General features: G+C 44.8%; 9 protein-coding genes and 2 long non-coding RNA genes across 26 annotated transcripts; 6 read left to right on the top strand and 5 right to left on the bottom strand.

The window, feature by feature from the left end:
* Positions 1 to 6010: 6010 nt before the first annotated feature.
* On the bottom strand, positions 6011 to 18967 carry CRABP1 (cellular retinoic acid binding protein 1). Its single transcript, XM_027712310.2, has 4 exons — positions 18833 to 18967; positions 18253 to 18431; positions 15517 to 15630; positions 6011 to 6339 (listed from the first exon to the last, which is right to left on the bottom strand). The coding sequence occupies exons 1-4, from the start codon at positions 18900 to 18902 to the stop codon at positions 6289 to 6291; spliced, it is 414 nt and encodes a 137-aa protein (XP_027568111.1). The 5' UTR covers positions 18903 to 18967; the 3' UTR covers positions 6011 to 6288.
* A 24619-nt stretch (positions 18968 to 43586) lies between these two features.
* On the top strand, positions 43587 to 51009 carry WDR61 (WD repeat domain 61). The gene is made up of 10 exons (XM_027712230.2): positions 43587 to 43651; positions 43744 to 43771; positions 44046 to 44151; positions 45197 to 45369; positions 46435 to 46583; positions 46951 to 47044; positions 47766 to 47859; positions 48505 to 48597; positions 49236 to 49314; positions 50723 to 51009. The coding sequence occupies exons 1-10, from the start codon at positions 43640 to 43642 to the stop codon at positions 50810 to 50812; spliced, it is 918 nt and encodes a 305-aa protein (XP_027568031.1). The 5' UTR covers positions 43587 to 43639; the 3' UTR covers positions 50813 to 51009.
* An 811-nt stretch (positions 51010 to 51820) lies between these two features.
* Positions 51821 to 57457, bottom strand: DNAJA4 (DnaJ heat shock protein family (Hsp40) member A4). Of its 3 annotated transcripts, none has more exons than XM_027712225.2 (8): positions 57371 to 57457; positions 57088 to 57234; positions 55421 to 55601; positions 54418 to 54522; positions 53448 to 53675; positions 53134 to 53364; positions 52509 to 52609; positions 51821 to 52425 (listed from the first exon to the last, which is right to left on the bottom strand). In XM_027712225.2, exons 2-8 carry the CDS (start codon positions 57217 to 57219, stop codon positions 52207 to 52209), a joined length of 1197 nt encoding a protein of 398 aa, XP_027568026.1. In that variant the 5' UTR covers positions 57220 to 57234; positions 57371 to 57457; the 3' UTR covers positions 51821 to 52206. The 3 variants fall into 3 exon arrangements, with proteins under 3 accessions (XP_027568026.1, XP_027568028.1, XP_027568027.1); XM_027712227.2 differs by having other exon boundaries at positions 57389 to 57441; XM_027712226.2 differs by having other exon boundaries at positions 57353 to 57420.
* Positions 57458 to 58251: 794 nt separating this feature from the next.
* ACSBG1 (acyl-CoA synthetase bubblegum family member 1) lies at positions 58252 to 100991 on the top strand. 4 transcript variants are annotated; one of them, XM_039384074.1, is made up of 14 exons: positions 58252 to 58333; positions 59021 to 59167; positions 74319 to 74401; positions 83530 to 83618; positions 84412 to 84532; positions 86282 to 86362; positions 89040 to 89189; positions 91583 to 91759; positions 92269 to 92450; positions 93516 to 93749; positions 94300 to 94517; positions 96652 to 96791; positions 97783 to 98029; positions 98643 to 100991. In XM_039384074.1, the coding sequence occupies exons 3-14, from the start codon at positions 74330 to 74332 to the stop codon at positions 98717 to 98719; spliced, it is 1788 nt and encodes a 595-aa protein (XP_039240008.1). In that variant the 5' UTR covers positions 58252 to 58333; positions 59021 to 59167; positions 74319 to 74329; the 3' UTR covers positions 98720 to 100991. The 4 variants fall into 4 exon arrangements, with proteins under 4 accessions (XP_039240008.1, XP_039240007.1, XP_027568015.1 ...); XM_039384073.1 differs by lacking the exons at positions 58252 to 58333; positions 59021 to 59167 and adding exons at positions 65057 to 65216; positions 82668 to 82885 and having other exon boundaries at positions 74322 to 74401; XM_027712214.2 differs by lacking the exons at positions 58252 to 58333; positions 59021 to 59167 and adding exons at positions 65058 to 65216; positions 82668 to 82885.
* Positions 99810 to 113877, bottom strand: IDH3A (isocitrate dehydrogenase (NAD(+)) 3 catalytic subunit alpha). Of its 2 annotated transcripts, none has more exons than XM_027712228.2 (11): positions 113165 to 113414; positions 111654 to 111716; positions 109933 to 110016; positions 108615 to 108729; positions 107913 to 108100; positions 107126 to 107259; positions 106389 to 106491; positions 106238 to 106302; positions 103991 to 104075; positions 103360 to 103512; positions 99810 to 101439 (listed from the first exon to the last, which is right to left on the bottom strand). In XM_027712228.2, the coding sequence occupies exons 1-11, from the start codon at positions 113207 to 113209 to the stop codon at positions 101356 to 101358; spliced, it is 1119 nt and encodes a 372-aa protein (XP_027568029.1). In that variant the 5' UTR covers positions 113210 to 113414; the 3' UTR covers positions 99810 to 101355. The 2 variants fall into 2 exon arrangements, with proteins under 2 accessions (XP_027568029.1, XP_027568030.1); XM_027712229.2 differs by lacking the exon at positions 113165 to 113414 and adding an exon at positions 113764 to 113877 and having other exon boundaries at positions 101205 to 101439.
* Positions 113878 to 114171: 294 nt separating this feature from the next.
* On the top strand, positions 114172 to 157840 carry CIB2 (calcium and integrin binding family member 2). 4 transcript variants are annotated; one of them, XR_003539042.2, is made up of 7 exons: positions 116903 to 117662; positions 127153 to 127187; positions 141749 to 141860; positions 150962 to 151109; positions 151208 to 151403; positions 156732 to 156982; positions 157225 to 157840. XR_003539042.2 is itself a non-coding variant. In XM_027712236.2 (6 exons), exons 3-6 carry the CDS (start codon positions 141771 to 141773, stop codon positions 156751 to 156753), a joined length of 456 nt encoding a protein of 151 aa, XP_027568037.1. In that variant the 5' UTR covers positions 114172 to 114224; positions 127153 to 127187; positions 141749 to 141770; the 3' UTR covers positions 156754 to 157840. The 4 variants fall into 4 exon arrangements, 3 of the variants coding, with proteins under 3 accessions (XP_027568037.1, XP_027568034.1, XP_027568032.1); XM_027712236.2 differs by lacking the exon at positions 116903 to 117662 and adding an exon at positions 114172 to 114224 and having other exon boundaries at positions 156732 to 157840; XM_027712233.2 differs by having other exon boundaries at positions 151241 to 151403; positions 156732 to 157840.
* A 3124-nt stretch (positions 157841 to 160964) lies between these two features.
* Positions 160965 to 171676, bottom strand: LOC120323760. The gene is made up of 3 exons (XR_005564577.1): positions 171513 to 171676; positions 169928 to 170022; positions 160965 to 162055 (listed from the first exon to the last, which is right to left on the bottom strand). It is a non-coding gene; the product is annotated as an uncharacterized LOC120323760 (long non-coding RNA).
* On the top strand, positions 171245 to 204133 carry TBC1D2B (TBC1 domain family member 2B). 2 transcript variants are annotated; one of them, XM_039384078.1, is made up of 13 exons: positions 171245 to 171677; positions 178776 to 178929; positions 183655 to 183820; positions 188333 to 188490; positions 189547 to 189725; positions 191037 to 191429; positions 192253 to 192363; positions 193269 to 193462; positions 193948 to 194442; positions 195402 to 195519; positions 196186 to 196371; positions 197677 to 197798; positions 200230 to 204133. In XM_039384078.1, exons 1-13 carry the CDS (start codon positions 171357 to 171359, stop codon positions 200423 to 200425), a joined length of 2793 nt encoding a protein of 930 aa, XP_039240012.1. In that variant the 5' UTR covers positions 171245 to 171356; the 3' UTR covers positions 200426 to 204133. The 2 variants fall into 2 exon arrangements, with proteins under 2 accessions (XP_039240012.1, XP_027567924.1); XM_027712123.2 differs by having other exon boundaries at positions 189496 to 189725.
* A 3792-nt stretch (positions 204134 to 207925) lies between these two features.
* On the top strand, positions 207926 to 250158 carry DAPK2 (death associated protein kinase 2). Of its 4 annotated transcripts, XM_039384081.1 has the most exons (12): positions 207926 to 208024; positions 214126 to 214222; positions 226153 to 226374; positions 231926 to 232064; positions 233378 to 233507; positions 234602 to 234650; positions 235318 to 235344; positions 239602 to 239754; positions 241063 to 241108; positions 245908 to 245997; positions 246169 to 246249; positions 246773 to 250158. In XM_039384081.1, exons 2-12 carry the CDS (start codon positions 214161 to 214163, stop codon positions 246845 to 246847), a joined length of 1074 nt encoding a protein of 357 aa, XP_039240015.1. In that variant the 5' UTR covers positions 207926 to 208024; positions 214126 to 214160; the 3' UTR covers positions 246848 to 250158. The 4 variants fall into 4 exon arrangements, with proteins under 4 accessions (XP_039240015.1, XP_039240013.1, XP_027567926.1 ...); XM_039384079.1 differs by lacking the exons at positions 245908 to 245997; positions 246169 to 246249; positions 246773 to 250158 and adding exons at positions 212547 to 212667; positions 242013 to 243905; XM_039384080.1 differs by lacking the exons at positions 245908 to 245997; positions 246169 to 246249; positions 246773 to 250158 and adding exons at positions 212553 to 212667; positions 242013 to 243905 and having other exon boundaries at positions 208007 to 208024.
* Positions 250159 to 264148: 13990 nt separating this feature from the next.
* Positions 264149 to 265124, bottom strand: LOC113983251. Its single transcript, XR_003539041.2, has 2 exons — positions 264873 to 265124; positions 264149 to 264426 (listed from the first exon to the last, which is right to left on the bottom strand). It is a non-coding gene; the product is annotated as an uncharacterized LOC113983251 (long non-coding RNA).
* LOC113983248 (maestro heat-like repeat-containing protein family member 6) lies at positions 264926 to 272835 on the top strand. Of its 3 annotated transcripts, XM_027712200.2 has the most exons (20): positions 264926 to 265585; positions 265825 to 265889; positions 266003 to 266320; positions 266668 to 266815; positions 267055 to 267119; positions 267234 to 267551; positions 267898 to 268048; positions 268287 to 268390; positions 268557 to 268705; positions 268935 to 269082; positions 269328 to 269515; positions 269604 to 269741; positions 270001 to 270115; positions 270243 to 270380; positions 270634 to 270810; positions 270942 to 271097; positions 271241 to 271342; positions 271753 to 271855; positions 272122 to 272190; positions 272484 to 272835. In XM_027712200.2, exons 1-20 carry the CDS (start codon positions 265465 to 265467, stop codon positions 272612 to 272614), a joined length of 2904 nt encoding a protein of 967 aa, XP_027568001.2. In that variant the 5' UTR covers positions 264926 to 265464; the 3' UTR covers positions 272615 to 272835. The 3 variants fall into 3 exon arrangements, with proteins under 3 accessions (XP_027568001.2, XP_039240024.1, XP_039240023.1); XM_039384090.1 differs by lacking the exons at positions 266003 to 266320; positions 266668 to 266815; positions 267055 to 267119; XM_039384089.1 differs by lacking the exons at positions 266668 to 266815; positions 267055 to 267119; positions 267234 to 267551.
* The last annotated feature ends 8770 nt before the right edge of the window (positions 272836 to 281605 follow it).

Raw genomic sequence — 281605 nt, 5'->3', positions numbered from 1 at the left:
TTAGGTGCTTCCTTCAGAGACAGACTTTCTCACTGTAGTCATTGCTGATGTCCTGGCACATCCTAGAGGGGATCATGCAAATTAATATCAATATTTAGATGTTCCAGACTCACCACGCATCATTATGGCACAGTGTCAACTCTACATAAACTTCCACATATGGAACATTTTAATAATCTCCCGACTGCAGCAAGAGAAATGGAAAGCAACAGCTTCAGCAATCAGCAACCCCTTAATAGCATCAGAATCTCAGCATTGACAGGGACTATACATTAGTGCTCAAAAGATCTGAGTAACTTTGGTAGCACTGCTTTCCATCAAGATTTTTTGTAGTCACTGATCTTTCTCCAGAGATGCTAAGATATCTTCTAGGTGTATTTTTTGCGTTTACATCACAGGGCAGAACAGAAACTAAACACAAAAGCAAAGCAGACTTTTTGGGGTTTTTTTTCACAATGTGCAGAATCCCTAAGTCCTTGATTCTCAAAGCTTTTGTGTATCTCAGTGATGCTGTCTGTCTCAGCCCAGCCCGAGGTGCCAAAAATTCTCAATGAATTTAAAAAAGTGACCAATCCCTCGGTCTCTTTGATGGGGTAGAAAATTCCTACCTTTTTTGTGTGTGTGTGTGTGTAAAACACAAAGGTGAGGAAATGGGAGGGACTGGGGCACAAGCACACAGAGGTATTTCCAAGGCCTGGTCTGGAGGCAGACTGGCTGTATGTCAGCCTGCTAAAGGGGTGTGCAGGCTCTCAGGGGTCTCAGGGAAGACGCTTAGGGACTGGATTCTGGTGGAGAGAGGCCCAGAGGACCTTTGCACTGACCCACTCTCGCTATTCCTATCTGCAGTTTCTGTAGGATCACTGCATTTCCAGTTGCACCTTTATCTCCTGGCAGCAGCAGCTTAGACACCAAAGCTTCAGCCCTTTGAAAACTTTCTGTGAACTCATCAGACTTGTGATAAAATCAGTCCCCTGGCTCCACATGAACATCTTGTGAAGATTAACCCTGAGATACACATCTCCAGGGCTTCTCAGAGACCTGCACTTCAGGCAGTCACTCACACTGTCACATCCATTCTGCTTGAGCAACCAAACTGCCTCTCTCAGCAGTGCTTTGTGAGGAGAGAGCAGTATCTAGGAGAAGACTGTGGTATTGTCTGCTGCAGAAACCATTTCAAGCCTCACCACATCCCTCTCTGGTTGCAGTGTGTGACCATCCAGCAAATTCCAACAGCAAATTGTGCTCAAGCTTGTAGAAGGGATCAGCTGCCACGTTCCTCTCTGGTTTGAGACCGTGGCAAAAGCACTGTGTGGCCGCCACACTTCATGTCAGCAGAGCACCAGGTTGGCCCACCTCTGACATGGCAGTGTTCAGACAGCACGTATTTTAACAGGATTCAAAGACTCTCCACTCTGCAGCCATGTGGGATTTGGAGCTTCCTGTCAGAAATCGTTCTCTTTGCACTCAGAGTGCAAGAAGTGATCACTTGAGCTGCAGCAGCAGTAGCTCTCTGGAGCATTCAGCATCAGTGGGACAGCTCTGAGCCACACAAAAGGAGCTGGTGGGACAGATCTGTGTGAACTGAACTGGTCAATGTAACATCACATTTCTAGCTGAGGGGTTTTTTTTTCATATTTTGAGTTTCCCACAGTGGATTATTTTGAATCTAACTTCACTGCCTGACCTGTTTACTGGTTAGGATGTTTATTTTTCCTGAAGAAAAACAATAAATGTTTTATGAAAGCAGCTTAAGAGTGAAGTATGAAAATGAAAATCAAAGGAAAATCCTAAATTGAACTCTTCTTGCCCTAGGGCAGAGAATATGGCCTCTGTATCTGAGTGTTCCACTCATGTGGGGAAGTTTTGCTGTTGTGAAATGCTGCATGTGTGCCAAGTAGCTGCAGATATCTGTATAACCCTTTCTTTGTCTCCTGGAGCAGTGAGTTATCAGTTGGTCCCTGCAGTGCACAATCCCAAACCTGCAGGCACAGGAATTGGGAGTCAGTCACCCAATCACAGCCACCTCAGTTGTGATGCCCTCAGGCTTTGTCCCTGCTCTCCTGCTGCCTCTCCAAAAAGAGGCACAGCTCTCCTGCAGACCAGCTCTGTGCAGATCTCTTGGGCATACAGGACATCTAAACCAGCTGGAGACACCCATGTTTAGGTGTCTGAACACTCACATGTACTGTGCCCATTGGACCATCAGGACTGTTCAGGCCACAGCACAACAAAGCCTTCGGGCTTCAAGGAGGAAGAACTCACCTTCTTAGCTCACTGCATTCTGCTGCCCTTGTGTGGAGAAATGCTCTCACACATAACCAGTGTGTAATAAACTCACAGGGAAGAGTCCCTGATGCAGCCACTCTATGGTCAGAAAGTTCTTGGCAACGAAGCCGAAGGTCTCTTGGCCTGGGAGCTCCCGGGGCACAGGGCTGTGCAGGACAGCACAGAGGGGTCAATCCATGTCACCAGCCAGTGCTTGGAGCCACAGAGAGCTTCCAGCCCAAGGGACAGTGTTAGAAGAGCAGGAGGGGCAGTTCTGCCACCCCCTGGCACACCTCTGAGCCAGCTCTGCCCCTGGCTGAGTGACAGTGCTGCAGACAGTGCATCTGGTTAGAATCTGGAAGACAATACCCATACAATCCCTGGGGCCCTTTTCAGACATCCACACGCTATCAAGTAATGAACAAAGCATTCCTGGAACCCTCAGGTGCTCCACCGTCCTGGCCCCTTTGCCTGTGGAAGTCCCTCCCTCCTGTGTGCCTGGAGCTTTCAGGACCCTGTTCTGCCACGCAACCGTTTAACACTCAGACATCACGAGGCCAAATTTTTGTGGATGTGAGCTACAGTAACTCTACTCTGCTTCCATCACCTCATCTAGGGAGGAGTGAATTCATGATTTTTTACACAAAAAGTGAATAAAACTGTCTCTCTGTTGGTCACCCTGGCATCATTCAACTCCCATATTCCCAGAAGAGCTTAATCTCAGCAAAGAAAAGAAAAGCAGGAGACAACTGTAAAGTTTTTGGCCAGTAAATTCACTCCAAATCCCCGTGTGCCTTGATTTGAAGAGCTTTTAAACCCAAGAAGACTCACAAAGTGCAATTTGGCCTTTGCACTGTTTCAACAATGAGCCATAAAACTAACACCCTGGACCAATTCTAGTCTCTGTTCATATGAATTTAGCCAAGCACCAGTAATTTTAATGTAACTCCACAAAAGTTAATCAAATGGTGAATCTTCCACACTGAAATTATTAAAGAAAGGAACTTCTGTCATGCCAGACTGCAAATGAAGCTTAGGGGAAGCTTCAGGGACGGAAGAAGAAAGCTCCCAGATATTCAGGGTAGCTCATATCTCAAGAGCCTGTTTTTAATCATAACCTCTACAAGCTAGTTACACACAGCTCATGCTTTTCTACTTGGATAGAAGCTGCCAACTGGATGGAAACCGGACTTGGTGTTTTCCAGTTGGTGGGAAAGTTTTCTGAAGGATATTTGCTTGAGCAGCACAACAGCTTAGCATGAGCCTTCCTAGAAATGAAGCACAGAAATCACAGAATCCCAAAATATGCTGAGCTGGAAGGGACCCACAAGGATCATGAAGTCCAACCCTCAGCCCTGCACAGGCCCAGCCCCAAGAGTCCCCCCCTGTGCCCCAGAGGATCAGCCAAACCCTCCTGGAGCTCTGGCAGCCTTGGGGCTGTGCCCACTGCCCTGGGGAGCCTGGGCAGTGCCCAACCACCCTCTGGGCGAAGAACCTTTTTCCAAAATCCAACCTAACCCAGTCCTGACACAGCTCCAGCCATTCCCGGGGTCCTGTCCCCGCTCCCCAAAGAGCAGAGCTCAGTCCCTGCCCCTCCTCTGCCCCTGCCCAGGAAACTGGAACTGCAGTGAGCTCTCCCCTCAGTCTCCTCCTCTCCAGCTGAACACACCAAGTGCCCTCAGTGTCCTCACATGGCTTCAAATCAAGGCCCTTCCCCATGTTTGTTGCCTCCTTTGGACACTCTCTAATGCCTTCAAATCATTCTTATGTTGCAGTGCCCCAAGCTGCCACAATACTGAAGATAATGCACACGCTTTAGACAGTGTGAGTTCATACCAGTGCCCTGCTGAACCCTCACAAACAGTGCACTGGGGCTGTTCTAGGCACAGGTAGAAAAGGTGATGGCCAGGAGTTCCATGTTTTCCTGGAATGGCAAACCAGCCCTGCTGCTTACTGCCTTTGCCTCTATTCCTTGCCTCATCAGCTTGTACCAGCCCCCACACCCACCACCCACCTTCTTGGAGGTGGAGGCAAAGCCCTCTGTGCTGTTGGTGGGCTCCTGGTGCTCTGGGATGTGACGTGTGCCAACACGTCCTGCAACACAGTGCTATTCACTGCTCAGCCTTGATGTGGCAAGACAGTCTTGTCTGCACCCCTGAGAAGCTCTGAGCTAGCTCAAAGCCTGGCACTTTTCACTGGGGTCCCTTTGGCACAGCTGATTGCACAAGTAGGCCCACATACTCCTGAAGTGGAATTTGTCTGGAACAAAACACCCAGATATTTTAATTTGGATCTTAAAAGAAGATAGAAAATAAAGATAGATCGTTGCCATCCCCCTTCATGGTTTCATTCTTACTGGGGGGCCGCTTCAGCTGCATCCAAGCCACAATGAACCAGTTTCAGCCCTCATCTCGGTGTGAGCTAATATGCACTGTGTTAATTGGTACCAATGGAACCAAGGTCCTGGACACAGGATTTGGCTTAACAACAGAGTGTGGAATATGGTATCCTGAGTGCCAATGGCAGGGAAAGCAAGCACGACCTGTCAGAGCAGAGGAGACCGAAAACATCGTGTGTTTGTCTCCTCTCGTGCTTCTGTAGCTCATCCTGCAATATGTAGAACAGCTGGCTGATTCCTGCACAGCCCTATCCAAGGGGATCCCTCTGCACTGCTATGAGAGTGAGGAAGAGACACAGTAATTTGCTTCCCACGGATGTCCCAAGATGATCAAGATTTGGGCCTGTTTTCCCGTTCTGAATATTGAGCACAGTCCAGTGAACAGGGCACATACTCTGCTAACACTGAACCTCTCAAAAACCTTGTGTGATTGTGTGACATGAAGCAGATAAATCGTTCTTGCAAAGCAGAAAGCTAGTCAGATAAGGTTGGATATTGCACTTGAATAAGCAGTGCTCCTAGTCTCAATCTCCAGGTACTTCCAAGGCTAAAGAACAAAAGATTTTCTGGTTTATTAGTGGAATGTCTGTTCAGCTTGAAACTAATACTTGATAGTGCTGCAGCCAGAACTCTGAGCCAGAATAAATACATGAAATTCGGTGTTTCTTGAACTATGGCCCTGGTTTGTGAAATACTTAGTTGCTCAAAGAACGAAATGTTGAATCACCAGGAGTGAGAGTTGTAGCACAGAGGGGGAGTGGAGCCGTGGGAAATTCTCTCTGTCCCAGGTGAGAAGGCAGGACAAAAGCAGCTTTCCTCAGCTTTATTTTTTTTTTATGGCCCAAACAAGTAAAGTCTGTCAGATTCTTCTGGTTCTCTGATCAGGCCTGAGGTGCCTGGCTGTGCTGACAATAAGTATTAGTCATGATCACACTGTTATTTGTCCTGTAGATGCAGCTGGGGTTTGTTCTTGGATAGTGCATGTCTCAACAGGGAAAGTCTGGGCATTCCTCAGAGACACAGCAGGGAAGAGGGTAAAGATCTCGCCTTGTCTTGTCTGGTTCAGCTGAATCACAGGATACAGGAGTTGTTCCTCAACAACCCTCCCAAGGAGAGAGGACAGAAAGAAGGAAAGCAGCAGAGCTCTGGGTTTGGGAGAGTAGCCTGCAGCTCTGCCAAAGGCCTTGACACTCCTTTTCTCCACCCCTTGGTGTTGCCCTGGGAAGTGTTCCCTGTACCTGCCGACAGCAGGGAAACTCCACACTCACTTCAGCAGAGGGGAGGAAGTGTTTCAGTCCTGTCCAAAGCACTGCTGGGTTTTCAATTAAAAACACCCCAAAACACCTGTGAGTTATGCCCAATAAGTTTAATAACTGAGGAAACCATAGCAAGTGACAACTACAAAATACAAAGCAGACACGGAAAACAATGGCATAAAAGTGGGAAGGAACAGTGTCTGCACTGAAAAATGAAAGCAAAATACACTTAACAGAGGCTCTGGGTTCAGATAGAACACACATGGTCACATACAACACCGCATTGGGAACAGCACACACAGATACTCGTTACACTGGGGGGTTTCACAGCTCTCCACTTCATCCCAGATGACAAGTAAATTCATGTTTTTACTCTCTTACATAAATTCTCGTGCACACAACATCATCAGCACCAAAGGTCTGGAAAAGAAATAGAAATCAATCAGAAGAGATGGAACCAGCAAACATTTAACACCATTTTGAAATGTTATTTTTACTATAGTAGCTAGTTCTACAGCAGAAATACATTTTCTTATGTCTTTTGACAGATGGGAGTAAAGAAAGAAGTCATTTTGGAAGAGGAATGCAATCTAAGTGACCCTTTTTCCGAGGCGCGATGAATTTTGTCAGAATGATAAATGATGCATAAATTCCCTTTTTCTATAGTTTCTTGGCACGCATTTATAAATAAACATGAGAAAAGAAAGAGAATTTGGAATGTGCTGTTGTTATATTTAGAAACAGTCGCAGCACTTTGAACTAGAACTGCTGAGGGTGGAATTCAGACAGCGAGCTCCAAAGGTATCCTTTGATATTCCCAGATACAAATCCGAGCAGTTCAAATGGAGTGAGGGGAGGGATGGTGAAGAGCAGGAGAATGTACACCTATGACTTGTAAACACAGTGCTGCTGCAGGCTGCTGACACCCCATCCTAGGACACCAAACCCTCAGTGTCAGTCACAACCTTCTCTCAGGGCGCTGTGACCTTGACCGGGGGTTTGTCAGGGATGAGGAGGATCTGTAGGGCCACACAGATTATCAGGATCTGCAGGCAGGACAGTGATTGTGGCAGCTGTCTGAGAAAGCCACCTGAATCCCAAAGTGTCTGTCTGGAACTGCAGGTCTGGCAGGCTAAAATCCAAGCAATTAAACGTGAAGGAAATAATGGGTGCAAGAGCAAGGAAATAGTGACTGCAAAAAACTTTGTGTTCAGCTGCACCAACAGACAGTTCTGAGCTCAGCACTAACAAGCTGTGAGGTGGATGTTTGGCTGCAGTAACCGCCAAGGGCTCACTGAAAACTATAAATTAAGACCTACCCCAGTGTGTTATGAAAATTCAGCTGGACTATCTGTTTTAATGCTTTCTACACCTGTTTTGGCCAACTCTTCCTTGAAAGGACTTGGCTTTAAAACTGACTCTGGCTTATGTTTTGTTCACATTATTGAGGAGACAACTCTGTTAGTATTTTGGGGATACAGGCTTTAGTTTTATGCACATCAGTATCATATAAATGTTTATATACATTTTTAGCTTATACATGAAAATGTCTGGAAATGAACATTAAAGGATGTGGATAGTTCTCTATTGTCCCCAGCACCAGCTGCAAATACCCTCACTATGGCTTCCTTTAACATTTCCAAATTATACACAAAGGCAAAATTACTTCAGCAGGAGCTTTCCAGAGAAAGGAAGTCAGAGCTAAGACCATCCAAGCCTTGAGGTTGTCTTTGGGGACTGTAAGGTCCCTGTGACAGTGGCTGTTTTTCTGTGGCACAGTCAGGCACTGCTAAGCACATTGAAGTTTGGGTCCCCTGCTGCTCCCTCAGCACAAGTCCTGAACAGTGGTAAAGCAGCCCCTGTGTAGTGTTCCCCCAGAGCTGGCAGGGCCCCAGCCTGACAGTTGGAGCTGCACAGCTCTGCAGCCACATCTTGTGATGTGAGGGGGTGCCACAGCAGCCAGTGCTAATGAGAAAGGCTGCAGCAGCCAAGACTCCTGTGCCTCCCCAGACAATTCAGGTCTGTTCTTTCAGGGGAGTTAAGAGAGAAACTCCTTCCCCTAAACCTGTGCAGCAGCAGTTATTCTCAGAACAGGCCAGCAGCTGGATGGAGAGGGAACACTGCAGGGAGGAGCAGGTTGAAGTAGATGTGCTCCATACTGCAAGGGAGCCACTGGAGGTCCCAGGGTCTGAAATTCCACTGTCCAGTTCTGAGACTGGGAGCAGGGCAGAGCTTGCTCCTGAGACATCAGCTGAGTCTGACTGGCAGCCTCCTTGCAAGACTCACAGGAGGGAGTGTGGAAATAAAGACAAAACTTTGTGGAGGAAGCAAAAAGAAAGAGTAACTGTCTGGGCAAGCTCAGTGTGGGTGAGTACAGGCACAGGCAGAAGGGCTGCTGGGCTCTCAGTCACAGCCTGGCACGCCCGTGACACGGGGCATTGCACCTTCCTTTTGTACTTCCAACATCCAGCTCCAGATGGACTTCTGGACTTCGGAAAATGTCAGGCTGCATTTGGATAAAAATCAAGTGCAGGAAACATGGACATACCCAGGGAGCCCAAATCCATAGTGAATCAGTTGCTACATGCAAGGATTGTCATTCTCTGCAACACACTGGTCTCACTGTTTGGAAAATCACTAAAATTTAACACAATCATGTCTCAAAATGTAGATTGTAAAAAAATAAAAGTCATGCAAAGCCCAATTACAATTACACTGGAGTACCATGGAGCCCCTGGGCACTTCTCAAAACATCAGCTACCATTTCCCTGAAGACCCAGCTTAGGTTATGTGGCCTCTGATCTGCTTTGGGAATAAGCTGCATTTTTTGGCACTTAGATTTTACACCTTATACTCATCCAGATGACTAATAACCTAATTGAATCACATAAATAAAGGGCTTTATTGTCACAGTTATGCACATGGTTTAAATGTGGACGTACATAAAAGGTGTTTCCCTATCTTATTGTAATTTATTATCATTGTTGATGAACTCCACTCAGTGTTACTAAAGAAAGAAAAGAGAAATGTGTTCAGACTTGCTGCATTCCTTTTCTTGTGGTTACTCACAGAAACATCGAATGTACAGCTGGGCCCAAGGTCAGGGGAGGATCCAAATCAAAAGGCTGTTACTCCTGTGTCCTTCACACTTAAATCCTTGTGTTCAGAGGTAGGATAAAGAGTTTAGTGTCTGTGGTTCTAATTCTAGATTCGAAAGAAGTGATAGTCCCTAGCAGAACAAGCCGACTTTAGTGATTTCCAGGACTTAAAGCAGCAGAACTTCCTAACAAAAAGAAGGAGACCAAGCAATCCTGGCTATTTGGTCGTGAAGTTACATCAGAGCAATTAAAAAAAGAGCAATGCCACCAAACTGCAATTCAGATCTGATGAGAAGATGCAGGATTTTCAAACAGCACCTTCTCATCAGCTTGCAAAACGCTCCAAGGCAAGACTTCTATCTAAATCTAAAATAGGATTTTAAATGTGCAGTGACTGCAAATTGCAGAATTGTTTTCTTCACTTGGCTTGTCATAATCTGTAGCTAAGAGTCCAAAAGCACACTGCAAACAAAGCCCTGCGCAGGGGGATAATCCAATAAATTGACCTCTCTCAGTTCACTCAAAATCTGATGACCACTGACATCATGAGAGATTAAAAGAGAATTACAGGGCAGTAATATATTTTGGTAGGAGTAAATCTGCTTTTTGAAGGCCTTCTTTATAAACATTTGCTGAGGAGCCTTTGTGATAAAGGGAACACATGGTATAATTAGGAAGAGTGTCATTGAAACAATCACCTGAGAAAGATCCCTTCTGCCAGTGTATGCAAAAATCCCTTCATCTGCTCATAATTGACCAAAATGCAGAGGCTTACAAAAGTGGGTATCAGCAAACTGATGGGGAAAAGAAGATATTATTTAAATGAATGCTCAGTAAAGGGTTTGTCCACATGCAGGCCTCCATGTTACCCAGAATAAAGCTACAGATCTTCACAACAAAGGCACATTGCATATTTCCTTTCTCCTCCTGACCCCCATAACGTTTTAGGAAAGAGGTTGATCATTGTGGATCTGCAGTCCCAGAATGTGCAGCCCTCACTTTGAAACTTGGATATCAACCCTGTGAGCTCCCCCTCACTCTCCTCAGGATATCAGTGGACAGGACCACGCACAGCCAGGCCATTCCCCAAGGGGCCTCAACGTCAGTGTGTGTGTTTGGGCACTGCTGTATCACACAGATGCCTCAGAGCCGTGCAGCAGATGAATGACAGAGGGAAGAACATGAGACAATGGTACCTCCCAGTAACAGTCTTGAAAGCCAGTAACAGAGAACATCTCAGCTGCCAGTGATATTACGAGAGGCTCCGTTCAGGATCGGGTGCCTCCGAGATGGAAATGGCTGTGGCTTCTTCCTTTGTTGGGGGTGTGACCCAGACCAGGCTGCAGGGGAGAGCAGGGGCTGTAGCTCCCTAAGCCCCCTTGTAAATCTGCTCATGGCAAAGACTAAATTAAAGCATTAGGCCCATGCAACACACACGCCTGCATCATTACAGGCTTCTGAACTTGCATCGGGACTGCTTTAATGAGGTCAGCAGCAGCCCCTCACTCCGAGCTCAGTAGGAGTAGACCCTCCTTTTGATAACTGATTTTATTCAGGCTCACTCTCCAAATGCTGCAGGGAAGTTAAACTCCGGGGTAGTTTAACACGGTTCGGCTGCAAAGCACGTTTCCAAATCTGCACTGACCCTTCTCACCCGCCAGGTTGGATTTTAAAAGCCAGCAATGTCATTTGAAAAATGTTCACTCGCTCATCAAGGCTCCGCAGTTCACCAGTTTTAATCAACCAGGGCCTGGTTTTTCTGGGGAGGGAATGCAGAACAGAAACCATGCTTGAAACCCCCCTAATGTTCTGATCTTTGACCCTTGCCATAATTGATTCTGAGAACCCCTGTGTGATACGTGAACTGTGTAAAATGTGGTCAGAGGCTGTTTTTAAAGCCCCTCTTCACATCCACTTTAAAATGTTTGTGTGTTCCAGATTAAACTTAAATCTATGGAGGCTTGAGCAGCCCTGAAAGCAGCAGTGGAGCTGAAGTTTGAATAGAAATGTGTCTCATTTGAATAGTTAATATTTGTAAGCAGCATCCTTTAACTTGGTAAAGAGCAGACCTTTTGTTCTTCTGACTTACACAAGTGATTGATAGCTCATTAATGTCCCTGACAAAAACACACAGCAACAGCAAAAATGTTATAGAGCATAATGAAGGGAAGAAAAGGCACTTAATCCCGGGTCATAATTTTCAAACAAGGAAAGGAAATATATATTTTTGTGTTATATTCTGATCTTGATTGCTCAAATGCTAATCCAAGTATAGTTTATGAATCTGGACTTGTAAATACAGATGTTCTGACTCTCTGTGTACATTACAGTCCTAAAGCACAATACAATATAGTGTCAAGACAAATAAATGTGGACTTTGATGGGGAAATATCCTTTTCATCCTCCCTTGCTTGCACATTTCATGCATTTTTTATCTATATTGTTCACTTATTCTAAAACTGCAGCACTGAAGTCCCAGCAAGTGCATCAGATGAGATTAGAATAAACTGTTCTGATAAAAGTAGTTGCAATGTTCTGAGACATTCAGGCCACCTTTTTTATAAAGCAGAACTTGATCCTTCTTCCCTTACTCCACTGAAAAGACTCTTTTTCTAACAGGGCTTTAGACCTACACCTGCCATTGTATGAGCCAACTATTATTTATCTCCTGATAAGAGCAACTCCATTCTCCAAGCTGCAAGGAGCTGAGGACAACTAAAGGCAACTGGTACCTGAAGGTAAAGAAAACCTTTGCCAAATAAATAGTGTGTTTCCAGCATGTGTGTACCAGAGGACACAATGTGGCATGGAAGGCCATCATATTGCTCAAGGGAATATCTCTGAAGAACATAAGGAATTCTTCTGCCAGGATGCAAGAAACACTGATAATTTTACAGTAGTATGGTTTCTATTTTAGCTCTGTGGTAGTCATGGCAATTCCACACTGATTTGGTTGTTTTATTACATGTGATAATAAATGCATTTTATTTAACATGTTGTGTCGGAGAGAAAAATACCTCCTTCCACTAGGAAAATGTCATAATCAAATGGATCCCCTAAGCAATGCAGCACATCAGATCAAAATGATGTGGCAAACCTCCAACATTTATGCAGCCAGGATTAACAGGGTAAAACTAATTCCTTACCCCCTGCCTGCTACCCCAAGCCTTTTTTCAATTTGTCTAACACAGTTTAGATTATTTCTTGCAACTTCTTCCAAAAGGGGTAGGAATTTTCTTGATTTCTTCTGCAAACGTATGTAACAGCTAAGAAGGAGTCTCAAGACTTCTGGAAAGATTTCTCTGGACAGAAAAACAGAAGCAAAGACTTATTGAAGCCCATCAGAAAGAGTAAAGGAAAACATTTCTTAGATAAGCAGGGAGGTTTGAGAAATGTGAAGATGGGAATTGTTAAATATTTGAAGTGATATGGGCAGAAAAACTGAATGAGAAGAAGAACTGAAGAAGAATTTCAGGTCCTAAAGATCCCTAATGGAGTTGGGAGAATGGAAGAAGAAAGGAAGGAGAAGACAACAAAAGATTTCTCCCTCTCACTGTGCTCTTAGTTTGGAAGAAGCAAGATGTAAGTGGGGGTTTACAGACTCAGAACCAAGGAAGATTTCCAAGCAAGACAAAATAATCTAAATTGAATCTTTGTTTGCTGGAGTGATGAAAAACCCAAACACCCAAAAACCCAAGCGGCGGAGAGGCAAGAGATCAAAAGGGTCTTCTCATTCAGAGCTCCTATTCCCACTTTGTTCCCTTTCATAGCTGAGGAACACACCTCAGCCAATCCCTTCAGGTAGTTTTAGCTGTTAGAGCCCAAGTCTGGAGGGAATATTCTGGGGTTTTAAAATTAGGGACCGCAGACAAGAAAATATGGCCTACCCTCTTCCATCTCCCTCCAAGCAGTAGAACCCTTTGCTGCCTCCTGGAAGGGTTAATTTTGGCCATCTCAGGTTCTCCAGAGGAGCAGAGACCTCACACTCACCACCTGACTCCCAGAAACACCTCACTGCTGAGCTTTAGGGTGTCAGGAGATTTGGAACGTGTTAACCCACGTATTGCAAAGATCTGTCCATTCAGTCCCATCAAATGTCATGAGGGCTTGAAAATACTTGTCCTGAGGACCAGCTATTGTCAAAGTAGTGAATAAAAAGAAAAAGAGGCCACTATGCCCCAGAAAAAGAGGTAGGAGAATGGAACTGCATATCATAGTGAGTAGTAAAAACCAGAGAGAATGATCTGGGTCACTTGGAAACAAACACTATGTTGTCATAATGGCCACGGTAAAATGATACATTGCAACCGAAGAACACAGTCCCAGCTTGCCAGAGAGGGGAAGGGGATCACTCTGGGGAATCAGAAACCAGGAAAATTGCTTGGGATAGAGAGTTCCCAGAGAAGAGTTAACAAAGTCTTTGCACATGAATCAGAATAATTTTACAGAAGAGTAGTGAGATGAGGTCATCACTACTTCAGGTGCTAGATTGCTACCAAAACAGTCTGTGCCATTGTGGTTTGCACAGTTTAGAAAGGAAAGTGATACACTGGAGGGGTTTAAAGAAGCAGTCAAAGAATGATTCAATGAAAGATTCCTTTACATTGAGGAGCTCAAGGTCTTCCAATGGTTTAGCTTAACAATCAGAAAGTTCTTCCAAGAGGTGGCTTGATCAGGGGTGTTAAAAGAAGCATTTGCAATATAAAATGTTAGGCCTATTATTTAGGTTCTTTTATACACAATATGTAAAGACTGGGAGTTGAATCTACACATACACAGATTGGAATGTCAAGGAAATGAACCAGTAAACCAACTTAGGAAAAGTTGTGAGATGCTATAAATGGAAACATTTTAAGAAGAAGCAAGTTTTTCTAATTTATATCCTAATTGGCAAAAAAGAATTAATTCAGAAAAGTCCAACAGACTGTATTAAACAAGAAAAAAAAGGTTAGATGGCTTTATAATCTTGGAATCACTCTGGTTTCTTATCCAACTTCATTATTGTTCCCCAGCAGGGTAAGTTCCCGTTGCTGCTTGCAGGAGGCAGTTGTGTTCTGACTGCCTTTCCTGCTTTGCTCGGAGCAGTTCACTTCGTTTAACAGCTGCCTCATTAGCCTGTTGCTCAAATAATCAACTACAGAAATGTATTGTTAGAAAGCTGGAAAAATTCTAGTTGAGAATATAGTTTGTGCACTGCATTACGTACAAAGATGCAAAGCAGGGATCAAAGTGCTTTGCCTCCTGAAGTGTTACGATAATATAAAGAATTCCAGTGGTTGAGTCAAAAGAAACGCTCCAGCACTGGAGTATTCATTCAGGAGAAAGCAGTGTGATTTCACTAACAGCAGACACCTCCTCCTAAGGGGTGGGTGAACAGTTCCAAGATGTCTGGAAAAATATTAACAGCTTAAAAGCTTTTAGTTTATACACGGTTAGGTTTGGGTCTTGTTTTTGTTTCAGATGCAATCTCAAAACCAGAACTCCAACTGCTTTAGAGAAACACCGGGGAGGCTGTTTGTTTTCTAAAGTGCAGAGGTTTAGTCAGTGTGATAGTTTGGAATAAAACCACCCTGCTTTGATGTTTCCTTACCCTCACTCCAGCAGCCTTGTCTTCCACGTCCAGGCTGATGAGGCGTAACAGTCTAATCAACTATTTATCTGGAGTGCACCGGTAAGAACATGTGCAAGAAAACGATTCTGAACTCGAGCTGAACTGTGCTGCAGCCTCTTCCCTCGGTGCTGGGCACTGCTAAACTGATGGGGAGTGACTGCTGGGGAAAGGTGCAGTGCAGAGAACTCAACTCTGACAGAAACAGGGATAATCTAAAGGAGGAGGCAGCTGCAGAGGTGCCGCTCTAACGCCCCCGGTACCCTCTGCCAGAGGGGAGTCACACACAAGGGGGGATTTGGGCTGAGAGCAAATGTGCAAACCTGTGTATTTCTGAGAAACTCAGGAAGGCAGTTCTGAACCTGATTCAGAGATAATCAGGGAACTGGGGAAGGAAATTACATGTTTTCCATAAAGAGGAGAGATTAGAGCATGCTAACAACATGTACATCTCTCCCTCTGTACGCCACGTGACTGTGGATAAGAAGCAAAATGTTATGCACATGCCTGAAAAAGAAGATTCTCCAGAAATGAGGTCAAATGCCTTTATCTCACTTTCACCAGAGAAAATCTGCAATAAACCAAGCAAATTCTTTGGTAGTGTGCATTTACAGAGTAGAAGTGGCCCACTTGTGATTATTGTATCAGTAAAAGTATGGCAAAAGTTATAACAATTAAATGCAAGTCAGAACATGCATATACCTCCATTTGTTCTTAAAAAAAATAGAAAGAAAGGAAAAGGAGTGATTTATTAGTTGTATGGGTAGAAGATTATGAAAATGGTAGTATTCCAGATGGACTTAAGTAAGGAAAAATAATAAGTCATACTATGTGGTAACAAAAACCCCTGTTAATATGGTTGCATGTATTGAGTGGGTTCAAAGTTCTTACCAAAATCAGCTCATCATTAGCTAATTCTCGAGTCCAGTATGTTTTGGGGCCATCTCCCTCAATAAGAGTTTGTTTGCAATAGATCTTGTTTTCATTCTCCCAAGTGGCCAAACTCTGCAGGCAAGAAAATCATTAGGAAATACATTAATTATATTCCCCAGTAGCACAAGACAGAGACACAACAATGAGCAGCAGTGAGAATAATTGCTCACTAAAGGAGCAACACACAGATAGATAAAGGAAAGCCGTGACATCAGAGTTAAGGTGTGAAGGGGCATCTTGGAAAGAGGTCTATATTAATAACAAGGTAACTGTAAATGTGTCTTTGCAGGGTGAAGCCACTCAGTTTCTATAAAAGGCTTGTTGCTGAAAAGTGTGATTTAGGAACGTGACAATGTCGTGTCTGTGTTCCCAAGCATCTCTGTACATGTGTGGTTTGATCTGACATGTTATTTATCACTGGAGTCCCCTTAGAGTCAAAGCACAGACAGTCCTATATATCACACTGTGGTCATATATTTGTCACCTACAATCTCTCCTGCTATATGGCACTGTGCCAAGTTAGCTGTATATAAAACAAACTAGAATGAATCACAAACAAATTAAAGAAACTTGGTTAAGAGTTCGGGTGTTTGTGACATTACATTTTAAGGTTGTGGGTCTGGGCATTTTTCAAAGCATTTCAATGATGACTATGAAATCACTGAAAAATAAAAAAAAACACCAAAACCTATAGGATTTTGTTTAACTTTCACAAACAGGCAAGTCTTTTGCTTTTCATTCTAGCACTGAACTATCATTGCACAGTGCAATGGAACAGCTGTGCAGGAGGATGCCCTGTAATGAATGTGCAAGTAATCACTTTATAACTACACGGGGGAGACATTCATTAGTCTGTGGTTATATACATATATGTTTATACACACGTGTGTGGGTGCATATATATGCCTAAATTCAAGTTAACACTTCCCAGACATTCAAAGAGAAAACCCCCTCTACTCTGATTTAAGATTAGCTGCTTACTTTATAAATATTTTTCAAAACAATAGGTTTTATAAGCCAACAAGCCATTCTCAAGCAGCAGTTGTAGAAGCTTTGCCTTGCAGTACAACTACATATGTCTCCCTCTTTGTCTATATGAACAATGGATCAAGTTAGTTGGCAGAACAAAACCCTCCACCCCATAAAGTATATCAAAATCTATCACCAGTCAGCAGTTTTGCCAGATATTGCAAATTACATTCTGGAGTATTATTTTATTCTCTGTCAGCCTTTGCTCCGTGGCCCCATCTTGGTTATATACACACAGCAGTACAACTTATTCCTGAGAGTGGACTATAAATAATTCCACAACACATGGAAAAAATTTACTACTTCACAAAACACATTTCTTTCAGGTTTTTCCAACTTTCATAGCTTACAGCCATAATTATTGTTTTTCCATCTGCAGCAATAAATCCTTCTCTAGAAAGCGGGTCGCTTTTATTGTATCTGCATTATGCATGAAGACACTAAAATACTACTTTTGCCGAACAAGATAAATTAACAAAGCCAGCAACATTTCCTGAACAAACTGTTAAATATACAATAACTCATCCCAGAGATCAAGTGGATGTTTTAAACGGTCACTGACTCCCAGAATCTCCTTCGCTTTTTCATAAATTTGAGTTCACGGCAATTGCACCGAAGACAGTATGTTCTGAATTTTTAATGGTGCAAAGGGTCTCAGAAGCTGCCCCGAGAATTAGGAGAGATCATATTTTGGAAAGTAGATTATTCCACCGTCATTGGATACTTTTAAAACTGGGTCCTCATTTGGGACTACATTCTGATGCTCTTTATTTGTACTTCTTTTATAAGAGTTTTATATGTACTTCTTTTATAAGTGTGAGAGTAAAGTGCCCAAGGAAAGCACAACTAACCCATGCCTTTGATAACTCTTCAAAAGACAAACTGTGACCACAGCCCAGGTCCCCAGTACCTCAGAGCCCAGGTACCTACATCAGCGAGAACCTGGTGTCAGATGCTGCCGACTGAAATCTCCCTCCATGGCCACACAAGTGCTTACAGAGGTCTCTCACACAGAATCAAGCCCAAAACACTCCAGTGAGTGTCCTCCAATTCCCTTCTGCTCAAGGAGATGGTGTAACTATGGCTGGTATAACACCACCTGAAAGTCTGTCTTACACTCTGCTCTGCAAATTGGACATATGCACTTACAGGGGCATGAAAGAGGATTTCAGCCCCAAACTACAAACAGTCTGTGGTCCTGCTTGTGAACTCCTCCGATTCAGTCTAGGACTAAAGTTATGTCAGGTTTGTACACCAAATCCTGACTCTTGAGGTCTCTCTCGCTCCACCATTTCCAATGTTTCTGTCAGGGACAGAGGCTGGGGAGAGCTTTCCCTGCAGCCTGAGTCTCCAGGGGAGAGGGAAGCAAAAAGAGCCGGACAAAACTCTGCCAGCCAAGGAGCTGGCAAACAGGTATCTGAACTCTGCTTTTGGGAGTGCTCTTTTTTTGTCGTGCTCTGTTGCCTTCAGATTTCAGTTTTGTCTTGCAAGAGGGACAAGAGTACTGGTGACCACCAAGAACCCCCAAAGAGTGCTTTCTGGCAAGAAGAGGATGGAGGGCAGCAATGCCACTGCCTGGGGACACCGGCAGCAGATGTGTTTGTCCCATCTAAAAAGAACTTGGTAAAACACACACACACCCCCATACCCCAGCTCTCCTCCTACCCTGCACTTTCGTCCATCCACCGTCTCCTCCTCAAAGCTCTCCCCGATTTTGAAGTTGATCTCGGTGGTGCGGACAGTGGTGGAAGTTTTGATGTAGAACTGGTCGCCGTCCTGGCGGATCTCCACGTGGGGTTTGGAGGCGGCTGCCACCGCCACTTTCCTGAGCATGGCGTTGACACCTGGGCAGAGCGGGGAGGAAAGCAGAGCTTGACGCCTCCAGCCGTGCCCCGGGCTGACCTCGCCCCGCATCAGGCGGATCGAGGAGCGGGGCTCGGGGCCGGGGCTCGGCGCGGACCCCCCGGCAGTGCCGCGGGCCGGGAGCTGCGGCGGCTCCGCACGGACCGCGGGTGTCGGGGGGATGCCCGGGCACAGCGCCGGACCAGCGGCTCCCGGGGCAGCCCCGCAGGTGAGGCGGGGACACGCCGTGGCTCGGCCGCCCCTCCTCGGGCAGGGCTGAGCCACCCCCGCTCCGGCGGAGCCTGCCCTGAGCCGGGTGCCCGCCCGGAGGGAGCGGAGCGCGGCCGCGGTGCCCCCCGCCCTCCCGCGGGACACGGCCCGCTCCCGGCTCCCCGAGCCTCACCCAGCGCCTTCAGCAGCTCGTCGAAATTCTCGCTGCTCCTCATCTTCCAAGTGCCGGCGAAGTTGGGCATGGCGGGGCGGGCGCTGCGGAGGCGGCGGGGACGCGGCGCTGCTGCTCGTTCTCCGGCTCAGGCACCTTGTGAGCGGGGCGGACCGCGGCGGCGGCTGCGGGAGCGGGGCACACCCACCCGACCCCCACCCCTTCCCCCGGGCCGGCACCACGCCGACAGACAGCCGGCCCCCTCCCAGACACGGCCATCCATCCATCCCTCCCTCCCTCCATCCATCCATCCATCCATCCATCCTTGCTGTCCTCTCCATCCATCACTCCCTGCCCGCCTGCCTTGCAGCCCCCCGGGAGCCTCCTGGGGCTGCCCAAGCAGGAGAGCCCGGCTGTCAATTGTCCCACAAATGGGGGACGCCGAGGACTTGATGAAAGGCAGGCAGGGAAGGCAGCGGGCAATCCAACCAGGTGCAGCCTCTCCAGGCTCTCAGCGGGTCGATCCCACCACGGCACGGCCGAAGCACAGCAATCCATGACAGCGAGCTCCCGAGCTCCCACACACCTGCCAGCCTGGCCAGCACGGGGTGCAGCCAGCGGGCCACAGGGGTGCCAGGGAGCACAGCCCTTCCCAGGGTAGGAGATTGTTGTAAGGAACCTGTCACTGCCCCTAAGCCGAGCCTGCCCCTTAGAGAAGGGTGAAGGACAAAGAGATAGACAAGAAATTCCCCAGCCACAGCCACACAGTCCCTCACTGCTCTGTGGTGCTTTTGGCAGCAGGTGGATACAGGTGTGGAGCTGGAAGTTGTTCCTATGGCATCAGAAAGAACAGTGCCCATGGTGGTCACAAGCTTTTATGGAGAAACACATGAAGCTATTTCACACTGACTTAAATTAACACCAGTGTGCTGCAGATTTGAGTGCTGCTCTGTGCCTCTCAGGCTTTCCAGGACCATTTCCACCATCTTTGCTTTGAATCCCTTAGTTTCAGGTCAAAGATGCTACATTAAAGTTCCTTATTGCAGCTGATTTATCCACATAATTAAGGGGAACAGAATTTAACAGGTTAAGGCATATGGAGGTTTTCTGCTGCTGTTGTGCATAAGGAAATACTCAAATCATCCAGAAGTCTGTGATTTCCCAATCAGAACAGAGCCAGATGTGTTTAAATTATAGGAAAACCTTTGCTGAGCCACCTTCACAGTATATTCACAACCCTTCTGCACTTTTTGGACTCTCTCTGTAAAATGAACACATAGGTTACCTGAGGTGTGCATAAAATGTGTTTGCTCCTGGAAAATGAATAGACCTGGGAGTTACTATGTTGGGCAGGATTCTCTGGTTCCTATATGCTGAAATTTGCCCTCATTTTTTATCCCAGTAAGAGTTTTACCCGAGTAAGAAACATAGGGCAGAACCAAACATTTGTCTGTTGATTGTCACTCTTTTTTTACTGAATTTTATTTCTGCCTTTTCAGAAGGATACCCTGGAGACCTGGCATAGTTCTTTAACTGAAATATTTTGATGGAAAATCTGTTGTTTTTTTTTTCCAGGAAATGAAAATTTAAGTTAGGAATATCTGTTTTCAATAACAGGATTTCTTTAAAAAGAAACCAAACAGAACAACAACAGAAACCAAAAACAAAAGCCAGAGCACGAAGCATTTTTCAGTTTTTTAGTAAATGACAATAAATTAGTCCCCCATATGAAATACTTGTTTAACAATTCCCAGTTGGCTCAAAGAAAAACATTTGTGGAAAAAAAAGGCAGACACACAAATAATTTCCCTATTGCAGGGAGGTTTAAGACTTTCAAACATAATGTTGCAGGCCCAAAAAACCCACACCAAGTCTGGGTATTGCTATGAAACACTGAAGAAAAACCCTGCTCAGTATCTCGGTTCCAACTTCCCAAATGTACAGCTGAAAATACGCTCCCATGGTCCAGCCCTGCTTCCAGAACCCTGCAGAATGTGGATTCCTGGAGTATCCCAGTGATATGGCTCAGTCTCTACAGGACAAAGTCCTCAGCTACCTATGAGAATGAGTCTGAGCAGCACAAACCACACAGGAACATCTGTCTCCACCTGAGGAAATGTGTTGGCCCAGAAGATTTTAAGGAGGGACAATTTGGTCTTTAAAGGACCTTTTAAGTTCCTTGACTGTTCTTTCGTTTGCTGCACCACTGATACAAACAAGAACTACTCCAGCAGATGCCACCTGAGAGTGTTTCTAAGATGCAGGCCTTGGTCCTAGGGCTTGGACTGTGGCCACTGACCTATTTCATGAAGTCCAGGAGGGAGCCTTCAGGATAACCTTCATCTAGAATGTGCATCAGGCTGGAAGGAAGAAGTGCCTTTGGTCAGAAAAGGCTCTATTTTGCAATGGCAGCACACTGAGCCACTCATCCTAACTACATGGAATCAAGTTACACCTTTATTTACATTACAATCTTATCTAAAGAGCGTGAGGTACCCGTTCCACCTCTGCAGTACAGCTGCTAAACCAAAAAGCCAGCTAGGCTCGGGGGTGTCTCACTGGCTCTCTCTGGACACGTGTACATGGTCACACCTTATTTATCTAGGGAGGCAGTTTCCTTCCAGCACTGCCAACTGCAGACTTAGCAGCTATTGAGAATTAGACCTGAAAGTTCAACCCCAGAAGGAGTTGTCCCTCTGTGGGACCGAGGGGGCACTGCTGCTGGCACAGGAGGGAGACAGGCACCAGCATTCCAGAGCCAACGTCTTCCCTCTCACCAGCAGTTCTTCATGTTCCTGCAGCAGTTGAACAAATCACCAACAGGCATTCCGCCCTTACTCTTTGAGTGACATTTTATTTCTGTCCTTTCTCTATGCTTCTTCTCTTTTCTTTTAAATCATTTATGTTTTCCCTCTCTTTCTCAAAAATAAGCCCTCGTGTTTCTCTGAATTTACTAATTAATTTAAAAGTCAGCAGGAGTTGAACTCCAAACTCATAAGGAAGCTAACTTCACTCCAACAAAAGTTTAAAAGCAAAACAGCTCTATTATTCCAGTTGCTTAGGACAGCCAAAGCTCAGTGAGAAAAATGGTCTTTTTGTTTTTCCATTTGGTGTTTCATGAAAACATTGTGGATTGTAATCCCATTGCATTGTGGAATACAAATCCCCACTTAGGCTGGGAAGGCAACACAGGGAGATGTAACTTCAATGGTAACAAATTTCACGTGGTTTATGCACTAGTTACACAAATTACTTATGCATATAATAATTATATAAAAGTCAGTAAGAGCTGAGTTTCTGTTTTACAAGCTGTGATCGTATCAGCTCGATGCTATTAGAGTCATTTGCATGCTGAACTGTTTGAAGGAAAGGGAAGGAAAAGATAAGGAAGAAAATATGGAAAGAAGCTTAAAGGAAAGGAAAACAGAGCTGTGATGTAAGACTCATAAGGAATATAGCACTGTTAAAAAATAAAAAGGCAGAACGTGAATTAGAATGGGTTTACTGCATGTCTGGGATCACTCAAATGAAGGACTGAAACAGTATCACTATGGCAGACATGACTCAAATCTCTGCTGTTATAAAGTGAAGATCACAAAGCTGTGCTGACTTATATTAGCTGAGAATGTTGCCCATAGACTTTACTTTAGCCCTCCCATAGATCCTTATCCTGCCACAGCAGCAATAGGAGATGTTTATCAGGTCATGCTGAAACAACCCAGACTAAATGGCAGTTTTACTTTTCTTTCAATCTCCTTCTGTATGTAATTTTCCCATTAATGTTATGGAAAACAGTTTGATTTTCTAAACATGCCCCTCAGCACTTTTTCCCCTCGGCATTTATTTTGTTTACCTGAATCCCCTCAGGCTGAGCCTTCCCTGCAGATGGACCTAATTAATCTTTCCAACAGTGCCTCTAAGACAAAAGAAAGTAATATATGTACAGATGGGACCAGGGCACTCCATCATCCATACAAATAAGTGACCAGTAATGGGACCAGAACTATCCCCTTGAGGTTACTGGCTGACCACTGGGAACTCACACAGGGCTCAGTGCAAACAATGGATTTTATTTGCTAAGGTGGTACCCTAGGTAAGGAAAAAAAAAAAAAAAAGAAAAAAAAAGATTGGTTTAAGGCAGAATAAATAATAAAGAAATAAATTATTTCTGACGTGAATAAATTATACAACTGGAAGGCAAATTGCCATCGTAAATTTACCTGCCAAATTAACTTCCAGTGGGCCTCCAGCAGGACAATGGGTGAAATGTAATACGAATGTATGGGATGGAACAGCATTGCTGCAGTGCTGCCTTGTATCTCCTACTGCCCTCTCACTAAGCTGAAAGAATACCCACTATTCCCAAGCTAAAATGCTGGAGGGATTTCCAGTGCCAAGGTACCCTTTTGGTTTTTGAGACCTAACTAATAGGAAAGGAAATGAACTCTTGTGCTGTTAGAGGCAGACAGGAAAGTGTTTGCCAGTTTTACGTTCATTAAGAAAAAATAAATATTATCATTTTAATTCCTTCCCCACAATATCCCCTTCCAAGAGGAATTAATTGATCTGTGTTGTCTTCCACAATGGGGCTTTAAGCTGGCCACCTGCTCTTCCTATCTTCCGATCTGCTACAAGAACACAATAAAGTTGAGAATTGTTTTCTTAACCAAAGTAAAATTTGCTGCTCTGACTCTGAAAACAAAGGGAGTTTGATTGTCTTTTCGCTTGGGCATTAATTCTGCAGACTGCTGAGCAATTTGATCCCGACCCAGCACGGTGTGGTGGCAGTGGCAGTCACACAGTCACCATGGGCTGTGCCCTAGAGGTGCTCCTGGGTGTGTTTTCCTGGGCCAGGACCAGAATAAAGCCACAAATATCAACAGAGAGGAAAATCAAGATCACTCGGTCTCAGGCTAACGTTCTGCCTGTAAAATAAATCAGCTTAGAACACTGCTTTGGAAAACCACTTACAAACTGCTAAAGAGTTGTGCAGGAGGGTCATACTGAGTAACCAACATCCAGCAGAGATTTTTAGTAGCTGGACCTCTTAATGTACATTTGAGCAGTTGTAACGTAACAAATCTGAGCACCGACTGAGAGTGTTGGGAACATAAGTGACATTACCTTCTGTCCAAACTGTCCAGCCATCACCAGCTGCCTTACACAGTTCCTGTCTCCCAAAAGTCAGATTCTGCATGTGGCTTGGCAGCTGAAAGCGAGTCATCAATCCCCAAACCCTCCAGTTCAGATAAAGAAACACGGCAGAAAGTATCAGTTTGGAAGCAACACTAACAATCTGCCAAGTTTAAAACACAGTATTGTATGAGCAGGGGGAAAAAAAAAATCTATTCACATGATTAAACAGAGCTTTCTGGTTTATTGGGTAAGACAATGTACTTCAGAAAGAAAAAACTAAAACAAGGATTTATTGATTTCAGAATCCATGGCCTGGGGTGAAAGTCATTCTCTGTGCATTACGTGTGTTTTAATGGATTTTTTGTGGAACTGTGAGTCAAGGATGCCTCTCTGAATGAAGAAGATCCTGGAGAATCCCAGTAGACTTTTGGCAAAGTAGCAAATAAGATATTAACCTCCTTTTCTCTTTCCCCAGCTTTCCTCTCCTTTAGCTGAAGGAAGCAAAATAGAATAGTGCATTCAGATTGTTTCAACTAATTTTGGTGATGCTTCCCTTCAGCCCAACACCTTCACTTCAGACAAGACAATGATCAGCTCTTTAAGCAGCCAAGTCACTGGCACTTGTTCACAGGCAACCTAAGGCAAGGACCAGGCTGGGAGAGCAGAGGATGCGAGGCAGGAGCTTCCTGGGCTCCTGATGTTGGAAGATAACTGTCTACATAAACTTCTAGGAAATAAAATCCATCCAGCTTCAAGCCAGAGTCTTCCACAGCTATGTCCAACAGTCAGGAACAAAGTTCCATTTTTAAAGGAAATATCTCATGTAATGTATTTATTGGATGTCTCCAAAGGTGCACATCAGAGGCAAGGGGTAGAGTTGCTGCTAAAGCAGCTCTGAAAAGCCAACCTTTCCTTTGAGCTGTGCCTGGTAATTCCCCCCCATGGTCACTACAGCAAACTAACAATGTGAGAGCAGCAAGAGTGGTGCTCTGTGTGTCACAGCCTTGCTTTGCTCCTTCAGGCTGTGGCATGGCTGGGGTTTGGTTGTTAAACTGGAAACCCTCCCTGTAACCTCTAATGCAGAAGAGTTGTTTCTCTTTCATGGAGGGGTTACCACGACATGAGAAACCAGGGGTTTTCACAGAGGCTCTCGGGAACTCAGCAATTCTCATTTGCTTGAACAAAAGGCATTAATAAAGCCATAGCTGTCAATAGAAAAGGAATCAAACTGTGCCAGCTCTCTGAAGACAAGGCAGGTCTATTAAGATTGACTTGCTCAGGCAGATGGACCGAGCGTGGTCACTGGAGATTCCTAAAGGATCTTCGTCTCCCGGGATAGAGGACCACGGTATTTTTCCCAAATGTCCAGAAGAAGAATGAGTGAATTCAAAGGATTATATTCTCATTTAGGTCTGGACTGAACTCCCACCAGGGCCATGTCCTGAAGCTATAGAGGCCATGCCATTTGCACAATCATGGTGCCCTGACCTTTGTGTATGTGCTAAATTGAAAAGTTTTCCACTACATCTGGCAGACAAAAAGAAGATGAAGAAACTTCATTTTCCCTTTCCTAACAAAACAGAGTATTTAGCATTCCACAAAAATTATAACCAGGAAATAGGGATCTCATCCGTTAATTCAATTTAAAATTCCAAATGTTTTTAAAAGGTTTTTGATCAGCCTGTTTCAAAGCAATAATCAGTCTAAGCATTTGAGTTAGTTCTTACTGATATAAAGAGCTATAATTGAACTAGTTCAGGGAACAGATGACAATTTATACTGTCAGAAGATGAGGTCTAGAAATACGTAAGCCATAGGTGTTCTAACTCCTATCAATCCTTCTCCCAGTTTTGTTTTGTCTTGCTAAACTTTGCTCAGAAAATGACCTTGAGTACAACTGCTCCTTCCATTGTTAACCCTCTGACCTTCTAAACTAACATCCTTTGCTCTTTCTAATTCAGAAGGTTTCTGGGGCTTATTAACTGAACGGGCCAAGTGACCGTTCCCAACAGAAACCAGAGTCCCTGACAACGAGGTCATTGTTTTCCAGGCTTCCTCCCTAGTACTAGATCTGCAGATTTCAGACTGAAAAGGAATAATGCAGACATTCTTTGTCTAAACATTATCTGGAAAGCATCAAGATAACTCGAGCCACTTCCTCGCCAATTAAGATTAGAGGGGTCATCTCTAGGGACCTAAGTGATTATGGCCACAGTTTTCAAACTTGGATGATGAAATTTGTAGCAAACTATATCATGAGGCATCTAAATAAAAGAACCTCAGCCTTCAGAGTTAATACTATTTTGAACTCCCACTGATGTCAGTCAAAAGAAAGGGTACTCAGCACTTCTATGAATCACAATATTTTTACTCCTGAGCCTCACTGTATGCTTGGGTGAATAGCTGAAAGCAATCAAATCTGGGAAGCATGAACAAAATTCTCAAAAGAAGATGTTGCATTTAGGCTTCTACGTTTAGATTTTAGGATCCACAAGCTCTTTGTATAACACATCCTGGAAAAACAGGAATTCTGGCCAAGGCACAGGGTCATACTGCAGGGGCTTCAGTCCCTCAGGAACTGCAGACCACGTTCGTGCAACCCATTAGTACAAATAAGTCACTTTTTTTCACTTTGTCTCCTTTTCCCAAGAGCCCCTCCCGCAAAAGAGGCCATTAAAAAGCTAAGAACGTAGGAAATCAATTCTGCACGTCTCCGAATGCCTCCGAAGCCCTCTTCTCTCCGAGGTGGTGTGTCCTGGTTCTCCCGGCAGCACCACCTAGTGCAGAGCGCGCTCCATGTCAGCGCCGGGAGCTCTCCCAGCTGCAGCCCAGACGCCTCCAGCCCGGAGCAGCTTCCTATGAGCATCTTCCCTCAATAATGTTAACAGGAAAAACATGGGAGAAGGACAGGATGCTGTCTCAAGGAATTTCGAGGTATCAGCTCCCAGGGTAAGGCTGGGTGAAATACCGCAGCTGAATTTCAGGAGGGTATTTTTATGAGAGCTGACAAATAGGAAGTTTATTCTATAGGTACACTATTAAAGGGGAATTGCTAAACTTTAGACTCGGTTGTGCTGGTGGAATCTCTTCACTTTTCAGAAGAGGTGGCAGAAAAAGGGGCCACGGTGAAGCTGCAGGGATATTTAAATTTTTATTTTAATGTAATATTGGTTTATTTTGCAAAGAACAGCGACATCTTTCCATGTCAGAAACCTAAACAGCAATCCCAAACCACAAATTTTTAGGGCAAAAAGCTAAACACTTCCTTTTTACTATTAATTACTGTGGGTCACTGAATAAAGAGCCCTTCCCTCATCTGAACTCAATTTCTGTCACCAGACTGTCAGAGGGCTCTGGCTTTCCAGCCCATACAAGAGATTCTCCCTTTAGAAGGGAAAAAAGGAAAACAAAAAAAGAAAGACTTTTTTTTTAATATATCAATTAGTTTTTGTGACTGGGCAGATGGTTTACAAAAGAAGAAATGCCATTACATGCACATTTTAAAAGCTGTAGTCTACAACCAAAAGGAAAATTCAATAGTTCCATGCAAACAGCCAGACCTAAACCAGGAAAGACCACAGACAACACTCATCTTTTTCAACTCTTTTCTAATATTCCATTTAAAAGGCCCTCCCAAGACTAAAACCCCCATTATGCCATATGCTAGAGATGTAATTCTGTGTAGATTTTTCCATTCATAAATAAAGGTAAACGATATTTTCTTAGTACAAACAGGTCAATGTCCGTATCTGGGAGCCAGGCTGTCAAACCTCTGTGAAAAGGAAGGCTACGTGCCTGAGCAGGATCTCTAAAGAGAAATGGAGCCCATATGTCAGAGGCACAACTTCAGAGTAGCACAGCTGGAAATGAAGACATTGGAGTATATTGATTAATTTGGATTTTGCTTAATGAGCTATGACAGAAAGGCACTGAGTGCATCTTCCTGTCTGGAACAGGAGGGGTTCTGCTCATAACACCACTTTGAATGGAGTCTCTCTATTGTTCTTCAGTTTGGTTTCTGAGATTCTGTGATCCACTGCCAGAGCAGAATTAATGAAAAGACTTACACTAACCAACTTAGAGGGGGGTCAGTAATGGAGGCTACTTCCTTGGACAGAGAGATGCTCCAATGTCAGAAGCAGGGTTGCTGGGAGGGCTGTCTGTGACCTAAACCAGGAGGGAAAGTGAGGAATTTCAAGGCAACTAAACTGCGTTCAGGAGCTTGCTGTGCTCCAGGAATCTGAGCTCACTGCCTGGTAAGGACTTGGTGCACCACAGATTTCAGTAAGTGTGGCACTGCTGTGGCACAGGGGTGGCACAGGAGGCAGGATGCCCTGGCAGTCAGCCCAGGGGACACCAAACACCTCTGCTTCCAGGTGCCACATGTGGGAGCTGTTCCTGCAAAGTGACAAACCCAGTAGGAGCCTTGATCAGTGGAGGGAACGAAGAACTGGGCAGGATGCAGGACCTCGTTTCAGTCCCAATGGAGTCCTGCTCTGCAGACAAGACACACAAGGGCAGATTGTGACACCAGCTCCCATTATCTTTGTCATGCATTATCACTGTTATGCATGGGAAGGGTTTGCTGGCCTTCTCAAGTGACACCAGCAAACCTCTGTGAAAAAAGAACTATATCTTGCTGCTTATGATTTGGAGATAGCCCAGATCTAGATACAATATTTGCCTTTGGGAAGTGGGCTGAGCATTGTGGACTTAATAATGAAACACTTAACTCATTAGAACAGCTACAGACACAAAACACAAGGTTCACCTTCCCTTTGAAGGTAAACAGCAGATAACTCCTTCTGACTCCCTGCTGTTAAATCAGACCTTCAGTCTGATGATTTATTCCTTGCTTCAAAACGACACTGCCTGTAGCTGTGATTAGGCAGAATATACTTTCACAACAACCTCTAATGTGCTTCCCGTGTTTTTTAGACTAATGACTGTGACAGCACAGTTTGCTGCTGGCTAAAGGTTTCAAATTCTGTTTTATGTGACAGTTCTGAAGGCTTGGCTGTACCATGCTCACATGCAGTGAGGGGTGTGACATTGGCTCTGTATAGTGTGGCACACCACCAGTCACTTTGGGCAAGAAGAAACCCCACAAATACAATGTATTATGGGGTCAAGCCATTGCCTCACACATCTGAAATGACTCACACTGGTTCAGCTGGCACACATTTTAGAGGGAGTGCCCAACCTTGGGAAGGGCCAGGCACAAAATAGGGGAGGTGTTGGAGCAGTCATACTGTATGATCCTGATGAGGGAACCAGCCTGTGCAGTCAGCTCCCAAATGCCATTCCTTCCTGTGGATGCTGTGACATTATTACATCTGACAAGAAGAGAAGGTGGGGCACCATGTAAAATATGAAGCAGACTCACAAAGGCCATGAAAAGTGAGATGGGAGCAGGAAGGATAAGTGACACACTGAAAAGACAAACTGACAGCTGACTACCTCTGTGGGACTCTAACTGAAGGTGTGCCAATGGTACAGCTTCCTGAAGCAGGAATTAAAAGCTGTCAGTACCTTGTAGAGTCTGTAAAACTCGATTTTTGTTTGGCTCAGACCTTGGCTCTTCACAGTGAACCCGCTGGTAAACTGGAAAAAAAGGATCTACACCATGGTCTCCCAGTTCTAAATGTGTCTCACAAGTGGACTGTAAATAGTATGTAACGCCAGGCAGGGCTCATGTAGCAATAATTAAGTGCATGACAGTCCTGACTATAATGTGTAGAAGCCTGTTCCCTGCTGCCTGTGGCAGCCCAGCAGCAGCACACCAGCACTCTGCTTTCAGAACACATTAAAACCTTGCATCTCCTGGCCTTGGGCACTGACAGCAGTAGGAAAGAGAAGGTCATTTACTCATGATACCACTGCTTGTTTGGAGTGGTTGTGCTCCATTGACTCTTTGTGATCCCCAGACACCAGGGAATGGTGAAGTGGATGAGAACATTCGGGCAGCGCCGTGTGCATGTGTGGAAGACGAGGGGAGTGTTAGAAACAGTCACTTTACAAAGCCATCAGGCAGCCAAGCCAACGCACTGGAACAGTTTTTAAGTTCTTGGCATCTCCCCCAGGCTAATTGCTTCACTTGTGGGACAAAAAGAAATAATTGATATTTGGAATTTTATCAGAAGAATATGAAGAAAAATCACGTCCCTTAGCCTGCAACTTAAAAGAACAGTACTGTAGGGATCTAATGTTTTATTACTATCTATCTGAATATTATGTTTACATAAAACTGATATAATTTAAAGGTGCCACAAACTAAGAAATGCAATCATATGTGCCTGTGATCTTCCTGCAAATTCCTGTAAGTGTAAAGAATTGGAGACAAAACATTGTTCTGATAGTATTTTCAACTCTTTTAGTCTCTGAAATGTCAGCCCAGTAAATTCTGGTGTTTTCTTCAAACCCTGTCTGGAGCCAGCTCTGCCCTGTAGGGTTAGTTTGAGTTTGGAGGTGGGAGGGAAAGCTCCTGAACGTTAACCAGGACTGTGCATGGTCACTGTGGTCCCCCATGAACATGTAAGAGCAGGGTCACAGCGTTTAGTTGTTCCACATCCTCTTTTATATCTTTATCAATTAAACACTACAGAGAAAAGCATTTAAAAAAAAAATAAGAGAAGTGGTAGCAAAGCCCCAGACCTGCAGGAGGACTCCAGGCAGCACCTCCTTCAGTTTTAACTCCTTGCTTTAAGCTGGTTGGGTTTTCTGTGTCTCATCAGGGTGCCTGCTTACAGCAATAGGATGAAAGCAAACTCCCACTTTCAGTGAGAGGCCACAGTTGGATTTAGTAAGGAACAAAACCTGGAAATTAAATTTTAAAACTTCTTGTTATATCCCCATCCTCACATGAAAGCTCAGTGACAGAACAAGCCCCTGGGTCAGGCAAGAATAGAAAATAAAGAAGATGCTACTGCAGTTCACGTCTCTGGAGGAACCCCTGTGGCACAAACCTCCATGGGAGGAATGTGGCACAAACACAGCCCTTCCCTGCAGATGCTGCTGCTGTAGAAAATCAGTATTTCTCTACCACTTGGATCAGTTCTGTGAAGATTAACTCCTGCCAGAAGGGATGTCACTGCACTGATATCTAAGAAGTTCATCTGACAGAAAACCAAATAATGTCTTTCACATACATACACTTTTGTGTACAGCACCTCCTCACCACTTCTCCCTGACACACAGCCCAGTGCAAGCCAGAATAACGACACTTCACCTGTGGGACTGATTTCTCTCCTTCACTGGAGATATTCAAAAACCATCTGGATGCAATGCTGAGCAATTTTCTCTGGGATGACCCTGCTTGAGCAGGGAGGCTGGACCAGATGACCCACTGTGGTCTCTTCCAACCTCACCTCTCCTGTGATCCAGTGCTTTCCCTGTTACACAAGCATTTAGGAAAAGGCCCTGTTTTATCTGGAATATTATGAAGATTCAGCTGTTTGCTATTGCTTTCCTTAAGTGCATGTCACATTCATACTCAAAGAATATTTTCCAGAAAGCTTAGAAAGGTGCTCTCACATGAATGCACTCGTAACACAATTGACAATGGGGGAATATACTCCAAGGGAGAAGATAAGGAAAAGCAGCTAATTACTTATTTATGCCACTTTCAGTGTTTAAGATGTGTTTTTACATCACAGTCTACATAAACCATTTTCAATATTTCAAAACCAAACTTTAGTGATGTCCAACTACTCCACAGTGGTTAGTGCTAGTTTTCTGATAAAGCATAATACACACAGGAACAGACCCTGGCCCACTGCACAAATAAACAAACCAAACAGAGATGTGCTATTCTTCATCATGGCAATGAATTTCAGCTGCTGTTCTAGGAAAGTCTAAATCTTGGACTTGAAAGGAGCTGTTTTGTTCAGAAAAACTGTTAAATCCAATCATCTCTCCATGACTGCAGGATTCTCTGTGGCCACAAGAGCTATTTCCAGCTGATATCATGATAGTTAATTAAGTCTCCATTAATGCTCATTTTAAAGCAGTTTCATCATTACCAAGAATGACTACTATTAACTGCAAAGAGCACAGCCCTGGGCACAGAAAGATCAAAGAGTAATAAATCAGCTTATTGGCTCAACGAGGCACTTTTAAATCTATCCATAACTGTCTCTGAAAGCTCTCTAAACCAGCTAATGGTGCAGTATTGTACTTGTGATTGTACAGGGGTTGTTTTAATTATGCTAATTATTCACAGTTTTCTTACCCCAGTTATTTCCAGACATGAGCTGATGGATGCTGCAGTGGGGGCATCTCTTTAGTGCATTTGTAACGCTGCTAACGTGGGGATACATCTGTTCTTGGGACTCTGCTCTTTCAAAGGATACTGAGTTTGACATCCATCCAACTGTTTCATCTGGAGATTATTTATTCTATAATGATGATAATAATAATAATAATAACTCAGAGCAGATATTCCTGGCCTTACTCAAATGGGTTGTATGCAATCTCTCAAGGATGCCCAGTGAAACCAAAGAGGCTGCTCAGGACAAATGTTCTGTTGCAGGTGAAAAAGAGAAGGGGACTCCACTTGTAACAGCCCATTGTTACAGGATTATTGCAGAACCTTTTGTACTGAGTGCCAGATGATAAAAGGGCCACAGTTTGTAGCTAGGAATGGTCTTGAGAGTGAAGACAAGTAGCTTGTGCTTGGCAGGATGAAGTTACAAAAGCAAGTGAGTCTGTGCCCGAGTCAGAATTGTTAGAGCAAAATCATTGTGAATAGAGCAATCCAAACCATCAAGGCAGAGAAAAGAATATTATAGCAGCAGAGACTTGAGTCCCAGGGTTAAAGTTTAGCCCTGTGGCTGTCACTGTCATAGAGATATTATGGGGAAAGACTATACAGGCTTTAGAGATGGGCAGATAATAACACAGGAAAGAGGCAATGTGAAGTCTGAGAAACAGATCTGAGAAATACATCCAATGGTTACATTTTCCTCAGTGACTGGGAAAGACAAAGGAAGATAATGAGCTCTTTTTGGCTAGGTTGGACTCCAGCTGGTTGGGAGTACAGTGATTCCAACTGAAACTGGGGGGGGAAATGACAATACTCAGAGATACGTAAGAGAAGAGATTTACTTCAACAAATATGCCTTAATAATTACAGCCTGGTGCTAATTTTACACTCATTTTACCAGCTCACTTCTACCTGCAAGTACAACTGAACAACTACAGCTACACACAAGAAAGCATTTCCTTTGAAATTGTGGGGAGTCAAAAGCATCAAGGGGACAGTCACCTTTGCACAGAGCTGGAGGTCTCCAGCAGAAATCTGCAATCACCCACTAGAGTGGGGTCTTTGGATTCATTCTGAATCCTCGAGTATGTTCTTCCTTCTCCAGTTCAGATCTCTTCCTAAAGTCCTCTTTTCTGCAGTGCTTATTGTCCTGTGGTGCAGACTTCACTTACACTCCCCGTGGATCCTTTATCACACACAGGCCTCACAAAGGGATGCCAGTTCTGCATTCCTGGACCTCTCATATCAGTGCTTTTAATTATAACAATTTGGCAAGAAAATATGCACCTAAACCACAAGTATTATGCCTACAGCAATAATTTTTCTGAGCATGTGCATTTGCAGTGGAATGCACTGCAATGATGGGATGGTCTGATCAGAATTCAGTTTATGGTGTAGGTTTCAGAACATAGGTCATGGATTTTGGTTTCAGTAGAGGTGAAAAGAAACACAGCCACTCCAAAAAACCCCAAAAAGATTGTGGCTGTTCTTGAGAGGAGTTTGGCATGATGTAAAAAAAATTTGTTGTCTTGCTGGGATTGCATTAGGGCAGGACCAACCAGCAAACCCTGGGATTTCTCTTCTTCTTTTTGAGGTTGTGACCTAAAAGAGGAGGAGGGGATGAAGGAAGCTCTGGAGAGGGGTGCTCGTGTTCCCCAGCCACTGTTTTGCAGCAGCACCAGTTCATGGGCACTGGCCTGCAGCTGTATCACGGGTAGCAGGGAGCACACCCTCTGCCCTTCCCTCCAGCCCTCCTCCACCACTCAGTGTGCTGCAGTTCATCCTCCCTGGAGCCCAGAGTGTGCCCACCCTGCCCAGTTTGTGTCCTCTGGCCTCAGCAAAGAGGTCGATGTGACTCACACCAGCTCGACTTCCCCCCAGAGCAGCAGGTAAGGCCAGAGGCAGTGTCCCACTTCCTGGGGCTGTTTCCTCTCTCCTGCACAGTGTGCCAGTCTGAGGACATCCAGGGCAGCCCGAGAGGATGCTCATTTCCACACCAGCCTGGGGGGTATCTCACATTTCCCAGCCCATCTTCCCCCTTGCTTATGGACTGCCTCCCACATCTGTTTTACCCATCAAGACATGGTCCAATTAGGTTTTCAGCAGTTTGCTGAGAAGTCGGTCAATGAAGTGCCTGGAAGGACCCGAGACTGCGTTTTCCAAGAGGTTAAATTCCTTCGAGGGCAGAGCCTTCCTTTGCTGCCTCACACCTCCCTCTTCAAAACATTGGAACAGTTGGGGAACTGTCACATTGGATCTTGTTACCACGCCCTAATGCAAGGAGACTGGAAAGTGACCCAATTCATACAAAAAGAAAAAAAAACACAACACAACAAAATGAAAAAAAACCCACTAAACAAAGCAAAAAATCCAACCCAAACCCCCAAAACCCAACACACAACCCCCCTCAAACCAACAAACAAAAAACCACAAAAAGACCTCACAACAAAACAAAACAAATTCCCCATAAAAACACAACAAAAATCCCCAGACCAGCAGTAGCAAAAAAAATTTGAGCAGACATCAGTACAGAGACAGCAAAGCAAAGGAGACTGTGTTTACTCAGCAAGCTGATATTTTCTTTAAGGAGCTGGACATTGTAAAATCCTCAGAGGCAAGCTCACTCTGTTAACAACTGAGTTTTGTCCACTTGCATTTGGAGGAAATCTAGCCCTCAAATTCAAGATGTTCATTACTGAGGCAATCAAAAACCCTTCTGCTTTTATTCAGTCTTTCTAAGCTGAAAGTGTCCACTGAGACCAGGACTTACAGGCTGCTTCTCTTTAAATCAGCACCTTATCAGCAGTTGCTATAACACATTTCTATCACCACATGTAATAAACCCAGGAACTCCCCAGTCCTGGGAAAGAGGCTGTTCTTGCTGGGATTTGCACAGAAGGAGAGGTGAACACACATGCAACACAACTGACATCCTGCTGAGGATAAACAGCCAGCCAGGTTTATGCTCTTCTCCATCCAGGGTCAGGAGGAGATGACCAGATCCTGGCTATGCAGGACTTAAGGCTCCAAAGTATATCAGATTCCAGCTCACATTACTAAGTGTCCTTTAGCTTTTGTGCATTCCTCTCCCAGCAGAGGCCTTCTCCTGGGCCTTGCTCGGTTCCTCAGAAGTCAAAACCTGGCACAGGAAGCAGTACATGGAAACAGGAGACGGCTGGTCCTTCAGACTTACACTGGAAATCTGTCATTTGTTTTTTTCTTCACATTGTAAATTATTCCAATTCTAAACACGTGCTGGAAAAGCTGCTTTTCAAAATCTAAAACTGCTGCAGAGGATCATGTGCCAATATTTAGACCACCGGCTGTGAAGCTGAATTTCCCATTTTCTCTTCTGATGTTTGATAGAGCACCTTTTATGTTGAAAGGTGACTCTTCTCACAGAGGCCCCCATAGCCCACCCACATTTTATCAAAATGTATGGAGACTCTTCTAGGAGCATCCCCATCTCAGGAGCTGACCAATCTGACCCAGGCGAAACATCAGTTTAAAATGTCTCCTTAAAATGATTCAGTTTTAGGATCTGGGCAACAATCTTCACTGAGGACATGGGAGGGGGCTTTTATTACCTTCATCTCTTGTTATTAAGGCTCAGAACCAGGAAATGACTTAAACATCATGCTTGCAAATACTTGTACTTCAATGCTAAAGCACTTAGTGCCTGCTTGATCCTGTGCTGGATCAGGACCTGAGCACACTTGTATGTGCTCAGTTCAGCAGAGCAAAAGAGCCACACAAACCCCTCCACCTTCTGAGCACTCTCACAAAATCTCCACTTATAATGGCAGCCCAGACAGGGCCACTGCTGCCCCTTCTCTCATTCAATACTGAGCTACTGGGCCAAAACTCGTTCTCTGCTTTCTAAGGCCACGTTTATGTGTTGTCTGTTTGCACCTGACTGGTGAATGCTGTGCTGGCCAACACTCAGGTATTTTAACTACCACCCTGCTCGGTGTTAAAGTCCCTATGGCACAGCTTTTCCTGGTGAACTGCCAGACAGGGACTTGTCCCAGTCCCATCCACTACTGCTGTGACACACTGCACGTCACAGGAACATCAGTGATGGCACTCACACTGGAAATATTCCAGTTAATTCCACAGTGACTGCAGCACCTCAAACAATAAGCTGCTGAATCTCTGTCAGTAACAACACCTGAACTAAGACAGGTAAATGAGAGCTACTGACTGCACTTCATGGGATTTGATGGTGCCTAAAAATCACTGTCTTCCTTCCTGACCTGGGAAGTTTTGGGGTCAGTGGGTAATTGTTTTCATGCAGGATCAGCTCTGGCCCAGGTGTCATTCCAGAGCTGTTGTGCACGACTTCCTCCATTAGGCAGCATCACGAGCTAAGTGGGTCACAGATGCAAACAGGGCTCAGTACAGCTGCAGAAACTAGTTTTTCTCTTTCAGCCGAAGCAGAAGGCACTGGTTCCTGTGCAGTGCAAAAGCCACTTCACTGGTCAAACATCATACAATGAACATATTTGGGGCTCAATACCTCAGTACCTCTAACTCTACCCTCGAGGGCCAAGACACCACAGGGAAACTTGCACTCTCAGTATTTTCAATGTATCAATCTCTAAAAGAAAACCTTTCCTCAGGAGTTTTCCACCGTGAGTTTGGGAACTTGGAAGTTCAATTTGGAAGGGACACTTGCATTTAGATGGTATTTCCAAGCCAAAATTGAAGAATGTCTTGTCAAAAAGCACAGGGTTCCAGATGTCAGCTCATAAATTAACTCAAATGTTAAAAGTGTCAAAGGAAAGGTTTTTTTGTTGGAGAAAACAGGCAGACCTGAAGATTTCCTGGTATCACAGCATGGATGACAATTACTTTACATACAAAACCTATTATTTCCTCATGCCATGCTCCTGCTCGTGTCAGTAACACATCACTAAACATAGGTGGACCAAAGCAGTCAAAGAATCACCTCATTACAAGCCTTGAATTTTTTTCCATTATATGAAACACCCATCACTGGTACAATGTCAAATGTGAATGAAGTACTTCTGATGGGAACTCACAAAAGTGTCCAGCGCTTTATATGAGGTATTTATGGAACTGATTCAGTAGAGAACACGTGTTGGGGACTAGTAAAATCTCTGGGACATGAACACACGCTCTTGCTGTGCAGAAATAGTGTGTTGAATCACCACTGTAAAATGGGTTTTCACAGCCAGCAACCGACACGAGTTAACAAACTTACAGGGTTTGATTCAAGCATCAGAGGGAGCTGAATGTGATGTTTCATGGTGTGCCATGCTCAGCCCTCCTCCCCCTGACTCCCAGGGCAGCCAGAGCACGCAGAGCACCGGCATTGATCCCCCAGCACAGCTCCTCTGTGTAAGGGTAATACCTGCAGTTCACAGGGGGTTGGGGGCCACACGGGCAAACTGCAGAAGAATAAGCCTCTCTCAGAAGGACACAAGCACACGAAAGAGGTTGCCCAGCAAAGTCATCAAAGCAAACAGCATGAATGAGACAGTGTTGATGAAGACAGAAGTGGCATTGAGGGCTGCAATAACAAAGCAGGGCAGTGACATGAAGATAAGTGGCAAAGTAATTGGCTGGTCGAGCCAAGTGTATCCATATATTCTGCCTGCCAGCAACCCATGCAAATGGACACCAGGCAGGGAAGAGCTAAGTGCCTATTTATGTAAATATATTCTAGATGGTGACACAAAAATACACAGGAGCAAACACTTACTAAACACAACTAGAGGTTTCTGAGGGTATCTGAGCTAATTATTAACCTTCTTTGCACCCACTGCCTGTGAACGAAGGGTTTTCTCCCTGAGTTTTCTTACTAATTATTCTCAAAAGCCAGAGTTGTGTCCTCTACATTGGATCCCGTAAAAGTTTTCCATATAAAAAAGACCCTTGACGTTACAAAGGTGTCACATTGCCAAGCCAGTTTCTGGCTCCCTACTCCAGCAAAAAAACTGGCTAAAAGCCAATTTTGGCAGCTAAGTGAATTGTCAATTTATAAAGAGATTCCCTAAGAAGCATAAAGTTAATAACATTTTTCAGTGGAGCAAATCACACATCCAGAGCCTGGATCCACGATGCCTTCACTGCATCATTAGTGAACCATAAGCAGCTTGGTCAGGCAGAGAGTGTCCCACAGCAGGTGGAGGAAACCCCTTCCCTTCTCTCTGTCTCCCAGAGCAGCAACCTCTTCAAGCCTTTGTCTGTACAGATCAGAAAAAATGTTGGTACATGAGGTTAGGTCAGGTCCTCACTACCTGCCACGTGTATCTGAAACCACAGTGGCGAGGGGCACACGTTAATTTTGGTGAAACATGTGAAATTCATCATCCTGGAGAGCAAAGTTTTACCGCTGGATTTGATGTATGGGTTGAAACTTTGTGCTTTGTATAAGCCAGTCCAAACTACATGATGTTTTAAAAGGGCCTTATTTCAATCCTGAAAAATGAGTACCAGATGTTTCTTTTATCGTGGTGGCCTTCAGTGGAGGCAGTCAACATCTCAGGCTCAGGGGAAGGTCTCAGAAACTCCCTCTGACCCACCTCTTGCCCCATAAAAAAAAAAAAAGGAAAGCTGTGAGAGAGAACAAAGTAAAGAATAAAATACGATAATTCTGATGAAATCAAACAACTAAATGAAGGAAGAACTGAAGTCTTCTCCCAGGGATAAAGAGAAGATAGGCTGAAAAATAACGTTCGGGTTCAGTTACCATCAAGCACAGACCAATTATAAGAAAATCATGAACAATGACTTTTGCTTTTTGTTTGTTATTTGATTATTCCTTTCAAACCAAGTGTGCTCTGAAAGGTTCCCTTTGAACTATACATGCCATAAGCAGGAGATTAAAAGGCCTGTAATCACACCTCACCATTCCAGCTTCTCTGCAGGTGACGGTGGGGATGAGGTTGCTTCCACGGAGGGGAGAGTCAAGCTGTTAGGATTTATTTGTTTAATTAACTGTTTTATTTTCTTCTTTTCTTCCTAGAAGCAGCTGTTCATTCACTCCAATCTCTCCATTCTGAAGGAACCTCATCCCTTTTGAAGGAAAGTGCTCTCCAGGCCAAGCTTTCCCCTGACCAGAGCCCCATCAGGACACCTCTGGCCAGGGAAAGATTTATTCCTGCAAGTGCTAAGTTTTATTTTCATTCCTGTTAGGTTGATTCTCTGGCAGTTTTGACTTTCCTTTCCATTTTTGTCTGTCTCAAGTACTTTTCCCTGCTTGCTGAATGACTACATGGAAAGCCTTGCTTTCTTGCTAGTGAAACAATTTAGTATTTAAGTGTAAACTTAAAGCAGTGTCAGTATGAAGGTACCCCCTGAGTTAGGGCACATACCAAGAGGGTTCCATTCCTCGATCTACCACTGACTAAATTCGTCACCTTGCTTCAGATTTCACCCTTCTGTGAAATGGGATAATGATCCTTCCTTAACTCATAGGGCAAGAATGTCATTAATATTTGGACTTGGTTTCAGATTCTCAAAGAAGAGCTTTTCCATTATATCATTTCCCTGTTTTGGCCAGCCCTGGGACTAAAGATGTGACTGTAGTTCCAACTCCTGCAGTGCCAAGGCTGGTGGGTGTGGTGCCATCACCTGAAACATGTGGTGCCTTTACAGTGGATGTTGTTGGAACTAAGACAAGAGGGTTTTTTTAAAGCAAAACTTCAATTTGAACCTCTGTGAATTTCAGGAAGGTTTATATTCAACTCCAACTCCCAATTCAGCTGCTTGGGACCATCAAAGACAAACCTATGAGTGAAAAAGCATATGAAGTGGCAAGAAAAGGGAAGAAAGGGGACAGCAGCCGAAAAAAAAAGATATAACAAAATAAGTGAGCAGAGGAAAACCAACAAAAGCTGAAAGTTCATCAAATCTGCATGCAAGGAACTGGACTAGTTTCAAAAGTGGAACTGAAGACTGTATTAGGATCTGATTTTCTGTGGCTCTTGCTTTTGTCTCAGCTGTCCCAGTGCTAATGCCCTGCAGTGCTGACACAGGCTGCACAAAACATGTGGATGTGCTGTGAGTGCCTTGATGGAGGGCACAGAGATCTGAAATGAAAGAGCAAACAGTGCAAATGCCATTCCAATTCCCTGCCAGGAACACAGCCCCTTAATGATCTCCTAGAGGCACATCAGGTAACAGAAGGATTCCTAGCTGCTGCCACAACTGTTCAGAGTCCCCAGACACAGGATGTGGAGTGATTAATGTGTCATTGTGAATGCCAACCCCTTGCTCCTGGAAAGGGGACGGAGATGCTCTTGCTGCTGCTGCCCCACAACGGGCAGATGAAATACATATATATATATATATATATGTATGTATCTCTGCATGCAGAGTCTGTGCTCTGCAAGAAGTCACCCTTTGTTTCTGCAGTGCCTGCAGGTTTCTGTGACTGATCCTACACTGAACCCTAAGATGGAAAATCAAACCCAAAATTGATGGATTGTTCCTGAAAGGGGTCTGGAATTAAATCCAGCCCTCAGCAGGTACAGTGTTACACAGTTCCCTTTCTAAGCTGCCATGGCCTGACTCTGATAACCACAAAAATACCTATTTGTGTATTACCACTTTGGCACACCCCACACATAACTTAAATACCATTCCCATTTCCCTCAAATGAATTATTTAGTGTGGAGCAGGGAGAGAAGTTGACATGTCTGACATTTGAATGCTGCAGTGTTCCTGTACCTGCAGAGCTGGAGCTCCCAGGTAATTATCCAGCTCTGCTGCTGTGTGGAGGCTCATGTGTCTTCAAGACCTTAATAAATCAAGGCTTACTTGGCACTGGGGTGGTGTGTGAGGCTGGGCAGGTGCTGAGCTGTGAATGCTGATCTGAACTGGGATTGCAATAGCAGGACACAGTGGCTCTCAGCCTGCTGGGTTTGAAGCTCAGTGTTCTGCTTTCAGTGTGTTCTCTGCCACTGAGCTTCGGGCTGGGGAGTGCCTTTTGCCATGTTTATGTGGCACCCAAAGTCTCAGCCTAATTCACCTCTCTGTGTAAGCACAACATGAGGGTGATCATAATGGTTTTTAGTATGTCGTGTTTTCTCCCTGAACATGGTTTAAATGCTGTCATTTAAGCACAGAGGCACTGCTAAAGCATTACTGTGGTTAGGGCTGAAATACCCACACTGACACAGCACGTGCTGGTGCTCCAGAGCAAGGACAGACAGACAGAAACATGCTCTCAGTTACTATTCCAAGGAGACAGTCTATCTGTAAATCAAACATGTGGCACACTTTGCTTCAGATTATCCTCTTGATGCACCAAAGCAGCATCTTATCAGCTTTCACTCTAACAAATACAGATTTGTGTCATAAGTGATGCAGGAAATAACACACAGTCTCACTCTGCACTCACAGGAGAACAATAACAACCTTTTCCCAGGAGGGTCTGAGGTGTTCTGTGTACAAAGTAAATACCAGCGTGGAGAAAGGAGAACTTTGCATGATGTGAAAACTCTGGAGGGATTAGAAACACTTCGTCAGTCAAAGATTATGTTACAGTCCTGCAGTACTCTGTACAGAACTGCAGAACCAAATCCTGATTGTTTGAACATAAGGTGAAAGAACTACATTTTAAGTGCACGTTTTAATAGAAGAATTCTTAGAAGAATCCTGGTAGAGACAGAAATAATTTCTTTTACTTTGGGAAAATGTTTACCATTGCGTCATTACTAACGAGAAAATGAGGCTTTCTGAAACTCAATACATTGTAATACGCCTTAAAGTCTTCTGAAAGCTCAGCCTAATCAGACAACTAAGGATTCTGTAATTATATGTAAAAGTCTGTAATTATGTGTAAGAGTTTTACCCAGATTTTCATTCTTGACTGCAGAGCTGTGCTAAGATACATTCAGAATTCCTGGTTCAGTTGTTACTCTGCTTACTCAGACAAGTTCCATTGATCTCAAAGAGCTTTGTGTACACATAAAAACAGATTAAAAGCTGTGAAAGACCAGCTTTTTGTCTTTAATTTTAAGCCTCGGGGAATCTGATTTATTCTCCTGAACTTTAAGTCAGACATTTTTTCCAGTTCTAACTCAAGGAGAGGCAGCAAATTGAAAAAACTCAGCTTCCAAAAAAGTCATACCTTTTTTTTTTTGTAGTCTGAAGTAGATGATTAGTTGGGAAACTTCCTCTCTGGAGCAGCAGGAGCAGCTGAGGGAGCTGGGGGGGCTCAGCTGGAGAAAAGGAGGCTCGGGGGGGACCTTCTGGCTCTGCAACTCCCTGACAGGAGGGGGGAGCCGGGGGGGGGTCGGGCTCTGCTCCCAGGGAACAAGGGACAGGAGGAGAGGGAACGGCCTCAGGCTGTGCCAGGGGAGGCTCAGGTTGGACATCAGGAGGAATTTCTTGCTGGAAAGGGTGGTCAGGCCTTGGCAGGAGCTGCCCAGGGAGGTTTGGAGTCCCCAGCCCTGGAGGTGCCCAAGGAACGACAGGACGTGGCACTCAGCGCTCTGGTTTAGTTGGCAAGGTGGTGATCAGTCACAGGCTGGACTTGATGGAGGGCTTTTCCAACCTCAGTGGTGCTGTGACTGTGGGAAGTTAAACCCTCTGTGCTGTGATCAGAGCCAGGGGCAGGATGGCGGCGGTGTCACAGAGTGCCCGGAGCGCGGGGTCGGTCGGCGCCTGCCCCGGGCCTGCTGCAGCCTCAGGATACGCGCTCTTGAGCTCCTCACACGGAGGGCAGCCCTCATCCCCCTGTGCCTCCAGCACGACGGTGGTACCGCAGCCCAGAGGCGCTCAGGGCTCCTGGACAGCCCCGGCCCCGCGCCCGGGGGGTCACTGGGAGAGCGGGAGGGGACGGGGGGGCTGCCATGGCACTGCAGCTGCGAACTGGGGGACACAACTGAGGGACCTGGGATCGGGGGGGTCAGCCCCGCTGCCCCTGAGGGATCGGGATGGGGGGGTCTCAGCCCCGCTGTCCCTGAGGGATCGGGATGGGGGGGTCTCAGCCCCGCTGCCCCTGAGGCGCTGAGGGATCGGGGGGCTCAGCCTCGCTGTCCCTGAGGGATCGGGATCGGGGGTCTCAGCCCCGCTGTCCGTGAGGGCTCTGAGGGATCGCAGAGCCCAGCCTCGCTGTCCCTGAGGGATCGGGGGGATGAGCCCGGCTGTCTCTGAGGCACTGAGGAATCGGGGGGCTCAGCCTCGCTGTCCGTGACGGCTCTGACGGATGGAGGGGCTCAGCCCCGCTGTCCCTGAGGGCTCTGTGGGACGCGGGGCCGCTCTAGCCGGGCTGTGGCCGCATGGGGCGGGGGAGCCTCCCGGCCACAAGGCGGCGCTAGAGAGCGGCGCGGCGCTAGGCAGAGGCACTCTCGCCGCGCTCTCGGTGGTAGTGACGTCATCACGGCGCGACGGCGGCAGGCGCTGTGCGCGGCTGCTCCCAGGCCGCTCCCGCCGGGATCGCTCCCACAGAAATGACCACGCAGGTAAATAAACACACCGCCTCAGCTCCTCTGACCTCTGGCTTGGCCGTTTGTAGGCTGCTCATGTGTAATATTAGTTATTTTTTTCTTTCTAGTACGGTATTCTCTTCAAGCAAGAGCAAGGTGAGCGAACGCTGGCGGGTTGGGCACTGTTGGTGTTCTGGGGCGATTAAAGTTGGTAATGGCAGGCGTAGGTGTGAGGAGAGCTGGTCATGGCTATATAATGGATAGATCTGAGTTGCCGTGCTGTTTGTTCAGCCGTGCCTTGGGTCACACAACAACGAAAAGTGGGCTCTGGGAGAGGAGGGCCACTGGCAGCGCTCACCAGCGCCACTTGTTGTCTCCTGTCAGCAGAAACCACTGAGTTTTTCATTTCTGTGCTTGTCTCCCCTCTCAGCCCACGATGATGCCATTTGGTCGGTGGCCTGGGGGAAAAATAAAAATGATGGTTCTGAAACGGTGATCTCTGGTTCTCTGGATGACCTGGTGAAGGTCTGGAAGTGGTGAGTGCTCCGTGTTTTAACCAGTTTTAGGCCTTGGAAGTAGTCAGTGTGGAGATGCAGCAGTTTTGGACTTCCACAGTGCACAGGGATTGAGAAGTCATGCCAGGGAAGGGGTGGCCTAGCACACAGAGCTGTTCCCTTGGGCAGGAGAACTTCACTGGTGGGGGGGGGCTTTCTCTTGGAGGGGGGCATTCTGGTGGGCTCTGATTGCCACAGAATGGGAACCCCTTTGGAAATGCACATCAGACTTTGCATGTTGTCTGCCAGACAACACCTGATTTGTTTCTAAACCAAGGAATGAGAAATGCAGCCTCTGATGAGACAGCTTGGAGATGTGTCCTGTGAAAGGAATAATGGGAAGTGAGTGAAAGAGGAAATGACAGCTTGCTTTTTTAGTAAAAGGTAAATAAACCCTGATAACCCTCATGGAGGTGCTTTTGCAAAGAAGTTGTTCTGTCTCTCGGGCCAAGCAGTGTGAAGTGTGAGCTCCACTTCAGGGACATGGGGAGCTTGGCTATGGTTATAACCATGTCCTGCTGTGCTGACAGAGGAGCTTTGGCTCTGTGGGCACCCACAGCCTGCTGTGGGATGGACATTTTTGGGTGGTTCCCAAACTGAGGGTGAAGTGCCTGCTCTGCAGGAATGTGGTCAGTGATTGATTGGTGAGTTCTTTGAGTACAGGGAGTTTGTGCATCACTCTCTTCCCATTCCATAGAATCACAGAATCATACAATCAGCTGGGTTGGAAGGGACCTCCGAGATCATCAAGTCCAACCCTTGATCCAACCCCACTGCAGTTCCCAGCCCATGGCACTGATGCCACATCCAGTTTTATCTTAAAAACCTCCAGGGACGGAGAATCCACCACTTCCCTGGGCAGCCCATTCCAGTGTCTGATTACCCTCTCTGGAAAGAAATTCTTCCATGGGTGGCCTTGGGTCCCCCTTGAGTTAAACTGGAGGAACGTGGGTGGTGTGTTTGCTTTGGGGATCATCCAGCCCCCCCAGCTGTTCATAACAGGGCTCCCCTTCCCCTTGCCCCCCAGGAACGACGAGAAGCTGGACCTGCAGTGGACGCTGGAGGGGCACCAGCTGGGGGTGGTGTCAGTGGACATCAGCCACACGGGCGCCATCGCCGCCTCCAGCTCCCTGGACGCCCACATCCGCCTCTGGGACCTGGACACGGGCAAGCAGGTCAAATCCATCGACGCCGGGCCCGGTGAGTGCCAGGGCTCAGCTGCTCCTGCTGCCAGGGCTGCCCAGGGCAGGGCTGGCTGTGTGAGGGCACCGCTGGGGCTGTTTTAACCTGCAGAACTGGCCGTGGCTCGGTGAGCTCAGCACGGAGCGGTGCCAGGAATCGTACAGTCGTTTCTGTGCTTTCTCAGGCACGGGGGGAAAGGCTTTTTGCTGTGTGCACCAAAGCAGGAGGGAAAGCAGCTTGCACTTACAGGTGCATTGATAAAAATATCCTCGATCAAAGAAATAACTCAAGTGGCTTATTCAGATTAATTTACAGAGAAACTTCTGCACTGAAGTTGAGCTCTGTGTGTGGTGCTTGTTTATGCAGCACATCCAGCCCTGAGTGAGCAACTCAGAGCATTTATCAATGTTAACAATGGTAATGTCCTCCAGGCTGGAATTCAGGGCCTCAGGTCTTATTCCAAGTATTTCATTGGTCCACTGGCAATCACTAATTGTTCTTGAATTAGTCTATTATGTAATAGACCTAATAGCAACTCAAGAGCAACCTTGCAGTGTTTTAGGTAATTAATATTAAACTTATAGAAAAACACCTGTGAATTACATTGTGCCAGATAAATACATTGCACTGCTATAAAAAATGCTGGGTTTTTACCTTCAGTTGCAGGAATGTTGCTCTGTGTTATGTTTGTGTATCTGCATTTCTCCTGCACCTTCTGTGCTTTGCTGGATAACCAATGTTGCTTTCTTTCACTAGTTTTATAATTTTTTTTGTACTAGGGGAAAAGTAGGAATTTAGACTTAACTGAGGCAGTCTTAAGTTCTCAATTTATTGTTCCAGGAGGGTCTAATAAGATCAGGGTCTTACTATAAAATGTAATCTTTCACTAAACATAAATAAATGGCTCGAGCTGTGCTCCATTAATTACACAGAAGGGGTAACTTGTATGAGTAGAGTTGAGTGTATTAAGAGTAGGTAGAGGGTTAAATATCTAAACAGATGCACACAGAGCTGACAGTGTTGAATAAGAACTAGAAACAGGAGCCAGGGATCCAGCTAACTCATTTTTTCTTTTTGACACAGTTGATGCTTGGTCCCTGGCTTTTTCACCTGACTCCCAGTACCTGGCCACAGGAAGTCATGTGGGGAAAGTAAATATTTTTGGTGTTGAAACTGGAAAGAAAGAATATTCCCTGGACACCAGAGGGAAGTTCATCCTTAGCATTGCCTATGTAAGAAGCACAACTGATAATTTCTCATGTGAAATTGCTGTCACAGTGATCTGTTGTAAATAGGTATCTCTGTAAATAGATATTTTTGTTTCCATCTGTCAGTTTATCTCTACGTAACACTAAATGACAGCCATACTGTGGTAGTTCCAAGCACAAATTGTGTGACATTTCCCCCCCCCTGCATATATGGGAAATACACTTTGATCTTGCTCATACACCTCTTCTGAATAAGTCATCACAAGGATTTCTGGAGCCCAGGGATCTTGAGCAGATCGTTATTTGTGAAAAGCTGCCAAGGGAATGTCAGGAGTTACCCAGCACAAATGCACACAGATGCTGAGTCACACTTCTTGTGTTTGTATTACAGAGCCCAGATGGAAAATACTTGGCCAGTGGAGCAATAGATGGAATCATCAATATTTTTGACATTGCAACTGGAAAACTCCTGCACACGCTCGAAGGTAATGGTTTGGGATTGGCAATCCCCGAGTTCTGGCCTCGTTCCTCAACAGAATTAAAGGATACAGTGCAAGTCAGAATGAGCTACAACAGCCGTGGCATAAATGAGTTGATGTTTTTGTCCATTAGACAGTATTTAGTTACTTAATGTGCTCTACCTTCAACCACTTAAAATGTTAGAGGCAAACTGTAAACTCGGGCTTGCATCATAAAACCCTTTCAAAAGACACAGCCAGTGATGCCTCACTAAATTCTTAAATTGTAGTTCCTTGCATTGCAGAGGGAAACAAGCTAAGCCAAATGTGTGCTGCCAGGCATATGATTTTCCTTGTGGTATCAGTTCTGTAGCAATTTCTTGCTGTTCTAAAAAAGAACTGAACACTTTATGTGGTAGAAGACGTGCATTTTCTAACAGATAAATGGGCTTTTAACGTTCATGTGGTTTCTGCCCAGTTTAGTTCCTCAAAAACCCAACCACTTCAATATGAAATCATCCTAGAAAATATGACATAATTTCTAATAAGGACCCACAGCTGAAAAAAAAATGAGATGCTCTTGTGTTGGAGATGCCTTCAAAGTTGAGAATGACTGTCCCTTTCCATTTTGTGTTGTGGGGAGAGGCCTGCAGAGGCTGCAGAGGTTGAACAGGGGCTGCTGTGGTGGTGTAGCTGTCCTGAGTAAGCAGTGGCTGCACTGTGAGCCCCGTGTCTCTCTGAATTGCAGGTCATGCCATGCCCATTCGTTCCCTGACGTTCTCCCCCGACTCTCAGTTGCTGGTCACGGCCTCAGACGATGGATATATCAAAATCTACGACGTGTAAGTTGGGCTCTGCCAGCTGTGCTCACAGGAGAGCAGCTTTGACAGAGGCTGAGACTGCAAAAAACACATCAGACCCTCTACTCTCTGTAATTCCCTTCAGCTTTTGGTGACTTCTTTATGTGACAAAGAACCTTAAATCATAACACGCTACATCCTCAGCTGGTTTTTAAAATGCATGGGTAGGTGACAGCCATAACTTGGAAACAAATTACTTTCCTCATATCTGCCCTGTAGGGACCAGGCTGGTTGTTTTGTGTATCTGTCCTGTGAGTTTGTGTTCACCCTCCTTACACATCTGCTCTGTCCCCAAGAAATTACATTTGTGACCTATTTCTGTGCAAAACCTTTGAAGACCCTGGGGAGGAAAAGGCTCTGCTTCAGTGATCTTCACTCCCCTAAACCTTCATTGCTTTGACCTCTTCATGGTGAAACTATTTTGTCCTCTGATGTATCTTCTTAGTGACTGATTTGTATGTTGTTTGAAAAGCAGGATGTGTGGTAACACCAGTTCAGCTTGGCTGAACAAGTGTCCAGAGGTCACCTTCTGTTGAACCATTCCTGACTGCTCTAGCTCGAGTATATTCCTGTAGCTTTTTCCCCTGGAATCCACAAACCAAATGTTCAAATCTGTTCTTTCCACAGGCAACATGCAAACTTGGCTGGCACCTTAAGTGGTCATGGATCCTGGGTTTTAAATGTAGCATTTTGTCCTGATGACACCCATTTTGTTTCCAGGTATTGAGGACTTTTAACTTGTTTATGCTCACTGAAAAAAAAAAATACGGTTTTATGTTTATAAAGGGAGATGGATCATAAAAAGTAAATGTGTACAAATTGCAGTGGGATCTATAATGGAATAAAACACAGTAAAAGACTCAGGAGCCAATACCAGTTGTAGTGAATAGTATTTTATAGTATAAGTCATCTCATAAGTGCAGTTCCCTACAAGTGAAAGACACCTGGGAAAGGCAGTTTAATTCTTAATAGCTGAAAAATTGCTGTTGAATTAAAAAGTGCAGCCAAAGGTGGTAGTACATTAATCTACCTGAACTGTAATGTTAATTCTTAAAGCAGCTCAGGCAGCTGGGGGGCCAAGTGGAGGGAACAGAAGTTTCCTTATCCCAAGAACTTGCCTGAAAGAATATTTTGGCCAAAATGGGAGTCTTCATTTTCACACTGCAGATATTGGAACAGTAAATGTAATTTAAAGGTGACTGGGACCTGGCAGAAGACGCTCTCCTTTGCTACTTCATCCCTGTGTTAGAGGGGTGAAAGAGGGTTCCTTGTGTCTACCACGGAGACCTTTTAGTGTTTGCATTAAACTGTAGTTAATTTATTACTTTAAATATTGATCAGCATTATTTTTCTTTCAGTTCATCTGATAAAAGTGTAAAAGTTTGGGATGCTGGGACGAGGACCTGCGTTCACACCTTCTTTGACCACCAGGACCAGGTATGACTGTGACTCCCTGGGTCACTGTTCCCAGGAGGACTTGAGTTGTTAAGAGTTGTGCACATTTGTGCTTCCCCCTGGGGCTGCAGCTTTGGGCTGCAGTCATGCAGGAACTTAAGAAGTGTTTGTGATTATTTGTCCCTTAATATCGACCTAATACTGCAAGTGTGTAGGTTGATCTCTTCCAAGTAATTAACATTTTTCAGGCTCAAATAAGGGCAATTCTGAGTGGCCAAGAGTCTTTCCAGGCTGTGTTTGTTACCTTTGGCTGTAGTCTTACTTGTTTCTGCCACTTGTACACCATGGGCCTGTGTAAGGGGGGAAATGCTTATTTAAAAGGATGGAATTATCTAAGCAGTGCTTGAAAGCAGCCTTGAAACTTGGGACTTCTTCCCCTTCCAAATGTCTGTAACACCATGGGGTTTTTAAAATTTATTGCTCAATTAATAAGTGTTTGTTTATTAATAAATAATAATTGTTAATATTAATTAATATTATTATTAATAAACCTGAGAGGGGAGAAGTTAGGTTTCTACCATTTACTCTTTGTCCAAATGTTAGGTGATAAAATAGAAAAATGCTGTATTTTAATGGATCACTGAGCAAGACTTAACAAAGGGAATTATTCCAGATTTTATTTGAGCTCTTTCTTCCACAGTAGTTTTTTGCTGATGACCTTCTTTTCAGTTACCTACAGCTGTGGGAAGTTTTAATATGAAAGTACCCGGTGGAATTTGATTTCCCCTGTTGTTTTAGCTGGTATCTGTAATCTCAGGAAGTTTGGGGCAGGCAGAGTTGGTGGGAAGGCTGGGTTTTGGTTTTAATGCAAGAGAGTGCACAAAATTGCCCCAAATACCCCCACTGTGCAATCCCACGTGGATGTGCTGGGTCCCTTCATCTCCCTCATGTCCCTTCAGAGTTTGTGTAACTGTCTGGAATCAGAGGACTGACCTGAATTCTGCTAAGTTTTGCACTGCTAAGGAAATGTCTCTCTCAAATAGCCCAAGGATAAACCAGATTATTCTTCAGCCCCTCAGGATGGTCAGTCTGCACGAAGAACACTTCCTCTCTTTCCTGCACTATAAAATACTATTTTCAGAAAGGGCCACAGCGTGGGCAAGAGTGAAAATGCTGGGGTTGATTTAGGCAGCTTTCCAGCCTTTTTCAAGTATCTTTAGATTGTGTGATCCATGGTCATGGGCTGTAGGAGCTTGTCATGCTCCTAGATGGCAGTGTCCCTCTGTGCTCCACCAGCCTCTCCTGCTGGGAAAGCAGAAACCAGAATTGCACCACCAGCTCTGTTAAGGAATTTTGAATAATCCTCCCTCTTCTGCTTGTTGTAATAAATAAAACTGCCACAAAGACATTCTTTGTCCTCTGTTGATAACCTTGTGTATCTTATTTGCAGGTCTGGGGAGTGAAATACAACGGAAGTGGGTCCAAAATTGTATCTGTTGGAGATGACCAAGAAATCCATATTTATGACTGTCCAGTTTAGATGTCTTGACTCAGACCCTCTGGTGAACTCCTGGGGCAGTTTCATTACATAGGACAGCTCCTGTCCTATGTAATTTTTTAGTATGATAAAACCATTTCAGACTGACCTGCAAACCCAGATACATTTATATCCAATTTTGATTTTGTTTAGCATGAGAGAAAAGCCTTACTTTTTTAAAATAAAAGCTATGGCTGCAAGTCCTCGTGTCTAATCCTTGGAAAAATGTATTTTTGGAAGTACACAGTCATGGGTGAAGTAACTGCTCAGTTAATCTCCCCTGCCTTTCTACATAAATAGACTGGAGCTGGAGAGCATTGGCCAAGTCTTATTTTAGCAGAATAAATGGGCTGAGCTGGGCTGGAGGAGTGGGGAATGACAGCCTGGGCTCATCCTGATGCTGTCCCAGGGACTCAGCAATCGTGGGGTACACTGAGCTCACTCACCCTGGTTTAACTGCCCCAAAAGGTGCCAGTTGTTTCCAACCCTCACTTAATACAAACACTGCTAGAAAACAGGTATAAAAAGCTTTAATGTGACCATGGCACTGTGGGACCTGGTCATGTTATAAAACAGCAGCACTGTACCCACAGCCTGGGGTTTTGGCTTATTCATCTTAGTTAAGGCACAAGTACACAATGCCTAGGAGGAAGTCAAAACCTTTCTAGGGAAGGCTGAAATACAAAGCTGGAGCTTCTGAAAGGTCAAAATTTTATTGGAAGTATTTGCCTGTATGTAACACAGCAGAGGACAGCTTGTAACCTTGAGTCACACTTAAGAGAGAAGCAGCTGAAGGAAGGCTACTGTAAACCCAGGGGAAGACAGGGCAGAAGGGGAGGAGGTAGGGAGGGGGCATGCACAGAATGCTCCTGAAATACAGAGTGAGACAGGTACTCGTGGTGCAGCTACCCTGGACAATGAGCTACACTAGGGGAGAGGAGTCAGAGCTTAGAAAAACTTCCTTAAGTAAAGGGGGCTCGAGAGTGGCTCAGAAAGTACAAGAGAAGCAAGAGAAAATGTGAAGTACTATTTATTAGAAGTTATTCTGCTATGTTTTATTCTATGAAATTAATTTTCCAGTATGAAAGTATTTACATAAGACACTCCACTTAGCCTCTATCCATATTGCCCAAGTCTTAGAAATAGCAGAGGTGAAATAAATTGAGAACCTTCACAGCAAGGAAAATGTTTACCAACTCAGCTGGCTCTCAGCTGTGTGACATTGGCTTTATATAGAAAGACTACAAGAACACAATATAAATTAGTTACAAAAAGGTGATACCGACAGCGCAGCAACTCAATTTGCTGAACACAAAAACCACAAGCAGTGGCTCTTACAGCCATGCAGTTTTCATTGTGAAAATTTACATGGTAGATGACATCCCCTCCACCTTGCTTTAAGATGTCTGACATTGCACTCCCGTTCTTGGACCCTCCTCATCCTCCTCGTACGCCTCTCCCGCGCTGTTCCGGTAGGTTTGCTCGTTGGGATCAAAATCCTCAAGGTCCACCTGATCCATGTCGTCTGTGACCATCACATCTTCTCGGGAGGGAAGCAGAGCTTCCAGCAGAGACAGCTTCTCCCGAGGGAGCCAGTAGTGCTCTGGAAACTGGACCTACAATTGTAGACATTTTTAATGAAGTTCCCACCCCTGGTGCAAACACGAGCGTCGTGGCTACAGAGGAGTATTTAACTTACCAAGAACTGGATAATGAGGCTGCCTTTGTCCATTGGAGATTTGTAGACGGGCATCCCTTCGTTGTAGATACACTTCAGGTCACCGTGTTTGATCACCTCACCTGCAGGGAGGCAGGAGTTGGGAGTGAGCTCGTGTGATGTGACAGCCCCTTCCCAGCCACCCAGAGCAGGGCTGTGCACAGGCAGTGTTGTCACAGCCCCTCGGGGACAGTCCAAGCAGTTCACAGAAAGAATGCAGACTGAGAAGCACTAAACATTTGGGCAGTTTTCTCGAAGAGCAATCAGCTTTTCTTGGCACAGCCTTCAGTCTGAATGAACAGATAATTGAAGATTCTCGCCTCTAATATTTTCCTGGCTATTCACCAGCTGAGGCTGAGGTTTGTTAAGCAGCATTTGACAGCTTTAGCTGTAACTCTGCATGTTGTAGAAGGAGTGACAAGAATGACAAAGAACCATCTAAATGAAATTACTGCCCAGTGTAGTTTGAATCTGTCGCATCACCTGGTTAGAAAAAAACAACCCAAACCAAACCAAACAATCTCCCCAAAAAACTCCAGTCCAGACACAATGAGACAGTCAAGCAGTTGATACAGCTTATATACAGAATTAGAACTGTAACACCTACCTGGCCTAGATGTTATGACAAGGACTCTGTTATCCAGAGTTTCAATGGTCTTTTTGAAACCACATAAAGCCTCTGAGAGTTGAATTCTCATTTTTGTGATTAAGTCATGCCCTCGTCTCTGAAAGACACTGTGATCCTTTTGATCCAGCACAATTATAACATCTCCAGGCTCCAAATCAGGTTCCTGGTCACCTTCTCCATGAAACACTATCTTCTGACCATCTTTCATACCTGGGGAAGAGAAACCCCTTTATTCTCAGCAGAACTAAGTGCAGGCTGAGATCAGGGACACGGCACAAACACACAGTCCTTACCTTTATCAACATGGACTTCTATGATCTTTTTCTCTCTCACCACCTTACAGCCATTGCAGTTGTCACACCTGTCCTTGGGATTTATTCTTTCCCCTTGGCCTTTGCATTCTGGACACACAGTTTGGATTTGCTGTACCATGCCAGGTCCGATCTGCTGGACTATGACTTGCATTCCTCTTCCTTTGCACACAGGACATTTTTCTACTGCCCCTCTCTTTCCACCATAACCTTGGACAAAAGAGTTAGACTGATCTCAGTCTCAGGAACAGTTACTCTGCAGCAGTCAGGCTGGAACTCACTGACTGCAAGAGCACCTTTAGGGTAACTTAAGAGCAGTTCAGTAATGAAGTTTAGTTGCCATCACCAAAAACATGCCCTACAAGCTGGAAGCTTCAAGCAAGATGCTTGTACAGCTTATTGTATTAGCTCCACCCCACCTCCCAGGAAATCCTGGTTTCCAAGGAACTACCAGCATACTAAATTCAAGACCCAGACATTCCAGTAATAACTGGAAAAGAATCTGCTTGCCAAATATTGAACTGAGTACTAAGATACAAGACCTTATTAAGATTTACCTCAAAGGAGACCAGTCATTTTGGATACTTAGTAACTGTAAAGTGAGTTGCATAACACAAGCTGGACTCCTACCCACAGCAATTGAAAAAGGTTTTACAGAGCAGACATTTCCATTCAAGTTCTGGATGAAGATCCTTTTAATTTGAGGTCCCTCTAACTACAACTCATCGAGTTTTAGTCTGCCATCAGAACAATCACTTTATATCACTGGGTTTGAGAGGCTTGTTCTAAATAACCTGGCAGACTCTCAGGGAGGAGAGGGGAGAAGAAAAAGGAGAGGGGAAAGTAAGAAAACCTCCACACTTTATTCTCAGCCCCAGACAATCCCCCCACACACAGAAAAATCCCCTGAAGTAAGAGGGGTTTGAAACCATTACTTGCTTTTTTTTTTTACCTTCACACTTTGCACAAATAACATTCTTTTGCAGTGCCAGTTTCCTTGTAATACCATTATATAAGTCTTCAAGAGAGACACCTAACTGGTGCACAACATTTTTGCCTTTAAAAAAACAGAAGGGAAAGGTTAATACTTGTTCAGCTGTTGGGAAGACAAATGTTCATGCACAGTCTCACTGAAGAAATGCAAACTTCATTCCAAACTCTGAACACAGCTCAGCCCCCTTAAAAGCATGTGCAGTTCCATCAGCTTCCACTAAGCTGCACCCATTTATATCCAAACATAAAAGTTGAGCTGTAATTAAGCAAAGCATCATTAAAGCCACCCTATCCCTGCCCCTACTCCTAATTTTATAAGCTTAACTGAAACAGCAAGATGCAAGGACACTACCAGCTTCAGATCTTTGAATTTAGAAGTTGCTGTTATGCCTACCTATGAATTTCCATGCCACTTCATAGCATAATTTCAATGATTTTACAGCAAGTCACTACTTGCTCCTTCAGCAGGCATTGGGCATGGAAAAGACAAAAATCATACTGTGCTTTTGGTAGCACTCTGTGCTCAGTTTCACAGAATTTCTCCCAAATATTTTCATGAGATTTAATGTTACTGAAGTTTTAAGTTGATGGTGTCCTTTGAAGCAGGTTGCCCAAAGCATATGAGCAAGTGAGGCACAGATCTGGAAAAAGGTAACTTAAAATAGGTTTAATTCAACTGCTGACCTACTAATATTTCCCCCTCCCCTACAGACTACCCACACCCCCTTTAATAAAAAAAAAACAAATAGAACTTAGCAGAAAAAGATTGCTATGGCTAAGTTACGTTATCTACTGTATTAGAATCTTAATGCTAGAGTAACTAGAAAAATCATAGTTTACTTATTCTATTGTTGCAACAATATCCACACTATGTGCACTTAGCAGAACAGCAGTACCATAGCACGGTGTTTTATGCTGAAGTGCATGGTTAGAGTTTCTAGAACTTGTTTAGAACTGAGTACCTCTTCTCTCTCTATTCATTCGGCCTCCACCACCAAAGAACATGTCAAAGATGTCCATGGGTGAAGAGAAGCTGCCGCCACTCAGGCCTCCTTCTTTAATAGCCTGCTCCCCACCCTGGTCATAGAGGTCCCTTTTCTTTGGGTCCGACAGAACTTCATATGCCTGGGATATAAGTTTAAACTAAAAAGAAAAAAGAAGCTCTGAACAGCTATGACCAAGAGGAAAAGTAACCCTCTCATATCAACTCCACCTTCAGACCGAGCCCCTACAGCCCCCTCCTGCAGCATTTGTGTGTTTCCAACAGGAAACTCCTATAAGGGCACACTTTTGTCCAGGAAAACCACCCCCTTTCTCCCTCTCCCCCCTCCTCCCATATTTTAATTGGGCTTAATTCAGAGTCACATCCAACTTACAAGCATATGCAGACTATGCTTGGATGGCTGGGGTGGTTGTAACCACCACTCTAAGCTCTAAGGAATCCACTGAGAGGGACACGGTGCTGTCCCCCGAGTCCTGCAGGTCCCCAGCTGCTCATGGCCCTGGTGCCAGTCAGCCCTGAGCTACCCAGGGATCCTCCAGGCCTGCTGAGCTGGTACATCCAGCTACAACTTAACAGGGATTGATGTGACCACACACTGGGGCTGCTTACTCATCACAAACACGAGGACTTAGATACGAATCAAAACACCCACTGTATCAAAACAACCAAGGATTTTTTTAATAGCTATAAAGAATTTCCTATTACTAAGGTTACCAACTGAATTTTTAAACGTAATTTGCTATTACTGAACGACTACTTCCATTTGAAACTTGATTTGCTTATGATCAGGTAAAGTAGTGTAAGCAAAAAAAAAAAAAGGCATGCCAAGAATAAAAGCAGAAAAGGTTACCTTTGACTACTGTTTAACTTGAGTTCTGTAAGTTAGTATACTAGAGACATAAATCTGGAGTTTCTATTCCTATGTTAAGGTATTATCAGACCAGCTTTTAGACAAACAATCCCATCCACAGTTCTCAGACGGTGGTGCCCATTTACCCTCCGGGCCAACACGTGGAGCTGAGAGGGTCTGTGCTGAGATCGTGCTTTTGTTGCACACAGTCCACCCACGTGCAGCCCAGCGATCCCCTGGGGATGGTTATTACCTTGTACATCAGCATTAGTATTTTTCCCTAAGGAAAACCCTTCCTGTTCAGGCACACAAACCCACCCAGCACGGCAGTGCTGGCAGCTGGACCCACCACCGGCCTTTGTAACAGCACGGTGGCCACTGGGACACTAAAAACCCTTCCAGCTTTGCCTCTTTTAACCCGCACCTGATCTACTGCAACCACGGGGACACTGGGAAGAACCACGTCCAAAAAGAGGAATTCCCGCATCCCCTCCGCCCCGCACGGGCCTCGCAGGCCTGTTCGAGACCCGGGAGCGGGGGAGCCTCCATGTAATGGTGCAGGATTTAAATTACAACTGCGGGCCCGCTGGATGGAACGACGCCCGCCCTGCGGGGGCGCAACCCCTCCTGCGGCCTGAGAGGCCCGGCCCGACCCCGGCCCTGCCCCTCGCAGGGGCCGCCGCAGCCGCCGGGAGCCGCCGCTGCCTCAGGGCGGGCGGGCGGCCCAGGGACGCCGGCCTAGCCCCGGCCCCGACCCCGGCCCCGGCCCAGCGTACCCGCTCGCCCTCGCTGGGATTCTTGTCGGGGTGGTATTTCAGCGCCAGCTTGCGGTAGGCGCGCTTGATCTCCTCGGAGGAAGCGTTGGGCTTCACCTGCAGGATGTCGTAGTACTCGGTCTCCTTCACCATGGTGGCTGTGGGTGCCTGCGGGAGGAGGCGCCGCGTTACCCCGCGTTACCCCGCGTTACCCCGAGTTACCCCCGGGTCACCCCCGCGCTCGCCCCGCCCGGCGCCCCGCGGAGGCCGCTCGGGCCGCGCTCACCCTGGTGCCGGTGCTGACCCTGGTGCCGGTGCTGACCCTGGTGCCGGTGCTGATCCCGATCCCGGTGCCGGTGTTGGTGCCGGTGCTGATCCCGGTGCCGCTCCCGCCGCCTCTCCCGCCGCCCGCTCTGCGCTCCCGGCGCGGCCCCGCCCCCTCCGCGCCCTTTATACGGGCTCCGGCCGAATCTTCTGGAATGACGCCGCGCGTGACGTCACGACTGGAACGGTCTGGAACGCTCGCGCGTGACGTCACCGGCGGCGCGCGCCGGGGAGGAGCGTGGGGCGGGGCCCGGGGCCGAGTCTGAGGCCGAGTGTCAGTCTGAGGCGGGGGGCTCGGCGTTTAATTTGAGATTTTAGAATCAAGAGCCCTGAATATCCTTAATCCCACAGTCTGCACAGCTGAGCTGACGGGACGGGCCTGGCTTTCCCACAGCACGGTTAACACACAAACCTGTACGCGGGCAGTGCACTGACGAGCAGTTTGCCCCTCAGTATGAGCTGTGAACTAACAGCCAGGCTAACGTGATAATGCAGGCCTGTTCTTACCTCTTCTTTATACGTAATACATGTAAACACAGTGAAAATTTATATTTCACTATGTATATGTAGTGAAAGTTTCAACATCGTAAATGTGTTAAACAGAGGCTTTAGATAGGCTTTTTCACTAGGGTTAAAGTGTGACTATGGAATTCAAAATATATTTTAAAAACTCCTTATTTTATACGTTTGCAATGTAGAAACAATCACTTCTGCCTAGGCCAGAAATCTTCCATCTGTGTCAGCTTTAGACGGACCTAAAATGGGGCGGGCCCGGCTGGGGCCGAGGGGGCTCCTCCTGAGGGAGGGACGCGCTGGGGCCACTCCCGCAAACCCGCGGCCCTGAGGGGCCATTTCATGGCAGCCGCCTCAGCCGGCGGCGCTTTCCCTCCCTTCCCGGTGGAATCCATTAATTCCCGTCAGGCAGAGCCCGGCGAGCACCCTGGTACGAACTGCCCCGCGCTGGGCGGCGGGTGCTGGCTGGGCGCTAGATCTGGTTAATTAGTAGGTTGTGCTCCTGACGCCTTGTTCCTCAGGATTTGGGGCCTTTTAAATTAACTGGGCTGTGCCCCTGCTGCGTATCTGTTACTCGCCCTTTCCTCAAGCTGGCCTGCGGAGAGCAGGCTCGGAAGCTGGGGTAGTTTTCCTCTTTCTCCAGGCAACCAGAGGTCCCCAGTTAATTATTTACTGCTCAGGGAAAAGGAGAGTGCTGGTGCTGGTGTGGGACCTGAGCAAAAGCATGTTTTTGTAGAAGATGGCAACTTAATGCTGAAAAATACAGAAAAGCTGTATGAACTGAGAACAGATTTTGTTTAAACTTGAGTTGAGTAGAAGTGCTTACGAGCCACTTTTTTATTCCAGGAAACAGCTCTTCATTCCTGGGAACAGTTTTTTAAAGCCAGAGCATCTCCCCTGGTTATGGTAACCCAAAGGTTGCAGTGCCCTGCCCTGCCAATTCCAGCACAGGTTAGGAGTCAGGGGGACTGGGAAGCAGAGCCCTCCTGTGTTGTCTAACAGTGGGAAACGGAGAAAAAGAAAACGGGGGGAAAAAAAGCAATGTGGGGTCTGAATGAAAATTTGTCATCATTTAAAGCTCTGGTGCTGTTATAATGAACTTCCTATCGTGTTTCAGGTAAACCCTATTAGAAGATTGAATTAGTGCAACCTGCTTGTATTAAACATGTGAACGTACTGAAGAAGGGGGAGCTAATTACTGGAGAACAACCCAAAATATCAGTGAAAGGAACAGTTCAAAACCACAAGAAAGAAATCAGTGTTGGTAACTATTATTTTCTCCAAGCATAAATATCAGCAGCTGAACATGTAAATTTGTGTTTTGCAACTGTGAAATTATAGTGACGAGCAAATACAGAAATTATTTTCTAAAATAACTATGGTAGGTTACTCTGTAAACTTGTCAGCTGAGAACAATATATCCCTTTTTTAAGGGAAAAAGAAGGTTTATTCTAATAATGGTCTTTACCTTAAAGATAAATTCACCATAATCCTGTAGTCCTGAACATAATATTTCTATTTAAGAAGAAATGATAGATCTGTTACTAGCTTTGCAGTAGCTGAATAGCAGATGAGAAGCTTTCAAAGCACATATTGAGCTCAATTTATAATATGTTGTAAAAAGACAGTATATAATTTCTGTGAGTAGAAATCCTTGCGTAGGCATGTGTAGATATTGGTAAATAGAATAAGAACTCAGACTGGTGGGTGGTTTCTTACTGTTAACATTTGTTACTAGTAGTAACAGCCAAAAACTTGGCTGGTATGGAGCTTTGCTTAAGGGCATTGAGCCTCCTGCTTCATTTACTTTCCTTTTATTAGAGAGAGAGCTATCAGGTTACACTGACTTTGAAATTCAAGATTTGTTTTCTCCATCTTTGGTTCCAGTTGATGCAACTGAAGTCGTTATTTATTCAAAGAATTAGTGGGAAAAGTAGTAAGGGCTGGTGTTTTGGATTACAAAAATAGGAGAGAGAGCAGTCCATGGGTATCCTTTGCATCATCATGTGCCTTTACAATGCAGACACATTTCTCAGCACTTACAGTGCTGGTTCCTTTACTCAACCAACCTGGTGATCAAGGGTATCTGTACCCAATTCTGTTTCTTTTGCTACACACTTTTGCCTCCTTAACTCTGTGGTTGCTAACCAGCAGTTGCTTACCTACTTTTCAGATGAACAGCTGATTTCTTTCACTGCTCTTTCCCTTTCTTTCCCTCCTGCCACATGTAACATCCGTCGCCGTGTCACTTTTTATTGCCCGGCGTCAAATTTGTGGGTAGGTGTAAGCAGGAAAACAAGCAGAGAATTTCTGTGCTCTGCAAGGAGGCAGGACTGGCCTGGAAAAGGGGAATAATTAGATCTGCTGCTGGGTTCTGTTTGCACAAAACAAGAGTTAAACCACTGCCTCCCCCCTGACCTTGGGAGCATGCGGCATCTTTATATGCTACACAAATTATACATTTATCTTTTAATCTCTGCTATATCAAATACTCCCAGAATCTACTTGTTTGCATCTCTTGTCTTTTATCTGGCCCTATTACCATTTCTCCTTATTGTTGAAAGCAGCATCCTGGAGACACAGGTAAGAGGACAATCTGCTGAATTGCAGCTTCTTGCAGCTCCCTTGATTTTTGTAAGGAAGTGCCAAGAATAACTTTTATTATAAACACCTGGAAAAAAAAATCAGAAATCTGAGGGCTGGAAACTTGTGTCTGTTCAGTCACACTAAATTTGTGTAAAGAGCTTCAGTAGTTCCTCAGGAAGGTGAAAATAGAATCACAGCAGACTTTCCTTAGTGTTGAGCTGGATTCTTTCAAGCATCCAAACCTGAACAGGTATCACAATTTCTACAAAGCTGTTAGGAAAACACTCTTGGAATAATATTTTTAACCTATCATATTTAGTCTTATTAAAAATGTACTTTAAAAAGTCAAGTATAACAGTTCCATGTAATGGCCCTTTAACAGTACTGGACCCAGAATTAATATCTGAAAGGGATGTTTTACACAGAAATTCCTTGGGAAAATCGTTTTGCTGTAGATGGAGAGTAAAAGATCTGTATCTGCAATAAAATTTAGATGATGGCATTTGCTTTGAGCTATTTCAAGGCAGTGTACAGTGAGTGAGTAGCATCTTTAGAGGATTTTTCTGAGGCAGATTTAATTAAAATTTGCGTCAATCTGTAGTAATTAATTTTAATTGCTAGTAATGCAGAAAGAGTAAGAAAGACCTGTTTTCATAATGCAGTTTTTATTGGTTAGAGGCTGGGCATCTCTAAGTGGTTTGGGCCTGTAGAAAATTTGACTGCGAATATGGCAGGATAAAAGAACACCTATAGGTAAATGTGAAAATGCAGCTACTTACTTTGAGTCTAAACCAATCTTTTCCTCAGAAAGAAGGAGCAAAATAGTTTCTGGATGTGCCTGTTGTTTTGACCTGATAGGATGTTCTGCCTCTCTCCAGTTGCTCAGAAACAGCTGCCTCTTTCTCCAGATGTGCATTTTCAGCTACTTTCCCCCCTCCCCAGAAGCCTCTTCCTTAGTTAGTACAAATTGGGAGTTACAGGCAAACCTGAGGTATTTTTTACTGGCACTCAGACTCCAGAAGCTTTGCACCAACTACTGTCTTATTCTCTGTATTTCTGGGGAACAATTCCCTAGAAAGCAGAATACATTGTCCAGAAAAGCAAAATGAAAATCCTGTTGCTGTGGTGTGGTCAATGAGAGAAAACACTTTTACAGGGAGGTTGCTGGTGGGAATTTGGTGAAATATGAATACATTCAGCTGGCTGTGCTTGTGGGGAGCAGAGGGTTTTGTGGGATAAACTGCTTCACCTGATGAAGGGACACAAGGCAGTTCTGTTTTGCCTATGGATGCTGATTTGAGTATGGATAAATTCTCTAGAGTTCTGCAAGTGTGGGGAGACCCAGGTAGGGGGAAAAATTCTCCTTTCTCTAATCTGAATTAGAAATGAATTAGTGTAAAAAAACATATGTGAATTTAAAAAGATGTTGCTTGCCTGGAACTTTTCATTGTGGAATCTGCCCTCAGCATCATATCCTTGGCCCAAAGCAGTGTAAATTGGTTGGTCTTTAAGGTGTGGGTTGAGACTCACTTGTTTAGTAAGATTTAAATGGAGGCTTTGCCACAGTAGTGCTGGAAGACACGTTTGGATTTAGTAGTTTTCATAAACCCTGAAACCTAGTCTCATTTAACAGTAACTGTGGAGCTAATTTTGTTTTTATTTTAGCTACAGTGTTTTAGCGGCCAGATTAAATCCTTAATTTTATGAGAAACTGGGAAAAAGAAAGCTCTGTGAGTGTATTGTGTGAGAAAGCTGTAAATAATCACAGTAAATGCAGTTAAGAGCCTTTGAGGAACGTAGCAGGCAGAGGGCTGCAATTAGTAGCAAGTTGAAAAGCTGCCAGGCTCTAAGAGAACTGATTGAAAATAATGAAAGAAAGATTAGAAGTGGTGCCATTTTATAAAGCAATGTAACAAAGCCTTTGAAATAGGAAAGGTAAAGGTTATATAGATGTTTTGCTGGTGGCTGTCGTGGGGTGAGGGTTTGGTTTTCTAGACTCAGTGCTGGAAGGCTGGAATAACAGTGGGACTGCCAGTTTAATATCATGATATCATGTTTGTTCCAAAAAGCATTGTTTTACACTAAGATATTTGTTACCAGTTACACGACTTAAAAAAAAAGGAGGGGGGGGGGCTATCACACGGTTGCTTAAACTGACTGGGATGAACAGCAAGGAGCATCCAGAATTAGGGAACTCCTGCATTCATTTTAAAGAAATACAGGTTTTATGGTGAAACATCCACATTCCCATTCTTGCCTCCCAGGTAAGTAGCTGGGGGAGTGCAGAGCTCGGGGAGTGTCGTGTTGCCATAGCGGCGTTTGTGAATTAAACCTGAAACATCCTGTCCCAGCCACGCTCCACCCACGCCGGGGCTGCTCGCTGACCGTGGTAACAACGTGGCTTTGTTTGGGCCCCTCTAGTAGTTCTGTGGGGGATCTTGTGACGGTGCAAGTTTGTGGGGACGGGGTCTTCAACTCTGAGGTATCGCTTGCAAATTTGCGAGAGAGACCGATGGTAACTGCAGAGCAGAGGATGTGAACCGTGCAGGAGCTCCGTTTGCCTCTTCTGGTCCTTCACAGCTTCGTGTGCCTGGCAATGCCCAGAAATCTTGACCTGTGGCTGCAAAAAGCAGCCCAGCCCACCACAAAAATTCAGTCTTATGCAGCTCGTGTGCAGGTAGGTCTAGGCAGAAAGGAAAAGGATCAGAGCACCGTGTAAGCTGCGGCATGGAAAAATGATTTGAGGTGAAGGCCTTTCCTGCTGAGTTCTACACAAGTTGCCAGCCTCATTCATTAGGATTTATTTCTTGAAACTTGAAGAGTGCCTAGGAATGTACCAGAACTACAAAGGCAGATTTTGTGTAGAACTGTTTCTTACAGCTTGAGCCTATTGTTCAAGGGACAGGAGTATTTGTAGCTGGAAACCTACAGTTTGTCACAGTCGTGAGTTTTCTGTTACAGTCACATGATACAGAGTCCAAAAGCAACTCTTCTCCACCAGTTCCCCCCAGTAAATCCCCCTTGCTTCCCCACTTGCCAGCCCTGCAACTACCCTTGTTATGGAGGAAGTGATTTATCATTGAGGAATCCTTGATTGTGTCAAAATACCAACAGTAAGTTTAAGGAAGATTATAGGAAAATCAAGATAAAACAAAAAAATCCTCTCTAAACACAGTGTGTGTAGAAGATATGTATATTTGAGGTTTTCTGTTGATTTGCTGAAAGTACAAGCTTTAGCCATGAGACCAGCTTACTACCTGGCCACTCAACACCCAACGTGCAACCCAAGCAAGGTAACGAGCAGTTGTCTAACTGGATTCCTTCATATAGCATGTAAAACATTTTAGATTATCAGAAGAATAAAAAAAATTAGTTTTCTTGCAACAGTTTTATTATATTACTGCAAATTTGGTTGCAAGCCCAAGGAAGATACCTGAGGCAGCTTCCTGCAAAGAATCATCGGAACAAAGTCAGAGCTTGGAGGATTATCCCAAATTGAAGGAATTAAATCAATCCTGACAAAAATGAATTTTTGCTGCATGAGATGACGCATTTTTACCATTGAAATATCCCCTGTTCTGTGTTTGGGTTATTTCAAAGCAAGTTTCTGCTGTGAGAATAGACCCCTTAGATCTCACTGCAAAGTTCTCTTTCTTTTCACTACAAATTGCATTGTCTACAATCACATATCTGGATATGGTGTAAGATACTCTGGAATAAAATCCACATCTTTGTATAAAGTTAACATTTACTAGTCTTAGATACTCCTAATCGCTGTGGCTGTGTTTGAACTGTAAATTAAACATTCCAGATGATGTTCTCTGGCTCTGAAGGCTATGGCACAGCATGGCTCACATCCCTCCTCCTCTCCAGACAGGGTAACCATTAACACCATCTCCAGGTTATCCCCTGGCTCAGGGAAATTCCACTGCACACAGACCAAACCATCCCAGGGAAGGTGCTCACAGTGGGTGGCTTGAGCCATTCTCTGGATCTTGTTCTGTTGACTAGTGTAGCAGTGGCCTAAGTAGCTGCACCAGACTTTCTTACATCCTGGGCAGTAATTTGTTCAGTCATGTGTAGAAAATTCCACATTACAGGACAGGCCTGGCCTGGTGAAGCCGAGGAAGTGCTGGTGTAGTTGTGATGCTGGAGGAGGGGCTTGGCTGTTGCAGTGCTGGGCTTCATAGGTATAATTGACTTGAAGGCATTTCCTAATGTAATTAATCTGCATTTTCTTTAAGAAAATAGCTTCACTGAACGTCCTTTTTCGAAACTAGAGTTAATAAATTTAGAATTGCTTCAACCTCCGTGAACGAAGTTGTCGGAAATCTTGGCAAAAGAAAAGATTTGCATCTTGAAGCATTGTAGGCTCATTAAAATTCTTCTCATGGATGATTAAAGAAAACTGAATTAAAAGGAAAGTTTAACAGTAAGCAGCTCACAGGCACTGCGACATTTCAAGCATGTTAAAATCAGAAAGAAACAGCTTTTGTGGCTGCAGTCTCCTCCTCTTGTGTTACGTGGTGGGTTTTTTAACAAATAACCCGTCACTGTTGGTTTCTTCAGTTGTCCAAGTAGTTTATTTCTGCCTGACCCGCACAGTCCTTTAGCATATTTGTGCCCAGCCTTGGAGGCTTTGTCAGGATGCCTAACAGTGGAGAGACTCTCACCAAACAGCCACAGGATGAAAATGCAGGCAGTGTTTCAGGAAGCCATGAAAATGGGTAAAGTAGCTCGAGCATTTATTTTAATAAACTGACCTACCAATTTTTCACAACTTGAGTTTGTCTTGTACTGCAGCCACAGCTTTGCCTAATGGTGTCTCTAGTGCAGAAGAAGGTGCATCTTTTCAGGCTGGAATGAGAGGAAATTGTAATGAGGGGTCTAAATGGGTTTATTCTCCTATGCTAACTTCTACTGTGACATTAAACCTGACAGCATCTTTCAGTATGGGCTGTGTTGCTTGTATCCTTTTGGCATATATCTGGCTGGAGAGTGTTTATTTTACAGCACAGAGGCTCTTTAGCCCCGGGGTGGGCTCAGCAGGGCTTTGTGTCCAGCAGTTCTGACAGGTATATTCAGCTCCCGGGGCTCAGCTGCTCACAGCAAAAATATGGAAGAGTAGCTGAAAATACTGGTCAGCTTGTAGAGTCTTAAGATTCAGAGTGGTCAGTGGCTTTTCTACCATGAGGTAGTTACAGGCACACTCAAATACCAGAGAACAGCAAAGTCCAGGCAGTCAGGAATAAAGAGCTGACAGCCCGTGCTCCTGTGCCATCCTTGCTGTGTCTCTGACAGTAAGAGTGGCACTAAAGACTCTGGAAGTTCAGTAGTGGTTGCTCTGCATGTCTTACAATGCACATAATCTACTTGGAATGGACTTTAAAGAAATACCCTACCTGCAGCTATGGAAGTAGGTCTCTTCCCTTCTGGATTTGGGGGACTAATCCTTAGATGATAATGGATCCTTGTGATAGACCATCTCCCTCCCCAAAAAGGCAACAGAACTATCCAGGTAACCCATCTCTTAGAGAACTGAATTTTAGAACAGTTTATTTTAATGCTTATATTACCTTTTACATGTAAGATAATCCTACTGGCTGCTGTCTCCTTTCTGTCCTAGGCAGCACAAAAGTAAAACATTCTTGTTCCTGTTGCTCTGTGTCTCCTGTTAGAGAAAGCTGCCCATCTCTAGAGTTTCTGGAAATACTTACTTTAAAAACAGAGCAAGACATCTCACGGGAAATATTTTAGCTTCTGATTGTTAGAAGTTTGTCATGATTGCTAAGTACTAATTATTCATTCCCAGAGACTGAACTGTTGTATGATACTTAGTCTTCTGTTAAGTTAAATGTAACTTCACACTTTTTTAGGCAACAACTTGCGTGTTATGTCTCTTGGAAGATTTGCTTGAGCCTTTCAGGTAAAGGATTGTTGGGATAATTTCTGTCATAATGGTTTCTTCTGTTCTGGGCTTTGTAATCCTGCATAAGAATCATAAGGAGCAATCCAAAGATTTAAGGTTTTCAGAACAGGAATAAGTGAAGAAATCTTTGAAAAGTTTTGAATGTGTTGCTGTTGCCTCTGGAATCCTAATGCAGTTAGTACAGGAATTGTCATTTTCTGTTTAATCCGTCCAAAGATCATAAAACAGTATTTGACTTGTGATCAGTATAGACACATGTACCCTCTGACTCAGGAAAGTTAGGATTTTGCTGAATCAGTAATAATGCCTCTATTTTAGTCCACACATGCCTCTATTTGTGACATGCTTAAGCAAAAAAGAAAAGTTTCTGTGTTTTCTTTGCTGAAGAAAAAAAAGCTAGAGGAGAATTTAAAAATATACAGTGGTTTGCATTCACAGCAAACAGGAAATTTAAACTTCCTGTACTAGAAAGATGTAGAGCATTCAGTTTGTTTTTGAATGTCTAGTGAAAGAATATCACAGGCACTAGAACTCCAAATACTTATGATGTATTCAAAGCCCTTGGCATAAAACCTCTGTGTTATTTTTTTGGAAGAAGTCAGGGCATGTTATCCTGGTGAATAGTGTTGTTTACCTGGTGTGGTTTAAAGTGAGGTAGCAAACTCAGATACCTTTTCCTGTGTGCTGGAAGCAGGATTCCAGGTAGAAAGAACTAGGTAAAGAGAATAAAATCCTAGCAAGCTGGAAAGAGTTAAAATAGACCTTTTATAAGGCTGCAATTGAATCAGTGTGACCTAAAAAAGGAGGAAGAGATGAAATAATGAGTTCTGTGACCTCAGTGTGCTGCACTCCCTGCAAACAGCCAGACAGAGGCAGCTACTGGAAGATTTCTGCTCCAGGTCTGGGTTTTTGCTGTGCAGGGGAGAACAGAGCCAGAAAATCCGTCCCAAGGTCAGGGCAGGGTTGTAGTAGCTCCCAACTGCTGAATAGAGCCTTTTTGGGTGGAATAAAAAAGCCTGGGTTTATTGTTCCTTTCTTCCTATTCAACCACATAGTTCCCAGCTATCCGTAAAACTGGTCTGTCACCAAAATAACTGACCTGATTTTTGGGAATATTTATTCTTAACAAGGGAAAAAAATATTTTAGTTCTCTCTTTTGCAAGTAAGGATGTTCTCCTAGAAGGTGTGTGCCAAGTGTGTTATACGGTAAAACGGGTCTCACCTGCTAACTTTATCTCTACTACTTTGTTCTTTATTAAGCATTTGTTTTGCTTTTAAATGTACCTTGGGGAGAGAAGAAGTTGTCTGAGTAATTTGGGAAAGACTGGCTTCTTGTGCACTGTGCAAAGCAAACTGACTGTGGAATCAGCTGACCCCTTTTGCAAGAGTAGGAACATGTCTGGGCTGATCCGTGGCCCCCTTTTTGAGTCTCATCAGGGGCATGAGAACCAATTAGCAGCTAAATCTAACCTGTTCTTCGAGGGCAAAGGGAAATTTTAAATAGAATTAATAAGGAGTGTATTATAATATTGCCCTCATTTGAATAGAGGAGTAATTAGTAAATAAGGTAACCAGCCATCACAGACAGCAATGTCCTTCTGTCCACGAGGACCTCCTGTGGCTCTCTTCTTTATTCCTTCCTATAGGAGGAATTTAAATGTAATAGAAATTGAGGGTTTAAAGAACTAATGTTGTGTGTCATTACTGTGGGTTTTTTTTTCCCTTATGCTGTAAAAAAATGAGAAAACATCTTCAGAATGTCTTGGGTAACAACTGACAGCTCCTCAGAGTCTGGAGGTGCAGTATTTGCTACTTGGCCATTCCTGTGCTGCTCACAGATTTCTGTTGAGCTGCTCAGCTGTCAAAACTGTGGTGCTGTGTTGATCCAAGTCAGAGTGACTTTATTGCCTTTGTCTAGAACTCTAGGGCAGGTCTGTGATTCTAAATTTATTGTCTTGGGCTCACTCCTACAATGTGTCCCCAGAGCTCTGTTTTAAAATATTGGATTTGGCTCTTGCAGGATGCAGGGGGAATGGGAAAAGGGTTTCTCATGAACAGGATCCAGATGAAGATATTTGGTTTCTGAAGTTTCTAGGCAAAGTGCCAGAATCATTACAGCTTTCAGAGGTACCCATAGGTAATTTAAGCCCTTGCTTTTTGCTGCCAGAAGAGTTGTCAGATGAATACTTAATGATTCCATCTTGAATTCAAATGCCACAATGAGCTGTTGAAAATGTCTAACACCCAATGAAAAGTTCTTAAGAATGTGCAGATGTAGACCCAAAACACTCCCCAAAGCAGCTCTGATGCAGAGTAAGGCTGGTGGAATGTATGGAGCTGGGTTGTCCTAGAGAACATGGAACAAAAGCTGAGGGGGGTGGGAATTTCTCAGTGTTGGAACAGGGATAAATATTTAGGACACTTGTCACCAAGAATGAAGCAGTCAAACATAGACACTGATTGGAAGAAGGATGTTTTATCATCCACTTTACTGTGGATTACTTAAATAATCAACCAACCAAACTGTAGGATTTTAGAGGAGGAACTCACCAAGTCATCCTTAGGAGAAGCAAGCAGTGAAAGATTAAAACAAAATTTATGGAAAAGTTCCCTCTTGGGAAAATGCGTATTTTCCACTTCAGCCTATTTTTTTGTGTATTAAATCAGATTAATAGTTAGGAAAGCCAGTTCAACAAAAGCGTTTGAGAAAGGAAGTCCTCGTGCAAATGGGGCTCTGCACGCAGTGCTACCCGAGATAAACACCTGTGTCTTACAAAATGCTTCTTTGGGCAAGGCAGGCAGAGAAAGGAGTTTAATTATGAGGTGGAGACTGTGTTGTAAGAACTGTGAAGTAGTGCTGCTGCCACATGGCTGAGCCTGGAGGTAGGGGAGCCTGGAAATGATGTGCTCGGAGGGACAGCGAAGCAGAGGAAGGAGCTGCAGAGCTCTGGGTCATCACAGTGAGGGCAAAACACCCCTGAGCCTTCCTGAGAGCCACTGAGGCTGGAAGCAGGGCTGTGAGAGCACTCCCAGGAGCAGCTGGGTGGGATTGCTTTTTGGAAAAAGCATGGAAGCGACAGGGAAATTGGGTGGACTCAGCAGACACTGTTACTGAGCGTTGCCCCGCTGTTGGCTGTGTTCTTTGTTGCAGACAGTCTGCAGGGTGGTTTATTTTGAAGGGACAAAAGCACAGAAATCATGCAATAGTTTTATAATAAAACCTTGGGAAGTTAAGTGGGCCTGAAGTGCAGTGACATGGTTGACCAGAGCCAGAGCCTTGCACCTTGAACATACTGTTCCTCTAAAATTAGGCCTCAGCTTATCTGATAATGTATACTGTGAATGCAGAATCTTCAGCAGTGAACATTTCTCAGACATTAAACCATTAGAAATAACTAATTAATAAAAATACTTTCATTACATGGTGAGCTCACACACGTGGTACAACAGTACCCAGGAGCAGGGTGGGAGTGGAGAAGCTGTGTAATGGGAGAAAGCTCTGCATGGGAATACCAAGGAAGGGAGGAGGAGATGGTATCAATCCTCCTGAATCCAGCAGCAGAGGTCTGGGAGCTGAGAATGGGGCTTCTGGGTGAAGGCTTAGTCTGAGCTACTGACTGGTTTAGTTGCCAAAAAATGTTTGTTTAAATCTTTGTGAGCAGCTGTGAATGTGACTTCCAGACTTAAAAGTACTTTGGCTTGCTATATGTGTGTAAAGGGTTATAAGTAAATATGCTGAAGTCTAAAGGAATACCTTTACCTGGATAATATAGTAACAATTTACATATATAGCTGTTTGATAACTGGCTTATTTTTGCAAGTTTATAGAAAGCTGATTTATTTTTTAAAAGTTTAATAAGCCCTGCAGAGTAAAAACTTAACATTGACAACGTTACAGGAGTTGAACAATAGTGATAAAAAATAGGAATACAAACAGAATATGAGATGTCTTTTATTTGCCCCTATACATAATCTGTTTAATGAATAGCTTCCCCTCAAATCTCATGATAATATGACTGCTGCAAAACAGTGTTCATATTGGTGCAATTCATGATATTAGAAATCACTCTGCAGAATTAAGGCCAAAATATATCATACCCTAGAACCTAAATTTCATAGTTTTTTAGATTGAGAGAGAAGATTCTAACCTAATTACACAGGACAACGAGTGTATCCTGTAAGGCTTATTCAAGTGAGAATTTCTGTACAACATTTTCTCTGTAGAAATCGTTGGTTTATTATCATATTAAAGGCTGAGTTTATAGATTTACTTCAGTTTTATTGGTAGTATTTTTTCAAAATTTTCCTGTGAGGAAAGAATTTAGGTGACAGCAAATATCTGACTGTATTTGACCTGGAGTATGAGTTGCAAGCAGAAATTCTAATTACCAGAGACGGAAACATAGAGCCTGTGGAAGGAAAAGGCTAATTCCAAATTCCCTTAAAACAAAACAAAAGAAAAACCTATGGCAATTAGTATCACAGTCAGTAGTGCCATTAATCACTCAGCATCATTGTGGTAACAGAACAAACAGCTTTTCTGGTGTGTGATTGGCAGAAGAGCATTTTGTAACGATAAAAGTGGAGAGATTTAGCTGTGGCATTTAGTTTCTGCAGTTACAATAAGAAATGATACTGTATGCACTGGCTGCTATCAAAAACACTTAGATAAAACCAGTAATGGCTATGCCAGCAAATCCAGATGGGATGCTTTGCTCCTGGTGACTCATCCCAGCAGGAAGGACTGTCACTTCCATCAGTCATTATTTTACCTCACCCGCACTTTGCTTGCATGGCTTTGCAAAGATAAATCTCACTAGAGCTGTGATTGCAATCATGGAAACACTGAAGGAAGGGAAGCTTTCCCTTTGTTGTTCCAATATATGGAATTTTCAGATTCTTGCTTTCCAGCTTGGCCTGATGTGTGGGAACAGCTTCAGTGGGAAGTAGCATCCAGCTGGCAGAGGGCAGTGGTGGGAGCTGCAGGTGGGTTGTGCTTGGCCCCAAACCCCTGGATAAGCCAGTCACCCTGAGAATTCTGTGCCTCTGTCTCAGGTGAAGGGAACGTGTTGAATGAGGTCATGTTTGCTGGAATGGTACCTTGAAATTAAATCCCAAATTACATCAGGAAATGCTGTCATTCAAAACCCACCCCTGTTAATGGAGCCATGCAGAACTATGCTTTGTTTAGTTCTAGCTGATCAAGGTTTTGTAGCATGATCTCAGTTTGTTCTAATTGACTTGTTCCAGCGACCTCCGCTGTTAAATCCTCTCTGGGTGGGATCTGTGCAGGTTTTTGTGTATTACCTTTGGAACTGTAAACTTCCAAGGCAGAAATCAGACGTGGAAAATCCACTTCTAAACTGGTAGCTGGATTTTGGAAAACACTGACCCTGCACTAAGAACACTGAATAATTTATGCAGAACCTCGGTCTTAATAAAATATTTAGGAGCCCAAGTCGAGATTTCCAAAGCATTCTGGCTTTGCTGAGGCATCTCAGCCCCGAGCTGGGGTTCTGCAGTGCATTCTCTCCTTGCTGCAGTGTGCTCAGCAAGCTTGGGCCAGGCAGTCCCTCTGAATTCTGCCCAGTTCAGTCTTGAACTATTCCAAATAACACAACCATTCCTGGGGGCTTTACTTCAGTTTTAAAGGAATAACTCCTGACAGAAGGTAAAAGGAAAGACATCAAACCCGCATGTGTTCATTCAGAAGGGATGGGATGGTTCTGAATATCCACGGAAATTGTTGGTGGAAGAGGAAATTTCTTAGTTATACTTTCAGGGCAAAAAAAAAAGCCTCACCCTCAAATGGATCCTTAATCCATGGAGGGAGGTAACAGCTACCAGGCATGTGTGCTCCCAGCTGTAACACTCATGAACATGCTGGATGGGTAGAGCTCCTCATACAACTTTTACTTGGTGAAGCATTACCAGAAAGAATCCAGAAATTCACACTTGGTGGTTGGTTATTTTTCTATAAAGGGAACATAATATAAACTGAACCAGAAGCCTATAACAGCTGAGACTAAAGCAAACTAAAGAGATCTTAATCTAGGAAAAGTCACTAATGATGTTTATTAAAGTTTTGAGTAGCCTCAGAGGAGGCTCTTCTGGTACATTACTGCAGAGCTGTTTTCCTCAGAAGGCTTTTTTGCTAGTTTTTTTCCTCAAAAGGATTGTTCACATATCTTTAGACTAAGACTTTGTTTTGTTTGTTTTGTAAAATAATAAAAATTTTAAAAGCTTTTTTATTCAGAAGATACTTAAAGGAAAAGATTCCCCTGGATTTCAAAACATCAAATGTAGTTTTTCTGTAAGATAGGAAAAAATTCAAGAACTATCAAGTGTTTTGAGACGGCAGATAAAACACATGTTTTTAAGTTATTTCAGGTGTCTTGTTTTGGTTTTATTCCCAAATATCTCTTCCTGGTCTGTCATTCTCTCTTTGCAGTCCCAGTTCATTAAGTCACCATGTGTCAGATGCAGGCTTACCTTTCAAAATGCAGTATAATCCCCTTCTATATTTAAATTACTCAGGTTCTCATCAACATTCGCCCTCACCAAACCAGTGCCTATTTTCAGACCCCTTTTTGCTTATCAGACAAGCCCTTTCATGTTTTGTCCCATTATGCCTGTTGACAGGAGAGGAAATGTCCTCACAGGCAAGATTAGTGATGACTCCTCAGTTTCCTTCGGCTGCTTTTGTGACCTGAGACTCGGGAATCTGGGGAGGAGGAGGAAGGGAGGAAATGAACTGGGACTGTCACTTCTGATGGGTGAAGAATTACAAAGTCTGCTAAACTATTGTGAAAGGGCCCCAGCGTGGCTAAGGCATTTTTAAAGCATGATTTCATTGTGAATAACAATAATAAATTCTAGGAGTGTTCCACATAGAACTGTTTTACAAGTGTAGTTGTTAATATGAGATAGGAAATGGTGTCTGGTGTGGTGTTTGGTCCTGCTGTTTGTACCTGACACTGCTGGGTAGAAAATGGCTTTTGAAGTTGTTATTTATTTGAAAGTTGGGAAGGGCATCGTTTCAACTTTATTTTCCTACATTTTGAGTTAATTTATTATGGTGTGTAAGGGAAGGACTTTCTGAGCTTCACTCAGGACTCTACTGTTGAGAGGAATGAAGGAAATCCTAACTTGTTCTTAAAATGAAATGAGCTACATTAAAAGGTCTTTATGCTGCTATTCATGAATAATCCACAGTTCATTGCTGTGTGCAGTCAGTCATTTCTAAATGCTTAGTTATTGTTTGGATATTTTGTTCACGTAATTCCTTGCAGACTTTTTGGGTTGGAGTTTGTATTGTGCTTTTAACTTGGTCTGTTTAAGCCAGGAAAAGTTAATGTCATCCATGTGTTAATGATAATTTGTTGTGTTGGGGAAGTTTTTGAGAAACTTTATTATTATTGTTGTTGTTGTTAGGAACTGAATTGCCTTCTCTTCCTTAAAAAAACCAACCAAAAAGCCCCTGACCTCAGAGCTTCAACAGATACCAACAGTGACAACTTCCAAGGTGTTGTGATATCAGTACAGGGGCAGCATGATCAGGGTTAAAATTGATGTTCTTTGTACTTGCAGGGTTCATGGCCTCTCTGTGGGGGTTCAAAATTAGTGCCTTCATCTGGTGTATTCCATGATGTTGAACCCAAAAGTATGAAATAAGGAATGTTATCCTGAGTTTGAAGGCATTTCCCTGTTTAACTGGGTTTTAGTGGAGCTTGCAACAGTCAAAAGGTTCTTGGTACCTCTGAGCTTCCTGTTTTTACCAGTTTGTATTTTGAAGTGTTTGGAAGCTGTGTTTTTATTTCCACTTCAAACCATTGTGTTGATTGCATTGGATCCCACTAGCACTCCTGGGTAACTTTTTAATAGTTATATTTTCTTTTAGAAGCTTTCCAGATGCCCAGAGTGTCTGCAGAGATTCACTGCCCCATTTGGAGGAGACCCAGGGTGAAGGCACAGAGCCAGCAGGTGAGCCTGTCAAAGGTGATCCTTGGACATTTGAGCTCTTTTTTGAATTCTTTTTGAATGTAATTTGTATTTCTATTCTAGCAGGTTATGGCTGATAATTTTTCAGGGCTGGGATAAGGAGAGAAAAAAACAAGAATAAAATTGAAGTGAGTCTGGGCAGCTGAAAAACTTTCAGGAGCTGTAAATTTGCATGGATTCAATAGTTTCTCCCAGTTTTTGTCTGTATTTGAGGTGGTGGCCAGATAAGAATGAAAACCAGACTGATCCCATTTTAAATCCATTTTAAATGGACTGATCCCATTTTAAATCACACAAATTGTGTTACCTTTGGCATCACAGCCTGTTCCCCTGCTGTCACCTGGGGAGGATTAAAGGAGCTTTGTTAGCAGAACTTTGTGAGGTTCCTTGCAAGGTTTGCTGTCCTGAGAGAGCTCCCTGTTGCCTTGGTGAGGCTGCTACTGGTATCTAAATGTGCTCATTTAACCAAATGTGCTATTTGTTCTTAGAGACAATTGGAGCAATGACTGCATAGATATCAGATCTATGTAGGAATCTCCCATGCAGATTTTATACACATGTATAAAATCATACCTGTATGGATATATCTTTGTTTTTTAAAAGGCGGTTCTTTGAGACACAGTAGATTCATTCCCAAAATTGACCTGCCAGCTCTATGCTTTTTGTTCTTTCAGGATGCAGGAAATAAATTTGGATGGATAAAGGTGATAACTAATGTCTGGTTTCCAATTTTCAGGGTATTTATGGAACTATTTGAGGCACACATTCTATATTTAGATTATTACCGAGGCTGTGATTCTGCAGAGTACTTGTGTGCTCAGGAAGGCTCTGACCTATTTCTCTAAGAATTTATCTGGGACTCTGGTTACTGCTGACAGTACCTACCCTGCCTTCCTCCCAGAGGTTGCTGCTGGCTGCAGTTTAGAGAAATATGCTCAGGAAGGAATGCACATGCCATGCAGCCACTCCTGCAGAGGTGACCACAGCTCTGCCACCCAGGTGAGGAGAACAATGAGGGGAGAAGCCATTCCAGCTGTTCCCTCATAATTTCCTTGCAAACACAAGTGACACCTCATCCATTTTAATTAAGCAGTTCCTTTATTGCTGTTTAGATCTTCTAAGTTGATGAATCAGGAGCTTACAATTTGTTAGACTTTGTCTTTTATTTGACTTTGAGAATCTGTGGCACTGCTTGTTATCCATTTAAATGAGAAGCAGTGTTTGACTTGGACACATCACACTGCTCTGCAGATGCTGAGTGGGAAAGGGAGGACTGAATTTCAAACACTTCTCCCAAATAATCTTTCATGAGAAGGAAGGTCAGTGTCTAATTTCAGTGGGTCTACATTGTATATAAAGAGAAAAGGAGGAGATTCTGATGTTTTCTAGTTGTGCAGAACTGTCTTTCTCACTTTATAATTGATACGTTCTGCAACCTCAGGACTAAATTTGTTCAGTGAGGACTGCAGATTGTTCTGGAATTTTTTCCCCATTCCTTTCCACCAATGTATAGAAGCTCATTGCTGTGGAAGCAGGCCAGATTTGGGGTTTTCTAATGCATCTGTAAATCCAGAGTACCCTTACTGATGGTAGCAAGCATTATATGACTTAAAACCATTAGATTGACTTAGAAGAGAACTCATTCGTGCTGGCTTCATACTGATGGAATCACAAAGTAATTTATGTTGCAAAGGACCACTGGAGGGCAACTAGTCCATCTCTGCTCATAGGAGGGCTTGTGGCTTTGTTCAGCTGAGTTTTGAAAACCTCCAGGGATGGAAATTCCACAGCCTCTCGATCCCTCTTCTTAAGCTGAGTCACCTACATTGGGAAATAACTTTTCTTGATCCAGCAAGAGTTTTCCTTGCTGCAGCTCATGTCCATTGCCTCTTGTTCTTCTGCTGGGTGCCTCTGAGAAGAATCTGTTTTCCTTGCAGCACCCTCTTTGGTCTGTGGCAGGCAGCAGGGAGATTCATTCTTTCTCTTCTCCAGATTGGAGGAACCCAATTCCTGCAGGGGCTTCTCCTACATGGTGTGTTCCAGGCCCCTGGCCCCTGGGAATCCCTGTCCTGGGCTTATGTCAGTTTGTCAGGATCTCTCTCTTGCACTGGGGCTTCCAGAGCTGCTCCCTGCTTCAGGTGCACCCTCAAGGAGTGCTGAGCAGGGGAAACCATCACCTTCCTTGATGTGCTGGCTCTAATCCTGCCAGTGCAACTGGGATGCAGTCAGCCCTCATCTCCATCGGGACATCCAGCCCCCAGGAGCCACAGGGTTTGTCCTGCTGAGCTGCCATCCGGTCCCTGCTGGGGCATTGGGTTGTCCTGCCCAGAGTGCAAGACTTATGTTCACCCCTGTGGAGCTCTGAGGTTGTGTCAGCCCGTCCTTTGGTGTGCTGAGGTCCCTTATGGATGGATTGGCACGTTGGTCGGTTCCTCAAGTTTGGGGTCACCTCTGAAGCTGTGAGTGTTCTCTCTCTTGTCCAGGACAGCAGCGCCATCACTGAACAGTGTTGTTCTTAGGAGTAACCCCTGAAGAATGTCGCTTGTAATGACTTCTGGCTGCACTTGGAATTGTTGACCATGGTTCTTGAAGACTAGTTATCCTGCCAGTTTTTTATCCACCTGTTCCTCCAACTGCACCTGGTTCAAACCTTCCATGCTGAGCTATGTAGGACTTGTTAAAGACCTCGTTAAAGGTAAAAAGTGAACAACATTCCACTGCTCTCACCGTGTCAGAGCCAGTCAACTCATCGTGGAAGGTGGTTGGGTTAGATTTCCCAAGGCCAGATCAGGTCTGTCCATTCTGGCTGGTCTCAGTGACCATTTTATAGCCCAAAATGATTTCTAGGAGAGTTTGTTCTACAGCCTTTCTGTAGACCGAGGTGAGGTTTCTGTAGGACCGAGGTGATTGGCCTTTAGTTATCTGAGTCCTCTTTCTCCTGCTTTTTGAAGACAGATGTGACATTTGCCTTTTTCACTGTCATGGGGACCTTTCCAAATTGCTGTGCCTTTTCAATGGCAGGGAGCAATGGCTTTGACCTGGTTTCTCAGTGTCCACTCTGAAGCATCTCATGCAGTCCCATCAACACTTCTGTATGTGTCCAGTTTGTGCAAGTGGTCCCTATTTGATTTTCTTCTGCTGTAGGTAAAACACCTCACCTGTCCCTAGGCATGGAAACCCAGGGAGCCTGATCCTGCCAGTAAACACTGGGGTGAAAAGGCACTGGGAGCATCAGCCCTTTGCGTGTCCCGTGTCAGCAAGTCACCCATGATGTCCCTGGTTCTCCTTGTGTGCCTGTAGAAGCCCTTCTTGTGGCTCTTCCCATCACTCACCAGTCCCAATTCTGAGTTTTGACTTTCCATGCCTGCATGCCTGGGCAATGTTTCTGTGCTGATGTTTCCTCCTGATTACACCCTCCACACGTTCCATTTTGGTGCATCGTAATCAGTTTTAGAAGCGTCAGGGTTGTTAGGAGGCTTATTTTGTCCTTGCCCTGATGCACCACTCCCTCCACGTCAGCTCAGAGAGGATTCCTTGCAGGATATCTAATTTCTCTGATCCACACTTGCAGGAGTTCACTGCTGTGAAGAGCAGTATATTTTATTGCAGTTAATAAATGTTCCCTTTTCCTCCAGTGGAAAAGGCATAGGTATCCATGAACTGAAATATTTTCATGTGTTTTGGCTAATTGAAAAAGATTTCCTCTATTTATTCAGTCTTTCCTGTTTGACAGTGTTAAGATTACATGTTTGTTGTGGAAAACTGGTAATGTAGCAGAAAACCCTTTTCCTCCCCCAGCTGTGGCAAGGCAAGCAACAGGAAGCTGGTTTCTGTATTTTATTAGAAGAGTCGCTGTGTATATAGTCTGGCTGATACTTTCAGGTTCACTTTCAATTCCAGAGTTCTGTACTTGTGTTCAGTCTGTTTGTTGGCACAAGGGGAAGTCTGACACAGATACCAAGCTCTTGAACTCCATTTACTCAGCTTAAGAAATTAATCTCTTAGGGTCACAGGTATCTTGAAGAAAAGCAAAAAAATAGTGGGTGAGAGGAGGAATGATGCATTTGTGTTGTCAGCAGAATGTGATGGCATCATGGCTGTGGAATCTGGGATGATGACTGTCAGGAATGCCTCCAGCAAAGAGCTGAATTCCTGCTCTCCTCATTAGGGCAGAGGGATGTTTTGCAGCAACTGGCATATAATCAAGACACTGTTTTGTGAGTTAAATCTGATTCACTTTCAAGCAGAAGTTAAATTATTGGTTTAGTTCCTGCTTCTCGGGGCACATCCATGGAATATCACTCGGAGCTCCTCAGGTCATGCAGCAGGGCTGCTCCTCCATCAGCCTGTTTGGTTACCTGCCTGAAAGGTGACCTTGGCTCTCTTGCATTTTGTGTGGCTCTCAGAGCTGTTCTTCCAGAAACATCAGAATTTATTTACATCCTCAGATCCTTTCTGCCAGTCACCAGGATATTAGTGAACAAAGTTTCATTGATTATATTAGCTTTAAACTGTAGGATTAGTGTATTTCTCTTTTAATTTTCTTTTTTTTTTTTTAACTAGTACACAGTTTCCTTTATACATCCCAGAGGCCCAGCAGTTTCAGCCAGACTGGTTATTCATGAAAAAATAAATAAATATGGACTTGCTATTTGTTTGTCTGTTTAAAGTCATTTTTGGTATCTGGGCTGGGAAAGACAGCCTGTATTGTGTCAGAACTCTTATATTATACATGATGGAAGGAATAAACTGGCTGATAAAAATACAACAATTGTAATGTGTTTATGTTGTGCATCATTTCGGACTTGAAAGAAAATATCTGAGTAACAAATGTACTTTTATAAATCAGTATTCACATGTAAATGGTTCATAAGTTTAGGATTGTATCGTGAAAAATGAGTTGAAAACTTTCAGTGTGTCTTTTAAGTGGTTCTTAACTACTTTTTTTCTCCTGTAAAGTTTCTTGTTGAAAATTTACACATTAGTGGGAAAACTGCACACCTAAAATCCCAGGTATTTAGATCAGCTTTCCCTAGAGCGATTCCCAAGACAAACTGCAGTCCAGCCCTCCTGTTGTAAGTGTAACTATATAACTGTGAGACTACTCCAGGCCATCTCTTCCTTCAGCAGTGAAGGCAGTGAAGCATGGAAAAGGTATCTGATCATGGAATTTGGCCTTGGAGGAAAATGATACTCAAGAGGCTCAAAGAGTGACAGTCACAAGGACTTATTGAATAAAATCTCTGCTCTTTTTATTTTAAATTACAACATCACCTTCTTTAAGCAGAGATCTTTTCTCGTCAGCTCTGACCTTCAGTGGATTGATGTGAAGGACATGAGCCAAGGTCACATATCAGTGAATGAAAAAGCATTTTGGGTACAAAGTATAATGCAGGTAGCAGGAGTTAGTGGGAGAAAGAGGAAAGGGGCAAATATTACTCTTTGGTTGCATATAGGGGACTTTCATTGGCATCAAGTACTTCAAGCTGGAATGTGGTTTGTTTTCTCCTCTGTAAACCTACAGCTGGATAATGTACCAAAGCTAATAGTGTATTTAGAGGGGTTTTATTCTGATTTCCTCTTTGGTTTCAGGAGGTTCTGAGTTCATTTCCAGCCTGGATATTGCAGTTTAACTTTCAGATGTTAGCAAGACAGAGCACCTATTTTGCTCTTCCCAGAGTTTATAATTGACACATTCAGCATTTTGCCAGGCATTCCTTCCCAGGCTCTTTCTGAGAAGAATGAGCCCTCTGCTCAAAAACCCTCTGCAAACTGACAGAGGAATATATTGTTCATGTTCTGCTGGTTTTACTGACTCTATGGGACAGACTAATTGGATTTTTAGAATTATTTGGCTTATATCTAGATCTCAGGACTGTTTTGAGATAAATTCTACCTGCAAAAGCAAACACTGAATGGGCATTTAGGTTTATATTCATTTGCAGTATAGCTTGTGTATTATTAAGGTGATGCACAGAGTCTCTGAAACTGATTGTGTTCTTAATCTTTGGTGGGAATCAAAGATGCCTTTTTGACACTGTAAAAACCTGCATAAAGAAAAGCAGAAGGAAACCTAGTTTCCAAGGACATTTTTTTGTTTCTATGTATAGATATTTCAGTGATTTGATGGATGATTTTCACTCTTCTCTGGAAAGTGTTCTGTTTGTTATCTACTGCACCTCTGCAGTGAAAAGACAGTAATCATGCAACTTTTGTAATGTTTGTTTAGGAATGTTGCTAATATTTTCACGTCCCTTGCAGAGCATTTTGTCATAGTACATGAACCAGAATGTTGTATTTTAGCTCTGTATGGTACAATTTTGTTTTCAACAGGGCAGTCACCTCTCTGTGCCCACACACACCTGCAATCCCTGCCCCCTCGGTTGGTTTAGAAGCCAGAACATCTATATATAGAGTTTTTCATCTGGGCTGTGGTGTGTCACTGCAGAAAACAAGCATTTGGATTAACAACAGCTCCACACCAGGATTGGGGTTAAGTGCAGTAACACCTGCTTTGCCTCCTCAGCTCATAAAATATTTATTGGGTGATACTGTTTACACTTGGATAAAGTCTGTCTGTAACCTAAAATCCTTCACAGCTACTTGTTTTCCAAACTGTCTGGATGTACGATGCCCTTTCTCCACTGAGCTAAGCAAAGCTCCACACCTATGTTTTGAAAATCATTATATGCAGTTTGCACATGAGCAAAGGAAGGCACGGGGAGATGAAGCAGCTTTATTTGTATTTATTGCTGCCATTAACACCTTCTGTTTGTCAAGAGAACAAATGCAAATCTGCCAGCCAGGGGCAGGAATGGAACACGATGTTTGTGAGCTTGCAGCAGCTTGCTGTGCCTCTGGTTGTCTGTGCACAGACAAGCTCCCTGGCTCAGGGAGGCTGCAAGCATGTCCTGAAGAGCTCGTGTGGATCCAGCTGTGGTTGATGTGTTCACATGTTGCCAGAAATGCTCAGAGAGGTGGTTTCCCTGTGAAGCAACAGGAGGAATAGCATTGGACAGGGATGTTGGACTTTGAACGCTCCAGAATGGCCTTTTTTTCAGCCCCTGGGGTTCCAGGAAACAGCACAGATGCTGTCTGAGCTTTCTCACAGTTTTTGCTTTCCATAAGAGTAGTAAAAGACAATCATGCTTATTAACTTCTATCAGGAACTTCAAAAAGTCCTATTTTCTCTTACACTCAATTCTGACAAGCCTAAGCACTTTGAAATTTTTTCATCAGCTCACTCTAGAATATATATATATTTATGTTTATGCTAAAATTATTTCTTCATTTATGAACGTGAATCTAAAGAAAAAAATGTTGTTCTTACAATGTTCTTGTACTGTTTTGTTGAGAAGTATGGGAACTGTTTGACAGGGGAGTCGTGGGAGGCTTTGTGCTTTCCTTGTGAGAATTCACCTGAATTTTGCCAACTTGCTAACCCCTAGATTCTCTAAGGAGTGTATTTATACTCAGCCTTTTGCTGGCTTTGCAAGAGCCAAGTAAAGTCTTTGAGAGAGATATTTCTTGTGAAGTCCTTGGAACCAGTGGTGAGAGCCAAGTGACATTTGTTGGTGCTCTTTCTCTGTGTCCTGTCAAGGAAGGGGAGGACAAATACAGGGACAAAAAAGTGGATGGTAGAAAGGCAGGGTGAGGAAGACAAGAGCAGGAAAAGATGAAAAATGACATGGAAACAGGGCAAGACAGGAGTGGGTGGAGTGGATATACAAATTAGAACATGGGGCAGGTGACCAAGGAAAAAACTGTGGGAAGTAGTGGGGAACAGAGACAGGATGAGGGAGAAGAGGTGGAGGGGAAGGAGAGAGGGAAGAGTTATAACAAGCAAAAGGGGCTTGGATACTGAGCAGGGTTAGAGGTTTCAGATCTTTTGGATCTCTGTAGCCTTCTGATTCATTGACTACTCCACTGCACAGGGGGAACTGCAGGGCTGAGCACCGGCGGACGCTGCTCTGGAACTGGGGGGGTGTCTGTAACAGAAGATCAGTGTAATTCTGCCCAGTGGCACTTCTGTTCAAGATGCAGATCAAAGTGTAACAGAGAAAGATTTCTCCTTCTATGTGGTGCATTTGATAGAAAGAAAATTGGAAAGTCCTTCTCTCGGAAGGTGAGAAGTGCCAGAGTTGAGCTTGGTCCCGTGGTCTTTATTCAGCTCTCTTGTCCTCTGGTACACAGTCACATGGTATTTTTCAATGATAAAATACCTTGACAATAGTGCTTTACCTTCCAGAGTCCCTGTGGACTTCCCTTGCTGATGGCAGAGTCAGACTGAGAATAGATAACTCATGTCCACAGACTCCCATAACAGTTCATCAGATGTTCAAGGAGAGCCTGGAAAAATACGGGTCCCTTAATGCTTTGGCCAGCAAAAAGAATGGAAAGTGGGAGAAAATAACTTTTTCAGAGTATTATTGCCTCTCCAGGAAAGCAGCCAAGAGCTTCTTGAAGGTAGGTACAGGAAACAAAGCCATTTCATTTTCTCCCTTTGTCTCCTTTAAAAAAACCCCAAAAAACAAATGAACAGAAAAACCCCAAAACCCACACTATAAGAGGCTTTCCCCATTACTTGAAGATCAGCAGTCGTATTCCTTATTGAAATAATGATGAAAATGGGTTTTGGTCAGAGATAACACTGCTGTCAGGGGAGCCTGGCTGCAAGGGAGGAGCTGCTGTGTCACACTTGCTCACTGGGATGTGGGCACAGAGCTCAGCATGAGGCCCTTGAGATTAAAAACAGAAAAACAGGGGAAAGCAGTACTATCATGAATTTGGTGAGATAAACACAATTTCTAAAGCCTTCTAAGCATAGGGTAATATTGGTACTCATTATGTCTCGTTCATATTGAAGTGTTCTGGGTTTCAGGCCTTTCTGGGCAGCAGAGCTCAACCAGCCAGGAGAAGGCAGTGGAAAAGTTGCATCATGTTACTGCTGATAAATACTGGTTTTGCTGTGGATACCAGCACAGAGCTGTGTGTGGACATGCCTTGTCAATACTGCAATAATACATCAGACGTTTCCAAAGTTTGTATTTGTGTGGATGTTCCTCTCCAGAGTGCCTACATTATATAACCTCATGCTTATTATTTTTAAGCTCGGTCTTGAACGATTCCACAGCGTAGCAATCCTTGGATTTAATTCTCCAGAATGGTTCATCTCAGCTGTTGGAGCTGTTTTTGCTGGGTAAGATTTTTTGGGGGGGGGTGTTGATTTTGAAAGGGCTTTGGGGATTTCTGTTTTGCTAGAGGTGGAAATGCAGCAAATAAGTATTTGCTGTCATATTTTGGAAGTTGTGTTGCTACTGATTAGCATGTTCAGGGACCTGCTGGAGTCTCTTGTCTGAAATAGTCCAGGCACTCCTAAGTTGATCCTGTTTGCTGTGGGCTTAACTGTGACAGAAGCTGTTGTACAGTGTCTTATCTCTGGAAGATGTGGGAAACAGATGAGACTCACAGTTTTATATTAATGATATTTGTCTACAGCAAGATATGTTCAAGGAGATGAAGTAACATATGAATATTGGCCAGCCCGATTCCTTCTGTCCTGATACCTGTTCACACAATTTGGGTTTTACTTCTTAAGCTGTTCTGTGCCAGTGAAATCCAAATTGGTACCTGTGTGCAGCTTGAACAGGAAGAGGACGTGACTGGGAATTTTTTACAACTTCCTGAGCTGACTCTTGAGTAGCCTCAAATGGGTTAAAACACTGAATCCCAGCCTACAGCACCTTCTACTGAATAGAGTTCAGAGATTAGTTTTTGCAATGTGCATAAATCAGAGATTTAGATAAATATCTATATCTGGATACATGAAACAAATGAGAGCTGTGCTGTGTTTGCTTCCACATCTTCATACTCTTTCAGCTTTCATCTGATCCTTGATTATTACTCTTTTTTGATACTAAGTGCATGTATATGTGTGTGTATATATATAAATATATGTTCTTATATATGTATATATAAATTTTTTGATTCAGAGGAATTGTCACAGGAATATACATAACCAGTTCTCCAGAGGCCTGTCACTACATTGCTCATGACAGCAAAACCAATATCATGGTTGTGGAAAATCAGAAACAACTGGACAAGATAATGCAGGTACGAGGTGGCTGAAGGGTTGCTGAAAAGCCATAATTTTTTCATTTCTTGCTGCTGTGTTGGTCCCAAACACCATATACACTCTCTGTATCATGGAACCTTTTATGGAGGTGTTCTTACTCAGAAATCCAGTATCTGGTGCTTGAGCTCGTGGGTGCCTTGCTGCCCTGTCCTCTCCAGTGTCTGTGGCTCCAGCAGAGCTCACTGGATGGTTCACTGCAGATTTCCCTGGAAAAACTCACCTTTTGATCCCATGGTTATACTGTCACCACCTGCTTCTCTTTGGCAAAGCACAGCCCACTGGAATGAAGAGATTACACTCTGTAATTGCAGGTTTGCAAAGGCCTGCAGTTGAAATATGAAGTGTGCCAGTGTTCAGGATTCCCTCTTTCCAAGGTATCATCTTATCCTGCTTGCCATATCTTGTCACAGTAGCCATTAAGGCTGTCGAGTTACTGCACTTTGGTGGCACGATGGTTAAATAGTGTGATGGTTAAATGAGACAGACCTTGGTGAGAAAGGAGCAGGAGCCTCTTTAGGTGACCAGTCACAGTTTTGACACGACCCTTGAGCAGCCGTGACTGGGTTTCAGCAGCGGTGCCAGAGGGAAAGACCAATTTAACAGAAGGATCCCGGTTGCAGGACTTGGGGAGGAACCCAGGAGCACAGGCAGCAACCTGGGAAGGGCTTATCTGTCTCTCAGGTGTTGAGGGAGGCCCCTGGCTGGAGATGACCCATCAAACTTGCACCAAATTGCAGTTTGCTGAAGCAAGGGGGCCCTTCACGATGGAGTTTTCTGCCAAAAACATGTACCTGCCACAGAGTGGGGTTTTTTCAGATGTATTTGGTATAAGTTATGCATTAATTACTTTGTATTTGTATTAATTACTTTGTATTAATTACTTTGTATTTTGTGGCTCTGTTTTATATGTGATTTGCAGGAAGACAGGTTTTTAGAAAAATTCTAAAATTTTTAAAATTTAGAAAAAAACAGAAGATTTTTCAAAACATTTTTTTCCCCGGAAGAACCCAAGGCTGAAATGATAACACAGCATTTCAATTGCTGTCCTTCTAATAATGTGTACACAGTGGCTGCCATCAAGCCACTGCTTTTGTATTGGCACAGGTGCAGTTCCAAATGTGGTCAGTGAGGCAGGGGGCCCAGGGAGTGGAGTGAAATGAATGTTTTCTGCAGGCCATGCAAAGCACACAAAGAGCTCCTGACACCAGCAGCCGTGGCTGTCTGCCTGTGGGCCTGCAGCTTTATGTCCTTATGTATCCTTACACTGTCCATATGGCTCCATTTCCTTTTTTCCTTGAGGAAGTAGAACTTTTTTTAGCACCTGAACACCAGTTTTGGCTGAGGGACTTTGTTGCAAACCACAGCAGTTGGGGTCAGCTTCCAGCTTGATCTACACCACAGCTCCTTGATGTGCCCTGTTGTGCACTGTGAGAAAGGATGCTGAGGAGCCGTTTTGGGTGTAATTTTCGGGTTTTTTTATTCTTTTTGACTGAAACCAGATTTTCTAGAGCAGACTGTGCAGACTGTGTAGTCCCCTCCTCCTTCCCCCGCCTCTAGCTGAGCTAACTGCGGGTGAGTTCAGGGGAGAATTTTTGGGGGTGGAGGGAAAGAGGAGGGGGGTTGTGCCTGTCAAGCCATTACAGTTTTGGCAGTATTTTAGTGGGGGAAAAAAAGCCCATGCAAGATATGAATAATAAATAATAAATTTGTCTTAAAAAATCCAACAGATCTGGGATCGCTTACCACACTTGAAAGCTGTTGTGCTATATAAGGACTCCCTTCCAGAGACACATCCAGATTTATATACGGTATGTGAGTGCTGGAACAGACTTACAATTCAGGGGGGGTTATTTATTTGAGACATTTCTACTATGCTTTGTCAGCGCAGTGTCAGTTAGAATGCATTGCTGCGTTCCAGCAAACACGTTCAAAAGCTTCATCAGCTTTTTTTTTCTGTTTAATTTACCTGTAACTTCATGTTTGATACTTTACATTTAAAATTAGCAATACCTTGCTTAACTCTCTGTCTTGTGTCCCCTTGGTCTTTAACTTGACTGGTCTATTAAAACACCTATTATTCCCACCTATTCAGGTGGGAATGTGTACTCTCAAATGGTTAAAAATAAAAGTTGTCCCCTGGTGAAAACTGAATTGTGGTGAGTTACCCTGAATCCAAGAACAGAGAATGCTTGTTCTTTTACAGATGATAGTTGCATTTTGTCTACACCAAATATTTCTGGTGATAGGCAACAAGTGAAGAGAAATGACTATGGACTGCACAAAGCAGCACATTTTCTTAGTACATGTAGAATATGTATTACATGTATTTAACATGTATTACATGTTAAAAATAAAAGAAAAAAAGACAAAACCAGGATGAGAAATTTCTGAGTGGTAGAAGTTCAGCCTTTAGGAAGTATGAGGGCTTGAAGCAAAGCAGGTTTTTGGAAATGTGTTATTACAATATATTTTGAAAATATGATTGTACCTCAGTAATTCTTAAGTAATAAGAATAAAAAAAAATCCATATTTTAAGTTGACTATGGATGATCAGATTTTAGGCTAAAAAACTTCGACTGTGGAAAAATATATTAATGAAGAGTGAACAGTACAGAACTATTTTAAAATATTTGCAATTTTGATAATCTGATAAGAAAAAAAGTCTTCTGACCTTGCATATAAGTTAATAATAAACAATTACTGTTCCAATACTGTACATACTGGTATGGAGCATATTGGTACAATAAAAAAAATACTACAAAGATGATCTTACTATTTATATTTCTTAGTAAAAAGATTAAGTGCTGGCATTTACTTCTTGAACAGCTTGCTGACCCCCCAAATGCCTGAGAACTGCTGTGTTTTCCAGCAGCCCTGTTCCAGGGCCGTGCTGGGTGTGTTCTCAGCAGAGCAGGGGAGCTCTGAGTGTGTGACAGCTGCCATAGTTTATGTCATCTAGAGGGAAAATTAGAGACCAGATGACCAGAGGCAGAAATGACTGTTCGTTAGGGCTGATGCAGAGCAAACCCCCCAGCCCACAGGGGGTTTGATAAGAGGGGGATGTGGGGCAGGGTGGCAGCTCCCGTGTGATGAGGGGCTGCTGCAGCGAGGGCAGAGCCTCCTTCCAGAAGGCAAAGGCAAAGTCAGCCCTGTGTGTGTGACTGTTTGACACCTCTGGGGCGGGTCCTGCTCGGTAAACAAAGCCTGGGCAACACGTTCACGGGGATCGATGCATTCCGGGGGGAGGATACACTGAGGTCAGGAAAATGGGGAGAAACTACATCCTTGACACCGCTACACTTTGCAGGAGCTTGGGAGATTGGTGCTGCCACATTCCATGGGGAGGGATGGAATGGGACAAACCTCTGCTTGCTGCCGAGCTGTGCAGTTACAGCCTCTCTTTTCAGGCATGTGGTTTGTTGGAAGAAAGTGTAAAACTGCTGAATGATCCTTAGGACAGCCTTGCCACCTAAGAGAAGGCAGTCAAGGGGCAGCAGAGGCTGACTGTTGTAACCTTAGTAGCAATGGCAGAGGTCTGAAAGAAGCAACCAACTCTCCTCAAGCACAGGCTCTCCGTTCTTACCTCTGCTGTCCTTCAGCTCATCCCCATCTCTGCTTTGTGGTCCTAGGTAGAGCTCCAAGAAATCATGGGAAAAGGGGGGTGCTGCACCTTCCATTTAAATAGCACAGTTCTGTAGCACAGCAGCAACCACGTGATTGCAATGGCAAACTGACAGTTTGGTTATTGATTTTCTTTTAAATTTCAATTAACATTGAAATCAGTGGTGCACTTAGCAGCAAAGCAGGGGTGTGCAAAGGAAGGAGCAACCAATATAATACAGAGGATCAGGCTCAGGATTCTTCTGGGCAGATTTGTCTGGCACAAAAGCCCAGTGTCATAAAAGGTTTATCTCACTCTAGAAAGAGCCAAATTTGAATGGAAGTTGTGACCAGCATCATATGCTCTGTTTCCTATAAAATAGCAGATAATTTGGGCTAACATTCACACATCTAAATAATGATGCTTTTGCAAGGAAGCTTTCATCCAGTTGCTTTACAGATATATTTATATAGAGTACAATGAATTATATATGAGAGGGCACAAGTGTGCACTTACCTAAAAATGTTGTATCCAGCTTCCTTTAAATAAGACTCAAAATCATTCTTACAGTGTGAGACAGTAGCAAAATTTTAGCCTCCATGACTGATCCCTATATCCACACTGGAGGAGGAATAGTATTACTGTTCCCTTCTTAGGCATTGAAAAGGCTCATGACAGCACAGTCTGTTTGCAATTCACACATTAAGGTCTAAGCTAGACTTACCATATTTGTTACATAGGCTAGATCAGGGGAAACTTGCCTTGGATACAGGTTCAAACAAGGCACTGAACTGTTCTGCCATTTTTGGGAGGGGAAAGATGCAGCACTGTATCAATTCATAGCAAGCCACTTGATATCCTGTATTTTCTGTTACATGTTCTAGATGGAGGAGTTCCTGGAGCTGGGACATGACATATCTGATGCTACTCTGGATGATATTATTAACTCTCAAAAGCCTAATCAATGCTGTGTGCTGATATACACCTCTGGGACAACTGGGAAGCCCAAAGGAGCCATGCTGAGCCATGACAATGTATGTGCTTCAGGCTCTTTCTTTAGCAGAGAAATAGCAAAGCATGAAGATATTTATTCCTGTGGTTTGAAATGACTGTACATAGCAGAGCCCTGAAACCCTTTTGTTTTTGCAACACGGGTACCGTACTGCAGAGCAATGTTTGAAGTGCAGTCAGCTGTTTCTGGTAAAGTATAAACAAGGTAGAGAGTGAAACTCCATTCAAACCAGCACTTCACAAGGTTGAACGGTTCTTTATGAATGTGAAATTTTTATTCACTGGATTTCTTGTGAGATCTAATGCATATATTCATAAATAAAATTCACAGGTTGACACGAAGTCTCTCAGGGGATGTAAAACAAATCATAGACATCAGCCAGCTGCTATCAAAACAGCCTGATGGGCTGCTTTTGCAGATTTTATTAAAATTGGGGGTGGATGTGTGTTGTTTGTACTTCAGCATTTTGTGTTCTTAGGCTTGTATGCAGGTTTCTACACCTGTCACTGGGGGATAACACAGCTCTGGTGCACAGTGCTGGTACTACAACAGCCCTACCTGCATTCTTGCAAACAGAAAATTTCCAGTTGTAGAGAAAAGCAAGTTGTTTGCAAAATGGAGTTTTCGCAGAGGTCAGCTAGCAGAGATTTGAAGTGTAGTTGTTTTGGGAGTTTATATATTTAATTTTTCATAAGGTGGCTGAGTGGGAGTGGAAGGTGGTAGGAAGCCTTTCTGAATACACAGAGAATCTGTGAAAGGGCTGGTCTAAGTTGTGGCCTCTCCCCTTAAAATGAAGCAGAAATTCTTGCAGACATGCACACTGTGAGCAGCAATTCACCCAAATGTAGGGAATTAGTACAGTAGTATCTGGAAGCAGAACGTTGTGGACTTGATAGACACAAAAGACTGATGTGACGTTGCGAATCTATGCTCTTCTATCTCAAAGGAGCCTGGTGTCATTGCCACGCCAGCTGCCAAACTATTCTTGGCTGCTGATCACAAACAGGCTATTTTTATGTTGACAAACACTGGAAGGCATGCTGTGCCTGTAGCTGTGCTGCTGCCTTCTTTAGTCAAAGCTGTTTGCCACTGTCCCTGTGCAGAACCGGTGCTGAGTCAGTGCTCCATGCACCCACTGACCTGCTGTGAGCTTTGGAGGGCAAGCAATGAATGGACACATCTTAAAGACATCCCATTCTTCCTGCTGTGTGAGTCTCCCACAGCCACTTGTCCAGTGCTGCCTCTAAACTTGGAGTGGCTTGGCCTGGTCTTAACCCCCTCTCCTGAGAATCCCTATTTCCTTAGGCCAGGTGTACACTTGTACCTTCTAATTTATCACAGAGGAGGTGGCAGGGATGTACTCTGATAACAGGTGTCACCTGTGATTTGTGTCTCTGCTCTGCCACCTTGAATAATCTCATTCCTCTATCCTGCACTACCCAGTTTAGATTACAGACTCCTCAGAGAAAGAGCTGTTTCTTTTTGTTGGTTGGGGTTTTCTGGTTTGTTTGGGTTTTTTTTGAGTGGTGGTGTTTGTTTTGGGTTTTATTTGGTTGTTTTTTTGTGCACATACATCTTTTCCCTCGTCTCTCATAGCATCACATGTGTTTGTGGGTCTTCCATATGCTGTGTTCTGATAATGAAATTTGCATATTTAGCATCCTTGAGCTGCATCTTCTGGGATAAAGTGGGAATTGGGAAGAAGTGGGGGGGAAGTATCATCCAGCTTCACTAAGAGGTCAAGGAGCACATCCTCAAAAATATTAATGTGTGTGCTGCCTCTCATAAGAAGGGGGGAGTGTATGTGTGTGTCACTTGTGAACCCCTGTGCTGAATATCCCAGAGCTTCCAGAGGAGCAGAGTACAGCTGCTGTCACCCTCCTTAGTGCTTGGCCAGGAGGATCCATACAGGACAAAGAGCTTTTGCTAATACTGAATTGTCCTTTGAGCTCACTGATCACTGAGTATTTATTGTTCTTTTTCAGGTAAACACGTAGATACAGCACTGGTGCAAAGTGCCAGTTTAAAAGAAAGTCTGCACAGCAGGAGAGTTGCAAAGGAAGGGGCAGATCCCTTTATCCTTGTCCATCCAGCCCATGCTGCCTGCTCAGTGTGTCACTGGGGCATGGAGGGTTGGTAGTGCTCATAGCCCAGGCAGGCAGCAGAAGCTCTCTGTGCTTTTGTTATCTGCACTTCTCTACTGCTGTGAAGGTCACCTGGCTTTGGCCTGAGTGTCCCCAGGGAGCTGACAGTCACTACTGCAATGTCCTCAGCAGTTGCTGTGAGCACAGGTTCTTCACAGTTACATTAGTGTGGCGTGAGGGTCCTTAGTTCGTGTTAAAAGGAAAAAAGAAATAAAACTTCCAATCCAAACCCCTCGCCATACCTAATGTGTCTTATTATTTATTCAAACAGATAACCTGGACATCAGCACACTGCAGCAGAGCAGCAGGTATGCAACCTGCAGAGGTCCAGCAGGAGTCTATAGTCAGTTATCTCCCTCTCAGCCACGTCGCTGCACAGATGTATGACCTGTGGACTGGTATCAAATGGGGAGAGCAGGTCTACTTTGCTGAGCCAGATGCTCTGAAGGTATCCTGTCTTCCATTGTATCTAATTAAGATTGCACTTCTTTCTGTTAGAAAGCATCCTAGGGAGAGAATATGATCTTTGAGAAGTGGTAAAGGATGAAGATTGAGCGTCCGTTATTGTAAGAATTATGAAGTCCATTAGATTTGTGATCCAGTGCTCTAGATTCCAATTGAAATATATAATCCAGGTCCATAAGGTTCTTTTAAGGCCAAAGAGTAGGAGCAAAAGAAAGCAAAAGAAGTCTGAGCAATTTTTGGAGGAAAGGGAGGCAGGAGGAACTAACCCACCTGTGTGTTTTCCTTCTGGTGTAGGAACCTCCCCAGTGTGTCAGACCTGACACGTGTCAGTGCATATGTCTGACTGAAGAAGGTTCAGCAGTCCTTCTTTATATCCTACGTATTTAGTCATGTTCTACAACCCCTAAAGATGCAGGTTTTGCATCACCAAACCTCTTTAGGTCTGCTGTGTGCCTTTTGCAAAGTTTTGAAGCTATTTAATGATTATAACAGGGCAGCTTGATCAACACACTAAAAGAAGTGCAGCCAACAGCTCACATGGGAGTCCCCCGAGTATGGGAGAAAATCATGGAGAAATTAAAGGATGCTTCTGCTCAGTCAGGATTTGTGAAGAAGAAAATGCTGTCATGGGCTATGTCCCTTAGCTTAGAGAGGAACCTGAATGGCTCAAGCAGGTATGTATTACAGAGAGTGAGACTTCCAGCAACTTGAAAGTAGCAATCTGCTTGTAATGAACTATCAAGCCTCAGTGAGACTCTAAATATAAATGGGTAAAATCTGGCCTGGCAACAAAGCAAATATAATGCAAGAGGGAGGGGGTGTTTATCAATTACTATAGCTGATCTTAAACACAGGGGAGTGTCAGAAGTGTCTCTCCCTCCTGCCTGAGCACACACACTCACTGACACAGCCCCTGGCTCTGCTGGGACTGAACAGGTTGGTTTTCAGCTGGGACAGTTCCCTGCTGCAGTCCCTGCTCCCCCTGGCCGTGCAAGTGCTACTCACTGGTGAGAGGAAAGGCCATGGAACTGGAGGGTGTGTATGAGAGGGGGCAAATTTTGGGGACAGCCCAGACAGGCTGGCTCATGACTGTTTGGGATATGAGAGCTAAGAACATCTCATCTCCCTGCAAAAACCCAGGGACAACCCCCATGAGTTCTCTGAGCTCCAAGTACATTATCTCTGTTCTGAAGACCGTTGGTGTTTTTGTCCATAAGATTGCACAGATAAATAATGTTGTATAAATTCAAATACTAACTTAGTTCAGAATTCTTTCCTGTTCCAAAGTTCTTTAAAGCATGACAGTGCAATGAAGTGTGAAATTGCCTACGGAAAATGGTATTCCAAAAGATCATTCCATGAGAGTGCTTTGCTTGTCTGATCATTCAGCTTCTCAGAGAGGTCCTGCAAATTTCAGATTTTAGTGGTGTAGGTTCTCAGAGACACACTGAAGTGATGAAGAATCATGAACACAAGAGCTGTGTTGTGTACAATATGTTTTTACAGATTCTTTATGTATTTGCTGTATTCAGATACCTCAGGAGTTGGGGATGTGAAAGTTGGAGCAATGAAAGACACTGGATGAATGAAAAAGGATGAATATGTCACCTATTCTTACTGATGTAACTTCTGTCAGCACCCAAAACCAAATGATAGATATACCTCTAAACAAAATTTGTGCCTGATTTTGTTCTGAAAACTTCCTAGGTTGCTCTGACTTGTGTGTTTTGTACTCAAAACAGTGACCTAAAGCAGCTCTGGACAAGGCTGGCAGACTACCTCGTGCTTGCAAAAATCCGCAGTGCTCTGGGGTTTTCCTGCTGTCAGAAGCACTTCTGTGGGGCTGCTCCTCTCACCACAGAAACACTGTATTTTTTCCTGGGTCTGAACATCACCCTGTATGAGGCCTATGGGATGAGTGAGACCACAGGCCCACATTGCCTGTCTGGGCCTTATATTTACAGGCAGCACAGGTAATTCTACCTTTTTAATTATTATCTTTTTAATATGGCCTGTTTCATTATATCTATGAAAAGACTGTTTACTAAGGCCAGCTTATGGCTTATTTTATTTTTTCTGAGTGCACTGTCACTCTGTTGTGCCTTTGGGAGTCAGAATAACTTGCAGGTCAGAAGCTGAGCACATTGCCACGCCAGGAGCACTGACAGTGAGCTACAGCATTACATGCAGAACAGTTCCTAAATCTGACTTATATCGTAGCCCTGGCCTGAGGCAGGATAACTTTCAAATGCAAGACCTCAAATACAAAAGTGGTTTTATGCCTGAAGATACAGAGGGGGAAAAAACCAGGAAGCACAGGCAAGGCAGACTGTCAAAAAGTGCTTAGATACTCCAGCATCTCTGCCCTAGGGAATTAATATTCCATAACTGTCAAACAGTTTCAGCACGGTGTTGTTTGCAGTGTTTTGGTAGTTTCAGGGCTTTGGGATGTAAGCCACCTTATCAGTGTTGTGTTTGATATCTCTGTGCTCCCTGGGGGGGGTTTCTGCTCTTCTCTGATAGCTGTGGTAAACCAGCCCCTGGATGCAGAGTGAAACTGGTGGACAAGGACACAGAAGGCAACGGGGAAATCTGCTTCTGGGGAAGGACTGTTTTCATGGGTTATTTAAACATGGAAGACAGAACAAAAGAAGCCTTCGATGAGGAGGGTTGGCTGCATTCTGGAGATTTAGGAAAGCTAGACAAGGATGGCTTTCTGTATGTCACTGGAAGAATTAAAGGTAATGGGCAAAGTCTTGCTCGCTGTTGTGGTAACTGCTCAGCACTGTTCAGTCTAATGGCAGGTGTGGTCACTAAAGAAGTGTTTTCCTCTCCTGCCAGCAGCATTGCCCTCACAGGAAGGTAAAATAAACTTTCCCATGCGTGTGCTGTGTGTTCAGGGGAGGTTTCCCTCCAATCTGTAATAGGTGGAGATGATTCAGTTCATACAGTGAGGCTTTTTATCTCCCAGACCTTTACTCAGAATTAATTACAATTAGTAATATAAACTACTAACATGGGTCTAATGTGCCTTCTTTGATTTGAATGATTCATGAAGCTGTCCAGGCTCCCTTTGAATCTTGCTAAATTGTCCTAATTGCACATTAGAACATTTAGACAGTAAGCAGAGGACACCTGTGTTCTCTGGAAGCTGTTGCTGTAGGTCAGAGGTAGGTTCCTTGCCTCAGGTGATGTATTTGCAGATAGTTGAAGCTCGAGAGCAGAAGGGAAAGTTAAAGCTAAAGCAATGAACTGAGGTGTTACTGCAGTACATTGACAGAAGTGTCAATGAGAGTCACACTGGTCACTTGATTACTTGGGAGCTTTTTTCCCAAAACACATTCAAGGAGTGGGATTGATCACAGGCAAGATGAGACTGAAAAAGATTTAAGAATAGAGTATCATCTCAGAATGTAGACTGAATCACAAGGGAGATAAGGTGGATGAGTGAATCTGTCACAGGTGGCATCATGTCCTGCTAGGAATCAGGACTTAGGTTGCTACTATTAATAGCCTGCACCAAATGCAGATATCTTGGGTTTAACTTGCTTTCTTGTCTGATTCATTTTCCTTTAGTGTAGCAGTTGACAACCAATCCATCTGAACATTTGTGTTTCTCTTACATCTGCCTTGATTGCTGGACTAAAAGCAATTACTCTAAATTACAGGATGAGCAAACCATCTGGGATAAAATAACCATATGCCCAGTTTCATTAAAGTTTTAAATTCAAGTCCAAATAAGGTAATATCTAATAGAAAAGCTTTTTTTTTTTATAGTGACTACAAGGGGAACTTCTTCCTTCGCTTATCCATGTCTTATGAGTTTTAGGGCTCATGAGCTCAAAGATGCAGCTGAGAAATCCACACAGGGGGTATTTTAGAGGTGTGAAAAAAATTGTTGCAGTTATTATAGTTGTCTGGATCAGCTGGGAAAAAGCTGACAACTCAGACAGTGAGAAACTAAGGGCCAGAAATTGGTAGAGGGTCTAAGACAAAGACAGGGCTAGGGCAAAAGGAGGGTGGAATGAGAGGAAAAGTTAGACCTGGAAAAGTTTGTCTGCACTGCTTGTTGAAGCATGTTTTGAAATGCTGCAAAGACTGTTATTTGAGGACAGGGAGAAGTCATCAATGCAATGAAAGCAAAGAGATGGGATTTACTTAGAGAATAGTCAAATTTGTTATAATTTCACTGACTATACATATCATACTTCAGAACAAAGGTATTCAAATAAAAGTACACATTCCTTCATCAACAGAATAAGGTATCACTACCATTGTTTACAAACCTTAAGAATATTAAGATTCCAGTCTGTCATTGCATTCTCCTCATGTCAAAAGTAGGGCAGGAATTGCTCCTTCCTCTGCAAATTTCCTCTCCTGGCTTCTCCCCCACACTCCTCTCTCCTTTTGCTTTTGTGGAGCCTTCCTGCAGTAGTAACTTATTTTTGTCTGACCCCTCTTGGTGGATTTAAGAATTGGTTTTAATCCTGACGTTAACAATGAATTTGCTTTTTGGTGAGATAGCAACGATAAAACAGAAGGTGAATCCTCTGCTAATTTGGAAGAGATGATGTCTCACAGAAAAATTCCAGGTTATGTAACAGTGCCTTGGGAATAACCTGTTACTGGATTATGTGAAACATTATCTGGACCAAATATGTTATACTGAGGGAGATCTGAGAATTTGAGCACGTTTGAAAAATAGTAGCATTTTTGTTTTGAAGATAATTAGTAGGATTTGTTGTCTTTGGAAAACATCTTGGGGGAAAAAAAATCTCTCTTATTCTTCACGTCAGAATAAGGAGAGCAGGTCAGTCCAGACATTAGCCTGGAATTTATTTGAGTTCAACTAATAGCCTTTCTTTTTTTGCCTAGATTTGATTATTACAGCTGGAGGTGAAAATGTGCCTCCAATTCCAATTGAAGATGCTGTTAAAAAAGAGCTCCCAATTGTTAGTAATGCTATGGTGATTGGGGATAAAAAGAAGTTTTTGTCAATGTTCCTGACCCTAAAGGTAAACCAGTTTTAATATTGCTTTTGGTGACATTACACACCTGCACCTAAAAGAAGAATAATTTTGAACTATTTGTAAAAAAGACCTAAAATTACATAGGAGATGATGGCAGGGGGGAAAATGTACAGCAACTACAAACTAAATCCTGCTGGGTCTGAACCTCTGCTTACATGACCTGCTAAACATCTACATATTCACTGCTGTTTCTCCTATGTATATAATAAGAGCTATTTTTTATTTAAATGCAGACTTTTCAATTAAGAAATGCTGCAAGATTGAGAAGTCTCTGTACAATAACAGGTTTTATTCTGACAGACAAGCAAAGCCAACAAATGTTTCTGATACAGGCAAACCCAGAAACTTCCCAACAGAAGCATTTCTCTACAACTTGTTATTTTTATGACACAAGAAGGGTGACTGTAGAACAAAATAATTAATGGCCTTTCTATGGTATACAATCCTCTTCAATTGAGAAATCACTGTTTTCCTAAAATATTTGCACTTGGTGTTCTGTGTTCATACTTGAGTGACTGACACTGAGGTTTTTTCAAGTTGTTTACCTCTGTGACTGATACTCCCTATCTCCAGGCACAATAGAAATGCTAATTTAAGAAGTCTAACTTAAAAGAATGCTTCTATCTCAAGCTGTTTACACCATAGTAATTCCATTTAGTGATGAGCTAAATGTTTCCCTGTATCGATGGAGTCATTTGGAAAATATGGTAGAAATTCCAGGTCTGTAGATGGACTCTGTTGCCTGATTCATTCACACATTTCAAGTCTGTTCATGTACGTTTAAGCCAAAAACATTTGCATTTGGTAGCCAAGAGGAAAGAAAAGCACCACCATCTGTAGGTGTTCCTGCCTTTTAATGCTTACAGAGTGTTTGTGTGTTTGTGCTGAGCCTTCTCAGTCAGGGAGGACTCAGTTAGGGAACCTTTAATGCCTTTAAGAGGGAGCATTTGGTGATTCACTTCATTTGATATTTTAGAGTGAGCTGGACCCAGACACATCTGATCCCACTGACATTCTCACTGAGCAAGCCAGAGACTTCTGCCAGAAGAGTGGCAGTAAAGCCACCAAGGTGTCTGAGATTGTAGCCACCAGAGACCGGGCGATCTACGGGGCCATCCAGGAGGGAATCAACAGAGTCAACAGGAACGCCACCAACAGGGTCCACTGTATTCAAAAATGGATAGTCCTGCCAAGGGATTTCTCCATTTCTGGGGGAGAACTAGGTAAGATTGACTGCTTTATACTGAGGTACAGTTTTGCATGCCAGGTTCTGGGTACAGCCACTAGAGGGAAGGGACAGAACGCTCTGCAGTCTGTGGTAAAGAATATAAAAATGGGAGTTTTAGCTGTGTGCACATTTGCAAGTACAGCTCTTGTAGTTAAATTTCAGATTGCTTTGGGTAATTAAGCAGTCAGTTTTGGTTAATTCCTTGGGCAGTATTAATAACTTCCAGTAATAATACTACAAGTTTCTCATTTAAAAAAAAAGAGAAGCAAGACAGTGAAAGCCTGATAATGGAGCCTGAAGCACATCACCAGGCTCTCTGAATGAACTTGGAATTGTCTAAAAGCTTTCAAAACCATCACTCTTTATTTTTAATGAAAAAAAGTAGTAGTCAGTTATAACCCTCTTATCTGCAGCTCCCTTTGAGGTTCTCATGCTTACATGGAGCCTTACATACAACACTGGCTTCTCACTTTTAGCATTTATCTACACTCAAATTGGGGTATGTGCTTCCAGCAGGCTCTTCAATAAAAAACTCAGGCACCAAAGCTCCAAGTGGGTAAGAATTTCTGTTCCCATTTCTGGTATTGTGACTCTCTCTCTGTTTTAAGGTCCAACAATGAAGCTGAAACGGCTCACGGTGCTCGAGAAATACAGGAATGAAGTAGACTCCTTCTATGAAGAGTAGGAAGTCTTTCATCCAAGCATTAAGAAAGATCTGTGAGCAAAAGAAAGTATTTTCTAATCAAAAGCATTAATGGAGATTTATGCCTTTTTTGGGTCTGTAGTCTATTGAACCAAACCACTAAAGCTGCTGTGTCAGTTTAGTTGTTCCTGATACTCACCTGATCATTTGTCCCCTTTTTACAGAAGCATCTACAGTGTGTCCATTTTCTAATACCATTTTTACTTTATGACCTAAATGATTAAAACATCCCTCTGTGTTGTATAAACTGGGTATAACTAATTAATTCCTCTAGACTGAGAAACCATTCTTTTATATAGTGATTTTCCTATTTTCCTTTTTCCCTGTTGTTCCACAGGCCATTGCCCATAGCTCAGGATACATTTTGGTAGTTGGCAGTACTGCTCAATAAAACTGCCAGACCACTCCAGTGAGAATTATTTAAAAAAAAAATAAATCAAAAGGGCTGAATTTCTTTTCTCCTCCTACACAGGAGTTTCTTGTTGTTCACTAACACATTTCAGAACCTGAAGGCTTCTCCTCCATTTCTGTAGTGGCCTCTGTGAAAACAGCAGCTCATTTCTAAGTCCGTGTTGGAATAAGCATTACTATTTCTCCTAAAACCAGATAATCAAAGCAGTTGGGGGAATAGCTCCCCAGGACTGGAAGACATAAAGCAGTAAATACAGGAGCTGTCCCCTGGGAGTGCTGTTTAGAACAGACACTTCTCTCAGATTGTTTACAGCGCTTTTCTTTAAGCAGTGTTTGTTGGCGTGGATCTGCACGTGCCAACACTCCCATTGTACTAATTCTGGAGCTGCATTTCTTCTTACCCCTATGAAAAATAAATCATGTTCCGTGGAGGACATGCTTGGCACAGTTGTGTCAGGGGGGTGCTGTGAGTGACCCTTGGCAGGCAGCTACAGCCACTGTTCCCGAGAGGAAAACGTGATGTGGAACAGGAGACTGTTTCCATGGAAGTTCCACTGCCAGTCTCATCTTGTAGACTTAAGATTTGCTGCAAGTACCAATAACCAGCTCAACACACAAGACAAGGCAGCAGCCTAGGATTATAAAAACAAAACAAGCAAGAGGACTTTGAAAAGTTTATTCTTCCCCATTTTGTGCGCAGTGGTCATTCAGAGGTTCTTTAACAATATGAATCTGAAGGAAACAAGGAAGCAGCAGCTTGTAAGACACGGAAAGAAACGTTGCCCTATTCACCAAAAGCAGAGTGCCTGAGGAATAAAGCTCCTCCAACATGTTGTTAGACTGTATAAAAAAGCTGGGATGCTCACTTTGTAGAGCCACACGAGAAGTCGTTACTCAGAAACGATTTCACCTTTGAAACAACCAGCCTAAAACAGTCTTAATAGATATTACTCCACTTAGTGACTTTCTATTAATAGAATTAAGCTTTAAGAAGCCTGGTTCTGGCAGTAGGGATAATCCTGTGCTATACTAATGAGTTTTAAAATACACATTTTCTCGTTGGGGGCACTGATGGAAGATACCTTTGGACATACAGGTCAGAATGACTCGTATGACCATCTGCACGTGATGAAGGAGGGAGGGAAAAGAGTTGCTTTTGCACCTATTAAGCTCAGAAAGCAAGGAAAAAAAATAAGTCTTGGATCCCCTTGAATAGGGATGAAATGTATTTCTGGAACATAGGCACCAGAGCCAAACAGCTGATCTGTCTTAATCCCTTTAGGACCAGTCCCTTACATTCACTTTTGGATAAAATTACCAGTCAATACAGTAGAACACACTGAACAGACTATGCAGAAAGCTACAACACAAAGAGCATTCCAGCAGAAGTCATGAAATATCTAGGATAAATCTGCAAAGTTAATACTTTCACAATATATGGCAGAGGTAATTTTATATCATTTACCCTCATTAGAACTCCGTTGGAAAGGGTATTTCAGAGAGGGAAAACTTGTAAGAATTATTGTGGTGTCTAGATTTGAGAAATAACTTTGCTTCAGCATTAATTCTCACCCTTTGCTAGTTAATGGTTGTGGGCTTTTTTAAAGTACACAAATAGATTAAATCTCTAGAATTTTGTACTTCTTTATTCATGCCTTTGGTGGGCAGGGCTGTATTTCATCACCAGAGTATCTAATGTGGTTTTCTCATTGCTTTTAACATGAAATTGCTATTTTAAGTTATTTTATACCCGTTTCTGTTTCAGAAGGTCATCTTGTGCTACTGTTAGGCTGAAAACCTTTTCAACTTCAGCAAGACCAATAAAGCAGGTTTTAACCATTAAGGTGCTTTTACATTTCACTAATTCTGTTACTGGTTTATAGTTGCATAATTTTTCTTTGTGGAAAGTAAAACCCTCTAACTGAAATGGAAAATGGTAGACAGTTACAGTGCCAATAAAGGAATTCACTTACATAAAAATGTTCACCAGATAGAAAAAAAAAATAAATAAGACAAAGCACTTGGAAAAGTCCACTGAAAGCAGGCACAAGCATCGTTTGTAGCCATTTGGACTAAATTTATTAATGGAGAGGCCTTAACTAAAAAGTTTGCTCTCAAGAGATAAGCAAACTATCTGCATGTGGGTATCAAGTTACACATAATGTACTGTGTGTGACACGTCCTCCAGGGGCCGGGGTGAGGCAAGTTTAGTCCTTGTCCCGTACCCTGCGGCAGATCTCGTCTGTGAACTCCGAGCACTTGGCATTGCCCCCCAAGTCCTTTGTCAAGACCTGAAAGAAAGAAAAAACAGTATTACTGACATGTTTCACGGGGATAGTCCTGTCCCTGAACGGTTCTACACGTTCTGATATGTTGTGCATGGACAGGAAATAGGGGTGAGAAGGAACACGGGGCGTGTGAGGAGTTCTGCAGCCCACACAGAATTCAGCAGTAAGGACTGGCACAGGCACAGGAACTGGAGGATCAACATGAAGTCCTTTAACGTTATCCAATTTGAACGTGATTTTATCTTAACTGCAGGAAGAAAGTGTGTTTGGTCAAAGCTCTACAAAGTCCTTTGGCTCCATAATAGTGCAATTAACTGTTAAGTATTTAGGCTTTCAGTAAGAAGTTTGTCCTTTGGAAGTAAAATTCATATATGAAGGCTCAGCACTAATTGAGAGTAATTAATAAGGGTGGGTTTTTTGTTTGCTTTGTTTTGTTTGTTTGAAGGAAACCCACACAGAAAAGGCACACATAACTCTTAATGCTACATGATAACAATTCTTTAAGTTTTCTTAGTTTAGTTAAGAGACGGAAAATGTAGAGTTAAACAGCTTTGTCATCACGTACAACTCCTGTCTGGGAGCTTTAAGAGAGTAAAATAAAAAGTGGGCAACATGGATGGTCTAACCGAGCTAGATTAAAGCAGTCTGGGAGATAATTTAAAATCATTAGTTTCCCCCTTACATGACACACACGTCTCTTAATTTAATGATTGAGGGAAGGGAGGAATAGCAGCATGAGAAGCCATCAAGGTTACTGTTGTAGGACCTTGTAATTTTAACTGCATTAAAATTCAAATAAAAAGATTCTCTCCATTGTGAGCATATAATCATAATGTTTTAAGTAACTGGAGAACAACTAGCCATGTCACAAAACTTGCACTGTGTTATCTTCCATAGAATTACTGACCTGCAGATGGAGGATTCCACTTCCAGAGCAGTAAATGGGAACTTTACAGGAGCACCTCTTTATTCACTTGTAAGTTCAGGTGTTTTTTAACACAGTAAGGTAGCTGCAAACAGACCACTTGCAAAGTGATGACAACTTTTGGTTTCAGCATGCTTGTTATTTTAATTACCAAGCAGCTTCTTGTGGTCCTGCTAAGGTAACTGAACCAGCATGGCTAACTGCTCATCCTCCTTAACTGCCAGCTCCAGGATCTTTCCAACTTTGTTTTGAAAAGATGGACATCAAAGCAGAGCAGTGAACCAATAATGGTAAGAGCACAAACTCAAGTGAAGTTTCAGAGCATAAGTCCTTCCTCAGCCCCAAATACCCTATTCGAGTCTTAAATCTGGAGACACCTACTGCCAAAGGGAAATCCTGTATCATCTCAAGGGAAAAGGTAAATACTGGATAAAAACTGTAGTTCAAAAAGGAGTGAAAGCAGTAAGGAAGAAAAAAGAAAATAACTGAGCTGAAAAAATAGGAACAGAAGTATTACAGTCAGGACTGGAATGCTATAAACTAAGTGGCTGATTAAGGCCTGTGAAAGGCAAATGAGTGTCCTTTGCTTCAGGATCCAGATTTAAATATATATGCATTGTATGTTTTATAAACTTTATAAGTGAAATGCTACTAGTTACTTAAACCTCTAATCCCCTCCCTGAAAAACAGATATCCAGTTCAAGCTTTTAGAGTTCACAAAGCTGTAGAAATGTGAGATGAGCATTACTGAGACACCAGGAATGCTAGAGCCCGTCCCTAATTACTGAGAAGGGCAGGCTTAATACCACCAAAGATAATATAATTACTGCCAGAGAAGGACAGTGGCACTGCTCATGCAACAGGCCAGCACAGCAGGTCAGCCACCCTTCTCGTGGTCATGTTCTGAGTTAATTTTTGCTGGGATATAATATTATTTTACTTCACTAAAATCATATTATATCATATTTAGTGCATTTATTTGCACCCCCTCCTATTACCTTTCCATCTTTAATGGTATCAAAGCAAGCTGACTCTATTTTTGTGGCATGTTTGTGTAGTCCCATGTGACGCAGCATCATCACAGCACTCAGGAGGAGGGCAGTTGGATTTGCCATGTCTTTGCCTGCAATGTCTGGTGCTGTTCCATGAACCTAGAAATAAAAGCAAACCTATCAGTTGGGATGTCAATATGCTGATTAAAATGTCCTAGGCAGTCCAAGTGTGTGCAAGAAACCTGAACCATAAATCCTCACGTATATTAAAATGGGAGTTACTTTGCAGCAATATGGAGATACCAAAGACCAAAACAATTTAGTTCAAAGGCATCAGAATGGCAGAACTAGGTCACCTAATACCTCTAAATTGTGCCCCTCTGGTTCTGTTTCATAGAGGGTATTTATCTTATGAAAAAGAGGGAAAATAGAATGTTGGTCAAGAAAAAGGACGTGCAAAAAACTTACACACTTCACCCAGCCTCTCTGGGTAAAGCCTCACCAGCTCCACAGTAAAAACCAGTTTTATGCAGAACTTTGTTAAATGTCAGTCACACTGTATAGTATGGAGAGGTTTTAGATTCCCAAGTGGAGACAAAGCAGTTATTCCTGCTCCCCCTTGGATAACAAAACTTACCGACTCAAAAATGGCCACTCCGTTGGCGCCGATGTTCCCACTGGGTGTCACTCCCAGGCCCCCGATCAGTCCAGCACACAAGTCACTGAAAAAAACCCAACCATCAAATGAAAAAACACAAGTTTGTCCATACAGAGTTACCCCTCTGCAAGGTATTAAAATACTCGTTTATCAATCTATTGCAAGCGTAACTTACTTTATGTGCTTACACAGTCTGAGAATAACATTAAGAACAGATGCTGTGAGCACCTTGTGCTCAATTGGAATGTTTGGAAATTTTTAGGACTACCAGCAGAAGGCAATGCAATAAAGGAAAATCAAGAGGAAATTCCAAATTCTAGGATAAAGCTGGTAAGACACAGGCACAACAAGAAGTACTAAAAGCACAGAATACGTGTAGAAGTCTAAAAAACTAGCAAAAACTGTAATGTACAGCTCCCTGTAACTATCCAGAAATCTTATTTCTTCTGAAGGGGCCACAGAACTACTTTTCATATGTAAAGTCCCTCTAAAAAAAGGTGGAAGAATTTTCCTCAGGTAGCTGAATTACCAACAGTTTTGTAGTGTATTGTGTAGCTTAAGGGACATTTTCCAAGTGACACCAGACTAACTTTCCCCCTCCCTTTCCTGAACAGCCTGTAAGTCACCAGTCTGACATTAGCAGGTCATCAGCCATCTGCATTTGGGTTCCTCCCAAATTAACATGGGGAAGGACAAACCAACTGTGCCTGTAGCCATCAGACTGTACCCTCAGAGCTGAACATACTGACAAACAATGCTCTTAAAACTCGGGTGTTTTCACAGATATACATATTGCCCACAACTCAGCTCAGCAAGGACTAACAAGCAGAAAAGTTTGTTTGACCTTACAGAACAATATTGGGAGTTTAATCTAAAATAAAGCTTTATAGAGTCTGGGGAAAAAATGGATAGTTGAATTTGTCACTGTAACTATTAAATGCTTCAAGGAAAGAGATCTTCTGTACCTGTTCAGTCCAAGAAACCTGTCTGGCATTATGCTCCTGCTTTAAAGAAGCAGTGGGTGAGGCCTCACCCAGTGATCACAGTGCCCTCTTCAAGGACAGACTCAGATTTATTGCAAATTTTTAGAACTGCAATTTTTTATGGAATTTCTCTGAGAACTTTAAAACGGGTGCTACTGAACTATGTGAAGGGAGTTGCAACAGTACTGATGCTGGGACTCATGTGATTTGATGTCTTTTAGTTAACAGCTAACAGCAGCTATGAGGGCCCTGGGCACTCCTCTACCAATTCTTAAAGCAAGAAGCATTAGCTGGAACCTGATTTTCCCTGGAGTGGGATTCCAAAGGTTGGAATGGTGTAATACTCAGCCTTATCACAGAGAGAGGGCAGTTTTAAAAGAGCTTAAGAAGCATTTCTTCTTATATGTAAGTTACCCTTACATTTATTATCTGTAGATAAACAAGAGATGGGTTCTAAGATGTAAATAGTCATTGAACTTTAAAACAAACCCTGATTCAGGCTGTTTTCTCAATATCTCCTTAAGAGGTGCAAGGAGATGCCATGTTACGTTCCACACTTAAAGTTCAGAGGAGACACTTCATTTTACACACAGTATTTGATGGAATTTACACTCTACCTAAACATTTTACAGAATGGAAACTGTGTGCTGGTGGATTTTGCCTTCAAGAGACCAAGCTCCTCCAGCATTCATGTAGTTCAAATATGAAATTTAATTTGAAGGTAAGGAGAAAACATAATACGTAAAACAAGAGCTGGTAGGACATGAAGAGGCCACACATTTGGTTCTTCAGTGACTCTGCAGAATCATTTAACTGTGTGAGTGGCTCTCTGTACACATCATGGTCCCACAGTCACCCTACAAAATCTATTTTAGTGCTAAAGATGAGAAAGTTTTTCCCTAATCTCTAACCAAGCATTTTTGATTGCAATGTAAGCCATTACATTCTCCACACATTTGGAGAAATTTCTCTTCTGCCCCATCTGAACAATATTCATAGACTCCATAAGCAGCAACTTCTCTTTTAAATAAGAAGCACATTCTCATCCTATAGCCCCACCCAACAATATATTAATAACTGAAGTGTAATAATACCATCCTTTCTTCCCATTTCAAGTCTGGTTTATGAAGTTTTAAACTCTGGATGCATAGATCACCCATCTGGCTTGCACGTAACCTCAGTGACTGTTGGGAAAGTATCAGTATTTTATGTGTTGGGTTAGTTTAAATTACAATCTCCATACCTGAGGATGTCACCGTACAAGTTTGGCATAACAAGCACATCAAATTGTGATGGATCTTGAACCATCTAGAAGGAAGTATATTTTCATTAAGGTTAAGAATTCAAACAACAAAAAAAAACCTCAACAAAAATTAAAATATAGAAATACTCACATTCAGACACACAGTATCCAGATACATTTCATTAAATTTAATATCTTTACAGTTTTCTGCTGCCTCCCTGCATTTTCTCAAGAAAAGCCCATCAGACATTCTCCTGCAATTAGATAAGCAAGAGAATATTGCAGTTATTGTAAGGAAGCAGTACTCAAGGTAGAGAAAACTGCATGCAAGAGAGATTTAAATAAAAATACTAGATTACAGAAACTTAATTTGTGACTATCTCCTAAATATAACTAATCTTTTAAATATATTACAGAGAAGTTATGCCTTTTAAATTTCCTCCTAAAACATTTTTGTGTCAGTAGTTTAACAGCCATACACATACATTGTCAGAATGCCTTCTATTCCTTTACTAAAGGTTCAGTGGGTTTGTAAAGGTGGTGTCACACATCCCACATGTTATGACTCAGTTCAGGCTTGGAAACTGTAAAAGACACTAGCCACTTTCATCCTCAGTCTTTAAACTAATTTGCCTTGTTTAAAAGTTTTTAAAATAAGAGCTTTGCACGAAAGGATTCCTAAAAACTCGCTAATAAATATATCAGTACATCATTATCGGGGTCAGTATCACCCATTTTACTTAGGAGGCATTTACTTCACTCTTTTGCCATTTTACTTATTCCCAGTGGCATCAACAGAAGTTACACATTTGAGTAAGACTTAAAAAGTTGTTTATAATTAAATGCATATTGTTATTCTGTCCTCCTCAAAAAGAAGTGTGGACATACATAATATTTGCCTTGTGCACAGCTGTGACGTGGCTCCTCTGATTGTTTCTGGCGTACTCGAAAGCGAACTCCGCGATCCTCTTGCTGGCTTCCTCTGTGATCAGCTTGATGCTCTGCACAACCCCATCGACGATCTGAGAGACAGATTACATCGGTATAAAAGTGTAAGATCATTCAAGTCACTGGGATGAGGGGGAGCAGAGTTCTGAGGGAGTAGAGTGGTGAGGGAACAGAGGGGTGAGGGAGCAGAGGGGTGAGGGAGCAGAGGGGTGAGGGAGCAGAGGGGTGAGGGAGCAGAGGGGTGAGGGAGCAGAGGGGTGAGGGAGCAGAGCACAGGGAGCAGAGTGGTGAGGGAACAGAGCACTGAGGGAGCAGAGCACTGAGGGAACAGAGCACTGAGGGAACAGAGCACTGAGGGAACAGAGCACTGAGGGAACAGAGCGGTGAAGGAGCAGAGCACTGAGGGAGCAGAGTGGTGAGGGAGCAGAGTGGTGAGGGAACAGAGTGGTGAGGGAACAGAGTGCTGAGGGAGCACAGCGCTGAGGGAGCAGAGCGCTGAGGGAGCAGAGCGCTGAGGGAGCAGAGCGCTGAGGGAGCAGAGCGCTGAGGGAGCACAGCGCTGAGGGAGCAGAGCGCTGAGGGAGCAGAGTCTTGAGGGAGGCAGTCCCAACACTGCATTTCAGAGGGAAAGCGCCAAACAAAAACCACCGTGAACCCCCCTGAGGCGGGCAGAGTCACCAGCCCTGACACAGAAAGCCCCCAGGAAGGCAGCCCTGGCAGCACGTACCACGTGCTCGATGCCGCTGTACTCGCCCTCCGTGTTCTCGCGGATGGTGACGATGTTCACGTCCGTGTAGGGGGTTTTGTAGCCCTCGATGGACACGCAGGGACGCACGTTGGCGTAGAGGTCAAAGGTTCTGCGCAGCAGCAGGTTCATGGAGGGGTGCCCTGCGGCAATGGGGGTCTTCAAAGGCCCTGGATGAAAAAATATACGCATGGGTTTGAGAGCTGAAACTCTGGGTCCAGTGTACTCTTGGAGAGGATCTCCAAATTCCCGTTTATCCCTTCTGCTGAAAGGTCAGGGAACTCTCTGTGTTATCAAGTGCTGCACAGGGACATCGATCAGCTGTTGAAAGGCCAAACCGCAATCTGGACATGGAATAGGAGAATTTACTACAGGTTTTCACTGAAAACACATATAAAGATACTACTCATTATAAATACGGTTATTGCATGCTATTGTGTATCTTAGAAATGCTTTCTGCAGAGAGTCCAAAGGTTGGAATGTAGTAATACCCACCTTCAGCTATGAGAACTATCAAAATTATGGCTTGGAAATGAGGGACTGTTTCAAGATTACAGATAACAGGACAGGCTGTCCCCTATAATTACCCATTTTATTGTGCTACAGATGAAGAACTTTGGCTTTAAGCCAGACTCATAATAAAAACAACAGTATTTAGTATCCGTGTATTAACCCCTAAAATACCTTTTAATCCCATTTTGTTTTTATCCATGGATTCTTTGGCTTCTGGGGGTATCATCCACTTCCCTCCTGGTCCTTGGATAGCTGTAACATTCCTTTCTTCCCACTGAATAGGAGCCTAAAAACATATACTCCATGTTAACTTAAATGGCATGACTTTTGCTTCAAGTTTTAACTTTCCTTTCATAAAAAGGTGCATTAGGAATTTTGTCCAGGTCTTCATAAAACAAATTTTCTCTGGTAAGCAAAAGTAAGCATGAGATGTTTGAACTAAAGCAGTGTTTAAAAAAGGTAATTAAGTGAAAATGAAATAGTATGAGCAGCCCATCATCATAAACTTGAGTCCCACAATGCCTCCCTAGGTGTCATATACACCGAAATGGTTAGAATTGCAAGACAGGTGCTATTTCTTTCAAGTTTTCAGAGCTGGTGAGTTCTTTGTATACAAGAGACAACATCTGAAAACTGAATTAATTGAGAACTCATCATCTCTCCCGCCTGGAACACAGTACACGACACAGATATGTATCTGTTATCTAACTGAAAATCTGCATGTGTTCCACAATTGTTTCTGAATTTGCATTCACCACAGGAATCTTCTGAGTGGAGACAGGCTGCCACCCCTTCACTTCAGCAGGAAGGGCCACAAAGGAAAAGATACAACATCGGTAAAGAGAAATTCACTTTTTGCAAATCCAGGCTGGACAGTTGTAATAGAAAGGGAATATGCCTTGGTGCTGTTACTAATATGGAACAATTTAACAGGCATCTTGCCTGAAGAGCTCTATTTCCTTTCAAGGAAACTTGACCAATTCTGGTGAAGTTCCTCAGGTGGGCAGGACCACACCTCTTGGATATAGAGAGTTTTCATCTCACTTCAGTTGATGTGTTTGGCAGTGCAGCAGTTTGATTCCTAAAAATAAGCCAGTCCTTTCACACACACTTTCACCTGCACTGGAAGTCACAATCAATGAAAGAACCTGCTCTTACCAGTTGCTCAGGATTACTACATCAACCAGGTGATACACTGAGTTCATTGAGTATCACATGATACATCAAGTTCATATTCCCAAAAATTAGGCACAGCATTTGCTCTCAACTCTCTACTTGTCTGCCAGATAACAGTTTCAAGCCCTGCCTTGATATCACATTCCTGTCTTCTATTACTTAAAGCTTTAACCTCTATTCTCAAGAAGTTTTAATAGCTTAAATATTACTTTATCTTTTGGAAGCTAAAGGGAAAACTTTTTAAACCTGCCTAGTTAGTATTTGTTGTTGTAGTTAAACTTACAATTCTTATAGCAAGACAAATGAGACTTACTTTGGCAGCATCAAAGATCTTCATGACAGCAGCAGAAATCTCAGGTCCTATGCCATCTCCTGGGATTAAAGTTACTGTTTGTACCTAGGTAAAGAAATATCAGTAGTACAACAAATGAATGTTTGGTTTCTGCACAGAAAAGATTTTCATGTGTTGTAGGAACCAAATAACTATCAGAAAACAAGAGAAATTTTCAGTTACCAATTATTCACTATGAAGAATAGCAGTCCTGGACAGAAGTGAGAATGAACTCCCTTGCTTTCCAAGGGACTGTGAAAATGTTTTGAGAGGATTGTTTAAAAATTTGCCTACTATCTATTCCTATTTCAAAACAGAGGTGGAATGTGAAAGGCAGGTTCCTGCTCAGTACTCCTTGGAATGAGTGATCTCAGCATAGTTTCTGTGGCAATCTGAAGAGGAGGTGGTGTTACCTAGTGATGTTACACATCTCTGTTACACATGTGCCTCCAGCATTACCAACGTGCTGTGTAACACTGACACATGCTAGAAAAGATTAAGGGACAAGAAAAGCTGCATTCATCTTAAAAAAAAAAAAAAGGGTCATGCCAATGTAAACTTCTCAAGTGACCTCCTAAAAATCTCAGACCCGTTTTTGACAATAGCAGCTTATTTTCCTCCCATGTTCTTGGTCTTGTTTCTTTCTTTGCACGGCTCAGGATCAACGAATAATGGGGGAAGAAAGTACTCTGCTTTGATGAAAAAAAGAATAAATTATGATCACTAGTCTGAGGCACACGCCCCAGCCCTTTTTGCTTTATTTAAAGAGTTCCAACAGTTTTGTATGTGCTTCTCATTACTTAAGAAAAAGGGCAGCTCAGATATTATTTGCAAAACTCCAGACTGAATCTACTCACAAGATATGCTACCACCCCTCTCCACACAAAATACTCAGAATTTCAATACATGTTGATTTTTTTGACTCATTTGAGCCAGAGAAATTCTCAGTGCATGACAAAACCCCAGAGCTTTGTTACAGCACTGCAAGACTCCACCTGAGCTAAGTGTGTTATGAACAGAGCCAGAGGTGCCTCACCTGCTTCTTTTTTGTACTGTATAAGTGACCCTTTGGTTTCTTTTCTAGTTGGTGCACAAGACTTGTAATTAGAAGCCACAGCTCCTCTTTAAAATTAAATCCTGCTTAAAGGTATGTGCAGCAGTGCTGAGCCCTGCTCCTGCCTTCACTGAAAAAAAAGGCCCATGGGCACTTCAAACACAGACACATAAAGAAGGTAAAACAGCTATTGGGAAATACACAATCAACGTCTAAGGTACTTTAAAGAGGACCTTGAAAAGGCAGAATTTTAGATGCAAGGTATTCTAAAAGCAGCAGTAAAGTAAATCTAGTGCTTAGAGGGAAGTCTGCAAAAGAAAGAAAATGAGAAGCTTCTCAACAATCTTTCTGTTTTGCCCAATATTTGCTAATTTCCAGATGAATTTCAGAAGATTGGCTTATGTCTGTATTTTATGAGGACTTTCATGCCACTTGTATCTTTTGCCAGAGCCTCTTGTATTATCACTCGCACTTAATATACAATTTGCAGTGACAGTGATTAACCAATGTAAATCCAGGATGGCATTAAGAGCACGTACGTTCACTCGTTTGGCCCTTCTTTTGGGGGAATATAAAAATAACAACAAAATTTCCAAACCCCTTTATTGAGAAACTTCATGAAAGAAAAAAATGGGACTATTATACTCACAGCATTACCAAAACTTCTGGTCACCTTTTTTTGGTTTTTGAAAGCACCTAGCAACCGAGAAACCTGCAGAAATACAAATCAAAAAGATGCTATTTTACCGCGCAAATGGGATTTTAAAACGCTAACAATATTGCAGCAAATCTGCATTTTTAAAAATCATATTGCTTTAAATTTCCTATCTCAAACTAGTACAAAAGTCCAAGTGAAACAAGAGTATATTGCAGCAAATCTGCATTTTTAAAAATCATATTGCTTTAAATTTCCTATCTCAAACTAGTACAAAAGTCCAAGTGAAACAAGAGTACCCAGTGCTTTGCCAAGTTGCTGTCTAACATTCTTTGCACCAAGTATTCTTAGCACGAGGTGAGCCCAGGACAGCCCTTCGTGCCTTGGGTGAGGGGAAGCCCCTGCACCACTGCTGGAGTCCTCACACACAACAGACTGGAAGCAAGGCTGCAGTAACTCAGCTAAATAGATGATATGCTAAGGATTGGGATTTGTGGAAAGCAACGTGAAAAATGAAACACTTTGTTGGGTGGAAGTATCTTCACGCATTTGAGGTGAGGTTTCCAAAACTACTTTGCATCAGTGTCACTTCTTCCGTTCAAAACGTGGTGAATTTTGTTCTTCTACCTCCTGTAGCTGTATGATTTGCACTGCTGCCTTCTGCAGGCCTGATGGGTTTTAAAAAGCGTAACTGAAATGCACATTAAAGACAAAATTCACCATAGCAACGAGTCCAGAAAGCACAGTCAAAGAATTACACTTTCTAACATCTGAATATTCTGAACTGGCATTAAGCTTCAAAACTGGGGTGGTAACTAAGCTCTTGTCTAGCTGAACATCATGGACAAAATTCCCAATCTGCAGAGAAATCACAGCCTCCCAGTCTTACCCTCCTTTTTAGGACTATTGATGGCTCTGTGGCTTAAGAGCTAGAAGGCTTTTAACTGTAAATCGACACTCCTTCAGCTCTGCCACACTCACATGTGCAGGCTGTCTGCAGCTATCAGCTAGAATGGAATCTGACAACTTGTATTCCTCTCCTGTTCCATTTGTATTTGTTATTTCTCACCTTTACTGACACATACAGCGTACGGCAAAAGGCTCACACTGTGCTGGCACCAACAGAAACAACTACAAACAATACAAGTCTCAGGTAAATTGTAAGGAATGCTGTGGGAGAAGTAACTTAAGCTAGATCTATTTTTGCTTGTAGCTCCACATGAAATGTCCAAGGTCACTGCCACGGGCAAGCAGTGCTTGCCACAGCAGCCACATGGCTGAGGAAGCAGCTGGAGCAATTAAATGAAATCGTGAAGTTCACTCCACAGCCTAAGTGTCCTCGTGGTACAATTCCTACACCTAGAGCCGGGATTCACATTCCAAAATAGCCCTGGAAAGGGAACAGCCTGTCCTTGCAGAAATCACGGGCCTGGTAAGTTATACTGAAGTTCAACATTGATAACACCAAGAAGGAGTCGGGCCGAAGGAGAGCGATCCATCCCGACCTTGCAGTCACGTGCCGTGATCAGCTCCCGACAGTTCCTCCTCATTTGAGCAGACAGGTTACGTGGGGCGGCCTCAATGACTTTGCCCCGGTCAGGCTGTCATTTAAAGGCTCCACAGAAATTCCATTTACTCGAGGCACAAAGCAGCATCCCCGCGCCAAGGGCCGCGTTCAGAGCGGCCCAGAGCCGGCGAGCCCCAGAGCGGAGCTGTGGGGGCGGAGAGCCCCCGGCCCGCTGTCCGCGGGGCCCCGCAGTGCCCGGGGCGGGGGCTCCCCGCGGGACCGGCGTTCCCAGCCCGCGCTGCCCGAGCCCCGCCGCGGGACCGCCCCGGCGCCGTGACCTCTACGGCGCGACCTCCCCGCAGGCCGCTGGGGCCGCCGCGGCGCCCCCGGCCCGCCCGGTAACGGCCCCGCGGCGCCTCCCGCCGCCCCCGGCAGGGGACACGCACACTCGGAACCCGCCGCCCTCCGGCCCCGCGGCCCTTCGCCCCCGGCAGCGCTGCCAGGGCCCGGCGGCACCGCGACCTTGCGGCTCTGCCTGAGGCACCGGCCAAGGTCAGAGGAGCTCCCCGGCCAGGGCCCGTCCCGTCCCCCGCCTACCGTGGGCATCCACGCGGCCGCGGCCATGACGCGCCCGGGCTCCGCGGCTGCCGAGGCCCCTCCGCTGCGCGCCCGCCGCCAGACCGGAACCGGCGCGTGGGGAGCGCCGGCCCGGCCCCGCCCCGCCGGGGGAGCCCCGCCCCGGGGCCGCCGCTGCCGCAGCGCCCGCAGCCCTGAGCCGCTGATCCACTGATCCGCTCCCGCCCGCGGGCCCTCAGCTCCTGCCCTCGGTTCCTTCGCTGCCGCCCGCGGGCCCTCAGCTCCTGCCGCCGCTGCCCCGGGCGGCCCGAGCCCCCTCCCGCGGGGCTCCCCCGCAGCCCGGCCGTGCGGGCGGTGCCGGTGCCGCCGGAGGCCGCGGGAGCCCCCGTGGCGGTGTCTGAGGAGGCACCGCTGTGGCATCGACAAACAGAACCGGTTTTCCATTTCTGAAGCCTTTATAAAATCCCAGCTTCTAGAATCAGGTAGTTTACTGGAAAAATAGCTGTTGTTGCTAAGAAAGAAGAGTGTCAGAGTTTTGTGGCAGCTGATGAAAAACAAAACCCAGGCACTTTAAAGTATTAAGCCCCAAAGTTGTTGAAATCGGGGCACTTCGAGGTTGGTATTTGCCTTCCTTTCTGAGGCACTTGTCTCGTTCTCCGAAGGCGGTTCCAGGAGGGGCTGTGGGGGGCCAGGGCTGCAGTGCCCCCTCCCCAGTCCCGCTGCCCCAGCGCCGAGGCTGCTCCACATCCCCCAGCCGGGTCACAGGTGCTGGTTGTTCCTGGCTGAGGTGGTTCCGTAGCTTGGGGTGTTCCTGAGAGTAAAGCACCAAACGAGAACTAAGGCAGTTCGAGCTCAGACCTCTGGGAAGAACAGCTTTTTAAAAGCTTTTCCTACCTTTCTTTCACTTTGGCAATATCAGAATTTGGGGGTTGTCTCAGTACAATTTTGTACGAGTTTTTGGTGATAGTTGTCAGATTAATTCCAGCCTTTTCATTTACTCAGCTCAGTCCTGGCTGTGTTTAAAAGCAAAGGACTGAGACTGTGTGTTCAGTTCCCTCTTGTCCTGAACTTGTGAGTGGAAGTTCTCAGAACTGATATTTGACAATAGACAAGATTTGTAGCCTCCATTTTCTGGGTGTTACTTGCCTTTTTTTTTTTTTTTTCATCACAGGACACCAGAGGTACTCACACCTCTTCCTCTGTTGATGTTTTATCTTGGTTTTGATAGTGCTTTGATTTGAGAATTGCCACTCTGATGTCTGTAGGGCAAGTGTGCAGAGGTCTCTTGATACTGATTTTCTTCTGGTAACTACTGCTGATTTTCACTTTTAGTCTTTAAAATCCAAATTGGCCTTGCAGATAGCTGTCCTAAATATTTATGTGAAATATTGTTTCTTGGTTTCAAAGCTCGAGTATACTTTGCAAATATTGGCTCTTCTGTTGTGCCGTCTTTCTTTTCCACAGCTGATCAGTACATTCATCTTGTGTTCTTGTATTTCTAACTGTATCTGCATTTCTGTTCTGGGGTTGCACTTTGATTGTAAATTGAGGGGAGAAATTTTTCACACATATTTTTGAGACCTCTTGATCTGTGTCTCGTGGGTGTCACCATAATAAGGTTGCAGTACTAAGCCATTGACGGAGTCTGGTTTGGATCTGTCCTGAGGAGGGCTGAACAACACAGTAATAAACCCATCAGTATTTATTTTGCCTAGAAAAATGTGTAGAGATATCAGTACAGTCTTTCCTAGTGATCACTGTATTGAGACTCCCTATGAGGAAATTCATTCTATTGAATTTAGTCTGTTTAGGAAACCACTATTTTTTTATTATTATTTTGTCCCTGAGGCAAGACATTGTCTTGTGCAAAGCACCTTAAAAAAAGGGTCATTTTTACTTATTATGGATAAATTAGGCTTAATGAAATGCAGTCAGAAACCTCCATCTTCTAACACAGTGAATTTTTTTAAGCTAGACAGGTAAGATCATAAACCCAACAAGTTTTCACACAAGCTTTTCTTTTGTTTGTTTTCTTTAGCATTAAAAACTCTCCTAAAGAGTTCCTGCTCATCAGAACAAATGCAGTTTAATGGGACAGCTGGCACTTGCACCAGTTTGAGGGACATGAGTTTTGCCTCTTTCTCAAGCTGTTTATTCTTTCCTCAGGCAGGGCTCAGGCCCAGGAAGCCTTCTCTTACAGGATAGCACTTCCAGACACATTTATGGGGTCTGAGCATCCTCCCATCCATCATGTGTTGGAAAAGCAACTTTTTTATCCACTGCAGTAGCATCAAACTGTCATTGGTAGAATCCATTTCTTTGACTGTTACAATTCTGATGTTTGTTTATCCCTGATAAGCCTTGTTGCACACATTCTCATCCATGGTAATACACTGTGGTTCTGTAGCTCAGGGCAGTGCTGGTTTGCAGCTACTCAAACCTGCATTCTAAATGCTATAATTTGAATAAGCCCTCTCTTAGAACAGGCTGTGGTTCAGCACTTTGTAGAATGTTTTTACTACACATCCAACACACTCCATAGGATATTTTTACTATGTATACAATATATTTACTTTTGGTATTACTGTTAAATGTTTGTTCTTTGTTGTTATATGCCAAGGTAAAGTGAACTATTACCCAATTATCAGGTTATCAGGTCAGGATCATTAGTAGCTGTAGGGAAAAGCACAAGGCAATTCTTGGGAGTGGTTTTATTAACCTTGCTAACCTTCCTTGACGAGGAAATAATGACCATCGACAGAGCTGTAAATAAAGACTTTAGTTTTACCCTCTCCCGTTCCTTTGTGCATGAATGGAAAGTGAACTTACAACAGGTCTTTCTTCCTTGTTGCCATCCTTTCTCACTCAGCCTTCCTCCTGCTGTTGCTGTAGGAGCTTACCCTTCTGCAGATGTCAGATAATACAATTTTGTCCGAGTTTATTCATTTTGTCTGGCTGCTTCTCAGAGATGCTCTTTATTTTTTTAATTTTCACGGAAATAGTGTTGTGGTGAACTAAAACACCATCCCGGGAGCCCTCTGCTGGCACTCCGTGCTTTTGCTTTAGGCTGCGGTAGTATTTTTTCCTTCCCAGCTGTGCTTGCTTCAGCCTAAGGACTCAGATTAGCGTCTGTTAAACTGCTTTAATCTTGATTTTTTTTTTTATTTATTTATTTTTTACTGTGAGAAGGAGTACTCGCATTGACTGTCCCTGGGAGTTTGGCGGTGCAGACGCGGGCATTTCCTGTGGCAGGCGGGGATGTGGCGGGGATGCTCCGGGCACCGCGAGCCTCCCCGCAGCCCTGAGCGCCTTTGGCAGCTCTCCCGGGCTCTGGGGCAGAGCGGCCGCAGGAGCCGTGCTCTGCCGGGGCCTTTCCCGCTGCCCAGGTTTGCTCCGTGGCTGTCTGTGCAGCACGACTGCGCTGCCGAGCGCCACCGGCTGACGCAGAGCAGCTCCCAAACCTGGAGGTGCCGGGAAGAGCGTCCTGGAATCCCGGAGTGAGCCCCGAGGCACCAGGGAGCTGCTCTCCGCCAGCACCGCCCGCTCGGCTTTGGGGTTATAAAAGCTCCGTGTGCCTCTCAGAAAAGCACCTGGAAAAGGGGAGTGTGGCATCGCTGTCTTTGGACGACACCTGCCCGTGATTTCACACGCTCTTCCTTCCTGGCGCGCTCCAGTCAAGCCTCTGCAAAGATTTCCCGGTGCCGCGTCCTTCCTCACCGGTCGGGGACGGGCACAACCAGTTCAATGCAGGCTCTGGGATTTTTTCGGCGCTCTCTCGGAGTATACGTGCTCTAAATGCCTACAATACAGAGGAATCCAGCTGCTCCTAATGGGATGCATTTGCAGAGAGGAAGAATTCCTCATTTAAGATGGGTAATAAGCAAACGATATTTACTGATGAACAGCTAGATGCCTACCAGGTAAGATATCTCGGTTTGCATTAGGAGATGGGAAGGAGTAATCTTCATGTGTTTCTGATTCGGTTTTTTGTTTGGTTTGAGGAATGGTTTTTCTTTTCTAATATAATTGAAAACTTCCTTTGTAACCTGCATGCACACGTTCTACTATTCCTTCCAGCAACTGTAACGGTATTCAAAGGCTGGGTTGTTAAATATACATAGTATAATTCCCTCTCTGTATACCAGGAAAAGTCACATCCTCAATGCCTGGACTAGGAAGCAGGATAAAGACTGTGATGAGCTTGACAAAGTGTAGCAATAACCTCTCTTTCTCTCCCCGATGCCTTTGGTGACAATAGAGGGGAAAGGGAAAAAAAGGAGGTCTTGTCTAAATTCACTTCTCCTAAGGATGAATCATAGAAATATGCTTAATGTAAGTCCAGAACAGGGATTGTTATGCTTGCATCCACTCCTGGATGGCAGTTTCTTACCTGAACAGAAGTGGAGTTGCATTTTATGTCAGGGATAACTCGGCACTTCTCTATTTACTCACGTTGCATCAACTGATTTTTTTTTTTTTTTAATAGGGTAAAAAATAATTCCCACTTTCCAGTCATGTTTCAGCACACTGCAAATCTTCCTGAAATGGATTGCAGGCAGCTCTCTGCACAATGAGCATCTTGAACAAGTTTCTGACAATCCAGTGAGGTGCTGCACGGAGTAGAAGTGTGCTGAAAAAGGAGGCTGTTGTGCACAGCTGACTCCTTACTAAGAGATGGAGACAGGGCTCTGTTCTTCTTCATAAAGTGACAAACATAGAATTAATAGTGCAGGAAGTCAAGATTCAGTTTATCTTATGATAACCAAGGGGCAGGTCCAGTCATAATAACGATTTACTGTTGGGATCTTTGATTCAAGCCCTTGAAGTGGAAACTATTATTTTAGTTACTAATTTTATCTCAAGTTCCTGCTAACATGGACTTTTCATAGGTGTAAATGTTTATCCACAGAGTCAGGCTAGGGGTGGATGCTCAAATGCTTTGAACCATTATCCCATGTTGAAAATAAGGCATAAATTAAATGCTTTTATAAATACCTCGCCTTTTCCTTGTCATTGCAGGAAACGTGCAAATGGCCCTTCTTTAATTTCCACTTTGTCACACATCTCACCCTCACCAGCAGTCTGTCACTGTAATATATTAGTCTAAGTTAATGGTCTTAGTAGTCCAAATAGATCCAAATAGGCTTTTTCCCCTCCCTGCTGGAGAGGCAAGAGGGAAATCAAAGATCTGTAAAGCGCCAGCGTCTGTCATCCTGCTAACAATGCAAGTGAACACAGAACAGAGCACAACTGCAGCGAAACAAAACAAAATCCAAATGGAATTAATGCTATCTTCTTGACATAAACTGGCAAATGCAAGAGCTGAAATGTCATCCCTAATTCACTGCTCTTCATGCAGAAATTGCCTCTCTCTAATGGGTTTTGCAGCCCCTGCCTTTCCTAATGCCGGGTAATTGATCTCGAAGCCTGGCAGGAGTTGGGCCGGGTGGATTGAGTCACCTTTGGGATTTCTCTGTTACAGGCAGACTTTAGTTCATTAGTGTAGTGCTAGATAATTTTTGACTAGTAATAGCACTTGTTATGTGTGGTGAGTGCCATAAAATAACGAGTTTCAGGACAATCACTGACCCGCAGGATTTGTCAGGAAGGAACCTTTGCCTCGTGCTGTGAAGAATCAGATAAGGACCTAATTTTGGTGGTGATTTGCTCTGATCCATTAGTTTTGCATCACTCTTGTATCTTTTAAACCCAGAGATCCTGGTCTGACTTCTGTAGCCCCCCCCCCCAGAGAGCTCCTGTCCCTCCACTGCATCCTGGGGGAGAGGGCAGTTGGTGTCATACAAATGGAACTTGGACTCAGAGTTTGCCATCTTACCTGCCCTGTTCCCATTTGGGGAATTCCTTCAGAACAGAAAAGGGGAGAATGAGGCAATGGTTCTATAATTCTTTAAATGCAGGTTTTCATGCCTTGAGCCAGCAGCTGAGTTACCAGGGCCTCTGAACACTGGACCAAAGTAAAACACTGTGTACCACGGGCCCCTCTGCAACAGTCTGGTGTGCACAGCTGTACCCCAGTGTACAGGAAGGGATTGCTTTTTAAATGGACCATTGAGTCATCTTTTTTTTTTTTTTCCAAAGGAGAACTAGGCAATTTCTTGTGAATTTGTGTGTCTCTGAGTTAGTACTGTACTCCTTGCAATAATACCCAGGGGTACAGTGTTCATATCTCAGTATGGCAGAAACAAAAGAATCAGCTTAATCCTTTATATAAAATATGGTTTGGGTTTTCTTTTATTTCCCTACAGTTCCTATTGGAAGACTGTTCAAAACCTCACTTAACTCATGGTTAGACTTTATAATTTCTTTATTTAAACGTATTTCTGGACAGTGCCTTGTCTGGTTGTAGCTTCTGCCTTTTTTTAGTACAAATCGCTTTGAGCTCATAGCACCTAAATACTACTTTAGTAGGGAAATTTTTATAATTTTTTTAAAATTCAGTATGTTTTATGTGCTTGTTCTGGAGGAGACACTATGAGATGGAAAAGTGAGAAGTTCACGTGCTTAAAGTTTGGTAAAATCATGTATAAGTGACTTTGGCTTTAGGGAGTAAAGATGAAGCTGCAGAAAAATCACCTGCTTGAAGAGCAAGCATACATAAATCTCAGATCATGAATATGATATTAATGAAATAAAATAGCCTTATTAGATTTATCTAAAACTTTGTGAAATGCCTGATTATACATTTTTTTTACATGTAAACTCTCATATTGTAGAGCCACTTTTTAGCAGAACCTTTACATTTAAATGAAATCTGGTCACTCACAGGATGACCTCAGTGTTTTTAATGGACAAGTCTTTTGAGTGCTCTTCATTAAGACTGGTGATGAGTAACCAGTTGAAACTGTTTGTAAAAGAGACATGTAATAGGACTTTATAATATTGAACCTTTCAGCTTTCTTTTTTTTTTTTTTTAATTCAAAAGAGGTAGAGGCAGATCAAAGAAAGACTGGAAAGCTGTAAATCTCCTAACACCTTGTCATATCACCTGCTATTAAGATCCTATCACTTGTTATTAAAATAGTGTTCTAGTTGGCAGATCTTTAAATTTTCATAAGATTAGTGAAATGTTTTGGAAGTGAGGCTTTTGCTGGCACTGGTTTCCTCATGGAGATTCACCTCATTTAAAAACCTGGCCCTGTAAGAAAATGAATTCTACTGGACATTTCTGATTCTTATGCCCTTAGAGTACTTGGCTGCCCTGGGTTTCTGGTTGTGTTTTTTTGGGGTTTTTGGGGGGGGGTTGGTTGTTAATGTAATGGAGGGGTTTTTGTTTTGGTGGGTTTGTTTGTTTGTTTGTTTTATTTTGGTTTTGGGTTTGGTTTGGTTTGTTGTTTTTTTTTTTAATACACAAAATGCAAAATCTAACCAGGGTCTGGTTAGGGAAAAGGCAAGTATTGATAGTCAAGAAAGATGCATTTCATTGCAATAAAAGAACATTTTAAAAACATTTTAAAAGCTGCCTACAGATTTTGGAGGTCAAGTCTCTTTGAGAAAAGAAAACGAAGGGGGATTTTAGGGCTTTTTGAGTGATGCTGTGTAAAGGTGCTTGAAGCAGCAGAAAATGCAGGTGTGCAATAAAGCAACATCAGGGGCACTTTTTTTTGCCTTGGTGCACTGCATTCCTCACTGAGAAACAGCTGCACTGAGTAGGAAAGGCAGAGAAACTGTGCTTGGGCTGTGGATGAACTGCTCAGTCAACCTCATTCCCTGTTCTGGGGTTACTTCAGTAACTGAGCTGAATTTGATACAAATTTGCTTCTTCCTTGTTTGTTTTTTTTTTGTCCTAACAGAACCTAGATAGTATAGGGCATGTTGCCGGTTTTACTGCAAGGCATTTATACTTTGTTCATTAATGGTATTATTTACTCTGCATTATTTAATCCAGCCTCAAAACAGACTTATGTACCCTGGCAGTCTTCAAGGCAATATTGCAATAAAATATAGTACTGTGAAATAATTACTTGCTCCTTTTACACAAGAATTTGTCTATTACAGAGCTAACTTTTATCCTTTTATCAAAACTGAAGTCAAAGTGGAATTCAGCTATATTTCCTGGGAATTCTGCAAAACCAGATGAAACAAGTTACGTTATGATCTGTCAAGAAATGCCATGTGTAAAGTGAAAGTAGGTCATCGAGCTATCTTTTGATTTAAAAGCCATGCTTGATTTGTTCAGGGTCTTGGAAAATTCATCACAGGTTCTCCAAGATCTTGAGTAAAAAGTATTTTCCATTTGGTACAGTACTGCTGTTCCTGTGCAAATGTAAGCAGCATAATAATGGCACAAGGTTTTTTTGAGGTTATCCTTTAGTCAGATTCTGGTTTCATGTTACCATTTGGTGCTTATATAGATTGAGCAAAATTACATTTGTTGGCAGTTGCTTCTTCCCAGTCCTGGCCAGTGTCTGACTGATTTTACTCCCATGTTGCAGTATGAATATATAAATTGGTTCTTGAAGCTGCAGCTTTTCCCTCCTGAAACTCAGGAGGTGTTTTGGTTGTTTTGGCTGTGGTTGTAAAATAAGTATGATGACAAGTAAGGATGAGCTGTGTGTCAAATCTCCATCCATGTTCCAATGCAAACAGCATTTTTAACTCACCGGTTCTGTTAACTCTTCATACACTCACAGGGGTGAAAATACATAAATATCTTGCTGACTAAGTCTTGCCCAACTCGATACCAGTCTTAGTTGTATGGCACGTAGAACAGAAATACTGCCTTTGTAAAACATTACCAGAGTGAGGTTAATGGTGGGTCTCATCTGGAAGTTCATTTGCTTCTCTCCAGTACCAGATTTTTGGATTGCTTCAGGAGATGATGTTCTAATGGTGTTTTGATCAAATGATTTTACACACATTGTGTGCTTTGGCACAGAACAGAACACCACTGGTGATTTTAAAAACGAAGCCTCTGAAATAATTTGCTTGAAATATTACCTTTTAAAATGCTGCAGCATTCACTACTTAGCATTTCTTAAGAGCTGCTCCCTCAGCTCTATGGATCTCCTCTGTCCTGTTAGCCATTGGTTTCCATTATCTGTAGTTTCCTGGCTTTTGTCTGAGGCTGTTGTTTGTTTTTTTTTTTAATTTGGAGTGATTTTTTGACTGATTTATATTATTTCCTTATTTATAAAACTTTCCAGTGAAGCTGTTGCAGGATCAGAGTAAACCTGCCCTTATGAAACTATACATACAAGAGGCAGAATATATATGCATTGTCCAAGAGGAGAAATAAATTCAGTGGATGCAAGAACTGTTTCACAGCAGCTTTGCACGTTTGAGCACTTCTGTTCTTTCCTTCTGTTGTTCCTTTCTCCAGTTTTTCCTTCTGTAGAGGAGTGTGGTGCATGTACCTGTGGGATCAGTTTGATTTCAGAGCTGTGCTTTGTGCTTTTGAAGGGGTGAAACCCTTCCATTCACTGCACTCTGCTGCCATTCACGAGCTGCCCTCAGGAGCTGGCATTCTCTCCCACAGGACAGCTGATCCTGGAGCCATTCCTCATGTTGTGCTGCGTGTGGACACCTGGCAGAAAGTTCAGTATCAGCACAGTTCTCTCTCTCTCAGTGTTTTTTGTTCAAATCACTGTAGAACTCAATATAAAGCAGAGCTGACCTAGGAATTTGCAGTAAAATTTTACAGACTGGTGGAAAAGGTAGTAGGCCACCTATTTCAGTCTGTTCTGTCCTAAACCTGCCTTCATCTGACATAGGAAATAAAAGAATGAAGCTAACAGCATGTGCATTCTGCTGTTGTATAAAATCATTTGTAAGAGCAGAGACTGTTAACCCTTCCCTACAAGCAATGTTGCAGAAAGTCCCAATACCATGAGCCAATGAGCAGAGCTACCCCTGGAACCTAAATGCACCAGCCATCTGCCTCTGCTCTCTGCAAAGTATTTTGAGAAGCATTTAAGCCACCCAAATGCTGAATCCGAGCATCAGGTCCCATCAGACAAGTGAACGATCTCCTAGAAATCAATGGGGAATGTTCCCTTTGCTTGATTTTATTGTCTTTGCTAGACATAAGATGGTGAGTGGATAATTGCAGATTTGTTTAAGTGGTATTTTACCTCCAAGAAAGCAGCAGTGATCCCATGTCAGCCTTCCAATTCCCTTGATTATTTAGGGCCTGAGGACAGACCGAGTGGGGCCGTTGCTCTTGGAAAAGGAGCAGGTTTGTTCTCAGGGGCTGCAATAGTGACCTGTCGAGGCAAAGCCTCTGTTCTAAACAAGCTAAAACCCCCAAGGGGCCTGCTGTTAGCAGGGCTCTGTCAGGCCACTGGATAGCACTAGAAATAAAAGCAATGATTCTCGCGATCAATTCTTGCCAGAAATGTTGAATTGATAAGAGTTACGAAAACTCTGGTAATGTTTTTTTGTTCAGTATTTAGTTTGTTCTTTTCTAGCAGGACTCCCAGTGGCTTAAGTGTCCAAACAGAACAGACAGGGTGCTTTTTGTGTTCATAATAAACTCAAATACAGTCCACAAAATAGCAAATGTATTCCATGGTAGCTTTGATCTTCCTTCCAGCCAAAGTTTTCCCGTGCATAAATGACAAATGCTTTCCAGGACCCACCTCACCTTTCCTTATGAGAGAGTGAATTGAGCATGTTAACTATTTATTGTCCATCATTGTGTGTTTTCTGTATGAATGAAGTAGCCAGGAGAAAATTGGATGATTCACCTCCGTGTTTCTTTGGCCAAAAGTCTTTAATTAAATTGGAATTAAATTGCTTTAGTTCCAGCAACTATGAAATGTAATTATGTTATTTAGACCTTTGCTCCATCATGGTTTTAATCCAACTTAGGGCTGTGCTTCCAAAAAAAAAAAAAAGGAAAAAAAAAAGTCAGTCTTGTACCCCTTTCTTGTATCAATAGATATTTGTTTCACCTTCCTCTCTTGTACCAGCACTGCCAATTCTAAGGATCTAAAAGGAAACGATCTGAGCTGGAAATGCATCCATCATTGCTGGGGTGATACAAACACGTTAGTTCCTCCCTTCAGGCTTCTCTGACGCAGTTATTCTACTCCCCCCTGAGAAGTCTGCATGGAGGAGAAGGCAGACATGAGGAAGTGGGAGAAGGCAGAGGGATGGCTGGACTCGCCCGGCGGGAATCACTTGGAGCTGTGGCTTTTCCACTTGCCCCTTGATGCCAGCCAGGCCTCTGGGTGGTAAATCATTTCCAAAGGGATCAGAAGTACAGGCCAGTTCATTTGTGGGGCTCTGACCCTGAGCAGCTTTAAGATCCCTGCGAGTGCTCTGGGAAGCCCTGGGAGGTTTTCTTGGCACCCCTCATCCCTGCCAATTCCATGTGATTGGCAGGCATAATAGTGGGAATGTTGCTGTCAGTAACAGTGGTCATGCAGATGGTTGCAACTGCTTTTGCTATAAAGGTTTTCAGTGTGAGTGGGTTTTAGTTTATATTAGTAAAAATTTTGCTTGATTAAAAAATAGTGTTTGTTGTCAATGACAAGAGGCAACTCAGCTTAAAGTAAAATATGTGCCCTGTCAGCAACACTGGTTTATGATCTGACCTCTTAAGTCTTCCAATAGCATTTTTGCATGATTTCTGCAAGGTAAAGGGTAACTTTTCTTTTTAATCTTTGTCTTCATTTGCATATCCCTCCCTTTCAGCTCGCTAGTTAAGTAACAGTGGCTGCTGTTTCCTCCAGCCTCTCTAATTACAGGATGATTGCTGCTGAGGGCATTGCAATTATTTGTGAGATTACACCTGCCTTTTCTTAGTAAATGAATCATCCTTAAGTGACAGTTTGACTGTTGATTGTGCTGGAATTAAGGAGGATTTAACGAGCAGGCTCAGATCTCACTTAGTGCTGTTCCAGACAATGTGCCATCAGTGTCAGCGCTCACAAGGTGCTTCCTCCTGTGCCTGGTAACAGGATTCTGCTACACAATCCGTGAAGGAAGAGCTGCTGCTCCTGCCACTTTAGATGGAGGAGAGCAGGCAAACTCAATAATTGATACCAAGCAGGGCTGATAGCACCCCCGGACACCCGAGACAGGCTGTTTAACTGCCTCAGCTGCTGCACCACTTGCTTTTCCCCTCCTTGGAAGAAGCAGGTGTTTGGCCAGAATGATTCTCAGCTTGGGAAAGAAATGCTTTTCCAGTAGCTGACAGGAGAGCAGGATTAGGAGAGTCAACCTAGTTATATATACTCTTGAGTTCCCAGTCTGATACTCTTCTTTTGTCACTTGCTGATTTTAAAAGATGATATATTCTAAATGTGTTCACATTAAAGGGGGAGAACTCACATGGGCCTGTGAGAGAGGTGGATAATCAGGAAGAATATTTTGGTGGTTGTTCCCTATATATACACCCTCAGGAGCTCCCTCTAAAACAAGTTGCATACTCTCTGAATTTATGAAGGATGGTGTCAACTGATTATCAAATATTTCATTGCCAGCAGTGTTCCTAGTTTTGGATGCAGGGCAGAATTTCCCTTAAATATGTATTAGATAAGATAGTGGAGGTTAGGGGATATTCCTGTTAATGGGATGGGACTGATTATTTATGTCTCTTCACAGCACCTGCAATTGTAACTGGTTTTGTGACTGATTTAGAAATGCATGAAATGCAAACTCTTCCACTGCTTACATGTTCTTTGGTGAAGTGTATGAATTTTCTAGGATAACATAGATGTTCAAAAAGTGAATGAAACCAGTGTAAATTCAGTTCCACCACATTTAGAATGCAAGTGAATGCTTGTAAGCTCTTCTTTCATGGTCAGCGAGCTCTGTGTCACATTTTAGTAAGTTATTTGAAATTCTGGGATAGCACAGGGAGAGCTGATTAGTTTTCCTGCTGTTCAGAGCAGGGGCTGTCCATTTATCCATATTCCTGACAACAGGAGTTTGGAGCCTTTGCCAAAGTGACCACAGTGCAAAGTAATTGTTAGCAAAAGGGCTTAATAACTAATAAATAACTACATAACTTTTATTGTTAAACCAGTTGTCTCCAGGAGAGAAATACTTCGAGTTAGAAGACATTTTTCTTCATCTGTTGTTTATAGTTTTCGAGATCCACTTATTGAACATTTTTGGCCTGTATCTCACTTTTTGGATTTAATTTTGTTTCCGATCTGGTCATTCCACACTGGAGAAGTATTTCAACAAGCTGTTTTTTTTTTTCTCCTGGAGTTCCCCATTAGCAATATTTTTTTTTTTTTACTGATAGGCTTGTCCTTAGGATATTTTAGTTCTTTTACAGCATATTTTGCTTTCTGAGTCAAAAGCAGATCATACACAAATGGCATCTTTAATGTTTTTCTGTCAGATCTGAGTCTCCTCCCAAAAGTTTGAAAAAGAGTTCTTTGCAGTTGTTTTCAATATTTCTGTAGTACAATGACACCTTTTGTTTTTTAACAGGATTGCACGTTCTTCACTCGGAAGGAAATCCTCCGGTGAGTAAATTGTATTAAACTTCTCCTTCGTGATTCTCATGGAAGGGACTAAATCTTTTTATCTGACTTGTGAGGAAACCAAATAAAGCCAGTTATTTTGCATGAATGAATGAGTGTAGGATGGGACTTAAGATGCACTTATAAAGTGTATTTGTTACAAGGAGACTGATGGTGAGTAGCTTAAGGTCCCAGAGTTTTCTGTGACTTTGCATGGAAAGGACTTGCTGCTTTTCTGCTCAATCATACCCTGAGGGCACATCCTTCAGTCAGGGTATGGGCTGAAGTGTGGGAAGAACTGGTGGAGCTTAAACTGCAGAGCACTGAGAATGTTTCAGTGCCAACTTCCCCACAGAGAGTCACAAAGCTTGGGATCACTGTTTGCAGTAAAAGGGCCTTGGGTTTTCTTTTGTAGTAGGGATGGATTGAGCCAAACTGAAGCTATTTCTGCCTACGTATATGCTGACTTCTTGCCATGGATCCTTGATCTTCTGACCAGTCAGGTTAAGGATCTGGGAAAGTATGACATAGATCCTGTCCTGTCACTACCCATGCTGTTTTTCCCGAGGATTTTTGCCCTAGTAGAGGGGGAGAATAAATCTGGGGTATGTATCTAGACCTAGGAACTCATAATGCTTCGGGTTCTCAAATTTGAAAAGCTGCTCAGACATGAGAAACTTTGTTTTCATAAACATTGGGCACAGCTTTGAGATCAGAAGTAGACATGATCTCTGAGAGAAATGTTACTTGCCTCTGCTGTGTTGCTGTAGAGTTCAGGAACACTCATGGTCAGTGGCTCTGTCAAGGCAAAACTAGTGGGGTGCTTTATTTTTTGTTGGAAAAGTAGAGGTGGTATTTCAGCTAATTCCTTGCATAGCCTGTCCTCATTAGTGCTGGAGAGGTGATGCTCTCACTCCTCAGCAGTGCACAGCACCTGAGACCCCTGTGCAGGAGGGACATTGCAGCACCACTGCCTGGGCATGTCCTTTGCTCCAGGTCCCTCTGATGGTTGTTACAGTTTAAAATCCAGTCCTGTGGCTGGAGAACATTTTCATGAAGGCCCAGGGTGTGACTGAGTCAGGATGTGTGGGCAGGGAGCGGGGGGCAGCTCGGCCCAAAGATAAGCTCAGCTTAATGCAGGCTGGCTCCTGCAGAGGTACTGGTGCCCTCAAAGTGAGCCAAGGCTTTACAAGAAGGAATTACCACGGCAGGGATGGAACTTCTTCAGCAAAGCATTCCTCAGCTCTGAACCTCGAGGAATGGCACGTAATCAGCAGCTATAAACAAGTTTCGTGCTGTGTTTGTGGTGTCCTGAAAAAGTCCTGCAGCTTCAATAAAAATGAGTGGTCATTTCATGCTGGCGAGGCTGCAGCAATGTTAGTTCTGCTGGAGAACACTGAATTTGGCAAGAACAGAATTTGCCATCACAAATTGTTCACAGAAACAGCTGTGAGTCCAAAAGAACCGAAGCTGTGTGGTTTAGATGTTGGAAGTGATTGGGTGATATTTCTGTGCCATCATTAGTTCCAGCATTTGGATATGGAATAAAAGATGTCCCCATGCAGCCACCAGATCTCAGATACATACATCATATAGCCAGACAAAAAAAAAAAAAATCCCAAATAGTTTAATTTCCTGTATAAAAGAGACCTTTAGCCACCCTCTAAGTCTTAAAAATCAACAGGTACTTTTCTTCTGTTTAACAGGGCTGCCTTGACACAGAACTTCAGAGGAAGATTTGTTTGGATTGGATAAACTGAAAAAATTGCTTTATTTTTCTCAGATGTTATTTAAACTCAAATTTGTTATAGCTTTATAAACAGTCAATTACTTGTATTTGTACTGTGTTCCTGTGAGGGGAAATGGTTATTAATTAAGATTTTGACACATTACAAAGGTTAAGGTTCTCTTTGTCACTTCGAATAACTAATCTGTTCTGAGAATTGTGGGTGAAGTGATTTGTAAACTGTGATACTGGGTCATCCTGCTCTTAGGAGTAATTTCTTTCTCTTGTGGGATGATATCTAAGGAAATATTGGAATTAAAGAATAATGGACTTCCAGTGCAGAAAGCAAAGTGACTTACTTTGGTACATGTGCACCTAAAATACATCTAGAGAAAAATTTGTGGACAAATAAGAAGCATAAAACATGTGCAGTACAGGCCCCATTTAAAGCATGTGACATAAAATGTGACCATTTTTATAACAAGACTGGAATATTGGCGGGGGAGAATGGAGTCAGAACTGTAAAATGCTGATAAAAGAAAGGAAATAAGGAATCAAACATCTTCACTGAAACTGTAATTAGGAAACTGCTTAGTCTGAGTAAGCAAATTTTTTATTTTTATAATCTGGAAAACATTTTCAAACTGTAACTTCGAACCATCACGTGCAACTGAGAAAATATGGAAAATGGACTTTGGAAAATACACTGCAGATTTCAAGAACAGATATTCTAAAGCAATGAAATTTGAAAATGTCATTGCATGGCAGGCAAACAGGGATTTACAGTATTGCAAAACCTGGCTGTGGAATGAAGAGTCAGCAAGTTTTGTTCTCTTTTTCTGGGCTGCAGTGGGTAAAAAATACTTGTAGAGAATGAGTTTGCAATGTGCAGCTTTGACAAGCAGATAAAAACTGCTTGAAATGAAAAAAACCCTGAAATGAAGAGGTATTCCTGCATGGAATTGTCACAAAACATTCCCATGCATTCTTCAGTTTTCCTTGACACGTGAGACTGAGGTAAAACTTAGGTTGAAGTTTGATACCAGGACACTGGAGACAGTAAAAACAAATGATCTGGATTTGCAAACATTCTTTTAAATCACATTATTTTGGGGGTGGTTTTTAGTGTATGCCATATCCAAAACCTGAGGCTGCACTGCACACAGGGCCTGGGGCAATGGTAAGAACAGGTCCCAGTTTATTCCAATTAGAGCACTCTGTTGTCCTGCAGGACATCTGGGTGGAAACTGAGCTTTATTTCTGCTCTCCTTTAGGCAGATTGCACAGCACCACAAACTCCACAGGGCCAGGCAGAACACTCCAAGTGTCTCTTTAATAACTGTGTGGTTTGGAACTACGTTTGCAGGCAGATGATGTGCAATCTTTTTACCCTTCATGGCAAGCATGACAGAGTGGAGGGGTCACTGTAATTCCTTGGGCTTGGTGATAAAGGAAGCAGCTTTGAACTGGGAGAGAGGTTCTCCTGCTTTTCCAGAACAAGTGGGTGCTTTTCTATATGAGCAGGTTTGATGTGGGACAATGGGTGGGATGGAGGCTGAGGAATTGGAAGCTTCTCCTCACTTTCTTACTCTGTCACTGGTCTGTGTGAGCACCTTTGACAAGTTACCACTGTAATTAGCCTGTGTTACCCACACTGAATATTTTCATGCCTTTTTAAGTATGAGGATAATATTTCCCTTGTCTTGTCAGTTTAGATTGAATACAAATTACTGTCTAAGGAATAGAGTAGAATCAAGAGGTGACTCTACATGTCTGAGGAGTTTTACCAAATAGGTATAAAATGGGTTATGATCCCCTAGTTAATTAGCACTTACTGATTTAGCATATCCCTGTCTCAGTGAAGAGGGAGCTAATTACTGCTGGGAATTTGCTTATGCACTGCAGAACGTTCCCAGGTGTGGCATTAAGAAGAGCAGGACGAGTTCTGTTTAGGCTAAACTGAATTTCTTGTGCAGCTGCCGAGTTCAGTGAGATCATCCAGCAAGGAGTAACCTCACCAAAACAACAACAAAAAAAGCTCTGTCTTGCTCCCCACCCATTTGCATGACTGTTAGTGAGGAAGAGGTACAGTTGTGTAGGTGGGGATGAGGGGATTAACATGGCAGCTTCAATTTAGATTGATTTAAACTGATGTAAACCAGCACGAGGTTGCAATTAGGTGAAATGGGCTAAGTGTTTTTATCTGTCCCTACAGGGAAAGTAGCCCCATCAAAAACCCAAACAACAGTAAATCTATTTTCTGCTGGTTTAATAAGCTGAATCAGCTCTCTGAGGGATCAGATGAGTGCCAAAGCTGGCACAAGAGCCAGAGTGAGCAAATGCAACTCCTGAAAATGAGGAGAGGAGAACTAGGCTTAGCAAATCCCTCCCAGTGAGGTGTTGGATTGACTCACACACTGACTTCAGGGTGCAAGACTGTGGTGTCAGCATCAGCTTAAGTGAACAAAAACACAGGCTATGGTCAGAGGGGTTGAGGACACGATCTTCTGATTGGTAACCTGAGTGCAGATAATTTGCAAATTATTAAAGAATAATAGAACTTACGAATTTTAAGTGAAGAAGGAATTAACACAGAATAGGAAAAAATGGATCTAGGAAAAGAATAAAATTAGACTGTGCCTGGTGAAAGAGAAGACTGGAACCCATAGCTCACCCTTGGTGTTTGACAGGCATTTATCACCAGAAAACCTGTCAGGACACAACTGTGCTGTCTGGAAGGATGCAGAGCACACTGGTAGACAGTCAGTTCATAAGTGCCCAGAATACAACACATGCTCTGAGACAGCCACTGTGGATTTGTTAAAAGCAAATCTTCCTTTGAGTGGCTGCTCTTGTAAGTCAGAGAAAAGAATCGGGTGCAACATATCTTTATTTTGGTAAGGGGTTCTACCTATTGCACTTGTGTGAGTGCACACACCTCTTGGGGAAGGTACTGCTGAACACAGAAAGCTGGTGAGAGTGGTGAGGGCTGCAGCCACTGTGAAGATCAAGATTAGCATTTTCAACTGTGCACAATATATTAGAGAAATGATTAGATTCAAAGTGAGCAAAAGGAAATCCACACACTCAACTGAGAAAAAATTGCAAGTGCGGAATGGAACAAAAAAAAAAAACAAAAACGGGGCAGGGAGTTGGTGACCCAAGCAAAGTGAGCATAATTTTAACAAACACACACACAGACCCCCTCCAGTGCTCTTGCAGAAAAGGGAAATGTATTGCTATGGTGCATTGCCCTCAGCATTGTTTATGGAATGTGAGAATTGCACTCCAGTCAGCAGCGCTGGGGCCTCAGGAGGAACACACTGCCCACTTTTGGGCATCACCAGTCAAAAAAGATTTGTTCTACTGGAAAACGTCCCGTAGAGAGAAACAGGGATAAGAAGTAAATATGACACGTGAAGGAAGGTTGGAAAAACACTTTATTCATAGCAATGAATCTCTTCATGTAACGTGCCTCTCTTGTGATTGTAAATGGGAACGAATGGTTGAGTTGTCTCTTAAAAGGCAGTATTTGTGTTCCTCAGTTCTGTAAATCTGATTTTCCAGCAGACAAGCTTTTACTCCAGTAATAATGGTTATGTGCTGGCCAGCCCATCTGTTTCTGCTTCTCCCTGTAGACAAGTACAATTTGGCAAATCCCCAAGCAGTGAAATGCAGGTGTTCTGGGGTGTCTGTCCCAGCCAGAAAGCACAAAACTTGTAAATTAAAGTTGTGTCACTTGAGACCGACTGAACTGAGCTGGACAACTGCCAGGGGAGCATGGCACTGACTGACTGAGCTGGGCACCATCTGGAAAGTCAGCAAACCTTTGAACCTCTCTGTAGAAGAAAATGGATTAATTAATCTGTTTCATTCTCTTCCCTGCCTGTTTCTTGGCATGTTTTTGATGGGCGAAAGGTGAGGTGCAGAAGAGCCCTTTGAGCCAATCCAGTTATAATGCTGGATTTTAAATCTGAAACCTGCCTGAGGGTTAAGGAGTGAATTCCTTCAATAGCAGGAAAATTTTCCTTTTAAGGGAGCAAATGCAGCAAACTGCTTGAGGTGCAGCTCCCTGTGGAGCAAGTTGCTGTGCAGATGGAGGGAGGGGTTAGGACACAGCTCCTGGTTTTCTTCTTAAAAATTTGGGGTTCAGATGCAGAAAGGGGAAATTCCCATATTGTCAGCTTTAGGGAGAAAAAAACTGCTGGCCAATAAATATAGTTTGAGGGAACTCTGTACTCTTGGAAATGTTCCTGAGTTTTAGGCAAGAAGCTACAAACTGGAAGGACACGTATCCTGAATCTGCTATTGATCTTCTGTCAGAAGATAAGGAAGCACTTTTTTCTTTTTTTTGTTTCCTTCTTCCTGTGAGAGTGACCAAGCCTGGAACAGGCTGCCCAGAGAGGTTGTGGAATCTCCATCCTTGGAGATACTCAGAAGCCATCTGGATGTGGTCCTGGGCATCCTGCTGTAGGTGCTCCTGCTTGGGGTTTGGACCAGAGGATCTCCAGAACTTCCTCACAACCTCAGTCATTCTGTGATTTTTGAATCACCAGCAGAAAAGAGGCCTGTGAGCAGGGTTTTGAGTGGTGCTTCAAGGAAAGAAAAACATTATTGATCTGCTTTTATCTATACTCACTATGCATCATGTAGTTCTGGGAACAGCAGAGTGCGTGTATTGAAAGTCAAAGCCTTCCTGAGTATGACAAGATATTTTAGAATAAGTATATTATTATAAATTGTATGCCCAAAACATTTCTCATAATTTTTTTACTTTTACTGCAGATGATTTGAGAGGATATTTATCTAGTATTCTCTTGAATTAATTTGTGCTGCTTCATTTTGTATTGCAGAGAGGAATAAACACTAGACATTTTAACTAAAATCCAGCAGAAAGCTCATCTATCCACCTTTTCTCATCCTATTATGCTGCCTTTCTATAAATCTGATTTCTGTGTCCAGTTAATGTATTTTATTGATATAATGAAAATAACTTCAACTGGAAAGCATAAAAGGGACAAGGCATATCAGTCACAGACTTCCTTCACCTTTCAACTCTTCCTGCTTGTGTTTCTCACTGCTCTTTGTTCTTTATGTATTCATCAAAGTGTGGCAATTTAGTGAGCTGTGGTTTCAGTTTCTATCTGAAATTCCTGGTTGGTACCTTCAGATGTGGCATCAAGTTTCCTGTCGCTTTGGTTTCAGCATCACATGGTAGACCCCTGTCTCTAATAGCCTGTTCTAACCCCTTGCAGTCCTTGGAGGCAATAATTCCCTGAGGAACTGGTGCAGCACAGAGCTTTATGCCTCAGTTACCATGTGCAACATTTAACTGTTGTTGCAAAACCAGTTTGTGCAAGTATGGCATAAATCTGAGACCCTGACAGTATTTTCCTTATCAGTTGCTGACAGCCTCAGAGGCCCCTCCTTCCTCCGTTTCTCAGCCCTTGATTGAAGAACCTCCTTTCTCTCTGAGCAGCTTTTTTTCCCCATGTGGCAGACCTGTGGGTTTAGGTTTGCCTGGATGTGTTGCCCTGTCCAGTCACACGTGTGTCCATGTGTGTTAGAGCACTGTAGGACCAGAGGATGTGTGCAGCTCCCCACTGTGCACCAGTGCAGGGCCACAGCCTCTGCAGGGGGTTGTAAATCAGTGCATTCCCCCTGCAGTCTGTGCAATCCCAGCTCACATGCTGCTGCTTCTTCTCCTTCCAGCCATCTCAGTCTCCAGGGGCTCAGAAGGGCTGATAACTCAGACCTCAGTGTTTCCAGGGCTTTGGGATTTTGTCAGAGCTCCTGCTGGTCTCTGGAGTGGTGAATTCTTCCCTGTGTATTACAGGAAATCCTGCTCCAGCTGTTCTGTTCAGCTCTGGCATCTGGACAGGAGCCTAGAGCTTTGGTTGTGGTGAATAACCAAAAGTGCAGCTGAACAGCAGCTGAGCAAGTGGGAAAAATCCCTCTTTTAAATTTAGAAAGATGGCATAAACTCAGGGAACAAAGAAACCAGGGAGAATTTATTCGGCGCGCCGGGTCTTTCTCTCACTGAGTTTCCGGGGGAAAAAGACCCTTTGGGCTTACATCTTATACATTTTATAGTTTCACAAAATCCCACCATTTTTCAGATAAGTTTAATATATTCATTTTTGCCTAAAAAGGTTTCTTTTCTCTAAAAAGGGGCTTTCCCTTTATTCTGATTGGCTGCAAGGCGTCCCCTGTCAAAGATGATGGATCTTCCTTTGTCCTTAGCCCAAAGAGAGAAAAGAACTCCTGTGTACAAAATGGCCCTAAAAGATTTTTAAGAACTCTTGCATTTCCCTTATCTGGCCAAAAAAGACCCTGATACTCAAGTCCAGTTTTTGGAACTTGGATATCTTACAACTTTGTGATCATCTATAGAGAAAGCCGTTTTTTTATTTCTCATAGAAGGGCTGACAGTTCAGACCTCAAAGTTTCCAGGGCTTTGGGATTTTGTCAGAGCTCCTGCTGGTCTCTGGAGTGGTGAATTCTTCCCTGTGTATTACAGGAAATCCTGCTCCAGCTGTTCTGTTCAGCTCTGGCATCTGGACAGGAGCCTAGAGCTTTGGTTGTGGTGAATAACCAAAAGTGCAGCTGAACAGCAGCTGAGCACTTCTGTGGTCCTGCTGCTGGCACAGGTCCTCCCGTCCTGGCCAGGCAGTCTCTGCTCAGCTCATGCCACAGCTCCTGTGAGCTCCTGGAGGGATTGTCCACAGCACTCCCTGCCCTCTTTCATTGCTACACTTGGGCCATTTTGCTGTTTCTTTTCTGGGAGCATGCAGAGCAATCTAGAGTTTACTCTTCGAGGTGGTCTTGATTGTAATGGTAAAGTCTTTGAATGCATTCCTGTTATTTAGGAATAAATAGGATGTATGTTGCTGAATAAAAATGTTTTACCCTTAGAGCATAAATCAAGGGATTGTTGCTATGAAGGCAGGACCAGAACTGGGGGAGATGTTTGTTCCTTTCTAAAGGCCACTTGAAAACCTCTATTTATTTCTAATCAAGGAGCCATTACAAGCTTTTATCTTTTGTTTTTAGCTCTCCTTCAGTGCAGAGTTCCTATTACAAAGGCAGCCCAGCGAGCTGCAATGTGTTGTCCCTACATTTAATGGTGGAGATGTGTGGATACCAAGCCAAGGAAGAGCTGCTCTGTGTTGTAACACACCCACTGGTGACCTTGGGTGCAGTCTGACTTCCCCCCAAAGCTGAATGGCAAATTAAAACTGCCATTACATGCAGGGTGTAAGCAGAGAAATCTTTTTTCAGGTCTCCTCAGATGTAGCTGGAGGCTCTGCTGTGAGTTTGGAGGCATCAAGCTGTGTCCAACAAATACCCACAAAGTGTCACCCCTGCTGGCTCCAAGGTGCTACACCCTGGAGAAGTGGGGACATGCTCTGCTCCAGCTTCTTTGCCATGTAAAATACCCCAAGTGGCAGAAGGAAAGGTGGCATCGACCAGAAGCAGGCTGTGGGGGCAATACTGTATTGTGCATTTTTTGTCCTGAACACAGCTTATTTTGTTCTCACTGGTTGATGGGCAGCTGGGTTATTTTCAGTCTGCTGCTGTCTGCAGGGGTAAGTCTTGTTCTGCCCTTACTTAACTGATTAATTTAATAGAAAAATTAGCCCCCCCATTTTCTTGCACTGCTGTTGCAACTGCTTCAGTTACCTCCAGGAACTGAGTGTGAAAACTTCTGTATTTTCAAACACATCAGTTCCCTGAACCTCACTGCAGATCGTTAAGTGTTAGTGCTTATGCAAGGGACCTGAGGGGGGGGGGGGGGCTTCAAATTTTCTCCAAGGGCAGATCAGCAGTCTGGGTTTAGACTGGATTAAAGTGATACAGAATCACAGCCTTAATCCTTGAGTGTGGTACATGAAGCTTAAATATATACCAGTACCTGTGGGGACAGAGCATCATCAGTAAATTAAATTTCCCATTAAATTTATGACTATTTTCCCTCCCACTCTCCTTTGTGGCAGGGAAGACACTGCCAATTTTTCCTCTCCTTCTTCCATGCAGAGTAAATGAGGCATCCTGGTGACAAAGAGAGCACATCCAGGAATGGGAAATGCTTCTGCATGCATCCAGAAGAATCTTCTAGAGCAAATATAACTGCAGGACATGTAATGGTCACTACTGCAAAGGCTGATGGTTGCACTGTTGGGCATAAATGATGGTCAGTGTATGGTGATGGCAGCCTTTCCAGATCTGTGTGTTCAGACAGCACTGCAAAACCTGACATTGCTTCCCTGACAGACCCAAACGTTTCTGAGTGTAGGACAGGCAGCTAAAGCAGCTTTGGGCTATTTTCAGGTGTGCTTCTTGTGAGGAGCACGCTGAGTAACAGCACAGAAAGCCCTTCCTCTCTAGGTCACAACTGCTCTGATGGGCTCAGGTCACCTGGGAGCCTTCTGCTTCTACAGGAACAGGAGAAATATCAGAGCCTTTCTGAGAGGTTTGTTTCTTTTCTGTTTGCAGTTAGTAATTAATGGTGTTGAGGGATGTGTCAGAACAGTCAGGAATCAGAGCAGCATTTGGGAAACGATCACTGGGTCTGACTCACAGGATTTGTCGTGGTGCACAACACCACGAGCTGTACTGATGTACTGCACAAAGGCAGGAGGATTATGGGTGTAAATAACCCTGATGTCTACTGAGCTTTACTCTCTCTTACAGAGCAGCTGATCAGAAATGCACTGTTTCTTTGCCAAAAACTAAGTACTCATGTGGTGTAGCAGAAGTTATTCAAGGAAACGGGAGTGTTGTGGAACTCCTGCAAAAGGGACTGTGTTCCCAGTGATAGTGGCTTTCTTGGGATCCTGTTAAGGGGCTGAGCTGTTTTTTCTGTTATTTTTTCACCCTGTTTTCTGCAATATCCAGCATTTGATACACTGGAAATCCAGTTTGACATAAAAGAGTTCATTGTGTCCCTGAAGAACCTTCCAGCATAAAGACCTTCCAGTGGGAGAAGGTGTTACTGGTTTTTGTTGGTCAGTTGGTCAGGGTTTTTTTGTTTGCTTTTATGTTTTGTTGTAAAGGACGATGGAGCAAGTGCAACACACTGTATGCTGGGTTTGGAACTGAAGCTGGAGAAATCTTCTGGCCCTTTTCACTGTGGTATCAGCTGCTCCTGCCGTGTGATAAGGCTGTTACAAATAAGAGCTGCAGGATCCTTGCAGACGAAAAGCGTGGGGAAGACTATTTTATTGCTGTAATTTAGTTTGCAGGAGTCAGATCACAGCCACTTCCTACAGACTCCTTTGGATGCTTTAGTGTGAAATGCACTCAGGTGGAAAGCTCTTATACCTGCAGATCTTTGACGTGGGGAATTAATGGAAGAGTTAGTTGGGAGGAGAACAGGATGTCAGAGCTGCCCTCAAATCTGCTGCTGATTACTGGCACATTCCTATGTCCAGCAGCTGCCTGCCAGCTCATTCTAGCAGAGTCTAGTCTAGAACTGGAAAACCACATCCTTCTTTAAGCTACTGAAGGGATGGATGAACTGCAGTCTAAATAGGTGGTTGTAATTTCTGTGGACAGGATGGTGAATTCTGTCAGCAAGAAATGACAGGTTTGCTTTGCACTGATGTTACCTGTTACAGAGAGACAAACCTTTGTCCTGGGAAAAGGAATGGCAGTGAGCAGCTGGGCAGAGCTGTGCCTGTCCCCTCTCTTTGATCTCTCTCCATTTAAGTCTCTGTCATGGAAATAAGGTTGTTGCTTCACAGCAAATGGCACCTGGGACCCAGCATCGTGACCCTTCAAGAGCCTTGCAGGGCTGGTTTTTTAGGTTAGAATGAAGTCACCTGCTCTGTAGGTATTGTTTCAAAATTTCTTATTTAATTGGATGAGCATCACAAGAAGCTTTTTCTGTCAAAATAATTCTGAGTTCCAGATCACCGTGAGCCACAGTGGTGACAGTGAAGTGCTTTTCTATGTACCTATAATAAATACTTCTTATTTGTCATCTTAGTATTGAGTCTCTGTTGTAGCACTGTTATTCCCAGTACTAAAGTAACTTTAAATTCATATTGTTATGGCTGTTTCTTTTATTACTGTTAATAGGTGTTTATTTTTGTGATATGCTTGTATTTCAGTAAGACTTGCCACATTTTTAGATTTGTCTTATGTTTATTGCAAGTAGAAAGGGAACCACCTTTTTTTTCTTTTTTTTACAAACATGAGGTTTAAGAGTTATTATTGACAACTGTAGAAATTCCATACCTTGCCTTTCAGGTTGATGTAACAAGCTCAGTAAAGTAGGAAACACAGACCACTTCATTCCAGTCCCTTCCCTCTTTTCCAAAAGAGAACTCCTTGAAGATGACTAGCTTGGTGTTTGGATTCACAGCCCTGTTGGAGGACACAGAGCAAAGACAGACAAGTCTAATACTGGAGGAAGCAGAGAAGCAAATCTTGGCAGTTACAATAAGCAGGGATTGTCAGCTCCTGTGTTTTCAACGTTGCCCACAGTGGTTGAGTCGTGCCAGTGATGAGTGCTTTATTTTCTTGAAGACTAGAACACCATTTCAGTATTCTAGTTTTTTAAAAATAAGACAGTCCTTCGATGGATATTTGATTGGAAATGTTTGCTTTCTTTTAAGTGCTTTTAAGCTGGTTTTTCTGGTGTGTTTAGAGGCGTCCTTGTAGCTGCTGTTTACAAGGCAGAAATCAGCTGCTGGAGAGGGAAATGGCTGTTGCATCTTGAATTACCCAGTATTTATGAAATGTCAGGGTGAGCTGTGGTGAGCTGTGCTCAGATCAGTGCACATCTAATTTCCGGTGGGGCACAAAATATTGCTGTGCAGTGGGAAAGGATCCGTTCCCTGAGATCCAGAGAAAACGTCTGCCTGTGCTTCATTCCGTGTGTTCTTTGTGGCACGTCATAATCATGAGAAGAGAGGTTTATTTTCTTCTAGTTTTTGAAATGAATTACCCTCATGGGTCTGAAATGGCTTTGATGTGGGGCTGACTGAGGGGCTGACTGCAGCTAAAGCTGGAAAGATGGAGGGGTTGGGGAGGCATCACTTTGTGTCTTACTGGTTTGGTTATGTTCTGCTCTTTAAAACACGATCATCTCTACTTGGAATTGTTAGTACACCGAGTGAGCAGGCAGGAATTTTTGCTAAAAGTAAAATAAGTCACAAAATACAGCTTTTTAATATATACAGGAAGTACACGTGGCCTAATGAGAGGCCAGAATACTCTGTGTTAGTACATAAGATGTCACAAAGTGACCACTTTCTGCCCTGAGCAGTTTATGAATTAGGTGTCAGACTGAACTTCCACGTATGAAAAGAATTACATTTTAAAGTACCTGATGTTTTCTGTGAACAGCAACTTCTTGATCATCGTTTCTCTCCTTTTTCCATGTATGGCACTGGATAGAGGCCTGACAGATTCATGCTGAATAGATTGACTGATCTTTGAGCACTGGAATACATGTGTTCCCTCTCCAACCCTTTTGCTCTGTTATTTGACAGAATCTTGGATTCTAGATACTTGTGCACTAGAATTAAATATTACTGGAATCAGTAAAATTAGAAAATCAGCAGAATTAAATCCAACACATGAATTGCTTCTACACAGGTAATGTTTTACTTCCCAGGCAATTTCTGTCTGTAGTTTGTTTGAGAGCACAAAATTTGAGATCCATTGGTGAGTTTGAATAGGATACCCATTGTGCTTGAAGTGTTTCTATTCCTAGTTTGAGTGAGCATCCCAGTGACAATAAATATGCTAAGATAGTTTTAAAATTTACATCCTGCTTAAGTTGAGGTTTTCTTTACATAGGGCTGTTTTCTCTTGCCTTTTGGGCTGTGCTTTTGCACTCATTCACTGGAATATTTGGACACAGCAAATAAAGGGTGGGATTAACACTTGTTAACTTAGTTCAATTAGTAATTTGAAGTAATGCTGTAGAAACATTTGTGTGGTCTTTGCCCAGTTCGTGCATAAGACTGAGAGAGTTTTATAATTTACTGGTAGTCAGCTTCTAAATATTTAGAAACATTGGTATTTCATGACCTTTGACTGTTGCTTTCCCAGCACTCTTATAAAACTAAACTGGATTCTATTAGCACAGCAAACAAGCTCCAGAGAGCAAAACTAGGTTTGTGAATGTTGGACTTTGCATCTCTCTGTAAAAACATTTGTTTATTGCCTTTAAAATATCCTGGTTTATGAATAAGCTGTGCCAAGAGTGACACAAAACTGTGTGAGACAGTGAAGTGGAAATGCTCTGTGTGCTGGTGTCAGCCAGCACTGGAGCTGTACAAGTAAATCTGTGGTGTCAGTGAGGCATAGAGAGGAAAGGGGCTGTTTTAATTCAGAAGTGAGCTCTCCCAAGGAATCTTTTGTCTGTAGCATCGTAGCTGGATATTGTTTGGCTTTGAAATTCTTTGAGCTGTTAAACAACACCTTCTTGCTTAGTGCAGCTCAATCTATACTGAGCTGTGATCCTGGGATACAGTCCCAGTGTCAGTGCCTGGGTTCAGGCCCACAGCTCTGCAGTGCCTGAATGTTCCCTAAATGCAGGTCCTGTGGCCACGAGGGTGTTGGGAGCAGTTCTGCTGTTGGGAGCAGTTCTGCTGTTGGGAGCAGTTCTGCTGTTGGGAGCAGTTCTGCTGTTGGGAGCAGTTCTGCTGGATGCTGCATCAAAGCCCTCCATTTGCAAAAAGATGGGGAATTTAGCGGGCTCAGACTTGTGCACTAGGAGTAACCGTTAGAGCTGCAGGACAGATTTGTGTCTGATGACTTGCATGGATGGAATTGGCTCTTTAAAATTGGTTATTGGCTCTTTGTTTCTGCTTGTTTCCAGGTTGCATGGCCGGTACCATGAAATGGCACCAAACGTTGTGCCCATGGACTACACAAAGGACCCAGATGTCAAACTACCTATGCAGCTCATAATAAACATGCCTGAGCTAAAGGTATCACTTCTGACTGCTTACAAACTGTGTCTGGGCTTATGTAGCTCGTCTGCCAAGTGAGTTTGCTATCCTGAAGCAATGTGGCGTGCTGGGCTCTTCCCCTTCCTGTCACTGTTCAAAAGGGCAAAACCAGCCCCAGAAACCGGAAAATGTTTAGGTGGATGTCTTGCTTGCAGAGCTAGTTGGGAGAGATGTTAATAGGAAATGCATGGGAAATAAAATCAAATTTAGTAATTTTCCCCCTTTGTGTGTATCGGTGCCAGAGAAGCCCGGGGGATTTCTGTGTGAAGAGCTGGTTAGAAATCAGAAGTTCTTATCTCAGTGTGCTGACTGGAGATTTGCAAGAGGCGTGCAGAACATTGCTAAGAAAAAGGAAAGGCTTTCCCCTTTTTTTCATCTGCCTGAGCACAATTGGGAGTTTTCCTTTTTCATGGAGACATTACATGGTAGTTGGTGGAGAGACAGCCCATGAGAGAAGCAGTGGGCATAAAGCAATCAGTGAAAAAAAAATTTGGGGCACTATTTGTTTTTATTCTTGTATCAGTTCAACCATTTAATGTGGTTTTAACAGGACAAGTATGGATTTTCAGCATTTATTTTTTTCAACAGTTCATTGAATTATGTTGTGTTTGGTCTCATGCTCTGTTTTTTAATGTATGCTAATTAGTTGATGTCTTTAAATTACTGTAATGTGGAAACAACTATTTATTCAATCTGGTAATTGCATGAAACATTTCTAAGCTTTTTAAGAACAATGCCCTAAAAACCTTGTAATTGGTGGCCTTCCACTTGATTTTAATGATTTAGAAATTCTTCATTAATGCTGTACTTTTTTTCCCAAATATCTGGTACTTTACAAGCAGAAGCAGTGCTTTGGAAATTCAGCTGGGGAGGAGGTTAAGTCAACACGAAGAGAAAAACATTTGAATTAGATTTCAAGTTGAAGTTCACAGAACTCATTGTTCCTTTAGTGCCACTCTTGCTGCATATTTGTTTCTGGGAAAATACCACTTATTGAACAAGAAGCACATTTCACTCTAAGGCACGTTTGTTAAAAAGTGTTTGACCAGCATTTCATATAAATGGAAACATTAAAGACACAAGCATTTAATTCAATAGAAGACCTAGGAAAAGTTTTCATCCTTCAGTTATTCTTCAGGTGCCTATGGGCAGCTGAAAAGTTTGTGTTTCTGAAGGAACGGAGGAATCATTTAGAATTCTTTTTCACAGCAAGCATGGGCTTCTCCAGCAAATTCCTAATGTGTGTTTATCCCCTTTCTAATGGCATCAGTGTTCCTGGAGGTTTCTGTTCTCATCTCTGGGACCTTGACAGTGCAGTGTGAAACCCTCTGGCACAGGTCTGTGCCTGCTCAGGGTTCAGCTGCCAGATGGCTCAGAGCTGCTTTGTGGCAAATCAAGGCTAAGTTTAGAAAAGCCAGTGAGAAATTATGGTCACACACACTCTTTTGGGCTTCAGTCCTAGAGGACTGAACACTTAAGGAGCAGCTCATTCCATGGAAACTTTAGAGATGGAAGACTCCTGTGTTTACAGGACAGCCTGGTGCTTAGGCTGAGATCTAAACCAGGAATTTTGCCCTGGAACCTGTTTAGATTGAGATCCAGGAGCACATCTTGCTGCCTTAGTGAACTTCGATGGTACTGACAGACTTCCTGAGAGACTTCCCTGTGTGAGATGGATCATAATCCATCCTCTTGCACCACATCCAGGCTGTGAGGTTGTCAGGCCCTGCTTTAGGAGATGTCTCCAGGGTCATGGAACTTGACTTTATGAAAATAGCAGGACTAATTCAGTGTTAAATTTTATACAGGTTCTCTCTCAGGCCTCATAAGGCTGTGGAAGAACCTTAGAACTGTTGCTGTCAAACCACTCTTTATTTCAGGAATTGTAGCAGCTCAGAGAGAAAAGTGCTTTTAAGAGCTAGTGAGCTTGTTTCCAGTAAAATATCAATAAGAGGAGACTGGGCCTTGTTCCATAACTCTTTCAAAGCATTGACACTAAAAGGTATTAAAATGCCACCCAGGGTCTCAGTTACAAACTGGGACCCATCTTGGTCGTGAAGCATTTTGTGATTGACTGTGCAGATGGGGGTGAGAGGAGAGGGTCTTTCCCCAGGAGTTCATTTTTGAAGCACCCTGGGTAGTAACTCCAGCTCCTACAGCAAGAAAAATCATCTTTAACCTTTGCAACTTGCCCAGACTGCCCAACACAAGTCGTTATGGTGTTTGCTTTCTTTGGGAAATTTTCATCAAGGTGAAGACAAAGCCAACATTTAAATCTTAAAATAGAAATAAATGAACTAAATGTCTATTGAATTCTAATAAAATTAGTGCTAATTTCACTGCACCTGGCTTTTTTCATATACACATTACATTTCTGGTTACTGGCAACGTTGAGCTCAATACCACTGCAGGTTCTGACAAATGGATAGAATCAATAATGCACTTTTCTAAATTAGATTCTGCTACTGTAAAGAAAGATCTTTACCTCCTGCATTAATGTTTCGAGCCAGGATTTTTGTGTTTCAAAGAAGAAAAAAATGCCGGTGGTCACTCACTTTAATTGGTCATGAATTATTCACTAGCTCACGATTCTTAAAAGTTGAAAGTCAGGACAAGAAATAAATAAATAAAGAAGCGACAGATACTTTAAGTGGATTAGTTCTACCATTACACTGAAGTTAACAGAGCTGCTTTACTCCATCAGTGTCGCTGCAGCCTCTGCTCTGTCATTCTGACAATCTTTGTTACACAGCCTGCTGTCTCATAAATTCACTTTGGGGCGTCTGGGCACCTGTGAGATTGCAGGAATTGATATTGCCCAGTCGTAGCCATGGTGTGGCTGTTCAGTGGGAGACCAGGGAGAAAGCACAAGGGATATTTTTCCCCAACTCCAGCTGATCTCACTCACGTTGTCCCTGCCATTTGCCCAGGGCTGTAACCTGGGGACAGAGCACTCTGATTTGGGGGGTGGGTGGCCATGCCCATGTCCCCAGTGTACCCAGCTGTGGTAGTGCAGTGCAGGGCAGTCCTTCTGGTCATACAGGGGCTTCCTGAGGGGAACCACTTCTGTTTCTCTCCCTTTACTTTCTCTGGTTTTTGGCTCACACAGTGACTTCATCGATCCTCACAGACCTTGTCGTTGTCTGCAGTGGGGCTGAGGTAGTTCATAAATCTGAACAGAGTGGGCAGCAGGCACAGGGATGAGCCAGGAGAGAGGAAGGACACACAGGGAGCAGGGAATCCATCCCACATTTCAGAACTGCTGTTAGCCCCCTGGTTTTGGTTGAGTTTAAACACGAATGCACGTGGGCTGCTTCAAAATGAAATAAAAATGCTTTATACAATTTGAATGGGATGGGATTTTAGGGACAATTTCAGTGGGTCTTCAGGTTCAAAGCTTTCCATGCGTGGGCAATGACCCCTGAGGGAGCAGGCTGATGTTCTTCCCGAGCCCCCACCCCTGCTCTGGCCAATCTTTGCCTCCAGCTCATCCCAACATCCTTGTCTGCATCCCGTGAGTTGTTTCTAGTCAGGATGGGATGCTTTACTCCTTTCAGACCACTCTTCTTGCTTCCCTGAAGCCCCATTTTAACTGTGGGTCTCCACTGGATGTGCTCCAGGTGTCATAAGTGAGGGCCACGTTCCCTCTGGTGAGCCCAGACCTGCACCTTCCCGATGCTCTCCAGCTTTGTCTGCACTTCCTGGCTCAGGGAATCAGTTTTTGTCACAGTGCCTTATGTTCCCACAAGACACCATTAAGTTCTGTAATATTGAAGCAATTCTGTCTCCAACCACAGTCTTTGGTTATTTGGCTGTTGTAGCTTCAGGAAACAGTCATTGCTGAACTGTCTTATGTTTCTGCTTTCTGACAGAGTGATGTGGTCTTTTTTTAAGACATAAACATATCAGTTTAGCTGTATTTTAGCCTTGGTTTCTGCAGGGATTTCTTAAGCAGGCACTGCAGAGAAGTTTGATGACATTAATATAATCATATACACATAAAACCCACATTATTGATTTTGAGGAAGAAGAAAATGAAGGAAAAAAAACCCCAAGAAACTTGCTTTTATCTGCTCCGGGGATAATTTGCTGTTGCTAATGATGCTTCCTTTCCAAAGTACCAGACTTTCCTGTGGAGCTTTGGTAATGAACAATTTTGCCATTTTTACACTAATGTTTGTCTGATAATGTCTCTACTTTTTTTTTTTTTTTAGGAATAACTCCTGAAATTTGAGAAAGGTTTGCTTTTGATCAGTTCTGAACAAGTCCTCATTAAAGCATCCAAAGGGACTCTGACTTTCAGTAGTCTGCAGAGCAGACTGGTTTGTGCATTTAAATATATCCTCTAAAGTCAGTGGGGACTTTGATTCAAACACAAAAGAGAAAATCATCATTTTCTTTCTGTGAATATAAAAATTAAGAAGCATTTTGTGATGACTTTTCAGCATCTCCAGTTTCATTATCTTGACCTATCTTAGAACTTTACTTGCAACATCTCATTTCCAAAATGCAGTCCATTTGTGGGAATAGGACAGAGGGGTTGGAATGAATTCCTCAAGCTACAAAAGAGAGCAAAGGGCCACCACAGTGCTCTCCTAGAGCCTGGGATGGGAACCAGAGGACAGAGGATTTCGCTGCAGGCTCAGGAATAAACCCTATTAATAGTTTCTTAGAAGACTAATGGCTGTGTGTCATTGTATGGTGTTCTTGGTCTGTGTGTTGGAATAGATGCCACATGAGATTAGGAAATGTAGAGAAACACAGTTATTGAGCAGAAGAAGTGATTGTTACAAAAATGGATTAGAAGGATTATCTCAAGCCACCACAGCAGCATCAATCTGCAAAGCAGCAGAGGGTTTTCTTTTTCAGTTGTAACAGTTCTTTATTGTTTCTGTCTCCACTCTCATTTTTGTTGGGAGGGTACAGAAAAAGCTTTTTAACAAGGCAAGTTTCTAGTCTTAAAAGGATTCTTTTTTTTTTTTTTTTTAACAATTAGTGCTTAAGGGAAAGCAACCTAGGAAGGAACAGTATCGTTTTCCCCTTTGCTCCCTTCCCCCATGGCTTTTCCTTTAAATATGATGGAACCCTAATCTGTGCTCTTTAGAGTGGAGGTAATGAAATTACAGAAAGGATGTGAAAAGTATCTGTGAAGGTAAGCTAATACTTTCCATTGTGTAAGCCACAGATATACTGCCTGAAGACACATAATATGAGAAAGTTAAAGGAAAGAAATCAATATGAGGAAAGATTTTATTTTTCATTTAGGTTTTAGAGATCCATTTGGCCAAGAGTTACTTAAGAAGTATGCTTAGGCCCATTTAATTCTTTCTTAATTCAGCTGTATTTTCAAGATCTCTGACATGCCAAAGAGATAACTCATGCAACTGCAATGTGTTTATTGAGTGAGTGAGACCCTGCCTGGCATTTCTAATGCATTAAGTCCCAGGTTTGATATTCACTGCTGATAGGGAGATTTGCATCTGTGGGCTCCCTGTTTGTTACCCAATGCTGCCTCTAAGATGTCAGCTTAAAACTGTTACCACAGCACTTGGTTGTGATGAGGTTTGTTCCAAAGAGAGCTACGGAATATTTTAGAAACAACAACAACAACAAAAAATTATTAACATGTTTTGACATCCGTTCTGATGTTTGGCCTTCTCAAATATTAAACATTTAACAGATGCACCATTTTTTGGGTGCCTTTAGGAAGAAAGGGGGCCTTTTCATATATTTCAGCCCAAATGAACCTCACTTTGGCTTTTTAATAAACTGGCAGTTTGAGGCAATAGCACCAGTTGTTTGGCACTGTGTGTCTGTGTGTGTATTCCACAGACAGGTCCATGTGTGTTCCACAAACAGGCACAGTTTCCAGGCATCAAGGGAGATCCTTTAAGCTCAGCAGCAGCCCCAGTTGCCCACCTGCTGTCCCTGCCCATCCTGCACGTGACATATCCTTTTACAGGGAGGTTCTCTCAGCCATCTGGCAAGTTCTGGGGTGTTGTTTTTCATTCTGAGACTCTTTAGGGAATGCTAAAAGAATGCTGCTTTTTGAGGCTGCTGGCTTTTTGTTTTCAGGGGTCCCTCTTTTGTGCTCTATTTAATTTCATTTTATTTGGCCTGGTTTTGCCTTCACCTGAACAGGGAGCTCAGCCTGATGCCCTGAGCTCAGAGCACAGTGAGCTCATTAATCTCCTACCCTCAGAAATCCGTAGGCAGGGTGCCTGATGTGGAATTACTTCAGCCACGGAACCCTGCAGGAGAATTTGTATTTAGTATTGACTACTTCAGTGGGCTGTCCCTTGAGCCTGGGACTCTGTGGTCCATATTTCACCCATCCATTAAAACAGCCTTGTTCCTGGCCATTGCCACAGCCAGAAAGACTGGAGAGATTTTGGCATTTAGGAGTGAATTTTAATCGTAGAAGTGTTTGGGTTGAAAAAGACCTTTAAGCTCATCAAGTCCAACTCTTCCCCCAGCACTGCCAAGGCCACCACTAAACCATGTCCCCAAGTGCCACATCCACAGGGCTTTCAAATATCTCCAGGAATGGGGACTCACTGACTTCCCTGGGCAGCCTCTTCCAGGCCTTGACAACCCTTTTGATGAAATTTTTCCTGATGTATAATTGAAACCTCCCCTGGTGCAATTTGAGGCCACGTCCCCCTGTCCTATTGCTGGTTCCCTGGGAGCAGAGCCCAACCCCCCCCAGCTCCCCCCTCCTGTCAGGGAGTTGTGAGAGCCAGAAGGTCCCCCCTGAGCCTCCTTTTCTCCAGGCTGAGCCCCCCCAGCTCCCTCAGCTGCTCCAGCCCCTTCCCAGCTCCGTTCCCTTCCCCGGGCACGTTCCAGCCCCTCGATGTCTCTCTGGTAGTGAGGGGCCCAGAACTGAGCGCAGGATTCAAACCCTGTCTCAGGGAATTATGCTTCCAATGTCTGTTCCTCAGGCCCCACTCATCCCGAGGGGATTGGCACACACATTTACATGGTTTGTCACTGGGTGAATATTTGCCTTTTAGCAAACTCCAACCGATTTCCACCACGAAAGCAGTCCTAGGTGCAAACTGCCAGACCAAAGACATCTCATTTAGCTGGTTTATGTATCCCATCATTAAACAGAGGCCTGCTGGAATCAGGTGTGCTCTGTGAGGACGTGAATGGCCACTAAAGCTGCTGAGAAAAAGTATCTTAAAGTTCCAGCTGGGATGGCCACTGAAATCTCTTCTTAAAATTGCCAGGTGACATGATTTGGCAAATGTATGTAGGGGGTATTTGTATATCCACACCTGAGAACTCCTCTGTCCAGGCACCCCAGAACCAGACACTGCAAAGGCTCATCCCATTGTGTGAGTGTGCACAAGGACCCATCAACCCCCTGCAGAAGGAAGGGAAGCTGCTTTCCAGGGACTGGGTGTTCTTCGAGTCACCTCACGCTTCTCTTACAGAAAATAAGCTTTCCTACATCATACTCGTCTTTTAACAAGAATCCTTAAAACTTTTTCATTATTTGAGGCTATAACAAAATGTATCTCAGATGTAACCTCAGCGTGAGTGACAAATTTTATTCTGCTCCCAAGTTCCCCCTGTGATTTCAGCTGGACATCTTTGTCTCCAGCTCCTGTTGTGAGCTGCTGCACACCATTTAACTGTGGCTGAATTTCAGCTGCATATTAGTAGTAAGTGGCCCAATTCTTGTAAGGTATTTTATATTCCTTTAAGATGATATATAAAATACCAATATCTTCAGCAACTCTGATTTTTGCATGCTGCTTCTATCTTTTTAGTCTCCACGGTTATGCTGAAAATGTGTTTATAGATGCATCTGTTCTGCGTGTGAATTATCAAGAGACAATTCAAGTAAACTGAAAAATAAGATTTTTCCGGTCATTTGCCTCTCAAATATAGCTGTTTTATGTGATTTCATTAATAATAATAATAATTTCATTTAAAATAATGTTTTGTGAGTACCTGTTAAGTAATTAAACTCAGAGAAAAAAGAGAAATTAAATGGACTGAAGTTCTGAGCTTTCACAATACTGCTTCTTTTAAACAAAATGCTGCATGCATATTAAAAATATGAAGCATGATATGCCACCACTGAAGCTGTTTGCATTTATAGAAGATCAACATGTTGATTGGTGTCTTGGCTTCTGTAGATCTGTAGAACAGCTTTGATGAGACACTGCTCACAGCCCAAGTCATGTATGTGTTCTATTTGGATTCAACTGAATTGAATTGGTTTTCCCAGTTTTATAGATACAGCTACAAATTAATTTGGGGGTTTTATACAGCTGAGACAAAAATGTTGCTTTGATACCATAAAAACATCTGGTTTGGACTTGGGAGTATTAAAGCAGCTTTTCTTATGCTTCCTTGTGTGTTCGTGGTTTTAGAATATTGTCTCATTCTTGGGTGCAGGAAAGGATCTCAGGATCATCTCCTGTGGAGATTAAATTTCATTTAAATCTCTGGAGTTTAGTCAGTCCAACCACAGGCTGGACATGGATGGGTGTCAGTGCAAATGAAAGGCTTTTCTACAAGATTCTCCTGGGATGTGACTCTACATCCTTAGTGACTGATGGTTCTGCACCAGCCAGGGGTGGAATGCACACACCGACTTTTGGAAGTGGTTTCATAAATACTATTTGTTCTTCCAGCCTTCAGTCAGGAAGACCCCGTTTGCTTCCTTGGCTTTCTCCCTTGGTCTCTGTTTCCATCCCCTCCTGCCAGCCCCTGTTTTTCTGTGCCAGCTCCTTCAGTCTGACACCCTGGCAGGAGTCTGTTACCTGAAAATCATCTTCAGGCTCTTTGTACCTTTACTGTAACATTTATAAAGCACGTGTTCTGCACTGGAGGAACGAGGGGGGCACCAGTTTAGAGAGAAGAGACCTGGGCAAGAAGTACAATGCAGCATCACGGGCTGCAAAAGCATCCAAATGTAAATTTTTGGATGCATTTTTGGGGGGCAAAAAAAAGTTGTCTTCAAAGAACCGACCGTGGAATTCTGTATTCATTATCAGGGAGTCTTTTGGAGGTTTTTTGGTCTTTCAAATACTAATATGTATATTTTATTTTTTTTTCCACAGGAGAATCCCTTCAAAGAAAGGATTGTGTCATCGTTCTCCGAAGATGGAGAGGGCAGCCTGAGCTTCAATGACTTTGTGGATATGTTCTCTGTGCTCAGTGAGATGGCTCCCAGAGAGCTCAAAGCAATCTATGCCTTTAAGATCTACGGTACTGTGGGGAGGGGGGGGATGCTTGGGGGTGCTTTTTGTGGCGGAAGGAAATGAGTGTGAGAGTTGCTGGTGACCTCTGGTTCTTTTCTGGTTCAGATTTTAACACAGATAACTTCATTTGTAAAGCAGACCTGGAGCAAACCCTCAATAAGCTGACCCGGGAGGAGCTGACAGCAGAGGAGATCACCCTGGTGTGTGAGAAGGTGATAGAAGAGGCTGACATGGATGGGGATGGGAAGCTGGGCTTTGCAGATTTTGAAAACATGATTTCCAAAGCACCAGACTTTCTCAGGTACTGGGTTTTTTTAGGATATCACTGTGTGGTGTAATACAGGAAATGTCAGACATGAGTGTTTTGCTGGAGAACTGAGGATGACCTGACTCAGTTTATTTTTCTAGAGCATATTCCAGTTCTCTGATGATGTGAAGACTAAGAGCTCTATGACTTTTGTGTGGGTTCTTCAGGAAAATATTCTGATCTATTATAAGCTCAAATTCATATCTTTCTTAAGCCTATAGCAAGAATCCTTGTTGTCTGCATAGAATGGTGTGTAAATATTGTCTACGTGTTACAAATATACATGGACACACATTGATCTTTTGTGCTGAGCAGGTGAGAGCATCTTTAATCCTGATGTTTTTTAAGAACATTTAAGTGTCCTGCAGAACACAGAACAGTTTCTTTCTTTCATAAATGAGATTTCTGAGGGAAGACATTAAAGCAAAGTGATCAGTAAAGCACGAGCACGTGATTCCTGTGAATCCTGAGAAACATCAGCTTTCTGAGAGGAGGCACTACAAAGTTAATGGGTTTTATCCATACCAGGCATTCCTTGGCTAATCAGGTATGGCAACAGAAACAAACCCTTTTAGAACAAGACACATTTCATCATTATGGTGAGGTGAGGCTCAGGAGGTGCTCTAGTGTTTTGTTTACAGATATTTCCAGCTAAGAGAAAACATTTTCTTTATTGTGCTGCCCACACAGAAGCTGCTGGGGTCAGGTGGAGTTTCCTTGAATCAGTCAAAAGGCTGTGCTGCACCTAAAGTCTGGCAGAGAACAGCAATGCATTGTGAGGAGCTGGAGGCAGACCTGGAGATTCAGCAGAAGCTGCAGTTGCAGGAGTTTCCTGTGCCATGAGTGACTTTACTGCTGTGTTGTAGAGGCTGGCAAACTGCTGACTGAGAATTCCAAGCTGAGGATGCTGTGCAGTCCAGTCATTTCCTGAGGAAGTGGCAGAGAGGAGTGTTTGCCGGTGCAGCGCTGGGATGACTGTCATCATTATTCTTCTTTCCCAAGTTTGTGATCTTCTGAGAAGATGAGGAAATGAGTGGAAAGAACTGAGTATTCAACAGGGTATTCAACAGGGCAAGATGATGAGTAAGAAGAGGGATGGAGTGAGAATACAGGCCTTGTTATAGATTAGGTGAGAGAAAGTAGAGTACCAACAAAACCAGAGGACCAGGCTACCAAGAGTTGGGAGACTGAGCATCCAGTTGCTCAGTTTAAACACAGGTCCTTGGATCCACATTCATGACATGGTGAACTCCATGTTATCAAGATGTCTCCTGCATGTTCAGGATGGTGATGTGCATATTTAAGGCAGATATTTTTCATCCTTGGCTTCAAGAGAAATCTTAACTTCCCTCTTCTTTCAGGTTCAGGCTGAAGAGCTCCTGATGACATAAAGAAGGGTTTCCTTCCAGCTCCTGGCCAAAACACTGACCAGGCAGTTTCCATATGGATAGCAGCTTCTATATGGATAGCAGTATAAAGAAAACAATTTCTTAGCTGGAAATATATGTAAAGAAAGTATTAGAATCCTCTTGAGATGCTGATGCTTCTCAGGGTACATCAATATGGTTTTTAACCTTTGGAGCTATATTGCAAAATGAAAATATTATAGAAAAAAGTCTCAGAGCTGAGAAAAGAATGTGTAGGTTCTCTGATCTGGTTTCTGTTTCATCCAGAATTAACAGCTGCAGGAGAAGAAGGTGACAAGGTGGCAAGACCACTTTTATCCGAACCAATGGAAGACTCGATACCTCTGCCTTATTGTGGTTTACTGTTCACTTTGCCTGTATAAGTTTGGGGTTTTTTTTTCAGGATATTCTTATTTTTCCTGTGTGCACTGCATCACTGACTGACATATTTGTTAATACTGAACCTCCTGATCTGAGGAACTTGCTCTCATTTTTAAAATACTGTGTAAATGTTGCATTCTAAGCGAGACAGTGATTTTGGGATGGGAATCATTGAAGTTTAATTGCCACAACAGGGACACCCAGGTCTGATGGGGCCTCTCTGGCAGTAGCCAGGGCCTGCCAGTTTGTGACAGAGTGTGTGACATGGGACAAGAGGGCAATTCCTGTAGCTGATCCCTCAGCACAGAAAGCAGTTCCTGTTCTTTGGGTTCACTGGTGCCATAACAGTTGGACACGTTACCTGTTCATTTAATGAGACACTGCTTTCTTATCCCTTTCTGAATTAATCTCCAGCTCTATTCCTGGCCTCTCATTTTCCTTTCTTCTCAGTCTCCAGCTGTAATGTCCTTCTCAGGGGTAGCCATGGGCTGTGTGCAGCCACAGGCAGGGCTGTGCAGCTTCACTGGGTGATCTAATCCTGCAAAGCTCAGGAAGTGGCTTAACACAGATCACCAGCCCTGTTTGCTGTTACCCTGGTCAGCTCCTTAATGTAGCAAAAAGATATGAAACCTAAAATAGTCTCTTCTGAAACCTTAAGCAGGTCCATGGAACAGATACCAACCCATCAATGTCCAGAGACAGTCATCATTTCATTTGGTTTTGCACAACTCCACTTCTTGTGCCCAGTTGAACGCGTTCCAGAATTTAAATTCAAGGAAGCCCAGGAGTCTACTGATTTATGCTTCCAGCTGCTCAGCTGTGAAAATTGAACACCTAGGAAGCAAAGCAGCAGCCACACTGAGAACGAGTGCCAGGGAGCAATTGGAGTGCTGGGAACCTCAGGTTTCAGAGATTTTGCTGTGAAGCGATGGGCAATCGATATTTAGGAATATCTGATCCCACAATACCAGACTGGCACCTGGTGTAGGATCCTCTTGGAAATGCTGAATAACTTAACAAAGCCTCAGATGACTTTTATTTGTGGTAAAGGATTTCTTTTTCTGTTCTTTGCATTTTTGCCCCACCTAAAGCCACTTCTTCACATCCTAAAAGGAGGAAATGCAGGATTCAAGGCAGTTAAGTTCTGTCCCCAGTTCTGCCACTGCTTGAGCAGGTGATTTGTGCTGAGCCACAGATCATTTTTTCTCTCTGCTGCTATATGGGACCAGGGCTTACCTGGCTTCTGATAAACACTGAGGGCTTTTATAATAGGAACTGTAAATTCTCATCATCATTAACATGAGACCTGCAGTTACTGAGGAGGAATATCTTCTTTGCTCTGTGGAAAACCTTTGAAGGCCAGGTTCTCATAACAATGTGCACTCAGTTTTGAAGCACTTTTTTCACACAGCTCAGGGTGTTGGTGTTTTTCAAGCTGTCCTGTTATCCTACACAGCAGGTGTTAATTTTGGCACCACGACCCAGGCTTTGACTTGGTGTGAGCTAAAGTTCATCCCTTGTACATTGACTGATTTTCCTTATCCCTCCTTTCTCAAACCTTTATTTATGACCCTGTGTGGGTTTAATCTCCCCCAGACATACTTTGTGCTGCTGTCAGGCAAATGAAGATGCAGTAAAGTCTGTTTTCTGATTTGTGCTGCTGTCGTTGAGGAGCCCCTTTCAAACTGGAAGCAAACCCTGTTAGTGCTGCCCAGGGGGGAGATCTCTGTGTTTGGCTGCTCCCAGCAGCCTGACTGAGCTGTAAATGATAAGGACACTTGCTAGTTCAGAAAATTTGATCCCAGGAGTTTTATTTCACTCAAAATCGTTACCATTAAGAAGCTGCTTGTAGTTTAATGGAAGTGTGAGCAGCCTGAGCAGTGTTCTGTTCTACAAGGCTGGTTACGTTTTCCACAGGAAATTGTTTTATAAATCAACCTGGAAGTTTCAGCCTATTTGAATGCCTGAGGGTGAAACGTGCTGTAACAACAGGAAATGGAGTTTAAGAGGAATATGGCATTAGGAATACCTGGGAGCTGCCAGACAGAGAAACAACAGATTAAACAAGATGATGGCATTGGAAATGAGGCATTTCTGAAACCTTTTGGGCCTTTACCCAGATAACAGATGTTGTGACTCCAGTCCTACCTGAAGTTCTCTTATAGGGAATGTGCATCTCATAAGACCATCCCAACATGCAGATTAATTAGTTCTTAAGGACTCAAATTGGAGCTCGTGACAAATTGGCAAGAGATGCTCAGCAAAGAAACAGGGGAAGGGAATAATTTTTATCAGTATTTTTCAAAGAGCATTTCAGCTGCTTCTTAGGAAAAAGCTGAATCTTCAAAGGCCAAAATAACCCTCTGATAAAAATAGAATTTTTTCCAATAAATAGATTTCCACTTAGGTGGATTTGGATGGAGTTTTTTTTAAGGAGTCACACCCAAAATGTTTTCACATACAACACTACAGATTTTGTAGTTCCTAGATATTGCCTAAGAGGGAGCTAAATTTTTAAGAGTTTGGATTAATATGGGGCTCTGGACATTTCTTGAGTTGTGAACAAGATGTTTATAATTCCTTTTCTTTTAAAAAAAAACCCTTAGTTCTGGTAAGCTCTTTGCATCACTCTCTGCTTTCTGTCCCCGTCCTTAGGCTGGTGTGCCAGGCTGTGTCCAGCACATCTTTCACTGTCACCCAGATTGAATCAATTCCTAGAGACAATTCCCTGAGGGACCACGGGGAATGTAAAATTTTATCTCCTCCAAATACATACCACAAGCTTCCTTGAGTGAATTTCTGATCCAAATCTAATTGCTGTAATTAAAACAATTTGGTAAAACAAAATCCCAAAACTGTACATCCAGAGCTTTTCAGCCTCTCAAATACTCCAAACCTTTAAGGTTTTCTTTGAGCATGGGCAACAGAATTATAGAATTTACATACAAAAATACATAATAATCCCTTCTGATTTTAATCAGTCGAGAAAGAAACGTCCAGTTTATCCTGCCATGACACTGAGCAGAGATTGCTGCCTGGAGACATTGAGGTTTTAGGCATGTCTTCCTAAAATTGTCTCTCACTGGCCTGCTGAGATGCTCAGGAGCTCTTCTGAGAGCTGATGGCAGTGGAAAGATGTGCTGCTTGCCTGGGTCACAGTGCAAACAGAAAGGGGATAACAACCAGCATCTCTTTGTCCCAAAAAGAGAAACAACTTCTTCCCCTGCCTAATTTGTCTTGTTTGGGAACCCAAAGGCTGTTCCAAAGCAAAAGTACCATTGGGAAACATTTATCTCTGCACTGTATCCAATAAATAGATCAATTTGCACTTGATTTAATGCAGGGCTGAGCTCAGCCCCCTGAGCTGACATTTTCAGAAGATGGAATTTTCTCCCATCATGTTTAAATCTTCTCAGAGTGTGAAAGAAGAGAATCCCTTTCATTACACAGCACCTTCCCTTTTGTACTTGAGGAAAAATATTGTGCATAGTGACAAACATGTTTAAACCTCTTAATCTTTTTCTTTCTTTTGCAGTACTTTCCACATCAGAATCTGAAGATGTTTCTGAGAGCCAGTGTTATCAGAAATGACTTTGCCAGCCCAGCCTTTCTGAATCTCAGGCACTCCAGGGGTTTCTGTCCTCTAATGAGGGCTTCTCAGAACTCAGCAGAAAGTACTGAAGTAATTCTGGTCCACAAGGAGACAGAAGCATCATGTGTTCTACAGGATACTTGGAACAGTCACATTTTTATCTTCACTGCTGGCCAAGCACTCTGGCAAAGATGGTTGGTAGTTGGGTTGTGGTTTTTGGTTTTTTTCCCCCCCTTTTTTTAAACGGTCAGAATCAGAATATTATTAAAGGTATTTCCACATAATTTTTATATTTATGAATATTTAATACTGCTCTTAAAAGTGCAAAAAAAAAAAGAGACAGAGAGAAGGGTTAGCTTTGGTGTGTTTTCCAAGAGGATTTGAAAGAAAGCACGGGCCTTAACTACTGAGATGCCTCTATCACTGTGTTGGACAGCTGGGGGTCTTGCACGGAAATTCTCTGAGGGGAAAGAACTGCAGCCAAGATCAAGCTCCCAGTGTTGAAGACAACCACAGCCCAGGTTTGCCTCTCAGCCTCTGAAATGGCAGCTGCTGGGTTTGGTGCTTACCTTCAACCAGTATTTTATGGATCGTGGTGTCCTTATGAAACTTGAAACCCCTGCCTTTTGTACGAGATCCCTTCCTCCCCGAGGTCAGTGCTCCAACTGTGTCCTTACTCCAGTGGGGCTCCTGCATTTCACTCACTCTGTGGGCTGGTGATGTCGAGTGGACGAACATGATCCCCTGGAACTCATGAAGAAGTTGAAGAAGCACAGAACTCCTCCTAAGGACATGAAAAGACATTTTCTTTCTAAACCAGCTATGCAATCTTTCCCATAAAGTGCATGAATGCAGCTCTATATTTCTCTTCCCCCTCCAGCTGGAAATCAGCTAGATCTTTCTTTTTTTTCCACTTCCAGTATTGTTTGGGTACTGGGGCCTGGAGACAATCATGTGTGTATTAATTACTGTTCTAACAGTCAATAGAAGGGCTCTGTCACCTACATGGCTTCTGTATCAAAGTCATCACCATTAAAACCTTTGAGTCATTCTCTTGTGCTTTGAGGATTTTTGAGGCTGAGCACAAACTAATTTGTTTGCTGGTCGTTATTCCAATGACTGTGAAGTTAAATCTTTCAAAGGATGAAATGTGGTGTTCTTACTGAAAATGTTGCTAGAGAAATTAACCTTTTTTTATCATTTCTGTAGGGATGGTGATGCTTATCTACCTCAGAAACTCCTGTATGGTGAGCTTGCAGGGTATTTGCTGTTCATGTTTACACACTGTGCAGAAAGAAGAAGTATTTATCTAGTAGCAGGGTTGTACATTAAAAGTGTCAGTGGAAATTCAGGATATTCAAGGTATCCAGGACAGACTTGCCTAAGGTAGCACAGTGAAAATGAAACTTGTATGTTAGTAATAACATTTATTTTTAAAATATGTTTCGAGTGATCATATTCAGTCATGTTTTTAGTACTTCAATGCTTCCTCCTACCAATTTCTGTTTAGATAAAGGAATCAAAACCTGAATTCCCTCACCCAAGTTAAAATTAACATAAATAAGTCCTGATATTCAGTTCTGATTGAGTAAGAAGATATTCAAGCCTCAGTGTTTTTCATTTTGAGCAGATTAAATTAGATGTTTTGCTTGAATCAAACTGTTTGCATGACATTGGTATGAAGAAGAATTATGTTAAAATTACTTCCTATTTATTGAAATATCAGCTTAATTTTTTTTTTTAATTTCTTTCAAGATACACACTGAATCTTGAAAGCCTTGTGAGGTGTGTTTTTCTGTCATGATTAGGATGTAATTGTAAACTACCAAGTTGCATGATTCTGGATCAGATTATTCAGACCAAAAGGATCTGGTGCTGATGACATAGGTCAGTTCCTTTTGACATCAATGCTCTTCTTCTATATCTTAAGATTTCTGTTAGTTAAATTCCTTTTTTCCTGAGAGCTGTGTGTCATTCCATGGTTAGCTCATCCTCCCATCTTAAAGGAAGACCTCAGTTGCCTTGGAACGTGCTCAGTGTTTCCCTGTGTCCTCCCTGACCTAAATGTCACAAAGCACTTGAAGAGACACTTGGGTTTGCAGCCAGATGTGTGACCTTGGAGTCATCCAGCTGAGCTGAGAAACAAAGAGGAAAAGAAATCAGGACTATCCCTGCCCACAGTTCAAGCAGAATTCTGGCAGGTGCTGCAGACACACGTGCACAGCTGGCCTAACTCCCTTTGTGTTTTTGACTTTTGTTCATCTCCTGGGCCAAAAACCGGAGCAACATCGTGTGTGCCTGGAGTTTGAGAGAGACACAGACACTAAATCCTTGCAGAGAGAAACAGCACTGCCTGGTGGGGGGTGAGCTGTTGCAGCACCTGGTGGCAAAGGTAAGGGAGAGATTCCTGAAGCAGCTTTGTGTTTGCACTTTCTTAATTGCCTGTAGTTGGAGGTCTTAGGACTGAAACTTTTCTCACAGTAAGTGTTGAGTAACCAGGAGAGCAGCACGAGGAATTAAAATACAACTTCAATCCTGTTAGGAGGGAACAAACCAGCTGGTTTTTTGCAATAGCATTATTGGCAGGATCCAGCAGATTCACTAACAAGGCTTCCTTCAACCAGCCTTGCTTACTCAAAAAGAACTATCAGGGCATTTAGGAATGAAATGAAACAGGGAAAGATTTAAAACACTTTTGGATTTGGTCTATAAGCTAGAGGACATACATTTCGTAGTGCAAAGAAAAGGTCTTAAATATGAACAGACATTTCTATATTTGCCTTCAAAAATGGGCAAAGAGAAAGGAAACCCATTACCTAATAAGTGTGTGTGTGTGTGTGTGTGTGATCTCATTTATATACACTCAGAGCATCTTGGGGACCAAAAGGAGCTTGTGGGAGTGAATAAAACAGTGTTGAAAAGTAAGTAACAACCGAGTTATTTTAGCTGATCATTATTTTAAGGAAATACTGCAGGCCAGGATTTGTAACAGCCTGCAGGTCAAAATCTGATCTGCATTACTTCCATATTAATCTCCAGTAACTCTGCTGACTTCAGTGGAATTAACTCATGTCTGTAATTGGATCTGTGTTGGGGAAAGTAGCTGGGTTTTTGCTGAGGTTCTTTGTGGCCTCTCATGCCCTTTTAATGGAATCTTAAAGTGCTGAATGCTCTTTTCTTAGCCAGTAACCACAAGCTCCTCTTTGTCAACAGGCTCAGCGTTGGAATCTCTTGCAATCTCTTGCAGGGGAAGAGGAACAGCCTCCTTTCCTTTTTTCCCCAGGGCTAATTTTTATCTCCTTGTACATGTTAGAGGCACTTATGATGAAACCTCACAAGGTGGCACCACAACTTCATTTAACTGTTTAAATTTCCCTGCAATACAGGATATGGTATAGAATCTATGGTGCCACAAACAAAAATATGAAAGCTGTGGTTAATTACTGATTTTAAGACTGCACATAATGACACAGGAAGTTTTGTGTGACTCAACAGCATATTAATAGAAAAGTGTTTTATTCAAGTCCCTGAAAATCGAAATGTACATCAGAAAAATTTAAGAGGGATTTTCTTGTTGAAAGTATAAAAGCTCATGTTCTAGACACCTGAAAAGATTAAGATCATATCCTGAAACAGCAGAATATAAAGTAAGATAGAGACAGAGTTTTTCTTGTGGAATGAGAAATATTCCCACTCAAGATCCACAGTAAATCAGTTTGGGCTGAAATAATAGCAGGAATAAAAAGAGTTTATAATGTTATTGCCCAGTACACCTCGGCTGGGACAGACAATGGACTGAAATTTGATGAGGAAGACATTAAGGGTAATAAAATTATAATTGCTCATGTCCTTATTAAGATGTTTGTCCGAAACAGAAGTACAGGACACAGTGAACAGATGTTCTCTTTTTCTGTCTGCATCATTTTTGCAGCTTTGGGTGTGACTATCAAATTCTGTGGTGGGGAAAAGGCAGAGACTGCTCTTGGCAGAATTAAAAGAGCCTCAGCATTGCAGATGAAAGTGCCTTTATTTCCCTGGAGGTTCTGCCATTCCTGTCTGTAAAAGGCATTTCCCAATCTGAACTCCCAATGATGCTCCTTTTGCTTCCACTGTCCCTCCTTTGCAGGAGCAGTGACCAGCCAGGTGTGGCAGCCCCGGGAGCTTTGCTCTTGAGTGGAGGCTCCTCCTTCCCTGCTCAGATCCAAGTGTTTTTACAGGTAAATCCTTGACTCCTGTGTACCCATTTTGCACACACAGGCCTCCTGTGCTGTTGGGGGTGTGCTCTCCAGCCCTGCAGTAACACACCATCCTCTGTCCCCTCCTCTCCACATGCAGATTGAGGCCATATGTGCCTGCAAATGTAGGACAGAGTGTTTTAACCCTGCTAAAGAGGCTTGTGGGCACCGGTCCAGCCTCCCCCCTTTTTTACTGTAACTTTTCTCCAGTGAAATCAGTGGCTGTGGCAGCCTGCCAGGAGCAAGGCAGCTCATTGCTGAGGGCTTAGTCACAGCCTGGGCAATTCAGCACAGACCAAGCTTCCTCTGTGCTCTGCACCCTGGCAGGCTCTGGGAATCGGTGGCTGATGGCTCAGGGGGTGAGAACTGAAGACTGTTCAGGCTCTGTGAGAGATGGAAAACAGATTTACACCAACCAGTATTTTTACTGTCTCGTTCTTCACGAGACTCTGTGTGAAACGGAAGAAAATATCCAAACTTCATATGACAGATAAGTGGAGGGGAATTACAAACTGGTAATTAACCTCTGGTACATCCCTGAAGCCTGTTCTGGTCCCTCATGTACAGCTCTGAGCCAGCAGGTACAAGGTGCCTCTGTTTACTTGATGGTTTTCAGCTCAGTCTGAGAAAGTGTTTCTCTGTCCAGAAGTGAGATCCAGCTTTTTCCCAGGCCTTCCATCCCCAGTGGGTCTGAGCTGCTCCTCACACCACCAGCACTGAGAGTGAACCCATGCTGATCACTGGGAATCTTTTTTAGCAATCTGTACTCAGGGTTACTTCAGTGGCACTCAGAAATAAATGGCTATCCACCAGATTTTTGCCCCCTGTTAAAAGGAAATGATCTCCTACTTAGACATCTGCTCATGGACTCACAGCATATGCTGAGTTGGAAGGGACCACAAGGATCAGCGAGTCCAACTCCTGGCCCTGCACAGGACACTCCAAGAATCCCACCCTGTGCCTGAGAGCCTTGTCTGAAAGCTTCTTGAACTCTACCAGGCTTGGTCCTGTGGCCACTTTGTCCATAATGACCTGGAGAGGAAAAAGAATAGTGATATTTTAACCAAAATGGTATTTCGGGTTTTCAGAAAATGATCATGCTGCCTTTTTTTTTTTTTAACTTCTTTTTTTAAGTTTTTTTCTTTGTGCATTTATAAGATATAAATTTCTGTGTAAGAAACCCTGTAGATTCAGAGAGAATTCCCTCTAGGAGGAGTTTGACATTGAAAGACTGTTATTTCTCTGCCTAAACAAAGGAGTTAATTGGTGTGCATATTCACAGAAATAAATTAAAGCCCAGGAAATTCAGGCAGGCTTTTCATGTGCTTAAAATTTTTCATCTCTTTTATGGCGATTTTAGTGGCTACTGTTCTTCTAATGATACAACCAAATATGATAAGGAAATATAGATAAAATTCCCTACTGTAACTTCACACGTCCTCATACTCACAGTAGCATTAGAATTTACAGTTTTACAAGTTCCTCTTACTACATATCTTTAAATTTTGGCTTTCTGCAGAATTTGCTTGCAGATATTCCTGGTGGAATGACTTAATCCCATGTGACTAATTCTCAGTGTTTTTTCCATTTCCAGTTTTCTCCTCTAACTGGAAAAGCAGAGGGAATACTTGGTGTCCAGAGAAGTTTGTGTGCTTTGAGGTCTTTTCATTCCAAGAAATCCACTTTTTTAAGCAGTGGGTTATTAATGCATTAAGCTCAGCCTGATTTGCTTAGAGGAGGGTTTTTTTTTCTCACTCTGATAATTCCTTAGTACCCAGATATCCTTGGGGGCCTGATCTCCACAACAGGAATACTCCTACTCACTTCAGTAGCAGGATTCAGATCAGGTCCCTAAATAATACTTGGCTTTATTCAAACATGGAATGCATAAACAAGAAATGAAAAACCTGCACATAATAAATTAATCTATTTCTGAAGAAATGCTACTAAGCAAACAGATTGACACAAGTATTTTTACTGTCTCATTCTTCACGAGACTCCATGTAAAATGGAAGAAAATATTCAAACCTCACATGACAGATAAAAGAAGGGGGATTACAAACTGGTAATTACCTCTGGTATGTCTCTTTGATTTTGAAGAGTTTATTAAAACATGAGTAGTTAACCTGAGACTACTGAAAAATGCAAAAAAAAATCTTCCTTAGCCCTTTCAGCTGTGCCTGTTTGGAAGTTCCTGCTTTACTGGTGTAAACAAAGAACACTTGAGGTCTCATAAAGCACACAGGCATCACAGATATCACTTTATTGTTATTTCCTGTAAAGCTGTGCCTGGGCTCAGCTCTTCCCTCTCATTTGCTCGCTTGGAGTGAGGATACTGTGTGCACAGAGAGGCTTCGGGCTCACCAGCAGTGCCACTGCCCTGCCACGGTGAGTCAGCATTTGGGAAAACAAATCCTGGTAAAGCCACAAGGAAGTGTTTTAAACAGTATCTTCATATCTGGACCAAACTCCTCCTGGGAAGAAACTTGAGAGTTGTTTGAAAATATCAGTGTGTCCTTCGGAGGCTCGCTCTTATTTTCAGCAGAGAACTGGTAGAACACTCAGTGCTCCTGCAGTTCACCTTCAGAATAACAGCGCAGGGAAAGTTAAGCCCATTATCTGAGGAGAGCCTAGAAAAAAATCCTGCCTTAATAAAATGAAACTGAGAGGGTGGGGAATCCCTTGATGGAACTCAGGGAGCTTCGTTCTGAGTTTTGAAGCCTACAAAACCTCCTGGCTTTCCCTATTCTATTTACCTTAAGATATAAGCAGGTGGAATTATTTAGTTGATGGCTGATCTAATAATCTACAAATGTGATTCTATGTAGCCTTTAATCCTAAATTATCTTCTTTTTATCTTTCACAAAAAAAGGGGAAAATGGAGGGTAAACCAAAGGAAAGAGTCAAGGTCACTTCCCTGGTCATCTCCTGATTTATTCTGCCCCAAGCAGGACCTTCAGTCACCTCTGTGGCTGCTGAGGCAGCCAATTTCTAAACTCTGCTTTAGCTCAGAAATGTATTATAGGGCCAGGAGGAAAAGACAATTGTGGCAATAATTTTAAATCAAGATTCATAGGTGATTTCTTTTTTGTGAATGGGATTTGCTTTCCATCTAATATCATCCTTTTTTTAATGTTTCTACTGTAGTAGTGTTGCTGGCTGCCTGGGTTTTCTTTTCTTTTTTTCTTTTTTCTTTTTTTTTTAAATTCATTAAATAATTTACATCCCTTTTTAAAATTATTTTGGTTAGCTCACAATAGAAGTTTTGGGGTTTGTGGGTGGCAGCTTTGATTTATGATTGTGATGCATGGCAGGGATTTATGATTTGACTGGTTTGCATCTTTAATCCATGAGCATAATGAGCTGCAAAAAAGAGTTTGTTTAAACCAGAAAAAAAAATGTATTCAAACGTTAGTACCACTGAGAATGGAATTTTGGCCTGATGCTTCTTTGAGTGCACGTGGTCAGTGAAAGCAGATGAACAGAATGGAAATAGCTGGATGAGCTTCTGGAATATTGTCCCTGCTTTGGGACTGGAGGGTGGAAACTCCCCTTCATTGTATTTCTGTCTTCAAACCAGCTGAAATCCAAAAAATGCAGAGCACTATTAGATTTTTTTTTTTTAGGAGAGCTTTTCCAAAGTTCACAAGAAGGTATGAGGTATTTTGGTCAAAATTTTGGATAGATTCTTACAGAGGATGAGCCCAAACTGCTGCGTCACCAACGGGTGAGTGCAGGGAGTTTTATTATAAAAGGCTGTATTTTGTCCATTACTGAAGAAGGAACAATGTAAAGTTTGTATCCAGAGTCTTCCAAAAAGCACAGGAGGGTCTGGACTCTGAGAAAGAGTCTTTTCTTGGTTAACGAAGTTATTCCACTATAAGTACTGGCATTTTGTCTGCTGTAAGATTAGTGTAATTAAGTGCAATTAATGTAATTAAGTTTGTCCCAAAACTGGTCTTTTGGGGGGAGTTATTTCTTCTTTTACTTAAATTTGTTTAGTCAGCTGTAACTGCAAATGTGTGACAATACCTTGAGGATGTCTGAACAGAGGAATAACAACCAGGAAATCCTACCTTGGTGTAACCACAGTTACTGCCTCATGTCCTGCCCCTTTACTCCTTCCTCCAGGAAATTTATCACTTATTTCTTTGGGAATTGTGTCTCCTTTGGGACTGAAGAGCCTGGATCAACACTTAGTGCCCTGGCAGTAATTAAGCCATCTTAGTTGTCCTCATTACTCCTTACTTATTTTCAGTTCTTTCATCAACCTTCTCCCAGGTTCTCCTTCTCTTCTCCTTCTCTTCTGTCAGCCCTCTCTCCTTTCTGCTGCCTTTCCAGAGTGCTGGGCAGGAGTTATTCCTTTTTCAAGCAGAGGAGACAGAAATTTGAAGAGACAGAGCCGAAGTTCTTTGTTTTAATAAACCTGATGTCGCCATATACTCCCCAGACCCTGTCACTTCTCGTGAGAGATGAATTCCAGATGAAAACTCCCCAGGGATCCTTTGGGAAAGCTGCTGCTGTGTGCAGATGTTGCATGCAGGAAATAACTGGGTTATGTCAGTGCACAGCAGTCCTGTGACTGGGAAGCTGTCTGGGAAACCCTCGAGATTAATTCAGTGAAGCCTTCAGAAGATTCCAAACAAAAGTGTCTTTTTCTAGGATATGGATCTCTTTTCCTAGACTTTTACAGAATTTCCATTGATACTGGTGCAACAGGGTCAGAACAAGTGTTTCTCACTGCCAGGTAAGCCAGTGGTTTGATGTAATTGCCAATTTGGCATATATGGTTCTAGCAAAATTGGATACAGGAGAGCAGTTGTCTGGATATGATGGGATAATTTTCCCCTCACATTTTCTTAGATAATACTTGATAATATTTGATATCTGCCTCAGCTGGAAAGGTCTTGGGTTTAGTTTGGCTCTAGATTTGAATGTTATGACTTACTCTTGAATCTGTATTTCCTCAGTTTTCCTTGTGCTTCCTGTCTTTATACAAAGCCAAAGCCAGAAGTTCCAAAACAGAAACCCACAGGAAAAGCAGCTCTGCTAATGTTTGTCTTGAGCAGAAACAAATAGCAAGAGAGATTTCCTGCAAAATAATTTTCTTGTGACAAATGTAGCCTGGATTCTAGACCAAATAGTCTGGTTAAATCTGCCTATTTTTAGGTCAGATTGTATCAGTTACTGATTTTTATTTAAAACAAAGGTAAGTGTTTTTCAGTTAACCATCTGTAGTTTTTTCAATCCCATTCAGCTTTGACAAATACATTTAGCCTTTACTACAATATTTGATTTATTTCTTGCAAAGGGGTGAATGGACCTGTGATAAAGATAAAAATTCAAGAAGTAAAATTATTTGGAGAAAGCTTATTTGCAAAGAGCTGGTGTGAATGATGTAACTTTTAATTAGTATGTTAAGCACTTCACAAAAGTTTTGGGTTTTCACAGCAAAAGGAAACTCCCTGTCCAAAGCATTTAGACTGGAATTCATCCCACTGAAGTTCAAACCCTGAAATTGTTTGCTCTCCCTCAATATCTGCTGCTTCCCCATTGATAACAGATGGAAGCTGGAGCAAATACATTTATCACTTGCAACATGCCTTCCATGTGTGGATCACACTGAACTTGCCACTGCAGATTTAAGCCTCAGTTAAATATCTAAAGATTAGGGAGATAAATGTGAGCTTTCTGGACATTCCAAGTGAAGATAAAAGGGTAAGAAATGAGAAAAGCACATCTGGACCAGGATTCCAGCAGTGGGCACTGGTGGCACTGGGGCTGTGTGTAAACTGGAGCTGTGAGCTAATACAGACTCATCCACTGAGCTCTGGGCTTGGAACTGCTGCAATTCCTGGGAAAGACAACTGGAATGAGGCAGTGAAGGTTTCCCAGTACACCCATGACTGCAGTTATCCCACAGCAGCACTGAACCTTGGCCATGGGCTGTTCTGTCTTTGGAGAGGTTTCTGCTGGGATTTCAGTGGAGGGAGGGAAGTGACCCACACCTGCTGAACACGGAAAGGAGGAAGTTCAGGAGCTACTGTGGAAATGTAGTTTTGTGGTTGCAGGTGAAAAGGTGTCAGCCAGGACACAGTGGAGTCAGAGATGAGTAAGAAAGTCAGGAAAGGGGCCACAGTGTGACTGACAGGTGAGAAAACTGGCTGGGCCTCTGAAATGTGCTGAAAGGAAGAACAACTTAAACACTAATGGACTGTGTAACTGCTGTTTAGCAGTTGTAATCTGGTGTAAATCTGGGTTATCATAGAACCCTTACTGGGTACTTCTGTAAGTCCCCATTATATTCAAATATTCACATATTATTCGATTCTCCACTGGAAATCAAGTATTACATGGAAGTATATCCATATATATAATAATATAAATAAAGAAGTCCATATCCATGGGAGTAAGTTCCACTGTAAGCAGCTGAAACAATTATGTTTTATTAACTGTGTCATTATATGTGTTTATATCTGTTACCCATTAATCTTTGAATCTCCACAACAGTACTGTAAATTCTTCTGTTTTCCCTCTTCAGCATTCCTGTCAGGCACTGTAGCAGTTCCCCAGCCAGCCTGGATCCACAGGAATGCTGACAGGCCAACGATTATGTGCATATGGATTGCTCAGCTCCTTGCCACAGTTAAGTAGTTCCTGCTTTTCTATTCATAAGGGGTCCAGTTGGACTCCCTCTCCTCTACAAGGCTCCCAACTTGCCTGGATATCTTCACAAGTCAGATCACAGATGTCCAAGTAGAAATCAATGCTGCCATTCACTGAATTGTATAATTGTTGCCTTTTCACAGTGAAGAGTTCTTGATAAGATGCAGTGCAACAACAACAAAAAGTAAAATCAGTGCATTTAATGTTGTCATATTCTGAACTGGGCTTAGATGAGACAGTTAAATGAAGTTAAATAAGATCTTTCCTACTGAATCAGAAACTGCAACTAAGCTTCCCTGCTTATTCACTGCATCTTTTTTTCATTTTGAGAGGGGAACAAAAATGGGGAATGTGCTGGAGGAAAGGAGCACCATCTAGTGTTTAAAGAATAATGCTGGAGAAGGAAACATTGCCATCAGTTAAAGCACAGACCGTGGAATTCTCTGGCTGACTTGTTTGCATATAGGAAAACAAAATATTCTGGAAATGTAACAATATGCTGTTCTTCCTGGGCATTGTGGTGCCTGCAGGATGACGTGTCAGACTGCATCAGGAACAGCAATTTGGAAAAATATTCTGCCTGTTTGTCTGTATTGGTGAAAGGAGAAGCTGAGGAAAGTTTTTTGTTCCCCACCTCCAAATAATTTAAATACTAGCAGGCCAAACCCACTCAGCCTTTGCAATAATGTGCAATACAGGAGGTGAGTGCTGTACACAACCCTTGCCAGTGACAGTCAGGGGTAACACACTGCAGGAACCTGCAAAATGTTTATCAAAATGCAGCAAAAGCAGCAGTTAAACCAACATCCCAGCAGGCAGGTCTGGACTGACACTGGGGGGGAGAGGATTTGGGGGGCAGTGTTGTCTGTAGTTCCTTTGTTCTGGGAGGCAAAACCCGACAGATGTTCTGTGCAAGCTCTGAACTCTGGGGTTCATCTCTAACTGAATCCCTGCTTCTGAAAAGTTATCAGACAAGAGACAAAGTCATTTTTGCTTTCTGTTTTGTGAAAGGAAGCAGTGTATGCCCTCAGCCACTCTAATTTTGGAGCGTGATCTCACTTTCCCAAAAGCGCAGTACAGATGTGCTGCTTGTAATTCATTGGTGTTTCCTGTGCTTCTGTAAACATGACAGCATGAGCCTGGCACACACACCAGCTGGGCTCTCTCTGCCTCCATAGTAATGAGAGACTCCCTTTTTTCTTGCATATTTACCTGTTTTTTCCAGAATAAAACGTGATCTTATGATCTGCTTACATTCATTATAAGATAAAGCCATTACAATTATAGAGAGTTAGACCAGTCTCTCATTTTTGAGAGTAAATATATTTCTATTTTCATGTGTAGTGGATGGCCTTGTCAGCCAAAAGTGCTACTACTAAAATATTAGTTAATTTTTGGGAGGGAAGAAGACATCAGAATAAAAGGGAATTTCAAGTATTTTCATGTCTGACAAGCTTTGTAGTCCTTTTGGGAGTATAACCACTGTTTGTGTATGTGTAACACTGACTTGCCTGTTGCACTGTGCTTAGAAGTTATGTGCACCCCAAAAGCTTCAGTGGCCCTTGCCTCTGGGCAGGGGGGAAATCCTGTCTTGTGATATTGTTATTTTTATTTGTGTTCTAGACATTTCTTAGCAACAGAATGTCATCTGTGTCACCTGTGCATCCAGGACAGGAAAACATGAAAGGAAGAAGCAGGTAAAGGAAAAAGTATTGTTTTCATTTATATTCACCACAACAACTTAGACACAAGTTGCTGTTATTTACCAGTCCACATCTGGATTTGTTTGTGAAAATAAAGGGCCTACATGAAATAAGGAACTTATTTCCCAAGAAGGGGAACTTTCTGTTTACATGAATCATTTGTGAAATTAGGGGGTTCTCCTGCTGTGTGTTGTAAGGAAGCTGAACAGAAAATTGAAAAAGAGAAGTAGTGCCCCCAAAGTTTTGAGGATTTTGGATCCTCTGGTTCTGGGATTTTCTGCAGGACGTAATCATTGACAGCCAGCAGGAGTCAGGGGTGCTCTCCAGGCCAGGCTTCACCCAAATGATGAGATCAGGGGTGAGTGCTGGGGCACTTCAACTTGTCTAAATGACTGAGATAAGGAACCAGCTGCTTCTAAAGAGAATCAGTGTTTTCTCTGTACCTTGCCAAGAAAGATGCCACCAGAAGAGCAAGAATACTCTGTATTTGGGGAACAAGATGCTGAGAAGTATATATGGAAAAACCATTACTGACCTGTTATTAAAGCAGGATCAGCCCTTCTTACTGTCTGCATTTACTAAGAAGTCCTCACCTTTTGACAGCAGAATCACAGAATCTGATATTCTAGCCTGAAAAAAGAGGGAAAAAAATTAGTCTTAGTTTGCAATGTTTAATCTTTTAGTGGATCCAACTTCATGTCATGTGAGCTGACTGGGGAGATAACCTCCACACCTCAGTTGCTGTAAGGAATCACTCCTGTTTCTCTGCCAACACTGGTTATCTCCTCCCTCGGCACTTCCCTTACCAGTAGGTGATACCTGGAGGGGAGGACTCCAGGAATTCTGCAGTCCCTTATGGCAACCTCCAGGTAGAACCCATGGACAATCACACTGAATATTCAGGTGTTTTATATCCTTTACATCCTTTAGCAAGGAATGAAAATGTTGTCTGGCTGATGAGATGGTTACTGAGAAATGAATCAAGGCATTTAGAAATGAGGACAGAGTAAGAAGCTCTGGGGAATTTAGGATTTCTGGGTCACTTGAACTTCCAAACTGTCAGAATTCAGTCAGATGAACCTATTTCATAAATAGCATTAACCTAATAAAAACACCATTGCAGACATCAGCTCCAGCCATTGTAACAACTATTTTGACAGCAACCCTTTTGTGCTGTATTTAAGGGTGAGAGTGAAAAGCTGAATGTCATTAAACATGGAACAGTCTCCTCCGAGTTTTGGATGAATGTGCCACATCTGACTGTTTTCTGTATTTGTAGCCAGAGCATGTTTGAAGGAAGTAGGCACACACTGCATTCCAAACATAAGGAAAAATGATGTGAAGTTACCAGTGGCAGTTTGATGCCTTCACAGTGAAGTTTTCTATTGCAGAAGTTCTCTATCACTAACACCAGAAGTTCCCTGGAGGGAACAATTATATAAAAACACAGTCTGGTCCGTGGTCATTCACGAGTCTAAACCCCATAAGCTGCAGCTTTTCACCCACTGATGCCGCCTGCATTTTCCGTACTTTCCCCCCACTCCTTCGGCTGCTGCTGCGTTGTCAGGCAGGGATAGGGCTCGGGATGGGAGACGACACGAGACTGCAGGAGAAGGGCGTTAATCTGACCCTGGGCTAAGGGAAGCATTTGGAGAATCGTTTTTGGGCGGTCTCAGCAGTAAAACAGCGCACGGTCCGTGTGGAGCGCGGGGAGGCAGCGCCTTCCCCCGCCAGCAGAGCGGCTGCCGGGCAGGGCCGGGGCCGGGGCCGGGGCCGGGGCCGGGGCCGGGGCCGGGGCCGGGGCCGGGGCCGGGGCCGGGGCCGGGGCCGGGGCCGGGTCCCCCCGCTCGGGGCCGGGGCGGGTCCGAGCGGTGCCGGGGCGGGGCGGCCCCGGGGCGGGACCGCACTACAAGTCCCGAGAGGCCGCGGGCCGGGCCGGCCCCGCTCCCTGCGCGGCCGCGGCGATGCCGGCGGGCTCCGAGGGCGAGGACGGCCCGGCCGGGGAGCAGCCCGGCCCCGGCGGCCCCAAGCTCTGCGGGTACCTGCAGAAGCTGTCGGGGAAGGGGCCCCTGCGCGGCTTCCGCACCCGCTGGTTCGTGTTCGACCCGCGCCGCTGTTACCTCTACTACTTCAAGGGGCCGCAGGAGCCGCTGCCGCTCGGGCACATCGACATCGCCTCCGCCTCGTTCAGCTACCACCAGCCCGAGGCGGGCGCGGCCGCGCCGGGGGACGAGCCCCCCGCCTTCGAGGTGCACGGGCCCGGCGGGGCCGTCGCCGTGCTCAAGGTAGGCCCGGGACTCATCCTCGACCCGGCCCCGTGCGTCCCGGTCCCCGGTCCTGCCCCATCCCAGTCCCCATCCCCGCCCGGTCCCCCTCCCGGCCCAGCCCGTGCCCTGCCCGCGGGTTTTGCCCGCAGCCGCCCCGCGCTCTGCCCCTCCGTGCCCCGGCGCGTTGGCACAGGCAGGGAGGTGCCGCTTCCAAACAGGGGAGCGGCACTGCCGGGCTGTCCCCGCTGTGTGCTGCGGGTCGGAGTCCCCTCCCCGGGTCGGTGTGTGTGGGTGTCCCCTCCCCGGGTCGGTCGGTGGTGTGGGTGTCCCCTCCCCGGGTCGGTCGGTGTGTGTGGGTGTCCCCTCCCCGGGTCGGTCGGTGGGTGTGGGTGTCCCCTCCCCGGGTCGGTCGGTGGGTGTGGGTGTCCCCTCCCCGGGTCGGTCGGTGGGTGTGGGTGTCCCCTCCCCGGGTCGGTCGGTGGGTGTCCGTGTCCCCTCCCCGGGTCGGTCGGTGGGTGTCCGTGTCCCCCGGGTCCGGTCGGTCCTCCCGGGTCGGTAGGTGGGTCTGTCCCTTCCCGGTGGTAGGTGGGTGTCCCCCTCCCGGGTCGGTCGGGTTTGTCCGTGTCCTCCCCGGGTCGGTCGGTGGGTGTCCGTGTCCCCTCCCCGGGTCGGTCGGTGGGTGTCCGTGTCCCCTCCCGGGTCGGTCGGTGGGTGTCCGTGTTCCCTCCCCGGGTCGGTCGGTGGGTGTCCGTGTCCCCTCCCCGGGTCGGTCGGTGGGTGTCCGTGTCCCCTCCCCGGGTCGGTGTGTGTGTCCGTGTCCCCTCCCCGGGTCGGTCCGTGTGTCCGTGTCCCCTCCCCGGGTCGGTCGGTGGGTGTCCGTGTCCCCTCCCCGGGTCGGTGTCCCCAGCGCCCCTGTGAGGGAGGACACGCCGCTGCCGAGCGCGGTGCGGGACGGGCTGAGGGGCTTCTGGGGGGAAACGAGTGGGTGGAAGGAAAAGATTTCCGAAGAAATCTGGTGGGTTGTGGTTTTGGAGGCAGAGAGGGAGGGGCCGGGTCCCAGTGTTGGGGTGTTTATTCTGCAAAGATGATGCGTGGCACAAGTCTGTGTCTGGGTTGCATTGGGAGGAAGGAAGAGGAGGGAGAATTGTTTCCTGAGAGTAGCAGAGGCTCCTTATCTGTGCAAGGACTCGGACCTTCGCAGGGCGAGAGGCGAATGTGGGGATTGTTTTACATATCTTTCCTCTATTGTCACGCCTAGGGAAAAAAAAAACAACCGAGGAAACCATTTCCACTCAGTAAAGAAGAAATAAATCCTCCTGAGTATCCGTGATTTTTGATTGCTGTTGAGGCAGATGAGCCCCTCAAGGAACGTTCTTGTGCATTGAGTGTGACTTTTCACGTGAATTTTGTACTTTTTGAGCATAATCCATTAAATTATTAAACAGTAGCACTTGCTGTTGAATACTGGAAGATATCTCTTACACACTTCTTTAACAGTGGAGAGTTGAGCAGTGATAGCAGGTGCTGAGATTGTGGGACGTGATTGTATCAAGCTCTTCAGCATTCTGTTTTGAGAAGTAGAAACGTCAAAATACAGAATCATCAACATACTTTACTGAAGAATAAGCAGGTTATTTAACTAGAAAACTAATATGATAATAATTTTAACTTATTTGGTGAAGGAAAAGCAGTGCAATCACATGTAAAAGCTACTTTTGTATAGCCTCAACCAAAGACTTTATTGCTTTCTGTAAATCTACTTTTGTAGCCTGAGTATCTGTGTTATGCAAGTTAAAGCTGCAGACTTGGTGTGAGCTTTGCTTTTTGGTAGCTGGAGAGTGTTTTGCTCGGTTGGTTTTTTTAATTAGCATTTAGTGATTTTTTGTGTGGAAATCTTCAGAAAGATATTTAATGCGTATTTTTTGTTGTGAGGATCCTTTTTCAGTAGGAGGGCCTTTACTGAGGACCGTGGGATTTGTGATTAGGAGTGCAGTGGGATATAGTATCTGCCACCTGTGTAATAAATAACTAGTCTGTCAGGCAGACAGGAGGAGCCTTGGGTGTTTTCTGCAGTCACGAAGACACAAATCAAACCCAACACTGATGCAGAAGTGTCAGGAACAGGGGGTTTCCTTCTACGTGTTTTTCTTGGTATCTTTTGGTCTGTGATGCTACTGCTCTGCCCATGTCTTTTGTATCAGGGGTTTTTTCTGTACTCTAGGAAAGAACCTGCATAGATTGGAGCTCTCCCCGGGTTTCCCTTATGGGGATTGAGAAGAGGTGCCAGTTAAGAAAGTAAAGTTCATTTCTGTAATTAGCAGAAAAAGCTGATTTTGCTTTGTGTGCCTCTTGTGTTACGATGATTGCCCTAAAGTGGCTGAGTGATTGTCTGTAAAAATGCTCTTACAGGTGTTTGTGCACTAAGTCAGGAATTAATGAAGATCTTGAGGGATGTTGCAGGACCTACTGGCCTTCCGTGGCCATGTGATTCACCAAGGCTTTTGCAGCTGGAATTAATTTTCTTCTACCCAACATGGTAGTTCTTTAAGGCCTCTAAAAACATCCTTTGGCTAAATTAGGTAGATGTGGAATTAAGAATTCAAAACGTTAAAAAAAAAAAAATCAACCCCAAACCTCCCCCACTCTGATCCAGCCCCTGTTAAAAACAAATGTGATTTAGTCTGTCAAGAAAACATTACACACAGAGCACGAGGAATAAGGTGAAGTCAAATGGATTCTTCACCCTGTCACTCACATGCCTTGTTTTCCTCAACTTGCTGCGTGTTCAAAATTTCCACATCTTGTGATCTGGCCTTTCCCAGTCAGGATTGTGGACTCAGAAGAGCAGTAGGAAATTCCAGATTAAACTGATGGTGCTGTTGAGGAATGCATTATTTTTCATAATGCCTCAGTTTTTGGTTAATGTAATGATTTCATCATCTGGATTGCTCAGTCTTCTGTCATTTAATGGGAGCTGAGGGTTGTATGATGTACTCAGTCTTTGTTTCTCAGATAACAATTTTGGGAGAAACATATTGCTGTCTTTACAGCAAATAAAGCAAATTCTTCGTGTTTTAGGACTGTAGATAACCAACCTGCCACTTGTGTGATTGTAGCTTTTCTCTATGTTTCCAACAGTTAAAGTACAGTAGAAGAACATAAGTGTGTGTAAAAAGCTTTTCTATTTAAATATATATAACAAGTACCACTCCTTTAGGTGAAGAAGCTCAGAAAAATTGTGTACTTTATGAATTATGGATAGATGACGTTTGAGGATATTTTATGGGAGGCATGCAAATCCTGATCCTGCAGATACTTGGTGTAACAGAACGCTGGTAATACAGTCAAGTGAACATTTGGCTGTGTGCACACAGTGAGGCCTCTCATGAAGGGGGGAAAATATATATGTATATATATATATTTCTAAATATTTTTAAAGCAGTGTCTTGTAGACACACAAAGAAACACTGGCCAGTGATGCTGGACTGTGTCTGGACACTCAAGTGTGGGTGACCTCTCTGTGAACAGTGGTGAGCTGGGAGGGGAACAGAAATTTTTTTGAAAGAAAAAAATCTTTTCTGGGTTATTGGCCGAGTGTCAGCATTCCAGGCACTGCAGCTTTCAGAGCCCAGATCCTTGGAAGTATTGGACACCAGACTTGCTGAAAGGAGGATTACTTTGGAGCTTTTGCTCTAATTTGTCAGTGCTCTGGAAGGATGTGGGTAATGATGGGGGGTTGAGCTTTGCTGTGGGAACTGAGGCAGATGAGAGGGTGGCTCAGCTGTGAGGGTGATTTGTTGCCTGAGCTGATGCTTTTTCCTTCAAACTCTGCTGGTTAGTGGTTGCAATGCTTTAATTAAGAGTTGGGCTGCCCTCCAGACAAAGCCATCTGGCTCCAGGTTTGCTGTTTGAGTGTAGCAGGATTAGTAAATCTTAAGAAATGCAAACTTTCTGGTGATTAAAAAAAAGCTCAGGGGAGACTTTACCTGTGTTCAGAGGAGGACTGTGGCAAGAATTCTCGTAAGATTCCTCAAAATATCAGGTCTTGTTGCATTTCTTTGGACTCTTCAGTAAAGTGTTTAATGTTGGCATACATATTCCACTAGCGTGTCCAGGTAGAGGAAGCCAGAGGGTGGTTGTTTTTTCCAAATAATTCTTCTGCTTGTGTCGTGTGTGCATCAGAAGGTGGCAGTTCTTGCATCATTCTTAGTGGGGGGATATAGGGAGTGGTTTTAATTAATTAAATGATAATAATTTTCCATCATTGAAGTTGAAAACTGCGTAGTACTGTGTGTCTCTTCACTTAAGTGTCTCTTGCTGCTACTGTTGCCTGTAGGTTTGCAGTAGTAATTCCTTTTTTTACACCAGTTTGGGTGGCATTCATGGTGGGTTTTTTTCTCCCAGAAATGCCTCTGTTAAAATGTGGCTGGTGTGGTTCTGCAGTAAGAAAGCACCTTAGCAATAGTTTAGTCCCAATAAGGATGTTTTGGTGAGATTTGATTGATGCTGCAGCTGGTTAAATGTCCTGGCTCTCGTGGTGGGCAGTAGCCAAATACTCAGAGAAGTCATGAGAAATGGGGCAAGCATGGGACTGTTCCTTTCTTGGACAGGTAAAGTGAATTAAAAAAAAAAAGTTTGCAAATTTGTTGTGTTTAGGAGTGGGGGAAGAGGGAGACGTAACATGTTCCGTGTGTGTTGGGGTTTTTTTTAAACTGTCCATTTCAAACAACAGCTTCAAAGATTAATTTTGTTTAAACAAAACTCATTTAAACAGAGATTTTCCAGGATAGTGTTTTAACTGTAAATAACTAAGATGCTTACATAAACTCAGCAAAAACCGTTGGAAGGGAGTGGAAAACTCTGGAAGAGAAGGCAGGCTGTGCGTGGGAAGGCAGGAAGGTGAGGTAACGGCCAGGTCAGGAGCAACTGGGAATTTAAAAGCAGCCAACAAGGAGCAGCTCCATTTAAATTAATTCCCGGCTCTCCAAAGATGACTGGGGAGAGAATAACGGGGCAAGTGGTGAGAAAGGGTCATTAAGTTCAAGGAGTCGTGGGCAGAAGTTAATTGCAGGTATAACTGGATGGGCTCCTCGTTAGCTGTGTTGTGGTAGCAGAGAACTGCTGGAGAGCTACATCCCGTGCCAGTGGGAGCTCCTGGGGTTCTGCTGGTTTCTGCTGGAGCACGGTAAAACACGGCTTTAGGAGGCCTGTGTGCGAGTCCATCTGAGGGAAGTGTAAGCTCTCAGGTTGAGCAGAAGTGAAGGCTGGTTTAGCCACTGGCTAAAAGTGCAAAGGAAATCCTCGAGCACAAGGAATAGCGGGGGGGATGTTGCTCTTTGCAGGACTGCAGCCTGAGGACTGGAAAAGCTGCTGTGGTCATTGCCACGCTGCCAGAGGTGGCTGTGGGATTGATGCTTCCCTGTGTCCAGTTCTGTGACACTTAGTGAGAAACCTTACAGACAGTTCTAAGCTATTCTTTTGCCAGGTCTTTTTTTTTTTTTTTATGGGGGAAATGTTTTTCTCTGGTTTCCCATGAGCAGGCAAGCAAGAATATATGAAACTAATTTCCACTTCAGATTAGAAGTGTCTCACATATCTTTCCTGTCAACTGAGAACAGTGAACCTGCAGTGTCCTTGTGTATGACTGGTCGATTTACTAATGTTTCCACGATTTATTTATCTTATATCTTACCATGTTTATGATGTACTGAGAGGAGCTGGAGCAGCAGCTCCAGGAATAACTGTTTTCTGTTTAACGTCCTTGCACGGTGCTTTGGAGCCATTTGCTGTGGAATGTTGGGGACCTTAAAGCTCATACGGGTACAAAGAGCCAAATGGTAAAACAAAAATGTGTGTCTCTGCTGAACACTGAGATGGCAAATTGCTGAGCCAGAGAGAACCCCTGGGGAAGCAACAGTTCTTGTTTGCTGTGCTATTTGGGCTTTGTCTTGTAATTAGCTACTGCCAGGGTCAAAATATGATGGCAAATGGGTCCTCAATTTGACCAGACCAAAAGTGTTCTATCTATAATGAAGACAGTTCTGTGCCATTGCTGTGCTTCGCTGCATTTCTTTTGTAAGGAAATGTGTGTTGTCTGTGGCTTTTCATTCTTTTGCAGCTGTGCCTTGCACAGGTGCCCTCTGTGATAAATAGAACAGGAAGTTAAATTGTCTTTAAAGAGCAAACTTAGTCATTTGCCCAAGCAAGGAGGGTTTTTCACTGATAATGCCACCAAGCACTTGGGGAAAAGGTAGAAACAAGGCTGGCTAAAAGACAAGCACTATTTTTCCTTACAAACCAAGAGATTTAGAGGAGTGTCTCCTCACAAGTGTTAACCTTTTGCTCCTGAACAGACCGTGTCACTGGGTCAGGTGCTTGTCCCAGACTGGCAGCTGAGGATGTATGTTGGGATAACAATAACCTTTCCATGGGAGCACCTGCAGTGTCAGCTGCCATCACTTGTCTCATGGTGTTGTGTATTTTCATTTGACGTGTTTTGAAAAGACTTAGAGCTGTTATTCAAGGTGTGTTTGAATTCTTGCTCACTTATTACCTGTTCACTTTGATCACTTTGGGCTTGTAGATGAAACATTCCTGTTGGGTTTTTTATTTGAAGTATGATTTTTCTATAGGAGCTGTAGATTTAGTAATTAAAGTAGGAGGTGTTGAGATGCATGATTAGTTAGTTTGTTTCTGCTGGTGAGAAAGCAATTTAAAAGGAAATGGGAATCTTCTTGAGTGTGTATGGGATCTTTTTTCCCTGTGATATGGATTGTAGCTATGTGTTCAAACAGTGCTTTGTGTGTAACTAAAAGATGCTGCTGCGTTTCCTAATGTTTGAGTGTAGAACTGGAGAAGAAGAATGCATGTGACAGCTTCTAATAGAAAATGAATTTGGCTTAAAAATCAGGGAGGGTGTGTGTGTGTGTGTGTGTGCATGAGGTGCCTCTGGTACACCAGTGGTTATTTCTTGTAAATCCTGCTGATTCTGAGTGATGGTCCCTTGCTGCTCTGCTCATTATCCGGGTTGGTTTTCCTGCTGCTCTTGGAATTGCTGTGTTCATGCAGCAGAGAACACGCAGTGATCTCACCACTGCTCTGGCTCTGTGTGTTCAGGCTGCCACTCGTCAGGACATGACCTACTGGCTGCAGGAGCTCCAGCAGAAGAGGTGGGAATATTGCAACAACCTGGACGCAGCCAAGAGGGACAGCCGGACCTCCCCCACCCCCAGTGACTTCTCCAAAGGTCTTGTTGCCAAAGACAATCCCGGTACGTTGGAACCTGGAGTCAAACCAGAAGGATGTCTCTCTTCAGTGTCAGCTCAGCAGTACAAGGCCGTGCTGAGAACAGCCTTGGAAGGGTTTTGTTTTTTTTTTTTTTGCACCTTGTTTCTATATAAACTTTGTTTACGATGCTATAATTATTTAACATAAATGTAATTTTATATGTGATTTCGTATCTCTTAAAAAATCTGTTGATTTCTTGTAAAACATATTTTTAGAAATGAAGTAAAATGGAGTAGTGTTATGACTGGGTTTCATTAAGTACAGCTTAGATTAGGCAAGTTGTCTTTCAGTGGTTGCAATATCTTAGTGTAGTAAATATCCTGAGGTGTAAACTCCAGGTTTTAATGAGAAAAAGTATTTTTGGGTTCTGAATGACCATACTTTGTTCCCTAAAAAGTACGGTATGGTGGATCTGTCTGACTCTGATAAAAATGTCTTGCCTTTTAAAACTGGAAAACTGTTTACCCTGATACTACACAAGTGAAATTCAGTCTCTGTAATATGTTTAGGCAAGGAAAATGTAATTTCAGTGTCAGTTATAAAAATGTATTGGTGTATTATACAAAGCTATTCTGTATTTTTTACTGCATTGCTCAGGCACTTGTGAATTGTTTTATTTCTGAGCCCCTACAGAAATGGATTGCTTGCTGGTTTCTGTTCTCCATAAATAAGCCTGAGTAAAATCCTGTTCTGTGCCAAGTTAGGCATTAGTAAAGCTCTCTTGGGTCAGACATATTTCATCACCAGATTACATATTTGGTTCATCTCAATTTGCTCATGTTAAGTGTTGTTTTCCCCAGCCTTCTGCCCTCCCCCAGGTCAGATCCAGGCTGCAGGATTGTCCTCTAACCCGGTTTGCTGCTTTCCCTGTGCCCGTGGCTGTGTGCTCAGCTCGGCTGTGCTGAGCTGTGTGTCCCTGGGGGCTCAGCCTGGCTTGGAGCCCCTGCAGTGAGTCCCTGCTGGGAGCAGGGCCCAGCTCCTCCCTGGGCAGTGCCCGTGAGCTGGCAGGGAACAGCTGCTTCTCCACGGTGGTTTTTGGCCTGGGTAGTTTCCAGGAGCGGTTTACTGTAGGGACAGGTGAGTGCCAGGATTATCCTGGGAAAATTGTTGGGAATGCCAGGTGGGATGGCTTGAGAGCGCCTTTGTGGCCACACACAGCCTGGTTGGCAGCTTGTCCCGCTGGTTGGTGCTGGTGGTGGGAAGGGGAGCAGCCTTTTGCTCTCCCAGCCCTTTGCCTTTCTGCCTTCAGCCTCTCGCTCTCTGCTTCGCAGGCTCCCTTTTTGTGTCCCGTTGTCTGACCCTGTGCCGAGCTGGGTGAGCTCAGATGTTAGCCAGAAAGGAAGGCTTCTTTGTCATTTCTGCCAGATGAAGGAGTGGAATATGTTTACTGTGCAATCAGGTGACTGCCAGAGCTGATGGAAAGGAGGGAACAAGGCACAGTGGAAAACACAGGGAGGCAGAGCAGAGGAGTAGCAGCCCTGCCCTCTTGGCACCATGGATTGTTGGATCAGATCAACTGGAATATGTAACTTGGCCACAAATCCATTTGTTCTTGTTTGTGCTGCTTCCCTCAGAGCTTGGGTACAACGTGGAATAAACCTGCTGTCACTGCACCGTGTGGAGGTGCTGCTCCCTCACTCCAGTTTGGCAGCAGATCCAATACTTTAGTCACTGATCTGGTATTTTCCTTTCCTCTAAATTGTTGGGGAGTTTCTGGATGAGCAAGCTGAATGTCTTTGTGTGATTTTTTTATTATTATTATTATTACTGAATTTGTTTTTAATTTAAATTATTGTTTTTAAATCTAGTACGAGGAATGTCAAGGTAAGATAGAGGAGCTCAACAGGCCCATCCCTTTCAGGGACAGCCTGCAGTTAAACTGCATTATGTGTCATTTGGAACTGCATCTTGAGTATCTCATTTTTTAGGACAGATCACAGTGATGGCTTTATCGTCAGCTGAAGTGTTTAAGTAAGAATTCCTTCTGGGGGAAATGCAAATAGCCTGAGTGATTGTTTCTTCTTTTTAATCAAGTGCTCCAAAAGTTTCCTGTAGAATTAGGGGATTCTCTAAGGCTCTGGTTTGGTGTTGATGACTAGGATGTGCTTTATACTGGAGCATAGAAATTGGTTTGTTTTGCTGGTGCCTTAGTGCAGATGCTCTCCCTAATGTTTTAAAAGGGGAAGTGGTCTGTCTTCAGTCCAAAACCAGAACTGCTTACTGGAACCTTGCCTGTTTTGTCCTCTCCTTGGCCTGTCCCTTCCCAGTTTAGAAATCTGGACTAACTGGAGCATACATAAAGCCAAGGTGCTGCTTTGTGGATCAACCTTGAAAGGTTTTTAAGAACGTTCAATGTAGTGAAAATTACTTTATTTGTCAGAGTGGGATGTGGGAAAGTTCGTGTTACAGAAATTAGACTGTAGGACTTGTCATGGAACTGCCTTGCTACCATGGAAGTCAAATTATTTCTTCCTTATGGGAAATGGAATTATTATTTTTTCTCTTGAAATTGATTGAATGTTAATGTAGGTTTTATAATTTCAGTTCTTGGTGATGTTATTCCTCACCTCTTAATTCGCACTAATAAAAAACGCAACGTCATGCATTTATAAGACTGTTGCGTTTTGAGAGAAGTTTAAAAACAAGATTTTATTTATTTATTTATTTTTTAACGTGATGATTGCATTAACAAGCACATGAATTAGTTGTGCTCACCTGCTGTGCAGTCCCTCCCTCTGACCAAACCACTGGCAGGGGATCAAGCACAAGGAGCAGCCTCAGGCCCAGCCACACCTGGCAGGTCTGGGAGAGGAAATGCACGTGTTAGGAACTCTGCTCTTGAGCAGTTCCTTTACCTGGGCCATCCCAAAAGGGATTTGGCAGTTTTGGTGAATGGTGCAGGTAGAAGATAAAACAAGCTGTGAGTATGAAGGCAGAATGTCAGTATTCCAGCCTGGCTTTGGGTATCCATGAGTTTCTGTGCTTTGTTTGTGGTTTGAGGGCTTGTTTGTTTGTTTCCTTTTGGGATGGTGTTTGAGTTGGTTTTTTTGGTGTTTTTTGGTTTTGGTTGGTTGGTTGGTTGGTTGGTTTGGGGTTTAGGGTTTTTTTTTAGTTTTGGTTTTGTTTTGTTTTCGTTAAAACCTATCGTCTTTGCCCTTTATTAGACAGTGAATGTGACCAAAAGCTGGTTTTAGCTAACCTATCTTAGCTGAACTGTGCTCAGCTCAAACAGCCACAGTCCCAAAGAACTTGGAATTCTGCTTGGCTGATAAGGCCCTGAAGTTCTGTTCATAACAAATCAAGGCAGTGTAACTTGTACTTCTGTTTGAAACACCACATGATGCACTTCTGTGGCAGATACCACTTTTCAGGGGTTTGAGAGATTTCTGGTGTCAGTTATCTTTTATACTTTGTATTCTTTATTACAGAATGTTCTTTCTACTTCCAAACTTTGATAGGGCTAAATAAAAGTAACCCTCTGCTGAGTAACTGGAGGGGACAGTTTGCTTAAAGCTGGGCTTGCTGCTTGTGCCAAGTAATGGTGAGAGCAGTGATAAAAGAGGGCATCATGATTTCCTAGGGTTTTATTAAAATCAGAGCCCATCCCAATGTGTTACTTTGTAATGCTGAACAAGTCTGAGAGTGTTGTCAGAAAATCCTTAATCCTTCAGTACTTTGTGAATTATATCAAGAATCTGAAAATTACATTTGAGCTTGTTTAACTTGCCTGTTCAGAGACTTTGTGTAAGGCCACAAACCGCTTTGTGCTTCTCTGTAATGGAGTTGCTATTCACAGTATATTCCATATTCCCAATTTTTCATTCCCTCTGCCTGCTGGAGGGAGATAGCAAGTTATCCAGGCTAATGGAATCGCTGAGGTAACACAGACACTGCAGGCTCTGCAGTCCGTGTTTGACAGTGTGTTGTGCTGGAGACCTGCCTGGCTCTGTTGGATCAGCCTGGATCCTCTGGAATTCCGCAGCTGTGGCTCAGGGCTCGTGCCAGCCCTGGGCTGGTTCCTGTGGGGCCGTTTGGGGCAGTGTGAGCAGCTGAGGAGGAGCTGCCTCAGCTTAACCACGGCTGGGAAATCCATGCTGATCCAGGAGGCCCTGGGTGTGCCTGCAGTGCCTGTGCCAGTGCTCTTGGCTCTGGGAATGCCCAGGCTGGATTGGCTCAGAGCTGGCTCAAGGCCATAAAGCTCCTTGACTTGCAGCAGTGTCACTTGTAGGGTGAAGAACTTCTAGGGCGAAGCACAGCCTGAAAGATGTCAGTGTTTTTGTGGCACTGTTGCTGACTCATCAGAGCTAAGCCTGAGCTTGTTTTACCAGGGGGTTTTGCAGGTTAATGTAATGAATTCCCCTTAATTTTTATAGCTTTATAGCTGCTTAAGCTGGATGAATCAATATTGACTCATTGAGATTGTAAATCACTGATGAAATAATGCCTCCTGAGCATCACACGAGTCCTGTTATCAAAAGTAGGTGGCTGTGGTGAGAGCTCACTGAGGAAAACAGTTTGCTGTTTTTAAGGTTCATTTAAACAGAATGCTTTATTAAGTTATGTTGCAATCTAAAATAAAACTCGACCTACCTGCTAGCAGGCTTAGCAATATGTGATTTTACATAGCCACTGTTCTTTTACTTATTGAAGGTTTTGCCTATTTTTCTTTTTCTCTCTCTTTTTTTTTTTTTTTTTTTTTTCAATACAGATTTGAGTATCCTAAGTCAAAATGCTTCAGCAGAGAGAGCTAGAAATATTCTAGCTGTGGAGACTTCTCCTACAGACCTGGTGGGGGAACAAGCAGCTTCCCAGCCTGCACCAGTCCAAGCAAGTGCCATCAACTTCTCACTTAAACAATGGAGCACTGAACTCAAGTAAGTTGGGAACGTGGGAGAAGGAGTTATCAGGAGCGTGGTAGTTGCTGGCTGAGACTGTTCCCTACTGAAAGATGTCTGTGTGTGGTGGGTGGAGCTGCTTAGAAGGACAGGGGTGGTGGGGTGGATCAGTACAGTGGGATCTCTTCAAGTAAACTCTTTATTTTACCTCCTGTTTGAAGGGTGTGAGTGAGAACATCGTCATGTGGCATCACTGATACCTGAAAGGGAGACTGGAGTCTTGGAAAGCACTTCTGGGGATGGCTTTGCCCTCTGAACCCAAGCAGGGAGCTGGGAGTTGTATCCTCAGCTCCTGCTGCTTTTCCCAGGTGCAGCATTGTAGCAGGTGTAGTGTTCAGTGCACTGGAACTGTTTTTATTGATCAAAATCAAAGCAGGATAAATCCTTACTCTTCATCTGCTTCTTAAAATAAATGAAAGCCCATGGCACAGATTTGAAGTCGATGTAATTTGAATTCCTGAGCAAAACTGTGGCAGACCCTTTCTGAACGACATCAAACCCACATATATTATCCCCTTACTCATAATGAGAGAACTCTTCAGTAATAATTGCTTTAAGGAAAGCAGTTCTGCCAGCTTTCAGCCCTCCTGTTACAGTTTCTTTCTAACTGATTTTACACTTTGCTTTTCCCACACATATTTTCCACTCGTACTTAAAGGCTGTTGCTGTGCTGGAGCAGAGCAGGTCACAGAGCAGAGCTGCAGCTCTGGTTAACTCGACCACATCCCTCCCGAGCTGTAAAATGCTGCTCATTTTCAGCAGCAGTGCTGAGTTAAACAGATGCCTTTTAAAGCTTTCTTGTTTAGCACAGAGATCTGAGAGGTTACAAAGTGGTGTTGGTTTTGGCTCTTTTTCTGGCTCCTTTTCTGTTGTTGGTTTTGGCTCTTTTTTTGGCTCTTTTTCTCTACTGTGTAGACTGTAATTGAAGTTAGAGAAAAGCTGGCTTATGGCTGGATTGAGAAAGATGTCAATCCTGTTACTACATGTCGTGTTTTAACTGATAGTGTTGTGTGGTTGCTTGAGTTTGTGTGGCCACTTTGCTTTGGTAGAACTTAAACTTGATCATCGTAGAAGGAAAAGTACATGGAACAGTTTCTGTTTGGCGAATTCCTGTGTACCTGAAACGAGGCTTATTTGCTTTTTAAATTTTTTCTTGATTTTTTGGAGTGTTGTTGGGTTTTTTTTGCGCTGTTGGTTTTTTTTCCTGAGTTGCAGATGCTGTGCTTTGGGGAAGTCCAGCAGTGCCAGGGTGAGCTGCTCGGTGCTGCCTGGTTGGTGTGTCAGTGTTTCTGAGCAGGAAGGCAATGGTGGAGCTGAGGGTGGAGGGAAATACTTCTGGTGGCAGTGGCCCAGCAGACCCTGTAGCACAATATTCAAGAGTTGGCCTTCTCTGTATAGCTCTGATCCTCATGGCTTGAAGTCCTTGCAGGTCTTGGGAATGAACACGTGGTTCTCTTCCAACTTGGAATATTCTGTGAATCTATGTACAAATCTATGATTCTGTGTAAGAAAACTTCCCACTGCAGCTCTTTGAGGCTGAATGCCATCAGCCAGCAGGTCATGAGCACTTAAACTTCTGTATCTAGCAAGATAAATTTGTTTTGAGACTTGAATCTGTAGCAGTTTTCACGAGAAAAATTATTTCTTTTTTAGCTTAGGTTTGGTCAGGGACTGGTGAATTTTCCTTCTACAGGCTGTCCTCAGGTGCTCCAGAGAGAGGGGAGGGCAAGTATAATCCTAATTTTGATTGATTTTGCATAAATAGTGATCATTTTACATGCTTCTCCTGAAGTGAATGATGCCCAATCAGTCATCCAAACTCTTCAGTAATGGCACAGGGGTCCTACAGCCTTTCCTATTGCACAGCCTTGGTTTGTGCTCAAACCAGTCTGAACAGAATTCCTGGGGGAAAAGTACATTTAGTCTTGTATTTTAACATGTGTGGCCTCATTTGTCACGTCCTGATTGACAAGTGGTGTTCTTTCCCTGGGTGAGCAGCACTCTGTGAGTGTGTGTCACAAGGAGGGGCACTTAATGGTATTGGACCTTTCTGCAGAACCAGGACTAGATGGTTGATATTTTCACAGCAGTGAAAGCTAATTATGAACCTTGGAAAATTAAAATTACATAGTAGTGTATAAAAGCTATAACTGTAAAAGCTGGTGGCAAAAAAAGCCCCACTAAAATGTTAGAATTTATTTTAGTAAACATCTCTAAGCAGCAGGACTGTCGTGGGTGATGGTCTTCCTCCCTTCTCCAGCAGTTCTGCACCATTTAGGGCAGCAGTGCAGCCTGGTGGCCTTGGGAATATGTGTGCACTCTCCAGTGTCTTACTGGATTGGGATGGGACTAGTTATAGCTCCAATGGATGGATCCCAGTGTTTCTAGAACTGTGTTGCTGGGAGCATGTCTGTCTTATTTTTGCTAATTTGTATTAAGACATGTAGATGTTTTAGAGCCTTGTCCTTGCTCCTGAGCATGTTTATGGTGTGTCTGACAGAGAAGCTGTTGCTGTAATAGCTGTGTTTGCATCCCAGGCAGCAGTGGGGAAGGAATAATGGGGAAAAAAATGAAGAATATGTCTTGAAGTTAAGCTGTGTGTATATTTGCAGTAACTGAAGTTGAACCATGCTTTTCTGCTTTTCAGAATGTATTTTCAAGTACTAGTTGACATATACAGACATTTGGGCCTGAGTTTTTGTAATCTTCATGCCCTCAGCTACTTATATCTCTTATATATGCAGAATATAGACTTGGAAACATACTGAATTATAGTAACCTCAAGTTATATAACCATAAAATATGACTTAACCCTCAAACATTTAAAAATAGAGAATCATTAGATCATATGATCAATTGTTGGGTAGTTTGATTGTAGTGGTCATAGTGTGCTTAGGAAAATAAATCTTGTTTTCAAATTTAACTATCTGATCTTTTAATCTTATTTTACTGTAATAGAAAGCAATGAAGCAGTGCCACTTCAGTGCCCTGAACAAACCTATGCAAAAGCTTTACAAAACAGAGCATCAGCTATGATTTTTCATGGGCTTAACAGCAGTTTTTTAAGCAGCTTTTCCAGAAGTCACTTGACTACTTGTTCTTTGTGGTTTGTTCAAGCTTTAGAAGGTGGTGTTCAGACAGGCTTTAAATCCTGGAGTTGACCAAGTGCAGAGCAGGGGGCTGTGGAGGTGCCTGGTAAGAGTCAGCCCCTGTTCCCAGAACAGATGGAGAGGTGCAGGTGACACCTGTTGAGTTTGAGTGCCCTGGGAAATGTGTCAATCACTGCCCAATTTGATCTGTTTAATTTCCCTGGAAGGTCTGAAAAACAAAATAAGGCTTCTTGCCCCCGACAGAAACTGTGATTCTTTCTGGGAGAAAATTAAAGTGTAGCTTTAAAGTTGATCTTTGACGAGTTTGTAGATTGCTGGAATGGTTTTATTAATAACCTTTAGGGTTATTTTTAAGTTGTACTTAAATATTTCTTGGTTCATCAGATTATGAAAATCTTGCACTGCATAATAATTAGCTTAGAGTTCATGTTGATCAGGTGTTAAATCTCATGTGAAGCTGAAAGACTTGCTTGGATCATCACATCATCTTGAGAGTGTAATATGGGTTACCTTCTGCTTGAGATTTGAAAAGGAAGAAGAGAGAATGTGGCTCAATGAGTGAGAGCGTCTCTGGGGGCTTGCACAGACTGCAGAGAAAATGCTGAGATAGCAAATACATTTCCAATTTTATACCTGAGATATTAAACTGATTCCTATGGGTCGATGTAGAATCTCCTTGTCTGGCTGAACAAAGGCTTTACAATACTGAGCTGTGCTAATACTCGTGGACATTTCTGATTGCATGGTGGTTGTGGAGGAAGCTGGGTAAGGTAACCTCATCTTGCTGGGAAATGTATGTTCTTCCATGGAATTATCTGGCTGGAAGTCAGAGGACGCCTCCGAAATGTTCTTGCAGATAATTGGCCATGTTCTACCTTAGGAAAGGAAAACTGCTCAGGAGTCTGTCATCAGTGACTCAGCCACAGCAGGTCTCTTGGGTGATCCCAAGTTTTGCATTAACCCAGGATATGGAACTATAACATCCATGTTTTGCCTGCATGCTGTTCACTTTAGTGCCTGGCAGTTCCCCTAAAATTCTAAGCTACAATAACTGATCAATAAAGAGATGCTGCTTGTAAATCCTAACTTTTTGTACTTCACCACTGCCAAAACAGAGGGAGATGCAAAATACCATAGTGGTCTCCTAGAAATTAATATCCCACTAAAGCAAAATAATTCTTCTGTTCTTGAAACCCATTGATGGCAGGTGCTGTTTGGTAGGACATCCTTTGTTTTCTTTGAGCTTTTATTTGGTACTGGTTTGGTCTGTGTTTTAGCTTATTTTTACTTTGCACTGTTTGAACTGTCTTGCAAAGCCCTTTACAGAACAAATGCAAAACGCAGAAATCGTGGTCACCCTTTCCCGCTGTCTTTTCCACAGAAATTCCATGTCCTCTCTAAGAAAAGGAAACAACGAAAACCGCAAGAGCATATTTTACACCACCGAGGAGTGGGAACTGCTGGATCCAACCCCCAAAGACTTGGAGGACTCCATGGCTCTGGAAGAGAAGAGGAAGCACCTGGCAGAAGGAAGTAAAGGTAGAAGTGGGAGGAAGGAAGGGGGAGCATTTGCCTTCTTTAATGTAATGTGCTGTGTTGTGTCTGTCTCTGGGAAGTAGTGGAAGCTTATCTTTTCTTCACAAACCACATCCAGAGCTCTGTAAATCATTTTTTAAAAAACTAATTCCTTATGATGTGTTTGGAATCTTCTGCCATTCAAATACAACAGAATGAGGACAAAGCCTTGTTATCCACTGTTCTGGTTTCCTGAGTGTGTTACTGGCTTTAGTTCTGTCACTTGACTTGCAGAGTTAGGAGATGAAGGGAAATGCTGAGACTTTAATTACTCAGTTGAGTGTCACTCCCTGAAGCAGAACTGCCTTTGTACTCTAAATAAGTATGTAGGTGTTATATTGTCTTGCTTCTGAAATGGGGAAAAAGTAGGGGATGCACATGCAGTGGCAGCTCATCTGTGAATTGTAACTGGGTCTCAAATATGACCAGTGTCTGCAATAACCTCATGAAGATGTTTTTACAGCTCCTTAGGAGCACTTCAACTGGAATCCAAGCGATTTGATCTGTTAGAAAACATCCTTCTCCCTGAGTACTCCTGTGGTGATGTAAACAGGGGTGAATTGTTACCCCAGTGCCTCTTCCAGGAGCAGGGGGCTGTGATACCGGGGTTGGGTTTGCTCTGACCACTTTGGAACTGTTAATTATTTGAAGCAAAGTTTACTTTACCATAGTTAGGGGTACCTTCTATTTTGTGTAATAAATTAGTACTTGGGGAGTGAGACACGAAGAGAATTTTACAATTCATGAGCCAAGTCTTTTGTCTGGGAGGGGAGGAGCCTTTGAGCTCTATACTTTTCCCACCAAAGGAAGCAGCTTGGAAAATGAGGCATGTTTAACTCTATTGTACTGGGTAGTTTAGAAGCTGCTCAGAGTCTGATGTTAATGAGTATATTTTTTTTAAGGAAATCTGAATGCTTTGAAATGCCTTTTTACTAAGTGAACCGAACTAGAAGAAATTGTTTTATGCAGGACTGACTAGTTCAGCTTTTCCATTTGATTTTGGCCGCATTCCACACAAAGCAAGGCGCCCCTTGCTGAAGGACATGATGGGATCGAGCAAGAGCCGCACCGGCAGCGACTCCTCCCCAACAGAGTGGTGCTCTGGCAATGGCAACAAACTGGTCTCCGAGCTGCAGCTCAAGTATCAAAGCCAGCAGGAAGAGCTGGAGAAGCTGAAGAAAGATCTTTTGAGCCAAAAGGTAATTAAGCCCTTCAGGCAAAGTGCCCAAAGCAGATGGATCTGGCAGGTGACGGTGAGTTTAACCTTTCTGGCCATCGAACTGCAAGAGCTGGTTGGTTGGTGTAAAACGATGGTGCTGAACAAACCTTGGTACATAAAGAGTCTTGAGACAAGAAGGACCATTTTTACATCTGTTGAAGATGAGATCCCTGAACAAAACCTTTGCACAGTGTTCATTAACTTGGTTTATGTATCTTCCTTATTCTCTGAAGTTATTTTGTTCAGTGTCTGCCAGAATCCTGGCAGGTAGACGCAGCTTCTTTTTCCATTAGTACTTATAATTTCTGAGGAACTCATCCTTTCAGGTCCTCTTTGTTTGTTTTTTGATTCTCTCAATGCTAGAGAGAGGTTGGGGAATGGGCCTGACTTCTCTCTGCCCTAACTGCATCATCAGGAGTGGTTTTGTAAAGCATAGGCCTAACCATAATCATCTATAAAACATGCATATAGTACTGCACTCATAGTGTTCATGGTTGTATGCCTCATAACTCCAGTTTATTCAACACCTTACTTTATCTAAAAGAATTTCTACTCCTTTTAAGAAGAATAATTTTTTAGGTCTCATGTGGAGCTGCTATTTGTATTTTCTGTTGTGTGGGATGATCGAAGAGAATCCAAAGAAGGAATGTGAGCCCCATGTTTATAATCATTTGAGGAGTTAATCTTTCCCAGGAGTACATTTGAGCTCCTGAGCCAGCTTCTGAGAAATCTCACCGGTCTAAGTGCAACACTGTGTTCACAGTTGCTTCTGTTTTAATAAGAAGACAAATTAAAATGGTGTGGCAAGACGTTCTAAAAAGCCCTCTTCAGACTTCCTTTTTGGCAAAGCAGCATGTATTGTTTCCTGCTCTTATTTTCTCTCTCTGTTAGAGAAGAGCTGTTAGTTCCTTTGCCTTTTCCATTCTGGAATGTTCATCTCCCTACAACAGGGCTGCTTGCAGGCAAGGATTTTTTCAGCTTCCAGGTAACTGCTGGGCCACAGCTGTCCACTAGTTTTCCTTAACCTGTTGGAGCCTTTCTAGGCAGGATCCTTAGCTCAAAGACATTTAACCCCTCCGTGTAGGCCAGTCATTGTAAGGTGTTAATCTGCTAGAAATCATGTCATGTCAGTGTTTCCCTTTTCCCTTAAAACTCAGCCCGAGGTCTCTTAAAAGCTGATTATTCAGATTAAAAACCCATTCCAGAGCTTTCTTTTGCTTGATGTTAACTTTATAAGTTATAAACCTTAGAAACTTAAAACTTCATGACCTTTTTTTTCTTTAATTCTCAGGAACTTGTTCGACTCCTGCAGCAAACAGTCCGGTCCTCCCAGTATGATAAATACTTTGCCAGCCGCCTCTGTGAGGGGGTTCCCAAAGACAAACTAGAGCTGTTGCACCAAAAAGACGACCAGATTTTGGGTCTCAACAATCAGCTTGAAAAGTTAAACCTGGAAAAAGACAGTCTCCAGCAGGAAGTGAAGAACCTGAAATGCAAAGTTGGAGAACTCAATGAGCAGCTGGGTATGTTGATGGAAACTATTCAAGCTAAAGATGAGGTGATCATGAAACTCTCCCGGCAGCTCAGTGAATGTGAGGACAGTTCATCCTCTCCAGGTGGAGCTGTAAATTCTCCCACGGCCAGCAGTGCTAATAAGGACCTGCAGGAACTGGACAGACTGAAAGTAAGAGCAATGTCTCTGTCTCAATGCATAGGGGACTCTGTGCTCCCTGTAGGGGTACTTTGAGGCTGCTGTGCTGCTTGAGGTCACTGCAGCAGCTCCCCAGGACACTTCTCAGCTGAGGCTTTCTCTGCTTGGCACCCCCTCTTTGAATGTCTGTGACAATCTCACTGAACTCCTCTCCTTTGGGCTGCTCTGTGTGCCTGTAGTGCAGGGTCCTGGGCTTCCAGGGAATTAATCCTTGCTGGGGAGGAGCAGTGATGTGAGAAATAATCAAAGGAGCAGGAAGAAGCGAGTGTAAGAGAAAAATATCAGCATGGGGGGAAACAAAGAGAAAGCTTGCTTTTTTAAAGATCTTCAGTATCAAAACCGAGGCAGCAAAGCATGTGGAATGGCAAAGGGAAGCTCTGAGGAGACAAAAAGGGAGGAATTTAAGAACCTGTTTTACTAATGCTCCTGCAGATCTTATTAATGCCTTTTTTTTGAACCTCAATGAATGTGTCACAAGTTCTTAAAGGAGTTACTGAAGTTATCCACTTTGCTCTAAACATGCTTTTTTTTGCCTTTGGATAAATGTTGTATTCCAAATTGATTAACACTCCAAGGAATTTGGAATACAAGCAAGTAACTTAAAATATGCATAAACATTCATCATACCTTTCCTATATGAGACCCTGGTAAGTTTTAAACCTGATAAATGCTATTAGTAGCTGCTGTTTCCATGTTCTGAGGTGTGCTTTCTCTGGCAGGCATTTGCTGTTTGTAAAATATTTTTTATTAAAAATCTATTTTACCTTTTTTTTTTTTTTTTTTTTTTAATCAACAGGACAATCTTCAGGGTTATAAGACCCAGAATAAATTTTTAAATAAGGAGATTTTGGAACTTTCTGCTCTACGAAGAAGCGCAGAAGCAAGAGAGAGAGAATGGCAGGCAAAGGTCAGACTAACACAGCATGTTCTCATTTTGGAAACGTCTAAAAGGTTTTCAAAATTTTAGCTGTAAATCTACCCAGGAAAATGGAACAAGTTAAAAATCCCCCTTAACTCAGTCCTTACAGACCAATCTTTCTGGATGGATTCTTGAAAGAAGTAATTTGCTTTAAATTTAAATTTGCTGGTGAAAGTTTTTTTGTAACTTATGAACACAGGCATATATGTTTCTCTGAAAACATTATTTCCTCAGAATTCAGGGTGTGATGATTTTTTTGAAGTATGACAGGATGTGTAGAGCTTTCTTCTGAGCACGAAGGGCGACTGTGATACGGTGAATGTAATTTTGGGAGTGTGTTCTTGTATAGATGAACTTGAATGTAGAGGTGTTGCAGGTAAATAATGAATATTTCCATTGCCTGGGGTTGGGAAAATAAACTCACACGTAGAGATGGTAGGCTTTGCCTCTGGTTTTTTTGGAAGCAAAGCCCACAGTGGCCAGGTTGAAATGCTGTGTTTCTGGCATGGAGGTGTGTGTTTACAGCTCCTACATGCTGTTGCCTAACTCATGTCTTTAAAATGCCCTTTGAGTTGTTCTTGTTCCAACATGCATAGGCTGAAGCTGTTACTTGAAAAGCACAAAATGGTTGAGTTGTGTTTCATGCAGTGTAGTGATAATTTAAGCTGGCTCACATTTTCCATATGCAAAAGTACATCTGGTGGAACACATCAGATCTGCTTTGCTGCCTCATGTTTGCTGGTGCTACACAAATGGGAAAGTCAAGCTGACTGTTCCTGACTTACAGGTTTCTGAGCAACATAAACCAACAGAACCACATTGAACCAGATTTTAAAAGAAGTGTAGCACAAAGTAAGTGTCTGAAGACTTACATAATATATTGTTTTCTGCAGTACACCAGCTTGGAAGCCAAACTGTGCCAGATTGAAAGTAAATACCTGATCTTGCTTCAAGAAATGAAAACTCCAGTTTGTTCTGAGGAGCAGAGTCCTGCTCGTGAGGTCATCACACAGTTACTGGAAGATGCCTTGAAAGCAGAAACCAGTGAACAACCAGAACAGGCCTTTTTCAAACCACACCTGGTCAGGTAATTTGGTCCTGTTAAAATAAATGTCTGTGTGCCTTGGTCAGTAGAGGGGCTGCAGTCCCAGCAGGGAAAGTCTCTGGTGTTGGGAGTGCAACTGCCAGAGTCTCCTGAATGGTCAGACTGGGAAGTTCCCTTAACACATTGATTGGTTTATTGAGATAGTATATAACTTAGACTCAAATGTTGCCATACAGCTGCTGAAGGTGAGTTACTGAAGAGTTGGGTTCATTTGAACTTGACCCTGTTCTTAAAGTGCTTAATTTGTATGGTAATATATACTGGAATATGGCCCCAAGTCTTTTATATTTGGAATTGTGAAAGTAATTACTAAATAAAAGATATATTTCAGAAAAATGTGTAATAATTGTTAAAAATTGAGAACTATGGAGAGTGGCTTTGGACTAACTCTGATGGGAACGTGGGAGTTTCAGGGCTGCTGAACACATGTAAAACCTTTTTTTTTTTCTTTTCTTTCCCCATTGCAGTGAATATGATATATATGGGTTTCAGACAGTCCCAGAGGATGATGAGGAGGAGAAACTAGTAGCAAAATCACGAGCTTTGGACCTGAGGTCACTTTCCCTCAGTGAAAATCGAGAGATCTCAGCTGGAGTAAAATGGGAAAACTACCTTGCCAGCACCATGAACAGGGAGATGATGCGCTCCGTGGAGCTGAAGAACCTCATCCGCTCTGGAATTCCACACGAGCACCGCTCCAAGATCTGGAAGTGGTGTGTCAATCTCCATGTTAAAAAATTCAAGGACAGCACAGTACCTGGGTACTTCCAAACCTTGCTTCAAAATGCTCTGGAGAAACAAAATCCTGCATCCAAGCAGATCGAGTTGGATCTCTTGAGGACTTTGCCCAACAACAAACATTATTCCTCCCCGACATCCGAAGGGATCCAGAAGCTGCGGAATGTGCTGCTGGCATTTTCCTGGAGAAATCCTGATATAGGATATTGCCAAGGGCTCAACAGGTGAGATATTGCTAATCCTGAGTAATGAGCCTTTCAAATCACAAATGTAGCAACGCGCTGTGGAACAGAGGTTTGCCTTGTGGGCTGTATGCTCATCACTTACAGTGTTTTAAGAAACAAATAACTAGCACGTTTTTTAAAACAATTAAAAAACCCAGATGACCTGGATAGTGAATTCTGTAAAATCAGCTTGGCAAAAAACATGGAATTGAAATTAACTCATGTAAGAAATGGGATACTTGAATGTAGTTTTACATTGACTTTGTGTCACTTGTAGGGGATTGAGTTGCTTTTGTGTGCAAGAATTTGTTAGTTTTTTTCTTAAAACGAGCAGAAATAAATGCTTGAAAGCTTTTTTTATATTGTTAAGGCCACAAATTTCAGCATTTCACTCTGATGTCTTCAATCAGAATAGCAGAATTCTCTGTGTTGAGAGAGCTAAAATCAGCAGCACCAACACTTGAAGAAATTCTTAGAACAAGTTCAGCCTTTAAAATATTTTAGGGCTTTTTATTTTCATTAAAAGATGGTGGTGTTATTTATGTTTATCTTAAGGGAGATAAAGCAAATGTGCTAGAAAGGATTTTTCTAATCTTAAAACAACTTTGTGTGTAATTCAAGAGCCATCTGTTCTTTCTTCTCTTCAATAAGAAAAGACAAAAGTCTGGGAATCAAGTGTTATATTTAGGACTTGGAAGCTTCCTATTATTTTGTCTTAGTTCCTGGGAAAGTGGCTTCTAGAAAATCACTTAGCTCTTGCCTTTATCTGATTTCTTATTTAGCTGAATAAAAACCCTTGGTGTGGCTGAGAAGGCCCCATCTGAAACTTCAGTAACAGTGTTGCTGTTTAGTGCTCTCCTGATTTACCTCAGCTGAACAAAACCACTTTATTGTAATGGTTCTTGATATAGTTTGTGATGCTATAATAATCTTTTTCTTCAAATAAACCCTATTTTCAGGTTGGTGGCAATTGCACTTCTGTACTTGGAACAGGAAGATGCTTTTTGGTGTCTGGTAACAATAGTGGAAGTTTTCATGCCTCGTGATTATTATACGAAGACACTGCTGGGATCCCAGGTATGTGCTCTGCTCCTGGGAACTGCAGCCAGACAAAAGCTTTCCTTTGCAACTGGCTGACAGGCCTTCCTGGGGGTGTCTTGAGTTGACAAGGGTGGGGTCCAGGCACCAGGGCCCTTGTTTGGACAAGGGGTTGATACTGAAATAATTGTTCAGTGCCCTGCTTGCAGCTCCAGCCTTAACCCTGCTTCTCATTACTGGCTTCACAGCATGGAGTGGATTTATCCTTCCTTTCCTCAGGTCTGGGGGGGTGGTTATGGGCCCTGAAGGAGCATTTTGCAGTCCTGGGAGCAGTCTGTGCTGTGGCACTGCTCTGCCTCCAGGTGCTGCCCTGTGCAGGCTGCCTTCTCCATCCACACCTCTCCCAGCTCGTTCAGTGCTCCTGCAGCAGTGCACCCCTGGTGACCTGCCATGGAAACACACCCTCTGTGTGTGAGGAGCCCTGTGGGACAGGGGCTGGCTGGAAGCTGGCAGTGTGTCAGCAAGGGGGGTGTGCACGGGGATGGCTCTGTATTTGGGTGGGTATAGCCTGGAATTGTTATCTGGGCGCTCCTGGGTTTCCTGGTTACCTCTTGAAAAACTTGCACTTACAGGATGGTGACAGCCCTACTTGGAATGACTGTTGGAAAATTAGGAGCAATAATAACCTGTTTGTCATCTGTTCAGGTTGATCAGCGGGTTTTCAAGGACTTGATGAGTGAGAAGCTGCCACGACTTCACGCTCACTTTGAGCAGTACAAAGTGGATTACACCCTGATCACCTTCAACTGGTTCCTGGTGGTGTTTGTGGACAGCGTGGTCAGTGACATCCTTTTCAAAATCTGGGACTCCTTCCTCTATGAGGGACCAAAGGTGAGCTGAAGGAGCTGAGATTGTTCATTTGCCACCTGAGAAAAACCACTCTGCTGTTACTGAGCACAGGGGGGAGGAAGGTGGTTTCACAAGAATCCTGTCACTTAAAATCACTGGTAGGAAAAAAAAAAACAAAGGAGGAAATGTGCATAAATAACCAGTCAAAGCATTTTCCATTTTATCTGTGCTCTGCAAGTTAAGGGGTTGAGTCACATGGAAGAATTTTAAATGCAAGTATTTTCCTTTTGCCACCACCTTTTTTTTCCCCTTTGAAAAATAAAAGTCCAGGCAGTGTTGTTTATTCCTATGTGCAGCTGTCAATGAGTTTCTAGTAATTATATCAAGGTGAGAGCTACTCTTATAAAGAAGGAAGATGAGGTGATGGAGGCAGAAGTTAGAAGTATTGAAAAGATGTAAAAATTACTCGTAAGCAAGAGCTGATTTTTAGCTTTTCTCTGCAGCAAATATTTGTTTTATCTCTGCAGACATTTGAAGCACAAATGACAAACAGTGACTCTGTCATAAATTAAGGGGGGATTTGAAAGAATTTTTATTCTTTTAAAATTGCAGTGAAATAAAATCAGTGTGGGGGAAAAGAAGTCATTGGTTTCAAACACTAAAGTAGATTTTGTAGGCAACTGGAGAGAACAGGTGAGTTATAAAGTAAGACAGAAACTGTGTTTGAGGTGACTTCTCGCTGGCCTTGGTTGGGCATTTGAACACAGAGTGGTTGGCTGTTCATTCACATCAGTTAAACATCTTGGCAATTTGTGAATGCAGCCAGGCACGGACTGGCAAAGTTCAGAACTTACCAAAGCAAAGGGAAATAATGCTGCTTCCAGCTCATGCCAATGGTGATGGACAAATTGGTATCAGAAATTCCTTCAGCATCAGGTCCCCAGTGTGTTGGGAAAATTCAAGGCCTTGGAAAAGAAGCTGTTTAAAAATCAGAACTTAAATTTAGCTGTGAAGTAACTTAATAAATGCATTGAGTAGGCCCAGCAGTCTGGGTGCTACAACTGAATTTGGAACTAAAAGTGTCCAAGAATTTGAATCTCTGAACTGAGCCTTGTGTTCTGGATGGGTCTGCGGGACAGCTGGCCTTGGGTACAGCCACAACAGAAGTGTTTGGCAGCTTTTGGAAACAGGGCTGGGCCAGAGAAGGGGGGGACAGAGGGAGGTGTGATTAGAGAGCTCACGTGCAGCCTTTGTGAGAGTAAACCTTTTCCTTGGAGTTTATCAGGATGATAATGAGAGCTGGTGCATTCTGTACTTACAAATCCCTAATACTGGGTGTTTTCTCAGGTAATATTCCGATTTGCCCTGGCACTTTTTAAATACCAAGAAGAGGAAATCTTAAAGCTGCAGGATTCCATGTCCATCTTCAAGTACCTTCGCTACTTCACACGCAACATACTCGATGCCAGGTGGGGAACTCGCACTCTGTGTCCTTGCAAGACTTGTAGTGGGGCATGGGAGAAGTGAGGGGGGTTGTTTTGGTTTTATCTAGATCCTAAATCAGGTGCAAAGCAACTAGAGATGCAGCTGACTGCCAAGATTTGCCATGACCACTCTAGATCTGGCAGAAGTGATGAATGCTGAGCTGGTAACTGTGAGGTGTGGTGGAGGTTACCTGCTTTGGCTGTAGTGCCATGGTAGCAACACTTGAGAATTCCAGCCACAGGTGAATCTCCCCCTGCATTGCAGACACTACTTCTGCTAGCAAAGTGTTTTATGGTACATAAAACCACGTCCTGGCTCAGGTGTTAAAAATGTGAGCCATGTCCTACAAGGCTTAGATCTGTACATCATTTAATGTATAGGCTACTGCCACTGGCTCCAGCTGATTCTGAGATACACTTGGAAGCAGAGAATAAACACGAATTAGATACTCTTCTGTTCTTCAGTCCTTACAGTTTGTAAATCAAGGTCTGGTGTTTTTAGGTTCCTGGTTTCAAGACTGTAGAGCAGCAGATTAATCTTAAAAAATCATATTGGGGTTGGTTTAATGTCTGAAAATATTCAGGACATATATTGAAGCTCACTGATTTTTCAGTTTAGTGCAAAATCATATATTGAAATCTGAGGTGGTTTTTTTACTGTAATAAATTCCACATAAACTTAGGCTTCTACTTTGAATTCTGCTGGAAGAGCTGTTTAATATTTTTACTTCCTGTGTTTGTTTTGACTGGAGAGAAGTTAATAATCTTACTCTGTGCTTGAAAAGGATTCCTGGGACTGATGCAGAGAGAAAAAAATGAAATCTTTTTAACCTAATTTGAACAAAATTTTGATATTTAATCAGAGGTGAAGATTTCGGTTTCCATTCCTTTTCTGCTTCTGGAAATGATGTCTTGGTTCTCCTGTCTAAACTTTCTGGTGCGGAAATAACTGATTTTAAAGGCTTCTAATATTGCTGTTAACAAAATGAGCTGATGGGGTATCACTGGCAGATGGGGAGTTCAAGCAAGGACAGCATTCAGTGCATCAAAGATATTTACAATACAAATATGCTCTGTAAGCCTTTGCTTACAGAATTAAAAGTGGGAGTTGCAAGCAGTGGTGCAGTGCCACCTAGGGAATAAGGATTTGCTGGGACTGACAAGCCATGATTCCAACTGCCTGGTTTCTCCTTTTTTACGTTTGTACAAGTTTTACAGCATCAAAATTTGGACAGTACAAAAGCATGTAGAACGATGTCTTTCCTGATAAGGACCAAAAGTCATGGTGTAGAGGAAAAGTTCAGAAATATTTTTTTATTAGAATTCATGGGTGTCCTGGTTGGGTTAAAAATCTTTTCGCAGAGAATTTTTAAGTTCAAACTCTCTAGTAAAGAAATGTATCTACAAACATGTGCATGAGTATACTCTGGGCTGTAGAGTGTCATAGTTAGGTTTTTCTACAGGTACAAGTTGTGTTCCATGGCATGCTGTGTACAGGTAGAGAAGCTGTTGGAATATGTTCTGTGTAGAAATAGCAGGAAATCATTCTGGTTCACTCAAAAATACAAAACTAGCCTTAAATAAACTGTCCAAATAAGTTTTCCTAATATTTGGGTTCATCTGATAATTCAAGTAGAATAAATTAAATATTCCAATTCCCCTTTTTTCCTTAGTAAACAGTGAGATGTTTTTAGGTGTAGATTAGCAACAATGATGTAGTTAACTCTGTCTTTGGACTGATTGGACAGGTCAGTTGCTGGGGGTGCTGTGACTGAAGGATGTGGTGCAGCATCTCTCTGGGAGGGTGCTGCACCCTCTGGGGTGCTTTGCTGTGCCCTGAGGAGCTTGGCTTGGCACCAGCTCAGAGATCTCTATGCTCCAGCAGCAAAAGCCCAGAGCTTCCTTGCTGTATCAGTTTGGCTTGGACATGTTCTGTGTTCTCCTGGGCTGCATTTGTGTCATCCCAGGCTTTATTGGTCTCCTCCTTGTCAGGTTGTCTTGGTTAACTGGAGAGCTGACTGGTTTGGGGTTGAAGGGGCTTCAGTGGGTTATGTGGAGGAAGTTATGCAACCTGCAGTGGGGTAACTGGGTGTACCAAGTGTTCAGTGGAGCCAGGGAAGCTCTGATTATCCCAGCTCATGTCTTCTGATCGGTGCTGTCAAGGCTGTGATCTCTGTAGCATTAGAGTTTGCTTTGTGAACTCCTGAGCATTTGATAACACTTCGTTGCTTGAAATAACCTTAAAATGGAGTGCTTTGTAGAAATTTCTGGCAATCCTGATAACATCTGAGACCTGTTGAGTGTGAGAGACCTGAGATATGCCATACAATAAGAACTGATAGGGATGAAGTTCAAAAGCGGTTTTAAAAAGCACCGGCCACGACTGATTGTCTTCTAACGTTGTGTAACCTTCCAGGAAGCTGACTGCTATTGCCTTTGGAGACCTGAATCCCTTTCCCTTACGGCAGATCAGGAACAGGAGGACCTACCACCTGGAGAAGGTGCGCCTGGAGCTGACGGAGCTCGAGGCCATCCGCGAGGATTTCCTGCGGGAGCGGGAGACGTGCGTGGAGAAGAGGGACCTCATTAGCGACGACGAGGAGGACAGCTGAGACTGCCCGCCAGAAACTGTCCTCTGGGAGCGAGACCAAAGGGAGGGAACCTCCAAAACACTTTATTCCCCCTGTCAAACAGAATGTAAACGAGTTGCTTTTGGAAATATGCAGGACAGATTTCCAAACCCCAGCACTTTCAGCAGTAGCGCTTTGTGTGGAGGCCAAACACTTCTGTTTACATTGATGTTCATGGAGTCCTTTGTAGAGCACTTAATACCTGTCTCAGTTCAGGCAATCAGCTGAACTGCCAGTTGTTTTTTTCCCCCAGTGCACCCTCAATGTCTGGCTGTGAAACCAGAGTGAGAAAAGTCCCTGCTCTGTTTACTGCCCTCATTGCCATTCTGTGTGGTTTTGGTGTAATCCTTTTTTTTTGTAGTGCAGGTTCAATGTGAGAGGACATCATATTTTTTGGTCTCGGTTTGGCTCAATTTAGCTATTCCTGAGGTCACTAAGTAGAAAGGTATGGAGTGAAGCACAGGAAGAACTTTTACATTCCTTTGTCTTTTCCTGAAGTGACGTGAAATGGATCTCCAAACAGAACACTTGAATATTTGTTCTCTAAAGGAAAGCTGAAACAAGTACCTATTTACCACTGAATGTTCAGTGTGTACTGAAACAGTGATATCAACCATCATTTATGCTTTTCAGGGCAGCTGTGTTGATAAAGATTCTCATTAATGCCAAGGGGTTTACAGATCAAATTCTGTTTAGAGCATTTTATTTCTATTCATTTTTTTGATTGCAATGTTTCAAAAAAGGTCACAACCAAACTTCAGATATCGTGGAAGAATGGAGCTTGTCACAGGAGTACCATGCTTTAGTAGGTAATTATTTGTGTATCTATTGAAGGTTTGTTTTGTTATGGTTTGTTTCATCTTTTTTTTTTTTTTTCTTTTAATACTTCTTCCTATTTAGGACTTAAGGTGAAGTCTTACTCTTTAAGAAGAAACAGTGTTCTTTTTGCATGAATGCAGACCTGTTGTACAATAATGGTAGCTGTTATCAGTCAGTCAATCAGAGGAGCTGAAAGGTCACGAATTGAAGATCCTTTTCCAACAGAAAAATGCAATACTCTCTTCTGTGCTCAGCTTTACTGTGGGTGTTGGATGCACATCCTGCAAGACAGCTGTAAGGAGACACCTGGGGGTTGAGCTGCAGTGTTTCTGCTGTGACTGGAGGCTGCTCTTTCTCATTTCATGACTAGAAGTTCTGAGGACGAGGAGGGTGTCCTTGCTGGCTACTCTCTGGACTTTGCAGTGTTTTTTCTTAAACTGTTATATCTTCAGGCTGTTGGATTAACTGAAATGTTGTGTCATGGTAAATCCAGGATTCAAATACCAGGCAGCAAATCACACAGCTCTGGGGAAGTGGTTAATTGGCACAAAACCAAAACGAGTAATTGGGAAGAGTCAAGTGCATCCAGCTTTTATTTCTTGTGTTTTGTTTTTCTGAGATGTAGCTAGTGCTTTATTGGGTATAATCATGTAATCATTTATAAACATAAGTGTGTGTGCAGAGAGAAATCCTGCTTTTGGTTCATGGCACTTTTTTTTTTTATTTTATTTTAGAGAATTTAGTTGTAGCCTTCTCCAAGTAAGCATATTATAAGTTAGTTTATCTGGAGGGGAAGTATTTAATCAGAGGTGAAGTTGTAACTTAGAGAACTACTTTTGATATAAAATATGCTTCCTATATGACAAAATTTTTACTTAGCCAGCAAATCATTGCCAATGAGGGACCCATGGTGTGATCATCTTGATTTGTATGTTCTTTATCTTCTAAAATGTCCCCTGCCTTGTCTATTGCAAGTAGTAGTTTGGGGTTTTTTTTAAAGTCCCTAGTTAGTCTTGGTTGTGTCCTGGAGTTTGTCAGGCAGGGTTTTGATATTATTGCATGTACTGTATTCTTTTTCTACTTACAATCAGTATTTGAATACAAAAATGGGACCAGGTTTTCTAATTTTCTAGTTATGCTGTCTTGGTTTTGAAAGAGCTGGTCTCTAAATCAATCTGTCATGTTGGCTTTTTTCTTGTTTATTTGCTTTAATGTTTTCAAGTGTTAAAGTTGTGGGGTTTTTTTTTCCTAAGCTGAAGATCTTTCTTTCAGTGGCCACTATTGAGATACTAAGGTGAAGAACTTAAAGTATGTACCTACCCTGTTTCTACAATCTGCTATTCTTTGGGTTTGAGTCTTCACTATGAACTAGTCTTATGACTTCAGGAGATGTTTCCAGACCGATTCCATTGAAGTCTTTAGGTTGTGAAGATAAAACTAACCATAGGGCAACTGTTCAGGAAGTTCTCAGCTGAGAAAACAGGACCTGTTACAAGACCACTTTTTTGTTCCAGTTGTGCTGGTGGTTAAATTTGTGTGTGCCTGTGTTGTGTGTTTCATTATATAAATTGTTACCCAGTTGTACAGTAAAAATAAATAACTGTTTCTTCTGCCAGGGTGTGACTCCAATCCACGAATGTAGGAACCTTGTGCAAGTCATGTTGTCTCCAGGTTTTTTGTCACCTTGCAAATATGAAATGAGTCGATGCTGTTATGCTCAAGTTCCAAACAAGCTGTTGGCTTCATTTTGTTAAGCCTCTTTACTGATTCAGTGATGAGTTAAAAGGTCAAAAAGTTGCAGAGGCATCTAAGCTCTGGCCACTAGAAGTCTTCAGGGAGCAGAAATGAGAAGCAGGCAGCAGGAAGCGCCCTCAGGGGCAGCTTGCCCTGCTTGCTGTTGCAAATGTCTTAAGGTGACTTGGTTTTTTAGTGGTAACTTTGAAGAGCAGTAACTCCTTAGGGACATGCAGGATACTCAGGCAGTACTGACACTGATGGAACCAAGCCAAAATCCGGAGTGACTCAGGGTCTGCAGAAGCTGCAGTGCAGAGATACCCAGAGTGTGTGCTTGGGTGGGAGCTTGTGAAGTGGTGCCTGAGGGTTGAACACTCCTGCCAGCCAGCTGGGAGGAGATTGAGCTGTTAATGCAAATAAAGACTGCCAAGATGATTTTTTTTAACTTCAAGGTGATGCACATATGTGCCAAGAGTTCCTTATGCATGGTTCCCACAATATGTGATGTAAACCAAACCACTAAGTTGCATCTTGCAGAATATTCTTTCATCTCCTTACACGTGTGAAAAGCTTCCCAGTGAAACTTCTGGTTACCAGTTTAAAATGTTGTATTACCTTCTGTTAAATAGGCTGAAAATTGGGGCACTACACCTCTAGTTACTAGAACTGCACAGTATTTCAGCTCTACCTGCCTGTGGGTACAGGTGGTGTTATCATCCAGTGTTATCACATTGTTTGGTGGTGTTCTTTTTACCAGCTATGTAATCAGTAAAAAGGATTTTTTTGTTGCCCTTTAGGTGTCTTCTGTGAGAGGTTCTCCCCTTCCTCACAGTTTTTGTAACCATGGTAAGATATTTCAGCAGAAAGGGAAAGATATTTTTTTTTTCTTTCTGGAGACATCAGGAATGACTGAATGGTGTCAAATTTGCCAGAGTTGTATGTTCACTCATGTTTAACTGAGAAATGGAAAATGGATTAACTTAATGAAATTGTGTAGCAGTTTGTGACTGTTCCCTTAAGTGCCAAGTCAGAAATCAGCAATATGCGGTACAAGAAATATGAATCACAAAACAGAAGTGATATTATCTTCATAAAGATCAATGTAAAGAAAAAAAATAAATTGTTTATTACTTTATAGCTTGCTTTTGTTCTTTTTTTTTTTTTCTTCCATAACAGGTTAAAATGTCTGCAGGTGCAATCAGAACAAACCAGTAGCAGAGCTTGTATTTTTGTCTGATACTGTGATTTGAGAGAATCCAGTTGGGCTTTGAAGCTTGAAGATGTGAACTATAAACATGTTGCATGCAGGTGATGCTGACTGGGTCAACTTGGGATTGGTGTCCTTGGTGTTTTGGGAGAGGAGGGAAGGGAAGATGAAATAATCATGAGTGTTTGCAGGGAACACACTTTCTAGGAAACAGGGATTTGTATGATCTCTCCTGACACCAGAAGCCTCCCTTGGAGGCTCGGTACTGATGTTCTGCTAAAGGCTTTGTAGTCCAATGCAGAATTTCAGCTGCTTTGAAAATTTAACCAAGTACTGAATTAATTTGGAAATCCTGTCCCAGTGTCTGTCTTTCAGATATAACTTTTGCATTGTGGAGTTGCTTGATTCCCTTAAAGAGGCTATCAAGTACCTCAGCTACTTCTGGTAGAAAACTTTACCAGCTAAAGGTTTGTGAGGGAGGAAAAAACAGGAGTTGACTTAACTTGGGTGTCCAAGCAGATCTTTAATAAGTAGAGGTGAATAATGCACTGTTCTTGTCCTCTGGCTCTGCTACAGAATGGCAAGCTGTTATAGCAGGAGATATGGCACAGCTGGAAATCGGTTCAAAGGGGTTGCAAAACAGGATAGAGATCAGCAGTTGAGGCAGAACGTGCCTATGGCCTAAGGACCTCCTGTCCTGTATACTGCAAATTGAAGTCAGAAGTAAACAGAAAATTCTGGGAAGAGTGCACAGAGAGCAATGTCCTCACTTGGACACTCGGCACATTTAGCTTGAGCAGGTTGTGTTGCCCTTGCAGCTGCTGGGGCCTGCACAGAACAGCTGAGACTCCCATTTGCTCCTTGGGACTAAGCTTGAGACATCTGTTCTCAGTGGAATTGCAGTAAGGATGTGAGTGGGGCTTAGGCTGGTTCCTAAGCAATGCATAACTTAGAGAGAGGATAAACACAGTTGGCCTACTCTGAACTGAGCCCCAACACTGCAGAGCCTCACTGTGTTCTGGGTGCCTCAGAGGAGCAGAGCATGCACTGAACCTGCTGGAATTACAGCATGTCAGGTGTTCATTCTGTGGGATTTTCAGGAGTGCTAAACATAGCTTCCTTATCTGCAGCCCCTTGACCTCAGCTGAAAGCAGAACCCATGTAGTGCTGAAGCTTTAGGAATTCCCACACAAGTACCTTCCCTCAGATAATACAAAGGAAGGGTGTGCTCTGGCTTGGAAACTCCCTCCCTGCAAAAGAAGGTAAAAGGTTCAGTCATAAGGAAGTTAGAGTGGTGTTCTGTGCTGTGGGAGCCACACTTGCCTTCAGCTCAATGATGCCCATCTGTGGTGCCAGCTTTTCAGAGGGTGAGAGTAGAAAGCAAAGCTCAGGACTGTACACGAGATGTGATTTTAAAAACCAAACAGTTACTTAATAAGAAAACTAACTATGCTTGACCCTAAATTAGTCTGGGGTGTTGTAAAAAGAAGTAAAGTAATTAAAACATCTGATACTAGAATATACCTGTTAAATGAAGAGGACTTTGGCCTTAATTAACATTCTCCTGCCCATCCTGCCTGCGTCCCTCAAATGCAGTGGATCTTTGGTGTGTACAAACCAGTCCCATTTTTGCAGTGAGCTGCCCCTAAGACTTCAGGTTTGTGCTAAGGAACAGACTCAGTGATGTCTTCAGGAACTGTGATTGGTGATTAAACTGTAAAATAAGCTATTTACCTGTTTTAAGAAATGCAGGTGTTGTTTTTCTGGTGTTTGATCCTGGGACTCCCCCTTGGGAACATAAGGTACGGCCTTCCTTCCCCTTCACTTCCTAAAGGGGGCTGGTAAATGCATGGCTGCAGCGTTTGCTGGTGCTGCCTACTGGAAACACTACTCAGCTTTGAGTTTTCCTTTCTGTGCTTGTCCTGTATGCACATCAAGGCTTTCGCCTTCGTTGCCAAAGATGTTACAGGGAAGTCTGAGTTAGTGTTGTAACGGTGAACAACTACAGAATAATTCAGGAGCTGCATCTTCCTGAGGCAGAACCTGTGCTTGGGCTTGCAAGCCCTATGGACATGGCACCAGGGATGGGATTCAGTCTACCCTTGCTCTTGGAAACCTTGCGGGGCTGGCCAGCAAACAGGAAATTCAAATTGGGGTTATTCGGGGTCTAGGGAGAGCTTGTCCCAGTTTGAAAAGCAGTTGTGCTGTTTTGTTCCCTTCCTTGCAGCTGGGAGCAAACAAAGGAGGTGGCCTTCCTGCTGTGCCCTTTGCTCTGGGAATTTTTATAGGACGACTGCTATGACTTCCACATGATCATATCACATTGTAGAGCTAAAGGCGAGGAATGCAGTGTCTTTATTTCCCTTTCAGAGAATTCTGAATACTTCCACTGCCCTTTAAAACCTTTACTATTGCTTCCCTTTCCTGTTCTCAACCCTGTGTAGTATCAGCTGCAGCCACTTTCCTTTTGGAATTGGGAGAGCTGGGTGGAACCCGTGGGCTGTGACCACTCCCAGGGCAGGCAAGCAGGGCATAGTTTGTCCTCTTGACTTCAAACAAGTCTGAACCCAAGTTTCTTTTCAACTGTGATAATAAAAAGCACTGTCTTTAAGCACTTGCCTAGAACAAAATTATTTTTTAATTCATCTATCTTTGCATCTTCCTGCAAATGGAAACAGCCTTCCTAATTATGTATGGTAAGTTACCATAGCTTTGTGTTACATTAACCACAGGGAGAACTGGAAGTGAGGGCAACCTGGCACTTGTATTTGATTTTGAAGGTGTGAACAATCCCACATCATTCCTCATTAACAAATGATGGATATTAACTTGCCCAGAATAAATGTAAGGAGGCCAAACAGTATTTATTGCAATTACTGTCTGCCAAATAAAGAGGGAGAAAATCTAGTTTTACAGGTTTTGGGGATGTCTCTATGATAGGAGAGTGAGCCTATGAAGGATGTCATTGCTGGTAGCCAACACTTGGGGTGGGGCAGCTTGGAAAGCAGAGTGGCAGAGGTTTGTTGGGGTTGTGCACGTTAATGCAGCTTGAGGTGCACAGTGAGGACTGGGAACATGTCTTTATAGCACATTCTTCATATTGTTTTATATCACCATTCTTTATATCACAGCACTTTCTTGAACAAGCAGTGGGCAATTTCACTGGGTGAGTTTCAGGCCACACAATAACCAATCTAGGCTCGTATTAGAATACAGAACAAGGCTTATGCCTTGGTACTGTTTTCGTGTATCTACCAAAGCAAAGAAATCAGGTTCTACCTCTGCACTGTTCCCCTTCGGACCGTTCCAGTGTGGTCTATCCACCTCCCACCCGTGGGAATGCGGGGCTCTCACAGCCCCACGGCACTGCTGCGGCCGCGCCAGGAGCCACGGACCGGGACACCCTCCCCGCCGTGTCCCTGAGGATACCCCGGGCCCCAGGAGCCACGGACCGGGACACCCTCCCCGCCGTGTCCCTGAGGATACCCCGGGCCCCAGGAGCCACGGACCGGGACACCCTCCCCGCCGTGTCCCTGAGGATATCCCGGGCCCCAGGAGACACGGACCGGGACACCCTCCCCGCCGTGTCCCTGAGGATACCCCGGGCCCGCCGCCCCCGCGGGGCTGCCCTGGGCGGAGCGCGGGGCCGGGCCCTCCCTCTGCCCTCCTCCTGCCCTCCCTCCTGCCCTCCCTCGCTCTCGGCACGAGGCGGGCGGCGGGCACGGCCTCCCTGCTCTGGGCACGGCCCCCTCAGCCTCCTTCCTCCGGCACGGCTCCCTCAGGCTCCTGCCGGCCCCGACCCTCCCCGCCCGGCGGACGCGGTAAGTGGGCGCTTCCCCCCTCAGCCCCCTCTCCATGTTCTCGCCGTGCGGTCCTTGCACCGAGCCCCCCTCACGCTGCTCCCGGTCCGTGTGCCGCGGCTCGGGGAGAGCCGAGGTGTCCGGCCGGGCGGGCTCGGGGGAGCCCCGGTGGGTCCGTGCCGCGGGCCGGGCTGCCGGCGGTGCGGGCGCTCGCACGGCGTGTGCCGGCTCCTCCCGCAGCCACCCGGGGAAGGGCAGCTCCCGCAGCACCCCCTCGGTGAGCAGCTGTCGTTCGTCCTGGGCAGCTCCCCCAGGGCTGGGCAGCCCAGCCATTCCACACACACCCCGTTACCTGTTGGCACCGCTCGGCCCGGCCGCGTTTCTGCCCGAAGCCGTGGGGGACAGTCGGTCGGGGGTTCGCACCTCAGCTCGCTGGCACCGTTCGGGCAGGGCCGTGCGACCCCATCGTGCTTATCCCCGAGTTCCTTCCTGCCTTTTCCCTCGCACAGCGTCCCTCGGGATGCGGTGCGTTTCTGTACACCTGCTCCTCTGGGGGTCCTGGAGCAGCAGCGCAGGGGGACTGGTTTGGCCTGGCCTGCATCCTTTTAGAGGACAGTCAAAAAGGAAGATGTGGATTAGAGGGTGGAAACGTGCGGCAATTGCTCCTGCTTTGGCTGCTCCCCCGCTGAGGACTGCGATCGGAGCGCTCACCTGCTTGCTGTGTGGGGAAAAGCGCAACTCTGCCCCTTTGGAGAGGTGTTTGCTCTGAAACATCTGTAGGTTTCAGACCTTCCCGTGCCTTTTTATTTGCGAAAAACGTGCGATGGCAGAGGCGCCTTTGGGGCAGTGATGCGCCTTATCTGCGGCGGTAATCCTTGCAGGCGCCTCGGGGACGGGAGCGGGCAGTGCCCCGCGGTGCCAGCGTGCCTGGCATTGCGGGCTTCCCCTGCTCCCGTGTCCCGGAGCTCGCACCGGGATCATCGCTCAGGCACGCGAGGATCTGGGATCGCTTACAGCGCCAGCCCTGGCCGCCGGCTCTGCGCTGGGAGCTGGAATTAGCTGCAGAGCCAGCGCCTTTGGTACGTGTGCCTGAAGCTTGGAAATACAGCCCCGGGTCATTCACCACACATGTAATTACTGCAGGGTAAATTTGGGATCCCTTGAGAGTCACTGGCAGGAGCTGTGGTTCCATAATGGGACTGAACGCTCAGATGGTGGGTGTGTTTTGTGTCCGCTCTAGACACGTAGGCAGTAATAACTGCCTCAGTTCTCTGACAGAAATGTTTAGGCTGCTGTTGTTTTCTGAGAGGAAAATATTTTGGTGAAAGTAAGAGTTTTGATGAAATTAATATAATTTTTAACTGTGCTAGATTTATTTGAAAGCAAAGGGTGAAAACTACTTGGGTAGTTTGGGTTTGGGGTTTTTTTCCTGTTGGCTAAAAGAAAACAGAAGGAAATGTGAAAGAAGGAGTGAAAGTGAAAGAAGGGTGCAAGAGGAAAACACTTTAATTTTTATAAAAATCTGTTTTCTTTTAGCCTAGGGCACCAAAACTAGAAGACAATATAACTTTCATTTGTTTGGTGGGTTTGATTTTTTTTTTTAATTTTTTATTTTTTCCTACCCAAATGATTAATTTAAAACAGTCCAGTTTTGATTCTAAACTCTTTTGGTAGTTTTTTCAGAATTATAAAACAGTTCATAAGGGAAGTTGATACTTTGGTCTGTTGTTTTGTCATATAAAAACATGCCACATGGTTCTGAGGTTGGCAGAGGGTTTAGTCATTCAGCTCATGTCAGGTGTACTTGAGAAAGTAAGATGAGTCAGCTGTTACCTCGGTCACATGAAACTGGTTTCCTTAGAGTAGAAGACACCCTAAAGGAAAAAAAATCTAAAGCTGCTGGCAAGGCAAATGGTCCAACAGTTTTGGTCTCACCTCTGTTTTCTGTATTCTGCTCTCATTCAGTGGTGGGTGGACACTTATCATGGTTTGACGTGTATAGACCAGTCACTGTCACATTATTTGGTAATGACCAGCTAATAACTTCCCTGTGCAGAGAAACCTTTATTAAAGGGGAGAAATAGAACCTACTTTCTTCTGCTCCTCCTTAGGCAGATTCCGTCACCCTCTACAGAAGATTGGCTTTCAGTACATTAATTTGTCTTTTCACACAGCACAAGCTGCTCTAGAAAGGCACTTCTGTGCTGGAAGAAGAATGTCTGTACCCAGATACTGATAGAAAGTACGTGTTTAAATTTGTGTCTTAGATCACAATGGGAAACTGATTTCTTAGGGTAAAAAAGCTCCCATTTCATGGTACAGCAGAGTTTAGGAATGTGAAGAGATTAGGCAGGAGATGTTTCTAGTGCCTGAAACTGCCATCTCAGAGGCCTGTATTCTATTTCTGGCTTTGCTAGAGCTTTGTTACATGTCTGTAGGAAAATCATTTGCCCAGGGTAAGCAATGCTTTGCTGCCTTGGGGTATTTGGTTTGTGTAAACAAGAGTTGGATACAGCAGCAAAAGGTGAGGTATTTCATGCTTATATTAAGCATTTACTATACTATGGAGTGTCATTATGGAAACACAGCAATACAGATGCTGAGTAGAGGCTGGCCTTGGTATGGAAATGCTCAGGAAAAAAAGTGGCTTGTTCTGTTTCCTGAATGTACAACTTTTTTGTCTGAGTGAGTCAAAGATGAATTGACCATCTCTAATTCATTTCTACTTTCACTTATCACCATAAGTAAAATCACCACCTGACTAGAGAAAAAAAAATAATGAAGGCTCTCATTCCTCCTTTGATGTTCTTGTGCTCTGTACTTGCAAATGGAGTCCAACAAAACTTGTAGTCTAAAAAAATCTTTGGAAGTGAAATCACCTTAATTTCCTAAGTTCAGTGTATAATATTTATGGAGCGTTATGTTCCTGCTGGTGAGTGGGATTTTTTATTTCGGGTGAATTTTAAGTGTGTGAAGGTTGTCTGTTGCTGGCCTATCCCCCTTGTGCTGTGTATTTGCTAATGGCAATTGTTTTGGGTCATCAAGTGTGTGATCTATTTTGGGCATCTGCTAACTGTGGCTGTTGGGTGAAAGCCAGGGAGAGATGTCTGTGGAAGGCAGGACTGGATAACGGGAGTGATGGACGTGGCAAACACCAACACACCAGAGGTGCCCCTGGGGGGTCTGAACACTTTGCAGCAGTTTTGCCTTCAGCCTTCAAAAACAAGGCTCTAGGCTGAAAAGGGTGCAAGTTAAAAGATCAGTGAAAGGGATTAGAATTGTTTGGTTATCTTTGAGATAATATTGCACGAGTTCTATGCACCTGCAGAATTTGCTTTGTTCTTTGGAGGGTGCTGGGAGAGGAGTGAACTTGTCAATCAAACATAAAAGTGACTGTGTTCCCAGAGGCATTTTGGGTGGGTTCCCCACTCTCCAAGCAATGTTTCTAACTTGCTCTTCTGAATGGCAATGAACTCTCTCTGAAAACAATTATTTTTTAGGTGTGTTTGCATTAATGTTGTTTATAACCATGTACCTGGGATTCTGATGAGGGGAGTAGTCAACTTGAGGGATTTACCATCTCTGGGCAAGTCTCAGCAGTGTCTCTTCATACCTGGGCATTTTCCTGCACTGGACTTTTGCATGTGCTCAGAACTTAATTTTGCAGTTCAAGGTGAGCAAAAGGTTTGGGGTTTTCAGCAAGGCTTGGTATCATCCTTTGTTTGCTTTTTTGAAGTCTGTGAGGGCTGAACTGGTTTTTCACCAACACCTCAGAAAATTCTGCTCTGGACAATTTTAAGCAGCATCAAACTTAATAAGGAGCCAATAGCTCAGAAGTGTCCTCGTTCTTGTAAATGCTGCTAAAACATTTATTGAGTCTGGTTTCAAGCCCTGAGCAATATTGGTCAATGAGCTTTCTGTGAAATTATGAAAGATTGCTTGAAGAATACAGTAATTTGCATACAAAGTGCAGTTTATTTTCATTGAGAAGAAAAATAGACCTTTTTGTCCCAGGCATGAATGTGGCTTTGGGAAGGAAATAATTGAGCAGAGTAACAGAACAGCTCACCCGGCTTTGCCTTGACAAACTGAAAATACAGACAAAGGCAGAAAATGGCTGAGAAAGTATTGGGGTGGAAAGTGGAAAGAAATAACCCACGTTGTAACACATCATTCTCACCACTGACAAGTGTTGGTTTCTGCAGTGTATTTTAATGGTGTGATGGTTATTCTGGGCTTCAGTGTCACAACCAGGGTGGTTTCTCTCTGATGGAAACAGGTACCACTTCTCTGCCTGTGTGCTGTGTAATTAGTGCTCACCGCCTAATAAGGGGACATCTGATTTTGTTGATACCCCTTTACTTATTGCTACTGCTTTTTTGAAAGAGTGAAAGTAATTCCCAACTCCTATCAATGTAAGCATTGATGTAGTAGCCCTTCTGCTTGAAATAAAGCAGTCGAATAACTTTCCTCCTAGGTTTTGCTAACATCAACCAAAAAATATATGTAGAAGCACTAAGAGACTATTTCTGTTCCTTTGAAGCAATAGAAGGAGCGTATTTGGAAAAGAATTGAATTGATACTCAACATTCCACCCCTGTGTTAGAAGTGAATGGTTTATAGAAAGGGTGGGGGCACACGAAGCTGCCGGTCCTTTTGCTGAGGTGAGTGCATGACAAAAAGTGGGTGTATTTTGGTGAGCTGTTGAATTTTTACAAAGTATTTGCTGCTTATGATATATGCTTTTGTCAGAGAAAAACCTTCAAATTATGTGCATTTCAAGTTGACAGGAATACTGCAATTGCTCTTTGGTGCTTAGTCCTGTTCTATAATAAGTCTGCTGATCTGTCAAAACAGCTGAATCTTCTTGCAACACTGAGTTGAGCTTATTTCTAAAGGATCAAAATAGAGCTTTATTTTGTAGTGAAATATGCTTCACAGTTTGCCCCAGTGAGATGCCAACCACTGCTATTTAAAAACATGCAGGACCTGTGTCCTGCATGTTTTTAAATATAGAACCTGGAAGTCCCCAGTGCATCTGAAGCAAGAAGCATCTGGGATTCATACAGAAAAGCACATTACATGGACAAGTACAGATATGGTGCTGAAGCCTAGAGATGTGTGAGAATAACTGCATGGCTCAGTGTAGTTAGATTTTATTGTGATGCTTGGAGGCCTCAGCTATTTTATGTGTTCTGATCTGAATAGTGGACGTTGTTTGGGCTGTTGGGGATGATGCCAGTGTTCATCTACACAGGGAACACCAAACATGTCCTAACCCCACCGGTTATTCTGTTCAAATCTATTCTATCCCCATAACTTGTGTTGCTGGGGAGGTGTGTCCCAAGCAATAATGTGATTTCTGATCATCTTCCCGTCCCAAAGCAGCCCAGCATAATGCACTCACAGATGCTCAAATGCACCAACGAGAGGCTTGTCTTTCCAGACCTCACCGAGCTTATCAGCTTAAAAGATTGTGGTCAGGAAACAATTGCACAGACCACGCAGAGTAACGAGTGCTGCTTGTGTTCTCCTCATCTGAAACATCCAGTGTGTGGGGAAAGATGTGCTGAAAGCTCTGTAGATGGGATCACAAAGCCTTTTCACAGCAGCAGCTCAGGTGTCTGTTTGCTGTCCTGCCTGTGTGCCCCAGGAGCCCTGCCTGACCTGAGCAAAAGGAAGCTCTGCCTGCTGCTCTCCCTGGCTGGGGATCTGCCTGCTGACACTTTATTGAAGGAGCCTGTAATGCTGATTCTCATGCTGGCTCTCTTTAGTGTAGTGTAGAGGCTTTATTGTCCATAAGTTTGTCAAATTATTAATTAATTGCTTTGCTTTCATCACATTTGTGTTTCAGGGTGTGTTCTGTTCTTCTGGTTCAGTTTGTGCTCAGGTACATCAGTGAGGGCCAGGAATCACCTTCACTTAAGGGTGCTCACCTCTTTCCAGGTTTGAACCCTCACTGTTTGGCTGAGACTGCTAAATTAATTATTTTGATTGCTCAGTGGTGACTTTGGCCATGAATGAGCTGCAGTGGATCCAAAGTGACTATACCAAAGTGTGTGTTACTGACACTTGGCCTCTTGGAAGACCCTAATGAATGTCACTCTTTATTCATATTCCAGCTGCATCACCTTTGAGCATCAATGAAAGACCAGGCATGGCTTTCTTCAAGCAGCAGAAGGTGGAGGACGTTTATGACATTGGGGAAGAGCTGGGAAGGTAAGGATGCCCTGCTGACACCAGATGATTCTAAAAGCTGCCACGGGGGATATTTGCCATGTATCTTCAAACTATGGCTCTGCATGCTAGCCTAAATCAGTCACAGTACACAACACAAACACAACCCCTGACCAAAACTGCACTTTGGATATTTTAGGGTTTTTTAGTTGAAGTGTGCTAACTGTGTCTCCTGTTTCTTTTTTTTGCAACTAGGACAACAAAAGGTATGTTCACGTTGTCTTTCTTAGATAGGTGTCTGTGTCTGTGCTGTAGACTGAGTTCACCTGCCCGTTCCCTGAGCCAGCTGGGGAACAGGAACATCCCGTGCTGTTGTCACAGAGACAGCACTTGATTTTGTCTGGTTCTGGCCAGCCCTGCTCAGCACTGTGACACAACACATCCATATCTGCCTGCAAAACGCTGTGCTTGTGTTCCTGAAAAGATTTACCTGTCGGGATTTCAGCTGGACTGGTTAATGCCTCTGTATAGCTTTTCATCCATAAAGGCTAATCTGCAGGTGTTAATTACAGCTGTAATTACCACCTGTAATCATGCTTCACCATAAGCACCTGCTGAAACACTCTGCTGGGTGTGTGGGCTGGACACACAGGGCTCCCCCAGCCCTAAGTAACATGCAGAGCTCTGGGTGAGGAGAGCTGCTGTCCAGCCCTCCAGTGTTTTCCTTTTTAATATGTAAATAGCTAAATTAGGGCTATAGACACGTGTGCTTCTTTCCCAGTGTCTGGCAGTTGGTTTTGATAAATAACTGTGTATGTGCAATTACCCTTTTTCAAGGGCCAGTAATTTAGTTCCATTAAAACACTTCAGTTGAAGCTGTTTGCCTGCCAAATCTTTTTTTTTCACTCTCAGCTGTTTCACCTTTAGAGTTGGTGAGAAAAACTTCTTTTAAGGGGAATGGGGTTCATTTGATTGTTTGTTTTCCATTCCCTTCCCTCTCAGGAAGGCCTTAACTATTAACTTTTCTGTACTTGCTTACTTTTGAGTACTGACTAGCACTGAGTGTGCACTGACAGTGCAAACCTGACCACAGTGAGCAATGTAGGAATTCAGTGTGTGTGTGTGCAGGGTGTAATTGCTGTGGATTTTTAACCTAGGAGGCCCTGGTATGTGCTGGAACAGTCAAACTGCCAAAGGGAGAGACTGGAGACTGAGTAGCTTAATTTTAATTTGGTTTCCGAATTGGATTTGGGAATCTTTTGAGATGATGAACATCGCTCTCCTCTTCAAGCTGATGGATATTTGGCACTTTGAATGGAGGGGTTGTTGAAGCAACTGGTAGAGGCTGGCCATTGCTGTTGAATCACCCTGAGAGGCCTCAGGCTGTGTGGTCAGAGCAGCCCTCCTCCTCCCCTGGCTGCAGGTACAATGTCACACTGTCTTTGGCAGTGTATTTTCACTTTCACGTGTGAGGAGCTCTGCAGAGCTCTTGTTTCAGCTCTGTGTTAAATGTGAAGTGTCACCTGGTTCATCATACCTGTATATCTCTGAGCAGGAACTACTGATAAGGGCCAGTGATAAATGATATCTTGCTTTGTTAGGAGCAGAATAACATGCTGGACAGATTGCAGTGACTGATGTGTTCCACTGCTGACTGATGCCCTTAGAACCTGGGGATGCCTTTTATTAGTTCACTGTGTTTGCAACAAGCTGTTGGTTGCTGGCAGGTAAAAGGGCTCCTTTATTGTAATTTTGGCAGCAGGAGTGACTTAGAAAACTAAGGTTTCCAAACACCGTCTGTGAAGAGTCTGTCCTGTTCTCGTCCTCCTGAGCCTGTGACTTCTTGAGAGCAAAAGTAGTTGTTAATACAGGACTAAATCCTTGTTCTGGGTCAGCCATAAGATGGAATGGAGGATGTCACTGCCAGAGCAAGCCCCTGCTTGACTGTTTGCACAGCACCAGGGAAGGGATGCTCCCGTGCCACAGCAAATGCTGCTTCCCAGGGCCGAGCTGGGTCTGGGCTGGTGGTGACATGAGACATCCCTGTCCTCGGGCAGCAAAGGCTCCTCAGCCCCCGCTGTGCAAACCCTGCAAACAGCAGTTGTGACTCCTCAGCCAGACCCCCTCACGGTCCCTGCTGGGCTGGCAGCAGCTCAGAGGGTGCTCTGAGGGCAGTTGTGTCCCGAGCCCGGGCAGTGGTGTGAGAGCAGGCCCTCTGCAGGAAGGTTTTCCATAGCTGCAGCTGCGTGTGGAACTCGCTGCTTGGCTCCAACATTCCCTCAGTCTTTCAAATATTAATCTTAGGTTTACAGCTCTGTTGCTCAATTTCTCCAAAGGGTAAAGGCAGGGAACGATGAGTCAGGTACTTGGTGCTGGAGACAAGTTGCTGATGGCCTTGTCCCTTGTAGCAGCCGAACGCGTGCAATACTTGAAACACACACATATAACCAAGTTACTTCCCCGATATCAGCCAGTTTGCAAGTCTGAAGTCTGTGTGGACTGAGGTTCTCTAGCCACAGCTGAAAGGGAACCTAAAAAGAGGAGCCTATGAAATGAATTTAGCACATTGTTTCCACATCGTAAGCAAATAATACAGCTTACTGCTAGGATATTCAAATATTAATTTCTTTCTTTGTCAAAATTGATGGCAAGAAAAGGAGAGAGTTTAGGAAACTTATTTGAAAATGAATATGTGTGAGGATTTATTTAAAAAGCCCTCAGTTTTACTAGGCTGACAGTCTAGAAGAGGTAGAAAGCAACGCTGACTGAAGTGATCAGTGCCTGCAGAGGTATTAGGAGATTGTCTTCTCTCTCCCCCTCTCCCAAGGGTGCTAGACAGTGTGATTTGGGAGTACCTTTTTTAGTCCTCTCCAGCATTTGATGCTGTCACTCTTTGCAGGTGTCAGACTCTCTGGCAGATTGAGTTTTTCTGTGCCTGAGCTGTTGATCAAAAATAGATGCTTCAAAACTTATTTTTCACAGAATGTTTTCAATATGGATCCCTTTGTAAATGTGAGTTTGTGTTGCTAAACGCCTGTTTTATTCAAGTAATGAAAAACTGCATCCTTTAATTTTGATTTTAATAAACTTTGTGAGAAACATTAACAGATTTGCCTGTTTTGAGCAGGATCCTGGTCTAAGCCCTTTGCAGGGACGTTGCGGCAGATCATTCTTAATTTATAAAAGGCTGTACCACAGAGCCATTAATCTCTTTCCTAAATGTGTTGCCAGCCAGGCTGTGAGAGCTGTTGACATTTGTGCCTCCTGGGCAGTGTCACTGTTACAGGTCTGAGGGTGGGAAGTGCCACGGAGGTGTCCCAAAGTGTTCTGTGCCAGTGCCCACTGAGAAGGTGTGTCCCTGCAGGGAGGGGTGAGGGTGGCAGTGTCCTGGGGCAGTGTCCTGCTCCCTGCAGCTCAGCTCTGCAGCGTGGGAGGGCTCACACTGAACAGGGGCACTCCACAAACCCCAGAGGGATGTCTGTGGGTGTGGAAGTCTCCCCTCTTCACTGTGGGAAGGAGCTCTGCCTTCCTCCAGCGTGGGCCAGCCTTTCCAGTTGCCACTCCAGTCTCTGGCCTCTCTTACTGACTGGGAGCTGTGTTTATCCCTCATTCCTGGTTCAGTCAATGCCTTCATGCCAAAGATAATCACTGTGATTTCTCTTGGTTAGTTTGGGCATAATGGAGTCTTCCTTTCTCAGCCCCTGTGGAGTGAGGCTGAGAGAAAGATAAAGCCAAGCTCAATCTTTCATCAATGGCTCATCATCCCTCCTGTAGTCCCCCCTCTCCAGCTACAGATTCCTACCTCCTCCTTGCCTGGAGACAGGGAAACCCTTTCTTCTGGGTGAAGCCTTAAAGGACAGCAAATAAAACATTTCACCAGTGGTAATGGGACCTTGGAGCCTGCCACACAATCACTGTTCTGACAGGGGAACTGCCAAATATTTATTTATGTTGTGAAACAAAAAGCAGAGATAACTGTAGGGGAGGAACTTGGAAATCCAGGATAAAAAGCCATGTCACCCAGCTAGTTGGACTCTCCCTGTAAACACAGGGGTGTGATTGCAGCTGGGAAATTTTCCCTTAACACACCAGGCAGGATCTTCATACCAGGAATCGTTTTCTATCTATAGAAATTGTTCAGTATTGTGCTTTCTCAGACCTTAACTCTGTTCTTAGATTAATTTGTACTTTAAATTAATTCTTTAAATTTTGAAGAATAACCTTGGATTATTTTATCCTACAACACACACAAAGCAAGTCTTTGCATTAGATGCAAAATGTAAATGTAGTTTTTGAGGACTAACCAGCACCTCTCTTAATGTTCCTTGTTACGAATCTTCTAAGTCATGTGTTTCATGGATAATGAATCTTCTACTGAAACAGTTCTGGCATGCAGTACTTGGTCAGGATCACTGATTGTAATTAGCTGTCTGAAACAGTCTCTGGTTTTGGACTTTTTCTTTTTATATTCTTTATATTCTCAGAGTAAGTGCTCTTAGCTTATTCCTTTTTTAAACAGATTTCCCTCTTAATTTTCAATGTTACTTTAACTATTTCCAAAATATTTTGATTTGTCACAGAAAGTGCAGAGAAAATGGGGGGGTTTGTTGCTTAGATTTTTTTTCTAAAACAAAGCTGCTCTGCCTACAGTAACTGAAAAGATCTGGCCTTGGTGATTTAGACCTGGCCTTGGCCTTACTTTCTAACAAAGTCATGCATTCCTTATCACCAGCATCCACCTTGATGATGGAAGTGATCTCAGTGTATTGCCTTAGTCCATGTCTGGCTTTGAAAGTATAATTAGAGGTGAGTGACCTCCTTGGTAGTGCTCAGGAAGCTCAAATTCTGTAATGTCTTTAACTCTGAATATTAAGCAGAATATTAACCCCAGGAAAAAACACTGAAGACTAATTCCAGGAAAAAACACTGAATTTTAACCCGTCTTTGCCTTGACATTTTTGTGAAAATGAAACCATTTTTTCCGGTGTGCACTGAGGGAGAAATCAGATGGAAATTTGAACAGCTGAGAGAATAGACTCTGTATGGTATTCACTCCATGCTTTTGAAATGAAAGCTGTTACCTATGAGTAAAAATGCACATGACATACACATAGTGCAGCTCAGCACTGGGCTGACAGTGCCAAAGCATTGGGCACATTATTAGCATGACCATTATTGGCACATTATTAGCACAACCATTATTAGCACTTGTCTGATGGTCAAGCTTCATTTATCTCAGGTGACATCTGTGAATCATAGTTAAAACTCTGCAGCAGCAGTTTTGAACCCGAGTGAAAACCTGTTGTAAGAGCTGAGCAGTGAAATGGGAGTTTCAGCAACCCTTTGTGGTTTCGGCCTTACAGATAATTTCCTCAAATCTTGATTAAGATGCCAACATAATTTCCCTCTGTTTGCTACACGGGGAAGGAGAAAAATCCTTTAACCCTTTGACCATACAATGTCCCCATTCAATGTACCTGCCCCAGGTATATTCCTTTCAGTCCATATCTGGCTGGGTTTGGGCCTTTAAATGCCCAGGTGCAGTGTGCTGACCTTCTGTGTGTGTGTTACGTAGACCCTGGTGTTGCTCCACTTAGCAAAAGGAACAACTTATCAAATCAGCTGTTCCTGCTGAGCATGAGTCAGCTCTGACCTTCCCCAGCGCTCTGGACTCTGCTCATTGCCACTCCAAGTGCTGATACTCGATCTAAAAGCTGGGTCTGATAAGTGGGGAGAATTTGTCATCGTGTGCATTTTATTGTTGAGGCTCAGATGGCACAAACAGCTTGCCAGGCTGTCAGGGAGTCACCAGAACCGCTGTGCTCAGGCTGTGTCCCTGCAGACTCTGCACCTCCCCGCTCAGGAGCCACATCGATTGTCACTGCAGGACTGGGAGGCTTCCAAAAACCCCGGACAGCTTCGGGAGCTGCCGGTGATGCTTCGGGAGGTGACAGATTTCTTGTGGCTCAGGGCTGAGGCCCCCATGTGGTGTTTTAGGGGCCGCAAGGCCGAGCCCGTTACTGTGCTGAGAGCTTGTAATGACTCCTAGCACGGATCAGAAACATTACATTTATCAAACTTCCTTTGCATTTCAAATGGTTTATTTTCTCCCTGCTTATTCCTATAAAGCAGATCCTTCTGAGTGCACATTCCTCTGCTCTTCTGACTCGTTCCTGGCCCTGGACACGGAGGGTCAGGGTGTGTTGGTGACCTGTGTGTGAGCTGGAGGGAGGTGTGGATGGAAGGTGCCACACAGGGACATTATCACAGACAGTCCAAAGGTGCTCAGCACTTCCCTCTCAGGAATATTGAAACTCACCCTCCACACTCAATCAGTCAGTAAAACATGAGTTGTGAGTGAAAATAAGTGTTTTTAAAAGTGGCAGCTGTTTGGTTTTTTTCCCTCTTTCTACTACTTTTTAGTAGTCAAGCAAAATTCCTGTTAAACGCTCTATTCAGAAAATCTGGGATCATTCCATTATAATCTGGCATCTACCACAGTTTAGGTTCTGCGTAGTTGCTTTAGGAGAGGTAGCTGCTTTTATTGCATTTTTTTGGAGGAAAAAAACCCACACAAGCAAACCAAAACTCATTTTTATTTGCAGTTTAAACAGAAGTACAGTGATATTTATGACAATCTTATTTTTAAAGCTCTTTATGAAGTTATAGGAGGTGTCAGCAGAGTATTTAACAGATTAAGGTTTGGGTTTTTTTTTTTAGTTTCATTCCATAAAATCTTATGGAAACAGCAAGATGCTTTCCCTTCAGTGGCCTTGTCATGCTAGGATTGCTGGTTTGTTGTTTCAGCTCTTGCACTGTAGTTTCTTTGTAAATACCGTGCTGTTGGACTTGCTATTTATTCCCTACTTAGGTTAAATATCTGCTGTACAAAATCCTGGTTTGGTCTAAAAAAACCCCTCTATATAAAGTAAAATGTAGTGCAAATTACTGCCCTTTACAGAAGGCTTCTGGGTCTTTTTGGTCGTGACCACAAACTTCCTGCAAAAACCCTTCAGCAAAAGGTTTTATGCACATGTTTTGTGAACCTTGCATGGCCTTTGGTTGAGCTGTGCTTCATAAATGAGCTGAGAGCATAAGAAATTAAGTTGTTACCAGCAGACCCCTGTCCTCTCTGCTGGGAAGAGCCTGGCAGTGCAGTCACAACCAGCAGAAGTCTCCTTGGAAAGTGTAAGCAAAGAGGGAGGAGAGCATTTAGCTTAATAAAATTCCAATCATTTTGAACAGATCAAGCCTGAAATAGCTGTTATCCTCTCAAATTCAAGGAAGGCCTTCAGCAAGAATTCTCAGGGGCTTTGCTTTGGAAGTTAACAAAAAGACAACCATAAATGGATAAATTTATTTGTGTGGGTTTTTTCCAAGAAAAAGAAACAGGAATGAAAAAGATTGAAAAGTAACAAGATGCAGACTTTCTAAGCTTGAGATGACCAATCCCACTTTAATAGTGGCAGAAAGGCACGGTGAACAAAACTGTTGACATAAAAACAGCTGTTGTTACTGAGAAGGAATTACCCTTCTTTGCTGAAACTAAATAAAGCAGCCTCTTGAATCTAGAGAAGCCCTGTGTTCAGATTGGCTAAACAATATTGTTGTGATTCTGTTCGTGTCTATTAACTGAAGAATGTACACATGATGGTTTCATAACATATTTTTAGAATTTTTATGGGTCTCTAACTGTAGATTGTGCAAAATTAAAGCAAAGGGTGCTTTAAGAACCCTTAAGGACAACAGAAGGTGACTCTGACTTGGCTTGTGTCATAGACTGTAAAGTAACTGATTGCTGTGTCAATAAACATAAAGAAAATTGTTTTCAGAGTTCAAGATACAGTGTTGACTCAGAGCTCAGAGAGTATCTGACACTGGAGAGAGTGTCTTTTTAATTTCTTGCTGTCAAAGTACCAGGCACAATTTATCATCCAGTTAGGGAAGGAGGCCAAATGACTGGCAGACTTTGCAAAGCCTAGTAAACCTTAAATTAATGCTTTAAGCACAGGCAACCACATATGTGAATGACATCCTTTGTCTTTGGGATGGGGTTTGTAACAGCAAATCAACCCTTCCAGGCTTGCATTCCCACCACTGAATGTCTCCCCACACCTGCTGTAGGTAAAAACCAACATCAGAGAAGAGTGATAGGTATCTATGGCACCATTCAAGTAAAAAGAACTGTAGAAACAGTCTTGGTGTCTTGCTCTGTGCAGTGGGCTGTGATTGTACCCTTCCAACTTTCACAGCAGTCTGCAGGTGAATCTGGGCAGTTAAAGAAAGTGGTTGAGAACAGCTTGTGAATAAAAATATGAATGATTGTAGTTGCAATTATAGTGCTATCTAGAGACATGGAATCAGTTTGTAGGTCCAGCTTGTATGCTCAGCACATATAATGTATTTGATTTTTGAGCAGCATTACCTGCATTTTACAGGCTTTGGGAAATGAAGTACAGAGGAACTGAGGTGTTGTCTTCCATCAAGTGTGCAGGAACCTAATTACTGTGAAAGTCAGTGGGAGGCTGGTGCCTAAAATCCCTTGCAAATCTATTCCTAAGTAAATTGTCCTGGCTCATGGAGGGAGTTGAGTGTCACTTCTTGAGTGGCAGAATGCCAGAGCACTGTCCTCTGCCAGGTTCAGTTATTTTTCAAAGAACTTGTTGAAAACATATTTCAGAGTAAAGTGTATCTGTCAGCGTGTTCAAAAGTATCATCTCTTTTAGAGGAATTTCAAGCTTTAACAACTACCAAAATAACAATAACACTAAAAAAATTCATCTTTTTTAGAATTCTTTAGCAAATTAAATGAAGATGAATATGATCAGGACATTCCAACCTGGAGCTGCTCTGCTCCCTCTCTGCCATGTAAGGTTCTGCCCCAGAGCATTACCCTCCACAACCTGTGTTAAAAGTAGGCCTCGAAAAAAGAGCAAGAACTTATCCCGTTATTCTGGATTGTCCAGTTTCTCTCTTCCCACATCCTTTCCACATCCTCTCCTGAATCCTGTGATTAAATGAGCTGACCTTGTGCTCCTCTGCAGTTTCTGAAATTAGACTCCAAACCCACCCGGTAACATTGCCTCTGTGTTCTTATTAGTGACAAATTACTGCCTCTGTTTTCTCAGTGACAAATCTCCTAGAGGATAGTAGCAATGCAAATTATAGGTTGTCTTCATTTCTGGGATGAATTCCATCCTTAATGGTGGACAGATTTGATGTTGTACCTAATTATATTACAAGTGACAGGATGCAGCTGCTGTTGTTCATAGTCTTGAGCTGTTACCACAGTTGAGCACAGCCTGTGCTGAGTGTGTGACAGGCTGTTGTACAGCTGTCCAAAACATTTCTGAGAGGGAACAGACTTAACTGCCTGGGGAAAAAAAAAAGAAATTGGGAATCATAGTATCATTAAGGTTGGAAAAGATCTCTTAAGATCAGTGTCCAAGGCGTGTGCAGCCAATTTCTCCAGGAAAATGCTGGGGGAGACATTCTGAGCTCCAGGTAGACACATCCAGAAGTGTCACCCTCTGGGCTTATCCTGTGTGTGTTGTAAATACAGCTGCTCATGACCCAAGTCATCCTCATTTCAGCCATATACTAAGCCCAGGAATTCTGGCAAGGTCTTTTGCTGAAATTTGGCATCCGAGCTGTGAAATGTAGTTTCAAGGCTAAGCTCAGGCACAAATGCCCCCTGTGAAATGAACTGAATGGCTTCATTTCTCAGTGCTGTAAACTCGGGTGCCTGGGGGACATACTTCCCTTTCTTCTGCTTTTTTCCTGGGCTGGGTTGGAAGTTTTGGGGAGCTGACACCACTTGATTCTTATGTGCTGAACGCTGAGGCATGAGAAGGTGCAGAGACACTGTTGTCTTGGTGCTTGACCTTACAAGCTCTGTGGTTAACAAGAAATCCAAAGTGTGTCGACTGTGATTGTAAAATCCTCTTTTTTCTGGCTGTGCAGGCCTCCACATGAACTATCCATTGGTAATTGCACTCTGTCTTTAATGTCCTGGGCTAGGGAATTGTGCATTTATATTATTCCCCATGGCTTCAACCTCTACTCAGTCACAAACTGGCTCAGTAAAGACTGTCTGCAAAAGCCTGTTTTCCAGAGCTACAGAAAATAGCATGAATACTGGGATAGGAGCAGGAGTGTGTGTGTTGGTGGGTACACATGCAGGGGAGCAATAGCAGGTCACAGGGGAATGGGTATTGTGATAAATAATTGTCCCAGACTATAACTGTGTGAAAGGAGAAGACAGGAATTCCTACGCCGTGCCATTATTATTTTTCGTGAGTTTTTGTGTAAACAAAAATATACAAAATCTGCAGTATCCCTATGCAAAGGTGACCGTGTTTGTTCCCATGATCAGCACTCGTAAAAAAAGGCTTTTCTCCCTGACTTTGCTGACAGAATTTATATCCCCAGAGAGAATTCAAGGAAGCAAACACAGAAATGTTAGTGTCGTGTCTCTTTAGGAAGTCTGGACCAAGCAAGATGCACGTCTTGCAAAATGTGGTCAGACAAGCAGAAAAGCCGTGAAACCCGTATTATACACCAACAGCTCTCAGCACTGCACAGCAAACTCTTCCAGCAGAATGTTTAAGGCAAGTTTGGGGATTTTGTAGAAGGAATTTCTTTAGGGTTTGCAGGTAATGAGAAAATCAGGAGAAATGTGAATCAATTAATGCATTTGACAAATGGCCACAGTCTCTATTCCATTTGTGAATGATTTGCCCTAAAGGGATAAGGACCCTTGTCCCATCTGTTCATGTCTCTCTCCTCAGAAGTGTTCAGGACCCATATTAAAATGAAATCCTCAGAGCAGTACTTCAGGCTGGCTGGCTTTTGTTTGAACCCTTTGAAATGAGGGGCTGCCTCTGCCGTGGAGTGTTGGCTCTTGAGAGCAGCTGAGCACTGAGTGACAGCCTTCATTTTTAATTTCTCTGCCTTTGTAGTTTGAGGACAGACTCCAATCAGATGTCTGTGCTGATGAAGCACGAAGTACAGCCTGTAATACATCTCTCATTTACCAAGCCAGTGGAGGATACAATAATATTGAAAACAGGAACAGCTCAGTGCTTCTCCTGTGGAGTCGGGGAGGGTTGGGTGCACTTCATGAGTTTGTTTGCGATTCTTATCAAGAGATCCTGTCTGGTGAAATCACAGTAGCTAAAGGTTAAGGTTACCTGTAAGATCAGTCTTTTCCTTGCAAGTCTGGACATAATGACCTGAGCGAGGAAGTATCTGATACTAAATGTGTATTCTGGGGCTGGAGGTCTGCCAATCCTTAGGAGATAAGGGGGAAATTTTGCAGTGGCACTTCTTTAGGAGCCATAGTGAAGAAAATGTTGTTGCCAAATTGTAGGTACATGCCCTTTAACCTTAGTGCAGCCCCTGTACTGTTTGGTACAGTGGGAAATTCTCTGTCCTTGAGGTGCACTAAGATACTGCTCTTACTCTAGTTACATTTACACCTAAATTATCAAGTGAAGTGCAGAAATATTGAATGAACCATTCTTTTATTTGAAAACTCGTTACTGGAGGCCAGTTTCTACATTTCCAGAGGGTTATCAATCCTTTGAGTGCTTCTCTAGAGATTATTCCTAAGGCAGATATTTGAATGTATTCATGACCTTTCAGAACATCCAGTGGTGCACTGCAGACTTGAAGGTCTTAAACACTGCACAGTGAAGGAGAGGTGGCTTGAACCTTTTGGGGCAGATCTGATTCTGTTTTTTAGAGGTTGTAACATCTACCCTTCCTTTTGCCAGATGTTGTTTGGCTTTGCTTTTCAGACACAGTAGGAGGCTGCCTTATGCTCCACCACCTTTAAGTGCAGAATTCCAACAGTCCTCTCTGTTGGACCAGAACAAGCTCAGCAGTGCTGCTCAGGCCTTGCAGGGTCAAGCTTATTTGGGAAGCTGTGATTATCTGAAAGCCTTTTTGTCACCTTCTTGCCCCTGCAGCGGCCAGTTTGCCATAGTGAAGAAGTGTCAGGAGAGGAGCACAGGTGTGGAATACGCCGCCAAGTTCATCAAGAAGCGGCAGAGCCGGGCGAGCCGGCGTGGGGTGAGCCAGGAGGAGATCCAGAGGGAGGTCACCATCCTGCAGCAGGTCCTGCACCCCAACATTGTCAAACTGCATGACATCTACGAGAACAAGACGGATGTGGTCCTCATCCTGGAGCTGTGAGTAAGGGCACTGCCCTCCAGGGATGGGGGAGGGCAGCAGTAGCTGGGAAGCACTGCAGAAGCTGCCAGAACACATCATCATCATCATCATCATCATCATCATGGCTGGGCTTCACGAACGAAGATTTGGGGAGGGCTCTCCCCACGTTTGTTACAAGTGCACTGGTGGCTAAAAAGGCCAATACGAGACAGGCACGTCCGGTTGCAAAAGGCACAGCAGAAAGACTCCTTAGGTGGTAAATTCTGCAGGGCACGATTCTTTCTGTGTTTCTTTTCTCCTTGAGAGTGATCCTGCTGCGTTCTCAAAGGAAACAGCAGCGTTAGAGATGGTGTGTCTCCAGACCTCCCGACTGGAGGCCAGAGTAGACCAGTTATGGTGATCAATATGGCCAAGCTGAGATGTTGTTTCAGGCAGTCCTTGTATCTCCTCTTTGGGGCTCCTCTCTTGCAGCAGCCAGTGGCAAGTTCACCACAGAGCACGATCTTAGGGAGGGGGTGGTTGGTCCTTCATCCTGGAGACGTGCCTTGCCCAGCACAGCTGTGTTCTCAGCAACATGGCCTCAATGCTTGCTCTAGATGCTGCTTGCTCTAGAACAGATGGATTGGTCACATCATCTGACCAGTGGATGTTTAGGATTGTTCGGAGGCAGCGTTGATGGAAGCGTTCCAGGAGTCGCAGGTGGTGGGGGTAGATGACCCATGATTCGGACCCATATAAGAGAGTCGACAGCACTATGGCTCTGTAAACACTGATCTTGGTGCTTTTCTTCAAGTGTTTGTTTCGCCAAACTCTTTTCTGAAGCCGGAACACATGGGCACAGATAATGGAGCTGCTGCATTCCCAGGCCTCACAAGTTTTGGCAGGAGCACTGAGTGAGGTTGCTGGTAAACAGTCCCCCCTTTATGCGTGTGCCCTGGGGATACAGGTGCACCTTAATGGCAGCTGAGGTCATTTGACACTGAGCCAGGGAGTGCTGTCAACTTGAAAACAGTTTGCTAACAGAGGGATTACCTCATGTCTGCCTCCTGCTGCCCTGCCATGAACTTTGGAGGAAGTACAAGTGGCCACTGAAAGCTCATTTCATTTTCCCTCCTGCTTTCACACGTGGGAGGCCATCAAACCCTTTGCAAAATTTGCAGCCATTCTCACTACTCCCATGTTTTCCTCATTTAGATGAGCTAAGGGAAAAGAGGAGAGGAGGGCAAGGGAAGAGGTTTTTTAATCCCTAGTCTTTGACTGTCAAGGATGAATAGCAGCAGGATGGGAGGGAAGCAGAGCTGCTTACTCCTCCCTCATGCCACCACGTGAGGGGGCAAACCCCTACCATTTAGGTCCTGTGACAAGTGAACCTCCTAACCAAGCAATCTGTGGGCTGCTGTAGCCTCACCCCACCATGCAAAGGTGATGCAGTTTTTCAGTGTGTGTGAGGCATGGAATACACAGTCACCATGGTTGAAGTGATGTAGACCATCTGTTCCCTGGGGAACCAGCCTTGACCTTGGGCGTGGAATCCAGGCAACAAGGCTTTTATCCCTGAGCGAGATGAAGTAACCACTGGCTTTCTAGGGGAGCCAGCATTCAGGCCAGGCAGCATTCCTGGAGATTACTGTGACTGGAGGATGGCATATGAGTAATGATGAGCATCTGTTACCTTTGACTTCTGTGTCTATGGCCAAATGTTGATCTCTGCAGCCATGCTCTGGAAGACAGGAAAGGAACTTGCTTTTTCTGACTGGCAGCCACTTTGGGCTAAAACAACCTCCCCTTCTGCTTTTTCCTGTCCTCACATGCCCTGACACGTTCTGTGTGTCCTTTTGTCAGGCTCTAACATACTGCTCAAAGTCTGGGTGCAGCACAGTTTTGACCTGATTAAGGCCTCTGCATTCAGCTGCTGTGTACAAATTGAGGATGATGATAATTGCTAATAAAGGTAATTAAATTGTCTGTAAATAGATGATCTCTCTCCCTCTGACACTCTGCTCTGTCTCATACTCCCTGCAGTTTATCAAGGTAAGCTTACAGCACCTGGCCAACCACTCTTATGTTAATCTACAGTGGACTTCAGCCCCAAAAAATGTCCCCAGTATTGTTGGTTAATTGAAGAAGCTGCTCTGGTGTTTAAAAGAGGCTTTGTCCAAAATGTTGACCCTTTCCCAAACTGCCTGTGCTGGCACAGGCGAGGCTGTCTCCTCCTCACCCAGGGGTCACTCCCACAGGTGCTGTTACTCCTGTCCCAGAGCAGGAGGAGCAGTGCCAGCTCCACTGCTGTGAAGTGCAGTGTGGCAGGTGCACAGTGTGTCCTTCCTTGTGCACATTGTTCAGGCATTTCCTCCCCACAGCTTTTTGTGACTTTGCTGTTCTGTGTCCCCTGGGCCCTGCCTGGAGCCTGCCTTGCCCAAACAGCAGCAGCAGCAGCCTGAGGCAGGTTTGATGGGCACCCCAGTCTCCTCTACTGGGAAGTGTCAGGGCTGTGGACACAAAGCAGCTCCTGCCAAGAAATGAGACAGTGTTGTTGTTTACTTTTCCTTCCAAGTCCAATAAAAGACAAAGGTATCATTTTCTCTCTTCCTTGCTGTGGCAATAAGGTGACCTGGTGTAAGGGAAGGAGATGGAACCAGAGGAAGGAAATTTTCTGTGACCTTTGAGAAAGGAGCATTTGCAGGTGGTGATGTTCATCCTCCCTAGATGTTCAAATGTAACTTGTAGTGCAGTTATGAGTGTTGTACTGCAAAGGAATTGTGTCTTTTGGGTTGGTTTTTTGGGGGGATTCCATAATGACTGGCTTTTGGGATTGCTAAATCTCTTCTACTTGAGGGTTTCTCTGAGTTCAGGTGCATAACATGGATAAAAATGATCCTGCACTAAACTGCTTACCACTCTCTAGGTACAATTTACTCAAACCTGGTTTTAAAGCCTGAGTCTTTTGTTAGTGAGAAATCATCACATCTCTTCTACTGAATTTCCCTTTGGATTACTCTTTTAAGATCTCTACAGCTTAGGCTAATGTGTTAGGCTATACTACAAGAGACTGGAGATTGTCATGTGTGCCAGTCTCTGACCTTCAGAAAATGAGATGTTCATGTGGTTTTGGTAGGAGGGAGTCTTTTGCTGATAAAGTAACAAAAGGACTTCAAACTCCCTGGATCTTTTCGTGTTGCTTCCTGTTTTATTTTTAATGTTTTGTTCTGTACCTTGGAAAGCCCCTTCTCCAGCCTGATTCACGGTTAGTGGGAACTAGAGGGAAGTGGGAAAATAGATCCAGGAGCTCCCAAGTAAATCCCCTGTGACCTTCATTCTTGCAGGCTGCACATTTTCTTCAGGATGCCTTGGGCTTAGCTGGTTGCCCAGGATGTTGGCGAGGTTGCCATTGGGGAAAAATTCCTGGTGTGCCCTGAGCAACCAACCCAGCTGGTTTAAGTGACCACTCTCGGGGGCAGCAAGAGAGCAAGAGAATTAAGGGACCTCCAGTCTGGGCAGCTGAACCATTTTTCTGACATTCCTTTGTGTAGCAAAGGAGATTCCTCAAAAGGAAGCTCCCAGTCTCCTCCAAGAGGAAAGTATCCTCTGACATCCTTAGCACAGTCCTCTGTGCCAGGGCAAGGTGAGCAGGGGGACTTTTCCAAGTGGCTCAGCTTCTGTACTCTCCTGAAGTGGTACCTGCTTTTGCTTGTCCTGCAGGACTGGAGCCTGGGCTGTGTGGGCTCTTGGTCTGGGCTCAGGGAGGGCTGCTTTATTCTTAGGCCTGGTTTGAGTCCACCATAAGAGACAATCAGCAAGGAGATTTCACAGGATGAAAGAGGAAGAGAGAGCAGTGTGCCTACATGGTTAAATTGCAGCCAAGAGCTGTCCCAGCCCAGGTGGCTGCCTGATGGCCGGATGCAGTGTCTGCCAGGGGGGATTGCTTAAGTGCACTTGGAATAGAAATAGTTGAGAAAATGAGCCTCCCCTGCTCACTGACCACAGATTTCACCGAGACACCACCAGGGTTTTCTTACAGATTTCCTTACTGGTTTGTCACAGTAGGCTGTAATAATTTTTAAACTAATGAACCAAGACCCCTAAACCTACTACAATATGGAAAGGAGGCAGTGTTCCCTTCCTCCTGATATGCACAGAGTACAACAAAACCTGTCCAGCCAGGCTGAAATTAGTGCTGAGACCCTTGGGGTGTGTCACCTAAAAAAGAAAATCAGAGATCCAATAAGAGTCTCACAGGCCGAGTAACTGAGGTGAATAGAAAGGAGAAGAAGGTGGCAGTCAAAGACAGAAGTTGCAACATATTCCTGGGTTGTATAAGCTTATTTTGGTTTGCCAGACAATTTGCCAGAGTTGCAACAATTAAAGCATCAAGTGACTCTGCCCAGGTGAAGTGAGGTCACTGCCAGCTGAGGTGTCCTGCCTCACGTTGCTTACAGAAGTTTCTGGCTACGTGAGAGCTGTGAAAAAATACCCAGTAATCAATGCCCAGGTCACCAGGCTCTGCCTCTGGACCAACGAAGTGTGTGTCACCCACAGCAAGAGCAGAAGTGAAGGCACCAGCACGATGTCGCTGTGGCTCTTGACATGTTGTCCTTGTTTGCAGGTGACTTGTCCTTGCAGGATTTGTAGCTGGTCTTGTGCTTGCACTCCGAGTGTGAGCAAAGGTGGGTGGTCACCCTGTACCCAAGAGCAACAACTGCTTTGTGGGTAAATTTAAATGAGAATAAACCAATAATATTAATGACAGCGTGAACTGGAAACAATAAATGTAAGCATAGTTATGAATAGCAGCTGCAAACAATCCCCAATTCGATATTTAGAGTATCTTGTTTCATAATGTATAGAAAAATAGCACTGGAACTCTCAGTACAAGGCACAGAAATTAAAATAAAAGTCTTGGGTACTAAATAAGGAGAAAATGTATTCCAATTTTGATGTGAAAACTCATAGTAACTAAGAGGACTTCCTTGATTTGGGAAAACAATTTTAGGTACCTTCCAACCTACTGCAGTCTGCTTTCTTCTTAAAAATTCAGCACCAAATAAATGCTTTCCTGTCAGTTATGTCAGGCAAGATTCTGTGTGAGGACAGGGGAATAGCTGTTCTGCAAAGAAAAGGGATTCTGCTGGCAGGTCTTGCTGCCTCCTGGTTCTGATGGCCGCTGCTAAGAAGTGATTCTTTAGCAGTTGTTGATTCTTACAGCCTGTTCATCCAAAATGAAAATGTTGGAAAATAGCAGTTGAAGTGGTTAAGTCGACCTGTTGAGATAGGAACATGTCTGTGGATTCATCAAATAATGTAACTTTTTTGGGTCCTGTATAATCCTTGATGAATCAAACCTTACAGCATCAATGGAAAAGCTGGTCCTTAATTTCCAGGGGAGAGAGCTGAAGCCAAAAGGAAGTTTTGGCCCACCTGGGACCAGAACACAAACCCCATGGTTGTCTACAAGAGTGGCCTTTTTCTAACTGCCTTGGGGTTCTTTGCTACTTTAGTTTTCTGTGCTTACATTTATCTTATGTGTTACAATGCAGTAGATAACAGGTTGTTTTCTGGTATGTTTTGCAGGGTTTCTGGAGGAGAACTTTTTGACTTCCTGGCACAGAAGGAGTCTTTGAGTGAAGAGGAAGCAACCAGGTTCATCAAGCAGATTTTGGATGGTGTGAATTACCTTCACTCTAAGAAAATTGCTCATTTTGATTTAAAGGTAAAGATGCTGTTTTAGGCTTTAGCTGATCTCTAGTTGCTAGTTTTGGTATTTAGTGCCAGTAAGGTCAGGTGGTCACTGAAGATGTTGCAAGACATGCAAGATAGAAATCAGAAAGCATAAGTAAAGAATCATTTCACGGGTAGTGAATATTAAATAACCTAAAATGTATTCACATAATAACTCTCCTGGGTTTTAAAGGACTGGGTTTGGAGCTTTGTAGTGTTAAATAAGACACGTATTTTTAAGCAGTGATCTGATTAGACAGAGGATGATTCATCATTATCTCCTCACTTGACAGGGCTCCATCAGCTGCAGTGGAGCCACAGTGCCTTACACCACCTAAGGAATCAACCAGTCCCAGAGGTGTGACTGTGACTTTTTGCCATTTCAGTCTGTTCTGGCTGCTTTAAGAACTTTACATCCTGTATCTGTGGTGAACACATGTGCCCTAGATCCATGGAAGGAAAACTGACTTGTTAGCCTGAGGCTAAAACATTCTTGGTCTAAGATTATGATAATAAATTATTCATATGTTCTCTTTCCCAGTGTGGCTCTGACTGAGAATATGTGTTAGCAGGAGCAGTTTCCATGTTGGGATCTGCTGTGGAAAGGCCAGCAGGGAATCAAACTCTCACTCTTGCTCTTGAGCTTATGGTTAAGTTCTGACAAATTAATGCATTAAAGCTCTTCATGGGAGATAAATTGAACCCAGAGTTTACTCTGAAACCTGTGAATTGGGGCCATGGAGGGGAGCAGATAAGGCTGAGAAACTTGGTTCAAGAAAGAAGTTTATGACATTTCCCTTAAATCTGGTAAAAGAGGAAAGTCTGTGGTTGAACATGATATTTTTAATTTCACAGTTCCAGCTCCAGATTTTCCTGCAATGCTGTGAGGAATGCCACACGTTCTTTTAATAGCTTGCTATCATATGGTCTAGGACCTCTGATCCCAACTCTACCCATTTTCAGCTGGTAAATCCCACATCTTCCTGGCCTTGTTGCAGCTGTGAATTGTCTCATAGAGATGATCATTTTCTCCTTCCCTAAATAGGTTCAGATGTGACTAGAATCCCTCAGGAAGCATTTAATAAAGCTTCTCCCAGAGGCTTGCAGTACAGTATAGAGTCAACTGGGCAGATGTTATGAAATATAAAACCCCTTCATCAAAACCATTGTAAAGGGTTAGGCACAGGTATGTGTTTCTTGTTCTACAGTGTTGTGTTTGCAAAGGGAAAAAAAAGGCACTTGAAAACTCTGTTACTTTCCAAGATGTTAATATTTTAATAACATAGATCTATCTTTTATTTTTAGCCTGAAAACATTATGCTTCTAGACAAGAATATCCCTATTCCACACATCAAACTCATTGACTTTGGCCTGGCTCACAAAATCGAAGATGGAGTTGAATTTAAAAACATTTTTGGAACTCCAGAATTTGTAGGTGAGTGACATGTTCCTTTGTCTTGTATTACAGGTTCCATGAGGAAGTTGAGACATCTCATTTCTATCAAGGTGACTTAAATCTAGAGGTTTGCTTTATTTTTCTGGGATAGATGAGAGGTGCTTTCTATAAACTGGATGTGCTACTCCTGTGAGAGTGAACTGCTGCCAGATAAATGCTTAGAGATGTAAATCCAGGATTGAGATTGTGAAACTCTGCAAATACAAATTAGAATTTCTTCCCTTGTTGCCTGGAGTAAGTAGATCTCCTTGTGTTGTGGTGTGTGAGTACACAGTGACATGGGTACCTCTGTCATTGCTTTCTAGATTAAAATGCCTCACACCATTCACCTGTTGAGCACAAACCCCTCAACTCCTTCACATTTTACCACCTGATTCTCTTCTTGTTCCTCACTGAGCACAGTTATTATCTGTCTCACTTGGATTTTGGGTTAGTCCTACTTCTTTCTCATAGTTTCAATTAGAGGCTTTGGGGTTGGTTTGGGGAGTGAGGAGAGAATTGTAATTAATGTTCCAGTTAAACACAACTGTTACAGATCCCTTTTTTCATCTTATTTACCCCTTGCTCTTTTCTCCTGCTTGCAATCTTGTGTGGGGATGTTTTCCAATGAGGAAATGTTTCCTATAAAACAGAGTTTGACATGGATAGCAGTGTAGTCTGGCAAGTCATTTCAAACTCTTGCTCAAGAGCTCTTTCTGACTGGCCTTTACAAACTTCCTATAAAGGCACCAGTTAAACACAAAACAAAAGCTCCAATTCTTGGGGGCAACAATGTTCTTGGGAGGTGAAATAATTTGTTATTTTTTGTAATTTGCACTGTAATTAGTGTATAATATCTGCTTTACCCTTACTGTTGAGTTGCACTAAGCTTTAAGTTACCCTACATAATCTCTTCTGGACAGCTATGAACTTAAACTCCTGTTTGGGGTATAAAATTACAAACAGTGCATCCTATAACTAACTTTTCTCTCTCTCCTCCCCCTTTCTCCCTCTTGGTAATTCTTGTCCTGCTACTCCAGCCTGGTAAAAACACGTTATTTCATTGCTGATGTTTAATTAAATGTTTCTTACAGCTCCAGAAATCGTAAACTACGAACCACTTGGATTAGCTGCAGACATGTGGTAAGTTTTTTAGAATGTTAGTATTTTTTTTTCCAGGTTGCTCTACAATTACTTTTTCCTATTTGGCTCTGAGTAGAATCCATTGCGCTGCCACAAAGTAAAACAAAAAACTTAAATACAGCTAATTACTCTGTGTTCTGTCGTGTCATTTTTATGCATCCTTTTAAATTAAAAGATAAACATTTAATTTCTGTGAAATTACAATGAGAAGCTTGAGTGCTGGCAGTTACAGAGTTAAGTATTTGCCACTGTCCACTGCAGAGGAGCACTCTTAGAAGAAAACAGTGCAAGCAGTGACTGCTTTTGATAGCTTTATTTCTAAGAGCACTTCGTGCAGAGGAGACCTGTGCACTAATCTCATCTGCTGAGAAGGCAGGCAAATGAGGTCACCCCAAATAAAACATCCTTTGCCTTTCTGATGTGTGCTGTAGTACCCACTAGAGCAGAAATACATGGAGGCTCCAGATACCCACATTACTTACTCTTACATGTAAAATTAATTCTTTCCCTGGAGCACTGTTCTGTAAAAGAGATGTCAGCAGTTACCTAAGGCCACAGTGGCTCTCCTGCCTGTATTGCAGCTGCTAATTCACTTTTTCATATTCTGTACATTAGGAAGAACACAGGTCATGTATAACCCTTGCCATTGATCTCCTTTGTTTTTTAGGAGCATAGGAGTCATCACCTACATCCTGTGAGTACAACAGCCCCACTACAAGTGTTCCTGCAGCTCTCTTGCATTAGTACAGGACAGCTCTGCCTGCACTCACCTGAGGACAGACCTGCACACAGGGGGTGGGCAGTGCTTTGTCTCACAGTGTTGCCCTGCAGCCTTTTCAAGCTGAAAATAAGGGCTAAAAGTAGAGGGGCACTCTGAGCAAACTGAGAGCAAATGGCCCCTGACACCACTGGGCACTTCTGCTTCCTGTGGGACCTCAGCAGCTCCAAATGGCAGGAAAAGCCAAGCATATCCATTGCTGGTGGAATGACTGAGCTACCAGCATGTGGAGAGCACAGAAAGGGTAACAGCACCCCTTCCAAGGTGTGTCATTTCGGGTGGAAACAGGGAGGTTTCAGTTTGCTTGTAAAGGCAGCAGAAGTCTAGATTATTATGCATAAATATGGTCACCCATGTTCAATTTAAGCTGGAAAAGGAGCAGAAGAGTTGACCCTGGGAACTGAGAATTCAACTTACAGGGCAAAAAAAAGGGTTTGTTAAAGCTGGTAAAGCAAAGGCTGTTTGGGGATAGCATTGTAGTCAATAAACACAGGGGGAAAAGTAGATCACAATGCTTTTTAGGCACAGATACTCTTTAGAAGAAAAGTGTGTCAACTGGTGATGAATAAATAAAAGGAGGAAATTCTGACAAGCTCAGGCTCTCAAAGAAGTGAGTTTGTGTGGGCATCTGGAGACAAGCAGGGAAGAGTTTTAAGATGGAGCTTAACAGTTTGGGGAACTGCTTGTGTGACCGAGGGACAGCACTCCTTGCTTTTCCTCTGGTTTGATATGGGAATTGCAGAAGTGAGCAGTGGTCCTTGGACTAACTGCTTCCACTGAAATCAAGCTCTTGTGACTCCTGGGGAGCAGCACACGGTGGATATTCTATGCTGGGAAATGTCTCACCCTGGGCTCAGCTGTTCCCTGTGATACTCAGAGGACTAACCTGCTGCCAAGCTTAAAAAAGGGGGACTCTGGCATTGGGTGGATTTGCAGTGCACAGCTCGGGGCTCAGGACAAGTTTAGAGGCCCGAAGGGGAGGGATTGTCTTTTCAGTGTGGAAAATAAATGTAGTGGAATTAAATCCACTCTTCAGCTATACCAAAGGCTTAGACCTTGAAAGCTGTAAGAGGTATGGGCTGAGAAACCTGATTCAGTGCAACAAATTCCCTCTGTCCTGCCGTGCACAAAAAGAGAGGGATGCTGGCTGAGCCTAAGCTCAGGGAAAGGGGTTTGAAATGTTGTCCAGATCCTTGTTTTTTATGAGCATTCTGGTCTCCAGTGACACACCTGTACTTGCCAGGGCATTAAACTGTGTAAATTCTATTTATGGGTGTCCATATATGATGAGAGGAGAACTTAGGAGTTGAGGATAAGCAGGTGGGAATGCTTGGCATGCCATGAATGATGCACAGAGCCAGCTGCTCTGGGGGTCCTTCAGTGGCATTGAGGGCTCTGTGCTGGGGCAGAGTTACAGGGAGAGTTTCTGTGCTGCACCCAGGGGAGGAGATGTTTTACCTGCTTGACTGGTTGTCATGGCCGTGGGGATTAAGGTAGAAAAATGTCTCCCTACAAATGATCAGCAATAAAGAACATGCTTTGTATCATGGGAGGGGGCAGCTTGCACCATAAGCTGTGACTAGGAATTTGCTTGCCTTCAACTATGTGACTGAACCTGGGGGTTCTGATTGACAGGAAGCTGAACATGAGCCCAGGTGTGCCCAGGTGGCCAGGAAGGCCAATGGATCCTGGCCTGGATCAGGAACAGTGTGGCAGCAGGAGCAGGGAAGGGGTTCTGCCCCTGTGCTGGGCACTGGTGAGGCCACCCCTGGAGTGCTGTGTCCAGCTCTGGGCCCCTCAGTTCAGGAAGGACATGGAGGGGCTGGAGCAGGGGCAGAGAAGGGAACAGAGCTGGGGAAGGGTCTGGAGCAGAAGTGCTGTGAGGAGAGGCTGAGGGAGCTGGGGAAGCTCAGCCTGGAGAGGAGGAGGCTCAGGGGAGACCTCCTCACTCTCTACAACTCCCTGCCAGGAGGGTGTAGCCAGGTGGGTGTTGGGCTCTGCTCCCAGGAACCAGCAGTAGGACAAGAGGGCACAGCCTTGAGCTCTGCCAGGGGATGTTGGACATTAGGAACAAGTTTTTTACCAAGAGAGTGATTGTGCATTGGAATGGGCTGCCAAGGAGGTGGAGTCACCGTCCCTGAAGATGTTTAAGAAGAGCCTGGATGTGGCATCAGTGCCACGGTCCAGTTCACAAGGTGGGGTTGGGTCAAAGGTTGGACTCGATGATCTCAGAGGTCTTTTCCAACCTGATCAATTCTGTGGTTCTGTTACTACTATTGCCTCTTAATTTGAAAACCTTTTGTTCTGAATTGTTCTGAATAAGCAGGGTGTGTTTATGATCCTGCTGTAGAAAGCGTGGCAGCAATCAAATGGGTGCCATCATCAGGTGTAGAGACCAAAATGCAGACAAGTCCTCAGTTCAGTGACCAGTGGAGTGATTCACTGGGCTTTAGTGCTGAGGTCTGTCTGCTGTTACATGTTTACAGGCTGTGAGTCAGGATATGACAAAAGTCATTTGCACTAGATATTAGAATTTGGGAATGCTCTGATTTTACAGACCTCCAAAACTGGGTCCCAAAGAGCAAAAAAAATCAGAATAGAGAGAGCACTGCTGGTTTGGGCTTCCAGCAAGAGGCCAGAAGGTGGAATTACAGCTACTTCACAGCACAGTTTGGGGAGAGGGCAAAGAAACCAAGGCTCTAAACCAGCTTTCCAAGCTTTAGTTTTGGAACAATGCCCATGATCTGTGGTGAGGTGCCTGCTTGTAGCCTTCTTTGTGGGCAGCAGAAGTGGAACAAAAGCCTAAGAGGGAGTATGTAAAACCTGTTAAGAAATGAGAGTGACTGTGGTTAATGGCAGGAAAGTCACTTCATCAGAGACAGCTGGAGCACCTCACTCGTGCTGCCTTGCTGTGGCAGATGCTTTGGTGTCATTGTGCAATTGTAGAGAGAGAGAGAAAGCAGTTTATGAAGTCAAATGTTTTATTCTCTGGGGAAAACCACATGTGGTAGCTGGGGATTGGCCTAAAAGGCCAGGTGGTGCCATCCAACTTTCTGTTTGCCCCCCAGAATTCCCAGCCAACATGGTAGTGGCAATGCAGAGTAAAAGGTCTATTGAGCAGGATCATGTAAACAAGTGGTTTAGTACTCAAAAGTTCAATTTAGAGTTTGCTGCAGTCCTCTTTTGAGCCTGCTGCATCCTGAAACTGTGCTGTCAAAGCTGGACATAATAGATAAGCACAATAATAGCCCAGAAGATGATAAAAAAGGGATGAGATCAAATTCCTTGGTATAAATAGCATTTCCTGTAAACCAGAGTTTTGCAAGTCATCATCCCTGTGTATTGGGGAGGGAGGAACCTGGAGGAGAGGCAGGGCAGGAGGAGTCTGCAGTGACTCTGCTCTGACACTCAGCTTTCATGGAGCAATGGTAAATAGAGTCATCAAAGATGAAGATCAACCCATAGATCAGCTCATAGATAGTCCAAGCAGAAGGAAAGCTTTCTTTCCAGTAAGGACTGCTAAATGGCATTTTATTATGATGGTGTCTCCATTATATCCTTGCAGCTGGAGCAGGGTGCTGACAGAATGAACATTTGTGTTGTTCAGAAACTGTTGGATTTTATTGCAGCCAAAGTCCATTTGTCTGTGGATTCCTTTCACTGAGCAGCGTGGCCCTAGCTCTCCAGTGGAGCTGGGCCTAGGCAAGGCTTCTGATCACACATTGTGTTTTGGAGCCAGCTGAGAGAGGTCTCTTGGCTGAACCTGGTGTGCAGGGAACTTGTGGGCAGCACAAACAGGGGCAGGGCTTTTCCTACCTGAAGAAAATCTGCAGAAACACTACTTTATCTGAAGGTGATAGAAGCTTCAGTCTCAGGGATAGAAACTGTCCTCAACTGAAGCCTCTTGTAGTTTTGTTAGCAATGACTTAAATGAGGCACTAAGGAGAGGGGAATGTGTGCATTCCTGTCTGTGTGCACCCATTAGTGCTGCACCAGAGACTTCCAGGGTGAGTCTGGCTCATCACCATACAGGTGGTGGGCCAAAGCTGGCCCTGTTGTTTCCCACACTAGAGCCACAAATGTCCCAAGAGTATATTACACAGTCGCTGTCACTTCACCGGGGGTCTTGCGCTGTTTATTTTTCCAACTGATTCTTCCTTGTGGCTTATCCAGGCTTAGTGGTGCATCACCCTTCCTTGGAGAAACTAAACAAGAAACGCTCGCCAACATCACAGCTGTGAATTACGATTTTGATGAAGAGTTTTTCAGCAATACCAGTGACCTGGCCAAAGATTTTATTCAGAAACTTCTGGTGAAAGATACACGGTAAGGAAAAAATCCAGAGAGATCCGTTTGTCTCTCAAGATAAACCTGGTGAAACGTAGCCCGATGAGGTGTGTGCAAAGCTTTCCTTGCAGTTGCACTGCCATTCCAGAGCAAGGCAGGGGATGCTGCCCCTAGTTAATCACTGCCCCAGAAGCTCTAAGGAACCAAATCTCCTCAGTTAAATTTCATGTTCAGGACTGAATTCTCACCTGAGCCAAGCTGGTACAACAGGGTGTGGCTGAAGGGCTGAAAACAGTGTGCAGAACCTCGAGTTCAGGGTAACTCCCACTCCACTGTTTCAGTCTATTATGAACTACTTACAAGGAGGTGATACCATCCCAGAATATGCCCCCAGTGGTGCCATGCCAGAAAAATCTTTACATGTGCTGATATGGAATTGCTCTAAGTCTCTCTGCAGTCACCCAGAGTTTGTGTGACAGCTCTGCAGATCTTTATTCCCAGTTCAGAGGAACCACAGACTTCCTGCTTTTAATAAAGCTCATGCAGGAGTAGCATCTCCTTCCCTGTAACTTTGTCCTGGAGGGAAGTCAGACCATTGTGGTTCTTTCTAGTGGCTTCAGTGGGGGAGGAAATAGGTATGAGAGGGCTTTCGGTCAAGATTTCTGCAAATCATCAGGCCTCAGAGTGGGGAGAGCTAGCTGGGGTTTGAGAGGTTTGCACAGGTCCTGCAGCCTCTTTTCAAGAAAGGAGAGGTCAGTGATGATACTTGTCCCACATCTCTGTGCAACACTGTGTTTCTCTCTTTGATTCTCAGTGCTCTTAATGTGCTGTTCACCAAACTGCCACAAGGCAGGAGGAAGTTAGAACTGATCAAGTTTGATTAGGTTTAAGTATTGCTCTCAGAAATGTTGCTTTCAGGAAACAGCAGCTCCTGCAGTGCTGTAATCTCCTGTTCCAAAGGACAGCTTTGATACAATTACTGTTGTATCAAAGACACACTTGTATCGAAGGTGTACAGCAAGAACTTATTCTAAGCATGTCAGATGAACCAAACAGATATTGTGTTACTTTGTATGGAAGGGTGCACAAAAATACAGGTAGGTTTTGATGAAGTAAGAATTAAAATCGTGTGGAGTGAGGCCAGTTACCCACTGAAGTTCAGAACAGTAACTAAACCACACAGAAGCAGCAGGCTCAGGGAGTAACAACCCTGACATCTGAGAGTTGGTCCTGGCATTATCCTGATAAATAATTCATAGGAAGCCTGGGAGAAGGGTGGGTCAATGGACTCGTGTACCAGGAATTTCTCATTCAAGTCTGTGGGGGTTTTGTGTTGATGTTTTTCAGGAAGAGGCTTACGATTCAGGAAGCTCTGTCTCATCCCTGGATAACGGTAAGACTGCATAAACAAACAGATCCTGGTTTTTGCTATGAGCAAAGCAGGGATCATATTCTCACTCTTAGTGGTGTGTTACATGGAAAACTGCCCCCTAAGTGCTTAGTGATCCTGGGTGTTTCAGAGATCTACTGGGAACAAATTGGCTGGGTCTGACTAAATCCCTGGATTTCTGCAAATGACTTCTTTTATCAGCATAACTTTCAAAAAGAGGGTGACCAAGCTCTGATCTTTATTGCACATTACAGCCTCCCAAATTGGACTGGGCTTTGCATTTTTCCATCCTTCTTCTCCATTTGCATGGACACGTGTGTTGGTTTCAGTGCTTTCTTGAACTGAGAGTTGACTGCTAGTCAGTGTGGAAAATGGATTTCTCTCAAGAGATAACTGCTGTGTACCACGTGTGCTGATTTGCTTACATTTTGTGTGTCCATACGTATTTTTCATCATAAACATTGCCTGCTTGTGTGGATAAGTCTCTTATTGAAAATACATTTAGCTAATCTCAGCATGACTAATGAGGATTTTTGAAGTTCAGTTTTTGCTTTGCGTTGCACAAAACGTTAATTGGAGTTTTTCAGGGTTGTTGTTTTTCCTCTCACAAGTATCCACAGCTTGAGACTATTAACTGCTAAAAATTAACATGAAAATAAGTTGCAGCTGCATTATTTGCTCTTATCACACTGGAATGAATGCACATCACTTGTCACATTTGTTTTTGGGCTCGTGTGTTTGGTGTCTTTTTTCTTTTACTCATATGCATGAAGGCAAGCCTGTGTGAGCAAAGGATCTCCCAACATTGTGGAAGTCCAGGCTGCATCCTCTGTGTGCAGATTTTGAGTTCCTGCCCTGTCTCGTGAACGCTCAGTAACACTGGTTCCTCTGTCTGGTGACTCGCCAGCTGAAAGAAGAAACCAAAGTGCAGGAGCCCAGGAAGGTTGGGAGCACGCAGCTGAAGACGAAGCGGCTGAGGGAGTACACCATCAAGTGCCACTCGAGCATGCCCCCCAACAACACCTACATCAACTTCGAGCGCTTCGCCCGCGTCGTCGAGGACATTTCCCGCACGGAGCGCGGCTGCGGCACCTTGGCCGCGTCCCGGGACTCCCTGCAGGAGGACGTCGACGCTCTGCTGTCCATCTATAACGAGAAGGAGGCCTGGTACAAAGAGGAGAACGAGAGCGTGCGGCACAAGCTGTCCCAGCTGAAGTACGAGTGCCGGAAGATCGAGTCCCTGAGGAGGCATTTGCAGGAGGACATCAAGGCCGTGGACACCAGTCTGGCAGGCGTAGCTGGGAAATACACTGGTCTGCAGGGCCAGTATGAATCCCTCAGGCAGGAACTTTCTGAGGAACTCAGGTGGATACAGGATTTAATGAGCAGTTTTCAGCTGGAAAATGAAGTCTGTGCGAACAGAAACTTCGACTCTGTTTTCAGCAAAGATGTTAACGAATCACTGATGGAGCTGCTGAGCAGATCCCGCTGTGAGGAATTCCTTGCAGGGTTGAATCTTGGTGTAGCAGAATCCCATCAGTGATGCTGAGATCAGGCTAGGGGCAGGGTTTGCTGCCTCTTTCCAGTACATCAGTTTAAAAAGGTCCCAATGTACAGATTCTCCCCAAAAACATCACCTAGAATTAAAGTAGAAGTTCTGAGGTATTGCACAAGGTGCTGACCAAAGCCATAATCTCCCAGTGCTTTGTAGTGTTGAAGGGTTTTTTTCTGTGTGTTTTTTTTTTTTTTTAGAGTGTCTGAACTTGCAGGAACAAGGTTCTCACAGTGGTATGGACATATCTAAACCTACAGCCTTTTGTATTGCCTATATCATAGTGCATTGTGTATTACAGTTCCTGAAGGTACTAAGTTATCAACTTGGAATAAAGAATAAGTCAGCCTGTACTTAACTAGAAACTGGGTGCCTGGAAACTAATGCAAATCTCATTATAGTACCTTTGGTTGGCTGAAGGAAACAGTGCAGGGAGTCCTACAGACCACATGAGAGAAATATTTGCAAAGGTTAACTCTGTCCTGTAAAACAAAGTAAACGGTGTAGTAATTTAACATTTACTGTGGAAATTCTCTATGAAATTGCTGCCAATGAAGAAAAGGATTATTTTAAAACCAGTTGTGCAGGGTGAAGTCTTTTACCATTAGAGGTGTTACCTGAATTTTAAACTAAAGGATTCAGCTTTCTGTCCTATACCAAAGAAATCCTATTCCAAAGACACCACTGGGAACTTGTAATGATCAAATAACTGCAATTTTACAGTGCAAATGTTAATATGTGACTGAGAAGTGATATCATAGTCCTCTAGTTTGTTTTCTACAGTGAAGAAGATGACAAACTACAACTAACTTAATCTGTGGTGTGGGATTTGAGACTAGTGCTCTTGCTGTAAAGATTTTTTTTTCCTTAAGTTTTAGAAAGTAAAAGAAAAGTTGACCCAAACTCGAATCCTGCCCTGCTGTCTTGTGTTCAAAGAAGCCATGTGGTCATACTGTATCAACCTGCACAGGTGTTCCCATCTCATTTTGAACGCAGTAAATAGTTATTTATGCAGGGTGCTGTTGTTCCCTGCAGGTTAGTTAGAGACTGAAGATGTCAGGCTGCTGTGTGCTGTGGGCATTTGCTGCAAGGTGACTTTGTGCAGCTGCAAGAATCAGTGAGGTAGTAGCTGATGTCCATCTAGAGTGGATCTTATATATATAAAGTATGTCTTTCACTGCCCCTCCTCCCTTCTCCTTTTGCAGAGGAGTTAATGACCTAAATAAATGGAATTGTTGTTGTTCCTAACATGATTAAGAAGAATGTTTCCTGCTTTGTGAGGACATGGCAGCAGGGGGGCCCCTGTACTCTGCAGAAATTGGAGGAGAGTATGCTTTTATCTTTTTATCTCAAAGATGTGCAGAGGCTGGTGGGAATTCAGGGTTCTGAAAGCAGTTGTTCAGCTGGGGGATTGTTGCTCCCGTCACTGTACTCGGAGGAGGATGGAAACTGGATGTGCTCCCTGTGGCCTCGTTCTTGGCACGAGATGTAAAATTCTCAAAAGCTTCCAAGTCCTGTGGGTAGCCAGGAGATGACCCTGGCAAGCTGGTGTTGGTGGCTGGGGAGAACTGGGCTCTGTTGTGACAAATAGCACTGAGAGTTTTGTGTGTGTCCATTTTTTATTGTCTCCAGATGCTTCAGTCGTCACTTCTGCAGGTTCCTTTGGTTGGCAGACCCACTGGACGCTATCCAGGGAAACCAGAACACAGGATTTTTTTATGAGGGGGAGAGTTTTAATTCTTAAAATGTAACTTGAAGCCTAGTGAGAGTTCGTATTTGCAGAAAAGCCTCTCAAGAGCGAGTCTGCCCTCCCTCAGCCATGATCTCATGTCGTTTGTTCACACAGATTTTCTGTCTGAACAAATGCACGATGAGAAGGACCATCCAATGAGGCCACTTTGGGTGAGGGTAATGTTGTTGTGACTTGTCCTGGAGGCTGGTTGACACAGTGCTTTTGAGAAGATGTTCTGATGTGAGACAGTGACAAGGTCCCTGGTTTGCAGGGTGCATAAATGGAGGGGCATTATACACAGGCTGGGGTAGAGTGAGCTGTTCAGTCAGCCACGGTTCTGCTGTGGAAAGGGCACTGGGACATTTTTCATGGTGATTGTGCAGCTGACATTTAGCCAGTGACATTTTTTCCACTTCAAATTGATTCCTGCCAGCCTGTTGCACCGTGCTAGCCACTTGCAGCACGAGGAAATGGTATTTAGTGCTTCACTGTCCCGGTTCTGTTGTGTCAGATGGTGTATCACATCTGAATGAGGAGGGGCCAGCTGATGGTTGGCTCCTTGAACTGCTGCTGAGATACTGCACAGCTGCTAAACCTGCGGCAGCTGATGAGAAAAGGGCATTTTCAATTATGTTGCTGAAAAAGATGTTTAAATTGTCACTGATGTGTCTTCCATTCTCCTTTGGTCCTCTTGCTGCTCCAGGTGCATGGCTTGGCTGCATTCCAGTCCAGTACAAATATTTCTGTTATCCCCTCCTGCATATGCAGATCAGAACAGCTGGAATGGTTGTCACTCCGTGAGCTGAGAAGGGTTCATACCTGGTCTTTCCCTTTTCACTTTTGCCAGATCTGGGTTTGAACCCTTCCTCCCCTCAATCTGTTAGATACAGTTCTCTGGTTTATGCAAATTTTGATGTGCTTTTGAAGTGGAATGTGCTTAATTTTCAGAAGGACTGTGTGTCAAGATTTGTGGAACATCTGTTCCTTAACACCAGACTGAAATCCCCAAATGCTGGGCACATCTGAATTCTGATAGATATTCTTTTTTCTTCCTGTTTGCCATAGCCAGGTATTGCAATTCTTTCCTTACACATTTATTGCCAGGGTATCAATGTCTTGTGCTCTCATACTCTGGGTGTGGTTAAAGGACAAAGCCACTGTTTTCAGACAGCATGTATCCCTGTCATCAATACCAAATGACAGCCAACTTTTCCCATGTTACTGTAGTGTTGTCATCCAGAGAAAATGCAGGTGGGGCAGGTGTGCACTGAGAATCAGCTTAGCAAGTGAAAGCAATCCTTAGCACCCTCTAGTTTTAGGATTTTTTTCTGAGATCAAAGAAGTCCTGTCCAGGCACAAGGTGGACTGGATTGAATTATTTTTCTTCTGCTTTTCCCTGTATGAACCCACAGCCTCCCCAGCCAGCACTCTTCAGCCAGCTCCAGTGCACGTGGGGAATTGTACATATTTTGTGCACCAAAGGGAGCCAGACAATTAAATTGCTCTTTTATCTTCCAGCCCATGGACAAGCAACAGGCTTTGGTTCGGAAATCATCTGTTGTTAACATGGAAAACTTCAAAAGGCAATATGCCAGGAGGCGGTGGAAGGTACGGCGGGGAGCCTTTAACCCTCCTCACTGGGGCTTCCCAAACCCGGTGGGATCAGAGGGCAGGACAGGGCTTGAGTGTAAAATTGTAGCAGGCAGCAGCTAATGAGGTGTTTGGATGTGTCTGTGTGGACATGTGTGGTCAAACTGCCCCTCTTCCCTCTCTCCACAGCTTTCCTACCGCATCGTCTCGCTGTGCAACCACTTGTCCCGTTCCCTGGTGAAAAGGGTCCTGATGCAGGAGGAGAGTTTGGTAGGTGCATTTCCCAAAGGGGGAGAGGAGAAGAACCAGCTTTCCTGTGCAGTGGTTTTTGCTGTCCTTACCTGGATGCACAGCCCAACAGAACGGCAGCGGTTTGGAGTGGGAACCCAGATGGGACCGTGGCATCCTCTGTGTGTCTTTAATGGGCTGTACATGGTGTTACTGTGACAGGAATGTTGTGCAGGGAGAGCTGGTGACTCCATAAACCTTTGAGGAGCTGCCCACATTTACTGTGTAAAGGAGCAGCAGCTGATGTTCAGATCCCATGGCAGTGACTCTGCTGGCTGAGATACGAGCAGTCCTGGAGGGAACTTGCTGCTGCTCTTGTGCCCAGCTGTGTGTGATGGAGGGTGGGGGACCCCAGAAGTGCCTGCGTCCTTCTGGAATGCAGCTGTGAGGGTCCTGTTGGCTCTGCTTTCCTCCACAGATGATGCACTGATGATATCAGAGCACCATGTGGAGCAGCGCGGTATCTCAGTTACGTGCCTGAGACATTGTGGCCTTTCTGTTTCAGAGGAACTGTGAGAGTGACAGTGAGGATCTTTCCCAAAGAGAAGTTCCTCCTCAGAGGAGAAGCAGCATATCCTAATGTGAAGAGAATTCCATGGGCAGGAGACACAGGAGACTTCCATCCCTACTGAAGCAAGCAGCCCTGGCAGCAGACCTTGACTTATCTGAGTCATTGGTGCGATGCTTCTTGCTTCTCAAACAGCACCAACAGCTGGGTGATGGTATTAAATGTCTACTGAGCATCTTGGAAAACTGGGAAGCGAGATTCCCAGGGAAATGCCACAGCACAAGCACCAGTTGGAGTGCTTTGAGTGTTTCAGTGATACTTCAATCTGTTTGTGATGTCGGCTGCACTCAGGGTGTTGGATTTCTACTGATATTCCTTTCCTGCAGAATAATTCCCGTCCTGCACAGTGGTGAAGACTTTGTGCATTATTATTGTTTCAGTCAGGGAAATTGTTAGTGAGTTGTCAGGACATTTTGTAATGCAGTTTTGGTGTTTGTTAATAGCATGGATATGTGATGGCAGATCTCTGCCAGGGTTTGTTAGCTGTGTGCAGGGCTCTGCCACTGCTGTCACTGAGGAGAAAATCCTGATATCATTGCACATCTTTGATTTTGGCAACAGTTCTGCACTGCAACAAGGACTGTGCTCTGGCTGAGGACTAACACAACCAGTTGTGAGTACAACTAGTTGGGGCCACTGAGAGGATGACACAGGCCAAGGCAATTTTTGGATGAAAAAGAGAAAAAATGCTGTAGTGATTTACAGGCACCCAAATCCAGTGTTTTTACAGGATGATGGCAGGATATTCACCAAAACAGGGCCTTTAAGAACCCCAGGTATTTGAAGAAATAGTCTCTGTTGGACTTTGTTGTTGTTGTCAATGTTATTTATTGTCAGCAAATCGGAGATGGGTTAACACCTATTTGTGCAGGTGCTATTTGCATGTAACCCAGACAGCAAACATCTGCTTTTTATTCAGGTGGTTGTATCCAAAATTGAGGAAGTGAGCACTTTGATACTGATGTAACATCTTTGCACTGGGAAGTTGCATCATTTTAACTATTATTGGTTTCTAAGCCAGTATTGTTCAATTGGTACCAAAAAAATGTGTATAGAATAGGTTATTTTTTTCGTTGAATGTATTTGTTGTTAGAAATTCATATTTATTTTGCCATTTAATAAATTAAAAATCAGAAAGCCTATTAGAAACAACTATGGATGGACAAGGAAACTGGTTTTGTTTGGCTTTATGTTGGTCACTTCTAGGCTGAGGTTTTAGAGCAGAAGGTGTGAACTGGTGTTGAAAACTATTGTCAGGTGGTTTCCAGTTTCTAAGAAAGAAATAAAAACATGCTACTTTTATTTATAACTTTGTATCCCTGCTTAGGTAGTGACTAAAATGCAGCTGATAAGAAAGTATTTCTGTGAAAGGAAGGGAATGTAGGAGAAGCCCTGGAGAAGAGAGGCAGAAAGGAGGATTTGATGGAAGAAACATAAAATGAAGGAGGTGGTGGGAGGAAAAAAAGCAGTGTGGAGGAAGGAGTGTGAGAGGGACACGTAGGGAGTGAAGGTGATCCTGGACTGGGAAGGTTGAAGGAAGGGAAAGAGAATGTGGGTGCAGGAATCGTGGAAGCAGGAGAGTGGATGTTTCTGCCAATATGGCACTGCATTTTGCTACTATTTATTTAATTTCCTTTTATTTCATGTCTTGTGCTGCCACTTAGGCTGTGACATGTGCCTGCTCAAGGGATAAGGGGCAGTGCATGGGCTTCTCTTCACATTTAAAAGATGTATTTATGAGCTTTCTGTGTAATTCTTGAGGCAGAGTCCTCAAAAAATGCTGTGTTAAGAGGGAGCAATAACAGGAAAACCTGTTGTTTCAGCGTGTCCTGGTTTCAGCTGGGATAGAGTTGATTTTATTGTTAGTAGCTGGTCTGTGTTTTGGGTTCAGCAGGAGGGTATGTTGATCACACTGATGTTTTAGGGGTTGTTCTGTAGTGTTTCCCCAAGTGAAGGACATTGCAGTTTCCCAGGCTCTGCCAGTGAGGAGCTGCACAAGAAGCTGGGAGTGAGCATGGCCAGGACAGCTGACCTCAGTGGTCACATTCCAAAGGGACATTCCAGACCATGGAATGGTGCTCCATGTATGAGCTGGGGGAGCTGGCTGGGACACAGTCACTGCTCAGGCTGGGCCGGGCATGAGCAGTTGTACTGGCATCACTTGTCTTCCTTGGGTGTTACTGCTCTCTCTTTTCATTATTGTTAATTATTGTTATTATTATTGTATTTTGCTTTAGCTCAATGATAAAACCGTTCTTATCTCAAAGTAACCCACGAGGTTTAATTCCCAGTCCTCCTCCCTCCAGGACGGGGGGCAGTGAGTGAGTGGCTGTGTTGGGGCCTCGTTGCTGGTTGGGGTTAAACCACAACACGGTGTCTGGAGAGCACCTTTCACAAAGAGAACACTACAAATATAAAACCTGTCCAGCAAATTTTGCCTCCTGCTTTCCCTGGGATGTGGAAAATCGAGTAAACTCCAAGCCAGTGGTGTTTTTCTGAATTTCTGGAGTTTCAGAAGCACCTTCCGTTCCCAAATTAGAGATTGTGGGATGTGTAGGTAAATTGCACTTCTGCAAATGAAGCCCTGGTTAAAATAGCTGTTGGGTTTGGGTCAGGGCTGTGCTCTCATGGAGGTGAGGTCATTGTTCTCATGTGAAATCCTGGCAACTACTGAGCCAGATGGGGAGTAGGGGAAGGCCAGACAGGGCAGTGCAAGGCCGTGTGAAGCCATAAGCTCTGGCTTATTATTTGTACATTAATAAAAGATGTAAGGAGGTGTTTTACCAAAGCCGGGAGAGGCAGCTCAGGATGTTCAGTCTCCATCATCTCTGTGCCCAGGTGAGGTGAGGACAGGCCCCCAGCACCTCCTCTGTGCCCGTCTTGGTGTCATTCTTTACCATTGCTGGTGTTTGAGGAACAAGCTACAGGTTCTTTTTATTAAGGGACTAAAGAAAAAGAAAGGCATGGGAGGGAGGGGAAATGCAGAAACTTCATTAAAACAAATTATGTTTCAGAATTTGCTTTGGTGGGGGAGAAACATATATTTTCTGTGTACTATTTTTGAGCAGTAGGGAACCTGGAGAAAAATGAAGTGATAGTCTGGGGGAGGAGGGGGAGAACAAACAACCTCTAAGTATTTTTATTAAAATATTACTATTTTTATTCTCACTTTAGTGCTGATTTTTTTTTTAATCTACATGTATTTTTATGAAGAGAAATACTGATTATTTTTTTGTGTGCGTGGTGGGAAATAGTACAGACTGTCAAAAATAACCAGAGATATTTGTTACTGAGATTTGCTAATAAAATTTTGCGAAGCAGGACGAGCGTCTGCGTGTCTGTCTGCGTGTCTGTCTGTGTGTCCGTCTGTCCGCACGAGCTGCCGTGTGGGCCCGGGCGCAGTGAGGGGGGTCCGCGGTGAGGCGCGGGAGGGGGTCGGTCCCTGAATTCTGGGAGGGAGGGAAGCGGGAGCTGCCCCGGGAAGCGGCCGCGGGAGAGAGCGGGGTCCGGGCCCGTTCGTCCCGTTCCTCCCGGCGGGGACACCCCGGGAGCTGATGCTCCCTCCCGGGATCGGGGAGGGGTCACGGGGGGCTCCCGGGAAGCACAAGGGAGGGGATGGGAGCGGAGGGACCGCGGGGGAGCCGCCGCCCGGCCCCGACACATCGTGTGGCTCGTAGGTGTGCTGAGGTGAGAGGGAAGGTCGCTGGACCCTCCTCAGCCCCGGCGTCCCCAGCCCGGCCCCGCTGTCCCTCGGCAGGGAGGCGAAGCCCGGCCACTTGGGACCCACTGCTGCCCTCACCTCTGCTCGGTGCTGTCTGAACTCCATTTGCTTTTGTTTGCTCCTTTTTTCTAATACGTGCATACGTGCATGTTCCTACACACATTTATATGGAGCTCAGGGAAGCTGTATGTGCAGAGGTGTATTATATATTTAACAGTGTTGGGTTGAGAATCAAAGAGAACTCAGAGGCATCTCTTTTACCTCTCTTTTCTGTATGGTCACTGTGACTGGCTGACGTTCTCTGTATTTTTCACTTAAATGTCTGCTCTGTCTTCACATAAACCTCAAATCTAACCAACCTCAGGGGTAGGCAGCACATTATTTTCAGGGTGTTCCAGTGAGAGGAGCCACAAGTTCAAGTGGCCCAGGTCACCTGATGGCAGGGAACCATCACCTGGAGATGGTCACGAGCCTGATGAAGTGAGCTTGTGATGAGCTGAGAACACAAAGGTTTAGGACAGGGCAGGAGTCGTGGCCCTTGTCATAGTGAGTAACTTTGGGGGTGGTTTGATGCCAAGCCCCGGGGGAGGGGAGGCTGGGCTTTGGCTGAGTGAGGGGAGGGAAGCGGTGGCTGAGCTGGGGTGTGCCCAGGGCTCTGTGACCCTGCCCTGTGCCACAAACACGGGGCTCTTGGGTTACTCGGGAGCCTCAGCACAGCCCTTGGGCTCTACCTGCAACTCGGGGTGCCAGAGCCTGCCTGGGTTTCTCCTCAGGTGTCACTGCTGCTGTGGTTTGCTGTTATTTTTAAAGGCTGAGGTGCAGAGACTGTCACCGAGCATCAGCTTTTTATAGCACTTCACTGCAGCGAGTGCCCATCCCTCCCAGAGGTGTAACATGTGCCTACCCTACTTGGAACTCTGCTCAGTCATGGCCTTTTTAGGGTGGGATGTATCTGCTCAACAAAAACAAGGAAAAGAAACTGTGTCACATCAGTATTTTCTAAAATGTGGGGGTTTTTCCCTGAGGATGAGCCTCACGAGCTACATATAATGGATTATTTGAAGCATCTTGTAGTAGTGTGTGTAAACTGTCTTAATGTAACAATTATTTGGTGATAAAAATCTTGTAAGTAATTCAGCTGCCTCTTAAATCTTTTTACTCTGCATACCTAAAATATGTTGTAAGGTTGTATAAAATTTGAATTTAATTAGATTTACTGTTTTGAAACATGGAAAAGCCTTTCGAATTTTTAGCTTAGAGCCTCTCATTCAGTTAATGAAAGACAGGAATTGCTAAATTAACTTTAATCGCATGACTAGGACTAAAGAAACAGAAAACAGTGTAAGGATGGAGTTTTGGTCTTGGTGTTGAGCTTAGTCTGGTCTTGGTTCCTGCTGGGGCTTTAAAAGCTGCAGCATATAAAGTGAAGTCCTCAAAAGTCTGCAATGAGCCGTCTGATTTTGAAATGTGAATGGTCAAAGCCCATGATGATGATGAAAACCTGGGAACATGTAATGCTGCTCTGTCCTCTGGAGTGCTCCATTTCCCACATCTGCACCTGGATCAGAGCAGGAGAAAGACTTTTGCCAGCCCAGCTCAGGAGCACTCTCAGCTTGTGGCAGAAGTCAGTGCTTCAATGTGCAATGTCCCTGCACAGTGTGTGTCTGTGCCTGTGCTTATGCTCCTGTGAGGCAAATCAACGAATTAGAGACTCCATATTCTTCCTTGTGTTTGGTTATTCTGCTGGGGGAAATCCCCCAGGAGTCTGCAGGACACCTGGAATGACAGGAAGCAGGCAGCTGCGAGGCTGAAGGAGCTCCAAAGCTCCTGCTGCCTGGGGGCAGATCAGGCACCACCCATGGCCTGGCATGTCGGGGGCCACAGGCAGACCCTGCTGACAGACCTGGGGCTGCAGCCCAGGGATGTGCTCTTGTGCAAATCCTGGCCTAAATTGGTTTGTGATTCTTTTTTTTTTCCTTAAAGACTGAATTCTTGGAGCTGTTCCATTTGCCATACACAGTGTTCGAAGAAAGGTATTATACAGGAGAACATAAGATTTCCTGAAGTTATGAATGCAGAATCACTGCAATGACATCGTAAATGGGTGAATGAAGTGATTGATCAGTTAGGAAGGCAAACTGTATGAAATGATGTAGATCTCTAGTTTTGGGCTTTCTAGAGCACGTAAGGCAATGTATGATTTTCTTGAAGAGTGTACTCTGGTGTTACTTATGCAGAGATAAGAACAGTCATGTGTGTGGAGCTGCAAGTACCTCAGCTTTTGCTGTAGTTGGTAGACAGAGGTGTTTTCAGCCCCAGTCAGAGGAACCTGGGGAATGCTGCCTACAGGACAGGCAGCTGTGTTTGCTGCCTGCAGAGATGTCTCACAGTTGCAGGCACTGAGGTTCAACCAAATCTCTCCTTCAGTTCTACTCCAGAAACTGTTTCTGCTGGTTTCCTTTCCATGGTGTCTCTCACTAAAAAGCCAACAGCTACATTGCAAAGTGATTTCCTGAGTCTGGATGCACAGAACCAATGGATGTAACCTTACTCTACTTTGAAAGCTGAGGCCGTTTAGCCTGCAATGTTCTTTTAAGTCAGACTGGCACTTGTAGCGCAGGGCTGAAAAAGGCAAACAAGAGCCCTTCTCCCCAGCAAAGAAAGCCTGCAACCTTGGGCTCTCTGGTGCACTTGCTGGGCCAGCCTGGGCACTCCATGGGCAGCAAGAGCTTTCTGTCCTGGCACCTTTGGTCTGGCAGGAATCTTCGTCCGTACGCCATTTAGGCAGTGGGACTGGCACTTGGAGTGCAGGGCTGAAAAAAGCAAACAACAGCTTTTTTATCCCCATTAAAGCAAACCTAGAACCTTTGGCTCTCTGGTGCAGTTGGTGGGCCAGCCTGGGCACTCCATGGGCAGCAAGAGCTTTCTGTGGTGGCAGCTTTTCCCTGGGAGGAATCTTCATTTGTATCGGTTTTGGAGAGGGAGGAGCTGGCAATTGCAGTGCAGGGCTGAACAAATGGTACAGCAACCCTTTGCCTCAGGATAGAAAGTCTGGAACCTTTGGCTTTCAGGTGCAGTTGGTGGGGCATCCTGGACACTCCATGGGCAGCAATGTCTCACAGACAGGTTAGGTCTGTTCTGATATTGATTTAGTTGTTAAAAATCTCAGCAACAATTACTAACCATGAATAATCCTGAACTCTGAACTCAGACAAATAATAAATGGCTATTTTGCCTTGAGATAAAGGAGGTGAAATAGAGCAACACGTGCGGATGTGCTCCAAAACGAATGTATAAGATTAGTTATCAGATGGGACATCTCTGTGCTGGCTGAAGGTGTGAAAAGTCAAGGCTATTTCTGATGAAAGCTCCCCCAAGTTCTTTCAGGTTTTGGTGGCAGTTGTTTTGAACACTGTCTGCAGCTTTTTCACACCCCACCTTTGCTCTCTTTTCATCTATTCTGCAATAACTCACTTGCAGCTGGGCTCTGAACTGTGTCTGTTTTGTGCTGCACGGATGTGCACAGGCCGCACCAAACCTGACCCTCTTCTCCCAGAGCAACTACCCCAGGGTGGCCTGCAGACCTGGAGTCTCATGTCCCATTTGAGACACACATGTGCAGGACCTGCAGTTCCACACATCCCCAGGGGAGCTCCATGGGCTCCAGCTGCTCTCTCACGTAACAGGCAACTCCTGCTCCTCATCTTCTCAGCCAGCATCTCATGAACACTCGTGTGGCTGCATTGCAACACCAGCCATGGGAACAAACCCCCATATCGCCCTGATCCCAACAAGGTCACAGCCCTAAAACCACACCCAGATGTCCATCTCATCCTCTTTATTCCCCATAGGGGCTGCATTAGTGGACAGGCCCTTCCAAGAAACTCCTCAGCACAAGGACTGCCCAGAAAGGCCTTGGGGGGTTTATTCACAATGGAGCATTGTCGGTACTTCCTGGGGAAAGAACCACTCGAACCCCCATGGCCTTGGCTACCATCCCAAGAGCTCTGGAGCCACTTGTGCCCATGGCCAGTTTCCCCTTGGAGAATCCCTTGTCTCCATGTGGCAGAAGAGCTGGGAGGAGCAGTGAGAGCAGGGCAGAGCAGGGTGGGGGCCAAGGGGCAGGAGGGCTTTGCAGGGAGGATGGTGCCCCAGAGGGACAGGCAAACACGACTCATGCTCCGGGCTCGTGGTGTCCGGAAATGAAAGCGGGGGCTCTGCTGGTGCAGCGGCCGCAGTGGGGGCTGAGGCAGGGCCCCCGCTCGCCACAGCCCCTCCTCGTGGGAAAGGCCCTGCTGGCCACAGACAGGCAGCAGGACCAGTCCCAGCTGCTCTGCAAGGCACGGGCCAGGCAGCTCTTGAAGTGCTGTGCAGAGCTCAGCCCACAGCAGACACTTCCAGGAGAGGATGTTCCTGCGGTGCCCAAACAATGCTGGGGCAGCTGGGATGTGCCAGGCTGTCTCCTGCTCACCTGGCCTTCCTCCTCCTCCTCCTCCTCCTCCTGCTGCTGCTGGTGCTGAGTGAGTTGGGGGCTGGCTTTGCCTTGGGGCTCAGCACTGGAGGGCTGCTGAGCAGGGCAGGACAGGGCCTGTCCCGGGCACAGGGCAGGACACGTGGGAAAGGGTGTGTGGAGCACAGGGGAAAGAGCTGCTTTAGGGAGGACAGGAGGACAGTTGCTTCCCACAGCTCCCATGGACCTCTGAGCAATGGGAGCGATTTCCAGCCCCTCTAAGGGAGTCTGGTTCATGGCATGAGACTTGGCAGATGCTTAAGTGCTTCAGGGAGCCAGAGGCATCCACCTGGAACCACAAAACCAACCAAAATGGGTTTGGAGAAGTGTCAAACAGGAGACAAAGGACCCGCAGAATGGAGCCACGTGGCTGGGAAGGTTCTGGCCCAGCAGTGGGAATATGGACAGGGGCACAGGGCTGAGCTGGGTTGCTGCCCTTCTGACCAAAACCCTCTGTGCAGGGTGCACCAAAACCCACGGTGCAGGTGCCGGTGTGATGGCCCAGGACATCTGCAGCTCCCCAGGGGATGGTGAGTACAGGGACACGTCCTGTAGAGGGAATTGTTTGGGGCTGGAGATGGAAACTGGAAAGGGCTTTGTTCCCTGTGTGAATCCCTGGAGAAGAAATTCACTCCTCCCGGAGCCGAGGTATTTCCCAGCCCTTACAACAGTAACAAATTCTTAGGCCATTACTGTTCCACCTCTCCAGGTGACCTCCCAGCTCCTGATCTCTCTATGATCCCCACTGCTGCACAGGATGACGAACAGGTTTTGTTTTGGTGCGTAATTGATCAGAAGTCTCCTGCCACCCGAATCATCTTCTGCAAGGATGGGGTGGAGTTTCACAGCCTGAGAGCTCAACATCGGAAGGGGACCTACTACATGCTCCTCCCCATGACGAGGGGGAGCACAGGGACATACACGTGGATACCAGCACAAGAACAACAGCAACCGAGTGAGGAACTCTGCCCTCAGTGCTTCTAAGAACCTGAGCTTCGCAGGTGAGTCCTGGCAAAGGGGCACACTCCAAGGAAACACTCCCAGGCCCCAGACAGCCCAGGTGAGGGAGCTGCCCCCTGGCATGTTCTGGGCTGTTGGGAGGATAGGGAAGGGTTTGCTCTGGGGCAGTTGAGGGTCTTGGGTTTCAGCATCAGCAGCCCCCAACATGCACCCCAAGTTCAAGCCATTGCACAGCAGGAGCATTTTGGGTCTTAGCCATGGAGGAATCTTTATCGCATCAGAGCCAATTTTGGGTGGGTTTGTGGTTCCAGGTGGATGCCTCTGGCTCCTTAAGGCATTTCAGCATCTGCCAAGTCTCACTCTATGACTCAAACCCCCTCAGAGGGGTTGAAAATCACCCCCATTGCTCAGAGGTCCATGGGAGCTGCAGGAAGCAATCGTCCTCCTGCCCTCCCCAAAGCAGCTCTGCCCCTCATTGCTGCACGGCTGCTCCACACACCCTTTCCCTGGGTTCTGCCCTGTGCCTGGGCAGGCCCTGTCCTGCCCTGCTCAGCAGCCCTCCAGTCTACACTCCCCACCTTCCTCCTGCATCTCTGTGTCCAACGCCCTCACCTTTCTCCAGACTCACAGGGCACCCAAAACAGGATGGTGGGGAGCTCAGGACAGGAGCTTTCAGATCACCTCCCCTAAACTGTCCCAAAGCAGCTTCACCCCCCTGTATGAATCCTGCATCCCTGACAGGGAAACAGTCAAGCTACACAACACATCCCCCTGCCAGTTTGGGCAAGGATTGATGGCACCAAGAGCATTCTCTGGAGAGAGGGATGGAGCCAGAGGACAACAAATTGCACTTCAGGTGCCTTCAGCTCTCCAGATTCCACCTGCCCAGCTCAGCCTCAAGCTGCAACCATCCCCTAATCCCCTCCCTGAGAGAGGGACCCCCCCCCTTCAAGCAGCCCCAGAGCACAGGGGCTTGAGGTTGCATTGCTGAACCCTCCCCACACCTTGAGCCCTTGGGAGTGTGTGACTGCCCAGCAAACCCCAGCCTGCCCTTATACTGTTTCTAGAGGACAGACAAGCCCTGGCCTTTCTTCATTGGTTTGACTGGGTTAAAACAATCAGAAACGTTTGTGGGAGGAAATACCTTGTTCCTTCACAATTCAGCATACGAGGGGGCTGTTCTGCTCCCCCTCAGTTGCTCTCTTGAATCAATTTGGAGACATCTTGATAACATAGGATTGAAAATGGCACTGATTGTTTTTCCATTTTTCTTCCAAGCTGCCCTCTTTTCCATAAACTCTGTGTGGAAATTTCTGACACATTCTGTGCTCTGGGATCAACTGTAACTGGTTATTTCGTTGTTGTTTAAAGCTTTTATTTTTGTTTTCTCACCAACTTTCCAAAGTTTTCTCGAGTCTGGAGAATCATGGAATCATAGAATGGTTTGGGTTAGAAGGGACCTTAAAGATCATCTCGTTCCACCCCCTTGCCATGGTTGAGGACAGATCCCAATAGACCAGATAGCTCCAAGTCCTGACCAGAAAATTTTGACCAGGGGAGGTCAAAAGTGTGACATTTAGGTGCATTTAGAGAATCACATTAAAGGTTGGGAAACACCCCTCAGGGTAAGCATGTTCCAGTGCAATTCTATTTCTCATCAAAAGGGGCTGTGGCCCATCTAAGGCCATTCTCTAGGCTATGCTACGTATGTTGTTTATGGTGTGAGATTATACCAGAAGCATCCACCTGGAACCACAAACCCAATGAAAACAAGCTTGGGGAGGTGTCAAGCCTGGAGACAAGGCACTCTGGATGGAGCCCCGTGGGTTGAATGGTTCTTGCTCAGCACAGGCTCAGCAGTGGGAACGTGGACGGGGTGCGTGGGCTGAGCTGGGTTGCTGCCCCTCTGACCAAAACTCTCTGTGCCCCACGATGCAGGTGCTGGTGTGATGGCCCAGGACATCTGCAGCTCCCCAGGGGATGGTGAGTACAGGGATAGGTCTTGTGAAAGGATTTGTGTGGGGCTGGAGATGGGAAGGGGTCCCCAAGTGTGAACTCCTGGAGGGGAAACTCTTTCCCTTCCAGAACAGAGTCTTTTTCGAGCCCTGACAAGAGTTACACTGTCCTGGGCCATCCCTTTGCCCTCTCTGCAGGTGACCTCCCAGCTCCGTCCTTCCATATGAAAATCAATGTCACTTTGGATGCAGCACAGGAGGGAGAACAGATTTTGTTTCGGTGCCAAATAGTCATGAAGTCTCCTGTCACCCGAATTGTCTTCTGCAAGGATGGGGTGGAGTTTCACAGCCTGAAAGCCCAACAGAAGAAGGGGACCTACTACATGCTCTTCACCACGACGAGGTGGAGCACGGGGACATACACATGTGGATACCAGCACAAGGACAACAGCAACCGAGTGAGGAACTCTGCCCTCAGTGCTCCCCAGAACCTGAGAGTCACGGGTGAGTCCTGGCAGTGGGGGATGGGCAGGAAACACTCCCAGGCCCCTCAGAGCCCAGGTGAGTGAGGGGAACCTGCCCTGCCCCACCTCATGGCATATCCCCAGGCAGTTGGGATGCTGGGGGTCAGTGTGCAGTTCAGCCCAGCCCTTGCCACCAGGGACACTCTTTCAAGTCCCAGGAGAGAATCCTGTTCCTCTCCTGCCCCAGCATCATGGAAAGGGGAGAGTGGTGGTGCCAGATCTAATGCAGAGCCATAGCTGTGCAGGGCATTCATTTATTGATCCCCACAGCTGATAGATGGTGGATCAGGGGGTCCCCACAGTGGCTGAATCTGTGCAGTACCTGGGGGAACTGCAGATTCTCAGCCTGTGCCTTTCTCCTCCCAGGCAGCAGGTCCAACTCCCAGGCAGGGACAGCCACCAATGGTGAGTGATTCCCTCCCTCACACCCAATGTTCCTCAGCATTGGGCCAAGGCTGCCCAGCTGCCAACTGCAGGACATTGAGAGGTTCATCAGCCAGGACCTCGCTTGGCTCTAAGGGCGTATTCTGCTCTCTGCTTCCACTCCCCATAATTCCCCATCTTCCCCAACAGCTTCGCTGCCCCCAGATACCAATCCCCTGGGCTTTCAGACCTTTTCCCAAGACATCAGGACAGGATTGGTAACCATCTCTCTCTTCCTCCTGGCTGCATCCACCTACTGTTTTGTGAGGAAAGGTGAGTGATTTGGGGATATCAAGGGGAAAATCTGAGGCCAAAATTGCACTTAATGCAGGGCTGCTGTTCTCTGACCCATGCTGGTCTAGAATGGCTGGATCCTTACCCCATTTCACAGGAAACTGAGCCTCTCAGGCCTTTCATTTGTCAAATGAGGGAAGTAAAGCTGCTGAGATGATAAAGACTTTACCAAAGAGGTGCCCTGCGCCAGGCACACATTGGCTCCCATCCTGTGCACAGCTGCTGAGAGCCTGGGAGAGGCCAGGCTGGGAAAGGGAATTCACTGTTTTATAGGCTGGGCTTGAAAAATCCCTCTCTGAGTGAGATGTGGAGGTTCAGCCCATCACCTTCACTGCACAGTCCAGAGCATGGAAAGTCAGGGGAACAGTTCCTGTGCAGGAACTCTGCCTCCCACCTCTCCCTTTCTTTTCCTTGCAGGAGCCTGCAGAGAGAGATGCCAAAGGTGAGCAGCAATCCCTGTGGGCTGGGGGCTGGGGGATAATGGAGACAGGGCATCCTAGGCCCCCTGGAGTGGTCCTTGGGCAGGGGCAACCTGGTCTGTGCTCGTGGGTGGATTCTCCCATGGTGCAGGCAGGGAGGAGCAGGGCTTGCCCTGGCCTTGACTCCAGCCATGGACCTGATGCAAGACAGAATCATCCATGGCAATGACTCCAAAGAGCTCATCAGGGTCTGGACACGGACCCCAAAACCCTTTCCCCCAACTCTCTCCAGACAGCAGCAAGTTCCCAGCCACGAGGCTGAAGGGACTGATGACAATGAAATACACTGTGAGTACCAACTCCCCATTCTGGTTGACCCCCTCTTGTGTCCTGGCTGCCTCTGGCAACACCAGCAACCCAGAGACCATTGACTGGCCGTGCCGCAGCCTCAGGAGCTGCACTGAGTTACAGGGACCTGCCCCAAGCCCCCTTTCCATCCTCTCCATCCCCTCCCCTCATTGCAGGGACTTTCCCAATTCCACATGCAATCCCAGCAATTTATCTCCCAGTGGGATTTGCAAAACAACTCCCACTGAACAAGGGCAGATTTCTCCCCACGCTGTTGCTCCCCAGCTTCTCCCTGCACACACAGCCTGCAGAGGAAAGGTGACAACAGATCCCCATCCCTGCTCTGCATCCACAGATGGAAGAGCAGCTTCCTCTGCTCCAGGAGTGGGGTGAGATAAGGGGCAAACAGGGCAGGGGATTCAGTGCTGACCCCAGGGATCTGCTGTTCAAAGGCAGGGTGGGGCTTGTCCCTCTCAGAACGGGAAGCAAGGGCTCACTCTGTGCTTTTTGCCCCCCAGCAGACTCCAACATCCCCCATGTTGGACGGAACAGGGTGAGTTGTGGCACAGCCTTGGTGCCAAACCAAGGAGCAGGGCCTGTGCATGGGATGTGGGTCTCAGGGTCTGTGCCAGTGGCTTGGGCTGGGGAGTCCCACAGGGCCATTTCCACCAAGAACTGAAGGGAAGCACTTGTAGATATTTATGAGATAGATTTTTGTCCAAGGAAAATATTTTATTTTCTCAGTATCATCTGTAAATATTTTCCCTGGAAAAAATACTTCATGATGGAATGTCACATGTAGAATTTAGGGGTTTAAACTGGGGGAAAATAATGAAACCAAAACTGAAAGCAAAGGGCCCAGCTCCCTGCAGCTCTCCTGTAGCCCAGGACCAGAGGCTTGTGCAGGGCTTGCAACCAGCAGGGGAAATAACAGGCTTTCCTTTTTCTCTCTAAAGCCTCGTGTGCAAGAGCTGAACAGCAACACAACCTGTGCCCCGGTGAGGCCCTCCCACAGCCAGCCCAGGGAGCACTCCAGCACGGCCAGTGCCCAGGGAGAGTCACCCAGCCCGGCCTGTTCTCTCTGACAGAGCTCCTGAGCTGGGAAAATGGGGCTGGGGCATCCAGGCTGGGCTTGCTTGGGCTTTGCTGGGCTGGGCAAGGGCTGGGAGCTGGGAGCCTTGGAGCTGCTCCTCCAGCTCCTCCTCTCACCGTGTTCTTCCCCTTTCCCTTCCCAACCCCACTTCCACCCCCCATGGTTCAGGGGGTTTACAGACATTCCCTGCAGCTCCCAGTGGCTTTGTCCCTGTCCCCAGGAACCTGCCCTGTGCCAACCCCGGGCTCGTCTGCACCACTTCTGGTAGGGAATTGCCAGCACTTGGCTTGGCAGGGCAACACCTCCCCACGAGCCCTGGCCATGCCAACATGTCCACATCCAGCCCTTCCACCAGGCCCAGCCCTTCCCACACCCATTAGTAGTGTGTTCTGGATGCCTTGAACCAAAAAGATCTCTGTGACTTGCACAAGTATCAACAATGTCTGATGGATAAATCCATATCAGATCTATTCCCTATATTGCACATGGACACGTGAGCACCTCGAGTGAAGACATCTCCATTCCCCTGTGTCAAAAGGAACCTGTGTGTCCATAAACCCCATGATCCAGCTCCGGGTGGGCTCTTCTCTGTGCCCACACTGATGCTCACCTGGATGCACAGGTGGGAGCATCTGTGTGGGCAGAGAGAAGGGCAACAGACATTATTTTCCTGGTCACCCATGAGGTGACTTTCTTCAGCTTTGCTGGCTTATATGCTCTTACAGCAGGATCTGCATGTGCTGTTAACACCATGGCACATATCCATTGACACAGTGGGGAGGGCCATGATTTCCTGCCCATCAGGGCCTTTTATGTCCCGTAGTTGAGCATAGCCCTGCTGGATTTTGTGATCAGTGTCTATGGGAGTCCATAAATCCTTTTCACTCACTATTAATTGAACACATGGAGCACCACCATCCCACGCTCACAAAATCTATGCCAGTACACTCTCCCCAGGCTTCTGCTGCTAAATCTCTAAGAAATGCCATAACTCTTTGGGGTTTTTGGATTTCAGTAAAGCTTTTGATAATGTCTCTCCCAGGATCCTTCTGGACAAACTGTCCAGCCCACAGCTGGTTAAACACATCATGGGGTGGGTGAGCAATTGGCTTATGGGTCGGGCACAAAGGGTGACTGGGGTGACATCAGACTGGCCTCCTGTAACTAGTGGGGTTCCACAGGGCTCCATCTTAGGCCCTGTGCTCTTCAACATCTTCATCAATGACTGGAAGAGACAATGAGCAAGTTTGCAGATGACCCAAAACTGGGAGGATCTGTTGACTCCCTCATAGGTAGGGAGGCCCTGCAGAGAGACCTCAGTAAATCAGAGGGCTGGGAATCATCAACCATAGGAAGTTCAACAAGGGGAAGTGCCAGATTCTGCCCCTGAGATGGGGCAACCTTGGATATATAGACAGACTGGGAATGAGATGCTCGAAAGCATCAGGAAAGGGCCCTGGGGGTCCTGGTGAGTGGCCAGTTGGCCATGAATCAGCAGTGCCCTGGCAGCCAGGAGGGCCAACCCTGTCCTGGGGGGCCTCAGGCCCAGCATCGCCGGCCAGGCCAGGGAGGGGACTGTCCTGCTCTGCTCTGACCTGGGGCGGCCTCACCTCAATATTGGGGCAATTTAGGGCACCACAATATAAAGAAGACAGTAAGCCATTAGAGAGTGTCTGAAGGAGGGTAACAAAGATGGGGAAGGGCCTTGAGAGGAAGCTGTATGAGGAGTGCCTGAGAGCACTTGGTGTGTTCAGCTGGAGAACAGGAGACTGAGGGGAGACCTCACTGCAGTTCCAACTTCCTTGTGAGGGGAAGAGGAGGGGCAGGGACTGTCTGTTCTCTGTGGTGACCAGTGACAGGACCTGAGGGAATGGCCTGAAATTGTGTCAGAGGAGGGTTAGGCTGGGCACTGAACAGGCTCCCCAGGTCATGGCCTCAAGGCTTGCCAGAGCTGAAGAACCGTTTGGATGATACTTTTGGGCACATGGTCTGACTCTTGGGAATGGTCCTGTGCAGGGCCAGGAGTTGGACTTAATTATCCTTGTGGGGCCCCTTCCAACTCAGCACAGTCTGTGATTTTGTGATTCATGATTCTGTGAACATTTCCCTTTTCTGTAGGAGGCGTGTCCAGGGGTGCAGGGGAAGCACCGAGGGCAGGGAAGCCCAAGGGACATGCGTGGAAATATGTACCCTCATTGGTCACAAGGTCACGTGAGTTCAAGGGATAAAAGAGGGCGCGAGTTTTGAAAAAACTCTCTCTGACCACCACCTCAAGGGGAGCTGACTCCATTTCTTTATCATATAAAGACCCCACGTGACAGCTTTCAGGTGCAGTTGGTGGGGCAGCCTGGGCACTCCGTGGGCAGCAAGAGCTTTCTGTGGTGGAACCTTTTGTCTGGGAAGAATCCTCGTTTATATTCAATTTTAGGGAGGTGGGGCCAGCCATTGCAGCACAGAGCTGAACAAAGGGTACAGCAGCCCTTTCCCCCAGGAAAGAAAGCCTGGAACCTTTGGCTTTCAGGTGCAGGTGCTGGGCCACCCTGGGCATTCCATGGGCAGCAAGAGCTTTGTGTCCTGACAGGTCTGGTCTGGGAGGAATCTTTGTCAGTATGGAATTTTTTGAGTTGGACTGGAAATTACAGCACAGGGCTGATAAAAGAGAACAAAAGCCCTTTTCCCCTCAGGCTCTCCCCCAGCCTCACCCACCTGCCCAGCAGGGCACAGCCCTCAAGGAGCTCCACAGGAGCTGGCTCAGGAGGCACCTCCCAGCCCTCAGCAAGCCAGACAGCAACACACGGGCAGGCCACAGAAGCTGCTTCCTGGCTGGCACAGGGCCTGTGGCCACCTCCAAGGACCAGCTTCTCAGGGATCCCCACAGCTCCAGGCTCTGCCCATCCGTCTGCTGAAAGTGTTGAGGCTCCAGCAGAACCCCCCAAGGCCAAGGGCCTTTTGGGCACTTTCCCTGCCCCACTGCACACCTGGGCAAGTGTTGCTGAGCACAAGGGCCCTTTTTCCCCTCTTCCCCTCTGTGGACACCAGGCATGAAAAACTTGCTGGGCCTCTGTGTTTCGTAAGATGTATAGATATATTTGATATTACCATGCTGGTGTAAAAGGCCGTCCTTGCAGAAAAGAGGCATTTTCCTCTTCAGAGCCAGTCTTGGAGCTGCTGGAGTCTGGAGCAGGGAGCTGTTTGTACAGCTCTTGGCATGTACAGTTTTGAATGGCCAGGCCTGCAATGGCGAGTTTGAGGTCATCAGTCATTCTTCTCAGGGCTGGAACAGCTTCAATGGACAATGCCGAGCACGGCCACCAATTGCTCCATCTGCCACTCCCAACAGCTCCCTGCAAGAGTGCAGACATCAGTGCCCGTTGGCTTTGGCTGCCCTCTGGCAGAGAAGTCCCCCGGTGGCACAGCTCTGTGGGGCAGGAGACGGGCACCAGCCTGCGGTGGCAGGTCTCCTTGGGCGAGGACTTGCCAGAGCTGCTGATTTTGGTGCAGCCCCAGGCAATGGGGTGGGAGCAGCATTGGTGCCCTTGTCCCCACGTTCCTTCTGTGTGTCACAGCCCCGTGTTTGGGAGGGCCACCAGCCGGTACTTCTCCCAAGGAGCCCGTGCCAGCTTGTGTGGAGGCCCCGTGGCCTTCCCGCTGCGGCTGCCTCGGCAGCCGAGGGGGCTCCTTCTGCTGCCGTGGGCAGGCACAGCAGGGGAGGGTTTGCTTAGTTTTTGAGCTGTGCCTAAAGTTCATGTCCAGCTCTCTTAGATACTTTGGAGAATGGACTCCTTCTGACCTGGAGCAGGTTGGCCGGGCTGGGGGAGGCCCCAGAGCACGTGGCAGTGTGTCACAGGGCCCTTTGTGACACGGCGGGCATGGCCGATGGGATGGCACGGGACAGGGTGTCACAGGGCCCTTTGTGACACGTGAGGACATAGTAGTGGTGTTGAGGTGACCACATCTCAGTGCTCCTCGGAGCGTGCGACGGGACGGACGGGACAGAGCGGTGCTGTGTGGAGCCCCCGCGCAGCCAACTCGTTCCTTTCTGATCCGGAGCATTTTGGTGGCTTTTCTGTCTTGCAAGTGTCCTCGAGGCCGGACCGCGGGACTTGGTGACACGGAGCTTTTGCGAGGTGTCCCCAGTCCCTGCGGCAGCTGCCCTCGAGGCGGCACTGCAGGACTTGCTAACCAACACTGTTTTGTAGGCTTTTCTCTCATTCGGGTGCCCTTGAGACCAGACCACAGGATTGGTGACCCGGAAATTTTCCGAGGCGTCTCCAGTCCCTGCGGCAGGTGCCCTCGAGGTCATTCTCTGGGACTCTGTGTCCCGGAGCTTTTCCCTTGCGTCTCCAATCCCTCAGCAGGTGCCCTCGAGGCCCGACTGTAGGATGGCGGAGAGACGCTTCAGCCTGTGCAGGTTTCTCAGGAGGAAGAAAAAGAAGGAAGGCCCTGAGACTGCCCCTGCACAGCAGCCTGAAGAGGCAGAGCAGCCCCAGCCCCTGCAGGAAGGTGAGTGGCACAGCTGGGCCACAGGGCTGGTGGCTGCAGCCAGATGGGCCTCAGCCCATCCCATTCCGTGTGGACATGGCCAGAGAAAGGGAGGGGTAGGAGGGCCTGGGGCTGATCCCCCGGCAGCTCCATGCACTGGGCATCCCGGGGCTGGCCCTGCCTATGGAGCGCAGGGCTGGGCTGTGTCCTCTGGCCTCTCCTGCAGCCCCTCAGCTCTGACCGTGCTCACTCTTTGCCAGATCCAGGACGGGAGCGGACACAAGAACAGGACCGTGCCCGTGGCCACTTCCGCAGGGCAGCACAGGTACTGCAGCCACGGCCTCCTGGGCTGGGCCTGCTGTCCCTGCTCAGCCTGGCACCGCTGTCGGAGCTCTCCATGGCACAGACCTCTCTTCCCTGCCCTTCGTTCTCCTGCAGGCTTGTCTGACATCCCTGGCCATTCGGCGTAGAAAGACCAGGATCACGCCAACTGAGGTTCTGGCACAGCCTGACCCCACGCCGAGTGAGCTCAAGGCACACCCTGAAGTCGGCACCGCGTCGACTGACGGCACAGCAAACTGTGACAGCGCGGTGACCGATGACGGGACAAACTCCAACATGGCCCTGCCTGAGCTCAGCACGGAGGCTGACGGGGCAACGACTGAGGGCATGGCAGACACTGAGAGCACACCTGTTCAGCGCCTGCCCGATGCTCCCAGTCGGGACGTTCTTGGGGACGGAGCTGTCTCTGCTCAAGTAAGCAGCCTGCGGGCAGGGATTGTGTGGGCCCTCAAACTGGTCTGCTGGGCCCCCTCAGCCTTTGAGACCAGCCCGGTGGGGTGGGAAGGGAAGCACTTCTTGGGGGAAACTGGGCAAATTGCTCCCTCTGGCAGCTCTCCCACGTGCCCCCTCCAGGCCAGAGAGTGGGTCTTGGTGAACTGGAGCTTTTCCAAGGCATCTCAGTCCCTGTGGCAGGTGCCCTCGAGGCCAGACCATGGGACTTGATGGGCTGGAGTGTTCCCAAGTCTTCTGTTGCAGGAGCCTTCAAGGCACGACTGAAGAACTTGGTGACCCAGAGCTTTTTCGTACCATGTCTCCTGCAGGTAGACATGGAGCTGGACAGAGGCATGGAGCAGAGACCTCCCAGCGTGCCCAAGCAGGCCTGGGTAAAGGAGGATGAGGAGGAGGGCCCTGGGCCTGCCCCAGCACGGCAGCCTGAAGAGGCAGAGCAGTCCCAGTCCCTGCAGGAAGGTGAGTGGCACAGCTGGGCCACAGGGCTGGTGGCTGCAGCCAGATGGGCCTCAGCCCATCCCATTCCGTGTGGACATGGCCAGAGAAAGGGAGGGGTAGGAGGGCCCGGGGCTGATCCCCCGGCAGCTCCATGCACTGGGCATCCCGGGGCTGGCCCTGCCTGTGGAGCGCAGGGCTGGGCTGTGTCCTCTGGCCTCTCCTGCAGCCCCTCAGCTCTGACCGTGCTCACTCTTTGCCAGATCCAGGACGGGAGCGGACACAAGAACAGGACCGTGCCCGTGGCCACTTCCGCAGGGCAGCACAGGTACCTGCGGCCACGGCCTCCTGGGCTGGGCCTGCTGTCCCTGCTCAGCCTGGCACCGCTGTCGGAGCTCTCCATGGCACAGACCTCTCTTCCCCGCTCTCCATTTTCTTGCAGGCCTTTCTGACATTCTTGGGTATTCAGCGTAGAAAGACCAGGATCACGCCAACTGAGGTCCTGGCACAGCCTGACCCCACGCTGAGTGAGCTCAAGGCACACCCTGAAGTCGACACCACGTCAACTGATGGCACAGCACTCTGTGATGGTGTGGTGACTAATGATGGGACAAACTCCAACACGGCCCTGCCTGAGCTCAGCACGGAGGCTGACGGGGCAACGACTGAGGGCATGGCAGACACTGAGAGCACACCTGTTCAGCGCCTGCCCGATGCTCCCAGTCAGGACGTTCTTGGGGATGGAGCTGTCTCTGCTCAAGTAAGCAGCCTGCGGGCAGGGATTGTGTGGGCCCTCAAACTGGTCTGCTGGGCCCCCTCAGCCTTTGAGACCAGCCCGGTGGGGTGGGAAGGGAAGCACTTCTCGGGGGAAACTGGGCAAATTGCTCCCTCTGGCCACTCTCCCACGTGCCCCCTCCAGGCCAGAGAGTGGGTCTTGGTGAACTGGAGCTTTTCCAAGGCATCTCAGTTCCTGTGGCAGGTGCCCTTGAGGCCAGACCATGGGACTTGATGGGCTGGAGAGTTCCCAAGTCTTCTGTTGCAGGAGCCTTCAGGGCACAACTGTAGGACTTGGTGACCCAGAGCTTTTCTGTGCTGTCTCTCCTCAGGAAGCCACGGAGCCAGACAGAGACACGGAGCAGAGACCTCCCAGCGTTTCCCAGATGGCCTGGGTGAAGGAGGAGGAGGAAGAGGAACGCGCTGATGTTGCCCCGGCACAGCAGCCTGAAGAGGTGGACCAGCCCCAGCCCTTGCAGGAGGGTGAGTGGCACAGCTGGGCCACAGGACTGGTGGCAGCAGCCAGATGGGCCTCAGCCCATCCCATTCCATGTGGACCTGGCCAGGGAAAGGGAGGGGGGAAGAGGGCCGGGGGCTGATCCCCCGGCAGCTCCATGCACTGGGCATCCTGGGACTGGTCCTGCCTGTGGGCTGGGCTGTGTTCTCCAGCCTCTCCTGCAGCCCCTCAGCTCTGACCATGCTCTCTCTTTGCCACATCCAGGCCAGGACAGCGGTGCAGACACCGACAGCAGGCCTGCTCAGAGCGGGAATGATGCTCTGCCTGCGGATGTTTCTGAGGAGAATGGTGTCTCTGATGCAAAGCAAGTAAGCAGCCTGTGGCCAGGGCTCAAGCCCCCCGGGATGGTGTGGCCCCTCTAGCCAGCTCCCCTGGGCCTCCTCAGCCTTTGAGGCCAGCACAGTGTGGTGGGAAGGGAAGCACTTGTCGGGGAAGCTGGGCAAGTTGGCAGCTCTTCCTCCATGCCTCCTCCAGGTGCCAGCCTTCGTCAGGAACGTGCACCAGAGACTGACAGCCAGCACGACTCCAGAAGAGAAGCTGCTGGCAGAGTTTCTGAGGGTGACTGATGAACACCCTGCTGATGCTGTCGTGACCCTCCTCTGCTGTGCCTCATCATGTGACAGGTACAGGACCTCCTGTCTTCGGGGCTCAGGGCTCACCAGCCTTCAGAGCACATCACCCTGTCCATCCCGTCCCACATGGTCGGCCAGAGGGATGGAGAGTTCCAGGACCCCCTGGCCCCTCTGTTTCCCAGCCCTGCCATGTCAGCCCCGATCCTGCTGCCATGCTCCCTCCCTGCTCCTCAAGGCACTTTGGCCGGCACCCCCCTGACACAGAACTCTGGCCCTACAGAGCTGCTGCCATCATGTGGAGGACCATCACCTCATCAGGAAGGACAGTGGTGAAGGTGCTGCCAGAGCTGCTCTGTGTGATGGAGGACTGGCCAATGCACAGCATGTCCACCTCTGACGGGGACAAAACAGATGTCTTTGCCCTGGCTGTGAGTTCATGGGAAGGGCTTTTGCTCACCCCCAGGTCACCTCTCTGATGGGTCTCCATCCTCCCCCAGCACTGCATCTCCCTGCCTCAGGCGCTGGGCTGGAAATGTAGGTTAGGGGCAGGTTCAGGGGCACCAGGCCAGGTGTTCCCCCTGCATCCTCCCTGGCGTCTCCCTGCCACGCTCGGGCCCTGCCACATGGACATCTGAGCACTGAGAGCTGTGTCTGGGTGGTTTATATTTTGCAGGCAACCAGGGTGATCTGGGAGACTCTGCAGATGTTCTGGTTCACGGAGTCATTGATAGAGTACTCCCCCCGGCTCCTCATGGCTCTGCTCTTCCAAGTTCTCATCAGCACAGAGCAGACACCAGAGGAGGTCGACACCTTCTGGAGGGGATGCCGGGAGCAACACAACCTTCCCACCCAGCCCAACAGGTGCTCCATCCCAGTCCTCCTCTGCCTTCTGTGCCCTCGGGGCTGGCTCAGGGCTCCCAGCATGACCCGGGCTTTGCTCTGCACACAGGTTTGCAGTGCTCACCATCAAGGCCCTGCTTTGCCACCTGGAGTGTGAGGAAGTTGTGGTTTCAATGGAACGCAAGCGCGGCTGGGACACGCTCCTCAGCGCTGACACCCACCACTACGCAGTGGGTCTGCTGGCCAGGTGAGACCCCCTTGTCCCTGCTGCCCCTGTCATTTCTGCCTGTGCATGGGGCACCCCACACAGTGGTCATGGGCCAGAGGGCCTTGTCACTGAGGGATGGCTGAGCAGAGTGGAAAAGGCTGGGAGAGGCGGATGCACAGGAGGAGCCGCCTCCCAGAGTGCCCTTGTCCTGGGGAAAAAGCAGGCCTCTGTGAGTCCATCTTGGGAGAGGTTTGCCCACCAGGCTCAGGGTCAATGGGTGCCTTTTTCCCCCTCGCAGGGAGATGCGCCGTGTCTCCAGCCCCTTGTGTTCCCGGATCACACTCCACCTGCTGGAGCTGCTGAGCAGGGAGGAGCCCCACTTGGAGGTCTTCACCGTGGCGTTCCTTGTGGAGGTGAGCCTGATGGCGAGCACTGCCTGGCTGAGCTGCCTCCACCTCTCTGCCCTCTTGGAGGGCCCAGCCCTGTGTGGGTCTGGGCTCCTGCCAGCCCGGCACCCCGTCACTGCTCCGTGCCTTTCAGGTCCTGGATGGGCTGGACATGAGTGACTGGGGAGGCAGCATTCTGCAGAGCCTTTCAAGGCACCTCAGAAGCGAGTGCCCAGAGAGGCGTCGCCTGGCGCTCCGAGGCCTTCTGGTGCTCAGCCAGGATCCTGTGATGGTGAGAAGGGGCAGTTGGCTGAAGCCGTGCTGGAATCCTGGGGCTGGGGAACGCAGTCACTTGGGCTTGGCTGGGCTTTGGGAGCTGTGGCAGCTGCTGCCAGCTCTGCTGCCTCCCCGCTCAGCTGCCCGAGTCCCTCAGGATAGGCCTTTGGCCTCTGGGCCCCGCGGCAGCACGTGGGGCTGCCCCGCCGGAGCGGGGTTGGGGCTGAAGCCCTTCATGGATTCACAGCACAGCCTTGTGTTCCTCACAGGCTGACGGTGTGCAGAGCCTGACACAAAGCCTCACGGAGCTACTGTGGGATGCAGACGGAGAGCTGGTCTGGATGGCCCTCTCTATATTCATCAATGAAGTCCAGGACAGAGGCATCCCAATCTCCACCCCCACTGCCCTGGAGCTGGCTGAGGCACTCCAGACACTCTTTGGCTATGTAAGGCTCTGTGCCCCCCACCCCAGGCGCTGGGTGCTGCCAGGAAACTGTAGCCTGTGGATTTGCAGGCTTGTGCCCCGGTGGGCCTGGAGCAGCCGGTGCTGAGGTCTTTTCCTCTCACTTTCCATCAGGACAACATCCACGTGCAGCTGCTCTCCGTTCACCTCTTCCGAAGGGTGTTGAAGTTGGTAGTGGAGGAGGGAAAACAACCCCTGCAGACGCACGTGATCCAGAGCCTGCTGCCACTCTTCTTCCTCTCGCATGATGAGAACGAGCACCTGGCAGACGTGAGGACTTTCTGGACTCTGGTGTCCCCGTGGGAGGGGGCCTGGCACCTCCCGGGCTCCAGTCTCCTCCTGGTTTTGGTGGAGGGACACGGGTCCTGTGCCCTGGGCCGTGGTGCCATGTTCTGGTCTCTGTTGCTCTGCAGGCCTCTTGGGAAGTGCTGATTCGTGCACTCAGGTTCCTGAAGAGAAGGGATCTCAAGAACCTGCTGGAGGCGGACAAGCCGTGGCGGTTCTGCGACTGCCTGGTAAGGATGGCCAGGAAGGCCCAGCCCCAGGCTTGAGCAGCCCCCAGTCCCCGATGCCCAGAGTGCGGGGCCGGCACTGTGCCCCTGCCCACTGCAGCAGCCGCCTGCGGGACAGCAGCCTGCGCACCCGCTGCTGCCTTGCCTGGGGCGTGCGGGCTCCTCTGCGGGCTGCTCTGCCCCCGAGCCAGGCTGCCATGGAGCCCCGGCCCAGCTGGGCTGTGGGGCAGGGCGGCCCCGCGGCTGCCGGGGAGCAGCCGGCCCTCTGCTCCCTCCAAAGCCGGCCCCAGCGGCTGCTGCCCGGGCCTCAGGGCTGTGCGGGCAGGGGAGGCCAGTGCTGGGCGCGGGCAGCGCCCGGCCAAGGGGCAGAGCCCCAGCCAACCCTTCCCTCCGTGCCCTGCCGCTCTCTCCAGGTGGAAAGCGAGAAGAAAAGAGTGGTGGAGTTCATGTGGCAGGCCCTGCCACACCTCGAGAGCCCACAGGAGCCCCTGCGGGAGGCGGCCCTCAAGTTCATTGGTGAGCCACAAGGTCCCTCCCCGCCCCTCTGCAGCTCAGCCCCAGCCCCGGCTGCTGCAGCGGCAGCAGGATGCGGCCCAGGGATGTGCTGGGGAGCCCCGAGTGCCCTGGTGGCTGCCGCCCTGTGCCAGCCCAGCCCCGGGGCGTCCCCAGGCGGGAAGGCCCCGGGCTCAGCCCTGCCAGGGCAGGAGGGTGCGTGGCCGGGCCGGCAGCGCCGCCGGGGGGGAGCTGTGCCGCTGGGGCCCTGACGGCATCTGTGTTCCCAGGGATCGCCGCCAAGTACCTGAGAAAGGGGCAGGAGGAGGACGAGCTCATCACAGAGGTCATCATTGACAGTGAGTGCGGACAGTGGGCTGTCAGCAGGGGCTGGCAGGAGGACCACAGAGCCTGGGCAGGGAGTTGCAATCCTACCCCAGCTGTGCAGGTCTCTTCTCCCTGCATGGACAGAGCAGAGAGAGATTCCAGGGGCACGGGGGGGATTGGTGGCCAGAACCTTCTGGCTGATCCCGTTGGGCCCTGCTCCCTCCTGGCAACGGCAAGAGCTGGGTGGGATGGCTCTGCCAGGAGGGGCTCCTCAGGTCCCTGCAGATGCTGGCTCTGATCTTGGCTCCGGTCTTTTCTGTTCCAGCCCTTCAAGGCATGACTGCTGACAGCCCTGCCATCTCAAGGCTGGCAGCTGAAACCTTGAAAATCATCAAGGATGTCCACAAACCTAAACCTAAACCAACACCGAAATCTAAATCCACCAGATTCCGGTAGCCTCCATTCCTCTCTGTTCCAGCCCTGAGAGGAATGACCTCAGACTCGCCATTGCAGGCCTGGCCATTCAAAACTGTACATGCTAAGGGCTGTACAAACAGCTCCCTGCTCCAGACTCCAGCAGCTCCAAGAGGAAAATGCCTCTGAAGAGGAAAATGCCTCTTTTCTGCAAGGACCACACCAGTGTGGGAATATCAAATATATCTATACATCTTATGAAACACAGAGGCCCAGCAAGTTTTTTTTAGTGCCTGGTGTCCACAGAGGGGAAGAGGGGAAAAAGGGCCCTTGTGCTCAGCAACACTTGCCCAGGTGTGCAGTGGGGCAGGGAAAGTGCCCAAAAGGCCCTTGGCCTTGGGGGGTTCTGCTGGAGCCTCAACACTTCCAGCAGATGGATGGGCAGAGCCTGGAGCTGTGGGGATCCCTGAGAAGCTGGTCCTTGGAGGTGGCCACAGGCCCTGTGCCAGCCAGGAAGCAGCATCTGTGGCCTGCCCGTGTGTTGCTGTCTGGCTTGCTGAGGGCTGGGAGGTGCCTCCTGAGCCAGCTCCCGTGGAGCTCCTTCAAGGCTGTGCCCTGCTGGGCAGGTGGGTGAGGCTGGGGGGGAATCTGAGGGGATGGGGCACTGGGAGATAATAAAGGGCTGAGGTGGTGCAGAGGACCTGCCGGGACAAGGGAGTGGGAAGCCCTGAGGGGAAATTGTGAGGGGATGGAAGGCAGCAGTGGCAATTTCAGCGCAGGGCTCTGAAAAGCAAACAACAGCCCTTTCCCCCAGGAAAGAAACCCTAAAACCTTTGGGTTTCAGGTGCAGTTGGTGGGCCAGCCTGGGCACTCCATGGGCAGCAAGAGCTTTCTGTCCTGGCATCTTTAGCGTGGGAGGAATCTTCATCCATATGGAATTCTGGCAATTGGACAGCCTAACCCTGACCAAATCCGTAACCCTATCCCCAACCCTAACCCTAAACCGAACCATTACCCAAACCCTAAACTCTAAATCTAACCCTAACCCTAACTAACCCTAAAACAAACTGTAACTCTAAACCTAACCCTGTCCCTAACTCTAACCCTGACCATAATCGTAACTAACTCTAAACCTCACCCTAAACTTAACCCTAATTCAAAATCCTAACCCTAATCCTAACCCTAACCCTAACGACTGCCCTTCCACCCAGGAAAGAAAGCCCTGACCCTCCATCTCTCGAGTGCAGTTGGTGTGCCACTCTCGGCACTCCGTGGGCAGCAAGAGCTTTCGGTGGTGGCCCCTTTTGTCTGGCAGGAATCTTCATCTGTATGGAATACTGAGAGTCAGGCTGGCAGCTTGAGCGCAGGGCTGAAAAAAGCAAACAAGAGCCCTTATCCCCAGGAAAGAAAGCCTGGAACCTTTAGCTTTCAGGTGCAGTTGGTGGGCCAACTTGGGCACTTGGTGGGCAGCAAGAGCTTTCTGGTGTGGCACCTTTTGTCTGGGAGCAATCTTCTTCCATCTGGAATTTTGGGAGTCAGGCTGGCAGTTGCAGTGCGGGGTTGATAAAAGCAAACAAGAGCCCTTATCCCCAGGAAAGAAAGTCTGCAACCTTTGGTTTTCTGGTGCAGCTGAAGAGTCATCCTGGGCAGTCAGTGGGCAGCAAGAGCTTTCTGTGGTGGCACCTTTTCTCTGGAAGGAATCTTCATCCATCTGGAATTTTGGGAATCAGGCTGACAGGTGCAGTGCAGGGCTGAAAAAAGCAAACAACAGCCCTTATCCCCAGCAAAGAAAGCCTGCAACCTTTGGCTTTCTGGTGCAGTTGTTTGGCCAGCGTGGGCACTTGGTGGGCAGCAAGAGCTTTCTGTCCTGACACCTTTTATCTGGGAGCAATCTTCGTCCATGTGGAATTTTGGGAGTCGGGCTGGCAGTTTCAGCGCAGGGCTGAAAAAAGCGAACAACAGCCCTTATAAATTTGATTTTAGCTGAAATGCAGATCGGGTCTCGTGTTTCTGACCTGCCCAGCTGGGAGCCCTGAGCACAGGGGCAGTGAGTAAAGCAATCTCCATATCCCTGAGCCATGTGGCAACAGTACCTCTTGTGGCTGTGTTGAGTGGAAGCCTCGGCATCCCCACAGCAGCAGGTTGGTGCCTGATCCCAGGTGACAATCCAGGGCAGCCTCCAGAGACAGCCACTCCCCCGCAGCTCAGTCCAGCACAGAAGGAAAGGAGACTTGAAGAGGAGTCACTCTTCAGGTGTGCAGCTTTTGTTCTGTGAGTCACCGAGGGCCCTTTAATAATGATGGAATTTTTTTTCCTGTCATGTTTAGAATGATTTGAGAGCCACAACAAGGGGCTGAAAAGCAGCTGAAAAGGTTTATTTACTTTTTTTTAACGGTGCTGAAAAACACCTCCAGCTGTTCAGCTTAACCCGGTGTAGTAGGTCCCTGCTCTTCAGCCTCTGTCTCATGGGATTTTAATGCCCTTCAGAGGGCAGGCACCTTGTTGGATGTGCTAATTAATAACTGTAGAATCATACCAGGGGTTTTGAACATTAACACATCTCCAAGTTGCTGTTTTGTTTTAGTGGAAGGGTTTTAGAGCCTCCCAAACACGGGCGGGATGCAGCTGAGGTGGCACAGACTGCACAGCACGGACTAAGTGCTGGAGATAGGCTTTATCAGTGAGATCCATATGTTCAGAGGGGAAATCTGCCAGCTTACACTGTCCATAAGGTACTGTGGGGAAAAAAAGAGTGAGGCAGTTTTCATGAAAATGAAAAGTTTGGTTTTGCGGCATAAGTGCCAAGGAGGCAGAAAATATAAGTTCAGTGGGTATGTTCCACTTAGGAATGTACAGTCTGGGGCAGATGGGACAGGGCCTGAATCACTTGAGAAACAGCAGTGACTCTCTGTAGGAATACCTGGAAGGAAAAGGCCTCTGAAGAAAGTCTCTGAGGAACAGAGTGAAGAAAAATGTGCCTGGACACTTCTCTACATTGTCCAAGAAGGAGGAAGTTTTCAAGAACATGTGGGTTCCTTTCTTACTGTCTCACTTTTGCAGCAGATTTCTTGCCTTGTTCTCCTTACCCCAAACTGTACTTCCACTCAGCTTTTTCATCTCAAGGAGCACTGGCTGTTTATTTCTTTAAAAAGTCACTCTGGGAGAATTCCAGATGTCCATTCTGTGTGTCTGGAAAATCAAGAGGCTACGGGCTGCTAGAAACGGGACTGAGAATTTTTTCCCATTGCTGATGGTGAACACAACACTTATTCTTTTTAATGGCTTCGGCTCCACTGAGTAAAGCAAAACCTAATGGGCTGTTCAGGTGGGTTTCACTTTTGAGAAGTTCAGGTCACAGAAAGCTCCATGGGCCAAAGAAAGGTGTGGGGCAACCCAGGCTGTTTCACCACTGGCCCACCTGCCTTGGATTACAAGTGTCTGTGCAAGTAGTTCATGTGCAGTGTTAAAGGCAGACCCAGCAGAGGGTTCTCACACCACTCAAGGTTTGCTCTTAGAAAACTCTTCTGTTAACAAAAGAGGGCAATAGAAGTCTCTCCTGTCAACTTTAACCTGAAATGAAAACACAGCAGCGCCCGAGTGTGACAAAAATGGCAATGCTGCCTGCAAGTTTGGGGGATGACCTTCAATGCCTTTGGGGACAGGCTCTTCCTGACCAAACCTGCACTGGCAGCCTGCAATGCCTCAGCTCCAAGCAATTTTTGTAATTAAAATTAATTAAAGTGCTTACAACCTGCTGTGATCTGAAGTGCCTGTCTGTCTCCCTCCCTTTGTTGCTGTTGTTACTGCTCACATGCAAGGGGATGCCTGGTCTTTAATAAACTGCAGGATCTGCAGGAGCTTTGGAAGTCCCTGGCAGAGCAATGTTAATCTGGGAGACACAGCTGAATTTTCGAAAGGAAAGTAAGTGACTGACCTGTCCTAGTTAGTGCTTTTGCTGACATTGGAGCTTCTCAGAAAACACGCTGGAAATCAGAGGGCTGAGTTTTGGGAGGTTGCTGATGGTTGTGCAGGACTTGGGTGAGTGGTTCATTGTATATCACTGAATCAGCTTCATGCCTTTGTTTGGAGTGGTGATTATCAGGGTGGCACCTTCTTTGCCCCCAAAAGGATATGAAATGGACAATACACTGAAGGGGAAGCAGCTGACAAGGTATTACCTACCTGCAAGGTCTTATTTACCTGCAAGTGGCACATAAACACCCTCCTGGGGCTGTGAGGGATGTCACGGTTCCTTCTCCTTCTGTCACCACTTCTGCAAAACGTAGCCTGGCAGAGACACACTGAGTGATAAAACTCTTATCACTCCAGAGGGCACTGACAGGAGCCTTCCAGCTCTGGGGCTTTCAGTTCCACCAGATAACAGGACTTTGGGGGAATCTTTTGGGCTCCAGGAGGGCGACTGAACAGTCCCCACAGAGCTTGGGCTGTTCTTGACTCTGCACCCACATATCAGGGAACTCCTGTGAAAAGAATTAGATTCTCTCCCACTCCCTAGTGCAAGAATCAGGGAAAATCCCTCCTCTGAGGCTGTGGTATACAACTTCTCCTCATGAAAAAAGTTGTGTTATGTGGGACCTTCCAGAGCAGGTAGTCTGAGATCTCTGCTCCTGTCTCCTGCTTGAGCATCCAGTGAGCTCAGTGAGGCTCTCCTGGCAAGCTGAGAGAACACACGGCCCCAAATGACTGTAAATCAATCTGATTCCAGTTCCCTCCACTGCTCTTGAGCAACACAGGTGGTACTGACTCGGGTAAATACACCTCACGTGGCAACACCACTCGTCATGCTGCGATTACACCTGTGCCAAGGCCTCAGAGGGGGTTCTAAGGGGTGCTTCCCCCATTGAACCTCAGCACCTGAATTTAAGGCTGACAAAGCAGCTGACAAAATTAACCAAATCCAAAAGTTGTTAGGCAGTTTAACTAAGCTGTTGGAGGGTAAATAATATTAAGAGGTAGCTGAAATCTTCTTTCTCTTGGCCTTGGTTACTACCAGTGTCTTTCTCAGCCTGCTTTGAAACTAATTAAACCTACCCAGTATAGGTTGGGTGCAGTAATTAAGGGAAATAAATCATCTGCTTGTGAACCAAAATGTGCAAATTGCTCAGTTTAAAGCAAAAAAAAAAAAAAAAACGAAAAAAAAAAAGATTAGGAGCAATTAGGAGTGTCATGCTGGGCCTGCTCATTTTGTTCCAGGGAGTGTTAGAGCACCTGCTCCACAGGCATGACATTGGATTTGTGCTTCTGTGTGGTCTCTGGGCCAAACATACATCCAATTTGCTGTAATTCTTCAGGACACAGAATACATTCCTCCTTCTGCAAAGAAATGGAAACTGTGCTTTGAAACAGAGCAAAATGAACTTCCAGCATTCTTATGGGAATCTAAGAACCAGTTAAAAAAAGGCAGTTTTCTGTATTGAATCAACATTAGAATTCATTTATTATCAAGTTAAGACGTTTTATTTGGTAACAGGGGAAAGCTAAGAATGTTTAAATGCTCCTTCACACAGTTTTCTTCCCCCTCCAGCCTTTTATGCTTTTTTGTGTTTGTAGCAGCTTTACTTATCCAACTCCCTGGAAAAACAGGGAACAAAAGATTACACAGAAGTTTTCTTAAAAAAAAAAAGTTTTCTAAAAAGCCCAAATCTGAAAAAAATAGAAAATCGTGAAAAGTTATAAAATATGATGTAATTTTCAAATCAATTTATATGCAGCTGCTTTTAAGCAAGCTTTCATAATATTTATGCCCAGTAAATATATCCTGTACTTAATAGCTGTGTAGAGCTTTTGCCAGCCAAGAGAAAGGTCATGTTCATGTCTTGGTATCATTCTAATTCCACGAAGCAAAGATTTTTCTCTCCTTACAATTTTTTCTTTCTAATGACTTGTGAAACTTTGCAATGCTCTGTCGAGCCTGTCCTCAGGCAGCACAGCTCGGGCCACATGTGTGCTTTACACCCAACCACATGTTAATTCTTAAGTACCTTGGAAGTGACACCCTGTTTACTTTTGAATTTTGTTCAGTAGAAATGTAAATAGGGCTGTGATTTTAAGGGCAGTGGCTTCAGAGTATGTGCAGGGCTGTAAAATGTTAGTCAATATTAGCAGAATAAAGACATCACTCAATAAAGATTTATCTGGTCTTCAAATGGCTTAGCCAATTAAAACCCAAAACAAACTAGTAAATCTTTTACAGTATTGTATTTAAAAATCCCATGTCTGAGCACCTTCCAGTCATGGACAGCTTTCATAATGGTGGGGAATGTCCTCTAAGGTTTAGCAAGAAACTCATCAACTGGACTTTTTTTTGTCACTTGGACTCTTGCTCAGAAAAAATCACTGATGTTCGTGAAGAGACTTAGATTCATAGTTGTTTTTAAATACTGGCTTAAAATCTTCTTATCTTCTTGCTAACTGTAACTTCAGAAGAATTAAGCACCTGATACAGCCAAGATGCAGAATTCAGTGCTGTGGGGAGCTGCTGGAGGTTTGGTAGGTGATGTTTTTTGTTCTCTGATTTAATACCCCAAAACATTAAGTGTCCCTGTGTGTTTGGAGGTGCCCCATCTGTAGCAATGTGGAGCTGCAGCCCAGGTGTCCTGCAGGGATTTTGCAGGGATGGCTGTTGGCTGGGGGGGGGCTGGCAGGGTTCCCATCCCAGTAATTGCTTTCAGCACTCCTGGGATGTGCCCTGCTGCTCCAGTGGGATGCAATGTGTGTCCTCAGTTCCCTGCCCTATATTGTCCTGCAGTCCTGCTCTCATGTCATGTTCCTATGGCAATCCATTGTGCAGCACAGCCTGGTTTCTCATGCTGCAAAACCCATTATTTTCAGGTAAAGAGGAATGTCTAGAACTGAGTTAAAAGCCTGACCCCGAGCTCTCTGAAGGAGGAGGTCACACATCTACTCCAGATGCTCTGCTGAAGGAGCTCTGACCTCTGCTCTGCTCTATCCCTCCATTTAGATCTGAGCATTCCTGGCTGCCTCTGCAAAGCCTGAAAATCCTCCTCAGTGGCCTCCTTCAAAGGAGGAGCTGTGCACTGTCTGTGCTCTTTCCACTGCTGCAGACTTTCTGTCTTGCCTCAGTTCCGGCCTGGCTGTTGATCCTGGGGCACGTCAGAGCAGCCAGGAATGGGATGAACGCTGGTTTGTGGCTCCAAATGTCCCACACCAGTGCCTGGAAAGATGGGTCAAGCAGGTTCCATCCCTCCTGCCCTCTCTTATTTCACTGTTCTGCCTTATTGTCTCCCTGCCCCATGTGTTGATGGCCCAGTCTCTCCTCCAGTGCTCAGCCCTGGCACACCTTCGTCCCAGTTGTTCCCCAGTTGTTCCTAGGGCACGGCATCATGATAAACCCAAAGGCTGTGCAGGGCATGTCCTGGCACAGGGGTGCTGGGAGGTCCCCACTGTGTCACAGAGTTGTTGTCCCAAGAGTTACCAAAAATGGATAAACAGCAATCAGGGAATACTCTGGGCTGATGTGTGTTATGTCAAGGAGCTTCCTTTTTGCCCACTGGGACTACACTTCTGTTTTTGGGAAGGCTTGGTGTAGGTGTTCTCTCTCTTTTCACTAATCATGCCGGTGTATTTATAAAAATTTTCCACTCTGTATCTTGTCCTTTGAAATCTGGAGGCAAGACCTGGGAATGTTTCTTCAGGCTGCCTTCTCTTTGCAGTCACCTTGTCCCTTTTTGTTAATACATCACTCTAGGACTTTAGATGGGAGTTTTTGTGAGGTGGCAGCAGTTCTTGTGTAGGCCAGTGATTGTTCCTGTGCAGCTGTGTCTGCACTGATGGTGCTCCCAAAATCCAGCAGCAGCAGCAGCAATGTAGGAAGAATAGCCTGAGCAGGATTTTCCTCTGTTGGTGACAGCATTCTCAATCCATATGTCCTGAATTGCTTTCCTGCAAAACTGCTGCTGCAAATTCTTCTTCTGAGTTACCTTCCTGGAATGTTGATTCCTAGTTTTCACAGTAGCATTTCAGCTTTTGTTTCAAGGAGGACACCTGTGTATGAAGTGGGCAAACACAACTGGAAGTGTTGTCCTTATTGATTTACCCGCCTTGCTGCTTTTGCTTTAATTGGGTCATGACTGTTGCATCACTTCTAAACTGTGGCCAGGGTAAATATATTTTTTTCCTAGTCTTCAGTCATGAACTTTAAAAATCATCCTTCCAGCAGCACTTGAGCAATAATACTAATTTGTTTTGCTTTATTCAACTGCTGCATGAAAGGGTGACACCAGTTTTGATTTTAATTCCTTTGGCCTTTAGTGCATGTTTCCTAAGACACCTGTTACAGAAGACAGAGCCAAGGACATTTCATGGAGTGACATCCCCAAGTGTTAAAACAGTTTGTCCTCTGTTGTGTATGGTTATACATCCTACAGAAAGCTTGTAGTGGGCAAGTCAGAACTGAGGCACTGAAAATGCTGCAGAGAAAATGAAAGGCCAAACTACCTCAGCCCTGTGCTTCTGCCGTGGTCTCTGTTGCACCCAGTTGATGCTGGAGCCTCTCTCTGCTCGAGGTTAACAAGAACTAGCACTAAACTGGGTCATGTTGCCCTTAGAAGCAGCTGGATCACGGTGTTCCACTGGAATTCCTCCATGCCAGGCCCAAACAAGAGGTGTCCCCCCAGTGCAGGCTGCCGGGCTGATCCTGTTGTGTGTACTGAGCAGAGGCCAAGTGCAATAAAGGGTATTTGCAGGCTGGTGGCCTTGCAGGGCAGAGGGGCTGGGTCACAGGACAGGACAGGAGAGAGACAAGTGGGAAAATGTGCTCAGAGAGGGGAGAAAGGGTTGTGGATGAGGGGAGCAGGGGAACGACTGAGGAGGAGCTGGGAGAGGTGGGGAAGGGTCACTGTTGGATGGTGGGGGAATAAATGTTAGTGGAGGTGTAGGAGGTGGCAGTGGGTGTCCTGAGGCATTGTCCAGGGACCACATCCTGGTACCTCCTAATACAACAGGAACTGTTGTTTCTGTGACACCCCAGAGCAACAGAAAGAGGTGTCCACT

Source organism: Pipra filicauda, unplaced genomic scaffold (genome assembly GCF_003945595.2).
Source record: "Pipra filicauda isolate LSUMZ 115617 unplaced genomic scaffold, ASM394559v2 scaffold338_size783178_pilon, whole genome shotgun sequence".
NCBI lineage: Eukaryota > Metazoa > Chordata > Aves > Passeriformes > Pipridae > Pipra > Pipra filicauda.
Note: the sequence above shows the minus strand (reverse complement) of the source record. Positions and strands in the feature narration are given on the sequence as shown.

Coding starts and splice junctions, on each gene's coding strand:
- CRABP1 (XM_027712310.2), bottom strand. CDS start 18,902: ATGCCCAACTTCGCCGGCACTTGGAAGATGAGGAGCAGCGAGAATTTC. Junction 18,432..18,832: donor CGAGCTGCTGAAGGCGCTGG/GTGAGGCTCGGG, acceptor CGCTCTGCCCAG/GTGTCAACGCCATGCTCAGG. Junction 15,631..18,252: donor TGGATGGACGAAAGTGCAGG/GTAGGAGGAGAG, acceptor TCTTGCCTGCAG/AGTTTGGCCACTTGGGAGAA.
- WDR61 (XM_027712230.2), top strand. Junction 44,152..45,196: donor CTGGTGAAGGTCTGGAAGTG/GTGAGTGCTCCG, acceptor CTTGCCCCCCAG/GAACGACGAGAAGCTGGACC. Junction 46,584..46,950: donor TCATCCTTAGCATTGCCTAT/GTAAGAAGCACA, acceptor TTTGTATTACAG/AGCCCAGATGGAAAATACTT.
- DNAJA4 (XM_027712225.2), bottom strand. CDS start 57,219: ATGGTGAAGGAGACCGAGTACTACGACATCCTGCAGGTGAAGCCCAAC. Junction 54,523..55,420: donor AATGAATAGAGAGAGAAGAG/GTACTCAGTTCT, acceptor GTTTTTTTAAAG/GCAAAAATGTTGTGCACCAG. Junction 53,365..53,447: donor AGAAGTCCATGTTGATAAAG/GTAAGGACTGTG, acceptor TCTCTTCCCCAG/GTATGAAAGATGGTCAGAAG.
- ACSBG1 (XM_027712214.2), top strand. CDS start 65,137: ATGCCTAACAGTGGAGAGACTCTCACCAAACAGCCACAGGATGAAAAT. Junction 82,886..83,529: donor CAGCCAAGAGCTTCTTGAAG/GTAGGTACAGGA, acceptor ATTATTTTTAAG/CTCGGTCTTGAACGATTCCA. Junction 93,750..94,299: donor TATATTTACAGGCAGCACAG/GTAATTCTACCT, acceptor CTTCTCTGATAG/CTGTGGTAAACCAGCCCCTG.
- IDH3A (XM_027712228.2), bottom strand. CDS start 113,209: ATGAGGAGGAACTGTCGGGAGCTGATCACGGCACGTGACTGCAAG. Junction 111,717..113,164: donor TCACGGCACGTGACTGCAAG/GTCGGGATGGAT, acceptor GTATTTCTGCAG/GTTTCTCGGTTGCTAGGTGC. Junction 106,303..106,388: donor TGGATACTGTGTGTCTGAAT/GTGAGTATTTCT, acceptor ACTTCCTTCTAG/ATGGTTCAAGATCCATCACA.
- CIB2 (XM_027712231.2), top strand. CDS start 117,612: ATGGGTAATAAGCAAACGATATTTACTGATGAACAGCTAGATGCCTAC. Junction 117,663..127,152: donor AACAGCTAGATGCCTACCAG/GTAAGATATCTC, acceptor GTTTTTTAACAG/GATTGCACGTTCTTCACTCG. Junction 151,110..151,207: donor CTATGCCTTTAAGATCTACG/GTACTGTGGGGA, acceptor TTTCTGGTTCAG/ATTTTAACACAGATAACTTC.
- TBC1D2B (XM_027712123.2), top strand. CDS start 171,357: ATGCCGGCGGGCTCCGAGGGCGAGGACGGCCCGGCCGGGGAGCAGCCC. Junction 171,678..178,775: donor GGGCCGTCGCCGTGCTCAAG/GTAGGCCCGGGA, acceptor CTGTGTGTTCAG/GCTGCCACTCGTCAGGACAT. Junction 197,799..200,229: donor CGCAACATACTCGATGCCAG/GTGGGGAACTCG, acceptor GTAACCTTCCAG/GAAGCTGACTGCTATTGCCT.
- DAPK2 (XM_027712125.2), top strand. CDS start 214,161: ATGGCTTTCTTCAAGCAGCAGAAGGTGGAGGACGTTTATGACATTGGG. Junction 214,223..226,152: donor ATTGGGGAAGAGCTGGGAAG/GTAAGGATGCCC, acceptor TTGCCCCTGCAG/CGGCCAGTTTGCCATAGTGA. Junction 232,065..233,377: donor TTGCTCATTTTGATTTAAAG/GTAAAGATGCTG, acceptor TTTTATTTTTAG/CCTGAAAACATTATGCTTCT.
- LOC113983248 (XM_027712200.2), top strand. CDS start 265,465: ATGGCGGAGAGACGCTTCAGCCTGTGCAGGTTTCTCAGGAGGAAGAAA. Junction 267,552..267,897: donor ATGGAGCTGTCTCTGCTCAA/GTAAGCAGCCTG, acceptor GTCTCTCCTCAG/GAAGCCACGGAGCCAGACAG. Junction 271,098..271,240: donor AGAACGAGCACCTGGCAGAC/GTGAGGACTTTC, acceptor GTTGCTCTGCAG/GCCTCTTGGGAAGTGCTGAT.